Source organism: Delphinus delphis, chromosome 10 (assembly GCF_949987515.2).
Source record: "Delphinus delphis chromosome 10, mDelDel1.2, whole genome shotgun sequence".
In the NCBI taxonomy this organism is placed as follows: Eukaryota; Metazoa; Chordata; class Mammalia; order Artiodactyla; family Delphinidae; genus Delphinus; species Delphinus delphis.
In genome coordinates, this window is record NC_082692.2 from 61652327 (window position 1) to 61873049 (window position 220723).

At 47.7% G+C, this 220723-nt stretch overlaps 5 protein-coding genes and 1 pseudogene across 6 annotated transcripts; 5 read left to right on the forward strand and 1 right to left on the reverse strand.

Annotated features, from left to right (window-relative positions):
- Positions 1-71732: 71732 nt before the first annotated feature.
- On the forward strand, positions 71733-75193 carry TMEM42 (transmembrane protein 42). Its single transcript, XM_060022325.1, has 3 exons — positions 71733-71953; positions 73803-73949; positions 74567-75193. Exons 1-3 carry the CDS (start codon positions 71762-71764, stop codon positions 74705-74707), a joined length of 480 nt encoding a protein of 159 aa, XP_059878308.1. The 5' UTR covers positions 71733-71761; the 3' UTR covers positions 74708-75193.
- Positions 75194-77134: 1941 nt separating this feature from the next.
- LOC132432892 (protein SET-like) lies at positions 77135-78558 on the forward strand (annotated as a pseudogene).
- Positions 78559-85818: 7260 nt separating this feature from the next.
- Positions 85819-103155, forward strand: TGM4 (transglutaminase 4). The gene is given in 11 exon segments (XM_060023764.1): positions 85819-85894; positions 86928-87034; positions 87037-87064; positions 95596-95700; positions 95703-95762; positions 97254-97535; positions 98115-98162; positions 98165-98280; positions 100210-100328; positions 102254-102260; positions 102904-103155. Coding segments are annotated over 11 exon segments (1200 nt in total).
- Positions 103015-159208, reverse strand: ZDHHC3 (zinc finger DHHC-type palmitoyltransferase 3). Of its 2 annotated transcripts, none has more exons than XM_060022323.2 (7): positions 158972-159208; positions 143031-143360; positions 131756-131880; positions 124798-124894; positions 124054-124135; positions 120010-120140; positions 103015-106104 (listed from the first exon to the last, which is right to left on the reverse strand). In XM_060022323.2, exons 2-7 carry the CDS (start codon positions 143334-143336, stop codon positions 105847-105849), a joined length of 999 nt encoding a protein of 332 aa, XP_059878306.1. In that variant the 5' UTR covers positions 143337-143360; positions 158972-159208; the 3' UTR covers positions 103015-105846. The 2 variants fall into 2 exon arrangements, with proteins under 2 accessions (XP_059878306.1, XP_059878307.1); XM_060022324.1 differs by lacking the exon at positions 103015-106104 and adding an exon at positions 115883-117545 and having other exon boundaries at positions 158972-159206.
- Positions 159209-159266: 58 nt separating this feature from the next.
- EXOSC7 (exosome component 7) lies at positions 159267-188645 on the forward strand. The gene is made up of 8 exons (XM_060022326.1): positions 159267-159361; positions 167261-167362; positions 167667-167761; positions 174073-174238; positions 179385-179455; positions 184065-184188; positions 185240-185395; positions 188404-188645. Exons 1-8 carry the CDS (start codon positions 159305-159307, stop codon positions 188506-188508), a joined length of 876 nt encoding a protein of 291 aa, XP_059878309.1. The 5' UTR covers positions 159267-159304; the 3' UTR covers positions 188509-188645.
- A 9719-nt stretch (positions 188646-198364) lies between these two features.
- CLEC3B (C-type lectin domain family 3 member B) lies at positions 198365-206801 on the forward strand. The gene is made up of 3 exons (XM_060021403.1): positions 198365-198596; positions 202674-202772; positions 206368-206801. Exons 1-3 carry the CDS (start codon positions 198488-198490, stop codon positions 206766-206768), a joined length of 609 nt encoding a protein of 202 aa, XP_059877386.1. The 5' UTR covers positions 198365-198487; the 3' UTR covers positions 206769-206801.
- Positions 206802-220723: the final 13922 nt, after the last annotated feature.

Genomic DNA, 220723 nt, shown 5'->3' on the forward strand with positions numbered 1-220723 from the left:
GTAAGTGCTCAAGAGGGCATGCCCAACAGAGAAGCCTACTACTGCTGTGGCTGGCATTGTAAATTGGTAACAGCCGGTAGGAAGATCAGTAGGCAAGTTCCTTACCAGACTAAACACTGGAGGGACCACGAGATTGGGCAACCCCGCTGCAGGTCGGATAACCAGAGACTAGCATCATCGGAAGGAAGCACTTGCACCCCAGGGGTCGTTGTGGTACCCTTTACCACAGCCAAGACACGCAAACGCACGAAATATCGAACGAGGGGTGAATGGAGAAAGGTGTTCTGCTACCTACACTCCCTCGACTACCACTCGTCCGCAGAACCAAATGAACTCATACCATTTGCAGCAGCGTGGGTGCAGCAGTAGATGATCTCACTAATTCTGGTAGAGACAGCAAGACACATATCGCAGGATATCTCTTATATGTGCAGTCTAAATAGGGATACAAAGGAAACACAGGGTTCACAGAGGGAAGAAAGAAGCGTGGAGTTCTCAGAGGGGGAAATTGGAGACCGGGGAAGGGTGAAGTGGGAGGTTGGGATTCAGAGAAACACACTTCACGTATCAAAAAGTGCTCATCAAGGGCGACCCCCCCGAAAGCACAGGGAACGCTACAAAACATTCCTCAATCAACTAACAGGGCAAAGAATCTGAAACGCTACGGGTACAGCTACGTTTATAATTGCATCAAGCGGCTGTAGAACTCAGCAGACGCAACACTGTATATAAACTATGCTGAGAGGGAAAAGGATTGCTCAACGACAAGGCAAAGAAGGGGTTAAGAAACGCCTAGTCTGTTACCTCAGGCCTCTGTGACATCGGCCGGTGTCACACCCCTGGAGCCTCAGCAGGACTGGGTCCCACGGCTGGAGTATGCTGCTGCTGAGGGAACAAGGTAGCAGGACGTGCCACCTGACCAGCGGCCCCTCGGACCTCTACTGCCCATTCTCCCCTGCGTGGTACCACAATGTCCCGATCCAACGTGGCCCTCCTACAGGTAAGCAAAGCCTGCTGCACCCAGATGATGGTGGAGCAGCTGAGAGGGAAGAGCTGTGAAGAAACGGGATCTCCACAGCTACTGCTAGGCAGGTTCCCACCTCCAGCCCACTTCCTTAGAGTCGACCCACCTGCGAACCACGGCACCCTCCGAGTAGCCCACTTGCAAGTCTTGCGATATGCCTGGGGTGGGGCAGTGCAGGTTAAGGGGCAGGAGGCGAGCATACGCAAGCCCTGGGGTGTGCGCTTAGCCACGTTCGACTCCCCATTTCCAATCCAACACCGGGAGCCCCGCAATGGTTTGTTTCCCCAAGTTACCGGAGAGAACGCGGAGCAGTGCTGCCGCCTTGTGGCACACTGCCGTAACAACCTTACAAACTGTGCCGAAGGGCTCCTATCATTCACAAGGCCTGCGGCCGGCGGCTTTGCAAACACAACCCTGCCCTCAAGAAATATCCTGGGCTAGGTTATCTGAAACGAATTCAAAACGGGCCCGACTCTCAGGCAGAAACCTTACAAGACCTCAGTGGTACTCACGCGCGTTTCAGAAAACAGCACATTCAAATGAAAAGATGCTCAGCATCTGTCTGGATTAGAGAGTGCAAGGGAAGCTAGACGAGGGTTTCCCTGGCTGCAGTCCTCACAAACCCTAAAAGCGTAAGTGCTCAAGAGGGCATGCCCAACAGAGAAGCCTACTACTGCTGTGGCTGGCATTGTAAATTGGTAACAGCCGGTAGGAAGATCAGTAGGCAAGTTCCTTACCAGACTAAACACTGGAGGGACCACGAGATTGGGCAACCCCGCTGCAGGTCGGATAACCAGAGACTAGCATCATTGGAAGGAAGCACTTGCACCCCAGCGGTCGTTGTGGTACCCTTTACCACAGCCAAGACACGCAAACGCACGAAATATCGAACGAGGGGTGAATGGAGAAAGGTGTTCTGCTACCTACACTCCCTCGACTACCACTCGTCCGCAGAACCAAATGAACTCATACCATTTGCAGCAGCGTGGGTGCAGCAGTAGATGATCTCACTAATTCTGGTAGAGACAGCAAGACACATATCGCAGGATATCTCTTATATGTGCAGTCTAAATAGGGATACAAAGGAAACACAGGGTTCACAGAGGGAAGAAAGAAGCGTGGAGTTCTCAGAGGGGGAAATTGGAGACCGGGGAAGGGTGAAGTGGGAGGTTGGGATTCAGAGAAACACACTTCACGTATCAAAAAGTGCTCATCAAGGGCGACCCCCCCGAAAGCACAGGGAACGCTACAAAACATTCCTCAATCAACTAACAGGGCAAAGAATCTGAAACGCTACGGGTACAGCTACGTTTATAATTGCATCAAGCGGCTGTAGCACGCAGCAGACGCAACACTGTATGTAAACTATGCTGAGAGGGAAAAGGATTGCTCAACGACAAGGCAAAGAAGGGGTTAAGAAACGCCTAGTCTGTTACCTCAGGCCTCTGTGACATCGGCCGGTGTCACACCCCTGGAGCCTCAGCAGCACTGAGTCCCACGGCTGGAGTATGCTGCTGCTGAGGGAACAAGGTAGCAGGACGTGCCACCTGACCAGCGGCCCCTCGGACCTCTACTGCCCATTCTCCCCTGCGTGGTACCACAATGTCCCGATCCAACGTGGCCCTCCTACAGGTAAGCAAAGCCTGCTGCACCCAGATGATGGTGGAGCAGCTGAGAGGGAAGAGCTGTGAAGAAACGGGATCTCCACAGCTCCTGCTAGGCAGGTTCCCACCTCCAGCCCACTTCCTTAGAGTCGACCCACCTGCGAACCACGGCACCCTCCGAGTAGCCCACTTGCAAGTCTTGCGATATGCCTGGGGTGGGGCAGTGCAGGTTAAGGGGCAGGAGGCGAGCATACGCAAGCCCTGGGGTGTGCGCTTAGCCACGTTCGACTCCCCATTTCCAATCCAACACCGGGAGCCCCGCAATGGTTTGTTTCCCCAAGTTACCGGAGAGAAAACGGAGCAGTGCTGCCGCCTTGTGGCACACTGCCGAAACAACCTTACAAACTGTGCCGAAGGGCTCCTATCATTCACAAGGCCTGCGGCCGGCGGCTTTGCAAACACAACCCTGCCCTCAAGAAATATCCTGGGCTAGGTAATCTGAAACGAATTCAAATCGGGCCCGACTCTCAGGCAGAAACCTTACAAGACCTCAGTGGTACTCACGCGCGTTTTAGAAAACAGCACATTCAAATGAAAAGATGCTCAGCATCTGTCTGGATTAGAGAGTGCAAGGGAAGCTAGACGAGGGTTTCCCTGGCTGCAGTCCTCACAATCCCTAAAAGCGTAAGTGCTCAAGAGGGCATGCCCAACAGAGAAGCCTACTACTGCTGTGGCTGGCATTATAAATTGCTAACAGCCGGTAGGAAGATCAGTAGGCAAGTTCCTTACCAGACTAAACACTGGAGGGACCACGAGATTGGGCAACCCCGCTGCAGGTCGGATAACCAGAGACTAGCATCATTGGAAGGAAGCACTTGCACCCCAGGGGTCGTTGTGGTACCCTTTACCACAGCCAAGACACGCAAACGCACGAAATATCGAACGAGGGGTGAATGGAGAAAGGTGTTCTGCTACCTACACTCCCTCGACTACCACTCGTCCGCAGAACCAAATGAACTCATACCATTTGCAGCAGCGTGGGTGCAGCAGTAGATGATCTCACTAATTCTGGTAGAGACAGCAAGACACATATCGCAGGATATCTCTTATATGTGCAGTCTAAATAGGGATACAAAGGAAACACAGGGTTCACAGAGGGAAGAAAGAAGCGTGGAGTTCTCAGAGGGGGAAATTGGAGACCGGGGAAGGGTGAAGTGGGAGGTTGGGATTCAGAGAAACACACTTCACGTATCAAAAAGTGCTCATCAAGGGCGACCCCCCCGAAAGCACAGGGAACGCTACAAAACATTCCTCAATCAACTAACAGGGCAAAGAATCTGAAACGCTACGGGTACAGCTACGTTTATAATTGCATCAAGCGGCTGTAGAACTCAGCAGACGCAACACTGTATATAAACTATGCTGAGAGGGAAAAGGATTGCTCAACGACAAGGCAAAGAAGGGGTTAAGAAACGCCTAGTCTGTTACCTCAGGCCTCTGTGACATCGGCCGGTGTCACACCCCTGGAGCCTCAGCAGCACTGAGTCCCACGGCTGGAGTATGCTGCTGCTGAGGGAACAAGGTAGCAGGACGTGCCACCTGACCAGCGGCCCCTCGGACCTCTACTGCCCATTCTCCCCTGCGTGGTACCACAATGTCCCGATCCAACGTGGCCCTCCTACAGGTAAGTAAAGCCTGCTGCACCCAGATGATGGTGGAGCAGCTGAGAGGGAAGAGCTGTGAGGAAACGGGATCTCCATAGCTCCTGCTAGGCAGGTTCCCACCTCTAGCCCACTTCCTTACAGTCGACCCTCCTGCGAACCACGGCACCCTCCGAGTAGCCCACTTGCAAGTCTTGCGATATGCCTGGGGTGGGGCAGTGCAGGTTAAGGGGCAGGAGGCGAGCATACGCAAGCCCTGGGGTGTGCGCTTAGCCACGTTCGACTCCCCATTTCCAATCCAACACCGGGAGCCCCGCAATGGTTTGTTTCCCCAAGTTACCGGAGAGAACGCGGAGCAGTGCTGCCGCCTTGTGGCACACTGCCGTAACAACCTTACAAACTGTGCCGAAGGGCTCCTATCATTCACAAGGCCTGCGGCCGGCGGCTTTGCAAACACAACCCTGCCCTCAAGAAATATCCTGGGCTAGGTTATCTGAAACGAATTCAAAACGGGCCCGACTCTCAGGCAGAAACCTTACAAGACCTCAGTGGTACTCACGCGCGTTTCAGAAAACAGCACATTCAAATGAAAAGATGCTCAGCATCTGTCTGGATTAGAGAGTGCAAGGGAAGCTAGACGAGGGTTTCCCTGGCTGCAGTCCTCACAAACCCTAAAAGCGTAAGTGCTCAAGAGGGCATGCCCAACAGAGAAGCCTACTACTGCTGTGGCTGGCATTGTAAATTGGTAACAGCCGGTAGGAAGATCAGTAGGCAAGTTCCTTACCAGACTAAACACTGGAGGGACCACGAGATTGGGCAACCCCGCTGCAGGTCGGATAACCAGAGACTAGCATCATTGGAAGGAAGCACTTGCACCCCAGGGGTCGTTGTGGTACCCTTTACCACAGCCAAGACACGCAAACGCACGAAATATCGAACGAGGGGTGAATGGAGAAAGGTGTTCTGCTACCTACACTCCCTCGACTACCATTCGTCCGCAGAACCAAATGAACTCATACCATTTGCAGCAGCGTGGGTGCAGCCGTAGATGATCTCACTAATTCTGGTAGAGACAGCAAGACACATATCGCAGGATATCTCTTATATGTGCAGTCTAAATAGGGATACAAAGGAAACCCAGGGTTCACAGAGGGAAGAAAGAAGCGTGGAGTTCTCAGAGGGGGAAATTGGAGACCGGGGAAGGGTGAAGTGGGAGGTTGGGATTCAGAGAAACACACTTCACGTATCAAAAAGTGCTCATCAAGGGCGACCCCCCCGAAAGCACAGGGAACGCTACAAAACATTCCTCAATCAACTAACAGGGCAAAGAATCTGAAACGCTACGGGTACAGCTACGTTTATAATTGCATCAAGCGGCTGTAGAACTCAGCAGACGCAACACTGTATATAAACTATGCTGAGAGGGAAAAGGATTGCTCAACGACAAGGCAAAGAAGGGGTTAAGAAACGCCTAGTCTGTTACCTCAGGCCTCTGTGACATCGGCCGGTGTCACACCCCTGGAGCCTCAGCAGGCCTGGGTCCCACGGCTGGAGTATGCTGCTGCTGAGGGAACAAGGTAGCAGGACGTGCCACCTGACCAGCGGCCCCTCGGACCTCTACTGCCCATTCTCCCCTGCGTGGTACCACAATGTCCCGATCCAACGTGGCCCTCCTACAGGTAAGTAAAGCCTGCTGCACCCAGATGATGGTGGAGCAGCTGAGAGGGAAGAGCTGTGAGGAAACGGGATCTCCATAGCTCCTGCTAGGCAGGTTCCCACCTCTAGCCCACTTCCTTACAGTCGACCCTCCTGCGAACCACGGCACCCTCCGAGTAGCCCACTTGCAAGTCTTGCGATATGCCTGGGGTGGGGCAGTGCAGGTTAAGGGGCAGGAGGCGAGCATACGCAAGCCCTGGGGTGTGCGCTTAGCCACGTTCGGCTCCCCATTTCCAATCCAACACCGGGAGCCCCGCAATGGTTTGTTTCCCCAAGTTACCGGAGAGAACGCGGAGCAGTGCTGCCGCCTTGTGGCACACTGACGTAACAACCTTACAAACTGTGCCGAAGGGCTCCTATCATTCACAAGGCCTGCGGCCGGCGGCTTTGCAAACACAACCCTGCCCTCAAGAAATATCCTGGGCTAGGTTATCTGAAACGAATTCAAAACGGGCCCGACTCTCAGGCAGAAACCTTACAAGACCTCAGTGGTACTCACGCGCGTTTCAGAAAACAGCACATTCAAATGAAAAGATGCTCAGCATCTGTCTGGATTAGAGAGTGCAAGGGAAGCTAGACGAGGGTTTCCCTGGCTGCAGTCCTCACAAACCCTAAAAGCGTAAGTGCTCAAGAGGGCATGCCCAACAGAGAAGCCTACTACTGCTGTGGCTGGCATTGTAAATTGGTAACAGCCGGTAGGAAGATCAGTAGGCAAGTTCCTTACCAGACTAAACACTGGAGGGACCACGAGATTGGGCAACCCCGCTGCAGGTCGGATAACCAGAGACTAGCATCATTGGAAGGAAGCACTTGCACCCCAGCGGTCGTTGTGGTACCCTTTACCACAGCCAAGACACGCAAACGCACGAAATATCGAACGAGGGGTGAATGGAGAAAGGTGTTCTGCTACCTACACTCCCTCGACTACCACTCGTCCGCAGAACCAAATGAACTCATACCATTTGCAGCAGCGTGGGTGCAGCAGTAGATGATCTCACTAATTCTGGTAGAGACAGCAAGACACATATCGCAGGATATCTCTTATACGTGCAGTCTAAATAGGGATACAAAGGAAACACAGGGTTCACAGAGGGAAGAAAGAAGCGTGGAGTTCTCAGAGGGGGAAATTGGAGACCGGGGAAGGGTGAAGTGGGAGGTTGGGATTCAGAGAAACACACTTCACGTATCAAAAAGTGCTCATCAAGGGCGACCCCCCCGAAAGCACAGGGAACGCTACAAAACATTCCTCAATCAACTAACAGGGCAAAGAATCTGAAACGCTACGGGTACAGCTACGTTTATAATTGCATCAAGCGGCTGTAGAACTCAGCAGACGCAACACTGTATGTAAACTATGCTGAGAGGGAAAAGGATTGCTCAACGACAAGGCAAAGAAGGGGTTAAGAAACGCCTAGTCTGTTACCTCAGGCCTCTGTGACATCGGCCGGTGTCACACCCCTGGAGCCTCAGCAGGACTGGGTCCCACGGCTGGAGTATGCTGCTGCTGAGGGAACAAGGTAGCAGGACGTGCCACCTGACCAGCGGCCCCTCGGACCTCTACTGCCCATTCTCCCCTGCGTGGTACCACAATGTCCCGATCCAACGTGGCCCTCCTACAGGTAAGCAAAGCCTGCTGCACCCAGATGATGGTGGAGCAGCTGAGAGGGAAGAGCTGTGAAGAAACGGGATCTCCACAGCTACTGCTAGGCAGGTTCCCACCTCCAGCCCACTTCCTTAGAGTCGACCCACCTGCGAACCACGGCACCCTCCGAGTAGCCCACTTGCAAGTCTTGCGATATGCCTGGGATGGGGCAGTGCAGGTTAAGGGGCAGGAGGCGAGCATACGCAAGCCCTGGGGTGTGCGCTTAGCCACGTTCGACTCCCCATTTCCAATCCAACACCGGGAGCCCCGCAATGGTTTGTTTCCCCAAGTTACCGGAGAGAAAACGGAGCAGTGCTGCCGCCTTGTGGCACACTGCCGTAACAACCTTACAAACTGTGCCGAAGGGCTCCTATCATTCACAAGGCCTGCGGCCGGCGGCTTTGCAAACACAACCCTGCCCTCAAGAAATATCCTGGGCTAGGTAATCTGAAACGAATTCAAATCGGGCCCGACTCTCAGGCAGAAACCTTACAAGACCTCAGTGGTACTCACGCGCGTTTTAGAAAACAGCACATTCAAATGAAAAGATGCTCAGCATCTGTCTGGATTAGAGAGTGCAAGGGAAGCTAGACGAGGGTTTCCCTGGCTGCAGTCCTCACAATCCCTAAAAGCGTAAGTGCTCAAGAGGGCATGCCCAACAGAGAAGCCTACTACTGCTGTGGCTGGCATTATAAATTGCTAACAGCCGGTAGGAAGATCAGTAGGCAAGTTCCTTACCAGACTAAACACTGGAGGGACCACGAGATTGGACAACCCCGCTGCAGGTCGGATAACCAGAGACTAGCATCATTGGAAGGAAGCACTTGCACCCCAGCGGTCGTTGTGGTACCCTTTACCACAGCCAAGACACGCAAACGCACGAAATATCGAACGAGGGGTGAATGGAGAAAGGTGTTCTGCTACCTACACTCCCTCGACTACCACTCGTCCGCAGAACCAAATGAACTCATACCATTTGCAGCAGCGTGGGTGCAGCAGTAGATGATCTCACTAATTCTGGTAGAGACAGCAAGACACATATCGCAGGATATCTCTTATATGTGCAGTCTAAATAGGGATACAAAGGAAACACAGGGTTCACAGAGGGAAGAAAGAAGCGTGGAGTTCTCAGAGGGGGAAATTGGAGACCGGCGAAGGGTGAAGTGGGAGGTTGGGATTCAGAGAAACACACTTCACGTATCAAAAAGTGCTCATCAAGGGCGACCCCCCCGAAAGCACAGGGAACGCTACAAAACATTCCTCAATCAACTAACAGGGCAAAGAATCTGAAACGCTACGGGTACAGCTACGTTTATAATTGCATCAAGCGGCTGTAGCACTCAGCAGACGCAACACTGTATGTAAACTATGCTGAGAGGGAAAAGGATTGCTCAACGACAAGGCAAAGAAGGGGTTAAGAAACGCCTAGTCTGTTACCTCAGGCCTCTGTGACATCGGCCGGTGTCACACCCCTGGAGCCTCAGCAGGCCTGGGTCCCACGGCTGGAGTATGCTGCTGCTGAGGGAACAAGGTAGCAGGACGTGCCACCTGACCAGCGGCCCCTCGGACCTCTACTGCCCATTCTCCCCTGCGTGGTACCACAATGTCCCGATCCAACGTGGCCCTCCTACAGGTAAGTAAAGCCTGCTGCACCCAGATGATGGTGGAGCAGCTGAGAGGGAAGAGCTGTGAGGAAACGGGATCTCCATAGCTCCTGCTAGGCAGGTTCCCACCTCTAGCCCACTTCCTTACAGTCGACCCTCCTGCGAACCACGGCACCCTCCGAGTAGCCCACTTGCAAGTCTTGCGATATGCCTGGGGTGGGGCAGTGCAGGTTAAGGGGCAGGAGGCGAGCATACGCAAGCCCTGGGGTGTGCGCTTAGCCACGTTCGACTCCCCATTTCCAATCCAACACCGGGAGCCCCGCAATGGTTTGTTTCCCCAAGTTACCGGAGAGAACGCGGAGCAGTGCTGCCGCCTTGTGGCACACTGCCGTAACAACCTTACAAACTGTGCCGAAGGGCTCCTATCATTCACAAGGCCTGCGGCCGGCGGCTTTGCAAACACAACCCTGCCCTCAAGAAATATCCTGGGCTAGGTTATCTGAAACGAATTCAAAACGGGCCCGACTCTCAGGCAGAAACCTTACAAGACCTCAGTGGTACTCACGCGCGTTTCAGAAAACAGCACATTCAAATGAAAAGATGCTCAGCATCTGTCTTGATTAGAGAGTGCAAGAGAAGCTAGACGAGGGTTTCCCTGGCTGCAGTCCTCACAAACCCTAAAAGCGTAAGTGCTCAAGAGGGCATGCCCAACAGAGAAGCCTACTACTGCTGTGGCTGGCATTGTAAATTGGTAACAGCCGGTAGGAAGATCAGTAGGCAAGTTCCTTACCAGACTAAACACTGGAGGGACCACGAGATTGGGCAACCCCGCTGCAGGTCGGATAACCAGAGACTAGCATCATTGGAAGGAAGCACTTGCACCCCAGCGGTCGTTGTGGTACCCTTTACCACAGCCAAGACACGCAAACGCACGAAATATCGAACGAGGGGTGAATGGAGAAAGGTGTTCTGCTACCTACACTCCCTCGACTACCACTCGTCCGCAGAACCAAATGAACTCATACCATTTGCAGCAGCGTGGGTGCAGCAGTAGATGATCTCACTAATTCTGGTAGAGACAGCAAGACACATATCGCAGGATATCTCTTATATGTGCAGTCTAAATAGGGATACAAAGGAAACACAGGGTTCACAGAGGGAAGAAAGAAGCGTGGAGTTCTCAGAGGGGGAAATTGGAGACCGGGGAAGGGTGAAGTGGGAGGTTGGGATTCAGAGAAACACACTTCACGTATCAAAAAGTGCTCATCAAGGGCGACCCCCCCGAAAGCACAGGGAACGCTACAAAACATTCCTCAATCAACTAACAGGGCAAAGAATCTGAAACGCTACGGGTACAGCTACGTTTATAATTGCATCAAGCGGCTGTAGAACGCAGCAGACGCAACACTGTATGTAAACTATGCTGAGAGGGAAAAGGATTGCTCAACGACAAGGCAAAGAAGGGGTTAAGAAACGCCTAGTCTGTTACCTCAGGCCTCTGTGACATCGGCCGGTGTCACACCCCTGGAGCCTCAGCAGCACTGAGTCCCACGGCTGGAGTATGCTGCTGCTGAGGGAACAAGGTAGCAGGACGTGCCACCTGACCAGCGGCCCCTCGGACCTCTACTGCCCATTCTCCCCTGCGTGGTACCACAATGTCCCGATCCAACGTGGCCCTCCTACAGGTAAGCAAAGCCTGCTGCACCCAGATGATGGTGGAGCAGCTGAGAGGGAAGAGCTGTGAAGAAACGGGATCTTCACAGCTACTGCTAGGCAGGTTCCCACCTCCAGCCCACTTCCTTAGAGTCGACCCACCTGCGAACCACGGCACCCTCCGAGTAGCCCACTTGCAAGTCTTGCGATATGCCTGGGGTGGGGCAGTGCAGGTTAAGGGGCAGGAGGCGAGCATACGCAAGCCCTGGGGTGTGCGCTTAGCCACGTTCGACTCCCCATTTCCAATCCAACACCGGGAGCCCCGCAATGGTTTGTTTCCCCAAGTTACCGGAGAGAAAACGGAGCAGTGCTGCCGCCTTGTGGCACACTGCCGTAACAACCTTACAAACTGTGCCGAAGGGCTCCTATCATTCACAAGGCCTGCGGCCGGCGGCTTTGCAAACACAACCCTGCCCTCAAGAAATATCCTGGGCTAGGTAATCTGAAACGAATTCAAATCGGGCCCGACTCTCAGGCAGAAACCTTACAAGACCTCAGTGGTACTCACGCGCGTTTTAGAAAACAGCACATTCAAATGAAAAGATGCTCAGCATCTGTCTGGATTAGAGAGTGCAAGGGAAGCTAGACGAGGGTTTCCCTGGCTGCAGTCCTCACAATCCCTAAAAGCGTAAGTGCTCAAGAGGGCATGCCCAACAGAGAAGCCTACTACTGCTGTGGCTGGCATTATAAATTGCTAACAGCCGGTAGGAAGATCAGTAGGCAAGTTCCTTACCAGACTAAACACTGGAGGGACCACGAGATTGGACAACCCCGCTGCAGGTCGGATAACCAGAGACTAGCATCATTGGAAGGAAGCACTTGCACCCCAGCGGTCGTTGTGGTACCCTTTACCACAGCCAAGACACGCAAACGCACGAAATATCGAACGAGGGGTGAATGGAGAAAGGTGTTCTGCTACCTACACTCCCTCGACTACCACTCGTCCGCAGAACCAAATGAACTCATACCATTTGCAGCAGCGTGGGTGCAGCAGTAGATGATCTCACTAATTCTGGTAGAGACAGCAAGACACATATCGCAGGATATCTCTTATATGTGCAGTCTAAATAGGGATACAAAGGAAACACAGGGTTCACAGAGGGAAGAAAGAAGCGTGGAGTTCTCAGAGGGGGAAATTGGAGACCGGGGAAGGGTGAAGTGGGAGGTTGGGATTCAGAGAAACACACTTCACGTATCAAAAAGTGCTCATCAAGGGCGACCCCCCCGAAAGCACAGGGAACGCTACAAAACATTCCTCAATCAACTAACAGGGCAAAGAATCTGAAACGCTACGGGTACAGCTACGTTTATAATTGCATCAAGCGGCTGTAGCACTCAGCAGACGCAACACTGTATGTAAACTATGCTGAGAGGGAAAAGGATTGCTCAACGACAAGGCAAAGAAGGGGTTAAGAAACGCCTAGTCTGTTACCTCAGGCCTCTGTGACATCGGCCGGTGTCACACCCCTGGAGCCTCAGCAGGCCTGGGTCCCACGGCTGGAGTATGCTGCTGCTGAGGGAACAAGGTAGCAGGACGTGCCACCTGACCAGCGGCCCCTCGGACCTCTACTGCCCATTCTCCCCTGCGTGGTACCACAATGTCCCGATCCAACGTGGCCCTCCTACAGGTAAGTAAAGCCTGCTGCACCCAGATGATGGTGGAGCAGCTGAGAGGGAAGAGCTGTGAGGAAACGGGATCTCCATAGCTCCTGCTAGGCAGGTTCCCACCTCTAGCCCACTTCCTTACAGTCGACCCTCCTGCGAACCACGGCACCCTCCGAGTAGCCCACTTGCAAGTCTTGCGATATGCCTGGGGTGGGGCAGTGCAGGTTAAGGGGCAGGAGGCGAGCATACGCAAGCCCTGGGGTGTGCGCTTAGCCACGTTCGACTCCCCATTTCCAATCCAACACCGGGAGCCCCGCAATGGTTTGTTTCCCCAAGTTACCGGAGAGAACGCGGAGCAGTGCTGCCGCCTTGTGGCACACTGCCGTAACAACCTTACAAACTGTGCCGAAGGGCTCCTATCATTCACAAGGCCTGCGGCCGGCGGCTTTGCAAACACAACCCTGCCCTCAAGAAATATCCTGGGCTAGGTTATCTGAAACGAATTCAAAACGGGCCCGACTCTCAGGCAGAAACCTTACAAGACCTCAGTGGTACTCACGCGCGTTTCAGAAAACAGCACATTCAAATGAAAAGATGCTCAGCATCTGTCTGGATTAGAGAGTGCAAGAGAAGCTAGACGAGGGTTTCCCTGGCTGCAGTCCTCACAAACCCTAAAAGCGTAAGTGCTCAAGAGGGCATGCCCAACAGAGAAGCCTACTACTGCTGTGGCTGGCATTGTAAATTGGTAACAGCCGGTAGGAAGATCAGTAGGCAAGTTCCTTACCAGACTAAACACTGGAGGGACCACGAGATTGGGCAACCCCGCTGCAGGTCGGATAACCAGAGACTAGCATCATTGGAAGGAAGCACTTGCACCCCAGCGGTCGTTGTGGTACCCTTTACCACAGCCAAGACACGCAAACGCACGAAATATCGAACGAGGGGTGAATGGAGAAAGGTGTTCTGCTACCTACACTCCCTCGACTACCACTCGTCCGCAGAACCAAATGAACTCATACCATTTGCAGCAGCGTGGGTGCAGCAGTAGATGATCTCACTAATTCTGGTAGAGACAGCAAGACACATATCGCAGGATATCTCTTATATGTGCAGTCTAAATAGGGATACAAAGGAAACACAGGGTTCACAGAGGGAAGAAAGAAGCGTGGAGTTCTCAGAGGGGGAAATTGGAGACCGGGGAAGGGTGAAGTGGGAGGTTGGGATTCAGAGAAACACACTTCACGTATCAAAAAGTGCTCATCAAGGGCGACCCCCCCGAAAGCACAGGGAACGCTACAAAACATTCCTCAATCAACTAACAGGGCAAAGAATCTGAAACGCTACGGGTACAGCTACGTTTATAATTGCATCAAGCGGCTGTAGAACGCAGCAGACGCAACACTGTATGTAAACTATGCTGAGAGGGAAAAGGATTGCTCAACGACAAGGCAAAGAAGGGGTTAAGAAACGCCTAGTCTGTTACCTCAGGCCTCTGTGACATCGGCCGGTGTCACACCCCTGGAGCCTCAGCAGCACTGAGTCCCACGGCTGGAGTATGCTGCTGCTGAGGGAACAAGGTAGCAGGACGTGCCACCTGACCAGCGGCCCCTCGGACCTCTACTGCCCATTCTCCCCTGCGTGGTACCCCAATGTCCCGATCCAACGTGGCCCTCCTACAGGTAAGCAAAGCCTGCTGCACCCAGATGATGGTGGAGCAGCTGAGAGGGAAGAGCTGTGAAGAAACGGGATCTCCACAGCTACTGCTAGGCAGGTTCCCACCTCCAGCCCACTTCCTTAGAGTCGACCCACCTGCGAACCACGGCACCCTCCGAGTAGCCCACTTGCAAGTCTTGCGATATGCCTGGGGTGGGGCAGTGCAGGTTAAGGGGCAGGAGGCGAGCATACGCAAGCCCTGGGGTGTGCGCTTAGCCACGTTCGACTCCCCATTTCCAATCCAACACCGGGAGCCCCGCAATGGTTTGTTTCCCCAAGTTACCGGAGAGAAAACGGAGCAGTGCTGCCGCCTTGTGGCACACTGCCGTAACAACCTTACAAACTGTGCCGAAGGGCTCCTATCATTCACAAGGCCTGCGGCCGGCGGCTTTGCAAACACAACCCTGCCCTCAAGAAATATCCTGGGCTAGGTAATCTGAAACGAATTCAAATCGGGCCCGACTCTCAGGCAGAAACCTTACAAGACCTCAGTGGTACTCACGCGCGTTTCAGAAAACAGCACATTCAAATGAAAAGATGCTCAGCATCTGTCTGGATTAGAGAGTGCAAGGGAAGCTAGACGAGGGTTTCCCTGGCTGCAGTCCTCACAATCCCTAAAAGCGTAAGTGCTCAAGAGGGCATGCCCAACAGAGAAGCCTACTACTGCTGTGGCTGGCATTATAAATTGCTAACAGCCGGTAGGAAGATCAGTAGGCAAGTTCCTTACCAGACTAAACACTGGAGGGACCACGAGATTGGACAACCCCGCTGCAGGTCGGATAACCAGAGACTAGCATCATTGGAAGGAAGCACTTGCACCCCAGGGGTCGTTGTGGTACCCTTTACCACAGCCAAGACACGCAAACGCACGAAATATCGAACGAGGGGTGAATGGAGAAAGGTGTTCTGCTACCTACACTCCCTCGACTACCACTCGTCCGCAGAACCAAATGAACTCATACCATTTGCAGCAGCGTGGGTGCAGCAGTAGATGATCTCACTAATTCTGGTAGAGACAGCAAGACACATATCGCAGGATATCTCTTATATGTGCAGTCTAAATAGGGATACAAAGGAAACACAGGGTTCACAGAGGGAAGAAAGAAGCGTGGAGTTCTCAGAGGGGGAAATTGGAGACCGGGGAAGGGTGAAGTGGGAGGTTGGGATTCAGAGAAACACACTTCACGTATCAAAAAGTGCTCATCAAGGGCGACCCCCCCGAAAGCACAGGGAACGCTACAAAACATTCCTCAATCAACTAACAGGGCAAAGAATCTGAAACGCTACGGGTACAGCTACGTTTATAATTGCATCAAGCGGCTGTAGAACTCAGCAGACGCAACACTGTATATAAACTATGCTGAGAGGGAAAAGGATTGCTCAACGACAAGGCAAAGAAGGGGTTAAGAAACGCCTAGTCTGTTACCTCAGGCCTCTGTGACATCGGCCGGTGTCACACCCCTGGAGCCTCAGCAGGACTGGGTCCCACGGCTGGAGTATGCTGCTGCTGAGGGAACAAGGTAGCAGGACGTGCCACCTGACCAGCGGCCCCTCGGACCTCTACTGCCCATTCTCCCCTGCGTGGTACCACAATGTCCCGATCCAACGTGGCCCTCCTACAGGTAAGTAAAGCCTGCTGCACCCAGATGATGGTGGAGCAGCTGAGAGGGAAGAGCTGTGAGGAAACGGGATCTCCATAGCTCCTGCTAGGCAGGTTCCCACCTCTAGCCCACTTCCTTACAGTCGACCCTCCTGCGAACCACGGCACCCTCCGAGTAGCCCACTTGCAAGTCTTGCGATATGCCTGGGGTGGGGCAGTGCAGGTTAAGGGGCAGGAGGCGAGCATACGCAAGCCCTGGGGTGTGCGCTTAGCCACGTTCGACTCCCCATTTCCAATCCAACACCGGGAGCCCCGCAATGGTTTGTTTCCCCAAGTTACCGGAGAGAACGCGGAGCAGTGCTGCCGCCTTGTGGCACACTGCCGTAACAACCTTACAAACTGTGCCGAAGGGCTCCTATCATTCACAAGGCCTGCGGCCGGCGGCTTTGCAAACACAACCCTGCCCTCAAGAAATATCCTGGGCTAGGTTATCTGAAACGAATTCAAAACGGGCCCGACTCTCAGGCAGAAACCTTACAAGACCTCAGTGGTACTCACGCGCGTTTCAGAAAACAGCACATTCAAATGAAAAGATGCTCAGCATCTGTCTGGATTAGAGAGTGCAAGGGAAGCTAGACGAGGGTTTCCCTGGCTGCAGTCCTCACAAACCCTAAAAGCGTAAGTGCTCAAGAGGGCATGCCCAACAGAGAAGCCTACTACTGCTGTGGCTGGCATTGTAAATTGGTAACAGCCGGTAGGAAGATCAGTAGGCAAGTTCCTTACCAGACTAAACACTGGAGGGACCACGAGATTGGGCAACCCCGCTGCAGGTCGGATAACCAGAGACTAGCATCATTGGAAGGAAGCACTTGCACCCCAGGGGTCGTTGTGGTACCCTTTACCACAGCCAAGACACGCAAACGCACGAAATATCGAACGAGGGGTGAATGGAGAAAGGTGTTCTGCTACCTACACTCCCTCGACTACCACTCGTCCGCAGAACCAAATGAACTCATACCATTTGCAGCAGCGTGGGTGCAGCCGTAGATGATCTCACTAATTCTGGTAGAGACAGCAAGACACATATCGCAGGATATCTCTTATATGTGCAGTCTAAATAGGGATACAAAGGAAACACAGGGTTCACAGAGGGAAGAAAGAAGCGTGGAGTTCTCAGAGGGGGAAATTGGAGACCGGGGAAGGGTGAAGTGGGAGGTTGGGATTCAGAGAAACACACTTCACGTATCAAAAAGTGCTCATCAAGGGCGACCCCCCCGAAAGCACAGGGAACGCTACAAAACATTCCTCAATCAACTAACAGGGCAAAGAATCTGAAACGCTACGGGTACAGCTACGTTTATAATTGCATCAAGCGGCTGTAGAACTCAGCAGACGCAACACTGTATATAAACTATGCTGAGAGGGAAAAGGATTGCTCAACGACAAGGCAAAGAAGGGGTTAAGAAACGCCTAGTCTGTTACCTCAGGCCTCTGTGACATCGGCCGGTGTCACACCCCTGGAGCCTCAGCAGGACTGGGTCCCACGGCTGGAGTATGCTGCTGCTGAGGGAACAAGGTAGCAGGACGTGCCACCTGACCAGCGGCCCCTCGGACCTCTACTGCCCATTCTCCCCTGCGTGGTACCACAATGTCCCGATCCAACGTGGCCCTCCTACAGGTAAGTAAAGCCTGCTGCACCCAGATGATGGTGGAGCAGCTGAGAGGGAAGAGCTGTGAGGAAACGGGATCTCCATAGCTCCTGCTAGGCAGGTTCCCACCTCTAGCCCACTTCCTTACAGTCGACCCTCCTGCGAACCACGGCACCCTCCGAGTAGCCCACTTGCAAGTCTTGCGATATGCCTGGGGTGGGGCAGTGCAGGTTAAGGGGCAGGAGGCGAGCATACGCAAGCCCTGGGGTGTGCGCTTAGCCACGTTCGGCTCCCCATTTCCAATCCAACACCGGGAGCCCCGCAATGGTTTGTTTCCCCAAGTTACCGGAGAGAACGCGGAGCAGTGCTGCCGCCTTGTGGCACACTGCCGTAACAACCTTACAAACTGTGCCGAAGGGCTCCTATCATTCACAAGGCCTGCGGCCGGCGGCTTTGCAAACACAACCCTGCCCTCAAGAAATATCCTGGGCTAGGTTATCTGAAACGAATTCAAAACGGGCCCGACTCTCAGGCAGAAACCTTACAAGACCTCAGTGGTACTCACGCGCGTTTCAGAAAACAGCACATTCAAATGAAAAGATGCTCAGCATCTGTCTGGATTAGAGAGTGCAAGGGAAGCTAGACGAGGGTTTCCCTGGCTGCAGTCCTCACAAACCCTAAAAGCGTAAGTGCTCAAGAGGGCATGCCCAACAGAGAAGCCTACTACTGCTGTGGCTGGCATTGTAAATTGGTAACAGCCGGTAGGAAGATCAGTAGGCAAGTTCCTTACCAGACTAAACACTGGAGGGACCACGAGATTGGGCAACCCCGCTGCAGGTCGGATAACCAGAGACTAGCATCATTGGAAGGAAGCACTTGCACCCCAGCGGTCGTTGTGGTACCCTTTACCACAGCCAAGACACGCAAACGCACGAAATATCGAACGAGGGGTGAATGGAGAAAGGTGTTCTGCTACCTACACTCCCTCGACTACCACTCGTCCGCAGAACCAAATGAACTCATACCATTTGCAGCAGCGTGGGTGCAGCAGTAGATGATCTCACTAATTCTGGTAGAGACAGCAAGACACATATCGCAGGATATCTCTTATATGTGCAGTCTAAATAGGGATACAAAGGAAACACAGGGTTCACAGAGGGAAGAAAGAAGCGTGGAGTTCTCAGAGGGGGAAATTGGAGACCGGGGAAGGGTGAAGTGGGAGGTTGGGATTCAGAGAAACACACTTCACGTATCAAAAAGTGCTCATCAAGGGCGACCCCCCCGAAAGCACAGGGAACGCTACAAAACATTCCTCAATCAACTAACAGGGCAAAGAATCTGAAACGCTACGGGTACAGCTACGTTTATAATTGCATCAAGCGGCTGTAGCACGCAGCAGACGCAACACTGTATGTAAACTATGCTGAGAGGGAAAAGGATTGCTCAACGACAAGGCAAAGAAGGGGTTAAGAAACGCCTAGTCTGTTACCTCAGGCCTCTGTGACATCGGCCGGTGTCACACCCCTGGAGCCTCAGCAGGACTGAGTCCCACGGCTGGAGTATGCTGCTGCTGAGGGAACAAGGTAGCAGGACGTGCCACCTGACCAGCGGCCCCTCGGACCTCTACTGCCCATTCTCCCCTGCGTGGTACCACAATGTCCCGATCCAACGTGGCCCTCCTACAGGTAAGCAAAGCCTGCTGCACCCAGATGATGGTGGAGCAGCTGAGAGGGAAGAGCTGTGAAGAAACGGGATCTCCACAGCTACTGCTAGGCAGGTTCCCACCTCCAGCCCACTTCCTTAGAGTCGACCCACCTGCGAACCACGGCACCCTCCGAGTAGCCCACTTGCAAGTCTTGCGATATGCCTGGGGTGGGGCAGTGCAGGTTAAGGGGCAGGAGGCGAGCATACGCAAGCCCTGGGGTGTGCGCTTAGCCACGTTCGACTCCCCATTTCCAATCCAACACCGGGAGCCCCGCAATGGTTTGTTTCCCCAAGTTACCGGAGAGAACGCGGAGCAGTGCTGCCGCCTTGTGGCACACTGCCGTAACAACCTTACAAACTGTGCCGAAGGGCTCCTATCATTCACAAGGCCTGCGGCCGGCGGCTTTGCAAACACAACCCTGCCCTCAAGAAATATCCTGGGCTAGGTTATCTGAAACGAATTCAAAACGGGCCCGACTCTCAGGCAGAAACCTTACAAGACCTCAGTGGTACTCACGCGCGTTTCAGAAAACAGCACATTCAAATGAAAAGATGCTCAGCATCTGTCTGGATTAGAGAGTGCAAGGGAAGCTAGACGAGGGTTTCCCTGGCTGCAGTCCTCACAAACCCTAAAAGCGTAAGTGCTCAAGAGGGCATGCCCAACAGAGAAGCCTACTACTGCTGTGGCTGGCATTGTAAATTGGTAACAGCCGGTAGGAAGATCAGTAGGCAAGTTCCTTACCAGACTAAACACTGGAGGGACCACGAGATTGGGCAACCCCGCTGCAGGTCGGATAACCAGAGACTAGCATCATTGGAAGGAAGCACTTGCACCCCAGCGGTCGTTGTGGTACCCTTTACCACAGCCAAGACACGCAAACGCACGAAATATCGAACGAGGGGTGAATGGAGAAAGGTGTTCTGCTACCTACACTCCCTCGACTACCACTCGTCCGCAGAACCAAATGAACTCATACCATTTGCAGCAGCGTGGGTGCAGCAGTAGATGATCTCACTAATTCTGGTAGAGACAGCAAGACACATATCGCAGGATATCTCTTATATGTGCAGTCTAAATAGGGATACAAAGGAAACACAGGGTTCACAGAGGGAAGAAAGAAGCGTGGAGTTCTCAGAGGGGGAAATTGGAGACCGGGGAAGGGTGAAGTGGGAGGTTGGGATTCAGAGAAACACACTTCACGTATCAAAAAGTGCTCATCAAGGGCGACCCCCCCGAAAGCACAGGGAACGCTACAAAACATTCCTCAATCAACTAACAGGGCAAAGAATCTGAAACGCTACGGGTACAGCTACGTTTATAATTGCATCAAGCGGCTGTAGCACGCAGCAGACGCAACACTGTATGTAAACTATGCTGAGAGGGAAAAGGATTGCTCAACGACAAGGCAAAGAAGGGGTTAAGAAACGCCTAGTCTGTTACCTCAGGCCTCTGTGACATCGGCCGGTGTCACACCCCTGGAGCCTCAGCAGGCCTGGGTCCCACGGCTGGAGTATGCTGCTGCTGAGGGAACAAGGTAGCAGGACGTGCCACCTGACCAGCGGCCCCTCGGACCTCTACTGCCCATTCTCCCCTGCGTGGTACCACAATGTCCCGATCCAACGTGGCCCTCCTACAGGTAAGTAAAGCCTGCTGCACCCAGATGATGGTGGAGCAGCTGAGAGGGAAGAGCTGTGAGGAAACGGGATCTCCACAGCTCCTGCTAGGCAGGTCCCCACCTCCAGCCCACTTCCTTAGAGTCGACCCACCTGCGAACCACGGCACCCTCCGAGTAGCCCACTTGCAAGTCTTGCGATATGCCTGGGGTGGGGCAGTGCAGGTTAAGGGGCAGGAGGCGAGCATACGCAAGCCCTGGGGTGTGCGCTTAGCCACGTTCGGCTCCCCATTTCCAATCCAACACCGGGAGCCCCGCAATGGTTTGTTTCCCCAAGTTACCGGAGAGAACGCGGAGCAGTGCTGCCGCCTTGTGGCACACTGCCGTAACAACCTTACAAACTGTGCCGAAGGGCTCCTATCATTCACAAGGCCTGCGGCCGGCGGCTTTGCAAACACAACCCTGCCCTCAAGAAATATCCTGGGCTAGGTTATCTGAAACGAATTCAAAACGGGCCCGACTCTCAGGCAGAAACCTTACAAGACCTCAGTGGTACTCACGCGCGTTTCAGAAAACAGCACATTCAAATGAAAAGATGCTCAGCATCTGTCTGGATTAGAGAGTGCAAGGGAAGCTAGACGAGGGTTTCCCTGGCTGCAGTCCTCACAAACCCTAAAAGCGTAAGTGCTCAAGAGGGCATGCCCAACAGAGAAGCCTACTACTGCTGTGGCTGGCATTATAAATTGCTAACAGCCGGTAGGAAGATCAGTAGGCAAGTTCCTTACCAGACTAAACACTGGAGGGACCACGAGATTGGGCAACCCCGCTGCAGGTCGGATAACCAGAGACTAGCATCATTGGAAGGAAGCACTTGCACCCCAGCGGTCGTTGTGGTACCCTTTACCACAGCCAAGACACGCAAACGCACGAAATATCGAACGAGGGGTGAATGGAGAAAGGTGTTCTGCTACCTACACTCCCTCGACTACCACTCGTCCGCAGAACCAAATGAACTCATACCATTTGCAGCAGCGTGGGTGCAGCAGTAGATGATCTCACTAATTCTGGTAGAGACAGCAAGACACATACCGCAGGATATCTCTTATATGTGCAGTCTAAATAGGGGTTCAAAGGAAGCAACATACAAAGGAATCACAGGTTCGTAAACGGAAAAAAGAAGTGTAGAGTTCCCAGAGGGGGAAACTGGGGATCAGGGAAGGATGATGTAGGAGGTTGGGATTAACAGAAACACACTAATGTATCAAAAAGTGTTCATCAACGAAGACCCTTCTGATAGCACAGAGAACTCTACTCAGCATTCTTCATTAACCTAAGAGTGAAAATCATCCGAAATACTCCAGGTATAGGTACATTTATAACTCCATCAAGTTGCTGTAGAGCTCAAACACAACGTTGTATATAAACTATGCTGCAATAGAGTATAAAGATTAAATTTTAAAGAAGAAAAAGCAAGTAATGCCTACTCTATTACCCTCAGGCCTCCGTGACTGGGCTGTTGTCACATCCCTTGATCCTGTGCAGGCTTGTGTCCCAAGGTTGGACTCTGCTGGGGCCATCAAATGAGCCCCTTTGGGCCTGTAGTGCCCGGTCCCCTCTGATGGTAACGCATTTCCATGTGCAGGCTCTCCCTCTCACAGAGAAGCTAAGCCTACTGCACCTAAATGATGGTGGACCCTCTGGGAGGCAAGAATTATCAATTGTTGCCCAATCTCCACACCTTCTGGTGGTGGGGTTCCTATTCCAGCCTCCTTCTCTACAGTCGTCCCACCTATGTACCACAGCCCTCTCAGCATAGCAGTTTGGCACGGGTTTGGATTTGTTTATGGTTTGTAGTTTAAGGGGGAAGGGGTAATGAGACACAAGCCCTTGGGTGTATGTTTGGGCAACTTCCACTCTAATTTCCAACTCGGAAGTTGGACTTTCTGTAACACTCTGGTTGCCTGGGTAACTAGAGTTGGTCTTAAAGAGGTCCTGTCCCCTGTGGCCATTGCTGTTAATAATTACATTAAAACTGGTGCTTATGGGACTTCCCTGGTAGCACAGTGGTTAAGACACCGAGGTCCCAATGCAGAGGGCCCAGGTTCAATCCCTGGTCGGGTAACTAGATCCCACGTGCATGCCTCAACTAAGAGTTTGCTTGCCACAACTTAGAAGCCCATAGGCCACAACTAAGGAGCCCATGAGCCGAAACTAAGGAGTCCTGGCTCCACAACTAAGGAGCCCGTCTGCCGCAACTAAGTCCCAGCGTAACCAAATAAATTTTTTTTTGTTTTTGCGGTATGCGGGCCTCTCACTGTTGTGGCGTCTCCCGTTTCAGAGCACAGGCTCCGGACGCGCAGGCTCAGCGGCCATGGCTCACGGGCCCACCCGCTCCGTGGCATGTGGGATCTTCCCGGACCGGGGCACGAACTCGTGTTCCCTGCATCGGCAGGCGGACTCTCAACCACTTGTGCCACCAGGGAAGCCCCCAAATAAATTTTTTAAAAAAAGGAAAAGAAAAAACGCTGCTTATGAGCACTTAGTATTCATAAGGCCTTTCATGCTGTAAATGGTACCTGTCCTCAAGAAATGTTTGCTACTTAATGGAAAAATGATTCAAAACAGGACAGAGTTTTAAGAAGCCAATTTCAAGGTGTAAATTTTACTCACACTTAAAAAAAATGCACATGAAATTATCACTCGTTAGTATAGCTAATTAGTACAAAAAGGTATCAAGTTGCACCAGTCAGAATGCTTATCCTCAAAACACCTACAAACAATAAATGCTGGATAGGGTTTAGAGTAAAAAACCCTCTCTTGCTGTTGGTGGGAATGTAAACCGCTAACAGCTACTATGGAGAACAGTGTGGAGGTTCTTTATAAAACTAAAAATAGAGCTACCATATGATCCAGGATTCCACTCCTGAGTATATATCCAGAGAAAACCATAAATCAAAAAGACATATGCAGCCCAAGTTCACTGCAGCATTATTTATGTTACCCACTATATGGAAGCAACCAAACTGATCACTGACAGATGAATAGATAAACAAGAAGTGGTTCATATATATAATGGAATATTACTCAGCCATAAAAAATGAATGAAATAATGCCACTTGCAGCAACATGGATGGACCTAGAGATGGTCATACTAAGTAAAGTAAGTCAGAGAATCACAAATATCATATGATATCACTTATGTTGGGAACCTATAAAAATGTTACAGGGACTTCCCTGGTGATCCAGTGGTTAAGAATCCACCTTCCAATGCAGGGGACGTAGGTTCAATCCATGGTCAGGAAACTAAGACCCACATGCCACCAGGAAACTAAGCCCACTCAACACAACTACCAACCCTGTGTGCACCACAATGAAAGATCATGCGTGCCACAACTAAGATCCAATGCCACCAAAAATAAATAAATAAATATTTTTTTAAATATTACAAATGTATTTATGTACAAAACAGAAACAGACTCAGAGACTTCAGATATCCTTCAGGAAGAAAATTTTTTAAATCTAGTACAGATCATTAAATGTCAACCTGAAAAAATGATGCAATAATTTATATTGTAAAGGGTTTAATTTTCCTCAAATTAATCTATACCAGGCATTAGCAAACTAAACCTGCATATCACATCCAGCCTCCCAACTTATTTTGTAAATAAAATTTTATTGAATGACCAAAAAAACCCACAATGAGACATCATACCACACTTGTCAAAATGGCTATCATTCACAAGTCTACAAATAACAAATATTATTGAGAATATGGAGAAAATGGATCCTGAGTACACTGTTAGTAGGACTGTAAACTGGTACATTCACTATGAAAACAATATGGAGACCCGAAAAAACTAAACGTAGAATTATCATATTAGTGAACAATTCCACAGCTGGGTATATGTTGAAAGAAATGAAAACACCAATTTGACAAGATACATGCACCCCAATGTTCATAGCAGCATTATTTACAATTGCGAAGATACGGAAGCGAACTAAATGTCCATCAACAGAAATGGATAAAGAAGATGTTGTATGTATACACAATAAACTATTACTCAGCTATTAAAAAGAATCAAACTCTGACATATGCAACAACATGGATGGACCTAGAATGTATTATACCTAGTGAAATAAGTTAGAGAAAGACAAAGAGAAAGGCAAAGATTCCTCATTTATACGTGGAATCTATGAAATACAAGAATAAGTTAGAGAAAGACAAAGAGAAAGGCAAAGATTCCTCATTTATATGTGGAATCTATGAAATACAAGAAAGAAATGTATATAACAAAATAGCAATAGACTCACAGACAACAAATTAGTGGTTACTAGTGGGGAGAGTGAAGGGGGGTGGGAAAGATAGTACTTTGTTTTTGTTAATCCAATACATCTATGTAGAAAATAAACAAGGATCTACTGTACAACACAGGGAAATATAGCCATTATTTTGTAATAACTTTAAGTGGAGCATCATCTATAAATACATTAAATCCTTATGTTATACCCCGAGACTAATGTAATATTGTAAATCAACTATACTTCAATTTTTAAAATTCATAGGGTGGCTGTGGATTAAAAAAAGATTAATTATATACTGTGAACCAGAGCTTCATGTTAAATTTAAGACCATATACAGGATAAAATTGAATGAATGGAAAAAAGATATTCCATGCAAATGATACTTGCCTTACTAGTCTATCATCAGAAAAAAAAGACTTTACGTCAAACTTCTCAAAAAAACGAATGTTATCATATAATGATAAAGGGATTAATTCATCAAGAAATTATGACAATTATAAATATGTAAGTATCCAGCATTGGAGGTTCTAAACATATAAAGAAAATATTAACAAACAGAAAGGCGAAAATGTGTAGAAATAAAATAACGGTAAGAAACATCAATACCCAACTTTCAACACTGTATAGATCAGACAGAATACCCATCAGCAAACACTGAACTTGAACACACACTTGATATCAAGTGAACCTAACAGACACATGCAGTACATTCTACTCAAAAGTAGCAAAATTTCCAGGGCTTCCCTGGTGGCGCAGTGGTTGAGAGTCCACCTGCCGAAGCAGGGTACACAGGTTCGTGCCCCGGTCCGGGAATATCCCACATGCTGCGGAGCGGCTGGGCCCGTGAGCCATGGCTGCTGAGCTTGCGCGTCTGGAGCCTGTGCTCCGCAACGGGAGAGGCCACAACAGTGAGAGGCCCGTGTACCGCAAAAATAAAATAATATAAATTTTTTAAAAAGTAACAAAATTTCCATTCTTCTAAGCACACGTAGAACATTTCCCATGATAGATCAAATGTTAAGCCATAAAACAAGTCTTCAAAAATCCAAGAAGACTGAAATCATATGAACTATCTTTTCTAACCACAATGCTATGAAACTGAAATTCAATATTAAGAGTAATTGAGGGATTAGGAACCAAGACCGCAGAGTAGAAGGACGTGCTCTCATTCCTTCTTGCAAGAACACCAGAATCACAACTAGCTGCTGGACAATCATCGACAGGAAGACACTGGAACTCACCAAAAAAGATACCCCACATCCAAAAACAAAGGAGAAGCCACAGTGAGATGGCAGGAGGGGCGCAATCACGTGAAAATCAAATCGCATAACTGCTGGGTGGATGACTCACACACTGGAGAACACTTTTACCACAGAAGTCCACCCACTGGAGTGAAGGTTCTGAGCCCAACGTCAGGTTCCCAACCTGGGTGTCCGGCAACGGGAGGAGGAACTCCTAGAGAATCACACTTTGAAGACTAGTGGGATTTTATTGCAGGACTTCAACAGGACTCGGGGAAACAGAGACTCCACTCTGGAGGGCACACAGAAAGTAGTGTGCGCATCGGGACCCAGGGGAAGGAGCAGTGACCCCAGGGAAAACTGAACCAGAACTACCTGCTAGTGTCAGAGGGTCTCCTGCAGAGGCAGGTGGTGGCTGTGGCTCACCATGGGGACAAGGACACTGGCAGCAGAAGTTCTGGGAAGTAATCCTTGGAGTGAGCCCTCCCTGAGTCCTCCATTAGCCCCATCAAAGAGCCCAGGTAGGCTCCAGTGTTGGGTCGCCTCAGGCCAAACAACCAACAGGGAGGGAACCCAGCCCAACCCATCAGCAGTCAAGCAGATTAAAGTTTTACTGAGCTCTGCCCACCAGAGCAACAGTCAGCTCGACTCACCACCAGTCCCTCCCATCAGGGAACTTGCACAAGCCTCTTAGATAGCCTCATCCACCAGAGGGCAGACAGCAGAATCAAGAACTACAATCCTGCAGCCTGTGGAACAAAAACCACATTCACAGAAAGATAGACAAGATGAAAAGGCAGAGCGCTATGTACCAGATGAAGGAACAAGAAAAAAAACCAGAAAAACAACTAAAGGAAGTGGAGATAGGAAACCTTCCAGAAAAAGAATTCACAATAATGATAGTGAAGATGATCCAGGACCTCAGAAAAAGAATGGAGGCAAAGATCAAGAAGATGTAAGAAATGTTTAACAAAGATCTAGAAGAATTAAAGAACAAACAAACAGAGATGAACAATACAATAACTGAAATGAAAACTACCCTAGAAGGAATCAATAGCAGAATAACTGAGGCAGAAGAATGGCTAAGTGACCTGGAAGACAGAATGGTGGAATTCACTGCTGCAGAACAGAATAAAGAAAAAAGAATGAAAAGAAATGATGACACCCTAAGAGACCTCTGGGACAACATTAAATGCAACAACATTCGCATTATAGGGGTCCCAGAAGGAGAAGAGACAGAGAAAGGACCCAAGAAAATACTTGAAGAAATTATACTCGAAAATGTCCCTAACATTGGAAAGGAAATAGCCATCTAAGTCCAGGAAGTGCAGAGAGTCCCATACAGGAGAAACCCAAGGAGAAACATGCAGAGACATATAGTAATCAAACTGGCAAAAATTAAAGACAAAGAAAAATTATTGAAAGCAGCAAGAGAAAAATGGATCTCATTCAGATTCGATGGAGAAATCAAAAGCTTTACACACAGCAAGAGCTAAGAGAATTCAGCACCACCAAACCAGCTTTACAACAAACGCTAAAGGAACTTCTGTAAGTGGGAAACACAAGAGAAGAAAAGGACCTACAAAAACAAACCCAAAACAATTAAGAAAATGGTCATAGGAACATACATATCGATAATTACCTTAAAGGTAAACGGATTAAATGCTCCAAACAAAAGACACAGGCTTGCTGAACGGATACAAAAACAAGACCCATTATATGCTGTCTCCAAGAGACCCACTTCACACCTGGGGACACATACAGACTGAAAGCGAGGGGATAGAAAAACATATTCCATGCAAATGGAAATCAAAAGAAAGCTGGAGTAGCAAAACTCATATCAGATAAAATAGACTTTCAAATAAAGAATGTTATAAGAGACAAGGAAGGACACTACATAATGATCAAGTGATCAATCCAAGAAGAAGATATAACAACTATAAATATATATGCACCCAACATCGGAGCACCTCAATACATAAGACAACTGCTAACAGCTCTAAAAGATGAAATCGACAGTAACACAACAATGGGGGACTTTAACACCTCACTTACACCAATGGACAGATCATCCAAAATGAAAATAAATAAGGAAACACAAGCTTTAAATGACACAATAGACCAGATAGATTTAATTGATATTTATAGGACATTCCATCCAAAAACAGCAGATTACACTTTCTTCTCAAGTGCACACGGAACATTCTCCAGGATAGATCACATCTTGGGTCACAAATCAAGCCTCAGTAAGTTTAAGAAAATTTAAATCATATAAAGGATCTTTTCTGACCACAACGCTATGAGTTTAGAAATGAATTACAGGGAAAAAATCGTAAAAACACAAACACATGGAGGCTGAACAATACGTTACTAAATAACCAAGAGATCACTGAAGAAATCAAAGAGGAAATCAAAAAATACCTAGAGATAAATGACAATGAAACCACGATGATCCAAAACCTATGGGATGCAGCAAAAGCAGTTCTAAGAGGGAAGTTTCTAGCTATACAAGCCTACCTCAAGAAACAAGAAAATCTCAAATAAACAATCTAACCTTACACCTAAAGGAACTAGAGAAGGAAGAACAAACAAAACCCAAAGTTAGCGGAAGTAAAGAAATCATAAAGATCAGAGCAGAAATAAATGAAATACAAACAAAGAACACAATAGCAAAGATCAATAAAACTAAAAGCTGGTTCTTTGAGAAGATAAACAAAATTGATAAACCATTAGCCAGACTCATCAAGAAAAAGAGGGAGAGGACTCAAATCAATAAAATTAGAAACAAAAGAGGAGAACTTACAACAGGCACCGCAGAAATACAAAAAGCATCCTAAGAGACTACTACACACAACTCTATGCCAATAAAATGGACAACCTGGAAGAAATGGACAAATTCTTAGAAAGGTATAACCTTCCAAGACTGAACCAGGAAGAAATATAAAATATGAACAGACCAATCACAAGTAATGAAATTGAAACTGTGATTAAAAATCTTCCAACAAACAAAAGTGCAGGACCAGATGGCTTCACCAGTGAATTCTAGGAAACATCTAGAGAATAGCTAACACCCATCCTTCTCAAACTCTTCCAAAAAATTGCAGAGGAAGGAACACTCCCAAACTCATTCTGTGAGGCCACCATCACCCTGATACCAGAACCAGACAAAGATACTACAAAAAAAGAAAATTACAGACCAATATCACTGATGAATATAGATGCAAAAATCCTCAACAAAATACTAGCAAACAGAATCCAACAACACATTAAAAGGATCATACACCATGATCAAGTGGGATTTATCCCAGGGATGCAAGGATTCTTCAATATACTCAAATCAATCAATGTGATACACCATGTTAACAAACTGAAGAATAAAAACCATATGATCATCTCAATAGACACAGAAAAAGCTTTTGACAAAATTCAACACCCATTTAGATAAAAAAAACTCTCCAGGAAGTGGGCATAGAGGGAACCTACCTCAACATAATAAAGACCATATATGACAAACCCACAGCAAACATCATTCTCAATGGTGAAAAACTGAAAGCATTTCCTCTAAGATCAAAAACAAGACAAGGATGTCCACTCTCACCACTATTATTCAACATAGTTTTGGAAGTCCTAGCCACGGCAATCAGAGAAGAAAAAAAATAAAAGGAATACAAATTGGAAAAGAAGAAGTAGAACTGTCACTGTTTGCAGATGACATGATACTATACATAGAGAATCCTAAAGATGCCACCAGAAAACTACTAGAGCTAATCAATGAATTTGGTAAAGTTGCAGAATACAAAATTAATGCACAGAAATCTCTTGCATTCCTATACACTAATGATGAAAACTCTGAAAGAGAAATTAAGGAAACACTCCCATTTAACATGGCAACAAAAAGAATAAAATACCTAGGAATAAAGCTAGCTGGGGAGACAAAAGACCTGTATGTAGAAAACTGTAAGACACTGATAAAAGAAATTAAAGATGATACAAACACATGGAGAGACATACCATGTTCTTTGATTGGAAGAATCAATATTGTGAAAATAACTATACCACCCAAAGCAATCTACGGATTCAATGCAATCCCTATCAAATTACCAATGGCATTTTTTACAGAACTAGAACAAAATATCTTAAAATTTGTATGGAGACACAAAAGACCCCGAACAGCCTAAGTGGTCTTGAGGGGGAAAAAAAACGGAGCTGGAGGAATCAGGCTCCCAGACTTCAGACTATAATACAAAACTACAGTAATCAAGACAATATGGTACTGGCACAAAAACAGAAATACACATCAATGGAACAGGACAGAAAGCCCAGAGATAAACCCACGGACCTATGGTCAACTAATCTATGACAAAGGAGGCAAGGATATACAGTGGAGAAAAGACAGTCTCTTCAATAAGTGGTGCTGGGAGAACTGGACAGCTACATGTGAAAGAATGAAATTAGAACACTCCCTAACACCATACACAAAAATAAACTCAAAATGGATTAGAGACCTAAATGTAATACCAGACACTCTAAAACTCGTAGAGGAAAACATAGGAAGAACACTCTTTGACATAAATCACAGCAAGATCTTTTTTTGATCCACCATCTAGAGTAATGGATATAAAAACAAAAATAAATAAATGGGACCTGGGGCTTCCCTGGTGGCGCAGTGGTTGAGAGTCCGCCTGCCGATGCAGGGGACACGGGTTTGTGTCCCGGTCGGGGAGGATCCCGCGTGCCGTGGAGCGGCTGGGCCCGTGAGCCATGGCCGCTGAGCCTGCGCGTCCGGAGCCTGTGCTCCGCAACGGGAGAGGCCACAGCAGTGAGAGGCCCGCGTACCGCAAAAAAAAATTAAAAATAAAAATAAATAAATGGGACCTAATGAAACTTAAAAGTTTTTGCACAGCAAAGGAAACTACAAACAAGATGAAAAGACAACCCTCAGAATGGGAGAAAATATTTGCAAATGAATCAAAGGACAAAGGATTGACCTCAAAAATATATAAACAGCTCATGCAGCTCAATATTAAAGAAACAAACAACCCAATCCAAAAAGGGCCAGAAGACCTAAATAGACATTTCTCCAAAGAAGACATACAGATGGCCAGGAAGCACATGAAAAGTTGCTCAACATCACTAATTATTAGGGAAATGCAAATCAAAACTACAATGAGGTATCGCTTCACACCAGTTAGAATGGGCATCATCAGAAAAGCTATAAACAACAAATGCTGGAGAAGTGTGGAGAAAAGGGAACCCTCTTGCACTGTTGGTGAGAATGTAAATTGATACAGCAACTATGGAGAACAGTATGGAGGTTCTTTAAAAAACTAAAAATAGAATTACCATATGCTCCAGCAATTCCACTACTGGGCATATACCCAGAGAAAACCATAATTCAAAAAGACACATGTACCCCAATGTTCACTGCAGCACTATTTACAATAGCCAGGTCATGGAAGCAACCTAAATGCCCATCAAAAGACGAATGGATAAAAAAATAAATAAATAAAATAAAAAAAAAATAAAAAAAGACGAATGGATAAAGATGTGGCATATATATATACAATGGAATATTGCTCAGCCATAGAAAGGAACGAAATCGGGTCATTTGTTGAGACGCGGATGGATCTAGAGACCGTCATACAGAGTGAAGTAAGTCAGAAAGAGAAAAACAAATATGGTATATTAACGCATATATGTGGAACCTAGAGAAGTGGTAGAGATGAACTGGTTTGCAGGGCAGGAATTGAGACACAGATGTAGACAACAAACATATGGACACCAAGGGGGGAAAGTGGCAGGGGGTGGGCTTGGAGGTGTGATGAGTTGGGCGATTGGGATTGACATGTATACACTGATGTGTATAAAACTGATGACTAGAAGAACCTGCTGTATAAGAAATTAATTAATTTAAAAAAAACACCACAATTAGTGAGCCTGCACTCTAGAGCCCGCATACCACAACTACTGAGGCCACGTGCCACAACTACTGAATCTTGCACGCCTACAGCCCATGCTCCACAACAAGAGAAGCCACCGCAGTGAGAAGCCTGCGAGCCACAATGGAGTAGCCCCTGCTCATCGCAACTAGAGAAAGTCCACGCACAGCAACGAAGACCCAAGGCAGCCAAAAATAAATAATTAATTTTAAAAATTAAAATAAAAGACTGAATCATGAAGAACTAAAACAATCTGAACAGACAAAATTATTATTAAGGAGACTGAATCAGTTCTCAAAAACTTCTCCCCAAAAAATACCAGGGCTATGTTCAGTAGAAACTACAACAAATCGTAAAACAACTATACCCCAATAACAAAAAAGAAATATTTCCTACAATTATCAATTCCATTAACAAATCCAGAAATAAAACATGTTGATATTCTTTTTATTTAAATAAAATACTGGAACTAGATGGCTTCACTGGTGAATTCTATCAAACTTTTTTTTCTCTATCAAACTTTTAAAAGAAGTATTAATACTAATTATTTTTAATTGGGTAAATCTTATAAATCTATTTGTGGATGATACTTGTATTTTAGAAATACACTAGGGGAGACATACACAAATGATATAAAATAAGTTAGAGCTATCAGTTCTGAATCTCTGATGTCTGAAAATATTTATCATTTTAGTTGAGCTATGTTTCAGAAATTTAACACAATTGAGCATACATTAATAATATGATTCTTGTAGACTTTTTGGAAAATACAAAGAAGTGATAAGGAAGCGCATGTCTGTTACATGAGTGGGGAGTATAATGGAAACACAGAAGAACAAGCCACGACTGATTACAACCTCCACTTGACAAGCCAATATCTTCAATGGACGAAAGGGACAATGTTCATTTTTCAAAGCAAACTACAAGCAAAGGAAAACTTAGATGAAAACTAAGTTTCCAGATTTACCATGACAGTTTATGCACATTTCTCAGAGAATCACACCAAACCCTTACTAAACATAAAAGAAATATATGAACTTCATAGCAGAGGAGTCTTGCAGAAAACACCTGAACAAGGGAACATCAGGTATAATGGGACAAACAATTATCAGGTCACTGAAGCACACAAGACACATTATCCCTACTGTGGTATTGTGGGTGAAACACATAAGAAAACCATAATCTGAAACTATCATGAAAAAATGTCAGTTTTATGCAAATTTCAGACCACATATACCTCCCATGTTCTCTGACTCTAATACTGTATTTAAACAGTCTTTCTTATCAATATACAGAGCAAATCTGTCCTAATTCCTTATTTTTCCCAGAACTTTGAGTTATCTGGACCACTAACGCCATCCCACTTAAAAGTGCATTCATCCTGTTATGCTAAGTTGATGTTGCATTCAGATGTACATTAATCATTCCACTTTCCCCTTCTTCACTAGTATCTCGACATCTGAAATTATCCCATAGGGAATTTTGGATATTAATGGCTTCCCATGTTGATCTTTCACAAAAGGAATAATTTCAATAGTTGAAGGTCGTTAATTCATGGTGAGAATTCTCCATGCTCTGTGGGGAGCCTAGATGCAGACAATGGGGAAAAGGCTCTGGAACACAGAGAAGTATTGTAAAGAGCTGACTCGCTATCATAAGAAGGAAAAACACAAGTAGTTGAAAACAACGTTGCTAGGCAGGAACATCAGAAGTAGAAAATGAAATGTTTGCAGGTTCTCAATCCATGAACCCAGCAGCCCTCGTGCTTAAAACTGGCCTAAACTTAGAATCACCTGGAGTTAAAACAATGCAAATGCTCCCACCCAGATCAATAGACTCTGTGGGGAGGGCACAGGTGATGTTACTGCTAAATACTCATCATGCAATGCTAATGGGAAAGTGCATGGGAGCCACATAGCAAACATTTCTTCCAAAGCTTTAAAGTGCATAGAAATTTGGGGGGAATCTGGGCCCCACTTGAAGTTATGATTCTCCTGTGGGGCTCATGAAATGGCATCTTTAACAAGTTTTTTGTTGGTGCAGATGTTACTCCTCAGCCCCGTATCCAGTAGCACTGAGCTAGAGCTATCAGGCAGAGCACACCTGAGACCACTGAGTAGCGTGAAGGTTTCAGGTAAGAACTTCCAGAAGTGAAGTTCCCTGGGCCTGATTCCTAGGGGCTGAGCCCCTCCTGGTATAGGTGTGGCCTTGCTGTTGTCTAAGGGAGATGCTGCTAGGTTGGTGGAAATCACATGGTGGGTTTAGGGTTGTGTGAGGGGTGGCCCGTAGAAATCTACCCAAAGGTACCCTTAGTCCTCAGGTCCTTTAGCCCCCTCTCCTCTCAGGGCCCATCTGACCCACAGGACTACCTGAGAGCAGGGCATGACCACCTGTCCTCAGGTGAGCCGAGACTCCCTACCCCCAAAGATCCAGAGCATGAAGTTGTTTGCATCACAGATTTGTTTGAAAATAAACCAAAGGCAGCAACGGAGGGTGGATTAACATTTTGTGTTGGGAATGGACAGAAGCCTTTGAAAATGATGCCATGAATGCATATTTGATGATTTACAAAGGAAGTCATGATCTATGTTAATAAAGCACATTATAACTGAATCAACAGATCAGAATTTTTGGTTTGTTGTATGTCTATGTGTGTGGGTTACAAATTGTGGTGTCAGAGTTTGTTCTCCCACCCCCCCCTTATTTATTTTTACTTTCTCACATCTTTAAAGTGCATTGATTAAGGTAAAAATTAGAGAAAAGCATATCCACTTTTTCAAATATTCTTTGAGAATACTGAATCTTTTAAATTTTTCCTTTTATTAAAAATTTTTTTAATTTTTATACAATTTTTAAAGGTTACTTTCCATTTACAGTTATAAAATATTGGCTATTTTCCCTGGGTTGTACAATACATCTCTGAGCCTATCTTACACCCAATAGTTTGTACCTCCCACTCCCCCACCCCTATAGTGACCCTCCCACCTCCCCACTGGTCACCACTAGTTTGTTCTCTGTACCTGTGAGTTTGCTTCTTTTTTGTTATATTCATTCATGTGTTGTATTTTTTAGATTCCAAATATAAGTGATATTATACAGTACTTGCCTTTCTCTGTCTGACTTATTTCACTTAGCAAAGTTCCCTCCAAGTCCACCTATGTTGCTGCGAATGTCAAAATTTCATTTTTTCATGGTTGAATAAGTAGTGTGTTGTACATATATACCCCATCTTCTTTATCCATTCACCTGTTGATGGGCACTTAGGTTTCTTCTATATCTTGGCAATTGCAAATAGTGCTGCTATGAATATTGGAGTGCATGTATATTTTTGAAATAGTGTTTTGGGTTTTTCTTGGATACACATCCAGGAGTGGAATCGCTGGGTCATATGGTAGTTCTATATTTAGTTTTTTGAATCTTTTAGTGTATCCCAATAATTGTTTCATAATCCACATACCAGTGTATTTAAAATTTTAAGTGATTTTTAAAAGAGCTTTTTTTTTTTTTTTTTTTTTTGGCCACACTGGTTGCAGGATCTTAGTTCCCCAACCAGGGACTGAATCACGGACCAGGGATTTAACCTGGGTCACAGCAGTGAAAGTGCCAAGTCCTAACCACTGGACCACCAGGGAACTCCCAAACAAATTAGACTTTAAAATAAGGACTGTTAAAAGAGACAAAGAGGGGCTTCCCTGGTGGCACAGTGGTTGAGAGTCTGCCTGCCAATGCAGGGGACACGGGTTCGTGCCTTGGTCCGGGTCCGTGCCTTGGACCGGCTCCGGTCCGGTCGTGCCGGGTCCGTGCCTTGGTCCACATACCGCGGAGCGACTAGGCCTGTGTGCCATGGCCGCTGAGCCTGCGCGTCCGGAGCCTGTGCTCCGCAGCGGGAGAGGCCACAACAGTGAGAGGCCCGCGTACCGCAAAAAAAAAAAAAAAAAAAAAAAAAAAAAAGAGACAAAGAAGGATACTACATAATGATCAAGGATCAATCCAAGAAGAAGATATAACAATTTTAGGTATTTATGCACCCAACATAGGAGCACCTACATACATAAAGCAACTATTAACTGACATAAAGGGAGAAATTGATAGTAACACAATAAAAGTAGGGAACTTTAAAATCCCACTTATAACAATGGACAGGTCATCCAGACAGAAAATCAGTAAGGAAACCCTGGCCTTAAAGGACACATTAGACCAGATGGATGGATGTATATATACAAAACATTCCATCCAAAAGCATCAGAATACACTTCATTTTCAAGCGCACACTGAACTTTCTCCAGGATAGATCGCATGCTATGCCTCAAAACAACCCTCAGTAAATTTAAGGAAATTGAAATCACATCAAGTATATTTTCCAAACACAATGCTATGAGACTACAAATTGACTGTAAGAAAATAACTGCAAAAAACACAAACATGTGGAGGCTAAACAATATGCTACTAAACAACCAATGGATCACTGAAGAAATCAGAGAGGAAACAAAAAATACCTAGAGACAAATGGAAATGAAAACACAACGATCCAAATCTATGAAACACAGCAAAAGCAGTTCTAAACAGGAAGTTAACGGTGATACAAGCTTACCATAGGAAACAAGAAAAATCTCAAATGTACACTCTAACCTTACACCCAAAGGAGTGAGAAAAAGAACAAAGCTAAAAGTTAGTAAAATTTTTAAAAATCATAAAGATTAGAGCAAAAATAAATAAAAGAGATGAAAAATCAATAGAAAAGATCAATGAAACTAAGAGCTGTTTCTTTGAAAAGATAAACAAAATTTAGCCAGACTCGTCAAGAAGAAAAGAGAGGGCCCCAATCAGTAAAATCAGATACGAAAAAAGGGAAGGTACCACTGACACCACAGAAACACCAACGAGCATGAGACTACCATGAACGATTATATGCTAATAAAATGGACAACCTAGATGAAATGGACAAATTCCTAGAAATGTACAATCTCCCAAAACTGAATGAGGAAGAAATATAAAATATAATCAGATGAATTACCAATAATGAAATTGAATCAGTTGTTAAAAAAAACTTCCAACAAACGTAAGTCCAGGAGCAGATGGCTTCACAAGCGAATTCTACCAAACATTTAGAGAAGAATTAACACCTATTCTTCTCCAACTATTCCAAAAATTGGCAGAGGAAACTGCAGAGTCAGGAATTGTAGGGTTGGGGGAAATGGTGCAGGGTCATGAGGAAACTAAGGACACTTGGTAAGTGATGACTGGAACATTTGGTGGCATTAGACATACAGGACACGAGAAATGGGCTGAAGTCACTGGTAGGAGAGGAGGATAAAGGGCAAGGGAGAAGGAAGATAAGGATAAAAGGCTTGGGAGCAGTAGAAGGGGAGGAGGGTTGGGTTGAGAGCTCTGGAATCCGGAGGATAGAGGTTTCATGGGGACGGAGGTCTAAAATGCACAGGATGGACATGGGAGAGCAATAAAGAAGCCTAGAAGGGGAAGAATTCATTCTAGAGATATCTAAAGGTCACAGAGGCAGAGAGACTGAGGTCACAATGAGGAATAGAGGACGGTGGAGCAGAGGGATGGAGGTGGGTGATGCTGGTTGCAGTGGGTGGAGGGTCATGAATTTTTTCTCCTGTTTAAGCAAACAAAACTTAATCCAGAGTCAAAGCACTTTGTGAAAATAAATTATGAACCACCAATCATACACAACCAGCAAGGCTTTCCCAAACTAAGGTGACTGGTTAAGACACAATCAATTATTATCCTTGCTTTGATGTGGTGTCTTCTTTAGAAAAACCCCTCTCTGAGTTCCTGCCGATAAAGTGCTCCTAACCACCTTTGATTTGAGCCTGCTGCAACTGAACAGAGGTCGGCTCAAATGAACTCTTGAAAACTGGAATGCTCATAAATTAACATTTTAACACACAGGGCCGCATTTCTTTTTGAGCACTAGCACCTCGTCGGGTCCCTAAACACCTTGCTCAGGTGCAGCGTGGCCTGAGGACTCAGGGTGAAGTCTCTCCCCGCTTCTCCCTGCCCCCACTCACTCACGCCAACAACACACCAACACAGCTGTGTCCTCACTTGACCAGACTGCACCCTTGATAGTAACACCACACTGCCTGCACCAGCAGAGTCTCCCACCACGTGCTGAGCAGTGCACAGAGGACTTCAGGCACACACCCGCCCCTCCCAGGGCCAAAACTGCCAGTCACAGGCTCCTCCCTTCACCAGCCCTGGGCTCAAGATCGCCAGCCTTGCATTCCATTTTAATGGAGCCCACACACCTGAGTTCGCAGTTCAGGCAAGCTGGTACCACAATCTGTAGTACAGGCCAGTTCTCCCTCTGACCCGTGTTGTTACCCCTTGGGTTTTGACAGCCTTCCCTTTTTTGGCCTCTTCTTTAGCCCAAACCTTCACACAGGCACAGACAGGGAATGCAGGTGAAACTCATAAGGACTTGAATCTAGTACCTCTAACAATGCATATGACCCAAGAGCAGGCTGGAATCAGGGACTAGCCACCCAGAATCACCCTGAGTAATATAAACACATAAGGCGCTGGTCAGTCCCACCTCTAGAGCAGCCCATCGGACGCCACAGATTCCTGTTTCATACTTCAGGCTTTACATTGCAGGCACAGCTCTGCTGCCCCAGAATTTCCACCCAGAATACAGTCCTTCTTCCAAAATCAGACTTGCAGAGCCTAATAGGAAAGGTCAATTCAGATTCCGTTTAAAAGGACCACTTAAACAAAGAAACGAACAAAAAAGTCCTGCCATGGCTCCACCCCCATTCCTTGGTCATCCTTTTCTGAGCAGTTCAGAGACCAGAGTTCCTGAAAACTCTTCCACCTTTGTGAATGGATCTGGCATTCATAATTTTTGATGCTCATACTCAGATAAAGGAGAGTAAAGAACTTGAAATTTGGTGAGTGGATTTTATGTTTATCATCCGTGATAATGAAAGAGAAAAGACAAAGATAATCTCTACTCCCAGGAAGGCAAGCCCGACAACTAAATCCTCCTGGGAAAGATGAACATAGAATATCCAGTTCCCAGCAGATTACGACAATCAACTCTCATAATGTGAGGATGTCAGCACAGTGTCTTGAACACAGTGCATCCTCACATACCTGTGAGCATACAGTAGATACCCATGAAACATTCCTTTCATGAATGAACAAATGTTTCCCCATAAGTTGTCCTCAGACCCCACTGCTTTCTCTAGTCCCTGCTCAATTTGAAAGTGGTGAGCAGAGAATGTCATCTTTTCAGAAGTTGTTAGTGGTCTTCACTGGGAACAAGCAGTATTTGTGTTCAGATAGGCACTCAGGCACTGTTCTTGATTTCTCTAGATTAATGCTGCTGGAAATGAGGTCTAGGGTAAGCGACTTCAGTGGTTCCTCAAAGTGCAAATTACTGACCTTCATCCCAACTTGGAGACTCATAAAGTCTGAGTGTGGGGCCCCAGTATCTGTTTTTAAGGGGACGAATAAGTGATTTGTATAGACATGAAATTCTGGTGAGCAATGTTCCCCAAAGTCATTTTCAGCCTTGACTCCCCATTGGAATCATTTATGTATATTTTAGAACTACCACCCCCTGTGTCCCACCCCTGTAGATTCTGTCCATTAGTCTTTGACAGGTAAACACTGTGAGGCTCCCAGCTTCATTTCTGATGACCTATTACAGGGTCTGGTCCATGGGGAAGCCTGGTCTACATAGACTTGAATGGGGGACACTCGGTCTATCTCACGTTCCCAGGGTTGTACTGGAATGTGTACGTGTCTCTAGGAGACAAGTACCTCCAGAGACAAGGGAGGAGAAACACACATAAACTCCATAAAAGAACTTTGTACGTGCACAGATTTTCCCAGGCCCCCAAAAGCAATGGAATAGCAGCCAGAACATGCAGATCCTCAGAGGCCATGGGGAAGCCTTTGGCTCTCGCTCTGATTGCCATGGAAGGTCACTGGAGCAAAAGGAAAACCCTTAGAGGGTTTAGGAGCAGGATACGAGTGGAGCAGGATAAGTACCTCTGTGACAGCAACAGACATACACCTGGGCTTCTCAAAATAATTTCCATGGAAGCAGAGCCTCCCGAACAACATATTAAAGCCTCGCTTCCTCCACCTTTGTACATCACTCCTGTGTTATCTGCTTTATTCATTCCCACCTACCTGGGTGTATGACTGCTGTCTCCTTTCCTACACATCCCCACGCTCTTTGCTCAAAAAAGGTGACCACAGGCTTCCCTGGTGGCACAGTGGTTGAGAGTCCGCCTGCCGATGCAGGGGACACGGGTTCGTACCCCGGTCCGGGAGGATCCCACATGCCGCGGAGCGGCTGGACCCGGAGCCATGGCCACTGAGCCTGCGCGCCCGGAGCCTGTGCTCCACAACGGGAGAGGCCACAACAGCAAGAGGCCCACGTACAGCAAAAAAAAAAAAAAAAAAAAAGGTTACCAGGTTCAAGCTTAGAGACAGCAACACCTATTTATGAAACAAAGGAACATATTACTCATCCTGGATATTCTACAATTTCCAATCCAGTACTGTGTTCAGTAGAGAAGAGAGAACACTATATAGAAAATTACTTCACCAAATAGTATTTCCTGACAGCCCCTTTAAAGCACTTAGGAAGCATTTCTAATTTGCAGATCCTTAACTCTACTTCCAAGTAGTACTCAATCAAAAATAAGGAATGGATAGTCGATTCTAAGATGTGGGCAACAATATCTCATTTCATTTTAAATACCTAGAATGATCACTGATCTACAGTGAAAGATGCAGATCAACTCAAGAAATGAGAAGGACAAGATGAAACCTCACGAAGATTTTTTTTGCATCAACAAACCCCTATTTCTTTGAAATGATTTCATTTCTCATTTGTGCTCATTATGTTATAGCATTTTAAGATACTTGAATATATACTATGGGACTCTTCCTGGAGATACAAAAAGTAAGAAACTAAGAGAATAACTGTGAAATGACAATGCAATTAAAAGGAAATTTACAGAACATTTACTAACAAAAGCCTGAACAAAGGTGAGAGCCTTCATTTTCCAAAGCAATCTACAAGTAAAGGGAAATGAAGTAGATGGGGGAGTAGTCATATGAAATGTGATAGTTTATGCACATCTCTCAGTAAATCCCTCCAAGACCCTATAATTGGAATATTATTAGCTTTTCAGTCGAGGAATCTGGCAGACAGCCCCTGAATCAAGTGAACAAAATTAACATCAGCTGTACTGGGACAAACTGATATCAGCTGATCAATGCAGGCAGGACTCATCATCATTGCTGGGATAGTTTCGAAAAGCAATCCCAAAACATTAATCTAATCATGAGAATAGGGTTAAGCACATTTAAAACCACACAGAGCTTCCATGTCCTGTACTCTTGTGTATTTTAAATAGGAAGTCTTTCCTTGAGGCAATTTAGAGCTCTCTTCCTTTTTCAGAACTTTGGGTTATTCTGGGCCATATAGCAACCAGCTTTACTGGTGCATTTTCATTATCCTTGACTACAGAAACTGCTGCTGCATCCACACAGGACCTAAATATTATATATTCTCCTTCTTTACTGATATCCCAGGACCCAACCTCATATTCAGTGGGAATCTTGTGTATCAACACATCCCCAAGTTGAGATGACAAAAAGGGATATTTCTCAACATTTGCACATCAGTAATTTATGGTAGGAATTCTTTATGCTCTAAAGAGAGCCTGGATGGAGAAAATGGAGAGAAGGCGATGGGATATAAGTGAGGAATATCCTAAAGATCTAACGTTGGCTAACATTAGAGAAAAAAGAAAAGTATTAAAAATAAATTTGTTAGGCAGGACCACCAGAGGTAGAGCAGTAAATGTTTGCAAGTTCTAAATACATGGGATTTCAGCAAGAAAAGGGGACACAGCCACTGATCGGGGTCACAAATTTTACCTGAGAACCTGCCGTTTCTTCCTCTTCCTCCTCCACTTCTAGGTTCCTTTCTCAGGCAATATTATGTAGATACGTGGCACCTGTACATCTTTGAGGGCATCAGCACAGTGCCTTCACCTGCTACCCCCACTCTCAGAGGCAGGAGGCCCCTGAAATGCAGACAGACCACGCTCCCCTCTCCTTTATCACATGACAGATTCAGGAAGAAATGCGCTCCTACATGGAGACCAAGGATATTCTCCTTCCCTGTTTTCATACGCCCTTCTGTCTCACAGTCAGCCAGAAATGCTGCTACAGCAATGGGGTATGTGGGGTGCACAGCCCTGACCCACCTACCCAGACTCTACTACCTTTCCTTAAACCAAAGACTGGACTCAAGTCTCACACCACAGAAATATGACAGTCCTCTTGCATAACCCTGATTTCACCCTGGAATTGCCTGGGAATGTAATTAAAGCGAATTTATTTGTAATCTATATAAATCATGTTCACCTGAAACTATGTTGAAACCCTGAATCAAATACAATATTGTATGTCAATTATACTTCATTTTTAAAAAACGCACACTCACCCAAGCCAGTAGACAGAATCTGTGAGGGAGATCACAGGTAACAGTAGTAATTAAAACTCTGCAAGTCATTTTTACTGTAAGCCTAGAGTGCAAAGCACTTATGTAAATCTTGCCTCTCAAACTTCAATATGCATACAAAGCATTCAAGCACCCATGGAAAAAACTGGGCTTCTGCAGGTTTGGAGCGGGGCCCATGAATTGGCAGCTTTAACAAATTTCTTCCTTGTACCGAGGATGCTCCCCCAGACCTGTTTTTAGTAGCACTAGAGAAAGCAGGCACACCACACCTCAGCCCCTTCCACCACATACCTTATCTCAAAGTGACTATTATTGGTTCTGTGTACTTAAAAAATTATTCACAACCTAAAAGTTGAGAGTTATGTTTTATTCAGCGGGAAGTTTTAGGGCTTCAAGCCCGGGAGGCAGCATCTCAAGTAACCCTGAGAACATTGCTCAGAGGAGGCGAGCTGGGGAGCCAGGTTATATAGACATTTTGCAACAAGGCGCAGGTAGTCAGGAACATAAAAGGATTATTGTTAATTCAGGAAAACCAGATATCCCAAGTTAAGGAATTTAGCGCTTTTCTATGTATGGGAAGATGCAAGAGTCTGGGCTCACCGAAATCATTCCTTTGATAGGCACCTCAGCTATCTGAGGCCAGTATCCTGTATTTTCACATTCTGAGTTTCCTCAGGGCTCACGGTAGGGAGTGGCTGCAGTCTGATGGCTGCTAGATGGCAGGTATTCTTTCCTTCCTGAGTTCCCTCAGGGCTCACCAGGCCTCACTGGAGGGCTGCAAGTGCTGATGACTGTGACATCCTTTGTTTAATGATATGGCAGGAAATACTCCTTTTCTCAGTTCCAAGAAAGACCACCATCAACATCTTGCAGGATCACATGTTTGGCTGGCACTTTAAAGTTTACATAAGGCAATAAAGGCTGTAACATCTGAGTTAAGTCTCTACTTGTTATACAACATGTATATAGTCATCAGTGCAACGATTATTGAGCATCTACTATGTGTTTACAAGTAGGTTATGGTTTTGGAAACCTCATGGATATTATTGGGAGTTAATCTTCATAATATCCTGGGATTTTGGCACTTGGAGTCTCATAATAACCATGAGGACATAGATACTAAGACTCACTTTTCTCTCTCTTCTTCTGTTTCCCTATCATTGATTTTTTTTTTAAAAGTGTTTGCAGGACTTCCCTGGTGGTGCAGTAGTTAAGAATCCGCCTGCAAATGCAGGGCACATGGGTTCGATCCCTGGTCCGGGAAGATCCCACATGCTGCGGAACAACTAAGCCTGTGTGCCACAACTACTGAGCCTGCGCTTTAGAGCCACAACTACTGAGCCAGCGTGCCACAACTACTGAAGCCTGCAAGCCTAGAGCCCATGCTCCGCAACAAGAGAAGCCACCACAATGAAGCCCATGCACTGTAAGGAAGAGTAGCCCCCGCTCGCCTCAACTAGAGAAAGCCTGTGCGAAGCTACAAAGACCCAACACAGCCAAAAAAAAAGTTGTTTGCATACAATAGAAGCTACCTATAGATGGCTTCCTCTTAATTCAGCTCCGCCTTAATTCGGGTAACCTGTCTTTAGGTAAGGTCTCCTAACAGGGGTGTGGAAACGGGAGGAAGAGGCTCCGATGAAAAGCAAAGAAGGAAGTTTCAGGAGAACTTGCAAGAGAAAAAAAGGGCCACAGAGATGAGCAGAGCCTGATCCACAAAAATACCAGCGCTTTTACAAGCCCTGCATTCATGGCCATCAGCTACGTTTTCAACATACCTACAGCCAGCCACCCAGGCCTAGAGCCGGAAAACTGCAAGCCCAGGAGTCAAGCCAGGTATTACAGGGTCCAGAGTCCTGCCTCTGGAGAAATAAAGGGAAGTCAGCCGGCAAACAGCCTTCACTCTGTCCAGCCACTAGGCCACCAGATCAGGCTGGAAGGGCCCCCATCAAATGCCGAAAGCAGACAAGGCTGTCCCCTATTTCAGGCAAGGCAACTTGAGCCTGAGGGTCAAAGCCACTCTGTAACCAAGCCCTCATGTCTGCCCGCGACCTTGAAGTTGCTCCAAAGCCGTCTCCTGGCCCTGAGGCCCAACCAGGGAGCCTTAGCTGAGTTGCACCAGTCCTCTGGCGTCGCCTGGCGGATGTCCGCTGGAACAACAACTCTCAGCCCTTCAAACAGCCTCCCTCCCCTGCCCTGGGAGCTACACTGGCCTTGGGCACCAGCCCGCCTGATATCCTATCTCCCCTTCCTCTAAGGACAGTGAAGTGCCCCACTTAGGGTCCTACTGTCTCGCAAAGTTTCCCAGGGCACTCATCCCTCCCTACAACACCCCATTACTTTATTCCAATTAGGCCTTAAAGTGACTTGATGTGACCTGGCTTTCAATCAATCAGCTCCCCCTCAATTCAGGTGCCCTGGCTTTAAGTCAGGTCCACAAACAGGGGTATGGGGACACGAGGAAGAGGCTCAGATGGTAAGAGAAGAAGGAAGTTTCGGGAGATCCAGCAAGAGAAAGAAAGGGCACAGGGATGAGCAGAACCTGACCCACAAAATACCAGCGCTTTTACAAGCTCTGCATTCACTACCAACAGCCTCGTTTTCAACATGCCAACACCCACGCAGGCCTACAGCTTCAAAAGTGCAAGCCGAACAGTCAAGCAGGGTATTTCTTGGCCTGGAGAACAATGGCAGTCAGACCTCAGACAGCCCGTCAGGCTTGTAAGGCCAACTGGCCTGAGGCAGGGGAATGCAATCAGACTCACAGGCTGCATCAGACCGAAACTTTCCGGACCACCCAGCTCCAGAAACTGACCTGGAGACTTTCCGGACCACCCAGTCCCAGGAACTGACCTGGGGACTTTCCATCCGGCCCAGCCTTCCCGCCTTTCGAGGGGCGGGGGCTAAGGGTCCCAAGACTGATGCAACGGGCAACGGATATTGCCACGATAACGGAAGAGACCACCAAATAAGGAATAACATGCGCCCTCCCGGATTCACCACACCCCTTTCCCTTCTTCCCCTATAACTTCTGCCCAAACTCTCGCCCAGGCGCGACTTCTCTGGCTCCTTTCTCTCGAACCAGTGAACCTCGCCCGGGAGCGTTCCCAAATAAAGCTTGTTTAAGGTCTCCCCCGTTTCTTGGTGCCGTTCCTTACAAGGCTGTCCGGCCACAGAACACCCAACCAGGCCGGAAGTGCCCCGATCGCATGCTTAGGCAGAACTCTGCCCCCTCTTTGAGGCGAGGCAATTTGGGCCGGTGATTCACAGGTGCCCACTACCCAACCCGTCTTCTCTGGGCACACCCTTGGGGTTCCTCCAAGCTAACCACCTAGCCATGGGGTCCCCCCTAGAAGTCGCAGCTGCGTTCCCCAGTGCTCTGGCGCTATCTGGCGGACATCCCTGTAACAACAACTCTCAGCCCTTCCTCCGGCCTCCCTCCCCAGCCCTGAAGGCTCCACTGGCCTTGAGCACCGGTATGCCTGATTTCTTTCCTCTGCCTCCAAATGCAAAGAAGTGCCCTGTGAGGGGGGTATGTTTTCTCTCTCAGAGTCTCCCGGGGCACTCACCCCTCCCTATCCCATCGCACTATTTTCAATCAGTCAGCCCCCTGAAGTCACGTGACGTGATTCCTGCTTTAAATCCAACCAGTTCTCCCTTAATGCAGCTGACCCTGCTTTAGATCTGGTGTGGCCGGGACCGGTGTGGCAACAGGAGGAAGCAGCTCAGATGGAAAGGGAAGAACGAAGTTTTCAGAGAGCTCTCCAGAGGAAGAAAGAATACACAGGGAGGAGCATAGCCCACCCACCAAAATACCAGTGCTTTTACAAGCTCCCCATTTAGGACCCCCAGCCCCGTTTTCCACATTCCAACACTCACACAGGCCTTTACCTCGAAAACTGGGAGCCCAAGATTCGAGCCAGGTATTTCTGGCTCCAGAGTTTTGCCTCTGTAGAAATCGCCAGTCAGGCTGTCCCGACCAGGCTGGAAGTGCCCCCATCGCAAGTATCAGCTCTACCCGCTCTGAGAGAGGAGGCAATTTGAGCCAGAGAGTCAGAGGCTCCGGACAACCAACCGCTCCTCTCAGGGCTCACCCTGGGGTTCTGCCAACCCCATCTCAGAGGCTGGAGCCGCAGGTGGGCTCCGCCAGTGCTCTGCCGCCCTCTGGCGGCTGTCGGGTCTGACGCCAACGCTCATCCCTTCCTCCTGCCTCCCTCCCTTTCCCCAGCCTGGCAGCTGCACTGGTCTATCCTCAATAAATCTTACCTTAAGGGGACTTCGCTGGTGACGCGGTGGTTAAGAATCCACCTGCCAATGCAGGGGACACGGGTACGAGCCCTTGTCCGGGAAGCCCATGCCGCGGAGGAACTAAGCCGGTGTGCCGTAACTACTGAGCCCATGCACTGCAACTACTGAAGCCCCGGCGTCTAGAACCTGTGCTCTGCAACAAGAGTCGCCACCGCAATGCGAAGCCCGCGCACCACAACAAAGAGTAGCCCCTGCTTGCCGCAACTGCTTTTGGCCATCCTGTGTTTTCAACAGGAGGGTTATAAATGTGTGAGGTTTCTCAGTGGCTGGGGGAAGGGACAGAGAGTACCAAGGAAGGAAGGGAAGAAATGAACTACAAGACCAGAAGCACTAAAGGCAAACTGTTTCTCCTACCTCCAGCCTAATTCTCCTGGTGCCCAGACTGTGAGTTCAATTTCTTTGGAAGCTGCGTTGTGTTTTTTAACTACCAAAGCAAAATTCAAACAGTAAAAATTGACTTTGGAGTTTAATAGAAGAATGGAATAAAATAAAAAAAAGAAAGCTGATGGTACCAATTTATTTTTCTGGTCAGCAATTTTCCCTCACCCCCATCCCCTCCAGGACTGGAGACTGACTGACTGAAACCTTTGGAATGAACTTTGCCAAGGAGCACTCACTCATGAAACAGTGCAGACAAGCTGATGGGATTCATTAATTGTGCTTAGTGTGCCGGATTTTCTATAATCCTTGGTTGACTTTTCTGGAACTGAAAACAGGATCCAGTTTAGAAAAAGAAAAAGAAAAAAGAATGGCTGTGATAAGCGAAGGTGGACAGAAAAACTGTTATAGGGACCTTAATGGATTTCTGTTGCCCACAGCCATGGTTCTCACAGTGGTCTTGAAATCAGCAATTTCTTCATCTTCTGGGAACTCATTGTACTAGTCTGCTTAGGCTGCTATAACAAAATACCACCAGTTGGGTGGATTAAACAACAGACATTTGTTTCCTTACAGTGCTGGAGGCTGGAAGTCCAAGATCAAGGTGCTGGCCAGTTTGGTTTCTGGTGAGATCGCTCTTCCTGGCTCTTCCTCTTTTTATAAGCCACCAATCCAATCAGATTAGGAACCCAGATTTACAACCTCATTTAACCTTAATTATCTCCTAAAAGCCCTATCTCAAATACTGTCACATTGGGCATGAGGACATCAACATATGAATTTTGGGGGACAGAATTCAGTCCACAGGACTCGTTACAAATGAAAATTCTGGAGCCCTGCCTCAGACCTACTGAATCAGAAATTCAGGAAATGGAGCCCTGCAATTTGTGTCTTATTAATCTCTCCAGGTTATTCACATGCATGCTAAAGCCCAAGAAGCACAGGCCTGCAGGGAAAATTCCCAACCTCCCATTTCTTTTCCTCCACAGCTTTTCCCATTTTTACTTTCCGACCTAATTTCTTACTGCTCTTTGACATGACCTCTGCTTCTGCTAAACTCCTTCTCACCGTGGCCTGAAGGATCATTCGTATTCTTTCAGACTCTTGTTTACTGTCCTTCCACAACTTCGCATTGTCTTTCGACCTCTTTAATGAAGCATCACTTTAACATCCCAGCCAGGGTCATGTCTTCTTTCTCCAGACAGCAGAAGCACTAATTGTCTGAACCAATCATTTTCATATTTTTACAGATTTTACTTTCTTAGAGTTCATAGGTTATACTTGTCTGTAATTTTAGCACAAGCCTTTCCATATAAAAAGTACTTAAATCTTCAAAATATTATAGACTTTCCTGCTTATAACTCTTCTCTGTAAGTGACTCCCTACAACACCGGCTCCAATACAACACTGATTTGGGGCATCAAACAGCCCGTTGATCTCTGACATAACGCTACTTCCAAAGTTGCTTAATAGAAAAAATTATATAGTATTTGCTATTTATTAAATCTTTAAGTGCATCAAGTCCTATAATAAGCACTTAGTACATTACCTCATTAAATTCTCACAATCACCCTGATATAGGCATTATGATCTTTATTTGACTGAAAAGACACTGGAAACTGAGGCAGAGGAGTTCAAGGAATTCCCCCAAAGTCACATACCCGAGGAGCAGCAAGGCCGAAAATTATGAATCTATGTTTCTCTAACTCAAAGCATATGCGTTATTTTTACTATGTTATACTAGAGACAGAGATTTAGTTATCTGTCAACGTGTTGAATTTACTGCCAAGAACCCCAGAGTGTATGTGTCTTGCAGTAAAGATATTTCCAGGGTAGCCTTGTAAACTCTCTATTTTCTCCACCCCTAACGTACACATACACACATACAGAAGCACTGCTAAAAGTAAACCATCATGAAAAAAAAATTTAGGGAGGACTTGTTGAGACCAGCAGATACTATTAAATGACTACAGACAACAAAGAGCTCTGTTCTATATGCTATTCTATATGCTATTTACCTGCAGACAGCCTTTGGTATTCTTTCATCTTTACATTAAAGACAACTGAAGAACTCAGTTGGGAGTTACTTGAAAGGGAATTACTTGAAATTACTTGAAAGCTCACAAGGAACTCTGATAAACTTTTGCCCAAAGCAATTACTGATAACTGAACACTAGAAACACTCATACACACATATATATGCATAGAAAATTGAAAAAAATCTATAAAAACAACGGAATTAAAAAAAATTCGTACGTTCTTAGCTTCCTTTCCCAGAAAACAGCCGAAGTGGTTATATTTTACTTTCACAGCTGCCTGCACTTTAGACTGGGCTGTTAAGATAATAAAGCCACACCTATTATATCGTTTCAGTCATACCAACCATCAGCTGAGATAGTAATGAAAAGTAACACTCCATTCACAGCCTACCTGGGGTGGTCAATTCACTCAACATCTTGCAGAAATAGGTGACATATTGTTCACATGGAGGCGCTATAAATGAGCTGAGTATTCTTCTGGGTTGTAGCCCACCTACGTCATCTGCATCTGCAAGTCATGAGGCACTATGGTCCATACTTTGTCCTCTGTGAGGAGAAAAATGCCAGGACGATGGGTCATTAATATGCAAATATATCTTCAAATGTCAGAAAATAAGTGAGCTATGCTTTCACTGGTGTTTTCCCCAAACTGCTGTAGAACAGAGTTAAGGACAGTAATCCTTAAAGTAACCCCTACCCTTTTCTGACACCTACATTCTGCTTCTATAGACAAAGTAGAAAATTCATGTTTCTTATTAGAAACAAACGCAAGATCTGGTTGATGCTCTAATGTCCACAGCATTGAATATGAAGCCCATTTTGTTCCAATGCCTTCCCCTCTCTGGAGCCCCTCACTCCTCACCTAGAACAGGATCAGCTCCTCCCTAAATGAACTATGTGCTCTCAAGCCTCTGGATCTTTGTACATGCTGTTTGCTCTAATCAGAATATGCATCCTCACCTTGTCAACAACGGTTCTTTTCACTCTGACCTTTCAGGTAAAAGGAGACACTGTATGCTCTGTTACTGAAATGTTCTACACATGTGGGAAGATGCAAATAAGTAATTATCTTGATGTTTTGTACCCTGAAAATTTCACTATGTGAAAAGGAGAAGCAGATATAAGATTGATGAGGTTAAATTAAAATCCTATAGGCATTGGGCTTCCCTGGTGGTGCAATGGTTGGGAGCCCACCTGCCAATGCAGGGGACACGGGTTCGAGCCCTGGTCCGGGAGGATCCCTCATGTCACAGAGCAACTAAGCCCGTGCGCCACAGCTGCTGAGCCTGTGCTCTGCGGCCCACAAGCCACAACTGCTGAAGCCCAGGTGCAGCAACAAAGACACAACGCAGCCGGAAAGAAAGAAAAGGAAAGTAATGCCTACTCTATTACCCTCAGGACTTGGCCACCTAGGCGGGACTTACATCCCTGGAGCCTGAGCAGGTTTGGGTTTCAAGGCTGGACAGGGCTGGGGCTGATGGAGCTAGGGGGAGGATGTGCCAGCAGTTGAGCCCCGCCATGGACCTGTAGTGCCCATTCACCTCTGCATGGGACCACAATCTCCAGATCCATGCTGGTCTTCTTACAGCCAAACGAAGCCTAGTGCACCCAAAGGATGATGGACCCGCTTGGAGGGAAGAGCTGTGAAAAGGTACCGGATCTCCATGGCTCCTGCTGGTGGGGTTCCCACTTCCATCCTCCTTCCTTAGACTCACCCCCTCCCACCTACGAACCACGCACCCTCACCATAGCACATTTGCAGGGCTTGGGATTTGACTGGGGGAGGGGGTGAAGGGTAAGGGGGAAGAGGCAATTAAGACACAAACCCTTTGGTGTGTGTGTTGGGGCAACTTCCACTCTAATTTCCAACCCAGGAACTGGATGCTCACTAAGGCTCTGTTTGCCCAAGTTCCCAGAGTGGGCATGAAGAAGTGATGCCGCCTGGTGGCCGTTTCTCTTAACAACAACTTTAAAACCGGTGCTCAAGGGCACTTAATATTCACAAGGCCTGCAGGGCTGGAAGTGACCCCTGCCCTCAAGAAATGTCCTGGGCTAGGTAATCGAAAATGGATTCAAATCAGGCCCAACTCTCAAGAAGCCAGTTTCAAGAGCTCACTTGTACTCACACTCTTTATTTATTTATTTTTCAGTACGCGGGCCTCTCACTGCTGTGGCCTCTCCCATTGTGGCGCACAGGCTCCGGACGCACAGGCTCAGCGGCCATGGCTTATGGGCCCAGCCACTCCGCAGCATGTGGGATCTTCCCAGACCGGGGCACGAACCCACGTCCCCTGCCTCCGCAGGCGGACTCTCAACCACTGCGCCACCAGGGAAGCCCATACTCACACTCTTGAAAAAAAAAAGTGAAAAGGTGCTCAGGATCTGTCATGATTAGAGAATGCAAATAAACATAGATGAGGTGTTCCCTGGCTCCATCCCTCAAAAGTCTAAAAACAGTAAGTACTCAAGAGGGCAGGCAGAAGAGGGAACCCTACTATGTTGTTGGTGGGAATGTAAATTGGTAACGGCCAGTATGGAGAACAGTATGCAAGTTCCTTAAAAAATAAAAACAGACCTACATGGAAAACTGGCGATCCCACTCCTGTTTGTACATCCAGAGGAAACCATCCTTAGAAAAGTCAATGCACCCCAATTGTCATTGCGGCACTCTTTACCATAGTCAAGGCATGGAAACGACCAAAATGCCCATCGACAGATGATGAATGGATAAAGAAGATGTGCTACCTATACTCCATGGACTATTACTCAGCCAGAAAAGAGAAAGAAATCATGCCATTTGCAGCAACATGGATGGACCGGGAAATGATCACACTAATTCCAGCAAATCAGACAGAGAAAGACAAATATTCCAGGATATCACTTACATGTGGAATCTAAAAACTGATAGAAATGAAGTAATGTACGAAGCAAAACAGACTCACAAACGTACAAAAGAAACGTAGGTTTACCCTAGGGGGAAGTAAGGAGGGGGCAAGCAAAATTAGGAGGTTGGGATTAACACAAACACACTAACATATCTAAAATAGTTAATCAGTGAGGACCTACCTGTGAGCACAGGGAACTCTACTCAACACTCTGTAATAACCTACCTGGGAAAAGAATTGGAAAAAGAACAAGTGCAACTAGATGTATAACTGAATCAAGTTGCTGTAGAACCCAAATAAACAAAACACTGAATATTAACTATACTGCAATAGAAAGTAAATATAAATATATTTAAAGAAAGAAAAGGAGGACTTCCCTGGTGGTGCAGGGGTTAAGAGTCTGCCTGCCAGTGCAGGGGACACAGGTTCGAGCCCTGGTCCGGGAGGATCCCACGTGCTGCAGAGCAACTAAGCCCCTGTGCCACACCTACTGAGCCTGCGCCCTAGAGCCTGCAAGCCACAACTACTGAGCCCACGTGCTGCATGTACTGAAGCCCGCATGCTCTAGAGCCTGTGCTCCGCAACAAGAGAAGCCACGGCAATGAGAAGCCTGCGCACCACAATGACGAGTAGCCCCCCCTTGCTGCAACTAGAGAAAGCCCACGCACAGCAACGAAGACCCAACACAGTCAAAAATAATAAATAAATTTTTAAAAAATCCTATAGGCACCTCCCTGGCAGTCCAGTGGTTAAGACTCCCCTCTTCCACTGCAGGGGTCACGGGTTTGATCCCTGGTAGGGGAACTAGGATCCTGCATGCCTCAATATGGCCAAAAAAAAAATCCTATATAGTTCTGTATTTGAATTAGAAGTATCACTATAAACCCTTGATGATGTTATCTTTTTAAAAATGCAGATATATGTCCTAGCTCCATCCACTGAAAAAGTCCCCAAACAAGGACAAACCTCTGGCACCAGACTGTCATCACTGAATACCATTTTCCATTAAGAGAAAACTAGGCTCCTGGAGAAATGGCTGATTCCAGGGCTGGAACTGGATAAGAGGAGCCTGGAACATATTGTCACATCAGAAACAAATAAACTACTGGAGACAGAGGGCTGTTCAAAAACCCCCAGGGCCAAAGACATCCATCAGAATTTCCTGCAATGAATTAAAATACATCAAGGATATTTAATTCTATGAGTTCCCTGAAAAAAAAGAGATGTTTAATTTTGGAAGATTAGCTAACACATTATTTTGAATATCAGTAAAAGAAGGCAAAAAATCCAGCATTTAGTCCATGTTACCTATATGAACTGTAATATAACTAAATACTCCCTTTATGGAAATACTTCAGCTCATAAATGAAGGCTAAGTGATAAATTAGAGTGTCACCATTTTTGGGGGGGTCCTGGCCCCAGGACATGTGGAATCTTAGTTCCCCAACCAGGGATCAAACCCGCACTCCCTGCATTGGAAGTGTGGAGTCTTAACCACTGGACTGTGTGTCACCATTTTGTAACTTGTAACAAGTTAGTAGGATCTAAGGAGGCTAATTCATGGCTGCTAACATATCCACAAGTGAAAGGAGAGGAGGTGTGCCTCATGGGGTTGGGAGGGGAGGGCACTTACGCAGCACTACAGTGAAGCAAGGCAGACACAAATCAGACTGGAATTTCACCAAGCTTATAGTCCTAGCTGCCAACTTCTAGAAAATATAGAGGAAAGGGGAACATGTTAAATGGCACCAAAGGGAAATAATCAGCAAAATCCATGCTGTGGAAAACCATAGAGATCGTACAATCTAGTTTTTCAACAGGTAAGCAATAAATTACAAGGGAAGAGACAGACAGACAGACAGACAGACAGACACACACACACACACACACACAGAGACAGAGCTATAGATTTAAAGAGATGACCTCAACTTGCCCTTAGGCAAGGGCAACAGGAGTGAGGTCTTCCTATTTCAGGAAATGGCAACTTCATTCCTCCAGTTCTCAAAAGCCTTGGAATTGCCCTTAACTTTCCCCTTTCTTCTACCTCTGCATGCAGTCTGTCAGTGACTCCAGTCTGCTCCATATATTCAGAATCTGGGTACCCCTCATCCCATCCCCCACCACTGCTCTGGTTGAAGTCCCTGGGGCCCCTCGCCTGCATCCCACAGGAACCGCTAACCAGCCCCCTCTTTCCACCCTTGTACCCTTGAGGCAGGAGATAGATGGGCCCCAGGCTGAGCATCTGGAGTTGTTCCCTGTGGACAGAGGCTCCAAAATATCAATAGCAGGACAATCGAGAGAGGAGGCTGGGCCCTGCCCAGATAAGAGATAAAAGACCACATGAAATGCCCAAGGTCGCGAGGCCCCTCCACAAGACCACCAGAGTCGAGAGTCAAAGCCAAACGACAAGGGTCATTTATTGCAGGTTCGAACCTGGACCTCCGCGCACTCGTTGCCGGTGACGCTAAGAGGCCCTGGCGGAGTTTAGTACAGCTCTTTTATAGACCGGTACAAATATAGTCGCCGATTGGTTGACTTTTAAACAAAGACACTAGTCGCCGATTGGTTGACTTTTAAACAGAGACACTAGTCGCCGATTGGTTGACTTTTAAACAAAGACACTAGTCGCCGATTGGTTGACTTTTAAACAGAGACACTAGTCGCCGTCTGATTGGTTGGACGGTTGCCGGGGGGGGGTCAGCAGGCGTAATTACAGAAGCGAGAGCGGCTGGTTAAGTTTCGGTTTCCTGAGGTTTTGTTTCTTAATTAGAAATACTTAAGGCGGGGCCATGGTCGCAAAAAGAAATAGTGCAAACAGGAGGACTGATACAACCCTAGCAGTGCTGCGGCCTCCACCAGCCCAACTGCAGGGCGTCGGGAGGCTGTGCGCCCAACTTCAGGCGGCGCTCCCAAATGTGGCAAGCCCAGCGCCGCGCCCTGGAATGGTCCTTTTTTCGGCCCTCCCCCTCCGGAAAGAACAGAAAAGAAATTCCAGGAAAAGCACAAATTGAATGCAGGGCGTCAACTCAGTCCTATTCTCACCAAACTAGAACATAGCCCCCTCACACATATCCCTCATTCTCGAAATCAAGGAAACCTCCCCAATACACATGTGCAAAAAGGCTCCCTGGAGGTCAAAAAGGGAGGGGGCGCTACCCCTCAGTAAGTGATATCAACTACCCACAGACCTCTTCGCTAGAATCCATCTTGGCTAAGAGATACACACTTACACAGGGAGGACCCTGAGATAAACGAAATATGGACTCAAAACCAGGCAAAGCAAGATGATTGGTCAAAGGAAACCTGGAAGAAACTCCCCACAAGAGTGATTCAAACTACCACGCGGGTGTGACTCTCTCTCTGAGCCCACCCATGTGTCTATCCACACGTACTGTACTCTTTTTCCTCCTAATAAACACTTTAGTTTCTTCATTAATTTCCATCTCTATGTGGAAATTCATTTCTACACAGCTGAGAGGCCAGGGCCTTGTCACGGGCCACTGTGCCTGGTGGTCTAGTGGTTCGGATTCAGTGTTCTCACTGCCTTGACCAGACTTCAATCTCTGCCCGGGGAACTGAAACCCTGCTTCAAGCCACTGCAGGCCTAGGCCATCCAAGATCACCCTGATGCCTACGGTCAACACAGCAGCCAGGCTGAGCCTTTTCAAATACAAGTCAGATTCTGACACACCTCAAAGTCTTCATGTAGCACCCAGTCTTGTCCACAAAGTCTAGTTCTTAAAATAGCCCAAGGCTCTCAGCGATCTGGCTCCTTCCTGCCGCCCTGCTAATCTCCACCTTGCTACTCGGGCTACACTAACCTCCTTGCATTCCTCCAACAGATCAGGCAGCCCCTTCTCGGAGACTTGCACTTGCTCTTTCCTGCGTCTAGAGCCATCTTTCCTCAGATCTCCTTGCCCCTCCCTCCCCTGCAGATCTGAGCCCCAGAGCCAAACTTCCCTTCGCTGAGTCCCACCCCTACCACAGCTGCTCTCAATCTACCTGCCCAGCTTTGCACGTGTAATTTATATTTTAATGTCTGTCTTCCTCCATTAGAAGGAAAGAAAGCAGGGATTGTTTTCAATGCTATACGCACAGTGCTTAGAATGGTAATTGGCACATAGTAGGGCTTCAAAAATGTTAGTTGAATAGAAGCATGAATTAACAAGAATAAATAGAATACAAATACTTCTTAAAGTCACTTTTGTTCAAGTTCTGCTGAGACTATCCTGAGAGACTCTGGACTGGCCCCTTCCTTCCTCTGAGCCAGAACTGCCCTTCATCTATTACAACACACCTCTCTTATCAGAATACTTTCCAGCTTCCTGTTCTTAAATCGGTGAAAACAAGTTCAGTTATGGTGCCCCTGTAGTCATTTTCTATAGGGTAACGACTTTTCCAGTTCTATCTTTGGCCTGATCAAAACTGCCTTCCTTTAGCTCCTCTGATACAGCAAGAAAAGCTACAATATATTTTGGTAATTCCCTCACTTTCTGACATGATTCTGAAAACAAACTGATTGTCATTTATATCCAGACCTGCAGATTTACCTTCGCCTAATTAAAAAATCATTAATTGAATTAGGTTGAAATAACAAATATGACTCCATATTAGATCTGTTTCTTTTACCTTAACCTTTGTTTTCTGTTGCTTTTGCTACAAGTTATTCACTAAAGGTATGTTGCCTATAGCTGAAAATACACATAATGGCTCGTCTCTGGGAACCCTGTCCCCCATGCCCGAAGATTAAACTAACATACCTTTGTTCAGCTCACAGGAAACATCCTGACCCAGCCCACCTGTGAATGGCTGCAGGAAAGAAGAAATTTACACACTCCCTCCCAGAGTTAGGCGGAAACCAGGACCTCTTTGCAATAACTTTTACTGGTCATCTCACTTTGCCTCCTCACCTCCCTTTTTCTTTGTTCAATAAAAGAAACTAGCATCCAGACCCCAGCAAGATGGTTCTCTAGGACCCTTGTCCACCATCTGCTCAGAATCCTGGCTTTCCAAATAAAGTTGTTTTTCCTGCCCCAACACCTCTTCCCCTGATTTATTGGCCTGTCCTGCAGTGAGCAGAATGAGCTTGGACTTGGTCACAAGGTTACTTTTCTCTCTTCTCTGTTACATTCAGCCCATGGCATAGAATTCTCAAATGTTTGACACTACTTATTTTTTCCTCCCTCCCTCCTTCCCTCCTTCCTCTCTTTCTTTCTTCCTCCCTCTCTTTCCCTTCCTTCCTTCCTTCTTTCCTTCCTTCCTCCCTCCCTCCCTCCCTCCCTCCCTTCCTTCCTCCCTTCCTTCTTTCTGAAACCGCTAGGTGGCATTTCAGGGACACCAAGGAGCTCTGGTTCTTTATGTCTCAGCTCAGAAAGAATTCAGCAGGAGGCACAGTGATAGATAAGAGGTGATTTATTAGAAAAGGACGCTTGTGAGGCTTACAAGCAGGTGGGCAAGAGGGTGCCGCACCCCCAAAACTTAGTGGGCTACAGCTTTATAATCAAAGGAAAAGTGGGGAGGGGGGAAAGACTACCTTCCTCCTCATTCTTGAGTAGTCATCACGCATCCGTCATTAGCTCCTCCTCCATGTCGGGCAGGGGAGTGTTCTTGTCCCTACATGGTAAAGCTGGGACTGTCATGGCACAATGGAAATGAGCAAAGGGCTGGTAACATATGCTTAAAATGGTAAATCACCTCAGGTTTTAGTATAATGTCACCTTTTCCTTATATTTCTGTTTTTAGTGCACACAGAGAAGCGTGTCCTAGGAATCATTAACCTACTGAGCTCACTGGGCAGGATGTGGGTCTCATGCCGCAGTTGTATTACTGTTTGGGGGCATGTCTCATGCTTCTCCTGCATGGTTTTGTTGCTAAGCAAGCCGGCTTGGCTTTGTGGTTAAGCAAACCTGCTTTTTTTTTCTCTTCTTTTTTATTTATTTTTTATACAGCAGGTTCTTATTAGTCATCATTTTATACACATCAGTGTATACGTGTCAATCCCAATCGCCCAATTCATCACACCACCACCACCACCCCCTTGCCCCTTTCCCCCCTTGGTGTCCATATGTTTGTTCTCTACATCTGTGTCTCAATTTCTGCCCTGCAAACCGACTCATCTGTACCATTTCTCTAGGTTCCACATATATGTGTTAATATACGATATTTGTTTTTCTCTTTCTGACTTACTTCACTCTGTACGACAGTCTCTAGATCCATCCACGTCTCAACAAATGACCCAATTTTGTTCCTTTTTATGGCTGAGTAATATTCCATTGTATATATGTACAACATCTTCTTTATCCATTCGTCTGCTGATGGGCATTTAGGTTACTTCCATGACCTGTCTATTGTAAATAGTGCTGCAATGAACATTGGGGTGCATGTGTCTTTTTGAATTATGGTTTTCTCTGGGTATATGCTCAGTAGTGGGATTACTGGATCATATGGTAATTTTATTTTTAGTTTTTTAAGGAACCTCCATACTGTTCTCCATAGTGGCTGTATCAATTTACATTCCCACCAACAGTGCAAGAGGGTTCCCTTTTCTCCACACCCTCTCCAGCATTTCTTGTTTGTAGATTTTCTGATGATGCCCATTCTAACTGGTGTCAGGTGATACCTCACTGTAGTTTTGATTTGCATTTCCCTAATAATTAGTGATGTTGAGCAGCTTTTCATGTGCTTCTTGGCCATCTGTATGTCTTCTTTGGCGAAATGTCTACTTAGGTCTTCTGCCCATTTTTTTTTCTGCCCATTTTTGGATTGGGTTGTTTGTTTTTTTTAATATTAAGCTGCATGAGCTGTTTATATATTTTGGAGATTAATCCTTTGTCTGTTGATTCATTTGCAAATCTTTTCTCCCATTGTGAGTGTTGTCTTTTCATCTTGATTATGGTTTGCGTTGCTGTGCAAAAGCTTTGAAGTTTCATTAGGTCCCATTTGTTTATTTTTGGTTTTATTTCCATTACTCTAGGAGGTGGGTCAAAAAAGATCTTGCTGTGATTTATGTCAAAGAGTGTTCTTCCTATGTTTTCCTTTAAGAGTTTTAGAGTGTCTGGTCTTACATTTAGGTTTCTAATCCATTTTGAATTTATTTTTGTGTATGGTGTTAGGGAGTGTTCTAATTTCATTCTTTTACATGTAGCTGTCCAGTTTTCCCAGCACCACTTACTGAAGAGACTGTCTTTTTTCCATTGTATATCCTTGCCTCCTTTGTCATAGATTAGTTGACCACAGGTGCGTGGGTTTATCTCTGGGCTTTCTATCTTGTTCCATTGATCTATGTTTCTGTTTTTGTGCCAGTACCATATTGTCTAACCTGCTTTCTTGAGTGATCATTAACTTACAGGGGTCTCCCATACTTTTTTCTTTACTTACAATCCCCTAGTGGGATTAACTATTTAATTACCTACTTTGCCCCTTTACCCGGTCCCAGTCTCTCCCTCCCTTCCTTCCTTCCTTCTTTCCCTTCTTTCTCTCTCTCTCTTTCTTTCTCGTTTTCTAAAAAAAAATCCTTGAGCCTTGTCCTATAGCAGTGTTCCAGACCTTTCTTTCTTTAACTCATGATGGAATAGCATTCTAATCTGACCCTCCTTTAAAGTACCATAAACCCCTTTTTAATATACCTAATGTTCATAAAGTCAAACATTAAGCCAGTAAAACAAAATGATCACCATTATAGTCTCTGTCAATAACTTTAAAAATGCTAACCAAATTGTTAATATTGATGAATATTTTGGTCCTGGTTTCTTCATGGCCCTAAACTCTAGTTCCAACAATCTCACCACACACATTTCAGCATCAAAACCCTGTGCATTACCTCTTTATATTTGTTTTATAGCCATTCATTCATTCAACAAATATTATCATGTACCTAACGTATGACCGATACAGATCTAGGCGCCAGGGAAACCACAGCAAAAAAAAAAAAAAAAAAAAGCATTCATAAATTTTTGCGGCTTACATTCTTGTGGGGAAAAGAAAAAAGATAACAAGCAAAATTAAAATAATACATGTATTTTGCAAGTGATAATGATGAGGAGAAAAACTAAATCAGAGAAGGGAAAAATAGGCTGTGTGTATGGGCATTGCATTTTTTTTTTTTTTTTTTTTTTTTGGCCGTGCCTCATGGCTTGTGGGATCCTAGTTCCCCAGCCAGGGATCAAACCCAGGTCCCGGCCATGAAAGCGCCCAGTCCTAACCACTGGACTGCCGGGGAATTCCCCATATTTTTAATCCCAGAGGAAACCATAAAAGCCCTGAGAAAGTGACATTTGAATAAATAAGATAGTTATCCAGCAAGCCATGTAGATGCCTGGGGAAAGTATTCCAGACAGAGGGAACGCACATGCATGTGTTCTAATTCTGGAATATTCCAGAGACCACTCAGGTAGACAAGAAGGCCAGTGAGTGAGGAAGGGGAGAGTAGCAGAAGTCGAAGGCAGAAATGTGATGGCGATGAGTGGGACCTCACAGTGAGATGGAAAGACATTGGCAGTGGAAGGTTTGGAGCAAGTTAAAGTAGTTTGCTTTAACTTATTCTTTGACATACTATTCTTAGCTTCAATAAAATTATACTTCAGAAGGGTTTGAAAAATCATATATGTATATATGTTTATATCTATATATCTTTATAAAGATTTAAAACTTTTTAAAATGTCATGGCATTCTAAAAGGTAATACAGTAAGTCCCCTATGTAAGAACCTTCAAGTTGTGAACTTTCAAAGTGTATTTGCATGTCCAATCACGTAAGTTAGTTCATGTGTCTGGTATACATTGTCACATGTGTGAATCCTTTACAAGTGGTTGTGCTTTTGTGTACTTTACTGTAAGTACTGTATAGAGTACAGTAGTACAGTATTTTTATTTCAAGCCCAGGATGTCCAGAAGCAAGTGTAAAAGCAGCAGTGAGGTAGCTGGTACTTCTAAGAAGTACCAAGTGATAATGATGGAAACAAAAGTGAAAATAATTGAGAGAGTGAAGCGAGGCAAAAAGATAGAATTGGAGGCCCAGAGAAAGGATGAAGAGAGACAAGAGGAAAAAGAAGTAACTGAAGAACCGAAGAGATTCATGACGCAGGAAATGACAAAGGGATTTTCTTTATTTGAGGAGGCAGTGTTAGTTTTTGAGGCACAGGACCTGAACGTAGAATGGTACACGAAGGTTGCAGTAGCCATTCAGAACACAATCCAGTGGTACCGTGTCATCTATTACGAGAAAAAAAGAGCTACTACCCAAACGTCATTGGAACATTTTTTCAAGAGGGTAGATAGAATTGAATCCAACAAGGAACCGGAACCTGTGCCATCAAAGTCGGGTGTGAGTGAAATTAGAGCTTGCCCTCCATCTCCTATTGCTGACGATCCTTCAGCTCTACCATCTCCCACCTCCTCTCCCTCCTCCAGTCAGCAACTCTCCTTCCCTGTTCACACGATAGCAGCCACTGTATGCCAGCTGTTGTACTGTACTACTGTCAAGGTATTGTACTGTAAGATTTAAAATGTTTATTTTTTGTGTTTGTTTTTATGTATTATTTGTGTGAAAAGTATTATAAACCTATTACAGTACAGTATTATATTGCCGATTGTGTTGGCTAGGCTAACTTTCTTGGACTTACGAACGCACTCTTGGAATGGAACTCATCATATGTAGGGGACTTACTGTATATAAGCTCTATGCTGATAACATAAAACAATTACTATTGATGCATCTTACAAATTATTTTTTAATGCTTGCATATTACACATTACAATGGCTCCTTTGGAGCTATTAACTCTTAAATGACAAATGGATATTAAAGATTTTGCAGGTATCCAGAATCTAGAAGAAAGTTCTGCTGTATAGATTTTTCTTTGCTAGTATCATAAGTTGAAAAATCAAGAATCTTATTCCCATATTCAAAGTGTGTTTATATAATATGTATTATCAGATATGTGTGTAATGCAAATAGAAGCTACTGTGTATGGAAACTTCGAAATTTCTTTCACTGTTCCATTTTCATGAAGAAGCAATTGATAAACTAGTATATTTAAAATACTCTTTTTGGATTAGTGTGTTAGGATAATACCCTTTGTGATTACTGAGAGCTTAGGATCTGTTTCATCATGCAATTACATATTTTAAAATTATCACATTGTACATTGTTTTAAATATAGCTGATTTAATGATAGGTTTCAAATACTAGGGCACATATGTAACATACTGTGGAAGTACATCTCTCCCCTTGGCAATTAAAGGGTCTTTGAGATTACCCAGCTTAGTTATGTTGAATATGTACATTAGAAAGGTCCTTTGCTACCTATATTAGTGATCCCCATATCCTTATCCTATCTGTAATTCTCAAGTAATTAACTTCATGAGAACCCAATTCCTTGTGTGGCTGGAGTTCTGATCAGGCTCTGATAAAATCAGGAAATGACCAGTGAAAAAAGTAAGGAATAACTCCTCCTAGAACACAACCAGTTTCTTCATCATGAATATGGCTATTCTTTGACTCTTTTCTATGTTATCCATTTACAATCTGAAGTTCACATTATAGAGCAGGTCTATCTACAGTACATTTTAATAAAAGCCCAATCTGAGCTGAGTCCAGTGGAAAAATTTTTTGTATCCTATACATATGCATATGCATGTAAGTGTTTCTGATTTTCAGAAAATATCATGGTGCTGGTTAATGCTCAATTTGTTAATCTGAGAGCTTTTTCACCTTTCTTCATACTAACTCTGAAATGATCTTTAAAAAGAAGGGAATAGTATATTATAAATTATCTAAATTGAAAATGTATAAAACCTGTTAGGTCGGCATAACCAACATCTACGTGTAGTCCAAAGCCCTTAGCAGCCTTATTATCTACTATAGTTACTCTACAGGAATAACTTTGGGTCTCTCACTCTTAGAGCAACACAACTGGAACTGAACTATAACACATGCTTCACCTAAGATTTTCCATACTGCATGTCAACCTTGGCCTGCTGCATAAAACTAGTGAATCCAATTTTGTATATCCTTAAATTTCTCCTCTCTCTCATAAACTGCATTCTGATAACTTAGTCTGTGGCTTTCTTTGAGCATGGAAATCTTACTGGGTGTTATCCTGATTCAATAAATCAACAATTGAACCTCAACTATGAGGAAGATATGAGCAAGGATCGCCAATGAAATTAATAAGAATTGCTTAAACATTTGCAGCCTTATAGGAGATCATAGCCAAGGGAAGAAGCCTACCATTCAAAGGAAACCATGTTCTCATGTGAAAAATTTTTGAGTACCAAGAAATATCAATATAATGTCATGTGAGAGAGCATCCATTTTGACTCTTTTGTATCAGAGATTAAGAAACCAAGTGTAATGGAGTTATCACATGATTCTACAATCCCAATCCTGGACATATATCCAGAAAAGATGAAAACTCTAATTCAAAAAGATACATGCACTCCAATGTCCATAGAAGCACTATTTACAATAACCAAGATATGGAAGCAACCTAAATGTCCATCAGCAGATGAACAGGGAATTCCGTTGGTTAAGACTCTGAGCTTTTACTGCCGAGGGCCTGGGTTCAATCTCTGGTTGGAGAAATAAGATCCCGCAAACCACACGCTGCAGCTAAAAAAAATAATAATCAGATGAATGGATAAAGAAGATGTGGTACATATATACAATGGAATATTACTCAGCCATAAAAAAGAATGAAATAATGCCATTTGCAGCAACACGGATGGACCTAGAGATGATATTACTTATATGTAGAATCTAAAAAATAATACAAGGGAATTCCCTGGTGGTTCAGTGGTTAGGACTCCACACTTTCACTGCATGGGGCACGGGTTCGATCCCTAGTCAGGGAACTAAGATCCTGCATGTTGCACGGCGTGGCCAAAAAAAAAAAAAAAAAGAAGAAGAACTGTAAAGAGATTTGGAACCATGTCAGTTAAGGATCTACTAAGTACTAAAGTAACTGGGAAGTCCAAGATTATGGACTTAAAGATTATGTTAAAAGAGACTGATTTGTAAGAATATTTCAGAATTGACTTTTTCTGCATATTTACTAAAAATATTAATATGTATAAATAACTGCAGCAAGAAACTAAGAAAATAGAGTTGCATTTAAGTTAAAGGTAACAAGATTAGTGTTTTCCAAGATTACAAAGTTACATTTGTGTTGGAAACAATACTTTAGTTTTATGATATAAAGAAATAATTTGTCTTTGTAATTTTGTTAAAGGAAAGTTGAGATTTGCAGGCTTATAAAATTTCTATGATTTTTATAATTTAGGAATAATTTTACACTAAATATTTTCCCACTAAGACACCAAAAATTAATACTCCCTTTAAAACAAGATTACTATCATGTAGGAACAACTTCCATAGATTTGCAGTCTATTAAAACACCATGAGGGACTTCCCTGGTGGTCCAGTGGTTAAGACTTTGCCTTCCAGTGCCGGCGGTGTTGGTTTGATCCCTGGTCAGGGAGCTAAGATCCCACATGTCTTGAGCCCAAAAGACCAAAACATAAGACAGAAGCAATATTGTAACAAATTCAATAAAGACTTTTTAAAAAATGGTCCACATCAAAAAATAAAACATCTTTTAAAAAATTAAATAAATAAAACACCATGATATAGGAATACTGAAAAAGGAAGCCTTAACACACTGACCGCTTTTGGACACTATTTTCTTCTTTCCTTTATTATGCTTCCATGAAAGGCAGAGTGATCAATTTAGGGGGCTGGTTTAATATACAGGAGACACATGATACAAGGGTGCTGATTGAATCAATGGGAGTCACTAATTACTGGTGACCGATTTAACAACAGAAGTCACATGATCCACGGGGCTGATTGCCGTGCCCGAGCATGCCCCACGGGGGACAGCTCCTCCCTGCCTGTGACTGCTCTGGAGGTGGGAGAAGGTGGAGTAGCGAAGCTGGTAATCAAGAGGCTTGTGTCTTATCACCTGTTTGAGTTCTCTAGGTCTGCCACAACAAATTGGCACAAACCTGGTGGCTTAACACAACAGAACAATATTCTCTCACAGTTGCGGAGACTACAAGTCCAAAATCAAGGTGTTGGCAAGGCTCTGGCCTCTAGAGGACAATCTGTTCCACCCCTCTCTTATCTTGTGGTGTTGCTGGGAACGCTTGGCATTCCTTGGCATGTAGATGCATCGCTCCAATCTTTGCCTCTGTGGTCACATGGCATTCTCCCCGTGTCTCTGTCTCTTCTTCTAAGGACACTAGTCAGATTAGGGCCCACCCTAATGACCGCATCTTAATTTGATTACATCTGCAATTGACCCCACTTCCAAATATGTTCACATTCACAGGTGCCAGGGATTAGGACTTCAATATATCATGTACGTAAGTATGTATGTATTTGCCTTGCTGCACGGCTTGCATGATCTTAATTCCCAGACCAGGGATTGAACCCGCACCCTCGGCAGTGAAAGCTCAGAGTCCTAACAACTGGACTGCCAGGGAATTCCCAATATATCACAATTCAGCCCATAACATCAGTCATAGCAAGAAAAAGGAGATTACAGCCTTCAGCCAGTACAGGACAGGGAGTTAGAACTGAATGTTTTGCAAAAACCCAGAACCCAAGGAGTCCAGGGATCTTAGTCATCCTGGCAACTCTGCTGCCTGGAACAGGCCTGGTCCAGAGGATGTATGTACTCATTTGTTTAACTGGGCAGAGAAATAAATGGACACAGAGGGAAAAGAGACAAGAGAGAGGAAGACACTGAGGTAAGGTTGGAGTGAAGGCTTAAGAGAGACAAGACATGCACTCCCTAGGTTGTCACAGGCCACACCCATCCCTCTTGTCGCACATGGGGTTGGGGGTGGGGTGGTTCTCATATTTAAATTCCCTGCTTGGCCCCTAAGGCCTCTTAAATTTGTAACTTTAGCTCCTAAAGGTGAGGGAGAGTCTGAATGGGTCTCCCAGAACTCAACAGGTCATCTTTTGTCCATAAGCCATCTTTGAGGTTTGTTTTCATTGCTTTTTTTTAATCAGATATTCATTTTTAATTATTATTTATTTATTTATTTTTGGCTGTGTTGGGTCTTCGTTTCTGTGCGAGGGCTTTCTCCAGTTGCGGCAAGCGGGGGCCACTTTTCAACGCGGTGCGCGGGCCTCTCACTGTCGCGGGCTCTCTTGTTGTGGAGCACAGGCTCCAGAGCGCAGGCTCAGTAGTTGTGGCTCACGGGCCTAGTTGCTCCGCAGCATGTGGGATCTTCCCAGACCAGGGCTCGAACCCGTGTCCCCTGCATTGGCAGGCAGATTCTCAACCACTGTGCCACCAGGGAAGCCCTTCATTGCTCTTTAAATAAATGTGGGATAAGGTATTCCTCCCCCACCACACTCCCAGTTCAGGGTGCTCTAGTTTGCACCATGAGGCTGTCAGCAAGTTTCAAAATTTTATTTATCTTTTATAATCAAATCATAGTCTGTTCAGTCAGACATCTGTAGCAAGGACATGAGCTGGTCACAATATTGGGCACTGTGGCAGGAACAAAGAGAAAACGTGCATAGCATCTGCTTGATGGAGCCCAGTGAAGGAGGCAAGTATGTTGCAAGGCCTGTGAGTGCGCTGAGGGCAACGATCAATTACAGCCTTGCTACTCAGTGTGGTCCCCACTGCCCCACAGCATTAACATCATCTGGGAGTCTGTTAGAAATGCAGAACCTCAATCCAGCTCCAGACCTGAATCAGAATCTTCATTTTAACAAGACTGCTAGCAGGTGATACTTATGCACACAGTAGATTTGTCCAGGAGACAGAAATCACTTCCCAGCAGAGTGTCCAAAGATGGCATCAATTCAACCATCATCACCAGAACAGGGCCCTGTGCTGGGGACCTAGAGAAGAAATAAATGTGTCCTTGCCCTCTAGGAGGCTAAGAGGGAAACAAACACACAACCACAGGAGTGGTGCAAAGGTAGGGGAGTAGCAGAGTCTGCTTTACATAGGTGGTGGCTCTGAGATGCTCAACTGCTAATGCTAGTAGAGGCATCATTTCTTCTAAGAAAACTCTTTATAGTGCATGCAGAGTTGATCCAGTGCAACACAATTCGATTTCCTGTAGGTTCCAAGTAACATAAGAGCTGGGATCACCTTTGAGCTGGGGTTCACACAGCTCTTTGTTCAGTGGCACAGTGCCTCTCTGAGCCTCAATTTTCTCAACTGCAAAATAGGACAACTTGTACCACATAGGAGTTATCAGGGTTATCCATGCTTTTATTGGAGCCACAAAGCCACCTTGTGAGAGAGGATGGCAAATAAGGACTAACACGAAAACTTACTGAATGGAAAAAAAGAATGCTGCTGGACAGTATGTGCACTGTGAAATCAGGTTTAGAAAAAAAAGCCCCATACATATTATATGAACTTTTTTTTTTTTTTTTTTTTTTTTGCGGTACGCGGGCCTCTCACTGTTGTGGCCTCTCCCGTTGCGGAGCACAGGCTCCAGACACGTAGGCTCAGCGGCCATGGCTCACGGGCCCAGCCGCTCTGCGGCACGTGGGATCGATCTTCCCAGACTGGGACACGAACCCATGTCCCCTGCGTCGGCAGGCGGACTCTCAACCACTGCGCCACCAGAGAAGCCCTATATGAACTATTTTTTAACGTGTACTATATATGAAACTATACATAGAGAAGAAGACCTGTAAGAACAATGACTTTCCTGGAGGGCAGAAGTAGGCCTTTATATACTTAAACAGCAGTTTATTTTCAAACAAATGTATACTTCTTAAACGAAAACATTTTACAAGTATTTAAGTGCATTGGGAATTGGAAGTAATGTTAATCCTGATTATCTGAGCAGGGTGATTATGGATGACATGTTCTTCTAATTATACTTTCTAAATTTCCTACAATGAGCCTGTATCCATCTGGGCCATTTGATTTGTCAGAAGCCCTAATTAGGGGACCTTCAAGATGGCTGACGAGTAAGACATGGAGATCACCTTTCTCCCCACAAATACATCAAAAATACATCTACATGTGGAACAACTCCTACAGAACACCTACTGAACGCTGGCAGAAGACCTCAGTCTTCCCAAAAGGCAAGAAACTCCCCAAATACCTGGGTAGGCAAAAGAAAAAAGAAAAAACAGAGACAAAAGATTAGGGACAGGACCTGCACCACCCAGAGGGAGCTGTGAAAGAGGAAAAGTTTCCACATACTAGGAAGCCCCTTCACTGGGGGAGACGGTGGGTGGCCGTGGGGAAGCTTCGGAGCCACGGAGGAGAGCGCAGCAACAGGGGTGCAGAGGGCAAAGCAGAGAGATTTCCGCACAGGTGCCAACCGGCCCTCACCAGCCTGAGATGCTTGTCTGCTCACCCACCAGGGCGGGTGGGGGCTGGGAGCTGAGACTCGGGCTTCAGAGGTCAGATCCCAGGGAGAGGACTGGGGTTGGCTGCGTGAACACAGCCTGAAGAGGGCTAGTGTGCCACAGCTAGCCGGGAGTGAGTCTGGGAAAAAGTCTGGACTTGCCTAAGAGGCAAGAGACCATTGTTTCAGGGTGCACTAGGAGAGGGGATTCCTTCCCTGTCTGCCCACAGAAGGCAGAGCATTGCCTAAAAGAGCTCCAGAGACAGGTACGAGCCGCGGCTAACAGCTTGGACCCCAGAGATGGGCGTGAAACGCTAACTCTGCTGCTGCAGCCACCAAGAATCCTGTGTGCAATCACAGGTCACTATCCACACACCCCTGGGAGCCTGTGCAGCCCGCCACTGCCAGGGTCCTGTGATCCAGGGACAAGTTCCCCAGAGGGAACACACAGTGAGCCTCAGGCTGCTGCAACGTCACACTGGCCGCTGCTGCAGGCTCGCCCCACATTCCAATCATAACTTCCATACCCCTCCCTCCCCACAGCCTGAATGAGCAAGAGCCCCCTAATCAGCAGCAGCTTTAACCCCATCCTGTCTGGGCAGGAACAGTTGCCTGAGGGCGACCTGCACACAGAGGCGGGGCCAAATCCAAAGCTGAACCCCAGGAGCTGTGTGAACAAAGAAGAGAAAGGGAAATCTCTCCCAGCAGCCTCAGGAGCACCAGATTAAATCCCCACTATCAACTTGATGTATCCTGCATCTGTAGAATACCTGAATAGACAACGAATCATCCCAAAATCGAGGCAGTGGACTTTGGGAGCAACTGTGGACTTGGGGTTTGCTGTCTGCAAATGATTTGTTTCTGATTTTTATGTTTATCTTAGTACAGTTTTTAGCACTTGTTATCATTGGTGGATTTGTTTAGTGGTTTGGTTGCTCTCTTCTTTTCTTATTACCATTATTATTTTATATTTTAATAATTTTCTTTTATTTTTTTTCTTTCTTTTTTCCTCCCTTTTCTACTTCTGAGCCATGTGTCTGACAGGGTCTTGGTGCTCTGGCCTGGTATCAGGCCTGAGCCTCAGGTGGGAGAGCCGAGTTCAGGACATTGGACCACCAGAGACCTTCTGGCCCCATGTAATATCAATCGGTGAGAGCTCTCCCAGAGATCTCCATCTCAATGCTAAGACCCAGCTCCACCCAACGGCCAGCAAGCTCCAGTGCTGGACGCCCCATGCCAAACAACTATCAAGACAGGAACACAACCCCAACCATAGCAGAGAGGCTACAGGAAACCACAAACAAGACAAAAAGACAACCCTCAGAATGGGAGAAAATATTTGCAAGCGAATCAACGGACAAAGGATTAATCTCCAAAATATATAAACAGCTCATGCAGCTCAATATTAAAAAAACAAACAACCCAATCCAAAAATGGGCAGAAGACCTAAATAGACATTTCTCCAAAGAACATATACAGATTGCCAACAAACACATGAAAGGATGCTCAACATCACTAATCATTAGAGAAATGCAAATCAAAACTACAATGAGGTATCACCTCACACCGGTCAGAATGGCCATCATCAAAAAATCTACAAACAATAAATGCCGGAGAGGGTGTGGAGAAAAGGGATTCCTCTTGCACTGTTGGTGGGAGTGTAAATTGATACAGCCACTATGGAGAACACTATGGAGGTTCTTTAAAAAACTAAAAATAGAACTACCGAATGACCCAGCAATCCCACTACTGGGCATATACCCTGAGAAAACCATAATTCAAAAAGAGTCATGTACCACAATGTTCATTGCAGCACTATTTACAATAGCCAGGACATGGAAGCAACCTGAGTGTCCATCGACAGGTGAATGGTTAAAGAAGATGTGGCACATATACAATTGAATATTACTCAGCCATAGAAATAAACGAAATTGACTTATCTGTAGTGAGGTGAATGGACCTAGAGTCTGTCATACAGAGTGAAGTAAGTTAGAAAGAGAAAAACAAATACAGTATGCTAACACATATATATATACAGAATCTAAAAAAAAAAAAAAGGTTCTGATGGATCTGGGGCAGGACCGGAATAAAGACGCAGAGGTAGAGAATGGACTTGTGGACACCGGGAGGGGGAAGGGTAAGCTGGGACAAAGTGAGAAAGTGGCATTGACACATATACACTACCAAATGTAAAATAGATAGCTAGTGGGAAGCAGTTGCATCGCACAGGGAGATCAGCTCAGTACTTTGTGACCACCTAGAGTGGTGGGATAGGGAGGGTGGAAGGGAGAGGCAAGAGGGCGGGGACACGGGGATATATGTATACATATAGCTGATTCACTTTGTTAGACAGCAGAAACTAACACAACATTGTAAAGCAATTATACTCCAATGAAGATGTAAAAAAAAAAAAGCCCTAACCATCCCTACCCCCCAGCCCCCCACCCCCGCTTTCTCGCTGAATCTGCCGGTCTCTAGCGCCCTCTGCCAAAGTATCTCTACGTTTTGCGCTTCTCGAACTAGAAGGTGCAGGCCAGACTCCTGGGGGTCTTGCTAAAATGCATATGCTAATTCAATGGATGTGGGGCGGAGCCTGGGATTGGGCGTTTTATTCATATTCCCACGGGAAGCTGATGCTGGACCACACCGAGTGACAAGGATTGAAACTGCTAGGCAGCGAAGAGTTATTCTACAACAGCAACCACAGTACCAGTCCGCCTTGGACACCGGTCCGACAGTGCTCCTCGGAAAGCCTAAACGTAACACGGAAAGCCGGCCACCCTCGGGAGAAGGCTGTCCTTGGCTCGGCCGGCGGCCCCGCCCCTCGAGGCCCTCGCGGAGCCTCAATTGGTCACCCCTCTCGCGTGAGCGTCTCGTCACGTGAGGCTGCCGTCCAATCGCGGAGCGATCTCGGTCCAGCCGGTGGCTGGCGCGGCTGGCGCACGGAGAGGTGGTGGCGGGCACCATGGAAGGAAGGCCTCAGGTCGGCGGCGGAGGGGTGTGCGCGGCTGCCTACCCCGACGCCTCCGCCGGATTCCCCCCGCACCTCCAGGCGGGAGCGATGCGGCGCCGCTTCTGGGGCGTGTTCAACTGCTTGTGCGCCGGCGCGTTCGGGGCCTTGGCTGCCGCCTCCGCCAAGCTGGCCTTCGGCAGCGAGGTCGAGCCGGGGGCGCCGCTGCGGCGGGCCGGCGGGTGGGGCCGGGGCAGGAGGGGCGCTGCGGGGCAGCGGGGCTTCGGGATGGAGCGGGGCTGGGAGCGCAGGGGGGCCGCCTCACCCGCGCTGGCCTGTTTGGCCCACTCCGCAGCCGGGCACTACTGACAGCGTGGGCAGGAAGGCATCCCTCGACTCCATATCACGCCCAGCCCACGTCCATTGTAGGTGGTAAGAGACTTCGGGGACTGAGGCTTGTACCCTTATCTGGGACCTAAAATCTGCCCTCCGATTGGGCTAGTTCACTCTCGGGGAAGACGCACACCTTCCACATCCACTCTCTACCTCTCATTTTAAGCCCTTTGTGCCCGAACATTTCTCTCCACGTGACTGTAAAGGTGAGACACCTGTTGCCCATCTCTTTAACTCCGTAGTTAATGGCTGTTTTGACTGGTCTCCCCTGCTGGCGGAAACTTGGGAATTTGGGATATCCTAGGTATAAGGGAGACTGAGAGAAACATTCTGGACATAACCCCGATGTTGAGAATTCCTTAACTGCCTCCCCATGTCTGCTAAAGGCGTACCTTTGCCTCTCCCATCGCGAGGTATAGGCCACCTTCTGCTTGTTAAAGAGATTTCATTGCATCTGCAACCCAGGGTTAGGCCCTGACCTGGACAGTAGACAGGTTGATTCTTTAGGTTTAAGCTAATCCAGTGGGAGCTGCCATGCTCGAGGTTGGTATCCTGTTGGGTGTAATTCTTGGAGTAAGTGGTCCAAAGTAAGATGAGTGACTATGAGCCATGAGGTTTTTCTAGTCTTCTCAGTTGTGCATCAGACCGTCATAAGCCTTTACATAAGCAGGCTGGCACTGGCACATAAAATGCTTCTGTGTAAATTATACAGAGACACTCCATCCTTAAGACTCTGTATATTCACCTGCTGATGAGAAGTAAGAGGATGAGGTGTAGATGGGCACCATCCCCAGGAGAAGCAGCTCTGTCTGCAGGCAGGTTTATAACTCAAAACCAAACAAGGGGTCTGCATATCCTTTGTGTAGGAGGCTTCTAAAGATCCTCTCTTCTTTCAGTGCTCTCCTTTAAAAAAAAAAGAAAAATATCTGCAAGTTCTCCAAGTGATGCCTGGGGTCACCAGTCAAATAGTCCCCCGTGTGGTTTCCCTAGGCATGGCTGTGTCCTAGTTTAGATCATGGAGCCACACTTCCTGGGCCTGAATCCTGGCGGCTCCCCACAGCTGTGGCGTTTTAGGCAGGTTACTTAATGCCTCAGGTTCTTTATCTGTAAAATGAAGTTAAGGAATAAATGAAAATGTACTTAAAACACTTAGCACAGGGCCTGGTACAGAGTAAAAGCTCAAGAATGCCCAGTGGGACCGGCCTGAGTGGGTTTTAGCCTTCACAGAATGGGGGTGGGGGTGGGGAGACGACTAATTCATGCTTTACCTGATCCCGGGAAGTGACGACTCCGCCCCTGATTTACTCATCCCTCAGACTGAGCAATAACCACTTGGCCTGCTGAGACTGAACTTCATGCACTCGTCACTGTGAGGCCAATAAGGGACTGGTGTTCAATAGAAGATAACTGGTATGGATTCGCATTTTACTTCTGCCCAAGGTCACATGGCTGGCAAGATGGCCAAATAGAGGTTGTTTCAGCTGTTAAATGGGTGTGCGCCCTGCTGAGGGTTAAGTGAAGCCCTGTGCAGGAAAGCTCTGAGGACCCCCAGGCTGTGGTGGCCCGGCTGCCAGCAGTAACCATGACCCTGGCTGCTGTGAGGGGGTCTGCCGGTCATGCTGCCCAGGGCTGGCCGTGGCTGCAGTGACACTTTTTCCTGCAGGTGAACGTGGGCTTCTGCGTCTTAGGCATTATTGTGATGGCCACCACCAATTCTCTGATGTGGACGTTCTTTAGCCGGGGCCTCAGTTTCTCCATGTCTTCAGCCATTGCATCTGTCACAGTGACTTTTTCAAATATCCTCAGCTCGGTGAGTAGCCTGAGCGTACAGTTTCTCTGTCCCAAACCTGGGCTCTGGGAGGGTTCTGGGTGGGTTGTCCTTGGGCAACCCCTGCTTCTACATAGGAGAAGGGCCAGGAACTGAAGCAGAGGTTGGGCTGTGTCTTGACTCCCGGTGGCTGCCCCTCTAATCTCTAACTTGGAGGAATTCTCAAGTTAGATGGGGATGAAGTCCAACTGTCAAAAGCCTACTTGCTTGCTGCTCCTCAGGGGTCTGTGAACTCAGGCAGGAGATGTGGAGGGTCGAGGTTCTTCTCTCCCAGGTGGGGCTGAGCCACTCAGCCCTGCAGTCCAGGCAGGGAGGACTTGGTGGACCAGCTGTGTGCTGGGCCTGGCTGCCGGCCTCTGCTGGGCTTTCTTGTGCACTTTGCTGGGTCCGATGCTGTGAGGAGGCACCCTCCCCACTTCTCCAGGTGAGATATGCTGAAGGTAACAGATGGGTTTCAGGCCCAAGACTTCCAGCTCCAGACCTTTCCTCCCACCCTAGGAGGGCACTCAGCCACAGGGGAGTCAGGTGGTGCCCACCCATCGTGGTCGCATCCTGTGGGCACGTGCCTGCCCAGCCTCACAGCTGTCTCTGTCCTGCAGGCCTTCCTGGGTTTTGTGTTGTATGGAGAGTGCCAGGAGGTCTTGTGGTGGGGAGGAGTCTTCCTCATCCTCTGCGGACTCACCCTGATCCACAGGGAGCTCCCACCACCCAGGAAGGCTCTTCCACACAAGCAGCAGTAGCACCAGCGGGCTGGGCGGACCCGCTGGAAAGACAGTGATGGCGGCTCAGGCTTGGGTTGGCGTGTGGGGACTGCTTCTCAGGGCGATCTGGGTGTGCAGCCTTCTGACCCTCGGCCAAAGAGAGATGCTTCGCAGGGAACCAGGCCTGTGACCGAACAGCCTTGTGGGTGGACAACTCCGGCTTCGCAGCAGTGTTCTGCCCGAAGCCTTCTCGGTCCGTCTGCTCGGTGCTGTTGATTCTCACGCTCCACAACCCACCCAGTGAGCCATGGCAGGTGTGGGAGACCCTGGGGTTGGTGGGCTTCCTGTATGGACTTGAAACCATGCTGTAACTGCAGTCCTGTTGCCTAACAAAGGCCAGTCATGGAATTTTGGAATCAGTGACTGGTGGGGCTTTCAACAACTTCACACTGATATCAGGCCGTCAGCGTCATGCTTCTGGATTATGGCAAGAGAAGGAAAATTAGATTAATAAATACTTTTTTTGTAAGTTAAAACTGCCAGGTGTGGAATCTTAATTCTTTCCTACTTTTTTTCCTTTCCTAAGTTTTTGGAGTAAGAGCAACCAGGGTGAGCTGCAATTCCTGGAGGGGGAGTTGAAACTCCTCCCGCTGCTTCCAGACCTGGGGCTTGACTGCTCTCTGCCTGCGTGGTTCCTTCCTGACTTCACGCAGGCTGGTGCTCTTCAAATTCAGGAGCATCTGTCCATTCTCTTGGTCCCAAGGAGAAAGGCTTGACCTCACTTTGGGGGCCTAGTTTTATTTTACTTATTAGGAAAGGAAACTGGCCCAGAGGTTGCTCCCACCCCCTCATGTTACCTCTTCTGCCTTTTGGTCCCGTGGCTTTTTTGTATCTTACACCACATGAATCTAATTCCTAGTTCAAAACAGTCTGTTTGCTGCCTGCATCCTCTCCCCGTGCATAGCTTCAAGTGCGATGCTCACCTGCCCCAGTTCCCCGGGGCTCCCCTGGCTGTCTGAGAGCCCTCTCAGCTCTCCTGAGCCTGACTGCCGGCCCCAGGAGGTCTCCTTTCACATCCCCTGCAGGAGAGAGGGCCTTCTTAGCCACGAGGCTGGGGGAGAGAAGGGTCGTGTCCAGCTGGGCCCTCCTCCCCACGCACATAGCACCTTCATTGCTGTCCTCCATTACTCGTGGCAGTGGCCGGATGCTCTCCAGAGCTGTTCTGTGACTCCCAGTGACTTCGCTGTGGCCCAGCCCCCTCTCCAGCTGCTCCCTTGCTGCCTCCTTCCCTCCCCCACTCACCGTGCCTGAGTCACCCACATGTCTGCATCTCAGCAGTTCTTAAGGCCACCACAGCCAGTCGTGCCTCCATGCTTTTGTGCCTGCTTTTCCCTTTGCCTTGGATTCCCTCCTCCTTCCCCTGTCCCTGGAAAACTCCTCCTTCATATCCAACCGGGCACAATTTGCTGCTCTTTCTGAGCTGCCACAGGGGCTAAGGCCAAGCGGTGATTCACAGAATGGTAATTGACTAGCCCCACTTTGACACATTGAAGCCTCCCAGCCTCACTGGGAGGGAGGTTTGTTTTTTTTTTTTAATTTATTTTATTGTATTTACTTTTGGCTGCATTGGTCTTCGCTGCTACCTGCGGGCTTTCTCTAGTTGTGGCGAGTGGAGGCTACTCTTCATTGCGGTGCGCGGCCTTCTCATTGCGATGGCTTCTCTTGTTGCAGAGCACAGACTCTAGGCGTGTGGGCTTCAGTAGTTGTGGCGCGTGGGCTCAGTAGTTGTGGCACACTGGTTTAGTTGCTCCACGGCGTGCGGGATCTTCCCGGACCAGGGATCGAACCCGTGTCCCCTGCTTTGGCAGCTGGATTCTTAACCACTACGCCACCAGGGAAGAAGCCCAAAGGAGGTACTCTTGTTACTCTCATTTTAGAGGTGAGGAAACTAAGGCTCAGAGAGATTGGGTCATTTGCCCAAGGTCACACAGCTAATGAATGCCCAAATCACTGTGTGACTCCAGGGTTTGCCTCTTAATCCGTATAAACATCCTGCTTCCCACTTTAGCAGTTAAAGCCCCGGAGAGGTCCTGTGGACGAGGAGCCTGTTTTACAGTGTCTAATAGCACTCCCCAAGTCTCACCTCCTACCTCTCTGAAGGTGATGCTCCCTGGAACACTCTTCATATCTCCCTGGTCAAATATGATCCCATTATTCTACCAGTGAGGAAGATGAAGGCCATTCAAGGCTCTGCAGGGTGTGTTCACATATGTGAGTCAGGCACCCATCCAAGGCCAGACGTGAAGGCTGCTGAGAGCTGGTGGCCTGGCCTCCCTGAGCAGTTCATGAAAAGGGCAGGAAGAAGTCCACCTCGGAGAAGACGTTGTCACAAGGGGAAACAGCCCCCCATCTAGACGCCTGCCGGATACATAAAGATGCTTGAGGAGGAGGAGGCGGCTCCGGGAGATGGAGCAGCGAGCTGGAGCACGGAGAGTGAGGGAGGGAGCTGAGCCGCCTGCCCGCTCGCCATCACCTCCCCTCCATAAGCAGGAGCCCGGGCTGGGCCCAGCATGCTGCCCCAGCCCCTCCCGCGTCATCAGGCCATGAGGGCAGCGTGCGAGCCAGGGGGAGGGAAAGCGAGCCAGTAAGCACCAGGACGAGGCGGCTGAGGAGACCTCAGAAAAAGAACAGCAAGAAGCAATTGAACATATTGATGAAGTACAAAATGAAATAGACAGACCTAAGGAACAAGCCAGTGAGGAGATTTTGAAAGTAGAACAGAAATGTAACAAACTCCAGCAACCATTTTTTCAGAAGAGGTTGGAATTGATCGCCCAAATCCCAAATTTTGGGGTAACAACGTTTGTTAACCATCCACAAGTGTCTACACTGCTTGGGGAGGAGGATGAAGAGGCGCTGCATTATTTGACAAGAGTTGAAGTGACAGAATTTGAAGATACGAAATCAGGTTACAGAATAGATTTTTATTTTGATAAAAACCCTTACTTCGAAAATAAAGTTCTCTCCAAAGAATTTCATCTGAATGAGAGTGGTGATCCATCTTCAAAGTCCACTGAAATCAAATGGAAATCCAGAAAGGATCTGACAAAACGTTCAAGTCAAACGCAGAATAAAGCCAGAGGAAGAGAGAGCATGAGGAACCAGAAAGCTTCTTCACCTGGTTTACTGATCATTCTGATGCAGGTGCAGATGAGTTAGGAGAGGTCATCAAAGATGATATTTGGCCAAATCAATTACAGTACTACTTGGTCCCGGACATGGATGATGAGGAAGGAGAAGAAGATGATGATGATGATGAGAGGAAAAAGGATTGGAAGATATTGATGAACAAGGGGATGAGGCTGAAGGTGAAGAAGATGAAGATGATGATGAGGGGGAGGAAGGAGAGGAAGGTGAAGGAGAAGATGACTAATGGAACACTGATGGATTCCAACCTTCCTTTTTAAATTTTCTCCAGTCCCTGGGAGCATGTTGCAGTCTTTTTTTTTTTTTTTTTCTCCTCCTCCTCCTCTTGTGCTCAGTCACCCTGTTTTTGAGGTCTCTTTTCTTCTTTATACTGTGGCTCACAACTTATTTGGGGGGGAAATACCTTGAACAGAATTCAGTGGGAAAAGAATCTCTACCCCTTTCTGTTCCAAGTTCACTTTTATCCCTTCCTGTCTCAACAAAAACTTTATGGAATCAATACCACCATGCTCTGTGGGAAAAAAGAAAAACCTTCTGCTCCCTTAGCTCTGCTGGAAGCTGGAGGGTGCTAGGCCCCTGTGTAGTAATGCATAGAATTCTAGCTTTTTTCCTCCTGTCTCTGTATATTGATTGGGCTCAGAGACTACACTGTGTCTCTATGTGAATATGGACAGTTAGCATTTACCAACATGTATCCGTCTACTTTCTCTTGTTTAAAGAAAGAAAAAAAAACTTTAAAAAATGGGGTTATAGAAGGTCAGCAAAGGGTGGGTTTGAGATGTTTGGGTGGGTTAAGTGGGCATTTTGACAGCATGGTCTCTCCTTTGACATGTTTAATTGTGATGTTTAAGGGACATCCTTGCAGTTTAAGATGACACTTTTAAAATAAAATTCTCTCCTAAAGATGACTTGAGCCCTGTCACTCAATGGGAGAATCAGCAGAACCTGTAGGATCTTATTTGCAATTGACATTCTCTATTGTAATTTTGTTCCTGTTTATTTAAAATTTTTTCTTTTTGTTTCACTGGAAAGATGATGCTCAGTTTTAAACGTTAAAAGTGTACAAGTTGCTTTGTTACAATAAAACTAAATGTGTACACACACACACACACACAAAGTGCTTGTTGCTGACCCAGACCCTCTCACACTCAACAGATGTGCCTGCAGGAGACCACGGGACACAATGAGATGTTTGTCTAAGAGGAAGGTTTGTCATTTTTCAAAAAGTAGAGAGGTGTGTGTCTCCGTCCAAGAAGATGGGGAAGTGTTCACTGTGTCCCTTTACTCATTGCAGAGGTGTCACATCTTGATCAGAGAATGAACTGCGTATCTGAATTTGTCTGTCTGGTGTGCACCCTGGATGATGGGTTGGAGTTTGTATGCTCTGGAGCCGGCAATTTGACATCCAGGTTAACAGCCAATGGCCTGATAGGTCAGTGTTACTATCTTTTTTTCTGGTTTTAGAATTTTACTTATTTCTTTTTAATGTGTATAATTCAGTAGTTTGTTGTTATATTCACAAAGTTCTGAACCATCACCACTGTCTAATTCCAGAACATCTTATCACCACAAAAAGAAACCCACACCATTAGCAGTCACTCTATATCCACCTTCCCCCCAACCCTCTGGCAATCACTAATCTGCTTTCTGTCTCTATGGATTTGCCTATTCTAGACATTTCATATAAATAAAATCACACAACATATGGCCTTTTGTGTCTGGCTTCTTTCATTTAGCATAGTATCAATATTTTAAAGGCACATCCAGGGCTTCCCTGGTGGCGCAGTGGTTGAGAGTCCGCCTGCCGATGCAGGGGACACGGGTTCATGCCCCGGTCCGGGAAGATCCCACATGCCACGGAGCGGCTGGGCCCGTGAGCCATGGCCACTGAGCCTGCGCGTCCGGAGCCTGTTGCTCCGCAGCGGGAGAGGCCACAGCAGTGAGAGGCCCGCGTACCGCAAAAAAAAAAAAAAAAAAGGCACATCCATGTTGTAACATGTATCAGTACTTTATTCCTTTTTATGACTGAATAATATTCCATTGTGTGGATGTACCACATTTTGTTTATCAATATATCTTGTGATGCACATATGGATTGTTTCCACTTTGGCTGTTGGATAATTCTGTTAAGAATATTTGTGGGAACTTCCCTTGTGGTGCAATGGCTAAGACTCCGCACTCCCAATGTACGGGGCCTGGGTTTGATCCCTGGTCAGGGAACTAGATCCCACATGCATGCCGCAACTAAGAGTTTTCATGCCACAACTAAGGAGCCTGTGTGCTGCAACTAAGACCTGGTGCAACCAAATAAATATTTTTTTAAAAAAAGAATATTTGTGTATAAGTTTTTGTGTGGATTTGTGTTTTCAGTTCTTTTGGGTATATACCTCGGTGTGCAATTGCTAGGTCATATATAACTGTATTTAATTTTTTGAGAAACTGACTGCTTTCCAAAGCAGCCACGCCATTTTACATTCCAACCATCAAAATACGAGTGTTCTAATTTCTCCACCTTGTTGCTGACAATTTTTATTGTCCATAATTTTATTGTAGTCATCTTAGTGGTACCTCATTGTGGTTTTGATTTGCATTTCCATAATGACTAATGATGTCAAGCGTCTTTTCTGTGCTTGCTGGTCATTTGTGTATCTTCTTTAGAGAAATGTCTTTTTAGAGCCTTTGCCCATTTTAAAACTGGGTTTCTTATATTTTTATTATTGAGTTGTAAAAGTTCTTTAAATAAAAGAAAAAGTTATTTAAATAGTCTGAATACAAGTGTATCTTATCAGGTATATGATTTGCAAATATTTTCTTTCATTCTGTGGATTGTCTCTTTCACTTTCTTGATATTGTCCTTTAAAGCATGAAAGTTTTTATTTTGATGAAGTCCAGTTTATCCATTCCTTTTTTGCTTGTGCATTTGGTCATATCCGTTGCCACATCAGAATATGACCACAGATAATGCAGGGCCTGTCTTAGATCATTGAAAGGACTTTGAGTAAGTGTGCAGAAGAGAGAGCTGGTCAGCCATATCTTAAAGGAGTCCCTTTCATTGAGAGCAAACTACAGAGGGCAAGGGCAGCAGCAGGAAGACCTGTCAGGAGGCTGCTGCCACTGCAGATGAGGGAGAGGAGCCTTTGGTGGCAGTGGGGGTGATAAGAAGTGATCAGACTCTAATGCACTTTGAGGGCAGAGCCAAAAGGATTTGCTGATGAGTTGGATGTGCCTATGAGAGGAAGAAGTCAGTGATGCCTCCGTGGTTTGGGCCCTACTGTGTGCCAGGTGCTGGCGGCACTGAGAGATTCGTGGTGCAGAGCCTTTCCTCACACATTATCTCAATTAAACAACAGCTCTGTTAGTCCAGCTCTTCTAGAGTTGATCTTGGTGGTAACTGGAATGGCCAGCCTCATATGGGTGAGGTCACGGGGCCTCAAGAGTCAAGCAAGACAAAATAATAATAGTTGAGATGTAAAAGAAAGTCAAGGGCCTTTAGTTCCTCCTTAAGCTTTGCAGATACTAAAACCCCCAGCAGGTGGAAGAAGTTAACTGTGTGCTGACACCAGCACGTAGCCCCCAGACCAGCTGGAGCTGAGGATTGATAATACTGACCCCGTGATACCACCTTCATACCTCCCCATCAACCAATCAGAGAATTGTGCACAAGCTGATTGCACACCTCACAACCCTCTCCCTCACCTTGCCTTTTGTTTTTTTGGTCGTGCCATGCTGCTTGTGGGATTAGTTCTTAGTTCCCAACCAGGGATTGAACCTGCGCCCTCAGCAGTGAAAGCGTGGATTCCTAACCACTGGACCGCCAGGGAATTCCCTCACCTTGCCTTTAAAATCCCTTCCCCCAAAAGCCATCGGAGAGTTTGGGTCTTTTGAGTATGAGCTACCTATTCTTGCTTGACCCAGGTTGGGCACATTGGCAAGAAACGCTGTACTTTGCTTCACCACAACCTGGGGTCAGTAGGTTGGCTTTACTGCGTTTGGGCTAGTGGACCTGGTTCAGTAACATAGAGGTGGCACCTGATGGGCTACAACAGAAGTGCTGAGCTGAGAGCACTTAACGCCCATTTGTCTCAGCTCATCTGTGTAACCCCACAAGGTAGGTATGTTCACCTCCATCTAACAGGTGAGGAAACTGAGTCTCAGAGAGGCCCACGCCTGGCTGGAAACCCAGCTCTGCCCGGCTCTACCTCACCGCAATGTCAGATTCTGGAGCCAAAAAGAGACAATGGGGGAAATGAACATTCTCTTTTCTTTATCTTTCTTTCTTTTTTTTTTTGGCTGCGCTGTGTGGCTTGTGGGATCTTAGTTTCCTGACAAGGGATTGAACCCGGCCCCTTGGCAGTGAAAGCGCAGAGTCCTAACTACCGAAGTGCCTGGAATTTCCTCTCTTTTCTTTCTTTATTCCACACGGTGTGTTGCTGACAGGTCTGAAGTTTCTCCATGCTGACTTCCTGAAAAAGGAGATGCCGTTCCTCACCACACGTTGCAGTTCCAGATGTGCAAACTCTGCTCTGGTGAGGCCTGGTGTTTACCTGTGGCTGGCGCCCTGCAGGCCTGGGACAGCGCACCTGCAGCTCACCTGAGCATGGGGTTCAGGGACCGGACCATGCGGATTCTGATCCTCAAGTCTGAGCCAGGAGTGTCTTCACCTCCCTGGTCCTCAGTTTCCCCATCTGTAAAGTGGGAGTGATATGGGGTGCAATGAGGATGCAGTGGGAGATGGGAGAGACCTGGCCCGTGGTGAGTCCTCCCTCCTCAGATGCTCCTGTTCCTTGGCTAGGAGCTGGAGGATGGCTGGGGAGGGGCAGAGAAAGGAGAAGAGACTCAGCTGGGCAGCTGCTTTAGAAGGGTCTGGGATGTTTCTAGAGATGAATCATAGGGCTGAGGTTTGCTGACACCATGGAAGTGTGGGCTGGAGGCAAGTGGGCAATAGTGATTAAAACACCACACCTAGGGTAATAGATAATGGAAATGGCTCAGCTGCTGGTTATGATTGGCTATGGGCATATGTGCAATTAGGGGAACAGATCTACAGATCTGGTGACAGGGAATGGGATAAGGGGGAGGGTCTTGCTTCTTTAATGCCGTTTTTTAAGTTTTATAAATAGATTTAGTAGATCAGCTTTACAAGAGGGTACATGACACCACTTCCTGGGAGAGAGCTTTAATTCCTTCTCCAAGGGAGGGACAGGCAGAGGGTCTCCTCAGATGTGCTGGTGGACCTTACAGTCAGAACGGTCTCCATTCTCTTCAGTCAAGACGAGATAAGTACCTACTATGTTCTGGGCTGAGGGCACCCTGCTCAGCATGGACGACAGGACGTCACGGTCCCCAACATCAGGGAATATATAGTGCCCCCGGTTTCACGTGCATCCCTCTCACGAACATTTACCTTGTATCACTCACCCACTCACTCAGCAAATAATGCCGAGTACCTACTGTGTGCCAGGAAACATCCCAGGCTCCAGGAATCCACAAGTAAAGCAGTGCCTGGCCTCCCAGACCTGCCCGTTCTAGTGGAGGGAGTCAGACAGGAAGCCAACAAGAGCACAGGGTCATTTCAGACAGGGACACATGGGCCCAAGAAACCAAAGCAAGAGGGTCAGGGCAACGCAGGAGGGTTCTCTTGGGAGGTGGCCTCCCTGATGGGATCCACACCCCATGCAGGAGCCACCACTAAAGACCTGAGAGCAGGGTTCCCAGCGGGGGCACAGTGTGTGACCCCCAGGGAGGCCACACTGGCCATCAGCATTGTCATGAACTATCTGTGTGAGGACCGGAGGCTGGTCATTGCAGGGAGGAGAGGGAGGGGACTGGGCGGGCTGGAGAAGCTGCACAGAAACCATGTGCAGGCTATAAGGAGGGGTTGGGTTTGATCCCAAGAGCAGTAGGGAGTTCCCGGAGGTCATGACATAACCTGACCAACGTTTTCTTAAGTCCTCCGACAGCTGGCAGGGTGGGCAGTGGCATCTGCCTCTTCCAGGTGAGAGAAAAGAGGCTAAGCCGCTGGCACTGGCTGCCCAAAGCAAATGAGCCTGTGCATCTGAGCAGAGCCCAGCGAGGGCTAAACAGGCAGGGAAAAGAAGCAGGTGGGGGACACATATGTGGCAGAGGCACCGGAAAGTGCCACACGCGGAGACAAGAGGGAGGCCTGGGTTCCGTTGTGGTGAACAGGGTGGCCGTGGAGAACAGGAGGCAGAGGAGATTCATCCAAGTTGAGCCGAAAATGAAAACTGGACACTCGGGGCAGAGGGAGGCTTTGCGGCCCTGGCGGGCGAGGGCAGTTGGATGGGGAAAGGCTGCAGGTTGCAGAGCTGGACGCAGGGCTCCAAGAGGCAGAGGAACAAGTGAGGAGGCTTGAAGGGGGCTGGGAGCTGAGGCTTGGGCTGAGGGGGCAGCACGTGTCTTGAAGCGAGGGAACCTCTCGGGGGGCCACCATCAAGACTCTGTGCCCCTCGGGTGTTTCCAGGGCTGAATCTTGGTGTTTCCAACAACATCATGATGGAGCTGGACCCGAGATCATCAGACAGATGTCCCTGGCAGGCAGCCATTCACAATGAGTCCAGTGTGGAGGTGAGGGCCCCCAGGCTGTTGCGTAAGTGGCTGGCTGCCTTCTGGCAGGTTCCTGCCTAATCTGAGGAGCCCTTTCCTTGCCGTGCTGAATATTCACTCCCATGATGCCTTCGACACCTGAGCCCAGACCCAGTGGGCCATCTGCTTTTAGGGGGAGGCCGCCCACCCACGGTGACACCTTCACTTCCTGTCCAAGAGGCCTAAACCTCTCAGGGATGTTCTAGGACACTCAGTCAATAACAGTGCTGAAGACCAACCCCCAGCAGAGTGTAGCAGGGGCTGCGTCTCCAAACGTCTCAGCGTTTGCTCCCGCACCCTCCCCGAGGCTCTTAGCAGCTCTGACTGTGGTCAAACCTCCTACATCTCACCTCCTCCCCTTTTCATTTCAGAAGGGACAATGTTCATTGGAGTAAACAAGCAAGAAGTAAATAAAAATAACCCATCATCCCACCAATGAACAGTTGTCAATCCTTGCTTCCAGGCTTTTCGCTATGACTCGATAATGGTTAGATACGGAAGTAGAAGTGTTTTGCCTCTCACTTCATTCACATTATAAGATACTGTGAACGCTCCTGTTCGTTCAGTGGTTCCCCTACAAGAGAACTGTTCGTGGTGGCTTCCTGCTCTGGCATGTGGGCTCATGGTGGCCGATCGGCCCATCTCCTCTTGGGGGCTCTGAGGATTTACAGCTGTCCAGTCTTCCCAGGGTTGTCATAAACCCTCTCTCAGCCAGATCTTTGGACTAATCTGTGAATATTTCCTTAGGATAAATCCCCAGAACTTTAATTGTGAGGTTAATTCCAGGATTTTCTTCAGAAGCAGAATTTGCAGCTGGAAATGAGGAGGTAAGTGGGCCAACTGCTGGCCTGTGTGTTCTTCCTTCCTTGGCCTCCAGTCCAGATCCCAGACTCCTAACCCTGATTTTTGCAGCATCTGAGTGTTTTTCAGGGATTCATGAAAATCTTCCCAGGAAAAGGCCATTGATTTAATTTTCCTTTCATTTGGAAGTCTCTGTTTTTGTAAGAAGTCTGGTGGGAAATTTGCCTTCATGATTATGCCTGAGAGGTGGAAGTGGGACGGGGAAGGGAGCTGCATTTCTTCATTCAACAAAGTATTATTTTAAAAAATTTTATTGCTGTACAACACATATAAAGGATGCATATCTTAAGTGTCCCTACGATGAGTTTTTACATATAAATACACCCATGGAACCACCACCCAGGTCAAGGTGAATAACATTTCCCATATCCTGGAAGGTCACCTGCACTCCTTTGTAACATCAAGGAGGGCCTACTGTGGGTGGTGATGGGGATGCAGCCGGGAAGGCAAAATTAAGGTCTGCCCTGTGGCTTAGCGGAATGGGGACACTGTCACAGTTCTGCTGGTGCCAGGACATGCCCCTCACGGAGTCTAGGCCCCGCATGGATCAGTCGTGTGGGTCAGCTGCCTGGTGGGTTGGGGGCAGGGGCTCAGCGCCTTCCTTTTGCTGCAGGTGTGGGGGGTGCAGGGAGCCAGAGTGGTGCAGGCGGAGTTGTGTCAGGGGAGTTCTGTCCCCACTTCACCTCCTGTGTCACCTCTCTGAGCCTGCTTCCCCACCAGCAACATACTAACAATAGTTCATTTAATGAGCTAATAAATGTTTATCTCGTAGTCCTATTGGGGCGGGGGGAGCACTATGGTCATTCCAAGTGTCTAAATGAGAAACCTGAGGCACAGAAGAGATTAAGTAACCAGCCAAGGTTCTACAGCTGGTAAGAGGGAGAGCTGGGATTGCAACCGAGAGGCCACTGTTCCTATAAGATATCTTATAAAAACAAGCATCTCACAGGTTTTGGTGGCGGGGAGATCCTGGGTCACAAACAGAACTGTTTTGTGACAACAACAAGCCACTGTGGCTATAACAACTTCTACCTATCCATCCAGTCATTATCTACCCTCAAAGGCTGGGTGAAAGCCTGGGGTACCCTGGGACCGATGCCCCTCTGGGGCTCAGGCTGCTTGTATTCCAACAACAGAGAGAGAGGGGTTTTTTTTTGCTGCAAAAGACAGCTGACATTTAACTTGCCCCCTGAAGTGCCAGGTGGTGGGCCAGGCCCCTTAGGCCAGGCCCCTTACGTTTATATTATCTATGGAATCGTCCCAACCACCTGGTAGGCTTCCCCTCCATGCTGTAGTGAAGGGAGTAAAGGTCAAAGGGGAAAGGGGAAAACACCCGCCAGGTTTCAAACCAAGTCTGTCTAGGCCCGTCGGCAGGATTCGCAGAAGCCGCCTGCTTTGCGTGTCTACTTTTCTGTCTCGGGCATCTGCTGTGCTAGTCCATCCTGGCCACTACTGGTCTCTGGGGGAGACAGACTTGTTCCAGATGGGGTGATGTGTTAGGACTGATGGATTCTTCTGGGAGGCTTTTGTAGAGTTCAGGGTGTGGCCAAAGGGGGATATGTCCACCATGTCACGTGTCTTTGCTTAGGTCAAGGTGGTGGTTGGCAGCCCCCGCACGCTGTCGTAGGCAAGTACCACCTGCTAGTGAAAAGTGGAAACAAACATATCTTCAAGTCTGAAGAAAACATGTTGTACCCAGGTTTCTTTTCAACCCATGGTGTGAGGGTAACGTGAAACTCAGGTCAGCTGGGGAAATGTGTCAGGTGAGACTCATGGGAGGAGGCAAGAAGCAGCGCCTACTGTATGCCTCGTGTGGTCCGTGAGCTTTGCTTGCCGTCCAGGTGCTTTAAAACTAGGTGAAGGGACCAGACCCAGGGACAGATCATGGGCGGCTTTGGAGCAGCCCCTCTGTGGCTGAGCTCCTTGGACGTTTCACTTCTCCCCTGCCTGACCCCCGCCATCTGGCTTTGGCCTCCACCACTGTACGGAGGCTGCCCTTGTTGGGGGCGTCACCCCAGCTTCTTACTTGCCTTCTCCGGGCGCAGGGCCTGAATCCTGACAGGTGTTTCCTTCCTCCTGAAAACTCTCTGCTCTTTTGGGTCTCCCCTCTCCCCTCCACGTTTTCATTGGCCCAACCCCTTCCTACCTGCGGCTCCATGGGAGCCTTTGCGCAAACGGCACTGGAGGGCATTCCTTCCCCCACCAGCACCAGCCCTCTCTCCCGTGGCTGCTGGGGAGGGCATCTCGCCACAGCTTCACATGCGCTCGTTAGTTACCAGACCTTCTCCACACCCGCACTGCTACAGCCACCTAGAAGTTAAAAACTCAGGTGTACAAGCTAGAAACCAGGGAGCTGGTTATTTATTTATTTAGCGTTTGGAAATGATTTCAAGCTGCAGAAAAGTAGGCAAAAATGGTATAAAGAACATCCATATGCCCTTTATCCAGATCCACTGTGAACATTTTGCCCTATTTTCTTCATCATTTTCTCTCTCTTCCTCTCTCTCTCTCCACACACACACACACACACACTTTATGTCTGAACCATGTGAGAGTAAGTTACATACATTGTTGCTCTTTAACGAAAAATATTTCAGTGTGTACTTCCTAAGAATAGGAATATTCTCTTGCTACACTGCTGTTATCAACTTCAGTAATTCAGTGTTGACATAACATTGTATCTAATCTACTTACTGGAATTCCAACTTAGTCAGTTGATGCAATCATGTTCTTTATAACATTTTTTTCCCTCCAGTACAGGATCCAGTCCAGGGTCACATACTGTGTTCAGCTGTCCTGTCTCTTTACCTCCTTTAATCTGGAACTGTTCCTCAGCCTTAGTCTTTTTTGATATGGACATTTTTGAGTAATAGACCCCCTCGGCCCCCCCCCTTTTTTTTCACTAGAACATTCCTCATTTGGGGCTTGTCTGATGATTCATGATCTTTATTTTTTTGTTTTTATTTAATTTGTTTGTTTGTTTAATTAATATTTATTATTGGCCGCACTGCACGGCTTGCAGGATCTTAGTTCCATGACCAGGGATCGAACCTGTGCCCCATGAAGTGAAAGCGAGGAGTCCTAACCACCGGACCACCAGGGAAGTCCCAATGATTCATGATCTTCAGATTCAGGTTATGCCTCCCTGCCTGGAATATTACATAAGTGACGCTGTGTCCTTCTCAGGACATCACATCTGGTGGCACACAGTGTCCACCTGCCCCTCACTGGGAATGTTAAATTTGATCATTTGGTCAAAGTGTTGTGCAATTTCCCTGCTGTATAATTACTATTGTTTCCTTTGTTACTAATAAGCAGTCCTTGTCTTGTGGCAACACTTTCAAGCCGTGCAAATATCCTGGTCCTCATGAAAATGCTCCCCCCCTAGATTTACCAACCACTGACAGCTCATGCCTGAACCAACCTTCTCTATGATGGTTGCACAGTGATTTTCCAACTCCAGCTCTCCCTCCACACTTACCTGCTGGGCCCTGGTATTCTCCTGTAAGCAAAGCCCTCCCTTCACCAATCTGTCTATCATCTGTCTATCTGTCTGTCTAATCTATCGATCATCTATCCATCTATGAAACAATCTATCTGTATGGACTCAGGGATCTCATTTGTTCCCAGTGGTTTACAATCATTCCTGTTCTTAATTATGTTTATGTTCAGACTGTCCCACGTTTGCCCAGTGGAAGTCCTGCACAGCTGGTCAGGAAGCGAGCATCTTTTTGATACCTGTCTTAGCTCTTGCCTCCCATGTCTTACCCCCCAACACACACTGTTTCAAACCCCTCGTGTAGACCTTGAGGGACCTCCCACCCCACCTCTCCCCCAGGCCAGGCAGCTTCCTCCTGTGACAGGTCTGCCTGTGTCCAGGGGGTGGATGATAACCCCATGTGCATGTGTGCCCTTGCTTCAGAGGACGTGGTTTTCACGGCTAATGAGACAGAGTGAAATGAGAGCATCCCCCACAGCACTGGCTACTGTTACATCTGTTGTGTCGACTCTGTCAAAAAAAGCCCTGGAACTTTGGTCAGGTGATGAATTGGTCATCCTATGGCTGGGCCAGGCCCCACCTTTTTAGTTACGTAGTAGTCAGTAAAGGTTATGCAGAAATGTTTGTGAGCCTCATGCCAAACCCCAACCCTATACATGTGACACTTGCCTAGAGAGGGGTAACCCTCCCCCTGAGAACATGCAGGCAGGTGGCAGAATCAGAGCTGGGCCTAGGGCCTTTCCCATCCCCCTCTACTGTCTGCCACCCCCCACCCCCACTTCACAGTGTATTTTTTTTTTTTTCACAGTGTATTTATCAAAGAACCAACCACCTAACAATTCACAAGGAAGCTCCATTACAAGTGAAATATTGACAAAGATAAAGAATTTCTAGAACTTTTTTTTTTTTTGGCCACCCCTTGCAGCTTGTGGGATCTTAGTTCCCTAACCAGGACTGAACTCGGGCCTGCGGCAGTGAAAGCACAAAGTCCTAACCATTGGACCAGAAGGGAATTCCAAGAACTTCTAAAACTTGAGGGAGATTTTCTAGAAGACTTTGGTCTGGAGACCTCTACTCCGTGGAAGAATGAATGTCTCTGTGCAGCCACGAGGCAGAGCAACAATGTGGAAGGAGGAAGGGCTCCATGGCTCTAAATGCACAAATCCAGTGGCGAGGACTTATGGCACCAGAAACTTCCAGCCTTTTGTCTCACCACCTTTTGCAACAAAAAAACTTCTGGAAAATGCCATACTCTACACAACTGCTTGGCTGCCCCTCCCCTCCCTGGGTCTGGATGCCTAGGATAGGATGGAAATGGGGACAACAGGGGGGGGACCCCCATGAGTGAGGCCTGCTGTGTGTACTCTGCAAAGTGCTTCACAAGCATCCTCTTGTGAATCCATCCCTGGGGGGCAGTTACAATCACTCCATCCCTGGGGGGCGGTTACCATCACTACTTACAGGTGAGGGGGTGGAGGGAAACAAAATGGGAGGAAGTGGTTAGCACAGGAGGTGGGGAGCAGGTAGCGAGTTGGTGGGGGAGCAGTCACCAGAGGAAGGAAACAGAATGAGGACCACAGCAGTGTGGGGAAGAAGGGATCACCTGAATCCTAGGTAATTGCCCCTCTGAGAAAATCAAGGGGTAAATTTAACAACCTCAAAGAATTATGACCATGGAACTTTCCCAGACTCTTTCTGAAGATTATTAGCTATTCCTTTTATTTTGGTAGTTTCCCTCTCAGATTACAAAAATAACACAGGTATTTCAACTCTGTAAATATACTAAAACCATTGAATCATCCAGCTTATAGGGTGGATTTTATGGGCTGTAAACTATATCTCGATAAAGTGGTTTAAAATAAATATATCAAGAGAATTCAAAAAGTAACACATATGTTTATCACAGAAGACCTAGAAGGCTTAGAAGACACAGAGACATGGAAAGAAATGAAATCATAATCTCCTCCCTCAGTGATAAATACTTCACGTTCTAGTGTGTGTCATTCTTTTTCTATTACTAATTCATGCTTACAGAGTTGAGATAATGTCATATGTGCACAACTTTGTAGTCTGTTTTGTTTATCTTGATCACAAAGGGATTTTCTCCGTGGTATTAAAAACTCTGCTGGTATGTCTTTATAATGGCTGTGTAATATTCCACCCCATGGCTCTGTGGGTTTACTTAACGGCTGCCTTGGGTATAGACCTTTAAGTGGTTTCTGGTTTTCCATGCTGTGGGAGACTTCTTTGTGAGCCTGTGGGCAGAGTTCCTTGCTGGGAGATGAGTGGTCCCACAGGGTGGTTGTGAAGTGCAAATTAGGGAGTATGTGGGAACTCCTTGGTGGTCCAGTGGTTAGGACTCCACGCTTTCCCAGGGCGTGGGGTCAATCCCTGGTCGGGGAACTAAGATCCTGCAAGCCATGCGGTGCAGCAAAAAGAAAAAAAAAAAAATTACGGGGTATGTGTTAAGTTTCTGGCATGGAACAAACACTTGTTAATGGCCTCTTTCTTCATTTCCCAAAACAACTGCTGCATTTGTCTGTCAAGCCAGATCCTCCTGGAGACCATGGAGCTGAAGCACCCCACGCCAGGGTCCAGGACCCTGTGTGCTCTGGTAGGTGTGGGAGGCCTAGTCATGGCCTCCATCTCCCCTGCATGGACATGCCGTTCGGTGCCCTGCCCTTTCTCTCCTAAAGCCTGCTCTGGGGAAAGCAGTGGCAGGGGGGCCCCTTGATTCCTAGAGACATCCCCTCATCTTGCCCATCAAGTACACATAGGGATGGACACGACCCCTAGTTCCAGCCTCTCCTCTTCCAGGAAGATCTCTGGCTGTGAAGTCAAGGATTGGTCACTGCTGTTGGTCACACAGGTCTCAGATCAGAAGCCTCCTCTTCAGGGAGATTTTTCGTGGCTCCCCGGCCAAAGGAGCCTGCTGCTCTCACATCCACCTGCTGTCTTTTCTTCATAGCACTTGTCATTCCTGAAAGTGTTCGTGTGTTCCGTGTTTACTGTCTGACCCCCAGTACACCCCCAATACCACTTCCCAGACCAGAACATGAGCACCTGGTCCTGTGGGGACCAGGATCCCCAGCTCTTACAGGGATCCCACTTGTTTGAACTATAGCAGCTCTGAGAGTCCTTCATAAGTATTTTTAATCCAAATAATAATAAATCATAAATAATATTACAAAGAATACATACACTGAATCTCAGTATAAAAAATTCTGATAATACAGAAGCCTGTAGAGTAATTTTGCCCCAAATTTGATGCTGTCTTATGCTGTTTACCAATTGCTCAGCAGTTATTAGGTCCCCCCCTCCCCCCACCCCGCTGGACTGTAAGCTCTTTAAACTATACCTCAGTGCTAGGCCTGATTGACTACTCAAAGCTATCAAGAGATCTACATCTGCTGAAGTCTATTTTGAGTGCAGAACCCCAGCTCTGCAGCTTGGAAGCTGACCCCACAGCTTGACCTCTCCAAGCCTCAGCTTCTGCATCTGCAAATGGTATTCACATGGAATTCACTCTTCCTGCCTGCAGGCTGGGCTCCAGTTGGGTAAGCAAATTATTCCAGTTCCTTTGGGACATTCCTGGGTTTAGGACTGAGAGTCCGTGTCCCAGGAAACCCCTCAGTCCTGGGCCAGCAGGATGGCTGTCACCCTTGTCCACCTTGCCCAGAGCAGCTGTTCTCAAATGGTTTGGTCTCAGGTCCCTTTTACACTCTTACAGACTATTGAGACCCCAAATCACTTGTGTTTATGACTTCTTTTTTTTAAGGGAATTTTATTTTATTTTACTTTTTTTTGGCTGCGTGGGGTCTTTGTTGCTGCACTTGGGCTTTCTCTAGTTGCGGTGCGCTGGGGGGCTACTCTTCGTTGCAGTGCACAGGCTTCTCATTGCAGTGGCTTCTCGTTGCAGAGCATGGGCTCTAGGTGCGCAGGCTTCAGTAGTTGTGGCTCATGGGCTCTAGAGCACAGGCTCAGTAGTTGTGGTGCATGGGCTTAGTTGCTCCGCAGCAGTGTGGGATCTTCCAGGACCAGGACTCAAACCCATGTCCCCTGCATTGGCAGGCGGATTCTTAACAACTGTGCCACCAGCGAAGTCCCACGACGCTTCTTTCTGCAAATATTTACTGTTTCAGAAATTTAAACTGGGAAGTTTAAAATATATTTATTTAACTGATTCTAAAAGAATAATAAATTCAACACATTAACATAAATAAACACATTTTTGTGAAAAATACCTATTTTTGGAAGCCTAAAATATGTCAGGAGAGTGGCATTGTTTTACATTGTTCTAAATCTCTTTAATGTCTGGCTTAATAGAAATCAGCTGGATTTTCCTACCTGCTTCTGTATTCAATCTGTCCAGGGGCATTGTTTTAGTTGTAATATAGGAAGAAAATCTGACTTCCCCCGGATACGGAGGTGGAAAAGGCAGGCATATCTCCATAGCCTTTTCAGATAATGGTGGATAGTCTTCTTTGATTCTACACCCATGTGTAACAACTGGTGGTTTTGTAAAGTTGATCACTGTGTGGAATCTGAAACCACGTCAATCAACTTTTCATCTTCGGTCCCTGTGGGAGAGAATGAGAGGGAGAAACACAAATAACGCCTGGGGTTTACTGTGCAAATCATTTGGGTCACAGACCTCGGGACAACCTGGCAAACACCCCAGGAACACTCTCCAAGGCCCAGAGAGAGAGACAGGAGCCATGGGGCTGCTCTTGCCACCTGGGTGGTGGGCAGCTGTGTTCATCTCTAGGTGAGTCTTAAATGCCGCCTTTGTGGGCTGGCTGTGACTGTGTACCTGACCCAGGGGGATGCCCCCTCCATGGTCGGGGCTCCCACTCCCTCCTGGCCTGCCTGGTAGTTCCAAGTAAGTGACTGGTATTGTACCCATGGGGCCCTCTCGCTGGCCCTCAGGGGCCCAGGCACAGAGCGCACGGTGCCCATGGAAGGATATGCCTGCTCCTGCCCCTTTACCACCAGGCCGAGTTCTCCAGCACAGGGCGGTGGGCTGGAGTGTGAGGAAGTAGAGGAAAGGGGACTGGGCTGCTGGCAGGCGAAGCTTGTACTGGTCTTGCTCTAGTTCTCAGGGGTGCAGGTGGACTTGCACCCTCTTTCCAAGCTGTGTGACCCCGGGCGAGGCTCTGAGCTTCTCTGGGTTTCTGTCGGCTCATCCTTGGGTTAATATGAGGACTCAGTAACATGTAACAAGTATGTGTTATGTGTTATGCCTGACACGTGTGTACCTATTCCCAGGTGATTCTTATGTGTTGGAGTTTGGGAAGCAGTGGGCTAAGCCACTGCTTATTTTGAGGACACCAGCCCAGAGACATGGGGCAGGCGGCCCAAGGTTGCACAGCAAGGTGGTAGTTGAGTCAGCAACACTGACTCCCAGGGCAGTGCTCCCTCCCGACGTGTGGGCACCTCTTTAGCCTGTGACCCAAGCTTGAGCACTCAGACCTCCCAGGTATTGCGGCAGTCACTTCCGAGGTTAGGTTAGAAAAGATTCCATCGCATGTGAGGGAATCTCAGGACCCAAGCTGACTCTGGAGGCCTCCGCTGTAGGCCTGACAACTTTTCCCCTCCTGGGTCCCTGGTTACTATTGCTCCTTCACCCCTAGAAATATGTTGCTGTCTGTGGGCCTGCAGGAGCTACTGTGAATCTGTGGCCACAAGGCAGGGCTTCTGGTCAGGGCTGCCTGACTAGCACTCCCACCCTGGGCAGGGGAACTGGATGGGCAGTTGGCGCGTTGGTTATCTGCTGCCATGTAACACGTTACCCCCAAATGTAGGGCCGTAACACAACAAATCCTTATCATCTTGCAGTGTCTGCAGGTCAGGAATCCAGGCACGGTGCTCTAGCTCAGGGTCCTTCAAAGACTGTAGGCCTCTTGGGGCTCTCGACTGGGTTGGGGGCAGGCGCTCACACGTGGCTGCTGGCAGTCTCAGGGCAGGGACATCAGTTCCTCACCATGTGGGCCCCTCCACAGGGCTGCTCACACCAGGTAGCTGACTACTGTCAGAGCCAATGAGCGAGAGAGGGCGACCCTAGGATGGAAGCTGCAGCCTCTTTGTAACCTCGTCTCAGAAGTGACATCCCATCACTTTGCCGTGCTCTGTTGTCTAGAAGTGAGTCACTGGGTCCCGTCCACATTCTGGGAGAGGGGCTTCTGCAGGGAGGAGGAGGGCATTACTGGGGGCCCTCTTAGAAGCTGCCTACCACACCTGGGAAGAGGAATTCGCTTTGTTCCATAGGAAATATAACACCGCCCATTAGGATTTTTGAAAGCATGAACATCTTTGGAGCCCAGCATCACTCCCCGTCCCTCCCCGCCACCCATTGCTCTGTGGATGCGTGGGTCCAGGAGGCACTGACAGGCCGGGGCCACTAGTTGGGACAGGAGGAAAACAAACATGTCATCTGCAGAACACCTTTAGGGAAAGGTAGGTGTTCTAATGATTACCATTTTACAGAGGAGGAAACTGAGGCACAGAGAGGTCAGCATGTGCCTCAGGTCAGCTGGCTGGTACGCTCCTTGGCCCTTTGTCCTGGTCCAACTGCACCCTCCCCATGTTCTGAGATGCTCTGTGGGGCCGCACTGGGGGCTGTGTGGCCAGGCTGGGCTAGGCTGCCAACACCTTGTTCCGCTGGGGGTGGGCACTGACCATCCCCCTCGGGAAACCAGGGGCCAAAGGGAGAAGTACCAAGGGTGGGGCTGATCACCCCTGCCTGGTGTCATCTCAGAGCTGAGAGCATTGGGCATCCCAGCACACAGCATGACCGCCTACGATTCAGCCCATGACACTGAAAATAGCCTCACGGTAGACACCTACCTGAATGAGACAGGCGAGCCATCTCTAGCATGACTGAGATTCCATCTGACATGTCTCTGCCCATCAGAGTGTATTCTTGTTGGTTTTGTGTCAGTCTTTCTTTAAGTAGGGCTTTCAGGCCTGGGGAGAGGCAAGCAGGCCTTGCACCTCTTTTTAAAAATGTCCTCATTGAGGTTTTTGTATTATCTGACCAGCCGATTCAACTTGCTATGACCTTCAGTGCTTCCCAGTGCTCCCCAAATGAAATAGCAGTTCCTCACCTGGCCTTCCAGCCCCTGCAGAGTCAGCCTCCAGTTCCTTTCCTGACTTTACACCCCAACTGCGCTGCTCCCTCTTCCCTTAAATGGCTTCCCCCCTCCAGACCTCTGCCTCTGCTTTCCCCATCTGCTACTTTCTTTTCTGAGGTCTCTGCTATCCACGTGCCCCTTGCCCCCCGCCCCCCAATGTGTGTTTTGTTTGTTTGCTGTTGCTGTTTGTTTAGTAACTTTCTTGACAGAGTTCTGCAAAGTCTGTATTCTTTGTTGTACGTGGCCACTGAAGTCTCTGCTCAGCATGCTTAGTGGTCAGCTAATGACTGGACAGGAATTTCCATAAACGTCTTGGATTGATAAGTCTCCTAGCTTTTGCCAAGTAGCTCTGTGTAAATTTGGGGTACACATTTAGTGCTGTGGCAGGCAGTTTTCAACTCTGCCTTACCCTTCACTTCCTGCCTGTGCAGGGACTCAGGGTCAGTCAGAGGTAACAGCTTATGGCCTTCTAGGTCTTTCCTGGGCATGTGCACAGCCCTACACATGCATGTGGCTTTCTAGATTCCCAGGAATCTGTCTGAGCTTTTCAAAGCCCCTATGGATGTTATTCAGCTTTTCCTTTTAAGTTTTTTGGTGAGCTTTTTCCCTCAGCTGTTACTGTTGCCTTAGGCAACTTCAATGACAAACAATGCCTTTTTTTTTTTTTTTTGACAAATGCTTTTGGGTTAAGGCAAATTATAAGGAGTGAGCTCTGAATCAGCTCAAAGATAAACCTCATGGGTTGGGGTTTCCAGGGGACTGCCAGAATGAGTTCCCTGTGGTGGATATTTGGAGATCCAACCCCTTCTTCTCCCTTCAGAGGTGATGAGGCTGCTGGTTTTCACTATGATTGTGGTGCTGTTGGATTTTAAGGCTACTGTGGAGCTGGGGAGAAAGGGATGGGAATCAGCAAGTTAAAAAAATCATAAAACACTGTATTGTTACAGAGAATAAATGCTCCTCAGATAGTTGCAAGCCTTTGGTTAATTTCAAGGGTTCTGAAAAAGTTGATTTTGACCATTTTTGCCAATGTTCTCATTGCTTTTATGGAGGAGTGAATTTTCAGAGGTCTTTATTCGGCCATTCCCACTGACTGACGTCAGAATGCGCTATTTTTCAGGCATGGTGATTTGAACACCTATCTGTGAATTCATAGCCCTTGGGCCCCTGGAATGTCCCTGGAGTCCAGGCTGGTGGGTAGGCTGCTTCTGCTTCCGGGTGCATTGGGACATTGGGCCCGTGGAGGAGCCCTCTAAGGAAACTGCTTCTGGGTCTCATTCAGGCTCCCCTGAGGAGAGGGAGGTCATGGACCATGCCTTCTCCTTCTGCCGTTATGAGAGCGAGTACAAACTACCCCCAAAAGAGGACCTTCTTTAGATGTATGTCCAGGCAGATCCTGTGCTGCTGGGAAACCCTATCAAGTTCACCATCACTCTCAAAAGAAAGACAGACAGCTACCCCAAAGACTGTCACATCTCGGGCTCCCTTGAACTGCAGACATACACGATCAAAAACGCCACCAGCCTGGGCATCTTTCATAAGACCACGCAGAGGCAAGGTCAAGGTACTGGAACCATGGGCAAGAAGAGGGATCAGAGTCCCCACTATCTGAGATGCCCCTCTTCTCTGTGGACTATGTCCATACACTAACAAACTTGTGCATATGAGTAAACACAAACAAACATTTATTAAGTACCTACCACCTGGTAGTTACAAGGAATCTAGGCACAGAGAAAACGGGAGCCAAATAGACTACTAGTCCAGGAGCCTGGGGTCTATCACAGACTCAGAAATTAGGGGTGCTGGAAGTGTCATTAGAAGTCTTCTTTAATGATGGCAAAGATTTTATCTCAAATGCCTAATCTAATCAATGGGTTGTGGGTACCCAGGGCAGTTGAGAATGGGCGGAAAGCCCCCAAAACAACTGTGATGTCTCCATGGACTCAGGATGGGAGCCTGGAGAACGCAGTCAATTATTATTCCACCTTGAGCCCAACTTCTTGTTTTCCAAAGACAGGAAGAGACTTACCCAAAATAACCCAGTTCCATCCGTCTAGATTTCATCTAATTCTGTGCTTGATGATCACTCATTCGGGGGGACTATAATAAATGACCACACTCCTCCTCTCTAGCTCTTTGGCAGCACCTGAAGAGACTGTGCCCTTGGACTCCAATACCTACATGGGCAGCCTATGTTTGATGATGAACCAATCATCAAAAGTTTCATAATTGCAGGAATTCTAGAGTCCAAGGAAACGACCTCCTCTCAGGAGTTTGCATCTTTCCAGTACCCTGAGCTCCCTGTAGAGGTTAGCCACCTGCAGGCAGAAGGGTCTCCTGGCTGGAGTTCGGCCTTGGCTTGCGGGTGGGGCCCTAAGAATCCTGGAGGGACCCCTGGTTGGCTTATTCTTTAGGTCAATTGTATTCCTAAGAAAAATGACACCTTGTTTTTCCAAATAATTATTTCTGGAGAAGTGATGGATCAAACAGTTTTTTTTTTTACATTTTTGGTCAACTAAATTCTTAACATTTTAATTTTTGGAATAAGTAATTACTTGCACATTGTACAAAATTCTAAAGATGCAAAAGTTACAGGGGCCCACCCTCCTGGAAGGCAGTTAGCGGTCTTTCATTACCGCTAATGAAAGCGGTAATGAAAGCTGTCTCTCATTATAGCTTTCATTACCGCTGGCAGAATTGGCCAGCCACTTATCGGCACTTACATCTTCTAAAATGCCCTGCACATCCCACTTGCCACCCTCACCCAAGTGGCTTAGTAGAGTATTTCTTCCACCTCCTGAGAGAAGTCTGGGAAAACGCACCTCTCTCCAGGCAGTCATGGTTCCAGGGATGTTTGAGGTGCCTTTTTTTTTTTTGTAATCTTTTATTTTTATTCATTTATTTTTATATTTATTTTTGGCTGTGTTGGGTCTTTGTTTCTGTGCGAGGGCTTTCTCTAGTTGCGGCAAGCGGGGGCCACTCTTCATCGCGGCGCGCGGGCCTCATTCACTACGGCAGCCTCTCTTGTTGCGGAGCACAGGCTCCAGACGCGCAGGCTCAGTAGTTGTGGCTCACGGGCCTAGTTGCTCCGCGGCATGTGGGATCTTCCCAGACCAGGGCTCGAACCCGTGTCCCCTGCATTAGCAGGCAAATTCTCAACCACTGCGCCACCGGGGAAGCCCTGAGGTGCTTTTTAACAGGCGCTCTAGCTTTGCCTGGCTGGCCTGCCTTTTAATTGGCTCTGACGGTATTTCAGGAATTAAGAGGTTTTAGCTAACATATCTGCGTTGCCAAAGGCATGGAGAAACCACAGGGTGTTGGTGGGGAGTGGGAACTGTTTCGGAAGAGCTAGATATTTGGATGAATGTTACAAATGAGGTGAAGCCTGAAAAATGCAAAACATGATGTAAGCCCAGGGGATCCCTGGGTGGAGGATGGGCACCAGGCCTGAGGTGTGGGTCCGAGGAAGAGGGCTCATCCAGGGCCAGGTGGGGGAAGTGGTTACACCAGTGTCAGGTGCTCTGGCCAGATTAGAGGTAGGGGCACTCTGAGGGAAGAACAGAGCTTAGCTTCAGTTCTGCTTCTTTCTCTGGGCTGCTCTGTGAGGCAACTTGACTGACAGGCCCCTTTTGGGATTTGGGGTCTTGTCTGTGAGGAGGTATGATATCCAAGGGTATGGAAGGGAGCCCTGGTGTGGTGGGCGGGAGCCTGTGTATTAACCCTGGAGCTCAGGAAGGGCATCTATGGGAATCCTCCCTCACAAATGTCCCTTGTTTAAAGGGCCTTTCTGGGGAAGCTCCTTGCAACCGTCTGTCTTGCTAGATGGGGCATCTGAGAACCACAGGCTGCAGATGGGGCTGGGTGGTGCAGGACGGTCCTTAGTTTGGTGAAGAGGGATCCCGCTTAGGGCTGAAAAGAGGCCAACAAACAGGTCAGGCTTGAACTCTGGTTGGCATGGGATAACATGTCTTGAGTTCCTTAAAAGAGAGTCTGACAAAGCTCAGGATGTCAGGTTATTTATACATATACATGATTGCTGGCAACACCAGAAGCTAAAGAAAGGCATGGAACAGATTCTCCCCTAAAGCCTTCAGACAGACACACACACACACACACACATTTTCCTGGCTTGATATAACGCATCATTTTGGTTCTATTTCTCTGCTTTAACTTACCATGAAAACATGTACCTGACTCACACACCTTCTCCCCCTCTTCTCATCCCCACCCCACCACAGCTGCCTGACACAGGCAGAATTGGCCAGCCACTTATCGGCACTTACATCTTCTAAAATGCCCCGCACATCCCTTTGACAGACACCAAGTCCTCTGTGGAAAGCCTGGGCGTCTCCCTGCTGTAGACCATTGACCAAGGGTGAGTCCACTTAAGCTGTTCTTACAAACAGTGCAGAAAATCTCTCCAGGACATAGATCTTTGCGCATGTGTGCAGGTATTTCTGAGATGTGAATTCACAGTAGGGGGTTATAGGGTCAAAATATAGATACATTTTGCTAATGCCAAATTGCTTTGGGAAGAGATTGCATTGATTTATTCTCCACCGACAGATCTTTTTGATTTTTGCCGATATAAATGGTTGAATAATTTCACTGTTGTTTTAATTTGCATTTCTATTTGTGAGGCTGAATATTTTTATGTTAATTAACTATCTCCTGTGAATTGCTTGTTCATATCCTTTACCTATTTTGAGTCATTAATTTGTTCGTATTGTGTGTAGTCTTTATACAGAAAAGTGTTATTGCTGCAAATCATTTCACAGTCTTTTTTTAACCTCTAAATGCCTTTCACCACTAGAACTTTGCCATTTTAATGTAGCCAAATTTGTTAATTCTTTCCTTTAGGGATACTGGGTTTCATGTCACCCCAAGAATATGTTTTCTATGCTTTTTCTAAAACTTTTGGCTTTATACTATTAGGCACCTGGAATTTAATTTTTTAGCGTGTGGAGTGATGTAGATAGAGCTCCAACTTTCTCAAATAATCTATCATTTCCTAGTGTTTTGAAATGCTGCTTTCATACATCTGGGTCTCTGGACTCTTTAATTTGCTTATTTATCTTCTCCTACTGCAATGTCATACCATCTAAAGTATTGTAGTTCTATAGTACATATTGATACGTAGTAGGCAAATGCTCCTCACCACTGTTTTTCTTGTCCATAGAACTTTTAAAAGCTGTTGGGATTGAGATTGGCACTGCATTGAATTTACCAAGTTATCGGGGGGAGAATCATGCCAAGTGACTACACTGAGTCTTCCCATCTAGGCATGTGGGATACTGTTCCATTTATTCAGGTCTTCTTTGTTACATTTAGAAAAGTTTTATTGTTCATACACAATTTGCACATTCCTAGTTGGATTACTTGCAAGATGTATTTATAGCTTTTGTGAATGAAATATTTTTCATTATATTTTGTACTTGCTTGCTGGACTATATGGAAACTATTGATTTTGATACGCTGATAGATCTAGCAAAGGACTTGACCAAACTCTAATGCTTTGTTCCTGAACGAAGGTTTCTGACGGTCTGTTTCTTATAGGGTGTCTGAATATTCCAAGGAAAAACCAGTAAACTACTGTTTTCCTTAGACCTTAAGATACAGACAAATTAACTGGGGGAATATTGTTAAAATGTGTATTCTGATTCAGCAGGTGGGGTTGGAGGCTCAGAATCTGTGTCTCTAACAGGGCTCCCAGGTGATGCCAGTGTTGCCAGTAGTGTGGCCCCCCAGAGCACATTTTAGTAGTGAGAGGCTAGATGATATGTTTTCTGTGATCCATCATAAAACAGATGTTCCTCTTGGATTTCATATGAAACAACTGTTGCTAATACGCATGGAGCAAGAACATCTGTAAACGCGGGCAGGATTCCTAGGAGGGTTTGTGAAATGTCAGAGCTGGAAGAGCCCCTGGAAGCTGGTTTAACCACCTTGCTTTACATCGGAGAATACTGAGGCCCAAAGGGGCGGTGGAGTCATCTAAAGCATCAGAGCTGTGTCCCAGATCAGGTAAGTGCTATACTGGGGCCAGTTTATTCTAACTAGCCAGGGGACTGGCCTTTAGCTAGCCTCAGAAACTGAACCTCAGTTTCCTCATCTATAAAATGGGGATAATAACACCTGTTCACCGCATGGCACATCCGTGAAAGTCAAATGGGCCAAACAGCAAGAGGAAAATGGACAGAGAATGGCCTGAGTGCCTAAGAGGACCCAGGTCTGTCTGGCTCCAGAGGTCATGCTTGTTTCTGGCCCTTTGTCTTCCCCCAGGGTGATGGTGAGTGAAGAGGAAGCCTATAGACCCAGGGGGCACAGACTCAAACTGGCTAGACCAGTTGGCGGTAACAATGGGGACAGTGGGGTGTTGTGGACAAACAGGAACAGGAAGGACCGTGGTAAACAGGAGTGGGTGCTGCCACTCAGCTCATCTAACTGAGACGGTGTAGGAACGTGGGCCCTGCACTTCCAGATCTTCTGACCTTTCAGAATAAGCTATAGGAGTGTGTGTGTTCTTCTACAATGTAAAGCTCCTGGGTCTTAAAATGCGGCAATTAATTCAAGTTGTAAAAATCACTCTGTGGATCAGACACAGCAAGTCAGAGGTTAAACTTGTCCTTAGCTTGTCAGTTTATAAACAGTGCTGCCAACAGCTGAGATGCTACTGGCACCCCTGCCCCGCCCTGGTGCCCTGTTCCAACCCTGACAGGCTGCATCTGACTCTCCAGCATGGGTTTAATCATCAGTATTCATCAAAAGCTCCCTAGGTGCTTCTCACAGCACCCAGCATGGATGCCTACGTGCTGTGTCCAGCAATGGCCAGGACCCTTCAAAGAGGCTGAGCTGAGGTTGGGACTCTTGGCTTCTCACACAACTTACTTCCCCTCTCCTGCAACATCCTCAGCTGAATGCATGTCTGTGTGTCTGAATCTTCCACGACGGTGAAGCCAGGTGAGACCATTAGATTCCAAATAAAAGGCATCCCAACAATAGCTGGACTTGAGAAATTTATCAAGTTTAGTTCCAATCAGGTGAAAGAGGTTCATGCTGAGAAGACTGTTCTCATCACAATTAGCCTTTGCCTGATGCCTTGGAAAGAGGCAGCAGCTCTGACTGGCTCTAAGCCTTGGTTGAGCGTTTCAGCATTTCCTGCTTTGGGATTAGCTTTCAGATAATTAGATTTTATTACTCATTAGATTTCAGATGATTAGATTTGATTACTCATAGGAGGGCAGATTCAAGAGCCAGCTGGGTGAAAGCGTTCAAAGGCCAACACAAATCACAGGCAGCAGGACCCACTAGGCCAGGTCGTGTGGAATCACAGGGTAGCCTGTTGACAGCTAGAAACCCCCAGCCTGGGCCACAGAACCTCACCTCCCTGCCTTGAGTCATGGCCTCGAAGAGCAGGGCCACCACTATCTGCAGTCAGAACCAAAGGCGTCCACAGCCACAGAGTCCCTCCCTGGAGACACAGGCTATCAGAAGCTGCTGCCCACTTGCCCCGTGAGGAGGGACCACCTCTTCAGCCCCAGAGTGCATCAGCCCTGGAAGCACTAGCCAAGTAGAGTCTTCTGCCAGAACTGGTCTGGGCCTGCTGGAAATATATTCTCTCCTCGCTCCTCCTCCTGCCTGAAATCCCACCCCTCTTGCTTCCCTGAGGGGGGCCTACCTGAGGAAGAGCAGGTAGACGGGGCCTTTCCCTCGGATCTCTGCACACACCGGGCCTGGGCCTGGGCCTGCCTGCCAAACCAGAAGCAGGACTGAGGGCCAAGTGCTGTCTGTTCACCTTTGACTTTCGACAACTTCAGGCAACTTGAAACTATGGCACGTGAAACCCAACTTCACAGCCCCTACGCTTCCCCATGGTTGGTGAGCCTTCGAGGCACCTGTAGTGTAGTAGGCATGTCCAGTCTTCCACGTGGAAGGAGCCCCAGCCCCTTGGTGGTGGCGGATGACCCAGTGGTCCCTCCTACTTGATGACTGATGGTGTTGGTAAGTTAAAATCAGGAACCTTCAAGGGGGCCAGTGCGGGGGTGGGGGGATGAGGGAGGGAGGGAGGAAGATGGTGAACAGCCCCACCTCTCCTGGTGAGGGAGCCTGCATACCTGCTCCCTCCATACAGCCCCTGAACCTTCTCCAAGGAAGCCACAGCCTCCTCACCTGGTCCCATCCAGACATTTCACTCTCACTCTAACACCTGAAACATCCCCCTCCTCCAGGCAGCGTTGGGAGTGATCGGAGAGCACCCCTACCCCTCATACCAGGCAGGCCCATCCCAGGCCCTTACCCTGCTGAGCACTCCCAGCTCACACGCGGTGAGGACAGCCAGCCCTGTGCTCCCCGGACATGCTGCTGGACCCCAGGTCCCCTTTTCAGGAATGCCTTTCCTTGGGAACCATCTTGGATGTGGCCCTAGATGTGGTCTGTGAATTTGCTGATCCTGTTGCTTCAGTTCCTCTCTCATGGCCAAGGAGGTAAGATCCATCCCTCTGTACCTCCCATTCACTCCCTGATCCCCAGGAATAAAGCTGCCTTTGTGACCCTGTGGGCCTCCACCTCGGGGTGCAGAGGGGGCAGGCCAGCCAGAGGGGTCCTCACTTGGACCAGACCCAGGAAAAGAAGGGTGTTAAACAAGGGTGCCCCTTCCTGACCTTTGGGGTAAAGAAGACATCCCAAGGGGTGCCCCACGTCTGCCCTGCCCACCACCTCATCTCACCAGTGCTGGTGGCCCCATAGGCCTGGCCTGGAAGCAGAGCTGTGGGCAGCAGCACAGGGACCCACCAGAGATGCCCTCTCTGGTAGTGTGTGTGTGCGTGTGTGTGCGTGTGTGTGTGTGTGTGTGTGTGTGTGTGTGTGTGGCGGGGGGCTCTGGCCACCACCCATCCTTTCAGAGAGACACGATGGGCACTGTCTTGGGAGAACTGGCCTAAAACATTCAGGCCAGATTTCTGGTCAGTTCTGCCCATGTGTGTGGTTAGACTCTCTCCAGGACGGACAGTTAAATGCAGTTCTCATAGGGGAGGTCAGAGTTCCGGTAGCTCTAAACAGGTTCTTCCTCCCGACCCTTCAGTGGGAACGGACCGATTTTTAGCCACAAGGCAGGACACCTCCGAGCTGACTCAGGGATTCTAGTATCTATAGAACGGGAGCTAAGTTTGGGTGTTACTGTCATAACTCAGGCTTGCTTCCAACCTCGGCATGTCCCGTGTGTGTGTGTATAGCCTGCTGTTGGAGTCTTCTCCCAAACCAAGCCTGAGCCCTGAAGGTAGCTGAGGCCGCCATGCCTTTCTTCTAGTTTAGGCAGGCACCAGGGGGAAGCCCTTTCGGGGGAGTGACCAGAATCCCTTCAGCCTTTCCAGGTCCATCTCTCCTGATGCCAGTGTCCCACCCCAGGTTCCCAAGGCCAGCCCTGCTCTGTTCTTCCATCACAACCACACAGCCTTAGTTTTCAAAAGCCAGGAGCCTGGGCCCCAACCTTCTCAAGAGAAGACAGACATCCCAAGAAAGGACACAGGCCAGTTCTTTTCTGCCCCCAGGCTGCCCTATTCAGAGCCTCCTTTGCTGGGTGAGGGTGCACAGGCTGTGAAGGGCGCCCAGCCTCGGAGAATGGTTCCTGACAATCCCTCATGGGCAGATGAGCTCAGAGCAAGTTTCTCATCTTCCTCTGTCACCCCTAGTCCACCCCCATCCCCGAACTGGTCCAACGTGGGGAGAGGGAGGAGGGGTCAGAGGACGGCAAAGCCAAGGGGGTGGTGTGAAGGGAGCAGTGGGTGCAGGGGAGCGAGTGGTGCGCAGGAGCCCTGTGGCGATGATGCCGGCACGTAGGATGATGCGGCTGCCTGGTGCCTGGCCCTCTCCCCACAGTATCATTCATCTATCACCTCCACAGAGTCCTCGTCCTTCCTCTGCTCTGAGTGCTCCTCTGTTGTTTCTGTGTTCTCAGTGTCTGACAGCGATGCCACCTGTCGCACCCAGCCACTGTCACTGGGAGGCTTTGGATGACGCAGTCCGGAGAAGGGGTTGAACCAGTTCAGGGAAAAGTCCCCACCAAAGGTCTCTTTGACTGACTTCCAGCTGCTTGTGCGTTCCCTGGGCTGGTGCTTTCGTTTGAGGCGCTCAATGCCCTGGAGGGACAATGGGATAAAGAGGGTCAGCGTGGGACAGCCGTGCGCCATCTTACACACCCCAGGTCCCGGCACAGCAGAGCACCAAGGCCCAGAGCCAGGGGTTCCCAGAGGGTGGGGAGGGGCTCGGAGCAGCACAGCAAGCAGGGCCTGTGTTTCCCACCAACTGCCCTCCTTTCCTTCCACAGGAGCAAGGGTGCCCGGCCAGCTGCTGCACAGTGACCAGGCTGCCCAGTGGCTAAGGGCCAAGGAGTAACATCTCAGGCCTCTGCAGGCATGAGCTGGGCCATCTGTCCGGAGACCACCCAGAAAGACAACCCCTCCCCAAGTATCCTGGGCCACTCCCCCTACAGCAGGCGCAGCAAACCCGCACGAAGGAGGATGATGCGGTTAAGGGGGACAGCAGGAGACACACGAAGCGTGAGGTGAGGAAGCAGAGGTGTGCACAGCGAGTGCCAACATGCAGCGGGCAGCTGGAGGGTGCACGGGGCCGCTGCGAGGGGGCAAAGGCTGGCGTCGAAACTGCACATGCAGTAGACATGCCCTGTGGCCTCTCCCGAGCTGCCCACTCACCTGCCTCTGGCTGTCGGCTGCGCCAGGCCACAGAAGAGGGTGTTGGGAAGGGGGAGAAGCCAAAGGAGTTAAAGGCACAGCCAGGCCAGCTCTCCAGGCCCACCACACCCTCTGCAGAGGCTTTACCCCCACTGGGGCTCTGCCTCCTCCATCTCTTCTGGAAGCCAAGGAGATTTGTCGTGGGCTTCCCAGGCACAGGTACTGCTCACTGACAGCACTTTCCACCTCGGAATGACCTCTGAGTACCTAGTTCTAGGTTTTCTCTTCTTTTCCACACAAGATCCTTACATAACCAGCAAAATTCTTTCTATTGTGCGGGAGAAACTGAGATACACGTACAGACTGAGATCTGGCCACACCTGGGCCAGTTCCTCTCCACCACTCTTTCTTCCCACACCACCTCAGAGGTTTAAGTTTCTTGGCTTTTGGAAAAATGGTAGGTTAAAGAACCTGATCTCAAAGTATCTCCTCATAAGATACTTCCTAATTACCGAGGGTAAAACAGTACCTTTACAGTAAGGAAACTTCGCAGATATAACTTTAACCAATTGAAGTTAACATCACCAATAATGAAATGTATCAACATCACGTGCCCTCCGATACGGTGCCCCAAGAAGGACAGAACATCACTTCACTGGTTTTCCTGCCCAAAAGGCATAATCTCAATCTAATTATGTGAAAACATCAGACAAATGCAGATGTCAGGATATTCCACAGAATATCTTCAACAGGATAATAATCTTCAACAGGATCAAAGTCTGATGAAATTGTTTTGGAACCAGACAGAAGTGGTGGTTGTACAATATTATGAACGTACTAAATGCCACTGAACCACACACTTTAAAATGGTTGCTTTTATGTGATGTGAATTTAACCTCAACTAGAAAGAGGATCAGGTTCATGAAAGACAGAGAAAGACTGAGGAGGAACTAAAGACACAGGACAAAGGATGCAATGTGGCATCCTGGAACAGAGAACGATACTAGTGGGACAACTGGAGAACTCTGAATAAAGTATATAGATTGGTTAATGGTATTGTATCAGTAAATTTCCAGGTTTTTATATTTGTGTTATGGTTTTATAAAATGTTTACATTTGGAAAGACTGATTGAAAGGCATATGGGAGCTCTTTGTACTATTTTTACTAATTTTTTTTTTTTTGGTTAAGTCTGAAATTATTTCTCAATAAAAAGCTAAGAAAAATCTGAGACACGATTTATGCAATACAGTCTTGAACACGGATTAATAATGAGAAGTTGGAAACAATCAAAATGTCCAATAATGATGGCTAAGTAAATTATTCTATAAAGCACAACACTATGCAGTTATTGAAAGTGGCATCAACGACAAGGGCCTAATTTTCAAAATACACAAACAGCTCATACAACTCAACAACAAAAAACAAATAACCCAATCCAAAAATTGGCAGAAGGCCTAAACAGACATTCCTCCAAAGAAGACATATAGATGGCCAGTAGGCACATGAAAGGATGCTCATCATCGCTAATTATTAGAAAAATGAAAATAAAAACTGCAGTGAGGTACCACTTCACACTGGTCAGAATGGCCATCATCAAAAAGTCTACAAATAATAAATGCTGGAGAGAGTGTGGAGAAAAGGGAATCCTCTTAACACTGCTGGTGGGAATGTAAATTGGTATGGAAAACATACCAATGGCTGCTATGGAAAACAGTATGCAGGTTCCTCAAAGAACTAAAAACGGAGTTGCCATATGATCCAGCAATCCCACTCCTGGGCATATACCCAGACAAAATTATAATTTGAAAAGGTACATGCACCCCTATATTCAAAGAAGCACTATTTACAATAGCCAAGACATGGAAACAACCTAAATGTCCATCGACAGATGAATGGATAAAGAAGATGTGGTGGGGAGATATACACACACACACACAAACACACAATGGAATACTACTCAGCCATATAAAAGAATGAAATAATGCCACTTGCAGCTACATGGATGGACCTAGACAAATACCATATAGTATCACTTAAATGTGGAGACTAAACTATAATACACATGAACATATCTAAGAAACAGAAACAGACTTACAGACACAGAGAACAGACTTGTGGTTGACAAGCGGGAGGGGAGGTGGGAGAGGGAAGGATTGGGAGTTTGGGATTAGTAGATGCAAACTATTATATATAGAATGGCTAAACAACAAAGTCCTATTGTATAGCACAGGGAACTATATTCAATATCCTGTGATAAACCACAATGGAAAAGAATGTGAAAAAGAATATATATATATATACATGTATAACTGAATCACTTTGCTGAACAGCATAAATTAACACATCATTGTAAGTCAACTGTACTTCAATAAAATTAAAAAAAAAAAAGTGGCATCAATACAGTTTTACATACACTGGAAAGTCCTGTCCACGTGGTGACAAGGGAAGAAAGCAAAGTTGCATCTGACATCATTGTGGAACCTGGGGTTTGGGGATGGGATTTTATTTTATTTTTTTAAAATTAATTAATTAATCAGCTGAGTTGGGTCTTTGTTGCTGCGTGCGGGCTTTCTCTAGTTGCAGCAAGTGGGGGCTACTCTTCATTGCAGCGTGCGGGCTTCTCATTGCAGTGGCTTCTCTTGTTGCGAAGCATGGGCTCTAGGCGCCCGGGCTTCAGTAGTTGCAGCACGTGGGCTCAGCAGTTGTGGCACATAGGCTCTAGAGCGCAGGCTCAGTAGTTATGGTGCAGGGGCTTAGTTGCTCCATGGCATGAGGGATCTTCCCGGACCAGGGCTCGAACCTGTGTTCCTTGCATTGGCAGGCAGGTTCTTAACCACTGCACCACCAGGGAAGTCCTGGGGATGGGATTTTAGATTTGATTTATTTCTGTAGACTTCCCCCATGTTCCAAATTTTCACCAAGAAGCAGATGTGACTTTTATAATCAGAACAAAAAAGCTGTTTCAGAAAATGGACCTTATTGACACAACTCTTGAGGGAACCTCACGTGGGTCTGGGGCACAGGATGCTGTGCTATTCACGGTCCGGCCCCTCACCAGGCCTCCCTCCTTAGCGGGAGCGGCAATGGCCAGCTGAGTGACTTGCTTTGGGGATTCTGGGTTCCCTTCTTGGGTGATCATTTGCAGCCTGTTGAGAGAGGCATTCTAACCATGACTGCAGGGGTGCTGGGATGTGGCCACTTGGCAGACCAGGCTGCAGAGGGGACACCCAGAAATGACAAACTGGCTGGGTCTGCACTGACTGAGCTCACTCAAAGCCGTGACTGTGGGTCCTTACAACCACCCCGAGAGGAGGCGGGTGTTAGTACTAACGCTCGTCATAGGGGAAGACAGGGGTTCTGAGAGGCTGTGACAGTGGCCGAAGCTCATCCTGCTGGTTGTGCCTCAGAACCAGGATGAGAACTGGTGTGTTCTCTCTGCTCAATGCATTTTCAATTCTACTGCAAATCCTCACTCAAAGGCAGAGAAAAGCTGCAGAGGGAAATGAAGCAAAAGAGCCCACGGGACAACACAGATGGAAAGATGTATCATGTTCTTATACTGGAAGAATTAATATTGTTAAAATGACCACACTACCCCAGACAATCTACAGATTCAACGGAATCCCTATCAAATCCCTATCTGTCTCCTAGAGCAAAGGAAATAAAAGCAAAAATAAACAAGTGAGACCTAATTAACCTTAAACGCTTTTGCATACCAAAGGAAACCATCGACAAAACAAAGACGATCTACAGAATGGGAGAAAATATTTGCAAATTATATGACCAATGAAGGGTTAATATTCAAAATATATAAACAGCTCATACAACTCAACAGCAACAAACAAACAAACAAGCTGCTTAAAAAATGGGCAGAAGACCTGAATAAATAGATCTCTAAAGAGGACAGGCAGATGACCAACAGGCACGTGAAAATATGCTCAACATCACTAATCATCAGAGAAATGCAAATCAAAACTACAATATCACCTGTAAGACTGGCTATCATCGAAAACAATACAAATAACAAATGTTAACAAGGATGTGGAGAAAAGGGAACACTTGTGCACTGTTGGTGGGAATGTAAATTGGTGAAACCACTGTGGAAAACAGTATGGAGGTTTCTCAAAAAACTAAAAATATAACTACCATATGACCCACCAATTCCACTCCTGGATATATATCTGAAAGAAACAAAAACATTGATTCAAAAAGTTACCGCAGGGCTTCCCTGGTGGCGCAGTGGTTGAGAGTCCGCCTGCTGATGCAGGGGACACGGGTTCGTGCCCCGGTCTGGGAAGATCCCACATGCCGCGGAGCGGCTGGGCCCGTGAGCCATGGCCGCTGAGCCTGCGTGTCCGGAGCCTGTGCTCCTCAACGGGAGAGGCCACAACAGTGAGAGGCCCGCGTACCGCAAAAAAAAAAATAAATAAATAAAAAGTTACCACAAGGTTCAAAGCAGTGCTATTTACAATAGCCAAGACATAGAAGCAAACTAAATGTACGTCAACAGGTGAATGGATAAAGAAGATGTGGTATATATACACAATGGAATATTACTCAGCCATAAAAAAGAACTTTTGCCATTTGCAACAACATGGATGGGTATTATGCTAAGTGAAATAAGTCAGACAGAGAAAGACAAATACTGTATGATATCACTTCTATGTGGAATCTAAAAAATACAAAAAACCAGTAAATATAACAAAAAAGAAGCAGACTCACAGATATAGAGAACAAATTAGTGGTTACCAGTGGGAGAGGGAAAAGATGAGGGGCGATATAGGAGTAAGTTATTAAAGGTACAAACTGTTCTGTATAAAATAAGCTACAAGGATATATTGTACAACACAGGGAATATAGCCAATATTTTATAATAATTATAAATGGAGTATAACCTTTAAAATTTTTCAGTCATATATTGTAACATATAATATTGTACATCAACCATACTTCAATCAAAAAAATTTTTTTAATTAAAAAAAAAAAAAGAGAGCCCACAGGATGATGATTTTCCCCTGTGGTGGCGTGTTCCCAGAAGGACACTCTTGGTCTCTACTCAACCTCCTCAGCAAGCTCGTAAAAATGTTCCAGATGGAGCCTGGCCTGCCCACCAGATGAACCTCCTCAGCAGTTAAGTAAACATCCAGGAGTGTCAGCTCTGGGTCTGAAGAGGAGAAAATATTCCAAACGAATCTGATGCATAAGAAAGGCTGAGGGTCTGGACCCTCAGGTTCAGGAGGAGCCAGTGGGGTTTCTTTTTCCTGGTAGGACGCAATTTTGAGTTCTGTGTGGATATAGAGGCGTCCTGAAGGCAGAGTTCTTAAGCTGGAGGTTTGCGGAGGCAGCAGTGATACCCACTTTAGGCTCATGCAGACAAGAATGGTTGATGCCTGGTAAGGGGGCAACAGCCTAAACCAGCACCTCTTGCAGGGAGTGTGTGACTTGGGCCTTTTGGGCCTGGTCTCCCTGGGTGACACATGAGCTGTGATCTATAAACAAACTCACGAATGCCCCAAAATGAATGTACCAGGACTACGGCTCCCCAGCAGGTAGAGACCCAGGCACATGCTCTGTAAGGACTCAGCTAAGGCCCACGGAGCAAGAGCAGGAGGTCCCCCTGCTCCCTGCATCTCAGACATAGAAAGTCGGAGGTGCTGCAGCTTATGCAAATGTGTCCTCCTCAGAGATGGCCAGACAACTCTCTCATCAGTGGTTTCACATCTTTTTAGTGCAGCCCACAATAGGAAATACACTTCTGTTGCATATGAGCGCGCGCGCGCACACCCGCCCCACTCCCCCCGGAAGTTTCATGAAACAATATGTATTTTACAAGGTGTAATGCATTATTTTTTATTTCTTTAAAAAAATTCTGTTGCAAACCAATACACTGATCTCACACATCATGAACAGTTGTGTACATGGTCTGAAAGTACAGCTTCAACAGAGCTAACATTCCCTAAAGCCATACAATGTGCCAGACACCATCCTAACATTTACATTCATTTCTCTCTTTGAATCCTCACAGCAATTTTGTGATTTAGATTATCTCCCTGATTTTACAGATGAGAAAATTGAGGCTTAAGTAAATTACTGCCTAAGGTCACACAGGAAGGAAGTAGCTGAGCAGGGATTTGAACCAAAGACCAAGGCCAGGGCCCAAGGCCCCATCACCCCATGACCTCAGCTGCAGAAATTCAGGGCATCCTTTATGTCCATGTCAGAGCACGTTGTCTTCCCCCCGAAGGTTTTTGCAAACCCTATTCTGCAACGCTTTTCATAATTCCTTGGATCGGCGTCATCAGCTCCCGTGTGCGCAGATGAGGGATCCCTGGGACTCAACTCAGTTTTGCTAGGGTAATCACGAGGCTCAAGTCATTAACGATTTTTTCTTGAGAAAGCGGGGTGGGGGAATGAAGTCTTTGGTTTGGGAGAGTAGACTCGTCAGTGGCTTGTTTTTGTTTCACTGTGAATCCTTTATCCTTTGTTAGGTGATTCTCAGGCAGATATGTATTTAAAAGATACAAGAAAAAGCCACATGGGTGTTGAGGTCCACAGATGGAAACCAAAGGCCAGGACGTTCATGTGCGTGGCCGCGCCAGGCTCTAATCACTCACTGGCCACCGCTCCCACTGGGAGGACCCTGGCTTCACTCTGTCTCCTTTTGGGATGGTTCTTCCAGAAACCAGCTGGCCAGATAAGATGTGGAGAAAGATTGCTGGACAGACTAACAGTTTGGCTCTCCTTCTAACAAATACTTTCCTTGTTTTCTCAGCATTCATTGGCTGGGGAGGCCGCTGGTTATGAGGGAAGAGGGGCTCACAGTGGGCACAGCCCACCCAGCACCACACTGAGCCCCGCAGCACACAGGATCGCTTAATCAGCAGGCCTTTGGGCGACCCCTGCAAGCCCCAAGTGGATCCTCAGACTTGAACATGCGTCACCATCAATGGGAGGGCTGTGAAAATCCAGATCGCTGCTGCCCCACCCCCTCAGAGTTTCTGATTCAGCAGGTCTGGAATGGAGCCTGAGAATCTGCATCTCTAATAAGTCCCCAGGTGATGAGGATGTTGCTGGTCTGTGGACCACACTTTGAGGTGCACTGCCTCAGTACATCCTCAGCAAGAAGATTCGCAAGAGGGAATCCAGTAAAATCTTCTTCTCTTCACGTATCTTTGACAACTAAGGTCCCCTTTAAGGTTGGAACCCCTCACTTCTACTGGCTGGCTCACCCTGGAGGCTTATGCACTACAAGTTTTCAAGTGAGAAAAACGTAAAAACCATTGGCCTAGTTGGGAGAGCCCAGCCCAGCCTCTCAGAGTCTGGGGTTTCTGTGTGATGCCAACCTCACGTTAAGTGTTTAATAAACATTGTTTAACCTACCTCATCAGGAAGGTGGATTATTTATTTATCTATCTATTTATTTATTTATGGCTGTGTTGGGTCTTCATTTCTGTGTGAGGGCTTTCTCTAGTTGCGGCGAGCGGGGGCCACTCTTCATCGCGGTGTGTGGGCCTCTCACTGTCGCGGCCTCTCTTGTGGAGCACAGGCTCCAGACGCGCAGGCTCAGTAGTTGTGGCTCATGGGCCTAGTTGCTCTGCGGCATGTGGGATCTTCCCAGAACAGGGCTCGAACCCGTGTCCCCTGCATTGGCAGGCAGATTCTCAACCACTGCGCCAGGGAAGCCCCCAGGAAGTTGGATTTTAAAAGCTGGTAACTCAACATGTCTCACTTTGGGTTCTTCCAAGGAAAAAGTATTACAAAGATGAAATGGTATGATTAAAAGGAGACGTAGCACATACATTTCTACCCGAATCCACTTTGTGCATGACGTCACCAAGCCCATGCAAATATGCGTAGATTTGTTTGCTCCTAAGCCTTTTGCATGGTCAGTCTGGTTGCTACGAACACAAACAGGAAGTTGACAGGCAGGAAGGAGTCACCTAATCCAACTGGCCAAGTCACCTTCCTCTTTATTTTTCCTTTCAACTCCTCAAGAGCCCACATTCTGAAAGACTGTGGCTACTACTGTCTCATTTTCCCATGCACACACCATTCAGTGCTGTCAGGATTCCTGTGCCGAAGCAAAAGGCTAGGGCTGCCTTTGTGTAGAGGTGTCCTCCTTCATCAGACGTCTGGGAATACTGAGGAGGGCTCAGGGATGCCTGTTTCTTCCTGTCACTATGCTGCAGAAGACAGCCACACTCCTTAGTCATTGTGCTCCTGGCAAAACGTTCTCCATCTCAACAAGATGAAATAGGAAGAACACAGAGAATTTTGAGCTATTCCTATGTTCTGAGTATAGCATTTCACTCTGGCTTGAGAACTGGGGAAAATTCGTTCTTTCAGCCAAAGGGCTCATAAAAACCCAGACAAAATCATACAGGATGTCGGAAGGAGACTTTCCCTCTGGGAAAGATATACGTGGTATGCTTAGGTATAAATGATGAGTTTCTATTTTTAGGATTTGAAAAAAATTCAATACATCTTCAGCACTATCTACTGTATTCCTTAGAAATTCCATGGGAGGAAGAACCAACTTGGGTCACTTTAAAAAATGCCCTTGAAGATGGGGTATTTTGAGGCATCCAAATACTTAAAAATATTCCCTGAGTCCTACTCTCTCTTCTGAAAGCACATGGGAAACAAATGCTATAAAGGAGATTTAAAAGCAGCACTAAAAAAAAAAGCCCATATCACAGCCTTGACCATGGCGTAAATAGCACAGCAGAGGCAGGTCGAAGTTAATTGCCTTAGGAAAGGTCACAGGGTTCCTTGGTTAAACATCCGAGGCATGGTGAAGAGCTCCTCAAAGCGATGTCCCAGGGCGTGTGTGGAAGCTTCCAGTGATTTCCTCTGGCTTGACTTTGCCTTCTGCTGGGTGGGCAGAAGAAAATGGGTCTCTCTCCCAGGCCCAACCCTAGAAGCAAACTCCACAGACCTGATGAGTTTTTCTGTAGCAACTGGGAGCCCACAAGCATAAGAGAAGGGACCCAGGCAGCACAAAGAGCCAGAGGAGAGAGGCCCGGTGGGGGCACCTTGTCCAAGATGGGGCTGTAAACGTCCTTTAGCGGCAACACAATAGAAACCTCATTCAAGAGAGGAAGCATGCATACATGTCCTTTAAAAGCAATGAAAGAAATGCCCAAACACAGCACACTCACGTTGACTGGACAATCGGCTCTCCCTGAGGGGTAACACTGTGAGAGATGGGAGCTCAGCCAGAACAGGTTTTGGAAAAATTTTATTGCGTTTTGTTTCCATGTGGAAGCACTGACAGAATTGAAAAGAGGCAGCATGTTCCACTTACTTTTCTGAAAGATCACATAGCTAGATGAAGTCTCTCCTCACCCAGGGCTGATTTAATAAACCTCACCCCAAACCCACCCCAAGCAAAAGATAAAAAAAGGTTTGTGGTGATCGCTTAAAAAAACAAATCCATGTTGAGATGGTATTCGGATTTGCGACCTCTGCATTTGATGCGTACTCCCTGTCCCCTCACCTCCCGCCACTGTCTTCAGGCCCTTCCTCCTTCAAATGAGACTCAACACACAAGTATGCAAATGGAAAGAAAAGCTAGTCAGTTTCAGCGCCACAGGCTTAGGTGTGTCTGCCGATTCCAGTGGATGGATGGCCATCTCTCAACTTTAAAATGTTTGGCTGTAATGTTGCCCTTGCATCACGGTCAGCCCACGCAGGATAATGGTCTCCCAGGTTAAAATACAGACAAGACATGGGTATGTGCACATTTATGGGTCTAAAATGTCAGAAAGTAAACCCACTGCAGGGATTTACAAAATGAGGAAGAAGGGGTTGACGGTGGAGCTGAGGCTGTTTCACTTGGCAGTAACACTGCTTAACCGACACCTCGCTAGGAGAGGGAGGGAGGTGGGGAGGTCAGAGAAGAAGCAAACGTTATTGAGGGAAATGTAGTTCGCCTGAAGCTGGGTCATTTTCTTCTTCCTTTGATTGTATAAGGCATTTTGAACCGGAAAAACTTCTTCACATTCTTCCAAATAATCATAGTTGGAATATAACTGGTGATTCAGAATACAAATAAGACCCCTTTCATCTCCATCCCCCACCCCACAAGTCATTCTACACACCCAGAGCCCATAACGTACAAGGCAGGAAACTGATTTTGTGAATTAGGAGGCGAATCGTGTTCACATGGGGGATGAGGCCACTGTGTCAAGGACCCTTTTAAGGGCTCCATCCCTGATCCTGGCCCTCTCAGGTCACAAGGAGTAAGCATCCATCTTCGGTGAGGTTTTAACTCCCATTTGGGCGCTCGCCACTGCCTCCTGGGCAGTGGGAGGTCATGGGCCCTCCTGGCTCTCCTATGCGTCCCAAACAGGTGTCCGGGCCGGTCCATCCACGCACAAGTGTCACGACTCAGTTAGTACAAGGGGGCATGGCCTGGAGACAGCGCCCTCCACATTAGTCATGCCAGACAGACAGCAGAGAGGAAACCAGAGATCAGAGAAGTGATTTTAAAAAGGAAAAAAGAAAAGCAGCTTCGGTCACCAAAAAAATAGAAAGGATGATCTTTTAAAAATAAAACATGGGGACATTTTTTTTTCTCTGCAATGTTCAGCCATTTTACTTGAGACATTAAAAAAAATGTTTTAGACTTGTTTTGCTTTTTCGGTTTAAACGTTCATGAGAACGGATTGGATGGTAGTGCTGGGATGTGGTTTGTGTCTGAGTGGCAATGCTGGTCAGGGGTCCTTCAGACCACATACTGGTACGGGTCTGCCTTCCCTTGGTCTGGCGTGGCAAAGGGGCTGGCCCAGCCTAGAGAAAAGGGGTGGCCAAAAACGGCTTTCATGTTCATCCATTTTGTTTTTTTAGCCCATCTTCTCTCTTCCTTTTTCAATTGTTCTATTCCCTGAAAACAAGAACAATCATACTTTCAGTCAAGCACTTTACTGCTGTGGTTTTGGGGGAGAGATATCCATTAGCTTGAGGTGAATGGAGTAAATGCTTCCTTATTTTAAAGCCATGAAGCTCATCTACATAGTACATTTTTCTTCTCTTTCTCTCATAAAAAGTGCTAAAGAAAAAAATCATAATTTTTTTTGGGGGGGTGGGCATATAGGCACACATGTATAAGTCCCTCCAGGAAGGAAGGGACAAATGAGCAAAGTCAGCAGGCCCCTAAGCCACTGTTCCTAGTTGTGCAATCCAGTGTTTTGTTAAGTGAGTCCTTGCTGGGTCTGCAGAGGCGCTTCAGGCCTGGTTCTGAGCTGTGTGTGCGGGAGCACTGTGAAGGCTGGGGCGCAGGAAGCCTCAGCTGGTGGGGAGCTTGAGATCACGATAGCCAAGGACGGCCATTAATTTGGGAACGGTTCATGGTAAGTCTGAAGCTACTATGACCACTTTGCAGACAAAAAAAAGAACCAAGTCAAAGGACCAGCTCTGGTGCTGTTACGCCCCCCAGCCTGGGAGGCCAAGGAGCGCCCTGCTTAGCAGGACTGGCGAGGCACAGTGGAGGAGGTGGAACAGGAGGGAGAGGTCACTACAGAGGAGGAAGGAGAGGGATTAGTATAGGTTAGAAGGGCCGCACGGACAGACCGCTCAGCCTCAGCCTCAGCCCCGGCAAAGGCCTTCCTGTGCTCCTTTGGGGAGAAGTGTGACCCAAGGCCACCTCAGCAGTTGTCACAGAGCCCGCACGACCCCCTGGCCAAGTCTCGCAAGAAAAATGTGGCCTGGGGGAGCAGGCTGATCCCTCCCTTTTCCCTTCTCCTGAAGGAGCTGGTCAGCGGGTGGGGCCGGAGGACAGGGGAGAAGCAGCCTGGCAGGAGCCTGGCCAGGGGCCTGTCTGCTGTGGTCTCTGTGAGGTAGAGGCGCAAGGGTGGGGCCTGAGGGGACAGCCCAGTCTGAGTCTGGGCGGTGGGAGGTCATGGGCCCTCCTGGCTCTCCTATGCATCCCAAACAGGTGTCTGGGTCCGACACCTAGGTTCACAGCCTAGGGCCCTGGGACAATAGAGGCCAAGGGCAAGATGCCCCTTCCCATGAGCTGCAGGTCCTTGGCTTCTTTCTCCTTTCCTTTCAATGTGACTCCCTTTAGGAATACCCTTGAGGGGGAAGAACAACTAGGACCAGGGCCATGAGAGTTTTCCTTCTAGCTCCCCCAGACCATGGCTTGTGTGGCCTGGCGGGGTGTCCCAACAGCGGGTAGGGCCAGATAGTCACCTCTGGGTTCCCTGCAGGTCTTATGCAGAGAAGTTTGTCACATTTACTGCATGGATACACAGCTGGATCTACACCACTGGCTACTATTTTTACAGACACTCTTTTATAATGATATGAATGCTTATAAAAGAAAAAAGGTGCTGAGAGGCACCCAACCTTCTAAACCATGGGGAATTGCCGCAGATCCAAATGGTGGTGCCTTGGCAGCCGGCAGCATCGTCCTTCTCCACATGCTGAATTTCCACACCCACAGGAATGGGGCCTCAGCAGCAGCAGCAACAACTGAGTCTTCCTACGAGCCTCCATCTAAGGCTGACTACCCAATCGGCCGAAGTTCCCCCAAAGAACTCTAGACGATTGTTGAGAGCTGCTACCTGAAGGGGACTTTGGGAAGCCAGGAGGAACTCATGACCTCACCCCAGAGCTAAGGGCTGCCCTTCCTCCTGGGGCCCCTTACCCAGACCCCAAACCCAAACAGGGAAGAAATGCCCACATCACAGCCACGGACTGACCACCTGGAGGCTTCTGGACACCTTAGGAAGGTTGAGAGGTAGTGGCAGTGGCACCAGGGGTATGGGCTCCAGCTTGGCTGGGCCAGCAGCTTCAAAGCTCCCAGAGAAGGAGCTGTGAGCAGGGCGGAAGGTGGGGGCAGGTAGAAGGCAGCAGATGAGGACCAGAGCCGGGTCTTGCTGCCCACTGCTCTGGGGGCTCAAGCTGAGTTGTCTCCTGACTCCATCCTCAGGACCTGTTCGTGAAGGCACCTTCTCTGGGAAGCCGACCCTGTCTGTGCCACCTGGGTCAGGGTGGCCTTTGTCCACCACCTGTCTCCAAGCCTGTGGCCACTGGATGGGAAGGGCATCCCAGTGCCTAGCAGAATGCCCGACCCAGAGCCGTGTATAAGACAGAACCATCACGGGAAGGTGGAAGGGCTCGTAACAAAAGGGAACCCTTTGCCGAGGCTGCGGGGCCCCATTCCTGGTGTGATGTGAGTGCCAGTCCCAAGTGGGGAGGAAGAAGATCCCGAGTCACTGCAAATGGAGGAATGTGCCCTGCACACCCAGGGCCTGGCCGCTGGGCTCCCAGGTCTGGCCTGCAAGCAGCCCTCCCCCCACCCCAGCTGTGGAGGCAGATGGTGAGCAGGCTGCCCACTTGCTTACCGTCTCATCCGTGCAGATGGAGTGTACCTGGGTCCCAAACATGACTGATGTGAAAATGAGGAAGAGCAGCCCCTCGAAGCACAGGAGGATGAGGAGGATCACTGTGGTGGGTGGCGAGAAGGAGCTGCACTCTGAAAGAGAAGGGACACGTGGGGCTCAGGGCTGCCCCTCGCCACCCCCAGGGCTCCTCTCTGGCTTCGAGGCCATGGCAGGGGCCGTCCTCTCCCACACCTGGCTGCACCAGCTCTCCCTCAGGAAAGCCCTCCTCAGCAGGCTGGACCTTGCCGGCTTCCCCTCCCTCACACACACCACTCCCTGCTCTCCGTCCCTCTTCCTGGACAGCACGGGTGTCTGCATCCTGGTGCCAAGCACAGTACCCAGCACATTCTGGAAGGACCAGAAGGACTCAGAGCTGAGGCACGAAGGCCTGATGACACCACAGGGAGACCTTCCTCTCCTCAGAGAGCAAAATGCAGGTTGCACAGGTGGAGGGGCCTCAGTCCAGGCCTGGTTTGGCCGTGGGTTTTCTGGGCATTCCTGTGCCTCTATCTGCTCACGGGTGAGAGGAAAATCCAGGTCTGGAGGATCACTCAGTGGCTGTGGGAGCTACAGCTCGGCAGGGGGCAGTCTAAGTGCTGGGGCTTGGCCTGACCCAGTAAGCCCCACGGGGAAGGCCCGCTCTCAGGAGCATCTGCGTCCCTGAGACAGTCTGTCCTGAAGCTGGGGAGCTGACAGAAGAGCCACCTGGCCCAGAGCAGACACTTTCACTCCCCTGGCCCCTACTACGACCTCACCCTGACCTGGGTGTGACCCGAGGCAAGTCCTTGTCCCTCTCCAGGCCTCTACTCCCTCCACTGTAGAGCAGTGAGGTTTGACCAGATGTGTGGTTTTGTTTTAGGCAGCAGAATCCTTTGTCTGAGTAGTGTCTCAGTCAGAAACACAGCCCACTGAAAAGCAGAGGTGCTGAGGGAGCTGGTGGGGGGTGAGCAGGCAGAAGACCCCTTCTCTGGCTCTTCACCATCAAGGCAGCTTCTCAGGAGAGCCCTGGACCACCTTGGGAGACAGGGGCCCCACTTGTGGCACTGGTCCAGGCCCCTTGGTTGGCACTCACTACCCAAGGACTCCTGCCCTTGCCAACAGCTGCCGGGCCTGTCACACCCGGGCCGTGGCCCATGTTTCTGGCTCTTCCAGTGCTCTGGCCTGTTTTCCTGACAGAAGGGGTCTGGTCCTGCAGGGCAGAGCTGGGCTTCACTGGGCTTTGGGAATTCAGGGAGTAAGTGCCCCCTCCAAGCTGCCCTGCTAGCTCCCTCACAGGAATGTCAGGAGAGGAAAAGGACATAAATCTGGAATGAGCTTAGAGACACACCAGCACTGAATGGGTAGCAGGGTGAGAGCATCTTGTCTAAATGCCGTATCTCCCCACATCTTCCTCAGAACTTAACACCTCCACATGACTTCCCTTCTTGGTTCCTTGCTGGGCAGGGTGTGGTTAGGGTGGCCCAGCAGCCTGACGGGCTGGCCCTGGGTGGCCACAGCTGGGGCAGGTACCTGCCTGGCTTCTGGGCTGGTCAGGGTGGTGGGCAGGACAAGGCAGACAGGGTGGGCATGGATCCTGTACCAACTCCTGACTATGAACTCTCACTAACATCCTGACCTTCCCCTCTCTAGCTTGGGCTGGAACTGTGGCAGTCACGAAAATGGGGAGACATGGTGTTATGGACTAAATTGTAAACCACCCCCTGAAATTCACATGCCAAAGCCCTAACCCCCAAAGTGATATTATTTGGAGCCAGGGCCCTTGGGAGGTAATGAGGGTTGGAAGAGGTCATGAGGGTAGGGCCCTCGTGATAGGATTAGTTCTCTTATGAAAAGAGACACCAGAGAGCTTGCTTTTCTCTCTCTGCCATGTGAGGACACAAGAGGAGAGGGCCGTCTGCAAGCCAGGAAAAGGGTCCTCACCAGGAATGGAATTGGTTGGTACCGTGATCTTGGACTTTCCAGCCTCCCAGACTGTGAGGAATAAATGTTTTAGCCTCCCAGTCTATGGTATCTTGTTATGGCAGCCTGAGGTGACTAATACCCACGGGATTTCTCTTTCCCTAGATGAGGTCAAGCCAGGCAGAGATGGGGGCAGGACCGGGGAGATACACTAAGTCCCCTACATACAAACCTTCAAGTTGCGAACTTTCAAAGATGTGAACATGTGTTTGCATGTCCAATTACGTTAGTTGGATTATGTTAGTTGGGTACCTAGGCTAACGTTGTTGGACTTTACGAACAAATTGGACTTATGAACGCACTCTCAGAACGGAACCTGTTCGTATATAGCGGACTTACTGTAGAAGGGGGGCAGATGCAAACTACAGAGGCAGGGAAAGCCTCAATATCTGGTTGGGAGCTAAAGATACTGTCCTTTTCACAGCCTCACAAGTTCTGGGGGAAATAATAGCAAGAAAAAGCTTAAGAAGTCAGTATGTGCAGGAAGAGCAAAACTCCTAAAAAATGATGAAATGAAGGGGGGAACCAATCAATGGAAAAAGAATGAAAATATGATGTTTCTGCTCAAGATGTGTCTCACAGATGTATGTGTGAGAGATGGAGCCCAGCAGGTGGCCTCTCTTAATTCCTCCAGTATCTGTAGTAGTCTTCCCCTTATCCTTGGTTTTGCTTTCTGCAGTTTCATTTACCTGTAGTCAACCTCAGTGCAAAAATATTAAACGGAAAATTCCAGAAATAAACAATCCATCGGTTTTAAAGTACAAACTGTTCTGAGTAGCACGATGAAATCTCACGCCATCTTGCTCTGTCCACCTGGGACGTGAACCATCGCTTTGTCCAGCATATCCATGCTGCATATGCTACCTACTACCTCGGTTACCAAATCAACTACTGTGGTATCACAGTGCTTGTGTTCAAGTAACCCTTATTCTACTTAATAATGGCCCCAAAATGCAAGAGCAGTGATGCTGGCAATTCAGATACTTTCTTACTGTGCCTAATTTATAAATTAAACTTCATCATAGGTATGTATGTATAGGAAAAAACATGGTATATATAGGGTTCTGTACTATCTGAGGTTTCAGGCATTCCACTGGGGGTCTTGGAACATATCCCCTGCAGATAAGGTGGGACTACTGTACTAAAAATTGTTTTCTTATAACTTATTTTTATTCTTCTTTAAAAAAATTTAAATTTTATTTATTTTTTCAGCATCTATATTTTTCCCTCAGGATTTATGCAATCTTGTGGTTGGAGTTCCTTCCTCAGCATTTGCACTTTTTTTTTCTTTTTTTTGTGGTACGGTACGCGGGCCCCTCACTGTTGTGGCCTCTCCCGTTGCGGAGCACAGGCTCCGGACGCGCAGGCTCAGCAGCCATGGCTCACGGGCGGAGACCGGGGCACAAACCCGCATCCCCTGCATCAGCAGGCGGCCTCTCAACCACTGCGCCACCAGGGAAGCCCGCATTTGCACATTTAAATGAGATACTTCAAAAGCAGGAAGAATTTGTCTACAATCTTAACGTAAATTGGTGATTAAGCAGTTAAAAAAAACAACCATCACACACACACACACACACACACACACACACACACACACACGCACACACACACACAAAAGATTAACGAAAACCGTCCATGTCCTAGCCAGAAAGTTAAAAATGGATTTCTGCAAGGTTGGAATAAAATGACCTTCAATTAAAGCTCCTCACTTAAAGACATGGAAGCAAAAGCTCTCTCTGCAGGCACAGCTCCACTCCAGGGAATGCACCGCCCTGCTGGGGGCCTGCATTTTCCCTGGGCTCACTCAGGCTAGAGGGTCTGTCCAACTCACTACATTACCTGTAGAACTGACTTTAAGGGGCTGCTTTTTTTCATGAAGAGATATTTGGGCCTCTGCTGTTTCTTCCCTGATAGGTCCATGGGCTTGCAGGAGATCTAATAAAATGAGGTTGGCCCCTGGTACCAAGACGGAAACAAAGAGCCCACCCTGCTTGGGTCATGCGTCCCCCTGCAGCAAGGAGGGAAGCCCTGGCACATACTCACTTGTCCAGTCTTCTTCAAAGCAATGCAGGAAGTGGAATCCCACCATGATGAGGGCGTGCAAGGAAATGAGAGCTATGTACATCTGAAACAGGAAAGCAGTGCAGACGCCATTGTTGTGAGAACCTTCTGGCCGTGAAGGCTCCCGGGACGGGGTGCTCGGAACCTCCCATTCAGGAACACTTAGGCTGAGGGCTGAGCAGGAGGGGGGCCAGAGAGGCACCTGGTGATTTCTCCACTGGTCCCCCGCCCCCAGCCCTGGGTCTGAGGTGAGCGGCCATTCACTGGTAGCGTGTGGGACAAGAACAGAAACAAGCACGTGTCACCAGGTGTGACCTGGGCTGCCCTGGGGGCTCCAGGCTGGCTGCTGCTCCTCACTTGAAAGGTCAGGGCGCTGACTGCCATTGGCCCCTCCAGCCCTCAGGCTAGATACACTCCGCCTACCTGCAGCTAAGGGAGGGTTGTCGCCTTCTTTAGCTACTTAGGTCGGACACCAGGCATAGAGGCCCAGAACACGGCCCTTGCTTATAGCTAATCAACTTGAGTCAATTTTCTAGATGCTTAAGTGAAGGGCACAGGAACGGGCACTTGTTGAACCAAGGAGAGCTCTGGCAGAAAGGCGGAGGTCTGCGTGGCCAGGCACTATTCTGAACAGCAGCAAAGAACACTGTGAGTGCTGACAATTCGAAGGAACAGAGCTCTCCATTGCTTCACAGAGGGTGGGGCAGAATTCGGAAGCTGACTTACTGTAAACAGGACGAAGTACTTCTGGTTGTTCTCGCCAACACAGTTATTGACCCAGGGACAGTGGTGGTCCATCTTCCGAATGCACCGCTTACAAACACTGAAAGAGCCGCAAGGCAGATCTTTAGGGGGGTCCTCACGGAGGCGGGAGGGTCGAGGGGACTCAAAACCCATGCTCCTGCACCACTCCTGGCAAGTGGCCTCTAGGGCGCCACCCAATGTTTTGCTGCATGTGTGTTGCAAGGGGCTTGGAAGGCAGGGCCAGGACCTCCAGGGTCACAATCATTCCAAACAAGGGGACAGTTATCCACCTCCAAGGCCCCTTATCTTGTTTCACATAAAAACAGTCTGGAACGACATGGCTGAGAAAGAGACTGCTCTCCTGAGGTAACAGTGGGCTGAAAATGTGGTTTACTGAGAGGACAGAAAGAAGTAGCACTTTCAAAAACTTGACAGGATGAGATGGGATACAGCTGCTCCTAATTTCCCCCCAAAGACCAAAAACCTGACCGGGGAACCTCCCAGGGTGCGGCTGACGAGAGAGAGCGCTAGAAGAGTTCAGAGTGGGGTCACAAGCAGTGCGTCACATGGCGGCAGGAAGTCCCCCTCTAAGGACCTTGCAGCTCTAAGATAATATCCACTTAGCCCAAAACAGCAGAAAAGTCATTTGAGCTTAAGTGTTGATCAGAAATCCCACTAATTTGCAAATTACTAACTTGTTACTGGGATAATTTTTGGACTGAGATTGTTTGAAGCTTTGTTATTTGATAGCAAATACCTTCCCCACCCCTTTTTGGACCATACAAGAATCTGAAACAAGAGCACAAGGCTAATGGGACCTCAAAAGCAACTACTCCCAAAGCTCAAGTTCAGGAAGACCAATTTGCCAATAGATGGGCTCATTAAAAATTGTTTCTTGGGGCTTCCCTGGTGGTGCAGTGGTTGAGAGTCCGCCTGCCGATGCAGGGGACACGGGTTTGTGCCCCGGTCCGGGAAGATCCCACATGCCGCGGAGCGGCTGGGCCTGTGAGCCATGGCCGCTGAGCCTGTGCTCCGCAACGGGAGAGGCCACAACAGTGAGAGGCCCGTATACCAAAAAAAAAACCAAAAAACAAAAAACTGTTTCATTCTCAATTCATTAAAATAGGCTCCCTAACATTTATCTTGGGGGCAGTATTTGTTCAAAACAGTTTGAAATACTATAAATACAAGCTTGGAAATAATAGAATTATATATATTTTTGACAGTCCCTTAGTTTACACCAGCTTTTCTTTCTAGTAGTTTCCATAACCAACTTTATCTCAGGTTCTTACTAAGGTGGGCTATGGTGGGTGGACTCTGGGGGAAGGGTTGGCTCAGGGGCCTGCTGAAGAGAAGGCTGCCTCGTGCTCACACACAGTGCTCGCTGAGCTCTGGCTGACCCACAGAGAGGGCAGGGATGGCGCAGAAGGAGCTGTTCTGGGCATGGAGGCGAGCTGTTCCCAGACCGCAGACCGGGAAGCACAGACCACTCTGAAGGAGGGCTCACCTGCACCCCAAGGGGGAGGCGTGGGCTTTTCTAAGCATGGCATGAGCTCTGGTGGCAAGGCAGACCTGGGTCCCCCCCTGCCCCCCACAGGACGTGAGTACCGTTATAAGAGAAAGTGAGAACAGATGCTGGCTCAGACGAGTGGTGGGGTCATTCTGGTCTCCACCCTTGTTCTTCCCACAGCTTCAAGGGGTCATGATAACACAGGCATATGGGGAATGGGCACATTTCAGAGATGCTGAACCAGCTCCAGAAATCTCCTTGGGAGCCAGAAAGGCGGGGTAAGAAAAGGACGCATGAAAGGGGCATGGAGGGCAATAAAGAGAAAGCCAGGTACCAGCAACTCCATTACTTGATCAATCAATCTCTCTCTCTCTCTCTCTCTCTCTCTGTATGTTATCGATTTGAATGAATGAATGAAAGAACAGGTAACACTTGTTCCCAGTGTACAATCTTGAAAGTACAGACAAGTAGGCAGTAAAGCTCCCTGCATTCTGGGCCTCAGCCAACACATTCCCACCATGGAACCACCCCCGTAGCCCATGTCTTGTATGTCCTTCCTCAGCTCTGGGGTTTCTTAATCCCCTCCCTCTCTGGGGAGCTCCTGAGGGTAACCACCTCCCTGCTCTGGACTCTTGAGCAGTTTTTCTTCCACTTGTACTTCTTTGTAAAAGGGGTTTCAGGTGGGTGCTCTGAGGCAGTGTTTGCTCAGCAGCAGAGAGGTGCCAAATGGCCTGACGTCCTCTGAAAGCTGTCTAAGAGATTAAGCAAATCTGTCCTTTGCTCTCCCCTCCCAGCCTCTCTGAAGAGGCCAGGTGTGAACCCTGGGAAGCTGGGTTTCACAATGGGCTAAGTTTCACTGGGCAGCCAAATTAGAACACTACTCATCCTTTTAGAAGTAGGCAGGAGTACAGCCCACTGAGAGCTGCAAAAGTTGTCCAGAGTGTTGGTCTCTGAGTTTCCTATTTGCAAAGACAGGAAATGCCAAGATGGCGCCTCTCCCTCCGGCTTACAGAGTTGTTCAGAAGCGGGCTCCTGGGGCAGGTGGTAGTGCACGTGGGTGGTGGAGGTCCATCCATGTATGTGGCTGGAGGCGCTGTTTAGAGGCTAACTGACCCACGGCTCACAAAACACCCAGCCTGAATGGCTCTGGGGCTGGGGCCTGGAGAGCACCAAGGGCAAGGCCTGGTCCCTCAGTGGGCCAAGTGAAGGGTGCTCCAGGCCCCGGGGGTGACTGCCCACACCTGCCTGGCTATTTCATCTCAGGCACCAGCCCTCAGGGGGAGGACGAAAAAATGTGAGCCTTCCACAACCACTGACACCCCACTGGGAATCAGGCACCTCAGAGTCAGTCTTCTTCCCAGTCCCCACAGCACAGTGGGCTCACTGGTGTCCCCTCCCCAGACACAGCAGGGCAGCTCAAGCACAGCAACCAGGGAAGGCTCCCAGAGGGCCCTTTCTCCACTCTTGCCTCCTGGCGAAATCCACCTTCCCTGGGGCTCCTGCCTGCACTCCTCTCTTGTACCAACTCCAGTGTCTCCTGTGCGAGACGCTGTGGACACAGACATGTCCTAAGCATTCAATGGCAGCTGCTAAAAAGACCAAATGTCCTCAATGGAGGTATTTGGGGTGTTCCTACCTTCAGGGTTTCCCAGGCCCCTCCCGTTTTTTTTTGTTGGTTTGTTTTTTTAATTTATTTTTGGCTGTGCGCGGGCTTTCTCTAGTTGCGGCAAGTAGGGGCTATTCTTTGCTGCGGCGTGCGGGCTTCTCATTGCGGTGGCTTCTCTTGTTGCGGATCACAGACTCTAGGTGCGTGGGCTTCAGTAGTTGTGGCACGTGGGCTTCAGTAGTTGCGGCACGTGAGCCCTAGAGCATGCAGGCTTCAGTAGTTGTGGCACACAGGCTCAGTAGTTGTGGCTCGCGGGCTCTAGAGCACAGGGTCAGCAGTTGTGGCGCATGGGCTTAGCTGCTCCGCAGCATGTGGAATCTTCCCGGACCAGGGCTTGAACCCATGTCCCCTGCATTGGCAGGAGGATTCTTAAACACTGCACCACCAAGGAAGTCTGCCCCCCGGCCCCCGCCTTTTTAAATCCTGGTTTTACAAGAGGGAGGATGCTTCTCTCCTTTTCCTCCAGGTTCCCTACCATTTTCAGTCCCCAGAGCACTTCCTTCGCAAGCTTGGAAGAGCCCAACAAGCTCACCGGATCGTGTGTATTCAGGTTCCCTGGGGCTCATGCTCCCTCTCCAGGGAGGTACAAGAGCCCTTCCTTGGCACTCAGCCCCCAAGGAGCAGGCTGAGGTCCTCTTGCCCACCCTAAGTGATGGCCCTGTGACTCTCCCTACAGCGGCACCCACCAAACTGTATCACGGCAGACAAGTGCATCTGCCCTACCTGGGCAGGAGGCCCCTGGGTCAGGGCCATGTCCCATCCACCACTACAGTCCACAGGAAGCCTGGGGCCCCGCTTAGCAAGGGCTGGAGGAGTGAAGGCTCTGACACTATAGATGGGGAACTGGGCTCCACCACCTCAGGCTGGGATGCCACAATAGATGAAGAGAAAAAATCATAGCAAGGAGGTACCAAGGGGACCATGCTCCCCATATAGGTTTTCATCTCACACCTCACTCACTATGATTAAAATTATAAGCAAAAAAGGCATCTATAACATCCTGACCCCAGCTCAGACAATGTGGGGTAAGGCAGTACCCAAACAGGGTAAGGCCAGTGGAAAGAACACATCTCTCAGATCACCACTTTGGGCTCTGGGCAAAGAAACTTAGCTTCTCCAAACCACCCTCTGTAGAACTAGCCCTGCTCTCTCAGGGTTAGAGATGATGTGTGTAAAATGCTTTAAAACCAATGCTAGTGCAATATAAATTTATCAGTATCTGATAAACAAGCTGGCAGGGGCCCTAAGCAGTCCCCAACTGTCTCATCTCAGTGTGTGTGTGTTTGTTGGGAGGTGGGGAGGCGTGTGAGGCTTTGCCAAGGTCAGAGGTCTCCACCGCCTGTGCAAGAAGAACCTAACACATAAGCCTAACACCTTGGCTGTCCCCGTTAGCATGACCCACCCACCCCAAGGATTTCCACAGGCTTCCATGATCCTCAACGCCAGGATGAAAGGAGCCTGCTTGGAAGGAAGACCCAGCCACGTATCACCAGGCTGGAAGGAACACCTACAGGTGCAAGATCAGGGAATATTTGTGGTACCCATCAGAGCTCAGGGAAAAGAGTTTTAAATTCCATGACACTACTGGGAGGAGAGGAAGCAGAGAGCTGGGCACAGACACATGCCCCTTCACCTGAGCAGGAAGACTGACACCAACTTTCTCTAGCAGGGCAGCAGGCCCCTTGGCTCACCCAGTCACAAACCCAGCTCTGTTTGGTGTGCTGGGGATTCTGCTTATCCAAAACCATGGGTCCCCAGATGGCCTGGGCCACCACAAGCCACCACAAAGGAGCAGGTGTCAGCATACATTTCCTGACACAGGAACAGGCTATGCACAGGCATCCTCACTCAAGTTCATCTGAATCAGCAGCTCTTGTTTTGCTCAAGCTGATTTGTTTATTAGCACTCAAGAATACCTCCCTTGGATCATCCTGGGGAGAGAGGTGAGGAGGAGGCGGTGAGGAAAATGCCAGGCGGTGGAGGCTGCCAAGGGCTCAGGGACGAAAGAGAAAAGAACCACTGTGGTCACCCAAGTTCTTTCTATAAAGTTCACACTTCCCTGTTTCTGGTCCAGCCTATGTAAACCCAGCACATCCCCAACGCTCACACATTCCTCCATTAACAGATAGATATTCATACTTAATCCTCACAAGCTAAGGAGGAACAACTCATTTTACAAAGGAGAAAGCTGAGGCTCTGAGAGATGTGGTGCCTGGCCCACAGTCCCCAGTGTGGCAGGGACAGCGCTGCCTTTCCAATGCTGACCTCTCCAACTTCAAGGCAGCAGCCCGCTCCACCACACTGGAGGAATGTGCCTGGAGGAATCACATCACCCAGGGGATGAGAAGAGCTGGGTTCCCGAGCCTCGGGGTGGTAGGAAAAGGCTAGACTGATGCCTCCATCTCAGGCACAAGAAGAAAGCATTGAATTAGTTTCTAATACAGATTTCAGAAACAAGATGACCCAGACACAGAAAACCCCACAGGAGATGGCAGTTCCCATGGTCCCTGCCCAAGCTCCTTGGCCCTCACCCTTGAGAAGTGGCAACTAGCTGGGGAGGTCTCCAGATCGCTCTCTCAGACAGACAGAAAAAGATACACAAAAATATGCATATGGTTATATCAAGTTACACAAGTCATGCCAAACTAGATCTAGTGGAAAGAGCCCCAGACTCGGAGCCAGACACACCAGGAACCAATCCTGTCTCTCGTAGTCACCGGCTGTGTGACCCTGGAGCCGCCACTTAACCGCCTTGAGCCTTAATTCCTCGTCTAGGGAGGGTCATGCCTATGGCAGAGCTATCTCTGGGGGTGAGCATGGGGATGACGATGATGAGACGGGGTGGGCTGAGGTGCCTGAGACACGGCAGGTATTGGGAGCTGACCATGGCATCTGGATGTTCAGACCGACTGCCCTCCTCCAAAAGGTGGGCAGTGCGGCCCGCACAGAAAAGCCACCTTTCAGCTGCTCGGACCTCGCACAAAACCCAGATGCTTCCACAGCCTCAGGACGACGATACCTCCTGACATCAGGAGCCAGTTCATTCCTCCACAGCCCCTCTCCACCCCGAACACACGCTAGTGTGAAAAAGGGACTAAGTGACAGGTTCGTTATTTCTGTAATTTAGCATTTAAAGTTCTCGTCATGATAAAATGCAATATTTAGCTGGAGGTTTTCTTTTGTCAAGAAGACTCAAAACAACAAAGAAATCTGAAAACCAAAAGGGAAAAACCACCACAGATAAAACAGGGAAATGGCTTTTCTGGCTGAACTCTACAACTGTCAGACCTCTAGAAGTTTTGTTTTAAAGAAAAGTCTTTCTTTTCTTTCAAGGACAACCCCCTCATTTCCCTATAAAATTTAAGTGAAATTGCACCTGCCCCTTAAATGTGTCAGGGGCTAGACATTCACAGAATGATTTCCTAAAGCTCTGTCTCACGTGCCCTTAATAAAGTAACAAAGCTGTGCGGCAGGAAGAGCAGGACTCCCCTCCATTTCACAGATTTGGAGACAAGGGTGGAGACAAGCAAGGGCCTGGGCAGGGCCCCCTGGCAAGTGTGGCGAAGCCTAGTGTCCTGAGCCCGAACCAAACACCCTTTCCCACCCTTGCCCTCCTGTGCAGGTGGGGATGGAGAGTCAATGTGGTCACTCCATGCCCAAAGCAGGGCACGTTCAGAAGTCCTGTTGCTGATGGCACCCGTGGAAGGAGGGCGAGGGCGGGGGCACAGGGGGTGAGGAGGGGAGCCCAGGCGGGGGCAGTGTACCTGCAGTGGTGGGCTCGGTCAGGCTTGATGCTGCAGCATTTGGGACACTTGTACACCACCTGCCCAGGCTTCAGCTGTAAACTCTCGATGAATTCTTTAGTGGCATTTCCTTTGGGCACCGCCCCCTGTAAGAAAGAGAGGTGTCAGGGTCAGGCTAGGGGTTCCCTCAGTTCTGACATTCCACAGAGGCGATGGTCATTTGAAAGCAGCAATTCCACACACGGGGACAGGATATTTTCATCCCAACGACATGTGGGTTCTGTTCAGAGTTATGCCAATACCAATAGTAAGTTATTGACAAAGAATTTCCCCAAGGAAAAGTGAATGATTTTCTACACTGGACAGTTACGTTGTTCCCGATGATCCTCTATTTTCATTTTACTGACATGGTTTTCATTGAATGCATCCTTTCCTATGTAAATATTACAGGGAGGATTTGACTCATCAACTACAATTTTGATTTACATTAGATTTCCCAGGGACAGTTTCGGTCTTTGTGAATTTTCATTGGTGAGCAGCACATCTAATAGTCCAGTTTTCCCAGGTCATAATCACAGCTCTGAATGTTATTGGGTTCTGTTTAAACTGGAATCAAGTTTTATTTTATTTTATTTTTTATCAGTACTATTGTTATGGATTGGTAATCTGTGTTTAGTTCTTATGAATCCACAAGCAACTGTAAGCCACTGCCCTAAGATATTCAAGTGCTCTCCACACCAAGATGCTGAAAACCAGATGTGACTCAGGATAATGATCACCTCTGTGGTGGTGAGGAGGCTGGGAGTGGAATGAAGTGGGGGTGGGGCATATAAAGAGGCTAACCTGTCTTTGTAACTTTTTTTTTTAATTTACAAAGCTGGGAGGCGAACACATGAGTGGTCATCATATTATCCTTTACACCCTTTCAACTGTCTTAAGTATTTCATTAAAATTTTTTCTGAAAGTCCAAAAGAGAAGTGGAAAAAAAATACAGCCTGCAAAATATAGTCAGATGCCAGAAGAACCTATCAAAGACCTTTTAAAAGCAAACAAACTTTGGTAGGCAAGGACTACCTGGTACATACAATGCCATTTATGCTATAGTTCTTGACATCAAACAGCCATAAAAGTACACAGCTATTGACATGGGAAACGTCTATGATAGACTGTTAAAGGGAAAAGTAGATTCCCAAACAGTATGTAGACTACAAACCCATTTTGATAAAGATTACACACACACACACACACACACACACACACACACACACACACGTACATGCCAAAGTATTAACGGTTATCTCATGTAGTAAAATCACAGGTAATTTTTAATTTATTAACTATATTTCTTAAATGTTCTAATATGAACATGTGACTTTTGCAAAAAGGAAAAAACGCATTTAAAAAAACAAGCAAAAAAATATACTCAGGAAGGAGCTATGCAAAGTAGGAGTATGACCAACTTTCCTGAATTTTGTAACCGAAGTGCTGTGACTTGTCTCACCTTGAGACATCTGAGGGTCCCCCCTTAAGGCCAGTGAAGGGTCAGGGTCTGGAAGTCTTCACAAAGGTAAGAGAGGGCCCAGATCGCCTAGATGAGTGGATTTTTAAAAGGGGCTTGGGAAGGGCGCTGGCCCAGGCAGAGGGGGAGGTTGCAGAAAAGCCCAGAGGGTCATACTTTAAATTCTCTTTAATGTAAAAAAGTAATTGAGTTTGGGTAACTGTGTGACCTTTTGTGGATCCTGAAGCCAACAGACCGCATCTGGAAGTCACTATTGTCATGTGTACAAGAGAAATGCACTAAGGAACAGCGTTTCCCCAAGGTGATGAAGCAATAGGGCTGTTTTCCTAAATGAAGGTCGTTTTTGGTTTTTTTCAGGTCCAGTTTTTAAGGTCACCACCACCACAATTTGCTGTAAATCTCAGGAGACCCTCCCCATAAAGGGCTACAAGAGCTTTACAGAACCAACGGCAATCAGAGCTCTCATTTGGTCTCCTCATTACTGCCTGTTATTCCAGACCACAGTCAGAGACATTCAACAGCGCAAACTTTCTAAAAGTCCCTCCTCCATGTGACTCCATTTGCACAAATCTCCTGGAAGGCTCATTCCCATCCAGGCAAGACCCCACCTGCCCAGTGAGCCCATCTCGCAGAGCTAGAGACCCACTGGGCCAGCCCCTGAGACTGAGTCCTCCTCCCTCCCTCACTTCCTCCCTCCCTTTCTCTCTCTTTCTTTCTTTCTTTAAAAGAATAGGCTCTTCTGGGCTCATCTCCACAGATTTCAGAACTTACTAGTTCATGGTAAGGGATTTTGTTCTGTATAACTCTTGATAGACGGCTGGGAGTTGGAAGGCCTGCTGAGACATTTTTGCCACTGCTGTCACGTGTGCACTAAGAAACACTCACTACCTCCACCCCTACCCCTGTTCCTATATCTCACAGGGATGGCTTGAAGCTTCCACATTACTGCACCCCGGGAGAACAAAACATACTGATTTCTTCCTCATTTCCAAAGTAATATTTGTTCATGATTTTTAAAAATGTATAGAGAAGAGAAAATTAAAAGGGAAGAATGCACCCTCTGATTCGATCATCCAAAGATTAGTACTATTAACATTCTGGAGTATAGTTTTCCAGTCTTTTCTCCTTGTAGGCTAAAAACACTTAAAACAATCTATACATCCATAAAAATGCTCATATGCTTCTAAAACATATATTTGGTCCCACAGTGGAATCCATTTGAATCTGGGGGCAGGAGGCGTGACATAGCTCCATCAACCATTCCCCTCAGTGGCTAGCCCAAACTTCCAGTACCTTCCTCGACCTCTGCCCAGTACCTTTTCTATGTCAGAGGAAACGGAGGCTGCCAGGGTAACCCCCTCCTTACTCCTCCTCTCGCTCCTCCCATCCCTGGACTCACGGGGACCCACTGTGTGGAGGACGAGGGGCTCTCAGGGGCTCATACTTCTACCTCAGAGCTTTCCCTTCAGGCTCTTAGCAGACTCCATGCTCTCCTTCCTTCACAGCTAAGTTTCTCCAAGTTGTGTACATTTGCTGTCTCTGCTCACCTCTCACTGACTCTTTTTTTTTTTTTTTTTTTGCGGTACACGGGCCTCTCACTGTTGTGGCCTCTCCCGTTGTGGAGCACAGGCTCCAGACGCGCAGGCTCAGCGGCCATGGCTCACGGGCCCAGCCGCTCCGCGGCATGTGGGATCCTCCCGGACCGGGGCACGAACCCGTGTCCCCTGCATCAGCAGGCGGACTCCCAACCACTGCGCCACCAGGGAAGCCCTCACTGACTCTTTAGTTCCAATTCTCTGGCACCTGTTGCCTCCATACCACAGAACTGCTCCCACTAGGTCAACAAGCAACTCCCTGTGGCCAAATCCAAAGGTCAGTTCCCAGCCCTCATCTTTCTTGGGTCTCCTCACGCCCACCAGTCCCTCCTCCTGTCACTCTCTTGTGACGGCTCCATGCCCTCTTGGTCTCCACCTGCCTCTAGGGCTATGCCTTTCTCACTCTCCTGCCCATCCTGGACATGGGTGATCCTTGGGGCTGCACCACTAGCCCTCTTCCTTGTTCATCCTGCATTCCCCAGACAATCTTCCTCTATCACCAGCTCCAGCTCAGACCTCTTTTGGGGATGAAGATGTTTCTACCTGGTTGTTCAAAAGACATTAAAACAAAATAAAACAAACCCCCAAAATTCAACTTCACAGAACTGAACCCATTACTTTCTCCACAAACTGTACTTCCTATTCTCCCCTTCCTGGCCCATGAGACATCATCTACCCGGTCACCTGGGGTAGAAACCCAGTAGTCATCTCCAGCTCTTCTAACCCTCTGCCTCACACTCCCACCCACTCCACCAACTTAACATGGCCCCAAATGATGCCTCGAATCCAATGTTCTCCCCTCCGTGCCACTCTCACAGCCTTAGTTGAACCCCATCATCGTGTGCCCCAGACACTAGAGTCCCCCAGGTCTTCCTGCCTCCAGTCTCTCCCTGTATCCTGCAGCCTCACCTCTATCCTTTCTCCCCACTATTTTCCAGAGTAAACTTTCTAAAATGTGCATCTGATCATGTTATTCCCCTTGCCTAAAAGCCTTCCCTGGCTCCCTAGAGCCTTCACATGGTACAGAGTCCAAGCTCCTGGGCAGGGCTCAGGCAAGGCCACCAAGATCCAGCCCTGAACCACCCTTCCAGTGTCACCTCCCTCCCCTGACAGTCCCACCCTGTGGACTACCTGGAGTTTCCCAGAGGCTCTGTGCTCTCCAAGTCTTCCTCTTGTGCCCTTAGGGACCCATATTAGCACCTCCCCTCTAGCCTGTCATGCACATCCTTGCCTCCTGCACCTACAACAAACCCACTCAGGGACCACATCCTCTGCCTTCTTTCTAATGGCCCCAGGCTACACCCAAGACAGAACCCATCACTTGGCCTTTGTGCTACCATAGCTTGTATTTGTCTTATAACACCTATCATTTAAGTATACGCTGATCTCTCCTACATGACTGTAAATTCCTGGTGGACAGAGACAATGTCTTTAATTTGTAGCCCAATGAATTGCCCAGGGCCCGGCACGGAACAAGTCTTCAATAAATCCAAGCTGAATAACAGTGATGATACAACAGACATTTATTGATTGCTTATATGCCAGGCACAGTTCCAAGGGCTTTACTGTACTTTGTCAATTAATTCTGACAATAAACCTATGAGGCAGAGACTATGATATTCCTCATATTATAGATGAGGCAACTAAAGCAGAGAAGTTAAGCAACTTCCCAAGATCACATGACTAACAGGTGGCGGTGGCAGGATTCAGACCCAAGTCTAGAATCTATGCCTCTATCAGAAGACAACTTACATATTTTATTATTTTTTAATTTTTTTATCTTTTTGGGTGCGTTGGGTCTTTGTTGCTGCATGCGGGCTTTCTCTAGTTGTCGCGAGCAGGGACTACTCTTCATTGCAGTACGCTGGTTTCTCATTGCAGTGGCTTCTCTTGTGGAGCATGGGCTCTAGGCGCACTCTAGAGCCCTACTGAAGCAGGCTTCAGTAGTAGGTGCGCAGGCTTCAGTAGTTGTGGCACGTGGGCTCAGTAGTTGTGGCTTGCGGGCTCTAGAGCACAGGCTCAATAGTTGTGGCACACAGGCTTAGTTGCTCCACGGCATGTGGGATCTTCCCCAACCAGGGATCAATCCCATGTCCCCTGCATTGACGGATTCTTAACCACTGCGCCACGAGGGAAGCCCCCAACTTATGTTTCTATTCTATTAAGTGATTGAAAAGGGTTTTCTTTTTAATTGCCTTCATGCCATAATATCATTCTCCTGTGAAGTACTGTATAACTACACAAACATTAAGACTGAAATAGGCCCAAGATAACAAGGCCTGTTTCAATTAGTATCCAGGATAATATGATGATGTAAAAAGGACACACTTGTAAAGGGGTGGAGACAGGTTCCAAAGAAGCACCAATGATGCCATTTATTTCAAGCAACCAGTATGAAAACTTGCTTAAACTGTTTCAGGGGCCATGGGATCATGGCATGAGCACACCTGCTGGTCTAGTCAGAAACTCTCCCTCTAATAGCTCTGCCAGGAACAGGTGACCAGCCCCAGGCCTGTGTCAAAAGGCCACCTGTCTCCTCCACAGAAAGGTAGGAGGTAGGTAACCCCCAAATTGGTCACCTTCTTCTCTCTGGAGCTAGAAAGATTTTCCGGTCAGTGTTTATGGATTACTCAGTGGCAGGTATGAGAAATTGCCTGGCACTAGGCAGAGTGCAGCACCCTCCTCAAATGAACCCTGAGGCAAGTCCCTGACCTGATCCAGGGAATGTGTCAACACCTTTGGGCAAAGTGTGCGAGGCCCTTCTCTGGCTGCACGCAGCACCCACGTACATTACACGGCACACTGCAGGACGACCCGGTGCTATTCGTCCTATGCTCCCACGGACCTGACATCATTCTGCCACCGTACTTGCCCGAGTAAATACTCACTGATTCTGTACACAGTTGTGCTCAATAAGGTCACCGAGAGAGAGACTCCAGAAGGGATTACCAACTGCATGTTGAAGTGAGTCCTGTTATTCCGGTTTGGGCAGCTGAAACTCCAATCACTGGCCTGCAGTGGTCTCGGATAGTCATGTGAGGTCTGTTTATAGCAAGGTGTTCACAGGGTGGGATTCAAAGGCAGGGAGGGACACTGGCAGGCATACAGATGAATTTTCCTTCCCTTAACAACGTGGTTAAATTGAATTCATTTACATTCCTCTTGTTCTCAAATCTCAGAGTTGAGATAATTTACAATGAGGTTAATAAACGATTAGGTCCAAAGAAAGCAGGGGCAAAAAAAAAAAAAAAAAAGCTGATCATAGGGTTGACACAACTGCTGTGATTGTGTAGTGCTTGGCTTTGGGCTTTCAGCAGCCAGGACAAAAAGAAACACGCTCTCAGCTTTAAGCACCTTCTGGGAGACAGGTGTTGTCCCAGATCTAAATTTTAAATGGAATCCTTCAGGATTCCTGAGGGGGTTCCTAGGATGAGGAGTTAAAATGTATTTATAACTGGAAAAGGTCAGGTGGTGAATTGGGATGGGGCAGGGAGACAGAGCAGGTACCAAGGTCAGAAAGAGTCCCTGAGCCCAGGTTGCCTTCAGGAGGCTGCCTCCTCCAGGCAAGCGGAGCCACTCTCGACCTCGCACCGTCTCAAGTGTTTCAGGAACACAGAAAGCTCCTTTGAAGACATTACACAACCTCAGAGCAGGCAAGGAGAGGGCAGCCTGAAATCAAACACCGGTCTGACTCACGCGCCCGCCCACACCATGCCACCTCCAGGCCAGCACACCTGCCAAGTGAGGTACGGCCCCTCTGTCCACCTGCCCCCTTCCCTCTTCTTACAGGCCTGTCTATCCCTTTCACCCCATTTCTCAAATGGGAGTTCCACCTCCAAGTCATTTCTTTCTCCCCTTTTCTGCTCAAGCTCTTCGTGGACCCACTTACTACTATGTTGGAGTAAATGACTGCTAAATGGTCCAGAAAGCTGTAGTGGTTGCAACTCTTCTGATGTTACATTTGGAATAAGAATTTCAAAGCTGAAAGGGCTACCAGTAACTGTCTGGGGGAGACTGCAGGAGTTTTTTGTTTGTTTTTTGTTTTACTAGTAATATTAACAAACTAAAATGATATACAATGCATACATTGTTATACATTGCTTATAACCTCCGGATATAAACTTTTCTGAAAAATTATACACAACATGAATTCTTGAGATACAAAACATTACAATCCTATTAGGGAACTCCTTAGAATCCTGCAGTGGTGCCTTTTTAAAAACAGACTCTGCCTGCAGTGTTAATAAGGAACCCCTAATTGACTTGCTTTCAGTGTGAGATCTGGGCTCCCCAATTCCGTCCCTTGGAAGCCCGGGGTGTCCCAAGGGTTCCTTCCTCTGCAGCCCCACCTCTCTCTGTTTTGTGTACTGGGTTTTGCATAAGATGTCACATGTTGGGAGTGGGGAGAGGCAGGTGGCAGCATGAAGAGCCAGAGATGGGGCAGGTCTGCAGGGCATGCTTTGAGTTGCTCCCCTTACTAATGGTAGATATTTGACAGACGCTTTATTTTTTTGCCCCATTTTCTTTCAGGCCAACAGCAAAACACACCTATGAGAAGCTGAATGGTGTTTGGGATATAGTCTGTGGCTCTCATTTGGGATTGGAAGCCGAGCAACACCCAGTGAGAATCACTCTCTCCTGCATCCGACTGCAAGGGGCCAGACTGAGGAAGATCCTGGAGAGGGCACAACGTGGAGGTCAAAGAACACATGTGTGTGAGGGTAGCAGGAAGTCCAGGGCAGAAGCCTCTTCTCCCTCCCACCTGACATCCAGTTCCCTGATTCACATGCCTTCTAGAAACCAGTAAACTCCACACTACTCTCTGATCCCAACTCCCCACCAGCCCCAGACCTGGCTGTCCACTGCCCAGCTAGCACTCCTGCTTACACGTAACAGAGACACAGTTTGGCCAGAATAGAAGTCTTGATTTCTCCTCCAAAATCTGTTCTCCCCAGACTCTCCCATTCAATAAAGGAGACCAGCAAACCTCCCAGCTACTCCAGCCAAGACTCTGGAAGGCACACTCTCTGATCCCTCTCCCCTTTTGTCACTCTTCTGAATGGCGGTTCTCAGACCTGGATGAATATGAGGGATACGTGGGAGCTTTAAAGCACCCCAATCCCAGGGCCCCATCCCAGATCAATTAGAGTAGAATCTCTGGGGATGGGGCCCAAGGCATCAGTACTTTTCGAAAGCTCCTCAAGGGATTCTAATATGCAGCCAGGCCTGAGCATTAGGGGCTTAAAATACATTCCAAATCCAAAAGTTTCTCTCCCCCAGCCTCACCGCTCCCACCTTGGTCTGAGCTGCCACCACGTCTTGCGTGGCCCACTGCGATAACTCTCATCTTCCTGCTTCTACTTGCGCCACCTCAGAACCCTATCGCAAGCACAAGGCAGTGTCTTCTCAAAAATCAGGTCACATCATGCCTCTCTGATGGCTTCTCACTGTACAATAGAGACCAAGGTTCTCACGAGGCCCACAGGTCCTGCCCAGCCTGGCTTCTGCAGCCCTCCCCACCACTTCCAGCCCCTCTCGCCTCCGCTCACCATGCTCTGGTCACCCTGGTCTGAGTCCTGTTTCTCAAACATGCCAAGCACACTCCTATCTCTGGGCCTTTGTACCTCTCCTCTGCCTGCAAGGCACTGCCCTCTGACCTTCACCTGCCTGACCTACCCCTTCATGTTATTTAGGCCTCAGCTCAAGTGGCATCGCCTCAGGGGTCCTTCTCAGATCACCTTCATTTAAATAGTCCTCCTGGGACTTCCCTGGTGGTGCAGTGGTTAAGAATCCGCCTGCCAATACAGGGGACACAGGTTCGAGCCCTGGCTCGGGAAGACTCCACATGCCACAGAGCAACTAAGCCCGTGCGCCACGACTACTGAAGCCCACGCACCTAGAGCCCGCGAGCCACAACTGCTGAAGCCCATGTGCCACAACTACTGACGCCTGCTCACCTAGAGCCCATGCTCCGCAACAAGAGAAGCCACCGCAATGAGAAGCTGGCGCACCGCAACAAAGAGTAGCCCCCGCTCGCCGCAACTAGAGAAAGCCTGCACGCAGCAACGAAGACCCAACGCAGCCAAAAATAAATAAATTAATTAATTAAAACCAAACCAAACCACTATGAGCTTTCAGGAGTTCCCTGGTGGCCTAGTGATTAGGATTCTGGAAAAATAAAATAAAATAAAATAAAAAATAAGTAAGTAAGTAAATAATAGTCCTCCTTCGCCCCAGAAAAGTCACTACCACAGCCCCTGGATCACACGGTTTTGCTGTCTTTAAAGCCCTTTTCGACTTCTGAAATTACCTTGTTCCATCACGTCTTTACTGCCTGACGCCCTACGCTAGGATGTGGGCAGCAGTAGGGCAGGGATTGTGGTCTGTCTTGCTCACAGCTGTATCCATTGCTCAGAAGGACCCTCTCACATAGTAGGTACTCAATAAACATGGCATCCATTTTGTCCCACTCCTCAGTGCCCCCGGGGCTCCTCCTCACTGCTGCCACGGTGATCCTTGTAAAATGACAATCCGATCTCATCACTCTTTTAAAATCCTCAGGGGCTCTCGCTGGCCCCATTTTCCAACTCCTACCCCACTTCTTTGGCACTCTGGCCACATCACCAAACCAAACCCATTCTCCTAAGTTCCTACCACTCCAAACAACCACACTCCTGCATTCCTGTGTCTCTGTGTATGCTGCTCCCTCTGCCTGGAATGCTGTCAGTGTCTTCCTGCCCTATCACCCTCCACCTTCCCTGCCCATGTACATTGTTCTGACAAGAACTGGCCTGGGCATCACCTCCTCCAGGCAGCCACCCCTGCCTAGACTGGTTAATTTTTGTTCTTCCACAGCAACTTGTGCTTCCTTCTGCCACAGCCTTCATCACACGGGGTTAACCTCACCTGTTGTCTCCTCTAGACAGAGGGCACCTTGAGAGAAGGAAGAGTGCCTGGGGCTCAGCAGACACTAAATTATAAGCTGAGACAAATAATGTCTTTTACTCTTGTATCCCCAATAGCAAGGGCACCATAAAAATTTCTGAATGAACCCTTAATTTGTTTCCATTATGATCAAATTGATGCTGCTGAGGAAAACTGTTTATGCCCTGTGTTTCAGGGCACTTATAACCATGTACTTCATTTCCTTCAGGTGACAGCTGTTCAACAATCCTACGAGCAGCTCTAACACTGGGCCAGCAGGCCCCTGCCTGCCAGTGTGTGCGATCTCTCCAGGCACGTGCATGAGAAGAGGCGCCATATGGGCCGGTCACTGGCTTGTGATTGAGCCGGGAAAGTGGCTTTCCCTAGGGATGGATTAACAATCCACCACCTGAACCAGCAGGAAATGGAGCCCTCTGAGAAGGGAACTAGCTCAGGACCCAGCATTTTTACTGTGCTTTCCCCAGGACTCACAGAAACGAAATCTGTGTGGCCAGTGCACTGCCACTTGCAGTGCTTTCCCTTTCTTAATTTAAACACACTTGTCCCACGTACTGAAACAATTAAGCCATAGGAAGTCTTTATCAAATAACGCTCTCTCTCACTTTTCCCATACAAGATAATGAGCAGGAACGGAGACTTTAATACTCGACAGCCACTTGCACAGCTTGGTATATTTAGCTAAGTCATTGGGCAGAAAACCACAGCTTTACCCACAGATACTCAACCAAGAGGCACTTGCTAGGGCCTGAAACAGGCTTATCCAGCTTTTCAGGGAAAGATGAGCCTCGCCCAAACAAGGTAAAGGCCACTGTTGTGCAGGTTCCTGGAACTGGATAGGGCTTTAATTTCAGCTTCACCTGGCTCCAGTCCTATCTTCACTGGGAGGCCCCATCCTGATCCAACCCCCAGCATGCCTTCCACTCGGATCATCTGGCCCCAGCCTCGTGGTTTTCTCACTGTGCCTTTCTAACTAGAGGCTAAGCCTCCTCGAGATCAAACTCCTCCCATGGTAGGCTCAATTAATGCAGACACCTACATACAGAAAGCATCATTCAACCAAGACAGGCTGTGGTACAGATGGGGTCCCCTCGGTGGGGCCTGAGTCCACTTTCCCACCCCAGCCCTGGCCCTCCTATTCTCCACATTCCCAAGGTCAGGGGGCACATGCAGGCGGCGGCCATGCCAGGGCCAGAGGAGGAGAGTGTGGGCTGGTCAAAACAAGCCCAGACATACTCACGGGGTCCGTCAACATGGCCCGGCAGTGGGAAGCCAGGGCCAAGAAGGCCAGCAGGTTGAACATAATTCCATTGATGATGCTGTACACGTAGTCTCGGGATGGAATCAGCATGACAAAGAGGACCACAAACTCCGCATAGAGGACCAGAAACCAGGTGACAACGGCACAGGCGATGCCACAGCCATCACGGATAAACCACATGGTTCCCACAGGACTGGGGTGGGGAGGTGGGACGCACTTCTCTGGCTGGAGGTATTCTGGCTTCCGCTCAATGTCTCGGAAGTGGTGGGCGGGGATAAGCATCATAAGCTATTCTGTCCATACTGGCATCTGGAAGAGAGAAGAAAGAACCCAGAAATTTGGTGTGGTCTTGTCATCAAGGAGACTTGACAAAATTACCTTTCCAAAGCGAGCCATGAGTATCTATGTGCAAACTTCTTGCAGAAAAGCTGCCTAAACCTTCTGTTCATTTCCAATGTGAGTTCTTGTCCCTACTTCTGAAAGCTAAAACAGGGCCACCTTGCCCAAAGCCTTCACGTGACAGATAAAGAAAGGGGAGCCTTCAAAGGGCAAATGCCTCGCCTCAGGTCAGCCGGAGCAGCAGCAGCACACACAGCACACCAGCTGGGAGGCGGACTAACAGATATGTTCAAATTTTGACCTAAAAGACAAAGGGGTGGGAGGGGGAGCACCAGGCCCTCTGGGAAAACTCTCTTCATCAGTAACACTGCTGCCTCTACACTGTGGACAAACCCAGAGACTCGTGTTGAGGCTGGATTGAGTAGGAGGAAAGTAGTGGTAACCTAGGACTAGGGTTAAGCTGCAACCATGAAGACCTTCTAACTTAGTGCACTGCATTAGCCAATAATAAAGGCAAAACACTCACTAGGATGGGGAATGTTCTTGAAACAAGCTAGGGTTTTTAGCCCTATGGCCAAAATGGTTTATTTTCCAGGAATGAGTTCTGCTCTACTCATGGTGATAGGGCAAAGCGTAGGAATGTTGGACAATGAGTCCAGAGATGTTTCCGCACCACCTGCTTGTGGGGCTTCGTGAGTTCTGGTCTCCTGACCTAGGAAAACACCCACATTCCAGCCCCAGCCCCCTCCTCACAGTTGGTGTGAGGGTCGAGAGAGTTGGAGGTGCCTGTTACTCGTGCTGTCGACCGCAAGACCCTGCACACATCACAGGCGGTGTGCACGTCTTCTCTCTAGGAAAGACGTCAGTTACTTCAGAAGCAAGTGCTGAGCAACACAGCCTTTCTTCCTCACAGCTGCAGCTGAGTCTCTGGAGAGAGCAATGAAATCACTAAGACGCGATAACTGAAGTCTCTCTGTCCACGGCACATGCTGCAAGACATGTCAGTCTAGATTCCCCTGCTCCAGTTCTTTATCTTAAACTCTGGGGCCTGTCGTTTCACCAACCAGGTTTCTCAGAAACCGCGATGGCTCCAGTTCTCTCTCAGATGTAGGGGCCATGGGAAAACCACCCGGAGCACAGTCTATGATGCAGGCAAGCAACATCTCAGTCTTTTGAGAACTCAAATCACTTCACAGCACAGGAAATCACTCAAAAGCAGCACTGGCTGTGTGCTTTTCTGAAGACTGCAGCTCTGAAGGGGAAGGGCAAGCTTTCAATGGTTGTACTGGGTTATCCTTACCCTTTGCCCAATTTTCCTCCTTCCTCCACTGCCCTCACCCCCAACGAAGAAAGAGGATCTGAAGTGACTACAGTAGCGTCATGAAAAGTAAGGATGTGTCCAGAAAGCTGAGAGGGCAGATCAGTAACTACTACTCAAATGATAGACATTCTGGAATCAAAACTTGCAGTGACTAATAATGAAAGAATAAGGCCAAGGCCTCCCCTCCCATGGTGGCAGAGAATTAATGGCTGAAAGGCAGTTAAATGTGTACTGTGTGCTTGTCCAAAGGAACACTGACTCAAAAAATACTCAGAGTGACTATCACATTCAACCAGAATTTTCCAATAGAGCAACCTTGTGCTCTTCACAAGATAGTGGCAATTAGTGTTGCCAGGGACAACCTAGAGGCATTAAAAGATGCAGGGATACCTTCTGAAGCACCAAAGAGAAGGACAGCAGGAGACTGAAAACTGGGGACATCTGGGACCTGACCTATGGCAAGCAAATTCTAAAATTCTAAACTCTGTACAAACAAAACCAAATGAACGAAAAGCTGAAATCCCATTATGATTCAAAAGCTGATGGAAGCTCAACATTTTGACAACCTCCAAATGCAAGCATTCTTTTTCCTGCTGCCATACTGATTTGTATGCATATCATCTATGTCCCCACGATTGCTATTTAAGTTCTAAACCAATAGTTTTATTGGACCACAGCCATACTATTCGATTACACATATTATATTCTCTATATCTTTTTTGCAGGGTTGAATAGTTGTGATGGAAAGACCCATTAGCCTAAAGTATTTCCTCTGGCTCTTTACAGAAGTTTGCTGGTTCTAGGTAGTTGTCAGCCACCAAATAAATACAGGCACACCTCTTTTTATTTCTCTTCACTTTATTACGCTTTGCAGATACTACTTTTTTACAAATTGAAGGTCTGCAGAAGCCCTGTGCTGAGCAAGTCTATTGGTGCCATTTTTCCAACAGCATTTGTCTCTGTCACATTTTGGTAATCCTCTCAATATTTCAAACGTTTTCATTGTTATTATACTGTTATGTGATCTGCAATCAGCAATCTTTGACGTTACTATTTGATTAAGCGTAGTGAGGAAGGCATTTCAAAAGCTGAGACAGTCCAAAAAGCTATGCTTCTTGCACCAAATAGTTAGCCAAGTTGTGAATGCAAAGGAAAAGTTCTTGAAGGAAATTAAAAGTGCTACTCCAGTGAACACACGAATGATAAGGAAGCGAAACAGCTTTATTGCTGATGTGGAGAAAGTTTTCGCGGTCTGGACAGAAGATCAAACCAGCCATAATATTCCCTTAAGCCAAAGCCTAACTCAGAGCATGGCCCTAACTCTCTTCAGTTCTGTGAAGGCTTTGAGAAGTGAGGAAATTGCAGAAGAAAAGTCTGAGCTTATTAGCAGAGTTTGGTTCATGAAGTTTAAGGAGAGCAGCGATCTCCATAACATGAAAGTGCAAGGTGAAGCAGCAAGTGCTGACACGGAAGCTACACCAGCAAGTTATCCAGAAGATCTAGCTAAGATAATTCATGAAAGGTGGCTACACTAAAGAACAAATTTCCAATGTAGACAAAACAGCCTTCTATTGGAAGAAGATGCCATCTAGGACTTCCATAGCTTGAGAGAAGTCACTACCTGGCTTCAAAACTTCAAAGGACAGGCGGACTCTCTAATGCAGCTGGTGACTTGAAGTTGAAGCCAATGCTCATTTACCATTCTGAAAATCCTAAGGCCCTTAAGAATCATGCGCAATCTACTCTTGCCTGTGCTCTATAAATGGAAACGAAGTCTAAATGACAGCACATCTGTTTATAACATGGTTTACTATTTTAAGCCCATTGTTGAGACCTACTGCTCAGAAAAAAAATATTCCTTTCAAAATAGTACTGCTCATTGACAATGCACCTGGTCACCCAAGAGCTCTGATGGAGATGTACAACTAGATTAATGTTTTTTTCATGTCTGCCAACCTAACATTCATTCTACAGCCCACAGATCAAAAAGGCATTCTGACTGTCAAGTCTTATTTAAGAAATACATTTCATAAGACTACAGCTGCCATAAGCAGTGATTTCTCTGATGGATCTGGGCAAAGTCAATTGAAAACCTTCTGCAAAGGATGCACCATTCTAGATGCCATTAAGAACATTTGTCCATGCCACTCTCTGATTCACTTTGTTATAAAGCAGAGACTAACACACCATTGTAAAGCAATTATACTCCAATAAAGATGTAAAAAAAAAAAATTTGTGACTGGTGGGAAGAGGTCAAAATATCAACATTAACAGGAGTTTGGAAGAAGGTGATTCTAACCCTCATGTATGACTTTGAGGGGTTCAAGACTTCAGTGCCTCGAGGAAGTCACTGCAGATGTGGTGGAAACAGCAAGAGAAGCAGAATTAGAAGTAGAGCCTGAAAATGTGACTGAACTGCTGCAACCTCCTGATAAAACTTGAATGGATAAGGAGCTGCTTATTATGAATGAACAAAGAAAGTAGTTTCTTGAGATAAAATCTACTCCTGGTGAAGATGCTGTGCAGATTGTTGAAATGACAACAAAGGACTTAGAATAGTACATAAACTTAGTTGATAAAGCAGCAGCAGGGTTTGAGAAGATTGAGTCCAATTCTGAAAGACGGTCTACTACGTGTAAAATACTATCAAACGGCATTGCACGCTATGGAGAAACTGTTCTTGAAAGGAAGAGTCAATCAATGCCACAAATTTCACTGCTGTCTTATTTTGCCACCTCAGCCTTCAGCACCACCCTGACTAGTCTGCAGCCATCAAGGCAAGACTCTCCAACAGCTTTTGCTGAAGGCTCAGATGATGGTTAGCATTTTTGAGCATTAAAGTATTTTTAAAATAAGGTATATGGGAATTCCCTGGCAGTCTGGTGTTAGGACTTGGCGCTTTCACTGCCATGGGCTCGGGTTCGATCCCTGGTCAGGGAAGTAAGATCCCGAAAACCATGTGGCACAGCCAAAAAAACAAAAGCAAACAAACAAATAAGGTATGTTGTTTTTTAGACATAATGCTATTGCACACCCAGTAGACTACAGTAGAAACATAACTTTTATATGCATGTGATTTGCTTTATTGTAAAAAAAAAAATTCATGTGACTTGCTTTATTGCAATTTTCACTTTATTGCGGTGGTCTGGAACTGAACCTGCAACATCTCCGAGGTCTGCCTGCTTCCCCTGCAGAACAGCTCAGTGTGACCTAGATGGTCAGTGACGACTCACCCCACCCCAACACACGTCTGTGGCAGTGTATCCTCCTGTCATCTGCTGCCTGAGGGTCATCTCACCACAACCTGTGTACTCCATTGTTCTTCAATTATCATAAACTGTGTGGTTTTCAGAAATGGATAATCACTGAAAATAAATTTTAGAGCAATGCTCTTGTTTATATACTTCCAGTGATCACATTATGCTCATGGTGTATCTTCACAGTAGCTGACTGTATTCTATCTGTCCTCTGACAATTGCTCATTCTTGATTGTACATACGGCAATGAGTTGACTAAACTTGAGTTGTGTTTCATACGTGTGGTTTTCCTGAGGAATAGGCCCTTCCACATAAGCAAATTTCCCAGGTAACTGTGGCTTATTCCTAAGCAGAAACACATTTTAACAATTTGGATGGTTAAATTGGAAATATTAAAAAGTAAAACAAAAAACAACAAAAAAGGGATATTATAGCTCTTCCTGTCTTAAGTACAATAACCATCCATTTCTTCGGAATGATTTAGAGTCATTACCAGGAACATCAATTAATGGAGTGTGTTAGGTAATGTCCTCAGGGGGTACAGAGAATCACTGGGCTCTCGGCCTCACACCAACTGGCCTGTGCAGACTATTATAATTGTTAATTCTGGCATCTCCTTTGTGTGGTTCTTTGTCTTCCTCCTCCATTCCTGGCTGTCATTTCTGTGTCTACAGCTACCAATCTTCCCAACATACCCTCTATTTACTACTGCTAATTGGCTGTGGACTGGAAAAGCAAATAAAACTAAATCTTGTTAGATTTGTTTGTAAAAGAAAGGTATTCATTTTAGGTAACTGACCTTTAGGGAACACCAGCTATGTTCTCCTACCACACAGTCCTTGAGGGCTGGGAGCCCTGTCTTTTCATTAGCCAGTGCCTGGCACGTAGTAGCCACGTACTATCTGTGTTCATTACATGAATACAGGAGTAAAATGCCATGAGCTTTGTGTTCCCCGGCCCACCTCTTGGAGCCCTTGTTTGATTACTTTCAGGGCTGTGGTCATACTTTAGACGGCGAAGGGTGCCCCCAATAGGATTGTGAAATAGGTGGACTGTGACTCTTACTCAAGTTTCCAGATGTTCCACACTCAGACCACGTGAGACCAAAGGGTGGACAGAGGAGCTGTGTTTTCCCACTGCCCCTCACTGGTGAGTGAGAGCCTGTGATCTGGGAAAGAACCCAGCCAAGGGTGTCTGGCAGAGCCAGACACTAAGGGCTGAACTGAAGAGCATGTTCCAATCCACGCTTCAGAGTTTCAAAGAGTCCAATCAAAACCATGGAAGGCACGCTGCTCTTAAAAATGTACTTAACTAACCCAGCTCCCCCAAAAGCAATGGAAGTAGCTTTCCTTACATTAGTCAACTGAAAATCTGAGGAATATGGGGGAAAACCCACCTTGAAACAAACTGTACAAATTCCCTTCACTCTGTCCCTAGTAGCAAAAACAGAAAAGGCAAATATTGACCACTTTTCCTTTTCGAATTAGGGAAATTCCAATCCTTGGGGTTGAGGCTCTTTGCCAAGGACCTACTCCTGACATGAGTCCTTGCGCGAGAGGAGGTGCGCAGAACTGGCTGCTCAGCCTCTGGGGCAGGTCCACAGGGAGGTTGGTCGGTCCCAGAAGCCTCAATACCACTCTTGCCAGCCCGCTCATACCACAGTGGGGCAGCCTCCTCCAGTTTCCCTCCCTACCTTCTTCATCCCATGCCCTTGACCTGTTTGCTTTCTCAAGCCCCCTCTCTTCAATTCAACTCAAAAAGACATGCATGAAACAGCCGCTAAACACAAGGAACTGTGCAGGGCACTCACACCCAGGGATGACAATAATGTGTGTGTGCTGCCCTGGTCAGGCCCTGCCCTTCCCTCTCCCAGCTCCCAATCTGGTAAAACTATAGGAGAAAGAGATGCACAGGATCAGAGGTGTTCTGGAGCTCCCTAGAGAAGGTGATCCTGATGATAAGGCAGAGATGGTGTCCAGAATGACAACCTGAGCTCTGTGGGGAGTAGGGTGTTGGAAGTCTAAGAAAACCATCTAGTCTTCCTTCTTAGAGTTTCAGAAGCAAAAACCAAGAAATGACTGAAATTAGTGCTAACTTCCAAAAAACGCCACTGCTTCTGGTCCAGAGAATTGCCTCCAGATTCACCTATAACACACGTGCTTCATTATGCCTGACCACAGTCAGGCCCTTCCACTAATCCAGATAAGCAGACAAAAATGTATTTAGTGAAGTTCCATCTAGAGTCCTGTGAGTCCCAGGGATTGGGGTTCTGGATTGGCCTTGCAGTACATCACTTATGACTCAATTCCCATGCTGCCTATCCATGGCTGGGCAACTGAAAGGGTTTGAAAGTGGTGATTCTAAGGCGAAGCTCAGAGGCCCCATTCCACTATGGCCCATAGGTGGTTGTTGGCCAGCCTAGCCTCCTAGCCTAGTGTTGACAATTAGTGATGGGCAGAATCCAGCTACAGTGACTGTAGTTAATCATTACTTGTTGAGTGAGGGGCAAACCCTTATAAATCCATCACCTGGCCTAAGAAAGTTGACCAAAAGTCCGTGCTTCATGAACAAGGTTCAAAGGCACGACCACATAAAAGTTCAGTACTGGATGTATTAGAATCCCCAAAACCCACTGTTCTCAATCCAGCGAATGTCCCAAGAATCCCAGATCTTCTCAGATTGCCAGCTGCTTTCCTGAGACAAGATACTACACTAAAGTCATGGGTGGCTCAGCTAGATCTAAAACCAAGTCCTTAAAGGCATCTCAAAGGACTTTGTGAAGATTACTTTCCTAAAACAGCACACCCACTCACATTCTCACATCCACACATGCATTCATGCACAACATACAAGCAGATCTTGGCACTGTATAGATTCAGAACTTCTCAAGTTTTAGGGTGATGGACTTCAAGTATTCACAAACCAGCCCTACAGCTTTACAGATGAATAAATGGCCCATTCCCTGGAAGCTCTGGAAATAAATCGGATCTAGCAAAAGATGAATTTATCTGAGTTACAATTCTCTTAATTTGTGTAAGGATCCAAAAGGATTGTAAATTTCATACCTATTTTTAGATGATTCTCAGAAAGAGAGAATGAACCATGAATCACTATGTTTGAAATGTTTCATAAAAAACCAGAATGAGTCACTCAACTCTTTCCAAAAGGTAAGGGTGTGGTCCAAAGGAAAGGTGCCTTATCTTACCCTCTGCACCACACCTTGCCAGGCAAGGAAGGTGTCCAGACAGGCAGAGCTGCTGGCCTGTGCTAGAAGATCTTTACCAAGGAGTCTACATTGTGTCTCTCTCTACAACAGGGTCTGTCTCCCTCTGCCTGCTTGCTGTCTCTGTCATACTTAACCTTTAACAAAAAACAGGAAAAAAGAAAGGAAGGGAGGGAGGGAGGGAAAGAGAGAGAGACAGAAAGGAAGGAAGGGAGGGAGGGAAGAAGGGAGGAAGGAAGGAAGATATCACATGCCCAAACCAAATCCTATATATATTAAAATTCACTGAGGGAACCTGCAAGTGGTCAGTAAGCGAAATTTGCCTTCTTCCTATAAAAGCCACCTTCCTATAAAACCCACTCATGTGCAAACTCAGATTCCTAACAATGAGTCTCCATTTCAGAAAAAAGTTTGGGGATTTGGAAGCTCATGTAGGCTAACGGTTCCTCCATTTACTACAACTGACTATTACAGTACTACAACTGGCAGTTTACCACCTCCTAGCTTTCTAGATCTATTAAAAAAAATACACACCCACATATAGGATGACATATGTCACAAACACTGGGGATCAGTAGAAACTACCACTCGTTTGGGTAACACATTCATCCTTTTTTATGAGCGTGCTTTATCATATGTTGCAACAATGAGAAAAAAATTAAAACAAGACCACGCATAAGATTAACTGGTAAAAAACAATCACTATCTGAGTCAGAATTTTAGAGTGGGAAGGAACCTTAAAGACCATCTAATAGGTTTTAGTCAAACTCTTCTGCTTTACAGATGAGGAAATCCAAGGGCATCTGAGATTTTGCCTAGAACATGCAGTGCTGCTATAGGAATGGAGATGGGCACTATCATTAACTGAATGCCCATTAAGACTGAGGATGTACACAAAGCAGCCCCTCTAAATTCTCACAACAACTTAGCACAGTAGCTTTTATTATTCATTGTAAAGACGGAAAAGGTGAGGTATAGAGGGTCTTAATAATATTCCCTAGATCAGATAAAGCCAGGATCCAAAACCAGCTCTGTTTGCCGCCACAGACCACATTCTGAGCACCGCACATGGCTGCTTTTTCTTTCTTTCTTTCTTTCTTTTTTTGTTTTGCAAGAGGGGGACAGGAGGAATGACCAAGCAGGAAACACGAGCTCTGCTTCCTGCTCCCTCACACACAATTCATGGACCTAAGGAGAGGTCACTTCAACTTAGCTTCAATGTCTTCATCTCTCAAGTGGGGAGGCCTAGTTCTCTAAACTTTGTGACTCTTTTTTAAAAACCTTAGAAAAGGACTCTAAGCAGACTTTGCTTCCGCTCCTGGGAGCCTATAATACTCATTCTTTGGGGGAAAAAAAAAAAGAAGGAGCATTCTTTCTTCTATGAGCCATTTTGCTGCTGGTGGCTTCCTCTTTAATGGAGCACAGCACCCACCAGGCCACCTCACACACTAGGGCCCTCAAAAAACACGGCCTTTCGGGAAGACACCATAGGGACTAGCTGACCTCTTCCAAACTCCGGTCCAGCCTCTTCTACAGATGGGTAAAGAAATGAAACTCAAGGAGTCAGCTGATTTCCATAAAATGGTTAGCGAGCTGGCTAACTTCCTATCTAGGTCTAAAGGATGGTATCCTCTTGTTGCTTATGCGGCCATCTCCCTACATTAACTCCTCCTTCCAGGAAGTCTGCAACCCAGCAGGAAACTCTTTAAAAAGGCAACAATATGTCACTGATTTAGCTACTCAATTAATGTTTGTCAACAAGTGTTATAGTACATGGAACCCTTTATAATCAGGTGCATGATCTCACCTGACACTAAACTGCCCCCGGCCTCTGTCAGGAGTAGGTTCCAAGATGCCTTCTGCTTGGCAGCTGCCACAGCGCAGGGCACACCCAACGTGGAGCGGGGCCCTGACTCTTACTGAAGGTCTACTATACTGGGCTGTATGCTAGACACACCTCATCCTGCTCTATCCTCATAGCTACTCGACCTTGTAGGATAAGTCCTCACTTTCCCACCCCCTTTTAGAGGTGAGGAAACTGAGGCATGGAAAGGTTACCCTATGTTCATACTGCTAGGAAGCAGTGGAGTCAGGATACACTCCCAAGCCTGCTCTCATTCCAGAGCCTAGCTTTAACTACTCACTACAATCATTAACTTTGCCCATTAACTAGAAACAAAAGGGGGAAGGGTGCTGATGTTTCTACCAGTGACCTTGGCTTACTTACTGTTTGAATCTCTTGCCCACACATGGTCACCCAGAGATGGCACTCTCGGGTGGGCCACATGCAGTGCTGTTCATAGATCACAGACCTGAACTGAAGCATTTTGTGCTCTAAGCTGGGGCCCTGGCTGAACACCAGCCACCATTCAGAAGACTGATCCTGCCTTAACTTAGGAAGCAGGAGGGCTGTGAAGCTTCAGCCAGGAGGGTCACCCAAAGATTGAATCCCTAAAATCTGCTTCTGCTGGGGAACATTTCCTGTAGGGCCAAGTTCCAGCACGCTGCTTTTTCTGAGGGAAAGCCCACCCATGCTAGGCAGAGACCAACCAGCAAAGGCTGAAAATGGCACCTGGCCCCACACTGTGCTATGTGCAGATATGCAGCCACTATGCCATCACCCAGGCAAGAGCGTGGCTTTCTTAGGGACTAAAAGCAAAAGGGCTTAGAGGGATCTGAAAGAGGAGTTAGGGAAGGAGAAGAGAGAACCAGTTACTACAACTGTACCAGGCTTCAAGGAGGGGACCCATTTTGCTTTCAGGTCCCTGTTGATCCCACTCACCTCAGGCAGGCCCTGTAAGTGGCAATGCAAGAGCAGAGCCTTGGGAGGAACCTGGGCCCAAGGAAACGAGACTCTACAAGTCCACAGCCCCCGCCTGCCAGGCGAGGCATCTGTTAGAGGCCTTTGGAGATAGATGGGAGACTAGTGCTAAGCAGAATGAAGACTGGGCTTGGAGTCAAGAGGCCAGAATTCTACTCCCCACCCTGCTGCTCACTAACCTCATGATTTGGGGCAAGACAGTTACCCTCCATGGGCCTCAGTTTCCTCACCCATAAAACAAGAGGGAACATTGAGCTGATTGCTAAAGTCCTCTGCAGGGCTGAGATTCTGATTCCTCTGTTCTCAGAAACAAATTCAACATCTTTGTTAATTTCTTGGATTTTTTTATTATCAAAAGTATCCTTTAACTTTCTTTCCCCATTTTTTTGTTAATATTCAAAAAGAAACAGTTGTCTGTTAGCAATTTTCCTGAGCATGTTCAATTTTTTCAATGAAGTATGGCATGTAATTACCACTTCCTTTGTTCTTTCATTTAATGTTTTGCAGAGAGGGAAAAGCACTATCAAAATACATCAAATATTACAAAATGGTAAAAGAGAGAAGTCTTAAAGTCCAAAGTTAAACATGACCATTTTTCAGTGTTTAAATGTCTCTATATCCAAGATCTACTGTGACTTCTATAACCTGGTAAGATAGGCATTTTCGTGTAAAATGAGGTTTAGAGAGGTTGACTTACTCAAAGTCACAAAGCAAGTTAGTGGCAAAGTCTAGATCACTGGAATAGATGCCCAATAGTCTTTCCACCATAGATCATTATCTTCCTAGCCAACCTGCCTTTCTAGATTCTCTGCTACTCTTTCTTGGGTTAGAAACGCACACTTTGTACAAAGTCAAAACTTATTGCAACAGAACTGAGGCCAGAACTGTACTTGTCCCACTAGGGCCATTGTCCTAAGGTGAAAAATCAATCGTACCCCAAGGCATTCCATCCCCACTGACCCTGAACAGGAGATATTCATGTCTCAGGTAGACCAGAAAATCCAAAGAGTTCAATCAATGGAATGTTACCAGGAATGTTACAATTTGGAAGAAACTATGAAAAGAGGGAGTTTTCCTGGTGTTTCCTCACATTGCCTGGATGAATGGCTGAATTAGGTGGGACATGCAAGGTAGTCTTCTTGCCTACACAGTCAAAAGTCAGCAATAACCTGGCCATTTGTCTCTGGAAATCTGCTTTTGAGGAGGAAGGCAAATGATTTTAAAATGCAGAAAACAGGAAGAAATTTGAGGCAGCATGGCATTAGCCTTCTTATTTCCCCCAAAAGGTCAATAGCCAGACATCACACCTTCACTGCTGCTTCAGCTTCTGCTACTTTCTATGGCTATCGGGGTGTGTATGTGTTTAAATACTTCCAGATTTGCTAATCAGGACATGTGATGCCCTTTTCTCACACATGCCCTAATGAAAGACATAGGAAGCACCCTGCCATTCGCTCAGAATGAAACACACGTGAAGACCCTTCCTCTAAATGAGAATAAGCTTTACCTATGTATTCCCATCAATTTTTCTATCACTGGAACCAGAAGTTATGATTTCTAGAATGACAAGACAGACAGACGTGCTGGCCTGACTATGACAGGTTATTTATACCGAGTATTCTTTAAGACAAGGCACAGGCAGGACAAATGCAAAGTGTTTAAAGGAAACGGATCTATAGGGAAAACAACAGCTCACTTTTGCTTTTCTGGGGTGCTGGGCTAATTGTGAGAACGCAAAGGAAAAGGCCTAAAACTTGGCTACCCGTGTTTAAGACTGGGAATAAAATGTTCCCTTGCTGGGCTTTTAAGAGGTCTCCTTCGAGAGCTCTCTGCAACTTCAGCACCACGGACTCAGCACTGCCCCAAGCTCTCCTGTAACTGACTGTTTTTGCTTTAATTAACCAAGGCTAGGTGGGACAGATTTACTCTGTGTAATGTTACTGTTATCTGCCAGTGGCTAGCAGCAGCTCTTTACCTGTTGCTCTTGATGCCTGGCCTGCACAATTAGCACCTTATTATAGGCCGGCCTCTCATCTAAGTACCACGTGTCTCAATTGAGCACTTTATTTTGTCTTGTTCACGTACTAGTTCAAGAACCTGGGCTCCGCAGTTATAAGAAATCTTAAACTCCTTTTAGGCAGGTGTGTGTTTTCAGTTTCTTATCTCTTCAGGCCCACGAGAACACTAGGGACACAAAGGCATGCAAACAAATACTTCCTGATTGTTTGAAGAGCTTCTAGAGGTCTATTCTGGGAATAAGCACGTGGTTGGAATCTGGGTCTCCATGCCTATCTCAACCCTCTGTACCTGATCCATTGGGCTTCTCTGCCGTTGAGGGATCTCGGGTACTTTGAGTTAAGCTCCACTTGGTCTATATGTAACCTTTTCCCTTACCTAAAAGAGTTGGCTGAAACAGACACATGAGCTTCCCATCAGCACCACGTTCAATGTTCCTCTAGAAAAAGGAACAGATTCCTTGCTTTTGGAATTAAAACTAACTATAACTTATAGGGCTTTACCAGTTCCACAACAAACACAGGCCTCCTTCAAATACTCTGGTGAATGAAATGAAAGGGGACAGCTACATAAGGGGATGGTTAGGAAGGCAGGTATGGGAGCTAGGTTTTCTGGTCTCAAATCCTGGCTCTACCGCTTACTAGCTGTGTGACCTGAGACCTTGGTCAAGACAGCCTCTCTGCACCTCAGTTTCCCAATCTGTAAAACAGGATAATAGTACCTGCCTCACAGGGCTATTGTTAATAGGACTGAATCAGTTAGTCTTTGTAAAGTGCTTTAGAGCAGTGCTTGGCACATAATAAGCACTATTATACTTAAGTTACTGTTAGATAAAATTAATAAGCGTACAGAGATTTAGAACAGACAGACCTATAAATCAGTATGCCTCCAAAAGAATCTGACAGTGATGGGAAAACAAGCAGGTTAACAGAATAATATGCCATCCTTGGTGTTTTGATTTTCTGGCAAACATATAATCTTTGAATTGCTTCAGTAAACCAAAAAGAACTCTGGATTTATAGGCTTTTGAAATGTCTAACACATTATCACAACATATGTGATAAAAATGTTCTGGCTGCATTCAAGCAAAACAATTAGTGAAGGTGTCATTGTTTTAGTAGAGAATTTTAAATGAACATTCTACTGTTTACACCTCTTATATCTACTTTGTCTAACATGTCAGACATTGTTCATAATGTTATTTAGCAAATACTGCCAACCCTTCTCCAGCAAAGAAACTTAGTCAATTATCAGGGGAACACTTCAAATGTATGTTTTATATTTTAAAAGATTCATTGAAAGATGAATCTTTATATAAAGATGATTCCATGGTATCCAAACTCAGAATTTTCTTTCAGTGTCTTTTCTGATCTATTCACTGCCACTTTTTAAACCCTCAATCTTCTTAGATATCCTAGCTACTAAAATTCCACATCCAGGGTCTCTCCTTTCTGAGCAATCTCTAGCGCAAATACCATTTCTAACAACAGCAGTCCCTTGTTATCTCACCACGGAGGTCCTCTCTAGAATCCAGGCGTCCAACCACACACAAAGGCATCTATGTGCCACAACAGGTGGGGGCACCTGTACTTTCGTTAGGGAGGAAACACTTCCAGTTTCACCTCTCCTAGATTCCCTGGAGGGCAAAGTTCAACAATGCAGGATGTCTTCCCTGTAGGTGCACCTGCAGAGAATTATGTAGAGACATCAGAAACAACTAATGTCCAGTCTACTAAGAAGTGATCATCTATTTTGGGGCTCAGCAGTTTAGTGCTTAAGAATGTGGGCAGGTACTTCCTCTCCATACCCTCCTCGGACTGACCTCCCTATCCCACTGTGTTCACTAGTGCCACTGTCATAGCTCTTAACCACCATGTTCTGTGGTTATGCTGGCCCTGGGTCCTTCCCCTCTGCCTGGGGAGCTTCTCTGGGCAGAAGTTGTGCTCCACTTGTCTTAGTGTTCCAAAGCCAGCACAAAGCCCATCTATGCTAAGCTCCCAAGAGTTATGTGTGAAACTGTATTTGAGCTACTATCTGAGAAAACCCAAATGTTCTTTGGATGATCAAGCTGTCAAGGGTTACTTTCACTTTTGAGTACAGGGAGGTTCCTCAAAAATGGAGCATTTGGAAAAGTCATCAGACCCTCTCTTTGTTTCTGTCGTTTGGGGTTAACTTTCCCCCATTTATCCACGTGGCCCCTTTAAAATTTTTTCGTGCCCTGTCAGCCCCGCCTTAATGGGCTCCTTCAGTGACCCCACATTCACCTTGCAGGTATCCTTTCTGAATATTCGAGGCCCATTCTTACGTGGCCACGAGCGGGGCTGGCATTTTTTTCGTCCACGGCTCCCAGCGATCACTAGTCACTGCTAGGAAGTGCTGGGGACGCCTGGGCACTGCGCCCCCCAGCCAGCGCCGACCAAGACTCTCCCCCCCTACTCTCTTTGGGACAATGCTCCGGCAGCCACCCAGGGCAAGGGGATCCTGCAAAGGTTCCGGGTCAGCGTTCGGTCAACCAGCCCCAGAGAGAGAGCGGGGGTGGGGGTGGGGGAATCCCTGGGGTGAAGACGCCTCGGGACTAGTGGGCATTCACTTCTGGCCCAGACCCTTCCCACCGGGAACGACCTAAAGAGGTCTTTATCGCCTCTTTCTTTACCACCATTCTAGGGACCAGAGAAATGCAAGACAGGGGGTAGGAAGGAGAGCAAGGAGACAGCCTCTCAGGCCAATCACGACGTCCGCCTCCCCTCACTCGGAGTGAGTCTGTCTGTGTCTGTCTGTCTGTCTGTCTCTCTCAACACACACGACCTGCTACTTCAACTTCAGCTCTGAGCAAACTGCGCCGCACGTCTCTCCTACTACGAGTCCTCCAGCTCCGGCCCCGGCCCGTGCCTCTCGTCTCACCCCAGCTTTTTCACCCAATCCCAGTTTCCTCACCCAACTGACCGTGAAGCTGGAGGCAGTTCCCCAGTCCCAGGCCCCCGGTGGGGCTCGGCTGTCGCCGCCGCCGTCGCTCCCCCTGCAGCCCCCGACCCGCGATCCGGCCTCGGGCTGCAGCGATGGCTCCCCGGCACGAGGCGCCGCGGCTCCCTGGACTCGGCCAGACACAGGGCGGCGCGCAAGAGAAGCCCATCGAGCTCCCGGCGGTGGTGGCGGTGGTGGCGGCGGCGGCTGCTGGAGCGGCCGCCGCGCAGGCTGATGACGCATGGGCGCGGAGGGGGCGTGGTCCGCGGGGGAGACGCTGGCAGATGACATCTGGCGGCGGGGAGGCTCGGCAGCATGGCGTTTGTGGCGCTGAGTGAGGCGGAGAAGGTGTACATTGTGCATGGCGTTCAGGTAGCGGCAGCAGCGGTACCGGCACCGGCCGTCGGGTTCCCCTAGGACTGCGGCTGACTGGGTTTACCTTGTGATTAAACCGCTCGGCGGCCGGCGTGTGCAGATCGAAGCCGGCAATGAGGGTGTATTTGGGACCGGGCGGCGAGAATCCATTTAGGATTGTATTTGTACTTGCTTCTTTCTGGGTCTACAAGGTTCCACACCCGGGTAGGAAGCGGTGGGCAGTCCCTGATTCTGTTAAAGACCCTCTCAGCCTTTGAAGGCTGAGCTGTCCCATTTTTGTTAGGTACATATTCTATCATAATTTTTATCCCATTGAATCTTTGTAACAGTCCTGAAGGTAAGTATTATCTCTACTTTACATATAAGGAACTATGCTCAGAGAGGTTAAATCAGTTGTCTGAGGTCACAAAGTAAGTGTGTGGTGGTGTTACCCGAAAACAGGGTTTGCCGCTTGGTGGGTGTCGAGCCAAAAGACACAACCAAGCCAAAGATTGGGAGAAGGAAGGATTTGTTAATTGCAGCAAGTGAGGGGACGCTGAGGATCTTTTCCAAAGCAGTGTCTATCCAATTAGCAAAATTGGAGAATAAGCTAAGGGCACATGCATATTCATGTGGGGGCTTGAGCAGAGGGGAATTTAGCATAGAATTGGGGCAAAGGTTAACAGACTCCAAGCTTTAGTTGATTGGAGTCTCCGAAGGTCATAAAGGTCAACATCATCCTTCCTGGTGTTGAGACCAGCTTGGGGTCTTATCCTGTAGTTACCATCCTCTAGCTGGGTGGGGGCCTTAGTTCTTGTATAACAAGTCAAAGATCTGTATCAGATTGTTAAGTATATCCCTTGAGGAAAAACTAGGGCTCTGTTTTATCTCAACTGTTATTTCTTCACTGCTTTTCCTTTTTTCCTGCATTCTTTACTTCCCTCAAGATCATTGATTACAGAGACCTGTTCAAGGGCAAGCATTATGGTCAGGCTTAGATCACAACAATGCTTAGGCCTAAAATGGCTTCTCTTATGTCCAGAAAGCCATGCCTGGTTCTCTTTTTCCGGGGCCCCGTACCCTCTCTGATTACAGTGGACCTGGGATATAAATCCAGATCTTTCTGATTGCAAAGCCCACCTTGACTTGCATGCCACTTTCCCTTTTTTAAAATAAGGATTCAAAGGCAAAGGCCAGAGAGACTCCCCACTTCTACTTCTCTTTCTTCTGTCTTCTGAAAGCATGTTGGGGAAATAAGGGGGAGGGCAAGTTCTGAACCCCACCATTTTCCTAGACCTTAAATAGTATATTGACATATATTGCTGTACTGTTATCTTTTTAGGTAGTACTTTTTCCCACGTTGGTTCTCAGTTTCTTTAGAACCCTATTTTGCATTTCTTTGTACAACTTTTGTTTTACTAACTTGTATCAAACTGGTTTTTATATTCAGGAATTTGGGGGCAGATGTCAGAATATCCAGAATTAGCATTTAATCCTCTTTTGGAGTTTGCTTAACTAGCTAAATATGTGCTGCTTCCTCCATGAAAAGACATTGCTAACCTCCGTCTTAGCCCAGTGATTCTGAAACCTTGAAGCGCCTTTTACTCACAAAATACAGCTTCGCGGGCTTTACCTGGACCTTCTGAATCAGAATCTCTGGGGCTGGGGCCTGGGAATGGGTATTTTCATAAATGTTGGGAGATTTTGATGCAGTCACCAGACGTTGGGCTATGGGCAAGCCTCTGGCCTGGTCCAGCCTGGAGTCTGCTGCAGAAATCTTTGCCCCCCTGCCTGAGGTTGTTGCAGGAAGGGGGACCCCTTCCAGGGCCCGAGAGTGGGCTCTTGTCTAACACTCGGAAATGAATTGTCTGAGGGGACACATGTGCTGACAAAGCAAGAGACTTTATTGGGAAGGGGCACCTGGGCAGAGAGCAGTAGGGTAAGGGAACCCAGGAGAACTGCTCTGCCACGTGGCTCGCATTCTCAGGTTTTATGGTGATGGAGTTAGTTTCTGGGTTGTCTCTGCCCAATCATTCTGACTCAGGGTCCTTCATGGTGGCGTGTACATCACTCAGCCAAGATGGATTCCAGCGAGAAGGATTCTGGGAGGTTGGTAGGACATATTGACTGGTGTCCCCTCTCCTTTTGACCCTTCCTGAATTCTTCCGGTTGGTGATAGCTTGTTAGTTCCGTGTTCCTTACCAGGACCTCCTGTTGTAAGATAACTCATGCAAATGGTTACTATAAGGTCTGGCCAGGGTGGGCGGTTTCCGTCAGTGGGTCCCCTAACAAGGTCACATGACCTCCTGCGTCTGTTTGAGTGAGGACTGGGAGTCAGACTGAGCAGGGATCCTTTCCCGGCTCCACCATTCACAGTAAGAGTAATTCTTACCTGAGTAGCTGAGCTAGCTCCCCCTGTATAAAATGAGAACATATCCATCTGGGAGCAGAAAGGGATTGTGAGGAATGATGAGAAAAGAGAATATGGACCACCTGGCATGTGGTTAACCCTGAAGAGAAGTTGGCTCCCTGTCAAGATTTTTCCATCGGAAGTGTGGCTTTGTCCGGAACCATCCATACTATATCCGCAACATTCCTAGTGACCCCATGTGGGGTTCCGCCTCTGGCTGTTGAGATTTAAGCTCTTTTGATTTGGAGGGCTAGAGATTGTTAAATTGTCTCAAGACAAGGGGGATTTGTGGCCAGGCCTGGAAAGTCCCTAGGCAGCTCTGGGGCACTGCCTTTTCAGGGCTCCAGCATGGATCACATAGACTGTGTGACTCTGCCTGTCTTTACGTCTCTGGTGACAGCCCTACTTCTCTCTGCTGAAGTGTCTCACTTCTCCGCAGCCGCTTGCTGTCCAGCTGCCCTCCACCTTGGTACATGCCATCCCCCCACCTTTACTTCTGTGAGGCCTCTCCAGCCTCCCTCCACACCATGACCTGTCAGCTCCTCTTTAACTCCCTTTCGCTCCCAAGTATTTCCCAGATCAGAGATCAGATTCCAAGGAGTGAATCAGTTTCACGCCCCAAAGAGCTGGCCACTCTCTGGATTGTATGCCTTTGGGTCAGGCCCTTTGCAAGGTGAGTGGGATCCCATCCTAAAGGAATGCAGGCCCACCCAACAGGCTTGGAAAGTGGAACGAGGACAACATCTCGTTTTGCCTGCTGTGTCTGGGGCCTGGGCCTGCAAAGCTGGCCCTTTCCAAAGTAGGGTGGCTTTCTAGTAGGGGAGGCCGTATGGTCTCGGTTCTCTTCCAGCAAGCTCTGCACTCTTGGACAAGTCAAAGCAAGGTAGTGGAGGTGGGAGGTGGTTAGCATCGCCTCAGAGGACTACTTTAAGTCTAAATCCTCCCAAGTGTGTTGGATTAGGAGAGCCAACTGACAACTCCCATTAGGAAGTAGGACTGTGTTACCCGGGTGTGAGGAACAGCAACTCTGGGTTGGGTCATCTGTCCTGCCACTCTGTCACAAACAGGAGGTTAAACTTGGCGCCTCAATGTCCTCATTTGTAACCTCTCCGGGTTGTTTTTGAGGATTCAGTGAGTTAATATGTGCTGCCAGAAGCAGAAGGAGCTGCTGAGCAGGGACTCCTGTGTGCTGCACTGTGCTGAGGATTCTCCTATAACTCTGTAGGGTCGGGGTTATTCCCGCTTTATAGACAAAGAGACAGACTCAGAGCTGTTGAGGAACTAACTTGCTCAAGGTCAAAAAGCTGGCGTGGAACAGCAGAGTTTTAAATATAGGTTGGCGGTGACTCTGTGCCACACCCAACCAGCAGGGTTGTAGTGATCACACAGGTAACAACTTGAAAGTCACGAGGAGCCATCCTAGCATCCAGAAGGCCTTTACCTAGAAAGGTGCTCAGTCCCCTCTGCTGAGAACAGGGTTCCACTCCCTGGTGTGGTCTGTCACCTGTGGACATCTCTATTGATTTTTTAAATGGAGCGTTCACTTCAGGGCAGCCCATGTTTAAATGTTCACACATGGATTGATTCCTTAGCTCCTGAGTACTACAGATGAATAAAAATTATGGTAGGGCGTCAGGCTCTGAGCCAGGCCAAGCAGGTTTAGCGATTTCCTAAGCCTTTTTTTTTTTTTTGCGGTACGCGGGCCTCTCACTGTTGTGGCCTCTCTCGTTGCGGAGCACAGGCTCCGGATGCGTAGGCTCAGCGGCCATGGCTCACGGGCCCAGCCGCTCCGCAGCATGTGGGATCTTCCTGGACCGGGGCACGAACCCGTGTCCCCTGCATCGGCAGGTGGACTCTCAACCACTGCACCACCAGGGAAGCCCCTTCCTAAGCCTTTTATGAGGAAAAGTGGATTTTTAAAAAGTCCTGTGTGCAGTGATTCATGGACTTTGTTTTCTCCTGTTGTGTGCTTTTTTCTATGAAAAAAATTATACTTTACGCGTCCCTGGAAAGGGAAATTTGTAGCTTTTTTGTTTATCGGAAATTTGTAGCTTTTTTGTTTATCTCTTACTTGTCACCCGAGCCTTCCTGACTGAGCCTTCCCCAGGGGGCAGAGACTGATTTAAAGGCTGGAAAGGCAAGCTCTGGTGAGGCCCAGTTTTCTGACACCCCTCCAGCCACATTTTGGAACAGTGGGTTGTCACTACAAAGGGTTGTGACTAGAGTGAGTGGTAATTTAAAGCAATAGTGGGAAGCCCTGTAGCCTTGCGGCCTTCCTGCTTTCAGAGTCGTCATCACCATCATTAGGACGAACTGGTATAGCCAGCCAGTTCGTCCTTTGAGAGAGGCCTGTGCTGCCTCCTTTGCACAGTGAAGAGACTCTTTAGAATGCAGGAGACTGTGGAATTGGGGTTAAGAGCTCTGGCTTGGAATTCAAGTGCTATTTACTGGCTATGACGTTGGGCCAGCCATTTAGCATCTTTCAACCTGATCCCCATTTGTAAAATGGAATGAAAATTTGCTCTCTTACATTATAGGGTTATTGCGAGGATTTAACATGTTAACTGTATAGTGTTCCTAGCACGTTATCTGGTCGATAGTAAATGCACATTAAATAGTAGCTACTATTAGTTCTTGCAAATAATTGTGGCTCTTTTAATTTATAGATCCACAGAATTAGAGACGCACCTTTGAGGCCATTGAATTCAATCTCTACATCTACAAATGAGGAAATTAGTCTAGAGGGGAAGGGTTAGGGTTAGGGTTAGGGTTAGGGTTAGGGTTAGTCCTAGGTCAAGCAGCTAGTTAATGGCAGGACCAGGCCTGGAGGCCATGACTGATGCTCCTAGTGACTGCTCACACTTGTGCCATACCTACAATCCACCAAGGACTCATTGTAAATGCTGTTTCTGGGCCAGGTGTTCACTTCCTAGCAAGGCACACCTGGGGGATGGGGCAAGCCGAGATTGACCTAGGATGCTTTCATGTGGGTGGGGGTAGGTGGGGTTGTGACGAGACACAGTTATATAGTTTTGGGATCCTCCAGGGAAGAGAACTCACTCTGTAGAGTTCAGGAGACTCATTCTTCTAGACTTGAAATTCTGTTGCTTTTCGAGAACATGTCTCCCCAGGCTTCAGATAGGGATTGCCTCCAGGGAGGGGATGGCTGGGAGGGGATGTCTTGGAGTCGACTGGCTGCAAAAGGACTTCAACCTGATTTAGGATGTTTATTTTCTCTCCTTTAACAGGAGTTTAAAGAGTTGAAACAAACACGACAGATGGTAGTAGTTGGTACTGTGTGGCGGGAGTATTCAGTGTTTTCCTTTTCTGTATTTTCATTTCTCAAAATAAAAAAGTCAATCAGATATGCAGTGAGCCAAGCAGTTTAAAGATAAATCTCTGACAGATACATACTTCAGAACAGTGGTGGCTTGTTTGTTTGGTTTGTTTGTTTGGTTTTTGTTTTCAATATTTTGAGAAGCATTAATCCCTTTGAGAATCTGATGAGGCTAATGATTTTTTTGCTGAAAGAAAGAGCTTTCAAAAAATGTTTACAGAGAATGAGGACAATCTCTATGAGCTGATGTGGAGTGATTTCCTGCATATGTATTGTTAATTGTTTAGAAAAAGAAGCTACGTGTAAAAGAGTATCGGTAGTATGCCATATTTTATAAAAGAAAATAAGGGATATTAAAAATACTCTTATCTGTTCATTTGTGGAAAGGAAGTACATGAAAGATGGACTGGGAACTAAAGAGATTGGTTACCTGCCTGGCGCTGGTGGGAGGGGGTAGGAAGGTGGGGGGGGGATGAAAATAGGGATGAGGGGTGAGTGACATTTCTCTGAGCATACCTTCTCTGATAGCTTTGACTCTTAGAGCCCTGGTGATAGTAATTAAAAGTAGCCAGGATGTAGGGGACCCAAAATGGAACCCCAGCAGTTACTAATGAACTGACAGGGGTACAGATGAGTAACAGAGGCACAGGAAGGATGGGGAAAGACAACTGGAAACAATATTTTGAGTGGGTGCTGTAAGGCTAAAGACAAAAAGAATTCTACACAAATACTGTATTAGCAAATTTGTTTTTCACAGGGGTATGGCGTAGTAATTCTGAAACTACTTTATGTATATACAGAGATTTAACAAATACATAAATACATTGTAGATAATGAGAGCCAGGTTCCTCCCTGTCTGAGAAAGAAGTTACAAATAAGACAAGGAGGTAGGTTAGAACCAACTCTCAGTATGAACACATGACTTTTTAACAGATATGTGGATAGATACAGAAATAAATATAGGTGTGTGTATGTGTGTGGGTTAGTACACATACGTGTATTTTCTAGCACTGTTCTACTGAGACGATCTAGAAGCAATGATACCCCTGTAGCAATGAACCTACTTAGCACCCAGATCCTGGTTTTTAAGTACTATTCTGCAATGAAGGGAACCAGGGCTCTTTGGAAAAAGGGCTGATCCCAGGGCTGGGGCAGGTAAAATACAAGTGGCTGGAACACCTTTTGTTGTCAGAAGTAAAGAAGTGCTCCGAAGAGATTGGAGACATGTTGAGAGAATGCAAGAACCAACCCAAAGGAGCTCCCAGTGGCCAAATCTGGGACACTTGGAGCAACAAGATAAATAATGGAAGTACTGGATTACAACCACAGCATAAAATAGTTATCTATGAGTTACACCAATAGAAGTAAATAATTGAGTTAAGTAAATAACTGGGGATAAGGCCAGGCAGTACGTACACCACCCTGAAACCCATCCTCTGTAGCAGGGGTTGGCAAACTTTTCCTGTGAAGGACTAAATAGTAATGATCTGGGGGCTGCAGGTCATATGGTCTCTATCTCAACCCCTCAGCTCTGCTGCTGTGGTATGACAGCAGCCACAGAATACCTAAGCGAGGGGGCACGGCTGTGTTCCAGTAGAACGGCTTATGAAAACAGGCGGCCTGCAGGCCTAACTTTGTTGACCCTGTTCTAGAGCATGCCTGTTTTAGAAGATCTTTTAGAAGATACCAGTTAGTTGTTTTTAGCTATTTACAGACTAGATCTGATTGGGTTTGGGGGGTAGGAGGGCTACAGCCAAGACAGTTGTACCTGTATCTCTGACAATCCATCCTTCTTGTGACTTCAGAATTGCAGATTCGGAAAGAGACCTCTTTTATTTTGTCTGTTCAGATTTTGTTTGTGTGTGCCTGTTCTGTATAGTGGTACGTAGTTTGGACTTCGTGCTCCGACAGACCTGGGTTGGAAGCTGAGCTTTGCTGTCCCTAGCTGTGGGACCTTGGACGTGAGTCGCTTAACTTCTCTGAGTCTCCATTTCCTCATTTGTAAAATAGTAATGTTACTACCTATGAGGACAGAATATTTGGATGAATCACTAAGAGAAAAAGAGTTGTTGTACCACATATTTCTCTCTGGGGGGAAAGGAGTGAGTCAGTTGAACAGTCTGTTAGAGGTTTAGTATTATAACCTTAGGATTTTGATTGTTGCACTCAGGAAGACCTCCGCATGGATGGCCGTGGCTGTGAAGACTACCGATGTGTTGAAGTGGAAACTGATGTGGTGTCCAACACCAGTGGGTCTGCCAGAGTCAAGCTGGTGAGTACTGTGGCCACAGTCTGTACCCAGGTGGAGGAATGGGTAGGCTCTAGGGAACCAGTTGCAGGCCCCTCTGGGCTTTTGGAGTGCATATTGTTCCAAGGGAAATCTAAGACCCAAGCCAAACTCTGGGAGGGGGTCTGTATACATCTGAAGGACCCCTCACCTTCTCAAAGGGCCACTTTCCAAGTCCCGGCACTGATGCTAAGCGAGTCCCCTCGAGGCGTACATCTGGGAGAGGAGGGGGTGGTTGGGTGCCTGGCTGCCTGCCCTGAGTGAGGACCCTTCTTGCATGTGTCTGCAGGGTCACACAGACATCTTGGTGGGAGTGAAAGCAGAAATGGGGACGCCGAAGCTGGAGAAACCAAATGAAGGTTACCTGGAGTTCTTTGTTGACTGGTCAGTACTCTGCAGATGTTTTTAAAGAAAAATGCTTTAAAAGATACAAGATTCAGAGAATTAACCTCTGGTTTCTTGTTGAGCCCACTTTTATTTTGTATTTAATCATCTTTCACCAGCCGGCAGGTATTTACTGAGTTCTCCTGTGTACCAGGCACTGGGAAATGTGAAAGGAGGCCTTGGCTCAGGTCCTGCCCTTGTCCCTAATCAGCTGGCCCTCACTAGGCTTCATTTTCCCTGTCTGAAAAAGGAGGGTGTCTGCCAGGCAGCCAGGCACATGGTAGTTATGAGAGTCAAATGAAATGATGTCCTGTTTCTCTTCCTGCTCTAGTTTTGCAGAAAACTTCTCATGACTTGCTTGGCAGAGCAGGGAGTAGGGCAAGCCAAGCAGCCTGACAGGCCGATGGGGTGGCAGCTGGGCAGGCAGTGTGGGTACTGGGAAAAGCAGAGACTCTGCAGTCTCTGCAGCCAGCCAGCCAGCCTTGTTGCTGGCTTCCTTCTCTGGCTAGCTGTGTGACCTCAGGCTACTTACTCAGTCCCTCTGTGCCTAAATTTCTTTATCTAAAATATTGAGATAATACTACTGTTGTGATGATGAGGAAGCGAAGTAATGAAAATAGAGTGAGCATCCAGCACAACGACTGGTTCAGTGGACTTTCAAAAGTGTTCTTTCTCTCCCTCGTGTTACCTCCCCTTCTAGGGGTTGGGGCTTTTTATCGGGTTGCCAGCCCAGTCTCATCTTCTATCTGTAACTCCTCTTCTAGCTGGGTGGTGACAGCAGACCTTCTTGAGGTGGGTAAGGCTCTATCAGCTCATGCTAGGTGCAGGTATATAATATTGGTACTTCACTGGGAGGGGTGGCAAGACCACCCCCCACATTCAGACATTTCCTGAAAGGACTCACAGGACTTAGCATAGAGCATGGAGTTGTATTCAGAGCTTTGATTATCACAGAAATGCAGCAACACGTGTGTGATGATTCTGCCTAAGAAAACGCATTAGAGACTCAGCACCAAGATTTTGATTGGGGCTGGTCACATAGGCACCCTCTGCTTTACACATACCAAAGTTCCAGACTCCCAGAAGGAAAGCAGGTGTTTAGCATAAACGACGTTATTTGCACAGTCTAGGCACAGGAGACCCAGTTTACTGTTGACTGAGTCCAGTCTGAGAGCCAAGTGCCCAGATGCCAGCTGAGGACCAACCTTGCAAGCAGACCCTTCTAAAGGTAGCAGCCTTGCACCTGCAATGTCAGCCCTTTTCTGCAAAGATGGTAACCCACATTTGCACAGCGAGTTACAGTCTTCCAGTCTTCACTTCCAAACACAGAAATTGATCCTCACAACACTCCTGAGAGAGAGATGACAAAAGGGGTTCAGAGAGAGTAAGTGACTTTCCTGGGATCACACAGCTAGTAATGCCAGCTCAGGTCTATTCAGTGCTGAGTCTTTGCTCTTTCTGCTTCATGTAGCCTGCAGGAGCCAGCTTTAGAGGGATATCCTGCTCAGAGTTTTCAGAATGTGTCTGCGTTCATCTTTCTGGCCAGTTTTCCTTCCAGCCCATCCCTGCCCCGGCCCTGGCCCCTCCAGAGCAGTTTCCTCTGTTTCTGCCCAGCTGCTCTCAGCAGTCTGAGTTGTCCAGTGGAATCGACCCATCCTTTAAGTTGCTGTGCATGATGGTGAACTTGTTAAGGCCTCCAACTTATCCTTCCTTTGCTCGTGGAGGAAGAAAAAAATGCCTCTCCTGCCTTGATCTGCCTGATCCGGTGCGGTAAACAGTCACTGAGGAGCAGACGCCATGTGTTAGGGGCTGTAATTTGCTTTCCTTTTCTTCCTCTTCATTATCCTTCCGCCTCATTCATCTTAGGCAGACCAAAGGCAGTCAGCCCAGCCACACCAAAGAGAGGGTGTTGCACTCAGATGCTTGGTATAGGAGACACGTTTCATTGTGGCTCTGTGTCTGAACATGACTCCAGTTAGCCTGCTGCTGTTGACCCTTTCTTGTCCCAGCTGTAAGAGGGTGGCTCCAGGGTGAGAGGAGCCTTTGAGCTGCCTCTTCCCAAGATCTGGCTTCTAGAAGCAAACCTCTTTCTCCTGGCTGAGAGTGGCTGCCTGCTGGTCTCTTTTCCCCCTTTGTAAGTCTCAAGAGAACCTCACCAGGCCCAGAAACTCCATTTCCCAGGGAGTTCTGAGTCTGTTTCTCAAGGTGGCACCCTTCGGCGTCTTTAAGTGGCTCAGTGTGATCAGCCCAGCGGGTAGAATCACCATGAGAGATTCATAAAACCCCATTTTCCTGCAAGGAAGAGCAGGTTACCAAGCACCACTGGCTGCCACCTTTATCAGAACCTCATTTGCATATTCAAGGAGCAACTCATAATTGTGTAAACAAATAAACCCCTTTATTTTGATCCAATGAATAGGAATGGCTTCTGGGCACCTGTGGCTATGCCCAGCCATAAGGGTGCTGCCCCCAACCCCATCCGGGCCCCAGGCGTGGGGCCTCTGCTGGAGAGCTCAAGGCATGCACCCATCCACAGGCTGAAACAGAGTTGTTACCCAGTGGGAGGAAAGTTAATTGGTGGTGGTGGGGGGGGGGCCTCCTGCCTGACTGAGCCCAGCTTGACTTAACTACTTACTAGCAACTTTCATGTTTTAATTATTTAAATTACCAGTGGTAATTACCAGAGAGGTCACAGAAAACGAATTGCTTTTCTGCTAATTCCTTCTACTTCTGTTTGTCTACTTGGAATAATATATGGAGCCTGGTGTAGACACCTTCGCCCACCCCAATGATTTTCCCTGGGTCTTAGAAATGATGCCCTTAGGAAAGGGTACCCATGACACAGACCCTGATCCCCATACCAGTGGAGGAGGAAAACCTTGGGGTTCCTGAGATCTGCTCCAGAGATGCCTGGCAGCACTTTGACTAAACTGGGAGCATACTCGGACCTTCTAACTCCTGTCTCTGTGTCTTTGTTTTGTTAGTTGTAGCCTGAGAATAGGCCATTTTAAATAAGAAGCTTGAAACTTTGGGAAAAGGTGGTTTCCATCTAAAGCCCAGAAGGTAAGAATTTAGTGAGCTGGTGTTTCACTCTGGTTACCACCATGTGGCAGACCATCAGGTCACTTCTTGGCTCTCTGGCCACCATGTTCATGGGTTTAGGAGCTGTGTTTGGTCTCTCAGAGAGGCTGCGGGTTGTAACTGGAGGAGGTGAGGAGAACACGTTTCGTTCATAGACATTTCAGCGTGCCCGGCACTTGTCACTTCTCTGGGATCTCAACTACTTTTAAATGTGACCACTTGTTTTTTTTCACTAATATTGAACTGGAAGCTTCAAGCCCTGAATTGGTGGGTGGAGCCACTTGATCTCTGTTCCTTACCTACTTCGTGCTGCTTGAAGGGGGCACCATTCTCGGCTGAAGGGCTGGGGGTGGGGGCAAAGGAGAGAGGCAACCTGCAGAAGTCATTTGAGGCTCGCTGTGCTTTGAACGTCTCCAGAGCTAACGATATAATTCTCCCAGGAACTGCAAACAAGGGCTTACGATGCAACACTCAGAATGTGCCACTGTTCCCATACCCATTTATAGGGAAGTTTTGCAGGCTCAGAAGTGAGCACATGTGCTCCCTGAGGAATTGGGACCTACCTGGGGGCTAGATGACTAGAGGGGTAAGGCCCGGAGTCATCCCTGGCCCAGGTACCTACTAAATCACTTTTTCTGCCGTGGGCCTGGCCTGGCCTGGCCTGGCTGTAAGCCTTCACAGATTTGCAGGCTAGATTGACAGCAAGGGAAACAACAATGGGCCTAGTGTCTGAAGTCCTGTTCCAGGTAGACATGGCCTTGATCTCAGCCTAATCCAGTTAAACCAGAGATGTGCCAAGCAGGAGGAGCACAGTCAGGAGGTTGGAGAACTGGGAGGGAGGGGCAGCGTTCCCAGGATTTTTATGTTTATCCAGCTCAATAAGCGATTTCCCAACAGCCCTGGAAGAGGGGCTGGGTCATACTTTATGAAGGATCTGAATTGGTTTTGGTAATTGTAATTATAGAAACCACTTGTTTTGTGCCAAAAACAAACAAACAAACAAACCAAACCCAAGTATATATTCCTCTACTGAAAGAATATATTGTGATGCCTGCGAACAGGAGTCTAGGATTACCAGCCTGCATTCTCTCGCTCTCTTTTTTTACTTGGCACTTAATAGAGAAGCTTTTTATTAGGACTCCCTTGGTCTGCATTCGTTGACTCCAACATTTGTGGTCTAGTAATAAGTCCCAAGACCAGAGCACCCATTCATTACCTTGAGGCATAAGACAGACCCAAGGAGCGCTAACCTGACTAATGTTAGGCTACAAGCCAAGCATGCTGAATTACACATTCAGGGAGAGTCCAGAGCAGGAGCTTTCCGTAGTCTCCTGAGCATCTAAACCTTCCTTTCTCTGGCCACCAGCTATGCTGAAAGAGTTAACCTGTATTTTAAAAAGGAAAAGAAAGAAAAACCTTTTAAAATGTGAAAATTTTCCACTTTAAACCAGCCCAGTGTCAAAAAAAAACCAATGGGGGGTGGTTTGGTAGGTACATTATTTAGGCGATTGGCCTGGGAAGTTCTTAAACCATCCCTTCGGGCTGTTAGTGCGGCAATCCCCAGTAATTAGCCCCTCCCAGGAGGATGTGGCCCACTGTAATCAGGGAAAGGTCAACATTTTAAGCATAAGCATCTCTGCCTGGATTTGCACAATGGTCTATTTAGATGCAGTTTTTAAACACTTAAAAGATGGGACTTAATGGCTTAGCGTTTAAATTAGAAACAGGTTGTCTTTTGCTAGCCCTGCAAAATAATGAACTTGGTCTCTAGTGACTTGATTATTTTACCATAAATGAGCTTCTTTTCATGGCTTAGTGCCCGAGTCTGGCAGAGGCAGTGAGGGAACAGTGAGGTTGCTATGACAGTAATGAAGTTTCTCATAGGGGTTTTAAATTGGGGTTCTGCTGGCTCATAGTAGTAAGGGAACACTATGAGAGTAGCAAAGTTATTATACAACAATACACTCTCATTGTTTTAGGATTCATCTTACATCTATATTAGAATGGACCAGACAAAAGGGACACTTAAATATATTAGGTGAGGTTTCTTTCAGCATTACACAGACGGGGTGGGTACAGCCTTGAGCCTTCACATAGGTTTTGCTTTGCCTGGAATCCCCTTGGCGTTTCTGTGGTCTGACCAGCTTCTACTCATCTTCAGGTTCAAGGACTCCTATAACCCTCAACACTGGCTGACATCCCTCTTGACCCCCTACTCCTGTTTGCCCACTATCGTGTGACTCCCCCCAGCAATTGGAATTGCTGACTTAGGGTCTGCATTTGCCTTGCTCAGTCTCTAGGTCTCCAGTGCCTAGCACAGGGGCCCAGGACCTTCCAGGTGGATGAGGACCAGAAAGCTGCAATATGTGATTTTGTAGAGGCCATACTGAAACAACGGATTTCTTATCTTTCTAGGCCTTATTTATTACAATAAAATGATTACTGGAATGTTTGTATATGTCACAAGTGTATTAAGGATTTGTTTTCATTAAGCCAGAACCCTCAAAAATTTCCTGTTAAACACTTAAGTAGTGCTTAGGGTGGCGAATGTCAATGCTTGTTCATTCTTTGTTGAGGTGATTTGGCATAAAATTAAAGAGGCTAAAAAGGAAAAAGTTTTCTCTAGAAAAATGAAGTAAAAGAGAGAACCTAATATTTAAATCAGCCAACAGTCTTATTTTCCTGCTTTTCAGTACCATGATAATCTAAAGTTAATAACATAACTCTGACATACTGTTATATATATATCTTCTGAATCATTCCAGGAAAGTTATTGTACCTACATTGTGGTTTTTGTTTTGAGAGTATCATATCATCATCTAGGGATGGTGTATATAATGTAACCCCTCTGTAGGCCAGACTGATTCTCTAGGCCTCTCTGGGCCTGCCAGAGAAGTCTTTATTATACCCTCAAGATATGAGTGTTTGTTATTACTGGCTGAGGTTCATCTTACCAGCGTTCTTGTTTCTCTTTGGATAAATATGGCTTCTGTAGAAGTCAGTGGGAACTCCCACCACACACACTGACACATCCAGAACATGGTCCTGGCCTGGCTCATTGCGTGTGTCTAGAGGCTGGAAAAGTGTCAGATGTATCCTTTCCTCATTTCAGTGACTTTCCTCATAGTCCTGGTTCTTCCAGCATCCCCCAGGGAAACTGGAACAAAGCCTGCCCTTTTGCTCTTTGCATTCGACAAGACTCACCCCTTTTCTGTTGCCCTTCTATATAGTTCAGCCAATGCTACCCCTGAATTTGAAGGTCGGGGAGGTGATGACCTTGGCACAGAGATTGCTAACACCCTCTACCGGATATTTAACAACAAGAGCAGCGTCGACCTGAAGTCCCTGTGCATTAGTCCTCGGGAGCATTGCTGGATTCTCTACGTGGATGTGCTAGTAAGTATCACATTGCTGTACTGGCCATACTCTACCTTTGTTGGAAGCCAGTTGGCCTACTTTCCTCCCACTGCTTTTTCCGTCTTCAGTTGAATGCTTTCAATTTCCAGGGTGAGGTTAGTTGGGAAAAGATTGATCTCCTGTAATAATTTTTAAATTAAATACAACATAGTAGTGCAGGTATAATGCCATCTTACAGTAAAGTTACAGTCATGTCTTGGTAACACCTAAAATTATCCACAGAGGCTGTCAGGGGAGAAGAAAACAAGAGATGCTCTCCAGATGGTGCCAAACAGAGTTGATGGGCAGAGTTTAGACAAGAAGGATAATGGAAAGATGATGAGCTCTTTACATGCATTTTCATGTAACCCTTACAAATGTTTTGTGAGTGGGCACTTGTTTTCCCCATTTATAAGTGAGGGAACTAAGACACAGAGAGGTCAAGTAACTAGCCCAGGAGGTCTCAGCTTGTGAGTAGTGGTACTGGGCCTCAAAGCCAGGTCTGATTAGTGCCAGAGCTGGCTCGTGACCTCACCAAGCCATCCTCCCTCGAAAACACCCTGTAGCCCAGCTACTCTGAGTCCCTCGTTTCCCGAGTGAGGCCCCTGAGGCCCTGCCTCCTCCCTCCTCCAGAGTCTGCGCCTGCAGGAGTCTTTCTAGTCTAGCCCTCCATTTCCTTCCTGGTGCTTCCCTCTCAAATACTCGTCTGCCCAGTTTTTGGCGATTGGCAGTAACTTTTCTTACAGCTGTGATTACTTTTGCCAGTCTCTTGTTCATGTACAGGCTTTTGTTGGGTCTATTTTATTCCTTTTCATTTAATTTTATGAACCTTGAGATTAGTGGCTACATCTTCCACTTCATATTGAGGGCACAGGGCTAAGCCAGTGACCAAACAGGTTCTTTAATGAATCTGAAGATAAAGCCCATCTTGTGGACTGATAGTGAACTTCATGCAAGGAACAGCCCAGCTGTCTATAATTGTCGGCCCTGCATGAAACAGGGCAGGGCTTTCTGGATACTTTTAAATTAATTTGATGATAGATGGGCACAGCTAACCCAAAGAGAGCAGTGCTTACTATTGTCTAGCAGGTTAGGGCTGTTCTGAATGCTGATGCTAATGGGTAAAAATAGTGAAATTACAAGTCCATTTGCTTCTTCTCATCTCTGGTAAGCGGGATGTATTTGTAGTTTGATTCCTACCAAGCAGGTAGTTTTACACGTCCTGGTTTTGAGGAGGCGGGAACTGGCAGCCTACAGTCATTACTGATAAGAGTCAGGCTTCATAGCTGCCCAGGGAGGTGCAGCCCTGCACACTTGTGGTTTGGTAGGAGGCTGGCCTGGTGAGGGGGCCTGATGCTCTTTTGATTCAGGCAAGAAGCCTGTTCTCTCAGTGCAGGCTCTTGAAAAACTGGTGAACATCATAGGGACGTTATCTCAGCTTAGAACCAGCATGCTTCTTCCATGAGCAGGGATATGGTGAGCAGGAGTGTCTCGGGTGCATTGTGTCTTGGTCACCTGCAGGCCTTTCTTTCTTTCTTTCTTTTTTTAATTTTTGGCCACACCCTTCAGCAGGTGGGACCTTAGTTCCCTGGCCAGGGATTGAACCCACGCCCCCTGCAGTGGAAGGCAGAGTCTTAACCACTGGACTGCCAGGGAAGTCCCAGGCCTTTCTTTTTAAGACTTTTTGCATTTGGATTTCTTCTCTAATATTTTTTTAAAGGTTTTACTTATTTTGGAAGAAGATGTGAGCTTTTGAAATGTTGTCATCTTCAGAAAAGTTTTTAATGAATTAGAAAAGCATTTTAAAAATTATATTATTAATGAGGTAGATTACTTTTTGTCATTCACATAATTGCTTTCTGCCTTGGTGGGAACGTACTTCATGCATGTGAGGTAGGAGATAGGCTTTTGTTTGGGGAGTAAGTTTTTGTCCTACATCTAAAAATACATTGAATACATTGAGTCCATGTTGGAGCAAAATGGTGGAAATCCAGTCCTATCACTGGGATTGCAAAAGATGAATCTCCTGTGATTTATTTTTACCAACTGGTCTGGGTAGTCCTCAGGCAGAGCCCATCTTTCAAACAAATATTCACTGGGCAGCCTTCCATGCTTTCATTCTTTTATTGCAGGCACAATTACTTGAAACCTATTATAGTCAGATGATCCACCTGTTTCCAGTATTGGTTTTTTCCCCAGTTGCATTATTTTATGAGAGTAGAAATTTACCATCATGGAAACTTCATTCATCTTTGCTCTTCACAGTTCTTTAATGGCATACTTTTTACCCCAAGTGGGATAGCTTTGGACTTCATGGCACTGACGGTGTACAGGCGACCTTTGGTGGGGAGGTGGGTCACAAGGCTTGTCTTGCGAGGGGCCCCAGGAGTGGTGATGAGACCCGCATGTGGTCTGTGGCACTGGGCATGGGAGGGAAGGTGGAGTGGAGGAGCCACTGCAGCACCCGGCAGTGGCTGTGTGTGGTGCCAGGAGCTGCTCAACCCGGGTGTCTGAGAGGACAGTGCGGGGAAACCCAGGAGGAGCAGGATTTTTGTGGGGAGGCAGGTTTTCTACTTGGTACGCTGTACTTCCTAGCAGTATGGTTTGGAGGTGTACCTTATGAAAAGAAGGCCGTCATCCTCAGAGGCTAACAGAATAAGTTGTCTTGTTCCCCTAAAAGAGCCATTGTTGTATTTGTGCATCTGACGGGAGGTGCATCTGTGACCAAGTGTGTCTTCCTTCCCCTTCCTCAGCTCTGCTCCTGCCCCACCTCTGTTACAGGAGGGGTTTTCTCCTCAGCGAAGGTGGACACCTATGACCTCTCTGGGACCACAGTCCAGTCTCTCTGTAACACTAGTTGTCCGGCACCTCCCCGTTTCCTCCCAGCTCGCGTAGCCCTGTTCAGACAGCCCAGTCAGGCTGCTTTGGGTCTCCACATCCCCCCCAATCTCCCCCTGCTTCTTGGCTGTGCCACTGTGTTTAGCAGAAAGATTCTAGCCAGGCTGGGCCTGCTTGGCAGGAAGAGAGGAAGGTAGGGTCTCTGAGCACCTCTTATGTGCCAGGGATGTAGGGATGTGATCTCATTTAGTCCTCATGGCCACCCTATAGAGAAGCATGGCTTTGCTTCACTGAGGGGGAAACCGAAGCTCGGAGGACACCTGGCCAGCAGGTGGCCGAGAAGAGTGTCAGACGCACGCTGCCCGGCCTGGGTTCCTTGTCGTGCGGTACCCTGTGAGGAGCCAGGCAGGCAAGCTGAGGCCTGGAGTTGGGTGCCTGCCCTTCGGGGGCCCCTCAGCAGATACTTAGGGCTCAGCATTCTGCCCTCTCGATTTCATCTTTTGGTGATAAGCCAGAATGTTGAAAACCAGTGTTTGTGTCCGGCCTTAACGGGACGTGGTGCAGGACAGTAGAAAGAGCTCTGACTGGCCGGCAGGCCCCTGAGCCCACCTGTCAGTGAAGGGTTGGCCGAGGTGCTCTCTAAGTCCTCTCCAGCTTGGAGGCCTCACAGCTGCTAGAGCAGACGTCAGCATTTATCTAGCACTTTCCTTGCATAAAGCAGATACTGTGGGCAGCAGAGTGTAAAACGGTGGTCTTCACCCCTGGCCAGTCATCAGGACCACCTAGGACCTGGAGTAAAAAGCAGTTTCCAGGCCCTCACCCTGCATTGTTAATAAGCTCCCTGACCCTGCATAGCCAGGGTTAGGAACCTGGGCTGTCAACAGTGAAGATGGAGAACATGCAGATGCACTCAGACAGTCTGCGAGGACAACAATGGGAAGATGAAAGAGCAAATGTGACGCCTACTATGTGCCAGACACACTTCTAAGGGCTGTACAGATACTAAGTTGTTCAACACTTCTGGGAGATCGTGTGACTTTCACCCTCCATGAGGCCCAGAGAATGTTAGGTCCCACCCCGGGTTATTCAGTTACCCAGCAAAGATAGGAATCAAACCAGACTGTCTGGCGCAAGAGTCTAGCCAGAGGTGGGGGCCGTGCTGTAGTCTGTACTTGAACCAGGGTACAGGAGAGCTAGTCCAGTTGCTAGACAAACAAGCTGCAGTTACAAAGCCAGTTGGTAATACAGGCTGGGGGATCATATTCTAATAAGCAGTAATTATACCAGGCTGTAGGAAAGATGGTGTCTGCACTGGAGGTTTGCCCAGAAAGCTTAAAGACGGGAATTAGAGTTTGCACTGGGTATGAATGAAGTGCATGAGACATACCAGGTGTGGTTGTTGATTCTTAGTAGAGTTTGGAAGGCCTGGGTTTAGGGCCTGCCTGTCTTCCATAATCACCAGGCTCCTCCTTCCCAGCAGCCCTTCCTCCTGGGCTCTGAAGATAAAGGAATGAACAAAACCAACAGGGTCCAGCCTCACGAGTTGACAGTTCAGATGAAGAGGAGATAGACTCTATAAACAAACACACACGGAAGTACACAACTTTTCTTTCTACACGTGACTTCCTCTCCTCTCTTCCTGTTGGCTTTATTCCATAACTCAGGCCAAGGCGTCTTTAAAATAAGGAAGAAGGATGTGTTGCCTTCCTCTTAATAATGTGCTGTAACCCTCCCTGTTCAATGAGCGCACGAGTACAGTCTACACTTTTGCTCATGGGGAAAAACGTGTGAAAGACCTTAGTTGTTACTACGCTTAATGTAGAACAGGGAGTGTTAGGTGTTTGAGCATCAGATGTACATAGGTAATTACGTGCAGTAGTAACTGCACTAATCAACATGGCCCTGGTGGCAGCTGCAGCATCAGTGGCCACCATTTTTTACTTGTTTGGAGGCCAGGCATATGTTAGCAAAGATGAGAGTAACACTTGCCAAGTGCAACTGAGAGTTACCTGGGGCAAAACGCAGGTGATGAGTTCCTCCTTCAGTGCAGGCCTGACTGGCTGAGGAGCTGCACCACAGGCTGAGGCCTCTGAGTGTTGGTACCACAGCCAGGGCAATAAGGCAGCGTGTGCGGTTAGGGTGAAGAGCCAGTGTGTGTCAGTGAGCCAGGAGAGCAGCCACGCGTTCTTGTCTTTGTAAACACTTGGTTGGCACTTCTCAGGAACCAGTGTCCTTTACTGGGGATAATACTTAAAGTAACAAATGATGCTACCTTCTTCTTCTCCCCCTCACTCCCCGTCTCCCTTAGCTCCTGGAATGTGGTGGAAATTTGTTTGATGCCATCTCCATTGCTGTAAAGGCTGCGCTCTTCAATACAAGGTATGTCTTCCTGGAAACAGCCCCCTGGGCCCGTGGAGAACCTGAGCAGCCACCTGTGATGAACCACCTGGGCACTGCTACTGGAGCTCGTAGGAGAAGATAACAAGGGGTTTCAGCATTGACAATGGTGGTATTTAATTTTATGCTTCAGAAAACAGATTTTATAAGTTATAACTAAATATATTTCTGTATTTATTTTTTTGGATTATTATTTTCATAAGTAAACATGTACCATATAGAAAAATATTAGAAAACTACAGGGCAGCAAAAAGAGTAGAAACCAGAGACACAGTCAGTTTTCCAAATACTGTCACTAGATAAAGCTCCATGGAGACAGGGGTTTTGCCTGTTTTGTACTCTGCTGTCTCCCCAGCGCCATCAACAGTGCCTGACACATACTCCTTGATTGGACACGTGAATGTTCTCAAAGCAGGGTAGCAGCCTGATGTTTGGTTTAAGTTAAGAGCGGGAAATGATGATGCCACTGTGGTTCAGCTTCCCAGACAGGCTGTGTAGCAGAGGACATGGCACTAAGCTTTCTTGGAGTTGACATTCCCTCCGACTGTTTGATGATACGGCCTTTTCCTTCTCTATGCACAAGGTTCTTTGAGGAAAGTTTGCAGCATTTGAAAATAAATATGTGGAGGAGGGTGTTCATTCCATGAGAGAGCTTACATTATGGTAATGGGGGGTCCTGGGGTACTTGAAAATGAGGATTAAAACTTCTAGGGATATAGCCTAAGGAATTAATTGGATAAGTGAGCAAAGATATTATTCGAAGATGTTTATCACAGCTTCTTTGTAGTGATGAGAAGTTGGAAACAACCTGAATGTCCCAACATAGGGGATTGAAGTCTACACAGCAGCATATTTAGTATGTCTGTAAATATATATATCCCCAGATGGTCATTGTGGTTATTTTCCAGTGCTCATATCATGGGTGATTTAAAATTTATCTGTATTTTAGAGTTTTTCTGTGGTGAATTTACACTACTTGCACAATTTAAAACAAAACAAACAAAAACAAAGATAAATAAATGTAGGTCAGAAATTGCAGGATGGAATATTTGCTGAGAATGAAAGCTATAGAGTCCCTTAACCCTAGCTGTGCCACTAGACTCCTGGCTGACACTAGTCAAGGGTGGGCCTGGCACTTGTGGCCACTGTGAGGGCTCAAGTACCAGATGCCATCAGCAGCAGCCTGGGCTTGGGCTCCGTTGGAGAAGAAAGGAAGTCGCCATCTGTTGTACCTCAAGCGTCAGAAATTACTTCCTGTCTGCCAGCTGGTTTCCATGGGCACCAGGGCAAAAAGGGAGAGTAGAACCAGATGAGGCGGTTTGGCTGTGGGGGAGGTGTTGGGCAAACTGTACATCAGGATGATAAACCCAGCTGCTCAGGATGGGGAGGACACCTGTCATGGCCATAGCTGCAAGTCTCATTCCCAGAGCAAGAACAGCCCTGCGGGCAGCAAGGGATGCGGACTCGGCAAGGCACTGGGTCCCTCTAGTGTATGGAGAGACCTTTGGTACAGCCAGGGCCTTTTAGAAGGGTAGAGGCCATTCTCTCGACAGTATCCTCTAGCCCTTCTGCTGAACCATATTGTGGCCAGAGGGTTGGGAAAGGGTGTGTGTGTGTGTGTGTGTGTGTGTGTGTGTGTGTGTGTGTGTGTGTGTGTGTGTGTGTGTGTGTGTGTACGCTTATTTTTTACCATGCCAAAATTCAAACTGGTTACCTGATTTGTTCAAATAGGTTATTACTTAGTACTTACACCCTGGGGGCCCCTGACATGGAGACTTCATCCAGGGCAGACCCTGGCAGGACTCCTTAGTCCTTGTGGACATTCTCTGGCTGAAACTCCTTTGCTCTGGACGTTGGCTTGTGTAGGCATGGCCAGCAGGCTGAATCATAAGGGTCTTTTGTTAGAGGCACAGGGAAAAGCACCAACACTGTTTCTATAACAGTAGCTGGCTGGACCACCTCTTCCTTCCTGGCTCCACCCCACACTGGAATGAACTGACTTTATGGCTCAAATATATTTTCAGCACCCAGCTCAAGAAACAGAACACTGCCAGCCCCCCAGAAGCCCTCCCACCCTGTACCCCCATGCAAGTCGCTATACCCACAGAGGATAACCACAGTCCTAAAACAATAGATTGGTTGGTGCTTGATATAAATGGAATCATGCAGTGTTTTCTCTTTTATGTCTGCCTCGTTCACTGAGCATTATGTTTTGAGACATCTGTATTGTGGCCTGTAGTCATACTTTGCTTTTTGCTGTAGGGTGTTCCACTGTGTGAATATGCCACAGTTTATTTATCCATTCTTCTGTTGATGGATCTGAGTAGTTTCCAGTTTTGAGCTATTGCAAATAATGTTAGTAGGTAATGCAAAACAGCTTTCCAAAGTGCTTTTACCAAATGATACTCCCATTAGCAGTGTATAGAGTCTGAGTTGCCCTGCATCTTTGCCAGCCCTTGGATTTCTTTTTGTGTTTTTAGTATTAGCCGTCCTGGTGGGTATATCTTGGTATCACATTTTAGTTTTACTTTGCACTTCCCTGATGAATATTTAAGTTGAGCACCTTTCTGGCAATAAACATAGCCAGTATGTTTATTGGCTATGTGAATAGCCTCTTTCATGAAGTTCCTGTTGAAGTCTTTTGCCCATTTTTCTGTTGGGTCGTGTGACTTTCTCTTATGTTTGGTAGGAATTCTTTATGTAATATGTGAGTTTATATACACATACACACACACAGAGAAATATTTTCTCCACTCTGGATTATCTTTTAGTTTCCAAATAATGCCTTTTAATTATTTATTTATTTAGGCTGTGTCGGGTCTTAGTTGCAGCACGTGGGATCTTCATTGCGGCATGCGGGATTTTTAGTTGCAGCATGTGAACTCTTAGTTGTGGCATGTGGGATCTAGTTCCCTGACCAGGACTTGATCCCGGCCCCCTGCACTGGGAGCATGAAGTCTTAGCCATTAGAGCACCAGGGAATTCCCCAAATAATGCCTTTTGACAAACAGAAGTTCATAATCTTAATATATATTATACACACACAGAGAGGCATATCTTGATTTTTTTTTTTTTTTTGCGGTACGCAGGCCTCTCACTGTTGTGGCCTCTCCCGTTGTGGAGCACAGGCTCCGGACACGCAGGCTCAGCGGCCATGGCTCACGGGCCCAGCTGCTCCGTGGCATGTGGGATCTTCCCGGACCAGGGCACGAACCCACAACCCCTGCATCGGCAGGCAGACTCTCAACCACTGCACCACCAGGGAAACCCGGCATATCTTGTTTTACTGCACTTCACTTCATTGTGCTTAGCAGATACTGCGTTTTTTACAAATTGAAGGTTTGTGACAACGCTGCGTTGAGCAAGTCTATCAGTGCCATTTTCCCAGCAGTATTTTCTCACTTCATGTCTCTGTGTCATATTTTGGTAATTCTTGCAATATTTTGGACTTTTTCATTATTCATATATTTGTTATGGTGACCTGTGATCAGTAATCTTTGATGTTACCATTGCAAGATGACTACGACTTGCAGAAGGCTCAGATGATGGTTATCATTTTTTAGTAATAGAATCTTTTTATATTAAGGTATGTGCATTGTCTTTTTTTGTTTTTTTGTTAGATAAAATACTATTGAATACTTAGTAGACTGCACTATAGCGTGAACATAACTTTATATGCAAAAAATTCGTGTGACTCACTTTATTGCCGTAGTCTGGAACCAAACCTGCAGTATCTCCAAGATGTGCCTCTGTGTGTGTGTGTGTGTGTGTGTGTGTGTGTGTGTATTCAATTATAATATAATTGAATCTGTTATTTTTTTCTCCCCTTTACAGTGAGTACTTTCTGTCCTATTCAATAAATCTTTGTCTACTCTAAGGTCTTGAAAATGTTCTTAGTTTTTCTTATGAAAGCTTTATTGTTTTATCTTTCACCTTTACATCTGCAGTCCATTTGGTATGTGTATGGTGAGAGGTAGGGATCGGGATTCATTTTTGGATATCTGGTTGACTAAGCATCATTTTACATTTTATTTTTTAAGTTTATTTTTTTATTGAGGTATCATTCATTTACAGTATTATAGTAGTTTCAGGTGTACAACATAGTGATTCAGTATTTTTATATGTTATACTCCATTTAAAGTTATTATAAAATATTGGCTATATTCCCTGTGTGGTATAATATATCCTTGTACCTTATTTATTTCATTCATAGTACTTCATGCCTCTTAATCCCCTACCTCTTTCTAGCCCCTCTCCCTTTCCCTCTCCTCAGCATCATTTTTTTTTTTCCAGCCATGTGGCATGCGGGATCTTAGTTCCCTGACCAGGGATCGAATCTGGGTCCCCTGCAGTGGAAGCGTGGAGTCTTAACCCCTGGACCGCCAGGGAAGTCCCTCCCTAGCATCCTTTTTTAAAAGACCTCCTTTCCTCACTGCACTCAGTGTCACCTGTACACTTTTGGCAGGGCTGACACGGAGCTCAGGCATAGCATGACTTCATCTTGTGAGGCACAGGGATTCCAACTCAAGAAAAAGAAGTTATCATCCTTCCTTTCAGTTAGTGGGAATTTTAATTGTGCTTCTGCTTCTAGGATACCAAGAGTTCGTGTTCTGGAAGATGAAGAGGGCTTGAAGGACATTGAACTGTCTGACGACCCCTATGACTGCATCCAGCTAAGTGTGGAGAATGTCCCCTGTATCGTCACCCTGTGCAAAGTATGAGCTTATATCTCATGGTTTTTGTCTTCCCTGTGGATCTCCTTCAACGCGTTAAGGTTACCTAGTAGATTGAGAAGTTATAGTTTCACAACCCATATAGTAGTCTTAACCCTCGAATAATTTTGTTATACTAGAGACCACTACCATGAGCACCTCTTTCTTTTCTTTTTAACTGGAAGATAATGGCTCTGGTCCCAGGAGCACATGAGTGGGTTCATAGTAATAGTAGCCAGAGTTTGCTAAGCCCCTTCTACCTACCAGGCATTTCACCAAAACACCCTGAATGCATATTTCCTTTAATTCTCTCAACTCTATGGTGTCTACGCTGCTTGAGTAGTAAAAGGGTGGTTGAAAGGTGGACACTGTCCCCTCTGTGGCCCTAATGTCCACATCTATGAAATAAGGGGGTTGGAGCAGGGCCTGGGTGTCTAATACATCAAGTGTGGTTTTTCCATTAGCACTGAGGCCTGTGGAGCATAACACCTGGCTGATGCTGATGTGTAACTTGCACCTCCCAAGGCTGTGCAAAGAGGCCTGTTTTGGCTGAGATTGTCGCTGACTCCACGCAGGATTCGTTATATAAAAATCAGACTGAACTGGTCAGGTTTAATTCCACCAGAATCGCTTCACCCAGGCTCTGGTGAAGCATTGGGACGACTGGAGCCACCTGCCCTTGACTCATTCTTGAGCTTGTCCCTTAGCATGGGCTCTCTTGATTCATCTTTGTCATCAGTGAAACTTCCAGGGGCCTGTTAGAAACCCCCTGGTTGGCCTCTGACTTGGAAGGTCTCTGAATTATAATGCCACCACCCTTCCCCCTACCCCATATTTCCATTTCATGCTTCTGTTACACTGGTTACACAGTAGCCTGTGATAGAGTGATCGAACGGTACTTCAAATATTTCCCATATGAGCAGGAACTAAAATAAGACCCAAATGGGAGACACAGGTTCTTTGCTGGTGTAGATATTCCCTCCACGAGGCTCTCAAAAGTGGGGATCTGGGATGTGCGTTGCCCACGCACGTGCACTGCTGCCTGACTTTGCAGATTGGTTATCGGCACGTGGTGGATGCTACTCTTCAGGAGGAGGCCTGCTCCTTGGCCAGCTTGCTGGTGTCCGTGACCAGCAAGGGAGTTGTGACATGCATGAGGAAAGTGGGAAAGGGCAGCCTGGACCCAGAGAGCGTCTTCGAGATGATGGAGGTGAGACTGGTTCTGAAGCAGGTGCTTGGACCTGGCTGGGAGTATTGGCTGCCTCCTGCCCCCTTGGTCACGCTGTGGGAATTCTCCCCATTGACCCCCTTCACCCCAGGCTTGGGGCTTGGAGAGCAGCTGGTATGAGCCAGATGTCGCTGAGCTAGCTGAGGGTGGTGGTGGTGAGGGCTCTGGACCAGGAAATGGCGACCTGCTCATAAGAGTCTCTTATCCTTTCCCTCTCTCATCCTCAGTTCCATATTTCTGAATGAGAATATTGGACTGATAATGTGAAGAGTCACTTGTAACTCCAAAATTCCAAGTTTCTGTGATTTGATAAGGGAATTGAAATCCTGGCTGACTGCTTCCCATCCCTTGAAGGGAGTGAGCGGAGGTGGAGCCAGGGGGCTGAAGGATGGCCATCTCCCCATTCTTCGTGGGTCTGGAAGTGTTTAAGTGGAGATGAATAGGAAAGGTGGGAAATCCTCTTGACTGGCGGATTGCTCCCCTCAGGTCTCCTCAGGCCTGGCAGCACCACTAGGGTGCTTTCCAGCTGCTCTGTACTGATTGGTCGACAGGTCTGTCCCCCACATTGGCCTGGAAGCCCCTCTGCGGCAGGGACCAGGTCATGCTGACCTGTGTCTTTCCAGACCTTCCTTCCCTCGTGTCCACCTTGACTTTCCAGAAGTCTTTGAGGACTTTGAGACTGACAGACTGACTGACTGACTGAATTGCCAGGAACAGAGTTAGCCAGCCCCAGTTTTTTGCTTTAGTTAACCACTGCCTCACAACACATGCCCAGAGGTCATCTATACTCTTCTTTCATTTCTAGAAATAGTGACTTCTCACTATTGTGCACTTAATGTCTGTTGTTATTTTTGTCATCTTACTTGAAAGCATAAAATTGGCCTTGTGTATAGTGTTGAGGGCCCAAGCATAAGCTCTGAAGACAGACTGCCCGGGTTGCAAATGTGGGTTCTGGGCCACAGTTCCCTCATCTGCAAATGGGGATAACAACAGTAGTAGTGCCTGCTGCTGCAGGTGTTGTGAGGGGTGGGCAGGCTGAGTGGAGGGGAAGCACGTGTCAGAGCGTCTGACGTGTCGTCAGTTTGCAGTTAAGTGTCAGCTCCTACTCTGTGCCCCATTAAGCACCCTGAGTTCAGGTGTCTCCAACTGTGCATGGCAACAAGGGTTCTTCTTAAACAAAAGCTCTTAAAAAGCTTTATAATAAGTTCTGCCAGAGGCCTCTAGATGAGTGGCTCTCAAATATTGTTTTCGAAGGAATTCCCCCCTCATCCCCCCACCAGGAGAGTTTGATGAGAATTGCAGTTATCTAAACAACAACAGAAACAATAAATAATAGTTAACGTTTATTGTGTGCTTACTACATGTCAGACTCTGTTTTTAGTGCTTTAAATAATATCGTGTCATTTACTCCTCAACAACCCCGTGAGGAAACTGTTGTTACCCTTATTTTTATAGACGAGGAATTAAGGCACGTAGAGAATAAGGAACTTGCCTACAGGCTTCACAGCTTGTAAATGCGGGAGCTAGGATTCAAACCTGGACTGTGTGCCTCCAGCCAAGAGCTATTTTAACCTCATAAACCAGGTCAGCCATGGATGGGTGGGAGAACCAGAGTGCTGTCCAGTGAGCTGGGCTTCATCTTCCCCTGGGGCTCGGGAATGAGGTCTGCAGACCCTGCTCAGAGGGACCATGGCCCTGAGGCCCTGTCTCACCATTTGCCTCACATGGGGAGGCAGCATTCTGGAGATGCCGCTCGTGGTAAAGCTTAGAAACCCAGGTTGTTGTGCGGCTGCCACCCCCAACCCCTGCAGTCTCTTTCCTGCAAGTCCAGGTTCAGACTTCTCAAGTCCTGGTGTCCTGTCTGTCTCATCTCCTCTTCTCCTCTCCCTGCCTTCATTCACGTGAATAATCAGTTCCTCTACTAAATCAACTTGGACATTTTTTCTTTTTTCTAACGTCATGATAAAAATCTTCCCAAAGTCACTTTGGACCTTAACCCTGACTTTGCATTTCACAGAACTGATCACTCCCCAGCCTGTAGACTGAGATCTTCTCTTCATATGAGTTTTCCGTAATTCTTAAGAGTCTCATCCCTTGTTATAGTCAGGGGTCAGGGGAGAAGGCACACAGCCCTAGGGAGAATCCACCTATGACTAGGAGGATTGGGGTGGGGGTCAAGGCCTGGGTGCCTTTCTCCCTGACATTGTTGGGAATGGAACCGGTGGCACAGGTGAAACTAAAACTGCTATGGGAACGTGGAAGGCTTGATGAAGAGACTTGCAATTGGTTCACTGTATTCTTAACCTGATTCATGGGATGGAAAAACAGTTGCCTAAAGAAAGATTTTTGTTGTATAGTTGGGTTTTTTTGCCGGGGCCCCCTTCTTTCTGCTGTGTAGGAAATCTGTGGGTTGTCTGACCTCCTGACCTGTCTTGATTCCAACATTTCACGCCTTTAGCTTCTCTGCATGTCAGTAACATCAAAGACTATCCGGGTATTGACTTTGGTCCTATCTGAGCAGGTCTCCTTTGGTGGCAGGTGAATTAGAAACTGCTTGTTAACATGGGTCCTCAGCACCATCTGTTCCTTCATCAGACAGATTTTTGGATTCACTTGGCCTCCCCATGCCTTCTCACTGCAGCACAGTGGCTGTAACCAAGACCTGATTGGGTTGACAGTTTTGCTGCTTCTATTAGCAGCAGCTAAGGACTGAGGCAGCCTTTGCTGCTTGCTGCTTTGGGGTTTGCCTTCTTCTTCCTTTTTTTTTTTTTCCTTTTTCAAAATGGAGGTTTTTCCAGAATGCAACTACTATGTAGTCGGGGTTTGGGGTTTGTTTTTATACTGACTTGTTAATTAAATAAAAGTCCTGTAAGGCAGATGGAACGTGTGCAGCTTTACAATGGCTAGCTGGCGGGGAGCTTCTCTTGGTCAGAGTGTGTGTGCCTCACAAGCGGGCCTGTGCCCTCTTCCATCCCTTCTGTGTCCTGCAGACCAGCAAGCGCGTGGGCAAGGTGCTGCACACCTCCCTGCAGAGCGTCCTACACAAGGAGGAAAGCCTGGGGCCCAAGAGACAGAAAGTTGGATTCCTGGGATGATGTGCACATCAACCCCCAACTGCCACGTGTTTGTTTTCTACTTTTCCTTTTAAGCTGAAGTCTGTGTACATTTTTCTTAAGTATTATGAATTTAAGGCAACATTTGTACATGTAAAATTAAAGTCTGATTTATGGTCTGGCTTGATATGGCTAGAGTTCCTCAGCTGTAAGCCAAGATGCCATTCGGTGACCCCTCAGAGAGTCTGACCCTTGTCTAGTGAAGGACAGCTAAGTCCAGAGGTCTGCTCCAATGCAAGGGCTCTGGTCACAGGCCTCCCCAGGGAGACTTACCACCTGCCACAGGAGATCAGAATAACAACATCAAGACCTAGCAGTAAAATGGTTCAAAGGAAATGTTTATGATATGTATATTGTCAATCTTTCTCCCCTGTAGAGCCTACAAAATAAGAATCACACACAAAAAATGTAAATTCGGGCTTCCCTCGTGGCGCAGTGGTTGAGAGTCCACCTGCTGATGCAGGGGACACAGGTTCGTGCCCCGGTCTGGGAAGATCCCACATGCCACGGAGCGGCTGGGCCTGTGAGCCGTGGCCGCTGAGCCTGCGCGTCCGGAGCCTGTGCTCCGCAGTGGGAGAGGCCACAACAATGAGAGGCCCACGTACTGCAAAAAAAAGAAAAATGTAAATTTGCCTCGTGTATTTGGGGGCTTCTTGGTGGGGGAGATGGAGGAGGCGCTCTGCTCCAGGTACAGACCCAGGGCTTCTGCCTGGCTGGTGAGCCTTCCCGAGTTTTGGGGGAAGCCCAGTTCTTGCTTCTTGCCCTCCAAGAGATTCCCAACCTAGCTCCCCTAGAGTCCGGGGCTTAACATGTACTTTGGTCCTTAGCCAACCTTTCTTATCACTCTTGTTTAGAACTTACTTTGTGTTTTTTTTTTTTTTTTTTTTTTTTCGGTACGCGGGCCTCTCACTGTTGCAGCCTCTCCCGTTCGGAGCACAGGCTCCGGACGCGCAGGCTCAGCGGCCATGGCTCACGGGCCCAGCCGCTCCGCGGCATGTGGGATCCTCCCAGACCGGGGCACGAACCCGTGTCCCCTGAATCGGCAGGCGGACTCTCAACCACTGCGCCACCAGGGAAGCCCATTACTTTGTGTTTTATAGCCACTCGCTGGTGTTTTGTAAGATTTCCATGTTTTATCAGCATTAAGAGGGCTGCTTCAGAGATGTTGTCATTTGATTACTCAGCTCAGCTTCCTACTCTGGGGACAGAAGGAGAGGCCATTCTCAATGGCGCCAGGAGGCTCTTTCTATAAGCCTGTGTTCTACTCACAGCGCAGTGTGTTGGAATTAAGTCTATTCATGGGTTGAGCAGTCTCTATTTTTTCTCCAGGGGAACTGAAACTCCCCAATCAATCCTTGAAGAGAGCCCTGGGGAAGGAGCTGATTCATGAAAGAGCGCATTTCAGCCGTGGCATTTACTCTCTGCATTTCAGTTAGACAAATAGGGTAAGGAGTTAGGAAGTTATTGCCTAATGGAAAGAACATAATGCGAGCTGAAGCCCTTAAGGACTGACTCCAGAGGTCCTGGCGTGGGCACCTCCTCCCGGCATGGCCAGTTATGTCCTGTGGAGAGAAGCAGCTGCCTGGACTTGGACCTGGAGCTGCTGCCCTGTTGAGAAAATAGCCTGGGTTCTCTTTTTTCTTTATTTTTTTCCCAGTGATTGTCCTTACAGGCGCCATGACAGTGCTCCCAGGGAGGCTGCAGTCAGCCTGTTTCTCTTCCCCTGCCCCTGGTTGACTGACCGTGCTGGAACATTAACAGTGGGACTGCACAGATGCAACCAGAATGTGAATAAAGTTTAGAAACCTTCAGTTTTGATGATTAAAGACATCAGATAGTTGAGACAGACAGGTGAGGCCTTCCCAGGCCAGTTGTACAACAGCTACCCAACTGGGCCTGCTGGCTAAGCAGTTATGGTGCAAATGAAGGGAAGAAGTAGATGTTAGCGTCTGTGTCTACCACCCCATCCATACCTTCCCTTGAAGGCCACCCCACCTGGAAGAAGGGTACATCACAAATGAAACAAAATACCAAATGAGCAAGGTCTCTCCAGGAGAGGCTGTATTAGAACTGTCTGATGGTTGCAGCTCTCAGAATAAGTGAAAACTGAAGGCAGAGACTGGCAAAGACTTGGAAAAATATTGTCCTGGGGAAATCCACTGCTTCATCCAGCAGAACCAGAGCTGTTTTTAGTGGCCATTAAATAAATGCCAGGGAGAAAAACTAAAGTCAGCCAAAAGGCAATCAACAGCTTGTGGGTGGGGAGGGTAAGGGTGGGCATAGAAGGAATGAAATGTTATAGAATATTCAAATTGGTTTTATTGTTTCTGTGATTCCTTGGTCTCTCAAACTGTGTAAATTCAAGCCTGCAAAACACATGAATTTAAAATACTGACAGCAGTTTGCATTTTGCTCAATAAAGGCTGTGGTCTCATATAACTGCCAGTCGAGCATAAACCTGTGTTATTCAAAACTTTTTGGAAATAATCTGGCAGTGGGTATTAAAAGTCTTAAAAATTTCATGCCCGCTGACCTAAAACTCCACTTCTGGAAATGTAACCAGAGGAGAGTAAAAACATGAAGTATAAAGAAGTTCATGCCAGTATCACTGCTTGCGCAAGAATGGCAGAGCTGCAAAGCAGCCTGAAGGTGCATCCTTGGCAGGTTCCTTTGCCAGAGACAGGGCTTTCTTCAGGAAGAAAGGGACTCTGACCTGGGATAAAGACAGGATCTTGGTCCCTCATTCTCCCCGGAACACTTTAGGCAGGCAGAAGAAGCCCCCACCCCTAGCTAAAGGAGAGCAGCCGTTTCCCAAAAGAAACACTGTACCAGTTCCCATGCAAGGACCATACTGAGGCAGATGTCTCACAAGGTGATACTTGTCAACCTCTGCCCCACCTTCCCTCATTGGCTCCAGACCCATAACTAGGGTCTGATTACAGCCCATCCTGAGCAGGGAAATGCAGTCCCTGCCATGGGAAGAAAGATATTACTCATCAAAATAATTGCAAGACCTGGCTTGGCAGGTACCAAGGAAATAGAGGGGGGAGTGGATCTGAGGGTGTTGGACCAGGGCCAGGGCTGAAAAGGGGGTTTAATGTCCTAGCAAGGAGGTCTGAAGCTGTCCTAATTCACTGCTGGGATAGCCCCTGAAGTTGGACCTGGCCAGCACCTGAAGTAAATGAGGAGGAGACACCAGAACTGAATAAACTGAAAAAGCAACAATGCTTCTTAGATCTGTAAGAGAAGTGAGGTCACAGGGCAACCACTGCTCCCCAAATCAGAGAGACCAACAGGCAAATCCAGCGAAATTAATATAGCTATATGAAGCTTACTTTAAATATGAGACATATAGATTAAAAGTATCAATAAATGGAGGAAGAAAGATAAACCACGGTAACAATCAAAAGAAAGCTAGAGCAGCTATATTAATTTCAGACAGAGGAGACTTCAGAGCAAGGAGAGTTATCAGGAATAAAGAGGAACATTACATAATGATAAAGGGGTCAGTTATCCAGGAGGACATAAAAATCTGTAATGTGTATATGCCTAACAACAGAGCATTAAAATACATGAGGTAGGACTTCCCCACTGGCGCAGTGGTTAAGAATCCGCCTGCCAGTGCAGGGGACACAGGTTCTATCCCTGGTCCGGGAAGATCCCACATGCTGCAGAGCAGCTAAGCCCACGCACCACAACTACTGAGCCTGCGCTCTAGACCTTGCGAGCCACAACTGTTGAGCCTGTGGAGCCACAAGTACTGAGCCCGCGTGCTGCAACTACTAGGCACAGGTGCACCTAGAGCTCGTGCTCTGCAACAAGAAGCCACTGCAATGAGAAGCCCTCACACCATAATGAAGAGTAGCCCCCGCTCGCCACAACTAGGAAAGCCCACGCAGAGCAACAAAGACCCAACACAGACAAGAAAAAAAGATGTTTAAAAAATAAAAATACATGAGGTAAAAACTGATAGAACAGCAAGAAGAAATACATGAATCCACTATCATAACTGGAGACGTCAACACCCCTCTATCAGAAATGGACAGATGGAGCAGGCAGGAAATTGGTAAGGACATATTTGGACTCAGCAACACCATCAATCAACTGGACATATTGGACATCTATAGACTGCTGCGTCCATCAACAGCTGGATACACACATGGAACATTCACCAAGATAGACCACATTCTGAACCATAAAATGCACCTTAACAAATTTAATAAAACAAATCACAATGATCTGATCTCAGAACACAATAGAATTAAACTAGAAATCAATTACAGAAACATAGCCAGAAAATCCCAAAACACTTGGAGATTAAACAACAAACTTCTAAATAACACCTGGGTCAAAGTAGAAATCTCAAGTGAAATTACGAATTTTGAACTAAATGAAAACGAAAACACAACTTATCAAAATTTGTGGGTTGTAGCAAAAGCAGTGCTTAGAAGGAAATTTATAGCCTTGAATACATATATTAGAAAAGAAGAAAGATCTAAAACCAATCATCTAAGCTTCCACCTTAGGAAACTAGAAGAGCAAATTAAATCCAAAGTAAGCAGAGGAAAAGAAATAATAAAAATTAGAGCAATATAGATATCAGTGAAATTGAAATCTGAAAATCAATAGAGAAAATCAATGAAACCAAAAGCTTGTTCTCTGAAAAATTCCAGAGAAGGGAGAGAGCTTTAGAAGGGAGCAGTCTGTCACCAGTCATTTCATTCCCTGGGGGCATCTGCAGATTCTGGACATGGGCTCTATGAGGAGTTCCACGGGGGGAAAAAGAGAAACCAGCAAAACATAACTAGTGAGGTTGTGCAGGGCTAGTGTGATAATTTGGAAACTTCAGGATCCCTAAATGCACAACTGGGTTTGTATTTGTCGAATTTTAAGCCCATTTGTGGAGGGGTCGAGGGACAGGTGTCAAAAAGGCAGATGGAAATCTATAGTATCCTACAAAACTAATCAGATTTTCTATTTCTTCCTGTGTGACCTATTATAGCTGAAGACATCAGGTAAGTGCAAAACGGCCACACGCCCAGTTTACTCTTCCCAAACTTACAAGTCAGGTCATTTACTGTCTCAACCCTGGAGTCGAAGGAGTAAAGTGGTGGACAGAGGCCCTGGATCTCTGAGGGCGGTGCACCTTCTGTCACAAGTGCTCCTTTCCCACACCTTTGCAGGTGGCCCAGCTGCCTCACACACAGGGTCTCCACACGCTCCTTACAAGAATCCCATTGTGTAGGCAGAGATTATTGCCCTATTTTATGAAAGAGGGATCTGGGTCTTGAATAACTTGCCCCAGAAAACACAAGTGCCAGGTGTCTGAGCTCCACTTAGAATCCAGGACTCCCAGTTCTCTTTCCACTAGGATACTGCTGACCTTTAGGGACAAAACAACAAGGAATGTGGCCCCATGGTGCCAAGAACTTGGCTCGGTGGGGTATTGCCTCCCCCAGTACTGTGTGCCCCAGGGCCTGGCACACAAGGACAGAGGCAATACTTGTTGAATGAATGACAACAAGGTTGTCAAAAAGGGTTCAGAAAGGAGCAAATGACTTTCCTAATGACGGTCATTGAGACCATGGTAATAGGCCATTTGTCTTTGGTTCTGACTAAGGGCCAAGACTGCCCTTGCAATATATTCTTGGAGATGTGCACCCTGGATGTTCTTACCTTTGAAGAGAGTGTGGAAATTCTCTGCTCCATAGGCGGGGCCTCATTTCTGTTGATATAGGGCCAGTGGAGCTAAAAGGAAACATCTGTGCAGGGAGAGGGTAGGGGTGGGGGATGGTTCCACGTTGGGCCAGAAGTTTTCATGTTGTTTGGGCTGACATGGGTGGGGTGGCCAGAGCTTGTTTTATATACTCAGACTTCCAACAGCTTTGGAGGGAAAAAAAAAAAAAAAAAAAACAACGCTTAAAACCTGAAATGTGCCTTTTAGAGCTCTCTTCAGATTTTTCTGCCTCTGGCTTTATTGTCAAGATGATTCTTTGTGCAGGGAAACTGATGTGAAAAGACTGGGCCCTGAGGGTGGTGTGTTAGCTCATAGACTTTTCCTTGAGGGTGGGTCATTCGTGAACATTAACCCAGCATCGTTCTCCTGGCTGAAACCACCCCCACTTGCTGCTGCCCTACCGGCTGGTAGAGGCCTCTGGGACGGTGCCACCAGAAGATCTTTTACGCTGGGACGATGAAATCCATAGACCTCACCGGGGCTGCTGGTGAGTCCACTGGAGGTGGCTGCAGTGCTGGTTCTCACCTAGCCAGGGAGAGCTGGGGGTGGACAAGAGGACCCGGGGGTTCAATGGCCATAAGCTTATTAACACTGGCAGCAAGTGAGGCATGGTGGCTACAAAGAGGTGGGTTCTGAACAGCGTGTCCATTTGGACCACGGGAGGCACAGCCCCCTGCCCATGGCAGACTGCTTGAGAAAACACACCACAGCGAGGACAGTGACAAGCAGAATTCTATCCAAAGGTGATTCGGGGAAGATAAGTCCAGGAACCATATCTCAGAGGAAAAGTTGGGAGGAAGCGGGGAAGGAACACGGAGAGGAGGCAGTCAAAGAGGGACATGAAGGCCAGTTGCAAACATTTGCTGGCCTCTTAAATGACTGCTCCAGAGGCCGGCGCCAGGGACCACAGGGTGATGTTTCGGAGGCCTGCCTGCCTCACCACAGGGGGACTTTATAACAAGCTGAGTGTCTAATGATGGAACCAGCTACTTTGCAGAGTAATGAGCTGCTCGTCCCGGGAAGGATTTAAGCAAGCACATGGAGACATCGGACAGGCTCAATGGAAAAGGACAGCCCATATCGAGTGGTGGTTAAACCAGGTGGCCTCTTCCCATCTGCTTTTTATCTCAAAGGTTGAGGGACGGTGGGCCACTTGCCTTTGTTGAGGCCCACCTCAGTCCCACTGGCACAGGGGGCCCCTCACATTGCACTCCCAGGGCCTCACACAGGCCTGGGCACATTGTGAAGTGAATGAGGGACCGATGGGGCAAGAACAGTTCCAGGCGGGTCCTGACACAGCCTGGCTCTGTGTGGCTCCTGTGGGATGACACCTAGAGCAGGGGGTTCCGGGTTTCTGAACGGCCACAGCAGAGCTTCTCTGGGACCTCCTCTCCAGCATAGCCAGGGCACGGCCTCAACAATCAGGCCTGTCCTGGCCTCACACTTGGAAACAAACTCCTCCCATTTCCCTGCTGCCAAAAAGCTGAGGTGAGAAAATCAAGAAAGCAATGGAGGGCTTCCCTGGTGGTGCAGTGGTTGGGAGTCCGCCTGCCGATGCAAGGGGACGCGGGTTCATGCCCCGGTCTGGGAGGATTCCACGTGCCGCGGAGCAGCTGGGCCCGTGAGCCATGGCTGCTGGGGCTGCACATCCGGAGCCTGTGCTTCACAATGGGAGAGGCCACAACAGTGAGAGGCCCGCGTACCACAAAAAAAAAAAAAAAAGAAAGCAATGGAGTTTCAAAAAGAGAAAAAGAATTTTAATTTTCTCTTGCTATGTGCTACCCACCCAAAGTTCCAGGAAGCAAGGCTCCCTGCCTGTTAGGTTGCATAATCCTCAGCCCTAAACCATCCCACTGAGGGGCCAGCTGTGAATATAAAACCCTCTCCCACTCTTGAGAATGTGAGGGATGGCCCCTGACAGAAAGGGCCAACAGAGTGCCTGCTGCCTGCCCCAGGCTCCTGCCCTTGGGGACCACAGCAGGGAGGTCAGCCAGGCTGGGCTGCAGGCACATCCCTCCCCAAATCAGATGGGGCAAGGCGGGGTCCCTGGAAGAAAAGCCTGAATTACATAGCACTGCATTTTCTTTTGGAACAATCTAAAGCTCACAGAAAATCTGCAACTACAGTACAAAGAATATTTTTCCCCTGAGCCATTTTCAAGTGAGTTGTCGACCTGATGCCCGAAGGTTGTGCTTTAGTGCATGTTTCCTATTGACAAGGCCACTCTCCTCCATAGTCACAACACATCATCCAAACTGGACAGTAACATCCAAGGGGTACATCCCTGCCACGTGCTCCTCAGACCCATCAAGTTTCTCCAGTTGTCCCAAGGGCGTCCATGAGAGCGGAAGGGTTTGGTCCAAACGCGTTGCTCTGTGCCTGCAATCTCCTTCAGTCTGAAACAGTTCCTCAGACACGTCCTGGACGGTTCTGAAAGTTGCTGGGCAGTTGTTTTGTAGAAAGCCCCTCAGTTGGGCTAGTGTGGCGTTTCCTCGGCAGGAGTCTCACGGAGGTGATGCCGCATTCTCCTCACCGCAGCCCATCAGGCGCTCAGGTGCTGCAGGCTCTCCATTTGGCCCATTACTGACGATGCTTACTTTGCTCACTTCATTCAAGTGACATCTTCCAGGCTTCTCCACTGCAAGGTGACTCTTTCCTCTTTGTAATTAATAAGTATTTTGTGGGCAAGTAATCTGAGATGATGAAAATACCCCGTTGCTCATCAGACTTCCCGTGTATTCGCTTATTTATTTATATCTGTGTATGCTCATGATTTCCTGTTTTGCTGTTACTGTCACTATTTTGATGTTCAAACTGTCCCTGATTTTGGCCCCAAGAAGCTCCTTCAAGCTGGCTCTGTGTCCTGGCACGTTCTCATCCTTCTTTAAACAATTCCTTGCTTTCTGGCAAAACAACTTGTTCTGGGCTCATTTTCTACTTTTCCTGCCCCAGCCCTGAAATCAGCCATTTCTCCAAGGTGCTCTGGTTCCTTTTAGTGGAAAGCTGTATTTATTATAGAAGGTGGCACTTGGATGCCAGGAGTGCTCGAGGCTTTGGAGGCAATTCTGCTCCACCCAGACAGCTGGCAGACTGATGTGCACATTTGCACTGACATTTATAGATTCCTCTTTAGGTGTCAAAGTCCACAACTGCACACCGATAGCTCCAATTTTAATCCTACACCATAGGATTCATTCTAGTTTTCTCTCTGTATTTGCACCTCCCTTTTCTGACAATGAGAAACCTGGCTCCCATGGTCTTTAATAAATGTACTTATTCGATGGGTGCCCCTGTATGTAACCACTCTCTCACCTCTGCCACCACCCGCTCTCCCATGCGGACTACCTCTTCTCCTCACCTGGACTCCAACACTCCATGTAGGGCCTCTGTTCCCCTGGGGGTACCCCCCTCCACCCTGCTGTACCCTGACACCCCACACCACACTGCTCCTCATGGGGGCATTCTTTTCTCCCTGCTCCATCTCTGACACCACTCTGGGGCACCACAGCTGCCCTTCTCCCACCGTGGTCACCTCTGCTTCAGACAGGATAGTTGAGAAACAGAAAGTGAAAAAAGGAGAGGACTCCCTTGTATTTTTAACCAAAGATACATCAAGTGCATAGAGACAGACCACAAAAGAATCACAGCAAACATTCTAGACAATCCAGCAGTCAGCCCCAGTGCACTCTGTAAGGAGACATCATTGTGGGACCATTCTGGAGTCACCCCACTTGGGGTCAAATACTGGTGCTGCCCCTTACAGCTGGGTAGCTTGGGTTCCCTTAAACTCACTGAGCCTCAGTTTCCTCAACTGTAAAATGGGGAAATGACAGCACTTCCCTCATATTGCTGGTGTGAGGCCTCAACGAGGCCAGGGAAAAGTATGACCCAGCGCCTGCCCAAGGTAACTGCTCAGCAGATGTGAGCTATGACAACTAGCGTGTATTTCTCAGAATCCTAGAAAATAATGACTCTGTTTTAGAAGGCGGGGCCCGGATGCTGGGTGGGTGTTCCCTGGGCAGCGAGGCTCCGTGGCCCCAAGGGCTTCCTCCTTTTGCAAGCTTTTTTTTGGCACTCTCTCAGCCAACTCTGGGAGGGTTTCCTGGACAGAGGTCGTCGTGGCAGTTGCCTTAAGACGTGCAGCCCAGGCCACAGCCACTAGTGCTCTCTGACCCAGGTCCACTGCAGGCGGCAGCAGCAGCCCCAGCCGGTGGGTGCAGCAGCATGGAGCTTTGGGGGCCCTACTTGCTCCTCTGCCTCTTCTCCCTCCTGACCCAGGTCACTGCCGAGACACCTACCTCCAAGGTCAAGAAGGCTGCAAATGTTAAGAAAGGTAAGGAGGGGGGTGGAGCCCCTCCCCATCCTCCAGGGAGCTGGTCGCCCTCTCCTTTGCTGGTCCTCACTCTCCTTCCCCTCCTTCACTTTCCTTCTCCATGAGTCCAGGGAACTTCAATGAAGTACCCCTTGGGACCTGGGAGAGTCCTCCAGCAGCAGGGGCAATTGTCAAAACTGTAAGAGTCACTGGCTCTTAGAATCAGAAAGAAGCTTCCAGATCACCTAAACTGACACCCACTCCCCCACCACCCCAATATTTTACAGAAATCAAACCTTTGGCTCAGAAGTCTGGAGATGTCCGACTCTCATCAGGAGTGTTGGCAGGCTTTGCCTTGGCATCTCCAAACCTCGGGTTTCTCAACTGTAAAATAGGGATTGTGGCATTTGCTCACAACGCTGGTTGTGAGGATTTAATGATAGAAAACATGTGAAGTGTCTGGAACGTAGGATATACTTGATGCACGGCGGGGGCAGGGAAAGAACAAGTTAATTCTTAGTTCTATAGTGTATCACAGCCTCGAGGAAATAAAAATGTTCAAACCCAAACTCGGATAGTGGAGGCAACTTTGCTCTCCCTCTGTTGCCTCTGGGTTTGGGGTGTCCTTGGGTCGCCTTGGCCTCAGCAAGGCCTGCCCTTGGAGCCCTGCCTGCAGTGAGGTCACCGCGGGCTGTTTTGAGACAACATTAGTGAAATGCCATGGCAATGATCGGGGCTGTCACCCCCCACAGGGCTCCAAGGGGAGGAGAGAGAGTTCCAGGGGATGAGAGTGCTTATTAAGCAGAGAAACAGGTGGCTGGGGCCAAGAGCACAGAAAAGGTGAGGCAGAGGGGCATGGGCCGCCCTCAGGCCCCTCTCTGAGCCTCTTCCGTAAATGGACAGCTGCCCACTGGTCACGGACAATGTACATAAGGGCACATTAGGACAATGGAGACCCACAGGCCTGCAACACAGAATGGGCGGATCTGGGTGCTGATAGGAAATAATCCCCAAGGTTCAGTTCATAAAGTAAACAAAAAATTCAATACTTTGAATGGATACTATGCTGACATTGGTTTTGAAAAAGGGACTTATATAAAAAAATATATTTACTTGTATATGCATAGAATTTTCTGGAAGGATCCACAAGAGTTAGTAACAGTGATTACCTCTGGGAAGAAAAACTAGGGAGCTAAGGGCAGACTTGATTGGGAAGGAGACTTTGACGTTCTGAACTGTTTGGGTTTTTTAAAGTTATATGGCTATATTACCTTTTACAAAACGTTCATTAAAAAAAAAGAAGACTCACAGCATGCATGGTGTGTCCACGAACGTTAGCTGAAATTGCCACCAAGGATGTTCTTTGTAAAGGATACACAGTTCCAAAGGCAAATAACAGAATTTTTGAATGTGGAAAATAGTTGTTAATTTCTCAAGTTTACCAAAGATTTAGTATGTATTTATTTAATCATGTAAATCATGTATTTGATCATATGGACAAGAAGGTCAAACCAGACAATGCCCTGGTCCTCTTCAGCTGTCACACTTGAACCCTAGCTCCATGTGGTCCCCACGGAGGTGGCCCATGGAGGTCCAGGAGGAGGCCCGCATAACAGCTGACAGAGCAAGAGTGGAGTGTCCTGTCCAGCCCTGCCTCTTGCTGAAACCCACTGCAGCTTGGTTTTCTTTCCTTCGACCTGCTGCCAACCTACACCACACATGCTTACAGAGCTCTTTCTCCAGGTAGGGGCCAGTATACATGCTGAACACTCTAGCAGACAATTAGCATCCCTGCTCTTAAGATGTGAATCAATTTGCGAACCATGGTGGTTCTCCCTCAGGCATCATCAGCATCATCTGGGAAATACATTAAAATCCAGGCACCTGGGACCCACCCCCAGAAATGCTGGATCATGGGCCTGGAATGCTCCCCAGCATCTGCCTTTCCCACCAGTCTCCAGTGATTCCTGGGAGCAGCCAGGACTGGGAATCAAAGGAACAACCTAGTCAGGGGCCAGTGCACAAAGTGGGGGAGGGTGTCCGGAGGAGGGACAGTCGTGCCCAAGGAGACCCCTCAGTGCCCGCTGAGTGGTGGAGAACAAGCTGGCAGGATGGACGAGGGGAGGAGAGGACAGAATGTGCTATGCCCCCATGCTGGCCCCCAGGGTGGGATGAGAAGGGGGAGAGCCCAGGCTGCTTCTGGGAGCTCATCTGCCCCTGGTGTGGGGTGTGGCCTGAGCCAGCTGTATGGGGGTCAGCCAGATGTGAGGCAGGGAGGGCTTAGGCGGCTGGAGCTCCAGAGGCCATGTGGCCACACCTGGCAGAGGAGCTCAGGTGGGGAGGATGGCCTCACAGGGGGTCACAGACTCTTAGAACAGGGACCTGAGGGCATCCATTTCAATAACATGCATTAGGAATCTGAGGCTCAGAGGTAGTGAGGGGCAGCACAAGGGCTCCGACTCCTAGCCCAGAGCTGTAGAAACACCCAACTCCTACGCCTTCCTCAGTGGAGTTCTGTTAGCACCTTGGTCCTTGGCCAGTCCCTGGAGGGCCCCTCGTACACTCGGGCACCTTGGTGCAAATCACAAAAGGCTCTCCGCTCTGAGCTGACAAATTATAGAAGAGCATCCCTTTCTCTGGTGTGGTCAAGCAGCACAGCCAGGGCAAGGCTTAGAGGCTGGACATGGGCCCCCACCTGTCCCCTCAGCTGAGTGCCCTTGTGTAGTACCCAACTTTCACAACTTTATGCGGTGCCCTGTGCTGGTACATCATGGGACTGAGTACAGAGCTGCTGTGAACCACTGAGGCAGAGGCCCACTGTGAGGCACACATAACCCAGTCAGGCTAGTTTGCCAGCCCCAAACACTCCCTGTTTTGCCTTGCTCATCTGGGTGTTAATTTCCTCATACTTGGTAAGTCACATCATGAATTTCTATATATGCCAGTATGTTTCTTGCTCACGTTTCCTGTGATTCCCCTGCAAAGGAATCTGGGGTGGACAAAGGTCTGACTTCACCCCTCATACCGTGGACTTTATGCAAGCAAAGCCAAATGGACCATGGAAGCGCTTCCCCACCCTCTACCCAAGCTGAGCTCAGCCTTTCCTGAAGCTCCTGGGATTTCAGAAAGACTGGGGTCCACCCACTTAGCTCTCAACTTACACATGCAGAGGAAGACATTTCACATCTGCCTCTCATGAATAACTGGCTCTGAACGGGCCTTTGTGCTCAGGAAGGCTCACATTAGGAAACGTGCTGCCATCACGGACGTGGGGAGAACAAGCTTGCAGCCGTGCGGACTTGGGTTCGGGCTGCTGGCTCTGCCAGTTCAGGCGAGTTGCTTCAGTCTGGCCTCAGTTTCCCGTCTGTGGATTGGTGGTGGTATAGAAGAGACACATTACCCACGTCACAGGGCTGACAATGAGCCCAGCGCTGGTCACATGCTTCATTTCTCTTAGTCTTTATTCTTCTCCAGAGTCCTTGGAGGTGGGGCTATTATCATCCCGTTTTACAGATGAGGACAGTGGATTCAGGGAGGCTGTGGAACTTGCCCAGGTCACCCGCATGCATGCAACCTCAGAGCCTGTACACACGTTCACCTGTGCTGCTCCACACAGCCCCAGGCCGAGTGCCTGCCCTGCTTGGTCCGTGCCTTGTTCGTCCAGCCTGGGGAAGTGAATCTGGGAGGTCTCAAGGGCCCCTGGCCCTCCTTCCTGTGCTCTGTTCTCCTCTAGAGCTGGGAGGGTGGTTGGGTGTCACCGAAGGAGCTGTCTGCACCCTCCACTCCGCTCCTGCAAATCCCAACCCCATCTGATCCCAGCAACTCTCCTGAACAATGCGGTACACGTCTCACTTTAGCAAGAGCAAGAGAACGATGGTCCCCCGGTAGAAGGAAAATCATGAGCGATCACTTAGACTACCACCGGCAGGGACAGGGAGAGAGAGAGTATGCCAAGACATCAAGGTCGAGGGGAGTCGTTTCCCTCGTCCCCTTGTGGCTGACAGTGGTCCACCCCTCCCAGTCCCTGCCCTGCCCCACTCCCTACTGCCTTTCTCACGTGTTCGTGATTGTCCCCACTTCCTTCTGACTTCATCCTAGATGCTGTGAGCCCGAAGATGCTTGAGGAGCTCAAGACCCAGCTGGACAGCCTGGCCCAGGAGGTGGCCCTGTTGAAAGAGCAGCAGGCCCTGCAGACGGGTGAGAGCACGTGGCGGCCTCTCTGGGCAGGGGTACATCAGACAGAGGGCCTCAGGCCAGCAGCCAGCAACCCACCTGTAGCCTCGAGCCAGTACCAGGGCCCTGGCTGGCCCCTGTAGTCCAGGGCACTGGATTCACAGAGCCCCCTCCTCAGCCTGCTTCTCTCAGTAAGATCCCCTGACATGTGGAAGCAGCAATGTACCGAAAGGACAACAAGCTCTCCCACAAGAATCCATTACCGCCCACTGGAAGTGCGAGCCCTGCAGCGCTCGTGGAGCAGAGGCAACCCTAATGAACCCCAGGAGACCCTCCGCTCAGCCAGCCCCCACAGCCCTACAGGGCGTGAGCTTCATTCCCTGTGTCAGCTGCTTTGCTGAGGCTGCCACTCTTAATCATCATCATTATGCTGAGGCAGGATTTATCACCCCTATTTTAAAGATGGGACTGAGGCATAGAGAGGTTCTGGTTTTGCCACGCCCACCTGGCTAGTTACTGCAGTTCAGGATGGGAATGGAAGCAGCCTGCCTGGTGCATGCTGGGTGTGAGGAAAGGTGGGCTTTGGTCTTTCTGGCCCTGCATGAACCAGCTAGACCAGGATGGACAAAATACACGGCTGCGGAGCCCGGGGACACAGCTCATAGCCACCTGCCCTAGCACTGCCTGGCCAGCCTGCCTGGGCAACCTGTTCTCTTTCTCTCCACCAAGTTCCTTTCACATTGTCTCTATTTTCCACACATCTCAAACTCACCTACTTCTTCGTGACCTTGCCCTGGAGAACACAGAATACAGACTAACGATAATACTTAACACATGGGGGAATGTTTAAAATGAGCACAGTGTTGTTCAGGGCCTCAGTTTCCTCATCTGTAAAGTCGAAGGGCAGGGGGTGGACTTGCAGGGCAAGCTCTAAGGTCTCATGTCTAAGCTTTGTGCTTGTGCCAAGACCATGCAACCCAGATGCCACTTGCCTCCTGAGGTGGGTGATGTGGTGGGGACCTCCCCGTGCAAAGTCCATGGCATATGGAGAACTAAACACCCCCTCCATGTCTGCTGATTCCCAGGAGGTTCATGGGCTCCTGGCCTCCTTGGGGACCTTCTCCCTCTCATCACCCGCTCCTTTACTACCACTACCCGCAAATCACCTTGTCAATAACCCCACACAAAGCACTCCTGACCTAACTGAAGAGTTGAGAGAATCAAGGGTTAGGGGAGCAACCCTCCCGTCCCGCCATCTGCCCCTTCCCTCCCCCAATCAGCAAACACACATGAGGTCCTCCCCCCAGCGAGCCTCTGCCAGGCACAAGGAGGCAGAGGTGACCCAGCCAGGGTCCCGCTCTGGGAGCCTCAATATATTCATGAAATCAATGTATTCACTGGAACCCGCACGTGTGGGAAGATAAAGAAGGATTCCAAGCAGAGGGCACGGTAGGAGCAAAGCTATGGAAGGCCAGCAAGAATCAACGGGATCGGGCTTCCCTCATGGCGCAGTGGTTGGGAGTCCGCCTGCTGATGCAGGGGACACGGGTTCGTGCCCCGGTCCGGGAAGATCCCACATGCCGCGGAGCGGCTGGGCCCGTGAGCCATGGCCGCTGAGCCTGTGCTCTGCAACGAGAGAGGCCACAACAGTGAGAGGCACGCGTACCGTAAAAAAAAAAAAAGAATCAACGGGATCATGAATAGGCCAGAGTGACAAAATGTCAGTAACGATGGTAAGGCACTGAGAACTGATACTTATTGAGGACTAACTATGTTGGAGGGAGTGTTGCAGGTAGGGTTCCCAAGAAGCGGCCCCGAGGTGGAGTTTAGCCTGCAGGAGGTTTATTAGGGAGCACACCCACGATGAGCACCTGGGGAAGGGAAGAGACAGAAGGACGCAGGAGTGGGAAGAGTGCCCTGCGCATCTCAACGAAAGCCTCAGCCAACTGCAGAGGGAGCCCTGACGACCGGAGGGCCCTTCAGAGCTGTCCTGAGTTGGGGCAAGAGGGCTCATGGGCCAGTCACTGGGTACAGGCTGCTCTGGGAAGGGGGCACACCATGGGGGAGGGGGCTGTCTTCCGCTGATGCAATCCCCAAAGGGGCTGAGAGTTAAGAGTTGTCTCCCAGCAGCGCTCCCAGCAGCTGGGGTAGTCAATCCTTCACCCCAAGGGGGTCTTGGTGGCGTGTCAGAGTCCCCAGCAGGAAGGAAAGGCAGTGTGGCGCCAGGCTGGGAAGGGCAATGAAACCTGCCTAGGATGAGCTGCAGGATAGCGCGCGGTAGGGCTGGCTGCCTTGGGATGGCATGTGTGAGTAAAGACACCTCTGTGATGCTGCAGGCCCGGAGTTCAGAGCTCCAGGAGTGTCAGGTGCTCACGGGGACATGGAGATGTGTGTTAAGTGAAAGCAACTGAGTGAGAGGGTGAGTGAGTGAGGGGATGGGGGTGGGGTGGAGTGCAGACCTGCCCCTAACACTTTTGTGGTCAGCAGCAAGAGGACAAATGGAGGCATGTACCCCAACTGCCTAAACATTTATGTTACAAACCCAGCTGAAGAATAAACTGCTGGGACTTCCCTGGTGGTCCAGTGGTTAAGACTCCACGCTTCCAATGCAGGGGGCCTGGGTTCAATCCCTGGTCAGGGAACTAGATCCCGCATGCCGCACGAAGATCCCGTGTGCCACAACTAAGACCCGGTGCAGCCAAATAAATAAATAAATATTAAAAAAAAAAAAACCAAACTGCTAAGTAAAAACATTCTATGCTCCTAAGCTGACCAAATATATACCTTTGAGAGACCAGATTCAAATTTAGAATCTTGGACTCGAGTTCCATGCCTGAGAGAGCTAGCCCCCGGCCCACCACCTGGGCCATCTCTTCTGTCCCAGGGGCTTGCCCGTCTCAGCTCCGTCCTCCCAGTCGCCGCCCCAGAAGAGGCCCCTGGCAGACTCTGGGAGCTTGCTTGGGCCCCTGGGTCAGGGCTTTGGGGTCCTGGGTACCTGGAGTGTGGTCTAGGTTCTGGGTAGGGATGTCCCCTGGCCCTGCAGTTTCTTGATCTTAGGGAGGGTGGGGCTGGAGGAAGATCAGAGCAGGTGGCTCCGCCTGGGCTCTCCAGGAAGCCCACTCTGAGATGGAGCTCATTTATTAGGGAGAGCCCGGGGTCCCAACTGTGAAGGGAGGGAGGTGTTGGAAGTAGATTGGGCAGAGGGGGAGCTGAGTAGCAGCACAGGCCCAAGGCCAGCCTCTGCCACGCTGTGGAGCCTCCAAGCTAAAAGGCCCCTTCAGAATTATCCTGCTTGGGGTAGAGATGACCCTACCTATTCCCCTGGGCACTGGATGGGGCACCCAGGAGAGGGGTGTGACCTTGAGGGAGGGGCCGTGTGCAGCTGAGGGGGCTGACCTCACTCCCAGCAGCAGGGGCTCCACCACCTCTTAAATGGGGATCTGAGATGTGCATCAGTGCCCACCACAGCACGGCCCTCTGGCCTGGGTCTGGAGCCTGTCCAGGGAGGACAGGATGTACAGGGATGGGATGGAGGATGGTGTGACTACCCCTGGCGGTTGGCTCTTGGCTCCGGAACCGGAGGCCTTGGGTGACGTCCATTTCCTCCCCTCCCCCCTAGTCTGCCTGAAGGGTATCAAGGTGCACATGAAGTGCTTTCTGGCCTTCGTCCAGGCGAAGACCTTCCACGAGGCGAGCGAGGACTGCATCTCGCGAGGGGGCACCCTGGGCACCCCGCATACGGGCTCCGAGAATGACGCCCTGTACGAGTACCTGAGCCAGAGTGTGGGCAGCGAGGCCGAGGTCTGGCTGGGCTTCAACGACATGGCGGCCGAAGGCACCTGGGTGGACATGACTGGCGGCCATATCACCTACAAGAACTGGGAGACAGAGATCACCGCACAGCCCGACGGCGGCAAGGTCGAGAACTGCGCTGCCCTGGCCGGTGCGGCCAACGGCAAGTGGTTCGACAAGCGCTGCCGGGACAACTTGCCCTACGTCTGCCAGTTCGCCATCGTCTAGCGGGCCGAGAGGGGCGGGGCCGGGGGCAGAGTCCGCGGGTGGGGCCAGGGGAGGGTGGGATCGTGAGCCCCGGAAGAGGGGCCGTGGGACCTTCCCGCCCCGCATCCCTGCCCCCGCGCGCTGGGGGCCTCCTCTTGCAAATAAATTGGGTGCAGCTTGGCAGAGAGTGGCTGCGGTCTGTGCCGGGTCCGAGGGGTGGGGAGTCCAGGAGCCTGGCCGGGAGCCCAGGGAGAGGTCGCTTAGAAGGAGGCGAGTAGGGAGGTGGTGAAGGATGGCGAGCTGGGTGCAGAGGAGGGGGAGGAGGAAAAGAAGGGGGGGTGAACGAGGGAACCCCTGACTGCTGCTGCCTTTTTTAAATTAAATAACTTTATATTTCATTGGATTTCCCACTTACAGAAAAGTTGCAAGAATTCCCGTATACCCTTCATCCAGATTCCACAAATATTAATGTTTTCCCATATTTGCTTATCCTTCTATTTTTTCCTGAACCGTTTGACAGTGAAATGCAGACGTGATGCCCCTTTATCCCTAAATATTTCAGTGTGTTTCCTGAAAGCAAGGACATTTTCTCACGGAAGCAGAGCACTGTTATCAAGGTCGGGAAATAAACACTGTTACTATGTTGTTATCTAAGTTACAGGCCTTATTCAGATTTCCAGTCTTCTTACTGCAGACTCCACTTCCTCGTGTTGGAATCCAGCATCCCCTCCACAACTCCAGAGGAGGAGGGACACTCCCACCTGACACCCTCCTGTTAGGGATTCATTTCTGCGGTGCAGTGACATGCTGAGTTCTGTCGGGGTGAGAGCACAGGCTGCCCGCGGGGGATATTTGCATCCGCCTTCTTGCCCAACAAGGGGGCTGGTTCAGGAGCCAAATATGACAGTGGCCAACATTGCCTGACTGGTGTGTCCCCCTCCTTCCCGCTCCTCACAGAAAGTTCCACCCTAGCAATACCAGCTACTACTTATTGAGCCCACAGACTCGCAGGCACTCCACCCAGGACAGGCGTGTTATTATCCCAGTTTTGTAGAGAAGGAAGTTGAGGCTAAGGGAAGTTAAGTGACTTCCATTGGTCACACAGCTAGTAAGCAGCAGAGCCAGGATTACAAGGGCCTTGGCCTTTCCACCATCCACCACCGTGATACTTGTCTCACGTTACTGGACCTTCCCTGAGATAAAACATCAGAGAAGTGGCCTAGTGACCCCCAGAGGCTATTGGCCAGCTCCTGGTGTGACCTGGCCCATCCAACCATGTAGGCCCAGCTCTAGTGACACCCTTAGGGGAGGTCTTCCCTACCACATCAGCCATGGCATCATCCACTGTGTGGACTTTGCCACATCTTTTCTCCCTGGTTGTCTTCTAGTGTGTCTTGCCTTCAGTAATAAATTGATGATAGTTTGATTTGATCAAGGGGAGTGGGCTGGGCTGGAGTAGGTAGCTTACAATGAACTGTGTGCGTACTTTGTGCCAGACAGCCTGCTTGGCATTGTCACAGAAAGCATCTCGTGTAATTCCACAGTTATAGGAAGAGGTAATGATGGATGAGATCCATTATAGGTGCAGAAACTGAGGCTCAGAACAGTAACGTGATTTTTTTCAAGACGGCCTAGTAAGTGAGAAGGCAAATGCGATGCAAATCTCGGTCTGGCAGCTCTGAATCCTGGGCTCTTTTTACCCCACTCAGCTATCTAGCAGGATGTAGGTGGCCACGGATTTTGTGAAGTTCCCTGCATCGGGTGGATGCCCGCAAGAGGGCACCAGGCCTCTGCATGTGAGCATGGGTCCTGGTGGAGAGGTGCCACCGTGGCATTGCCTGCTTCCAGCAGCAGGTGGAAGTATGAGCAAGAGAACCGTTACCCATCTTTAATCAGCCGGGAATGCTCTTACACTTGAGACACTGAGACTTGTGGACTTCCAGCTGGGGTACACCTGTCCTGGGATCCTGTCTTTAAGCTTTGATGTGTTTTTTTATCACAGATTTTTTGCATTAATTTTTTCTTTTTTTTTTTTTTGCGGTACGCGCGCCTCTCACTGTTGTGGCCTCTCCCGTTGCGAAGCGCAGGCTCCAGCCGGACGCGCAGGCTCAGTGGCCATGGCTCACGGGTCCAGCGGCTGCACGGCATGTGGGATCCTCCCGGACCGGGGCACGAACCCGTGTCCCCTTAATCAGCAGGCAGACTCTGAACCACTGCACCACCAGGGAAGCCCTGCATTAATTTTTATTTTTTAAAACATCGTGTTCAAATATTTTTTATCATAATTACTGAGCTTTTAGGTACTTCCTTAAATTTTGTACCCCAGGGAGTGTCTCACTCACCTCACCATTCCTGGCCCTGGCTACAAAATTTGAATTTTCCAAGGCGTATATAAACAATGATAAGGTATTGGTTTCTAGATCTTCAAGGGAACTAGTTTCTACATCTTCAGCTTCTCCATTACTCTTTATTAGAGCTGATGGTAGAGTCATCTTTCACAGCCATCCATTTCCCTCTCTACTGTGCGTTGCCCTGGTACGTAAAAACCTCTGAGGATGCACAACAAAGGGATAATTTGAAATACTGCTGTAAGGAGGCAAAAGACTGGGTAAAAACTCCTTTTGCAAGTTCAGTTGTCTCCAGTTCTTTGCCTTCAACAGCCTTGGAGAAGAGCCTAATGCTCACAGACCATGAAAAATACATTCTGATGACAGAGTGCTTTTAACCTGTACCTTAGGAGAAGTTCAAGTATTAAGTGACATCACTCTTTTCAGTGACACCAGCCTACTTATCTGAACAAGATTGGAGTAATATTGATGCTGAGCCCTGCTTCACTCTAGGATACATGAACCAATGAAAGAAAAATCCATCCATCTGATTAAGAGATTCCTACTTAATCATGTGAGAGGGCGGTTTCTGGACGGGTCTTTCTCTGTCTGCTTGTTGGCCCTTAACCAGTGTGCTGGAGCCATGTGCTCAGGCTCCAACTGAGCCTTGCTCTCTCCGCCCTGTCCCATCACCACTGCCGTTCCTATTCCTAGTCCTTTTGCATTTGGCTGTTCCTACCACCTTTCACAGCCTAGCTCATCCCAGCCAAGGGAAGGGAGAGTCAAGGGGAGGAAGTACAGATGGAGACCCCCAGTGTGGAGAAGGGGGTGCCCTGAGAGACCTGGGGCTGGTAATGGTGGCCCTTGCTATGGGATCCTGGAGAAGGCCTGTGGGGCATGTTGGCCCCCAATTTCGTCACCTGCAAAATGAGGTTTAGCTTAGATGACCTCTTAAGCCTCTTGAGTCCAGGATACTGCCCAACTATCCTCGGGAATGTCTTTTGTAGAATTCTCTCCAGAAAAGAAAGCTGTTTGGTGGTTGTTTCCTTGCCCAAACAAGCCCCCGTCCCCTGACGCTTTACTTTCTGCAGCGATCGTGGGCCCTGCTCTCTCTCTCTTAAATCCCAAACAGGTACAAATTCTGATGCCTGGTGGACACCGCCACCTAGGAGTCCTTAGGCACCTAAGTTAACATGTTTCAAAAGAGAACTTGGCATCTCCCACTCAAGTCTGCTTCTCTTCCTGAGATCACCATCTCCATGGTCGGTCCCCACCTTACCAGTCACTCAAGCCCCAGACCTGTGAGGCATCACAGGTGCCTCAGTGTCTGTCACGCTTGAGATCCAAGTCATCAGGACTTCTGGTGATTTTACTTGCTGAGGAAGTCTCAGATCACCTCTCCTGTTCTGCTGCTACTAGGCCCAAGGCTCCTGCTTGACCCTTAAAAATAATATCCTTCCTGGTTCCCATTTCCCACCACATCTCTCCCAGCCTCCCTAAACCATAGCCTTTCCTGCATAACCACTAGCTAGCTATACAGCAGAGAAGGCTGGTTCAAACTTTCGTCAGAGTCGGTCCCTGGAATGCACACTTCCCTCCCACACACGTACACATATTTGCTTCAACTGTAAGCATTAATGTGTCCTGGATGCCTTAAACCTCTAGGCACATTCTTCTTTTGATTTTGGCTTTGCTGAGAGACAGTGGAGATATTAATAAAAACAAAGAAGATGAGCAATGTGTGCATTCCTGATGTGTGCTGGGCACTGACCCACAAGCCCCTTACTATGTCCTAACAACAACCCAGGAATTACCTCATTTCATATTCATAATAACCTAGGAGAGAGGTATTATTAAGCCTACCTTACAGTTGAGGAAAATGGAGTACAGAGAGGATACTTTTTCTAAGAACATCCATGGATGGGGCTGGACTTCCAGCACAGGTCTGTTGAGTTCCAAGGCCCATGTGCCATCTACTATATGCATTCAGTTCTTCCTGAATCTTGAAGAAAGTTTTCAGATAATTCATGATGTGATTGTGAAAGTTTTGTGAAAAGGAGTTGATGGTGATGTGCATTGGTGTGTATTTGAGATTGCTGCTAGCGAATCCTGTAAAAACACATTTTCCACCCAGATTTTGCAGGGCTATTTCTGAAGCTTAACGTTAGATTCTACTTTACCTGCTTTCATGGGTGACTCATGAAAAGCATGGTTTATGAGTGTCTCTTTCAGGCTAAAAATCATGACACAATCTACGAAGAAACTAACCATCTTCTCCACTAGAATGTACTGCTATTTCATACAGTGTGAGAACACAGCCAGGGGAGAAACATCTCAGAGATCAATGCAATCTCCAGATGAAAAGACCGAGGCCCAGGGAGGTTAAGTGACCAGCCAAGGTCAAGCAGCTTGCAAAACAATGAGCCTAAGAGTCTCACTTTGTTAGTAGAAACAGCTTTGTGCAAACCATTTCTCCAAACAGCCACCTAGTAAGTACTGAATGCCTTCCATGTGCCAAGCACTCTGCCAGGAGCTGGGCCATGAGACCTGGGTCCTGTTCTTGAGATGTTCACCTGCTTGCTGAGGGACCTGGCATTTTAAGGAGCTCAGAAACAGAGGGATGGGGCTGGTTTTTGCCCCGAAGAGTAGCTCTCCTGTTTCGCATTGTTGGGAAAACAACTGTGCAGTAGTCGTAGGAAAATGTCTTTCAGAATAGGACAGACAAGCCAAATAGCTAGGTCAGAGACAAACTGGAAAACTAGTGTTTCCTCCAGTTCATCACCAAGTTTCATCAGGAAAACCTTACACCAGGTTGAAGTTACTCATTGGTAGTGAAATAGGGTCAGGAAGAAACCCTGGATTTGGATTCCAGCTCTGCCACTTTCTAGTTCTGGGACTGTGGGAGAGTCACAATCTCTGAGCTGTGGTTTCTTTGATTGCATGGCTTGAAATGGGAGAACAGAGCATCAGAGCCAAGCTCATAGACATGGATGGAGACAAACTTCTTAGCCTCTCATGTTCACCAACCATGGCTGCCTTAACTGTGGTTACTGCAGTCTCTTCCAATCCCCTCTGAATTATTCTCTCCAAGGCCATGGGAGAAGGCATCAGAGAAGGGCCTGGAATCCATATCTGTTAAGCTGTCACCCACTCTGCTTCCAGAAACCAATTCAACTTTCTGGGGTGATGAGAGGATGTACCCTCGGAGGTGAGAGCAGAAAACCATCCCTTGGGGACGGCGGTGACCCAGCTTAGGATGAATCTCTGGGGCTGTTTCCCCATCTGTAGAGAGGGCATAATGCCTCTCTCACACCACTGTTGTGAAGACTAAATATACGTAAAGCCTCTTGCCCATTGCTTGGCCCACAATTTTGAAGACCATGAGAAAGCGGTACTGTATTAAAAAGAGCTTTGGAAATAAGACTGCCGTATATAAAAGATGATAAAAAGCCATGACTTTTACCTGGGTAGGAAAAGCCACAATGAGCTCAACTGTGACCTAATATCATACTGAAAAGACGATTCTCTTAGAAAGATAGTCTGGCAATGTAGTTGGAACTGAACTAATACGGACCAGGTCAAATTGAAGGTTAGGTCAGTGGTTCTCAACCCCAGCCAGACATTAGAATCACCTGAGGTACTTAAAGAAATAAACCAAACCCAACAGCCAGGCTTCACTGTAGACTGATTAAATCAATCAGAATCTGTGGGGAGTGGGACCAGGCACTGGGAGTAGTTAAAGCTTTCCAGGTGATTCCAAGCTATAGTGATTGAGAACTACTGACTTAGGTGAAGCTACCTAATCTTAGGTTAAGATTTTGAAAGAAATCCATCAGTTCCAGACTATCTCCCCCCATGGTCTGCCTCAGTCTGAATTTCCTACCATTCTAAGCATTGGACAGTGGTACCCTGCACAGTAACCAGGATTGGCTACAATCAGTTTGGTTACTGTTCTATATTGATTTTGACAGGAAGTAGAGGTTCATCTTGAAGGACTTGGTATAGTAAGTTAATTTCAGTACGAATGTTTATCAGTTAGGATTAGATTTTGTTGCATATAATGAAAATCCAAAATAAAAGAGCCTTAAACAAGACAGAAGTCTAGAGGCAGGTAGTCTAACACTGGTATGGCATCTCTATGGTCATAGGGGACACAACGTTCCTTTTATTTTCCCACCCTACTGTTCTAGTGGGGGCTTTTCATCTTTGAGGCCGCTTCATGGTCCATGATGGCTGCTGGTGCTCCAACCATTATTATCCACATTATATCCACATCAAGTAAAAGCAAAAGGAGAATGGACAAAAAAGGTCCAGTCAGCTTCTTTAAAGAGCCTTTTCTTTTTATCTCATAGGCCAGAACTTTGTCAAATGTCTATCGGCAAGGAAGGCTGAGAAGTAAAACCCTTTAGGTAGCTTCCTCTATACCCCAAATAAAATTAAACTTTATTAAGGAAGAAGGGGCAAGTGGTAGGTGACCAGCAGTTTGTGCCATAGAGCCATTGCAGATCCAAAGCCTGAACGTGGGAGGGAACTAGAGGCTAGGAGGCAGGAGAATTAAGAGATCTTGAAGGAGGAATGGTGATTCATTCATGTGGTTCCCAAAAACTTGCCGCCATGGGTCTTTCAGTAAGGGAAGCTTACTTTCAATTGTGTAGCTGGGTCAAGCCTTCATTCCTTTCAACAAGTTCCTAGTTTCTAGGCATGGCCATCTCAGCCTTAGTTTTGGATCAGTTGTCTCATAGGCCAGCCCTTTTCTTGAGGAGCCTGGACCTAGAAGGCTATTACACCTCAGGTGCCTTCCTGCCTGCCTACACCTGGATGGTAGAATCATTATTGCTGGTCCTGAGGCAAAAGCCACAGGGCATATCTTGACAGACCTTGGCTGAATTCTGTGAAGCTTTTTCTTTTCCGCTCCTCTGAGGAGTTAGATGCACCCTATGTCAGTTACGGTACCAGCAGGAAGCAGAATCCAACTCAGGTAATTCAAAGGACTATAATGAAAGGGGTATAAGCAGTCGTTGTTTTGCACAGCTCTGATATGCATGAATTTCAATGATCAATAAATTTCAATTATTTTAGTTAAGTAACACCAGTCCCCCAACAAGATGGTTAAAATTTCAGTTACATTTGTATATGAACTATGAGCAATTGTATAAAGCTGCAGTTGCTAAAGTATAATTGGACGGCTAGCTCATCAGTCCACAAATCACTATGTACATAACAAATGCACAGCATGATCATGACCAATAATGTCACCTCTTTCAAAGCCTGTTGGTGACTGGTCACTGGACATCTGTTACTCAATTCATGCACAGACAGAAAAGTGTGTGGTTGTGTTGCTTCCTTGTTTCCCAGTGATAAATCCATGTGACTTTTTACAAAATGGTTAACTGAAAAAGGGAACTGGCTAATAAAGATGAAAATGCAGCAAGGAAATGCAAAGTGATAATACTGGAAGTAAAATTTGAAGAGCATATTGACGGAGTTACAGAAGAAAGAGCTGACTATGGGAGTGTTGACACTGCTGCCATTGGAGACTCGATATGCAGCTGGAAGAACTCAGGGAAGGTGAACTTAATACATAAATGAATAAGTGAAGAAAATGATGGAAGTGATGAAGATGTCCCAGAGGAAGTGATGCCAGCAAAAACCTGCTGGTTTTAAAGGAACTCTCAAAGGTATTCTGTGACACTGAAAGTAAAAAGGATAAAATAGTGGCAGCTGATCCAGACTTAGAGTATGTCAATTTGCCAAGGCAGAGGAAAGATGTTCACTCTCTATCAAGATATACAACAAGGAGGAGCAGGCAAGCACTGTTCAAAGCGTTCTTGGTAAGATTTTTACGAAGAAATACTTTTTATCCTCAATGTTTCTAATGCTTCAAATTAGTTTATTTAATATTAATTTTTACTACTTTTTCTCTTACCAATAGTAAGAGGGCTTTAGTGTTTTGACAAACATTTTGAAATGTCACAGAATAATCATATTTTTTTCCCACTGATTATTAAGGTTGTTTTGCACGGTCATTTTTACAGTCCCAAAACTACTGTGCAAAGTGAGGACTCCTGTATTTACATAGATGGGGCGCTATCAGCAAACGAGCAAGGGATGGCAGGGCATTCTAAGGCTAGCCACGACAGAAGGCACACGGCAGAAGGGCCAGGGGAGCAAATAATGCATCTGGAGCCATGAAGCAGGTACACATGGGAAGAGATCTCTGTGTGGAGGGACACAGCCACAGACAGAAAATGCAAGCACAGAGGGGACTGGGAGAAACAACCCACCCTCCTGACTTTGCAGGTGCTTTTCACTGGGTGAATCCAGCTGAAAGTCAGCTTGCAGTAGGACCAGGCAATGCAGTCAAGTCAGACTAGGGCATACAAGAGGGTGGAGGTGGGTGGAGCTTGGAAGGGGGGCATAAGTACACCTAACACTGTGCTGTCATTTTTATGTCCATGCCCTACAGTTGAGGACAGAGTTACCTGCCTCTCTGACGCTCAGTAAAAACTAAGTGAACACAGATGGGAATCTAGGTTTTCATTCTCTCAATGTAAAGCCCCTTCTCATGTCCACTGTGCTCCAGAATTCCCTTAGTGCTGCTTGTCATATTGGCCGGGACACAAAACACAGAGAGTTAGAGGACGATTGGGAGGAGAAAAAGCAAACTCAATGTTTAAAAGAAAAATTTCTATTGACAGCCCCCCAAACTCAGTAGATTTTAAGCAAGATGGGCTAGGAAAGTGTCAAGTTACATTCTAAATACCACTGACAGAATGTCAGGGCAGGCGTGGGTACATCTCTCTCTCAGATGTGACTGAATATAAAGCATGTTGCTTAGGATCAAGTTTTAAAGCATCTTACTTTCTAACGTGAGAGTTTCTACAACTTATATAAGAGATTTTGTGTGTTTTAGTTATGTCTTTGGAAAGCTACTGGAGGTCTGGGGCGTTCATTAATCAAAAACTTGCTATTTAAATAGGAAAGACGCTCTGGTTGCTCTTCTTCAGAATGCTTGATTGCTACAAATGGTCTACTGTTAGGAGATGACTGTACATATTGCTATTGCTCTGGGGCTAGTCCATCCAGGAGGTTCCAGTCCCTGGGGTCTACCCACTAAGCCCATTTAAGTTACCCATGCTGCCAGCTTCCTTGCAAAAGGATGGAGAGGATCAACAGGGCAGAGTTTCTCACCCTTGGCACTACTGACATTTTGGGCCCTATAATTCTTTGTCAAGGGGGCTGTCCAGTGCATTGTAAATATTTAGCAATATACCTGACCTCTACCCACTAGGTGCCAGCAGTACCAGTGTTGGAGCAGGCAGATAGCTAGACAGGAACAGAGAAAGGGGGACAGCCAAGGTTTGACAGACCTTGACAGACAGAAAGGTTTGCCATTCCCCCAAATGGCAGGAAACCAAACATCTTGTAGTCAACACGGGTCCTTGTGCAAAGAAAAGCAGGAACCTCCAGACTGACGGGGAACCATACATTTTGGGGTGATAAGTGTCCTGGAGGCAGGCAAAGAAAGGTGGGAATCTCTGCTGTCTGAAGGTAACTTTTTGCTCATTATGCTCTCATTACAATAAAATTAGCCTTGCAGATAAGAAGTTTCCATAATGCACCGAGGCCATGACACTTCCGATCAAGACTAAATAAGGACCAAATTCCCTCCTCCTCTCCACAAGGTGGAGCTGGGATGAATATCAGGGGCTACAACCCCAGACCCCTCCCTCCCCAGTGTATATTCTGCCCCTTCATTTCTACACCCCCATATAACCTGCTTGCCAAAGAAACTCTGCACAGCTACTCACCTGAGACTGACCACTCTCCTTTTGAGAATGTGCTATCAATTAAATAAATCCTCACTTTGCTTTCTTGACCTCCCTGTCTGTCTCTGAATTCTTTCTGCCTTAAGACAAGAACCTATCCCCGATCTTTGGCGAGCAACAGCCAGGAGACCTGCCTCAGCCTCTCCCCTCTCTTGAGCTTGAGAGGCGCTGCCTTACTTCCTGCCATTACTCTCTCTCAACTCTCTCTCCTTCACTCTCTCTCTCTCTTTTGCTTTCTTATTGTCTGTCACATTTTCAGACCTACTGCCCCAGTGATGGGGTCAAGCCGTAAAAGCCACTAAGATGCTCACCACAAGAAATGTCCCTTCAGAGGATGAGTGGGTCGTGCAATGGACTACAGAGACGGTGGGTCTGTCTGCCCACCTCAAGACAATTTCCACGCAATGTTTTAGGCACACAGTTAAAAGCATAACCCTGGGACTTTCCTGGTGGTCCAGTGGGTAAGACTCCGAGCTCCCAGGGCAGGGGGCTCGGGTTCGATCCCTGGTCAGGGAACTAGATCCTGCATGCATGCTGCAACTAAGAAGTCCGCATGCCACAACTAAAGAGCCTGCATGCCACAACTAAGACCTGGCGCAGCCTAAATAAATAAATATTTTAAAAGAATAAGAATAAAAATAAAAATAAAAGCATAACCCTGCCCCCTCCTCGCAGTTACCCTTATAGGCTTATTACTGGTCCACCTATACCTCACTATCCTTGTCTCGTCTCTGTGTCCCTATCTCACTCTTACTTTTGCACCTTACTCTGCTGGAAATGGGGGTAAAGAAATCTGTCAGGCATTTTCCAACCTTGTCGCTAGGTCCTGCACTTCTCATTGTGCAAGGCATGTCAGGAAAACTTTCTGGCCCTTCTCACAAGCAGCTAGGGACCCCAACCATAGGACCTTTACGTCCTTTGGGTTTGCCTTATCCACCACTTAATTAACCATCATCAGGTTCAATCATGTGGAAATATAAAATACAGCCTTACTTAGAGTTTGCGCCCTGGCCATGGCAGCTGAGCTCCTTCAGGAGTTCCCTCACTCTGTGGGTGGTCTGTGGGTGTACCCAGGGGTTTTGGGAAGGGGGACCCATGGTGGTAGAAGGACGCCTCAGGCCGCCATTCTTCTCCACCCAGCATTCCGCAGGCCCCCTCCATGGTCCCTCCCGTCCCCACTCCTGCCTTGGCCTGTAGGGGCGGGTCTGCTGTGCTTGCCTCCCCAGGCTTGAGGGATCCTTAATGGCCAGTGCCTGTTTTTGGAAACTTACCACCCTTTTAGAGAAAAGATGCTTCCCTGACTAAATAGGTCCTAGAACCACGAGGATGTCCATTCCAGGGGGACATACCCTGGAACACAGGGATTAATACTGCCATAGAGTCTATAGAGAAGCCTTCAGGAAGGTCGCTCCTCCTGGGTTCCATGGACACCAGGATAGGACACAGGCCCCAGGACGCTGGGGCCAGCAGGACTGCCATATGGGGGAGTAGCTAACCCCCATTTTGGCTAGAGTTGACAGGACTAAGTGGAAGGGGACACCTGGAACCACTCCTGCCTGAGGGGGTCCCTACAGGCCCTCCTAACCCTAGTGCTCCTCTCTGTTATAGGAGCAGCCTCTACCTGAAGGAACGATGGGAAACACCTCCTCCATCTCCAAGGACTCACCCCTCCAGTGCATTCTGAGTCACTGGAATAAGTTTTCTCTAGATTCTTTAAGATGCAAAAAGCTTGTTTTCTTTTATGAAACAGCCTGGCCCCAATATAGACTTGAGGACGATGAGGCCTGGTCCGAGAATAGAAGCCTCAACTGTAATACCATCCTACAGTTTGACATTTTTGCAAAAGGCAGGGAAAATGGACAGAAGTTCCTTACGTTCAGGCTTTTATGGCCCTAAGAGAGAACCCGGAGCTATGCAAGTCCTACGTTAGGGACCCTTGCCAGCTGGGACCCATTCAGGCTATGAAAGCCCTCTCTAGTGGCATCTCTGGAGGAACAGGTGCCCCAGATAGAAAACCCAAGCCCCAATGCTCTTTAACCACCTTCAGCCCCTCTCCTGCCCTATAAGTCTCTTTACCCTTCTGTACCAGAAGTGCAGCTGGAGCTTCTTTGCCCCCTTCAAGAAGTAGTACACCCCTTTTTCTTTGTCTGACCTCAACCAGTGCTGTACTCGTTCGGGCAGATTCTGGGAGGACCCTAGCCAGTTCACCAAAGAATTCCAGGGACTGACTCTCTCCTTTGACTTTACGTGGAAGGACCTAAATATTGTCCTTTCCCACTGCTGCACCACTGAGGAAAAGACCCGTATTTGGGCACAGGCTGAAACATATGTTGGTGGATTACACGTTGTCCAACCACAATACCCTGTGGGCATGATGGCAGTGCCTCTAATGGATCCCAATTGGGACTATAAACCAGGCCAGGCTGGTATCACTAGAAGGGACCACATGACCCTTTGCCTCATTGAAGGGAGGAAGCGATGCATAATTAAACCTGTTAACTATGATAAGGTTAAAGAGATCACCCAAGGCCAAGATGAAAATCCAGCCTTATTTCAGGCCCGACTGGTAGACGCCCCTAGAAAGTATACGAATGTGGACCCACACACGTTTGAGGAACACATTGTATTTGCAACCCACTTCATTAGCCAATCAGCCCCTGAAATCCATTGGAAGCTTCAAAAGCTTGCCATGGGGCCCAAACCCCTCTCAACATTCTAACTGACACAGCCTTTAGTGTCTTTAACAATAGAGACCAAGCTGAGCAAGAAAGGAAGGAACAGCGTGACTTAAGAAAGGAACGACGGCAAGCCAGGCTTTTGGCAGCTGTCATGACAAGACCTCCTGGTCACCCCAAAAGTACTCCCAGAAGACACCCCCCCCGCCAGGAAAGGGAGCCTGTTTTAGCTGTGGGAGCCCCAAACACTAGAGCAAGGAATGCCCCAGAAACACGTCCCAGCCTTCGCCCAAGACACCATGCCCACTCTGTAAGAAGATGTGCCAGTGGAGGAGGGAACTGCCCCCAGCTCTGAAGGGAGTGAGGAAATTCCCCCATGCCAGTCGTGGCAGTGGTTGATTGACGGGACCTGGGACCTCCCAAGGCTCCCAAGAAGACAGTCATCATCGCACGGGAGGAACACAGTCATCAGTGGGTGACCACTAACGTGGCATGTAAGCTTGTCCAGTTTCTAGTGAACACAGGGCTACTTACTCTGTCCTGACTTCTCATGCTGGGCCCCTTGCCCCTGAAACCTGCTCTATTGTTGGGGTAGAAGGAAGACCAAATCTAGAACATTTCACCACCCCTCTAACTCGCACCTGGGGAAAGACCCTTGTCACACAAGTTTCTTGTCATGCCTAAATGCCCCAGCCCATTTATTGGGAAGGGATTTTCTCTCAGCCTTGGGGGCAACTCTTACTCTCCCTGAAAACCAAAACCAAGGCCTATTTTTGGCTGGGTTATGCATTATGGACAGCATAAAATATTCCCCGCAAATTAAAGAAACAAAAAACAAAAAAACCTTACAGATCCACAGGTCTGGGATCAGGGAATCCCAGGGAAAACAAAGTTTGTCACTCCTGTAAAAATCACCTTAAAGGAGGCTAATAACTTCCCTTGCAGGCATCAATACCCTCCCTTTCCAGTAAACTCTCCAAGTTTCTCTGCTCTTTTGCTTCTCATGAAATCATGTCCCCTTTAACCACACCCATCCTAGTGGTTTTCCTTGTTATTCACATTGGCACAGCTCCAGCTTACAAACATCCACTCTCAAACACCATAAATGCCATTGCTAAAGTTAATAACTCATCTGACTGTCGGAT

What these genes read in the sequence shown, in the direction of transcription:
- TMEM42 (XM_060022325.1), top strand. Translation starts at nt 71,762, where the DNA reads ATGGAAGGAAGGCCTCAGGTCGGCGGCGGAGGGGTGTGCGCGGCTGCC. An exon ending in AGCTGGCCTTCGGCAGCGAG is followed by an intron (nt 71,954 to 73,802) that starts GTCGAGCCGGGG and finishes TTTTTCCTGCAG; the next exon opens with GTGAACGTGGGCTTCTGCGT. An exon ending in TTTCAAATATCCTCAGCTCG is followed by an intron (nt 73,950 to 74,566) that starts GTGAGTAGCCTG and finishes TCTGTCCTGCAG; the next exon opens with GCCTTCCTGGGTTTTGTGTT.
- EXOSC7 (XM_060022326.1), top strand. Translation starts at nt 159,305, where the DNA reads ATGGCGTTTGTGGCGCTGAGTGAGGCGGAGAAGGTGTACATTGTGCAT. An exon ending in GCTGCGCTCTTCAATACAAG is followed by an intron (nt 179,456 to 184,064) that starts GTATGTCTTCCT and finishes TTCTGCTTCTAG; the next exon opens with GATACCAAGAGTTCGTGTTC. An exon ending in GCGTCTTCGAGATGATGGAG is followed by an intron (nt 185,396 to 188,403) that starts GTGAGACTGGTT and finishes TGTGTCCTGCAG; the next exon opens with ACCAGCAAGCGCGTGGGCAA.
- ZDHHC3 (XM_060022323.2), bottom strand. Translation starts at nt 143,336, where the DNA reads ATGATGCTTATCCCCGCCCACCACTTCCGAGACATTGAGCGGAAGCCA. An exon ending in GACCGAGCCCACCACTGCAG is followed by an intron (nt 124,895 to 131,755) that starts GTACACTGCCCC and finishes CGGCTCTTTCAG; the next exon opens with TGTTTGTAAGCGGTGCATTC. An exon ending in AGTACTTCGTCCTGTTTACA is followed by an intron (nt 124,136 to 124,797) that starts GTAAGTCAGCTT and finishes TTCCTGTTTCAG; the next exon opens with ATGTACATAGCTCTCATTTC.
- CLEC3B (XM_060021403.1), top strand. Translation starts at nt 198,488, where the DNA reads ATGGAGCTTTGGGGGCCCTACTTGCTCCTCTGCCTCTTCTCCCTCCTG. An exon ending in GGCTGCAAATGTTAAGAAAG is followed by an intron (nt 198,597 to 202,673) that starts GTAAGGAGGGGG and finishes ACTTCATCCTAG; the next exon opens with ATGCTGTGAGCCCGAAGATG. An exon ending in GCAGCAGGCCCTGCAGACGG is followed by an intron (nt 202,773 to 206,367) that starts GTGAGAGCACGT and finishes CCTCCCCCCTAG; the next exon opens with TCTGCCTGAAGGGTATCAAG.